Source organism: Neopsephotus bourkii, unplaced genomic scaffold, assembly GCF_033783945.1.
Source record: "Neopsephotus bourkii isolate Nb327-2 ecotype Australia unplaced genomic scaffold, CSIRO-AGI_Nbou_v1 NB_1767, whole genome shotgun sequence".
Classification (NCBI taxonomy): domain Eukaryota; kingdom Metazoa; phylum Chordata; class Aves; order Psittaciformes; family Psittacidae; genus Neopsephotus; species Neopsephotus bourkii.
The window spans coordinates 12,381,545-12,628,665 of record NW_026902241.1 but is presented as its reverse complement, the minus strand read 5'-3'; the positions used below and the strand labels follow the sequence as shown (position 1 = coordinate 12,628,665).

The 247,121-nt window shown below is 39.5% G+C and overlaps 1 protein-coding gene across 5 annotated transcripts; it reads left to right on the top strand.

The window, feature by feature from the left end:
• The first annotated feature begins 68,975 nt into the window (after positions 1-68,975).
• On the top strand, positions 68,976-215,771 carry SIPA1L2 (signal induced proliferation associated 1 like 2). Of its 5 annotated transcripts, none has more exons than XM_061378816.1 (23): positions 68,977-69,112; positions 97,915-97,984; positions 132,533-134,233; positions 140,399-140,532; positions 141,907-142,095; positions 146,345-146,519; positions 151,653-151,756; positions 158,343-158,500; positions 159,993-160,569; positions 165,170-165,444; positions 178,925-179,182; positions 182,616-182,699; positions 184,189-184,292; positions 184,699-184,802; positions 187,584-187,972; positions 190,440-190,655; positions 193,210-193,363; positions 196,128-196,347; positions 203,342-203,473; positions 210,708-210,761; positions 211,711-211,834; positions 213,575-213,656; positions 214,532-215,771. In XM_061378816.1, exons 3-23 carry the CDS (start codon positions 132,769-132,771, stop codon positions 214,676-214,678), a joined length of 5,145 nt encoding a protein of 1,714 aa, XP_061234800.1. In that variant the 5' UTR covers positions 68,977-69,112; positions 97,915-97,984; positions 132,533-132,768; the 3' UTR covers positions 214,679-215,771. The 5 variants fall into 5 exon arrangements, with proteins under 5 accessions (XP_061234804.1, XP_061234800.1, XP_061234799.1 ...); XM_061378815.1 differs by having other exon boundaries at positions 190,440-190,664; XM_061378817.1 differs by lacking the exon at positions 210,708-210,761 and having other exon boundaries at positions 190,440-190,664.
• The last annotated feature ends 31,350 nt before the right edge of the window (positions 215,772-247,121 follow it).

The following is a 247,121-nucleotide window of genomic DNA, read 5'->3' as shown; positions in this document are numbered from 1 at the left end:
TGTGACTGGAGTTAGGGGGTAAATTATGGAGGAACCAAAGCCTTGTTTTAGTTTGCTGGGCCTCTGCGCTCCCAGTAGTTTCATGAGAAACTGAAGTTTCTTGTCCCTGAACATCAGCCCTGTTCCTGTATTTCATTTTGCACAGACAAGATAAATAAAAATTATTGAGTACTTGTGAAACTATAGGTGTTAGTAAGCTGTGTAAGATCAGTCAGCAAGTTAGTGACAAAATAGCTATTTAAATAGAAAGGGGTATTGATTTTTAATTTTGTTTTGGTTGGTGTGCTTTATTAAGCCAATCCTCTGGTCATGAGAGTGAATTTCTCTTCAAAATAAGAAGACAATGATATTTTGTTGTTAAATTGCAAATTATTAAAAAAAAAAAAAAAGACCATTTTCTTTCCAATAGTCCTAATTTCTACTAACTACCATTTTAAGGAGACTTGTGATAACACTTCTTTAGTTTGCATGTCACAAAATAGTGGTTCAGAAAATAAGCATGGCTGAGAGAGGCAGGGTTATGGAGCCAAACTTTATTACTGCTGCTGCCCCAAAGACAACAGGTATGTATTAGGATCCACATTGGTTACATTTAGTAATGTTCTATCTTTTTAAAATAGCCCTGGTTCTTCTCACTGCAGTCTTTTTAGTCCTTCTTTCTCAGAACTAGACTTCAATTCTTCTGGGCTTTTTTATAAAAGACTGAGATATTTTGCTGATTTAGCAAAGTCTTTCACTGACCTTATTTGTATGTTTGAAGTGCTATCATTTCATATCAAAAACTTCCAACCCAGACAATTGGTATCATTAGCAGCAACTCAGCAACTTTGTTCAAATCTATTTTTTGAAGGCTCTGAAATGCATTTCTTTGCCCTTAATTCCCATAAAATTACAGCTTTATTGATGTCTCTACACAAAGATTTTTCTATACAGTTGTATACCTGTTTATGGATGCAGAAGTATGACTAGTATGACTATTTTCTAGTATGACTAGAAAAAAAGTCTTGAGAAAACAGGTTTTGCTACATCTACAATTAAAACTACTTATTCTGGTGTCATTCTAAATTTTGCATTTTTTTTTCAGATCAAAGGCTGGAGTAAAGAGCCATTGTTTGCCTGGATATAAAATCGCTCTTCTCTCTGCAGAATCTGCAGGCTGATGTTTGGAATTTGTGCAAATATTTAGCCTGGTGGCACTCTGATTCAGAAAGGGGTCAGACAGTCTGCTGGAATATACATCTGCAACATAATAGCAGTTCTTAAAATACTTGAGCTTAAAATGCCACCCAGAGAAGACTTATTTAGTCTTTTCTCAGTTGTCTGTTGAGTCAGCCACTTGTGAAAAGGCAATAACAGGAAGAAATTCAGGAATAAGGAAGCCAGCCTTCAATAACTCTCTCAGTTTTCATGACCTCTCTTCTTCAGTTCAGAAAAAATGGGAAATTATAAAATACATGAGCAAAGCATTTGAGGGTTTTTGCAATATATTTAGGTTTCACAAAGAAAGTAGAAAAGGTTTCAAAAAGGAACAAAATCAAATGAGAATGTTAAATCTGTGCAGAAACTACTATGTTTCTGTATATTGTGAAGTGCTTTGCTGTTTCCTGTTTCCAGATTTTCTACTTTATGATCCTTAATTTCGTGCTGACAGCTCTAGTGATATACGGAGCAGTCTGAGAGAAGTTGTAATGATAATATTGGCATAGGCATTTTGATATCTATCAAAATGAAGGATGCTGTGGTTTCTCCCTCCTTCTCAGCATGTACCCTCCTGTCCGCAAAGTGCCCCATCAATTGGGTGATCAGAACAGCTGGTACAGAATCTATTCAGACATACAACTCCCTTGCATTGCTACCCTGAAGATGACTGTTAACTCCTCTTACTTCAGTGTGATAGCTTTCACGTTTATTTTCATTCTCTACTATCTTTAGCAGACTTTAGGAGTGTTAAAATAAACACCATTTGCCTAGTTGTGTGGCCCTTCTCCATTTGGCAAACACCACTCTGTCTCCTGTCTAATGGTTTCATTGCTGTCTTTAGGATTTTACTTTCTCAGAGTGGTGAGAGTTAAGGCTTATGGCAGAGTTACTTCTGCAAAGTCAACAGGGTGGCACACAGGATTGTTTTCTCATTACCTCAGGGAGGGGAAAATGGTTTGCCTTTAAGATACGTGTGAATTTGTGGCTTTCACAGCCAGCTTGGAAATACAACCCGTGCCAGCTTGCCTTCTAATTCCAAATTTCTTCAAAGAAAGATTAATGGGACTGCGGCAAAACACAGCTTCTCCTTCTGTACTGAGCAGCCCTCATAATCTTTCTTGGATCTGGGGAAACAGTCCAAGCAGACTCTTAAAGGAAACGTGGGAAGACCTGGCAAATACTAGAGAGAGAATGACACTGTGAGACCCAACAGGATGTCACAAATACAGGAGCTTAGACAACTGTATTGAACATAACAACAGGACATATCCAAAAATGTCACATCTGAGGTGATTTCCTTCATTTAAAAAGAGTTCTTATTAAAGCCAATGGACATTTTTGCTTAAAACAATAGTGAACGGTCAACCTCAGGATTCAGCCCATTGAATATTCTTTGCATAATGCCCAGCAACATGCAAAGCCAATTTCCTTAAATAGCTGGGTGTTATTAGCACATGGAGCCTTTACCATCAGTCTTTTATTTGATATAAACCATCATGAACTCATTTGGTATTAATGCAAACCGCATTGGTTCACATGCTGTCAATGTATCATGGTTTAAATTGTGTTACTCCCCATCCAATAGCTAGGAAGCTCTCAGAAATTTCTTGAAGGGATTGATTTATCTTCTTTGGCTTCATGGTTGCAGCCCATACTTGTCAAGCACATCTGTACTGCATGACAAAAGGATTCCAGGTGCTTAGCCATCCGAAGAGGACAGCTTCATCACACAGCAGCTCAGTTGCGTGCATATGTTTGAGAGGCAGAGAAAATCTGAACCAAAAGTTTTCTTCAAGGTGTGGGGGTCCTTCCAATTCCTGTTGTAGCAGGAGAGCAGGGTAGGTCCTCAGGGTTTAGCATGCTCTCTGTAGGCAGGGATTTCTCAGTCGCCACTTCCTAAAAAGCTATGTTTACAGCATTCCTCTAGCTCAAGCTGGGACCCACTGGGGGCAAATTGCAGTTCAAATATCTGACAGAGCTTCTGACAGGGAAAGCTGTTGTAAGCCTCAAAATGGTTCTTAAAGTCAATTCAATAGTTAGATGATTTTTCATTAAAATAAAATATTGCAGATGTCTGCAAATATTTGAGTAGGAAACATTTAGTATTGTGTGCATTGTACCATCACACTGATGACACTCGTTATTTAATCTGTCATAATTACCATTGTAAAGTATGTTTTTTCGGGAGGTTTACTGTACAGCTGTTTTGTTCACTGCACATTTTCAACTTCTAAGATGTTTTTCTTTTTCCATTTAAAAGCAAATTAAAATCAATTTGACTGCTTTGGGAGCTCTCCTTTAGAGAGAGCAAACCAAAAAGAGCCAGGGATGTTATGCCGGAGCTACAGAGATGGACTAGATATTCCTCACTGACTGTGCATGAGGCTGAGTGATACCAAATACGTGGTAGGAGGGGGGCAGAAATGTTCCATACCACTTAGTGAACAGGAGGTATGAAACTGCTTGTGGAGGTAGGAAAAGGAGAGACCCATTAGCCCTGTACTTTTCATGTCCCTTCTTGTTCTCCACAGCTACATGGTGGCTCTCTATTGAATGCTTTTCTCTGGCTTGCCTGGCAGTGGGATTTCCAATGTAAAGATGATGTCCTTTTCTTGGCTAAAACAGCTTTGCTCCAGGGATCTCAAAAGCGATGACCCTCTGCATGCTTCATCCCTTCAAGCTCTGTACCCTTACTCTTACTTTGCCAGGTGGCAAGTATGGAGCAATTGCTACTGTTGACCTGCTCATGTCTGCAAATTTCTGACTCTAACTTACCATAGTGCTGACTGTGATGTGAAATTTAAATGTGCAGACAAGGCAAACTCATGGCCAGTTACATCAATTTGTTGATTAGAAGGAAAGGATAAACTGTGTTTTAGGATGATAAATGTGGGAATCTGTACATCTGGATTCAACTCTCTCTTTTGCCATAGGTTTCTTCTGGAAGATCTGATTTCTTTGTGCCTGAGTTTCTCTCATAAGACATGACCAGTGTTTCACAGAGATGCTGAGTGAATAAGTGCCCCCTGGAAGGGAAGAAATCTCTGGGATGTACAGAGCACATCCTACCATCCCCGCAGGCCGCTGCCCCAAGGAGTAATGGCAAGTGGCTATCATTGGGATTGTTTTCCTTGTCCCTGAAATGTAGTACCACAGCCTGGTGGTGAGGCCAGGAGCCCCTCACAAGCAGTAAAGAGCAGCTGGAAGTGAGAAGTTCCTTATTGCAAGACCCCACTAGCTCCTTCCCACATTTCAGGAGTGGGCACTGCAGCACAAGGGGAGATGCTCTGAGAGGCCGGTGCCTCTGTGTAGTTTGCTGTGTTGCCATACCAGGCTCTCAGGCACTGAAAATGTGGCAGCCTGCCTGAGCTAATTATCAACCCAGCTCTTGAGAGGGCTAGTTCAGGCATGGCACTGCTGTGCTGACACAGCTGTCCTGCTGCCGGCTCCTTGTCTGGCCCTGTCTGAGGGATCCTGGGGCTCTGTTGCCTGTAGGAACTTTTCACAGGGAGTCGCAATGCTGGAAAACTAGTTCACTGCTATGCAAATAGCCCCGTGGGGTAAAGCTAAGGAGGAAAATAGGCTTGTTTCTCTTGTGCTACACCATGTACTTTGCGTGGGCAGAAAGACAGAGCAGCATCTGTAGTAAGCCCCTGACCCAAGGTCAGATGAGAGCTGTGCCAGTGCAGAGGTCTGTGTGGCCAAAATACTTCCTTGTCTAACTCCACTGACCTTCTCTGAGCTAATTCAGGGATGTCTTTGGCCCAGTAAGGTCTACTGAGGCAGCTGTGATTGCCCTAACACAAAGTTTCCTGGTTTTGCTGGTATGTATTTTAAGCTTATTGCTATTTCCGTGCATTTCCTATTTGAACAGTTCCTGTCGGAAGCATGTATTGTTTGGGTAGACGTGGCATTAATTACCATGTGAATTATTTGTTGTGCGGGTACCGTGCAGAGCAATAGATGGGAACTATTCCAAATGGTCTTAATGAGTTCAGTCAGCCAGGATCCTGATTTCCATCTCATAAATAATAAACTGTCCTCGATATGCTAACTCAAATTTGCCTTTAAATTGCTTATTTTAATTTTGCAGAGGAAATAATCAAGAAGAAAAAGTTCTGGAAAATGCAAGCCTGCCGCATTTCTGTGGCAGGTCACTCGGAGGTTGCAGTATCTTGTCCTCTTCCCCACACTGAGCCCTGAGACAGTGAGCATGTGACTAGGCTAGTAATGGCTTCACGTTGCGAATAGTGAAGTTTGAAAAGTAATGAATGAAAATATCTGTGAAATCTTTGCTCCATAAAGGAAGAGTCTGTAATATAACCTTACACAGTGAGCTCTTTTGCATCTCCTTTTGATGGGATCTCCAGTCTCAATTTCCGCTGCTGATCGTTTGCTCTTCGGGCCAGTGAAGGAGACCAGAAGTGCTGCTCTAACAATAGACCTCGCCTCTGGCAAGGCAATAGTGTGTGCTCAGCAGTGACCCATCTGCTTCATCAAATGAAACATCAACAGCCTTTTAGACAGGTCTCATCTAGTATTGCAGTAGCGGGTACAGATTTTTCAAAAAGCCTCCTCGTATTTGCGGATGCTTGTACGAGGCATGAACGTACCGGTAACTGGACTAATGATTTCTTACTCTACTGACTATAAATAGAAACATTTCTGCTCCAGGCAGCCAAATCATTACAATTGGAGACTTTGGTACCAATATAACAGTTAGCGTGAGATTTTTCTGTTCCAAAACCATCTTTTTCAGCCTTCTTTTTCCATCATCTCAGCATTTTATCTTCAGTAAACACGTATCATGACCTTACATGAGCCTGTGGTCTCTGGGCTGTCTGTAAGTCCAGACTAAACAATAGTGCATAGTATAGCATAGCAAAAATACATCAAGGGAAAAAGAGAAAGGAGTGTATTTTGGACATGTATTAGCTGGTCACACATCATTCAGATTTGTTAAGGTTTGATACCGGATAAATAGACAGGAATAGAAGGCTTGGATGGTCCTGCAGGCACATCTTACTGGCATCACAGTTGCAGAAATTTCATTTCAAGACACAAACCAGTGAAAAAACTCAAGCAGGTTACTCTTATTTCCTGCCCTGGAAGGAATGGCAGCTCTTTGAAAACGTTAATATCCTCAGTCAGGCATTGCAAATATTAGTTCTCAGTTCCTTCAAGGGATAAAAAGAGATAAAAATAGAAGCCACTCTGAAAACTCCCAGAGGCTGACAAATGCATTCATTCATTTCTTTACAATGACATCTTTCATGAAGGCCCTAACACTGGAAATTCTCAGGGGAGGACTCCTTCCCCCCAATACTTTCTCACTTCTGTTGAAAGCTATCTGTATCATTGCAAGCAGGCAGGGGGTAAAGCACTTTCTGAAAACTCAGCTGTGCTTTTGTAGACTGATCTTAAACTGCAAAATGGCCCATTCTCCTGAGTGCACCAAGAACGTGGCACTGCAACCTGGATCAGCACAGGAGTGTCTAGCTGGTGGGATAGTCCATGTGAGAGCGGATAGCTGTGTGCGATTCACACCTCAAGTCTGGGTGTGAGAAGCATGCTGCACAGAAGAGATGTCAACTTGCTGCGGTTTCCATGTCACTCTCTATTCCTCTCATTTGTACATATTCCCAGTTTGCTCATCTCCACTCTAAGGTATACATATATACTGCTTAGCGGACATAACCTAGTCACATTTGCACATTTTTCATTCCAGAGCAAAGGACTGGCCACACAGGTGAGCTAAAGATATAGGGCTGAAGGGCACCACTGGAGGCACCCACTCAGTGCCTCACAAATTGCAGAAAGGCAGTCTGCACATGAGCAGTCCTGCGCACTGCAGCTCATCTCGTCCCAGGATGCTGTACATTTCCAGGCTTTTCACAACAGACTCCAAGACCATGCTAGAAGACAAATGCCACAGTAACGGTGCCACAGGAGGAGAACAGGAGAGATCAGGGGCTTTTCTGAGTCCTGCCAGCTAGCAGGGGATTTGTTGGATGACATTTGCAGATGCTTCTGGACCATGCACTACGCTGCAGAGGAAGACAAATGAAAACCAGCATCTCTGATGAGCTGATCTGGAAGAAGATAGCCTCCTCCTTCCAGATCTGGTGATTAGCTCAGCTCTGAGCATGCCAACAAGCACAGGCATCTGATGGATGCTGATACCTTTAGAGGGCACTGGTGAAACTTGCATCCCTCATGACTATGTTTATGCCCTTAACTGACCCAACACTCTATCTTAAATCCCAGTGAGAAAAGATTAAGGGGGTCAGGAAAAAGTATATCCTGGGACTATAACCTTGATTATTAAACTATACTAGTCTAATTTTACTCCTATAATTTCCCTTGTACACAACAAGATCTCCAGTGGGCGGTTATTTGTTTCTTTTATAAATAAAGGCTTTGCTTTGTAACATGCTGCCATTTGGCACAGTCTCTGATTGTATAAAAGGCAGGTCTTTAACAATGAGCTGTGATCTTATCTGATCTGCAAGCTGGAGGATATATCATCAATATAATCTGTGGCAGTATATTTGCATAGATGTGGTGAAGTGTGTTGGAAACTCCTCTGAAATGACACAGGCAAAAAGGAGACAGTATTAGCTTAAATAAGTGAGGTTAATGGCTTAACTTATTAACAGGGCCTGTTGTGATACGAGGAGGGGTGATGGGTTTAAACTAAAAGGGGGCAGATTCAGGCTTGACATAAGGAAGAAATTGCTTACAATGAGAGTGGTGAAACACTGGAACATGTTGTCCAGAGAGGTGGTGAATGCCCCATCCCTTGAGGCATTCAGTGCCAGGCTGAATGTGATTCTGAGCAACCACGTGGTCTAGTTGAAGATGTTGCTGCTCACTGCAGGATGGTTGGACTAGATAACCTTTGAAGGTCTCTTCCAATGCAAACTAGTCTATGATTCTATAACAGCTCCATGAATATGTGTTCTTTCTGGAACAGGAAATCACAGTTTGCAGGTACTTAAAGCCAGCTAAGAGAAAATAGCTGATTGTGAGATTCTGTCACTAACATATTGGATCACATATTGAGAACCAGTAACCTCCTACAGAGAGTTTCAGCAATTGTTGACAGGTTAAAGTTTGGCTCTGTAACTCCATTGCTGGCATCCAAAGGCTGTTCTTGGCCCCAGGAGGGCTGAAGGGCATGGCCCAGAGAAGGGGGCTGCTGTTCTGAAATCATTAGTAAGCAAAAGGTAGCATTCTGCAAACAACCACTGCCATCACAAACAAAATTAATTGGTTCTTCTGCTGGTATTCTTGAAAGGCTGAATGAACACTGGCAGTGCTATTCAGGAGATGAAGCTAAATTATCATAATAGGACCTTCTTGCCAAAAATTCTGTGCGTCACTGAGAGGTACTCCCTTCGTGTCAGGGTTGAGATATTTGTTAGTATAATTTAGGGACCAAGTGCTGCTCATGGTGTCAGTGAGTCTACTTACATTATGGATGAAAATGTACTTTAGCTCTACAGCAGTAAGTCTGGCCACTTGCACATATTCTGTGTTTGCCTGAAGCAAATAAACCATGTTGTACTCTACCTACAGTTGTAACCTAGCAAGAATACTAGGGAAGCTGGAAAAATCCACTTTGCCCAGACAGCCAAAACCTTTCCTTTATATCATGCCAGTACTTACACCTTCTGGAGCCCTGATGCTGCAACAAGATATGTGAAGGCTAGAGATAATGTAAAGCTCCAGATCTGGAACTGAAGCTTTCTCAGTGTGAGAAGTATTGGTGTTGGTTATGCTCCATGTCTAGCTGCTTTTTAAGTTGCAAAAGATTTCCATTTCTAGTATAACACCCTGTAAAAAAAGAGCATGAACTGACTTCTCTTGTTAAAATTCCTTGCAGTTTCTTAGGGTTTTTTCCCTTTATTAGTTAGGAATGGTGGAGGTCGGTGGAGCTTTGTAAAGGACTGTTTCAGCAAGGATGAAACGTATTAATCATGCTGCAAGTCCTGCTTCTGGCTGATGGGGTGCCCCTCTTGGCTGGTGTGCAGGCCTGTCAGAGCCCTGGGGGAGCTGTGTGAACACGTGGGCACCTGATGTATGGGTTGTCTTGCAGGGATGGAGAACAGCTGAGAGATGAAAGAGTGAAAAGCAGCAGAGTTCTGCCAGATGCAAAAAGTAAATGAGCAGAAGAAAACCCAAAACTGTTTATTTTCACTGTCTCTTTCTTTGTTACCTCTTCGGACAAGTATGATATTCAAGTTAAACACACTATTCTTTTGTCTTGTCCTTGACTGTATCTTTGCATTTATTGTTAAGTTTTGTCATGTTACCAGCTTCCAAGAGTGATACACCAAATCAGTTGTTTTGCTCACAGCTGTAAGTCTCCAAATAGGATGAGTGAGTTTGGTTTCTTCCCTAAAAGTTTAAAATGTCCTTGCTTGCTCCTAGGGTCCACTCTGGTTAAATTCAAGAGCTTGGTTCTGGAGTGTTTGCTCCATCAAGGAGATCAGCCTTCTTCCTTTGAGAGCTTGCTCCTGACCTGTATGTCAAAGAAACTGAAACAAGGGCAGGGTGAGGCCAGGATAGGTTTGCTCACTGATGTAGCTCATTAGAGGACTTCACTGCCTTGCTACTCAGCCTTTTGGTTCTGCCAAGTTTCTTGATGAAAGCTGCAGGAGTAACAGTAGGAAAGTAGGTCAGGAGTAGATCTTGTAAATCTACTCAAAGGGCCAAGAACGCAGTTAGTGCAGAGAAGAAGACAAGAGAAAAAAGCAAAAAAAGAAATAGGAAGAATTTAGGGTGAAGAGAAGGACAGGAAGGCCAGAAGTTTAGGTGGGACTCCGAGTGGGAACCATGATGTGTAATTATGCACCTGCTTACAGATTCCTTTCTTTTAGTGCAAAAAATTGTTCAGCTCCTTCTGCAGGGCTTTCACTAGTGCTTCTAAATCTCTCATTCTGCAGTTGCTCTTAGCAGTAAGGCCAGCCTGCTGCCTGCAGGGGTTTTGACTATGCGGTGGGTGAGCAATGTGCTGGCCTGCTGTATACACATTTCAAGTGTGTAGCTGCACCCCTACTGAGACCCAGGGAAAAGAAACATCAGAAAAATAAGGGCTTTTGCAGGATAGACAGTTTCCTTTGAAATGTGGTAGGCATGTGATTTCTTTAAAGGGAAGAAAATCAATAGAAGGATTTTTTAGGTTGGAAAAAACACCATCCCCAGTGTTGTCTTTAGGAATGAACTTTCAAAATAGATCTCAGTTTGAGCAACACTCGGTTCTCATCCAGCATGCACACAGCATACACCTCGGCTTTCTATTCAGCTGAACATTTTGCCATGCTGGCAAAATTTCTTACATATAGCTGGTGTCATGATATTTTTCTATTTAGGTCTAAGATCCTTGGAGGTTTCTGTAACACACAGTTTAACCCATACGACACTGAACTGTAATCTGATTTTAAGTAAAACCTGGCTGTGGCTCTTCCAGCACATCCGTAATTCCAGCCACCTTCCAGCAAAATTTGTATACATCTACATTTTCTATGTATTTCTTCTGCTTTGTATTAGAACCCTTGTTGGCTGTTAGGTTTTTTGCTGTTCATTTCTTTTTGAGTGCTTTTAACTTGTTTTTCACTTTTGTTTTCCTAGCAGCTAGAATACTAGTTTAAAAAAGCATGTTAATGTGATACACTGTTTCAGCTGAGGTAAAAGCCCTATAGCATATGCATTTAGTCAAGAGAGAGGAACAGGATTTATTCTTACCTTTCATGTAGAAATTTCCCCTTAGAAATGATTTTGCATTTAGAGCAGCTTCCCAAGGGTTGGGCACTTCTGCATTTGGTGGTACAAGCCAGGGCATTTCTCCACCCTCAATCGAACTGTATACAGTGCTGCTGCCAGCTGCTTTCCCCCTATTAATAATTAATACATCAGTTGATAGGCAATGAACATTTTATAAAGGCTATTTAAGCAAAACAGAACAATGTCTTCCTTGCATCTATCAACAATAGAGTTTTTAATCTCTCTTTTTCAAATTCTCTCATTTTCCTTCTGAAAGTTGGACACCTCTGCCAGGATGACATGACCAGGAGACTCTTCATTATCATCATAACACAGGTGTTCTCCTTGGTTTTCATTTTTACTTCCTCCTTATGACACTGGGTTTCTCACTACCTAGCCTCAAGGTTTCCCTACAGCCCATCACTGAGCAACCTGTCCTTGTACAGTGAGGGCACAGGCCAGTTCTACACATGTAGGTGCAGAACTCCAGTATGTGCTGGAGTCACAGGTGTACAGCAGTAAAGCTGTACTGTTTTGAAGTTGGTTTTTTTTTTTGTTTGTTTTTAGTTTGTCTGAAAATCATGGTGGTTACTCTTTAAACAACTCTGTATTTATCTGGAAAACTGGTCTGATGTTGACGGGGTAGTTCTCACCTACAAATTCCCTCCTCCTGCAGCTGCATGCTATGGCATGACCTGGAGGCCTCTCTAAAGGGACAGGTATAGAATCATAGAATCACAGAATTGTTTGGGTTGGAAAGGACCTTAAAGTTCATCTAGTTCCAACCTTCTGCCTTGTGGAGGGACACCTTCCACTAGAGCAGGTTGCTCCAATCCCTGTCCAGCCTGGCCTTGAACACTTCCAGGGATGGGGCAGCCACAGCTTCTCTGGGCAACCTCTACCAGTGTCTCACCACTGTCATGGTGAAGAATTTTTTCCTAATGATAGAATCATAAATAGTTTGGATTTGGAAGGGACCTTCAAAGGTCATCTAATGTCTAATCTAAATCTCCCTTCTGTCACTTTAAATGCCAGGGAAGGAGCAGGGAAGTGCTACACTGAGGGGTTTGTAGCCGGCAGGGAGTGGCAGTGATGGATAGGAGCTATTTATATTTTGGGCAGTGACCACCAAAGTCCTCTGTGGAGAGGCCTTGGACTACTGGCTGTGCTTGTTTCTGCATTGGAAGAGTCCCCAGGGAGTAGCACACTGTGAGTGACCTCACACAGTTGGCAGAACCAGCCAGCCTTGTGAAAACCTTCCTGCGCATTCTCACTACTGTAAGTGATGAAATGCTGTATTTATTAACCTGACAAAATGTTCTCTGCTCAGGTGGAAGTTTGAAACCCTAATTTTTTTTTCTTGGCCATCATCTGGACTTGTAGCATGACTGCAAAGGTGATGTGTGCAGTTTTCAGATCACTGGAGGTATCTGTACCACCTAGAAGGTCCCTTTTGTTTCTGTTTGAATGCCCTTGGTGTATATGTGGTGCTGTTTGGTCCACTCTCAGCATTCCCCTGGGCAGTGCTGGTACCTGAGCTGAGTCATGGGTTGGTAACAACTGTCCCTGGCTGTGGATTTAGTCCATCATGTGCTGCAGTGTGCTGGCAGAGAAAAGACCAGTAAATGAAATGCAGTATATAATCTGCACTTTGCAATGAAGGATTTAATGAATTTACCTCTCGGCATTCTGTGCTTGATTTTTGCGTACTTCTCAAATCAAATGTAACACTTCCTAAGCTACATCAGACTCTTCTCCATTTTTGTTTTGTTTCATGTCATTTCTTCACACCATCTTTCAGTGGCTAGCATTTCTCAAATGTCTTCTTCGGAAATTGTATAATCTTTTGACTATAATAAGTATATAATAGTTGGTGCAGTTTTAAATAATTTGCTGTTTGTAGTGTACATTAACTTAACGTTCCTTATGAGTTACAAGATGATTGTTTTTAATAATGAACTATGTGCCTTACTGAATAGTTCTTTCTTGGGGATCTCAGAACGGGATTTTAGTTAAAGAAAACCCTGAGTGTTCCTTTTCTTTCTCACTCTCATTTGTAATTACTATTATGCTTAATTTCTAGGTAATTTTCAACCAAAATTATGTGGCAGGCCACTGAGGATTTAAGATTTAGATAAAACAGAACCGATAAACCAGATACTATTTGGGGGATAGGCACATAAATATTTGGAATGCTATCAAGCAGTTGTTATGGTTTTTAACTCCTCTAAGCTGGGAGTTACTTGGGTAGGGGGAGAAGATGAGGCTATTTTCTTTCCCGTGTAAGTTGGATGATGCATGTATATGGATCGCTTACTGATATGATTCAACTCTATGAGCAGAATAACAATAATCTTACTCTGTTCTCACAGGAATATCTCTCAAAGATTTCCTATATACCTGAATTTTGTCCCCCATCCCATTGCTCTGTCTTTTAATTAATTTTTACCCTGAATTGATTACGTCTAAATTTTCCCATGGGGCTGTAGAAGTGAATTTACTTTCATTCTGCTATCTGTAAAGCTTGTTGTTTAAATCTTTTCTCTCTCGGTCTCCTTTTTTTCAAAGAAGATTTGCTGATTGCAATTTGATTACCTGTTCAGCTTTTTACAAATTATGTTACTCTAATTGAAGCCTAGAAATAGAAATCCAATAAATGCATCCAAGTTAACCTCAGAAATGTTTGATTTCAGGCTATCCTGTTCTGTTCATCTCAAGATTCTATACTATAGTAGATTATACTTTTTAAGCCTCTGTAGAAAATGCTAAATTAAAAAAAGAAACAAACCACAAAACCCCAACAAAGCAGAATACTTGCATTTATTCAGTAGCTGTCTTTAGAGACTGCAAATGTGGATAGATACTGAGTCTATTGTCATTTTCTAAATAAGACAACTGTTAGCTTGGTGGAAAGCAGGACTTTTAAAGCCAGGTTTTCAAAACAGCTTCTAAGGAAGTTAGAGACATTAAGTTTCATTCAAAGGCAGATTTACACAAGCCAGAGTTTGCTCTTATATGGGGAGGGGGGTGTTATCAGAGGGAAAAGCAAACTCATTTTGTGTGTGTCTCTGAGTGAATTTTGCTTGTGGGCAAATCTGGCTATCTGTGCCAGAAACGTGATATTCTTCAGCACTTCAAGCTGGCCCAAATTCTCACTTATGCATTAAGTTGTGTATAAACGCTTGTCTGGCTGGAAAGGCTTTGCTTCACAGTGTACTGTCCCAACACGGTGGTCCCAGCAGCACTGTCCCCAGCAAAATGTTGCCCATGTCTTATACACAGCAGCATTTCCGTATTAACTGTGTGCTGTGGGATGCTATGGAGCTGGCTGCTTTCTTGATGTTCACCTTTCAATCCCATGCTCCTCTGTACTCTGATGTATAGTGCAGAATCTGTGTACTTCACTGCAGCTTAAGTGAATAACTCTTGTGTCACCCAAGCACCATAATGCTATAAAAGCTGGTTAACATATATATGAAAGCCATGGCTCACCACTGCACTTGCTGTGACACATGCTCTTGTCAAAGGCTTTCACCAGGCAAAACCATCAAGAAGTCATGACCGCTACTGAAAAGGTCCAGAAACAGGAGCAGCAAGTGAAGAACTCAAGCATTCCGCCTTGCGTACTGGATGGAGAGGGGAATCTCTTTGGTACCCTCTCAGTGCATGGTGCTGAAGCAATTAATGCCTTACACTGAAGGCTTTTGCTGCCAATTACCTGCAGACAGTAGCTGCTCATTTGGCTGGGAAATCAAAGACAAGACACATGTGATGATGAAACCACATCACCCCCTTGTCTGAATGCTGCAAAGCTGCAGGAGGGGCACCCAGCAGTACCTTAGGGTATACAGTAAGCTATAGAGTAAGTCTTATGTGTACAACAGTTACATTCAGAGAGTCTCTGTAGAAAGTATTACAACTCCCAAGATCAGAGATAGCATACTACTTGTGAAAATAGGATGATGATGACAACTCTACTAAAGCACACTAAAGGCCAATTTGCAGTATGTTGCTTGTATTGTTTGCTCAAGCAACCATGAGAATCTGTTTGCCTGTAATTGTGCTTTCTGTTGTTATTTTATTAACCTTAAGAATGCCAATGTGCTCCCCATATGCAGTTCCATTACATGACTTCACAGGGTAAGAACGCTGGGGCACATCTCATGTGGGGAAGAGTGTTCACAGCCCAGGCTTTACGGGAGAACAGCATGTCTGATGTGGAGAGGTGCTTGCTTTGCTGCAAAGGGAAATGGGGGGGCCTTTAATCTGCTCCTGCCTGATTGCTGCGGAGGAGGGGAAGGAGGGTTTTCTGCCAGAGGTGTGAATCCTGGTAAAAGGCCACATCCCTTGGGAGCGGTGGATGTCTGCAGGGTGGGATGGGCAGAGCAGCCACAGGAGCATACAGGAGGTGCTTCTTTCCTCTTGTATTCAGCAGCATTACTCCCAGATAGTGCCTCTGGAAGTGAGAGAGGAGGCGAACCATGTTTTCAGGATTTTGTGCTTTTCAGAGTGCTGTGAATGCAAAGAGGTTGTTCTGAGGTTATTAGCCACTTATATAATAGAAAGTAAAAAATGCAGACCAGCAACCTCAGACTGTTCTCTTCTGCAGAGTTCTGCTTACAGGATTTAGGCTGTGTATAGAGTCTTTACAAACAGCTAAAATGTAACACAAAATACTATTTGTAAACATAAGTTTTTTCCTCTCACAGCTCACACCATAGCAATGAAGTGGGTATTGCTGGGTTTTGTTTAAACTGAACTAGGAAAAATCTCACTAGTAGTTCTCTTACCTCCAGTAAAACAGGTTGGTCATTTCCAGTAGGATTATCTTCAAAGTTTCTATGTAAAGATGGTTATTATTTACTGTATTCAAGATGTCTAAGTAGATTTAATAATACCTACTTAACTAAAGGGCTAGGGAACACTGGCCCTTTAAACAAAAGCTGTGTGATGCTGAGGGATTTAAGACATAACTGAGCAGATGTCTTTGGTTAATGGTGTAAGAAGAGGGACTGACTTGCTATTCGAGGTGCAGCAAGGCGGCTTTGCTCCCAGTGCTTAGCTCATGCTGCAGAAAATAGTGTCTTTTCATCAGCGTACTCCGTCAGCCTCAGCTGAACTGTGCAGCGCCGTGTGTTGCACCTCCGTCTTGGGTTCATCTGTAAGTGCCTGTCGGTTGCTGGCTGGGGTGCTCACAGCTGCATCTTGCACCATTTGCAGTATGGGTAGCCACTGGGTATTTGGAGGCTTCCTTTATGTCTCTGTGGCCTTCTTACAGCACTGGTTTAGAGCTGGAATAAGGGTGCTTAGCCTGGCTTTCTGTTTCTGCATTTTGGAGAGTGGCTGATCTTGCAGGGGGTATCTGGACGACGCAGCTCAGAGGAGGTTGCCCAGCTTCATTCACACAATAGACTACGTTGGCCCTAATGACTAGTGATAACGGATGTAGTAGTCAGTGATGGTCATTTGGCAGAAAAATGATGCTGCCTAGTTTCCTACCTTCACCTCTGCCACTAAGATGGTAATGATTTTTCTTGAAGCATCTACATAGTATTTCTTATATGTGGGAGATATATTTGACTTCCTGAGGAAGGTCACCCATTCAACATGGACTTTGTTGAGAATCACTCGCCAAAAGCTGACACTGGTTGCAGCTTTCAGAGATTCACACTGGCTTTTGGAGAAGTGTCAGAAGCACGAACAGCAACAAATTCAGCTATGGTGGGGATTTGTTCTAAGGCTACTCCATGCCTGGCACATGCACTCTGGTGTCTGTCTTGTGTTTGTTGCATCCAAGCTTTCACTCAGTCGCCTGTCCCTTTGTCATAGTTTATTACTGGTAAATAAGCAGTGGTGAAGCAAAAAAAGAGACCTGTAACCATGTCAGGTGTTAGTGTTGGTGTTTCAGTGCAAATTTCCCTTGCTGATGTTTTACAGGGCAGGGTAGCAGGCCAGGTACTCATCTGTCCAATGCTGCCAACTAGGGAGAGGGGGCACATAGCAGAGGGCAGGGCTGAGGCAGTTTGCCCCGATCTGGGGAAGAGCCTGTCTTCTAGCCCAGACCTTGTTACAAGTTTCAGCACAGTTTCCATGCATCAGCACACTCTATTCTATCCAAATACACGTGCACAAATAAATTAAGAAGTTTTTATTGGTCTTGCAGCAGGCCAGCCACTTAGCATTACCATCAGGCAGTTGGCCATGGGCATGTTTGCCAGTGACCCAGAGGAGGCAAGATTCCTCCTGCTTTCTCTCTCTCATTTAGCTTCCTACAGATGGATGCTGCTGCTTTTGTGCCTGGGTGCTGTGGGAGTCCAAGTGACACAGGTGGGTGCAGCACTACCTGAGGGACCTGGGCGAGGTGGCACACACCCCTCTGCTTAAACACTGCCTGATGAGCACTGTTCTTAACCCCATGCTGTTTGTCTTATCCATGGCAAATGGGTTGTTATTGATGAGATTCTCAAGGCTGACTGTAAGACTGAGCTATACATTGATATTAATGAGAGTTACATGTCTAGACCAACCTTGTGGCTTTGGGAACGCCAGCTTCTCCCAGTGTGTGCTTGTTTACTGGAGAGCCCTGCTATAAGAAGTTATAAAGTAGCAGGGGATGCAGTAGGATTCAGTTGCTGCAGAAGCTAAAGAGAATTAAATGTGGTTTTTTTTCATTGTGAGATCCTCAGCTGCTGTAAACTAGTTGCTCTCTGCCAAATAGAGCTGTACCAATTTGCTCCAGCTCAGGATTTGGATCCTTCAGGCTGCATCAGGGTATCTGCTGTTCCCCTTCGCAGGCGTGTGAAACACTAATGAATATGGAACAAGATCTTGCAGTCAGGGGATTTTACTAAATAAAAATATATTAACAAAAATCAATGCAGGGCCGTGCTCCTGTCAGCATTTGTTCTGTTCCCCCCCCCCACCATCCCCGTTCCTTCTTTGTTCACTGTGATTGCATCTGCATCACTATGGTAACTAATGAATGATTATTTAATTTACCAATCCCTGTATGCAGCAGTTTAGTGTTTAAAATATTCCAGCACTGTCTGTCATACACATAGTCACACATACAGTCTGTGACACAGGTAATACTATAGGTGCTTCATATTCTTATTTCAAGCTCAATCTGTTTACCTGTCTTTGCAAATGGGATGTGAGAGCTTTATCTACTGTGACAATGGCCACAAGCTAAACAGTATGTGCGGATAAACATAGTTGTATTATTTCATTTTTTGCTATCAGTACGTGTCAGCTGTCAGCGAGCGCACCTGAAATGAAGGCAGCACCATTTATATCCCAAAGGATTTCTGCCCAATTCCTAGATCTTAAGAGGTATTGCATGTTCACAGAGAGTTGTCAGAAGAAAAATGGTATTTCATATTTTTAAGAGCCAGTCAAAACCTGTTATTTTGGAGGAGTGAAAGGTGAAGAACAGCCGTCACTGGCTTTCCAAAGGGATGGTAGGTCTTCAGCCATCTGAAGTCTTCCAGAAACGGAGAAGTAATTGCTGGAGGAATGCTAGGGCAGCTGTGTGTTCTTCCTTGTAGGTGGGGACTGATTGGAAAATGTAGATCAGCATCTCCTTTCATTGTGTTTTCTCCTAGCTCTCTACCTATTTCAGTGCTTTTATGAGCTGGAGATTTTCAGGAGGTTCCTAGACACCCAGGTCAATTGTTATTGGAGGAGTCTCGGTTTTATTCTATCCTAACAAGTTGCATAGCTGATCTTTAACGTGCAAAGAGAATACTTTCTCAATAGAACGTACTCTTGCTACAGGTGAAGCAGGTAGTTTTAAGGGTTGGAAGGGACCTTAAAGATCATCCAGTTCCAACTTCCACTAGACCAGGTTGCTAAAAACCCTGTTCAACCTGGCCTTGAACACTTGGAGGAATGGAGCAGCCATGGCTTCTCTGCTCCAGTGTCTTACTACATGTTTCCATCCTCATGCTGGTGGGTCCTGAGACTTGACGATTTCTGAGGCAGCTTGCTCAGGGCCTGCAGAGGAGGGTTGGCCTGGGTTTGAAGAAGAACTGTGAGAAGGTTACTGCTACATAGACCTCCAACTCTGGTCATGTGGGCAAACACAGCAAATCGAACTGCAGATACCTTGTTGACCACAGGCTGCAGAAGGTAGCCTGCTTCTTTTGCCTGTCCTTTGAGCCACCCTGGGAGGCCCAAAGGTAAAAATTCCAGGCTGCAGGCAGTTGCTCCTGCCTCACTGAGCTGGGATGTGCACATATGTACATATGTAGACTGTATTTGTAATGGCAAAACTCAGAAACAGCTGTTTTGCATAGGTAAAGCTGAGATCTCCTGGGTTCACTCCACTTTTCCCAAACCATTGCCCCAGGAGCAGCTTTGACATGATGGCTATGCTTCATTGCGTTTTCATATCTGAAACAGCAGGACCAAGGGCTCCTAAATCATGTCCTATTGTTGATATATAAGTGTGCAGTGATCCAGGTGTGTAGTTTCATTGCTGGTTACATGAAACAATAACTGGTTGTATGATGGCCTCCACTTAACCTGCGGTAAGGTTAAAGCAGGAGCACTGGACTAGAATGAACTATTATATCCCAGGGCTAATTTAAAGCTAAAATGGGACCTAGATCTGCAAAATTGTGTGGCCTCTCTGCAACAAATGTTTCAGTTCATTGCATATCAGAAGCAGAATGCTTTAAAAAAAAGTCTTGTTCCTGAATCCCGCTTTCCCCCGAGCATGGAGCAGTAGACCCATAGTAAAGAGAAGGGCAAAGTATGAACCTGCAACCGCTCAGCTTCTGCAGCTTTCTCCCTCTAAGTCTATGCTAAACCTGGATCTTTGCTCCTGAACTCCAAGGAACCTCATTTAATCTGGACTTGCTTTAGAAGCTCCTACAGGTCAAGATGTGCCCATTATGTGCTGCGCTGCCGGTCACCTGGAAGCTACTGAGTGTTCCAAAAGAAAATTACTGCTGTCTTAGAGGGATGAGTCACCTCTGACAGCTGGGTGAGAGATGATTTTCTACTTGTACACAAACTTGAGGTTTAAAAATCCCAAGCCCTTTTCTGTTCCATGTACAGCTGAAACCAAGTTCCTTCTATTTGTAGGGGAAAAAAATGCAGAAAGATCCTCCTTAAGCACAGCCAACTGTTCATTAATCAACTGACATCAGGTGAAAAAGATTCAACACTGCTGACCTCTCTCATTTCAGAAAAGTGCTCTGACCACAGAAGTACCAGAGATCTCCTCTGCAGCCTGCAATGTTTTCATGCAAAATGGAGTGGTGCCAACCCGTGACAGGAAAAGGCTGATTTCGGTAGGTAGTTAACAGCTTGGTGATTTATAGTACCTGCCTAGTACACAGGGGTCCTAAGATCAGGTTTGTGAGAGCACAGGGCTTTAGGCTATTGTCAATTCTAAGCCTCTCCTAGGTTTTGACCATAAATCACACCATAGAGGTGAAAAATCCTTCCTGACAGAAGTTCTGGCAATGCGCCCATGTTTCCCTGCAAAATACTTGTTTCAGTTGTTTGCTACTTGCTCATTAAAAAAACAACCCAGCACATTTCATTGAAGAACTTCATGAACATCTCTTAAGTGTTTGGCAGCACTGGACGTTTCCAAGAGCTCAGAAAAATTCAATTAGGCTTATTGTATTTTGAATTGCAAAGGCTTTGATGGGTTTCCAAAGACTTGTTTTTTTTTTCAGAGTGGTCCATTTTATATGGCTTGGTAGTATCTGATATGCATCCTTGATATTGTAGCTCTGCAGAGGACTTTGGGACACAAGACCCTGGTGCACTGTGTAGTAGAAAGAAAGAGGATTTCCAAAGCATAAGAATTTTACGTTTCCACATGGATGAAAAATGAGAGGAAATAGCTATTTTCTCACATGTTTAGTAGAGCAAATTAAGAGAAATCTTTCAGAGTACTTGATGCCACAGAAGGGTTTGGGGCTGGCTGATGATAAGGCATAATTTTTGTGACTTGAGCGGGACCCACATGGACAGATTAAATTGCACCAGCTGTAAAAGCCGAGAAGCCATTCTAGTGTCTGTGACAGTGCCCAGTGTAGCACAGACCTGGGATTCTCCTGCTGCTGACCTGGTTGGGAAAGTAGGTGGCCTGCTTTGCTTCTTTCAAATGGATACCGTCTGAACAGTGTGGCTCTTCTTGCTCCTAAGCAAGCCGCCCTGCTTGTTTTCTCACCTTACTCTCACCTGGGGACTCTCCCCTGCCTTCAGCAGAGGTCTGCTCAGAGGGCTCCTGCATGGGATTTGTTAGCTCTTAAAGAAATGAGAAAGGATGATGAATTTTTAACAGATCTTTCCCTTCAGCTGTTTGTCAGACAGAGGAGATAAATAACACCTGCAGTCCCACCCCAAGTGCTTTTGCACAAGACAATTCCTATCTCTGCTACTAACAGGGAAGTGGCATTTTTTATTTCGCCCAAGAGGCTCACTTAACTCATTCTTGGCTGCTGGCTGCAACCCATCCTCTGGGATTTGTGTTCCTGATTTCAGCAGATGGACAGAGCTGACAGGGGGCTGTAAGACAGCACTTGAGCCTTATGGAACAAAAAAAACCTAGTAAGAAGAAGACAAAAGCATAAAGAGAATTTAATCTGTTTGTCTGCTTGTGGGTACTGTACCAATGGGAAGAAAATCAGTTTAGGTAGAATAGTGAGAATGCTGTAGGCAGACTGAATCAAGGATCAAGAAAGCATGGTCTTGGAAGTAATGCTGTAAGAACTGACCAGAATGATATTGCAAAAGGACTGTCTGCTCTTTGCATGTAGTGAATTCAAGAACATTTCCTTCACCCCACACTGAGACCATCTCTGTACTGAACAGGAGTGTGGTGCAGAGATGGCATGGTGCCTCAGCCCTGCATATGGAAAACCTGCATTTGGCTTGTGTTAGACAGGCATCTCAGTGTAGATGCTGTATTGCCCTGTACTGTTGTCCTTTTGCTGGCTCTGGAGCTGGCTCAGGCATCTGCTCTGCACCTCCATGCTACTGGAGGTATTTCCTTGGAGTTGAAATGAAATCCTTGGGGGACTACAGCTTGAATTGCTCAAGGTGATTGCCCGTGTGTGTGCGTGAGTACATGACTCTTAGTGTATAATGAATCTGTTTTGTGCCTTGAGACCAGGCCTGAAGTGTCATTTCTCTGCCATTGGTTTCTCTGTGGCTTTTGAGAAAGAGTGAGCTCACTAGTTTACAGATTTTATCTTAGATATGCTTAAAATAAACCTTTTACTTAACTATCTTTACTTGAAACTCCACTGCTCCTGGCTAGAGTCAGCATTTTTAGTTAGTTTTCTACTTAGGAAGCACTAATAAAACATGAACAAGGACATAAGGGTCCTTTTATTCTCCAAGTACCAACTAGAAGAGCTAGGCTTTGTTTGTGTGCTTCTGAAGTAGCCAGGGACACAAGAGAGATGAGTACACTTTAATGTTGTGCCTTTCAAGTGTCACCTTGGGGTGACATCTTACTTATAAAACTGCTTGGGGTTCTCTCAAGCTAAGATTGCTCCAAGGCAACACTTTTGATCAGGCATAACGGTGAAGTACATCCACTGAGGCATAACATTGTATGTGTCCTGCACAATAAATGGCAGTTGGATACAGGGGTGATCTGCATAAAATCACTACAGGGTACCACGCAGCACTGCTGGCTGTCCCATAGGCGTCCCATGGGCATCCCATGGCAGCCAGGATGTGCTAGTAGCCTCTCAGGTGCTGGCTGCCAAACGGGGGTGCAAGTTTCAAAGGCAAAAAGAGCAGTGTTCTGAAATGCTGGTTACGTTTTGTCTGTCTGTTGGACTTTCATTTATTTCTTAACACTTCAGCAAGAAACAGCTTTGCTTTGCTTTTCCCCGCCCATCACTGGCAGTCTATTATTGCCTGGTGTGATCATTTTCAGTACTCTTCCCTTTTTCTTGCCAAGTACAGTAACGGGGGGGTGGGGGGAGAACAGACTCATGCTGGTGTCAGTCTCCCTGTGCTTCTGCTTCTTTCCAGAATGGGGGAATGTTGTGGGGTTTTTTGGTTTTTTTGGGTTTTTTTTTGCCATTTTTTGCCACATCGTGTTGAATTGCCACTCTATGCTGAGAAAAAGCAGGCTCATCCTAACGTGCCCTCTTGCCACCAAGTGTGTTGTAACAGTGCCGTGTGAAAGCCTGAATCCGTTTCCAAGCTGGTGAGAAAAAGAATGTACTGTCAAGGCAGGAGGGTGAGTACTGAGCACAAATGAGGGTCGATATACAGTTTAAACAGTATATTTAAACATGTGTGTCTTCACATCAAGAAACATGCTTTTATTGTGAGGGTGACTGAGCACTGGCACAGATTGCCCTGGGAGGTTGTGGAGTTTCCATCCTTGAAAATACTCCAAAGCTGTTTGGGCATTTTCCTGGGCAACCAGCTCTAGGTGGCCCTGCTTGAGCAGGGGGAGTAGATGAGGTGACCTTCAGGGGTCCCTTCCAACCTTAACCCTTCTAAGATCATATGATTATGGATATTAGGCTGTTATAGCCATAATTCTGTCAGGTCATAAGGGAGATAAGGTTTGTGAGTAGGGTAGTAGTATTTTTAATGGACCAATAATGCTTATAGAAAAAAAAAATGGACAGACTGATAGATATATTTTCTTCATCTTCTGTGTGCCTAAAATCTTGCGTATTGATAAAAGGCGCTGACTTTATCCACAAAAAAAAATTTGATTTAATATAAACACGTGAACACAATGTGGATCTTGATAGTCCTCAGAATTAAGGAGAAAGGCAAATATTCCCTTGTAACTTAGGAATGTGAGCCACGACCAGCACATGTGTGCCCAGATCAGAGTGACCTCTCCCTGACACCAATAGCTGCTTTTTCCAAAGAAAAACCCTCAACATTCAAATGTGGAAATGGAAAGTCCTCAGGAAACAGAGAAAAAAGGGATGCTCACTTCCAGTTTGACTTAGTTTATCAGGCAACTGCTTCTAGTTATCATAGTTCATTATATTGAGATATAAATGGTATGCAGGAGTAGGGAATTTTTTAGCAGAATTGTTGGATTAGGCTTTTTGAATCAGCTAAGTAAATCTCCATGATATAGATGCAACCAGAAAGATACTCCGCTGAACAATATGAGTTCATAAGCAGTAAGAACTTCCAGGATCTACGGGAGTGAGATGCTCAGTCATCAACTCTCCAAAATACCTGCAAACCAGGGGCTATACTCTAACTTCCAGATCAGTGCTGCTGGAAATTGCCTATCCTAGAGTCAGTTATTGAAGTCCCTGTTTCCTCAGCCTTGTCATTTAGTACCATACCTACCTAATGTATTTTTGACACATTTCCACAATGTTTAATTAGTGCCTCCACTCAAATATGACCTGTGTGCCAGAAACTGATGCCCCCTCCAGGTAAAGCTGTGACTTGATGCCAAAAAAGATTGACTTGAGGGAAATGCACGTAGAGGTAAAACAGGAAAAAAAAAATAAAAGGAAAAAGGCAGCGAGGCCATTTCATGGTTTGCAGATTGACTTTTTTAATGACATTTCCATTAACAGTTCTTGATGCTAAATGCCATAGGTTTCTCCCTTTAGAGCTGTCTGCATTAATAATGAGTGATTCTGCTGGGAAGTGATTTACATAAAACATGCTTCTCTTGTTACAGAGAGAAGCTCTGTGCTGGGCCAGAAAGAGAAGAAGGAAGGTAAGTACACTCTGTAAATGAAGGGCAGTTTCCTGTACTGGGCCATAAGCACCCATGAAAAATCACTTTCCTCCACCAGCACCATGGCCTGAAAATGTTTGCCAGATCAGAGTCCATACAGCATTGAAGTGAATGCTTTAACACAGGGCTGGCACAGAGTATTGTGGTGGAAAGGCTTGGATCAGCTGGTGCAGGTCAGCATTGCAGAGGAGATGTAGACAGGAGTAAACTTGGCTTAGCCTTAAATGAAGGGAGTTTTCTGCTTGTTTTGTGTCACTTCTGCAGTGCAAAGTGTCTGGGGCCTATGATTACAGCTTTCTGCATTTCTCCTGCCTTAACTGTCATAGAAATAGGTTCATTTTTTGTGGTATGTCAAGTTCCAGACAGACACCAAAGTGAAAACACGACAACTAGAAAACAGAAGATGAAATATCACCTTTTTTTCAACTTCATGAGAAGTCATCTATTTAATTTCTTCCTAAATATATAATTACATTATGGCTTTTTCTCTGAGTTGGATACAAGGCAGCACGAACCGCTTATTGCTAAGTCATCCCCTGCATGTTTTCTTGTTACAGAGGAAATGCTTTATGTTGACTCATAAATAAAAAGATATGCAGCTTCTTAGCTTCTTCCCACAGTGTTCCAATAGATTAATAGGAAACATGATGCTGAGACTGTGCTCTCAAAGTAGATTCCAGTTATAGCAGATACCAAGAGAGATCTCAGTTAGTTAAGCTTTCTAAGACTTAGTGATCTAAGCTGTCCAATGCATGCTTTCCTAGAGGGAAACAGTGACCTCCAAAATGTCTCAGCTCTTTTACCTAGGCCACCTATTTTAAGTTGAGCATTATTTTCTGAAGGTTCTTAGCTCTCTACATTGACTGTGGAGAAAGAGATAGGTGACTTAGCTTCCATCTGAAGAATTTCAAAGGCTATCTTTGCAATTTAAGGGACTTTTTTAGAGATGACAGAACAGTTTGGAAATGGAAGCAAAGCTACCAGGAGTTTTATTTCATTTTATATTTTCATATAACTTATGAAACGTCATATATTTTCATGTAACAGCCTGTTTTTAAGTAAGATGAAGGTAAGACTTCCCATAAAAAGTCATTGAAAAGGCAATAATAATAATTTCTTGTCTGTGGTAGACTCTTACACCATTGAAATTATGTTGTGGATACAGGTGAGAACTTTGATTTCTGAAAAGTAACAGATCGCTGGGAAGTTACTTCACGAAAATAAGGAATCGCTTGTACAGAATTAAGTAAAACCTCTCTGTTTCTTGCATTCCCATGGAAATAGGTTTGTTGTACAGCTCATCAGAAATAAACATTTTGCTGGTACTTCGAATAGGAGGACGTCTGGTGATGCCATTACAAATCAGAGAAGTAATCAAGAGCTTTGGAAGGTAAGCACTTTTGTTCCTGAGCCCTTGTTAATTTGCTAGTTGGGAATTACGGACTTTGTATGAAAACTTACACTGGTATGTGGATTTATCTCTCAGAAAGTGACAATAAAAATGTAGTTGATCTTTTTTTTTGGAGTAGGTAGGAGGGCAGTCTGATGTTTTTGGTTATGATGTCCTCTGTCAGACTACATGCAGACTGAAGTGATTTGGCCACATTGGCTTAGTTGTACTGTAGTACTGCACCCAAACTATCCTTTCAGCAGAATAAGTTATAAAAGCTGCAATTAAAATCGTTTCACATTTTACCTTCCTTTTCTTTACCTAATTTCTATGTCAGCTGAAACTATCAAGACCTAGAAAGTGAAGTATCCCTGATTTTCCTGGGGGATTGTGCAGATCAATGTTTCTGCAAAGTTGACTGAAATGTAACTGTAAGCTCTTGATCCTTTAAATAGCCTTGATGAAATGTTAACAGTTCTTCTGCATCATATCTGTAACAAAGCAGGAAGATTAGAAGTGAGGTTTGGCTTCAGCAAATCATATTGTTGTCTTTTAAATTAGTTCTGCTGTGGGCATGGTGCCTGTAGTTTGCTTAATCTGTTAAACCTTTTTTTTTTTTTTGGTAAATTAATGTTTTGGACAATGATGAATATAAATAATTTACGTCTACAGCTTTCATGTTGTATGTTCGCTGAGCTGGATTTGCAAAGGCATCAAGCCAGGATGTAATTCCTGGCTTTATTAGGTTATGAAACAGAATCTAGCCAGAAGATATAACATCCTTAAGCTGTAACATCAGCAGCACCAGACAGACCTTAATGCTTCTGGACCTAATGGAATTAGATTTCATGTATGCTTAATGAATGCAAATGCCACTTAATTTTTACAGCTTGAGTTGTAATACATTGCATGTGACACATCCGCTACTGGAAAAAATATTGAAATGTGTGATTTTTACACCCAGTGTCCAATTTCAGCACTGTAAAACGTATCCTCTTAGGGAAGAGGGACTGGAGAAACATGCCAGCAATATTACTGCATAATTTAAAACAGCCACAAAAGAGAAATGTTAAAATATGCACCAGGCAATTACAAGTGTTGTGTATGTTTTTATTCTCCTATGCTGCTGTTCAACAAGGAGTAGTAAAGAGATTTAGAGCAAGTGGCAACCATAGCAACAAGGAATTTTCGGTTCAGCCTGGTGCTGTATAACTTCTGGCACATTTCTGGATACTCTGTCAAGTGTTGATTCTTCCAAAAGATATGTGCAGCACTTTCAGTTCTGCCTCTCAGGCACTGGTGCCACAGAGATACAGGAGAGCCAATTTCAGCACAAGCCCAAGCAGAAGGGATTACAGCTGGGTTACACCAGAGCTGATCATGGTACTTGTTCGGTAGTGGTCCCTTGGGTTTGTTAACTATCAGAAAATAAGTCACATTCTGCTCTCTCTGAGAGAGAAAGGAAACAGATGTGATGTGGAAGAAGGTTTCTATCCCTTACCAATCCCTTGCTCTATTCATCTGTGGCTGTGAGAAGTCCCAAGCAGAGCTTTTCTCCTCTGACTTGGTCACATCAACTACCCTGCTCTGGGGGGTACAGAAGGTCCCCTCAAGCACAGTTCCTCAGGAGTGTGATTGTGTCTTTAGGCTTTTGCTTGTGCTTCCTGGCAGGTCCACTTTTCTTGTAGACAGCTAGGTGAATGTTGATCCTGCAAGCAAGTCAGTGAATGGAGTACAGGGAGTATGGGTGGTATGCTGAACTCAGTCATGCCTGCGAAGAGCCCAGGAAATGTATGAAGTTGATGGAGGTCTGGGGGCTTTTCAAAGACAGTCCAGTGTTTAGTCACTGTGCATTTTCCAAAATACAGTGAGTATTCATAATACTCACTTATGTCAGACAGTAGTCACAAAGAAGTCTGCCTATTGATCACGGGTACTGAGGTATGTAAGTCTCTTACATTAGTAGTCTTTCTTTCCTTAACCTTTCCTGGTGCTCACCTTAGGAATACACTTTGCATGCTGCAGGTCTGCAGATCCTGGATTGAAAGCCACTACATGATGAGGTCACTAACAAAGAAACTCCCTCATTTTTACAAGTAATTTGGCAATTGCTTTTTTCCAGACAATGTGGAGTTGGGATTGGTCCCACCAACAACGCACTTGAATTACACATCTGATCATTTTATCTAACACTCCTTTAAAGGTTACTTATCATGAGATGCTGTGATAGCAGATAGATCTCCTCTACCTCATTACACTTTAATTTGGGATCCTGAGACTATAAAATTGTTTCATAAATTATCTGGAAATAGCTGTGGCTGACTCTGCATCCCCAAGGGGGAAACCTATTGCCTTTTGGCAAGACATATGAAGTTACCTATGATCAAGGCAGCACATTCTTAAATACTTTATCTCCATATGTGTAATTGCTGTATCAAGTTACAAGAGTAGGAGTAGAAGAAAAGTATTGCCACTTAATATAGTTGTGTGAAGTTGAGTGAATTAAGTGAGGCAGAAATCTCAGATCTGCTGCTTTCATTTTTTTTCTGTACCACCATTTTTTGGACTGCCTGGGATTAAAAAATGCAGAAGGTGGGTAGTGTTATCTGAACAAATTTCCCAGCCACTATCGCATGTGGATAGCCTTTGTATCATGCAGATTTTTTTCTTCCATGCACATATTTTGTTTCTTGTATTAGAGCACTTAAAGCATATCCAACAGAGTTATACATCTGCATAAATATTTGATGACTCTAATTGTGCAGCCTACACCATACTTTGACCCTTGGGCATGTAGTGCAACTAAATGTGCGTACAACCCATATATAAAATGTTAAGGTGCTCAGGGAATGTGTGAGATTGCCTGAAGCATCAAGTTAAAGCAACTCCTGCTCTTTCAAAACCATAGGAAAAAATATGTTCTTGTCTTATAATTAGAGTTACTGTTAAATGATTTCACATTATTTGTTTAATTAACATAAAAACCATGAAGTTCTCATTGTCACTTCCATTACAAACAACTGTCTTTCAAGGAATCTTTCACATGTGAAAGAATCTTATCTCTAGAAATCTAAGAAGAAAGATGTTTGGGGCATAGGATGGTCTTAATACTATTTTTGTTCTTAGCAAAATTTTTAATTATGGATTTAATTTGTCTTGAAAAGAGGTGAACTATAATTATAGCTCCTAGAAAATCATGCTGCAGGATTTCTGTCTTTTGTTTTCTGCTAAATACAATTTTTTTTCTCTAAAAAAAACCCTGGTTATTTTTATTTAGAAAAATCTGCCTCTGAATTTGTTCTTGACTCATTGATAAGTTGAAACACTGATATTGAGAATTTTTTTGAGAATGTTGAGAATTTTTTGAGAATGTGTTTTTCTACACATTTTTTCCACTTCGTGTCCACGTCCATCTTAAATGCAGAAAACCTTCAGTCATTCTTGTAGGTGGGCATAAGACCAGGATTTCCATCCTGTGGAAAAATCTGGTACTTCTAATTTTTTCTCATCATGACTTGGAATAAAATGTTGAGACAGGCTGGGGAAGTCCCAGTCTTTCCAGTATCACATTTACTCATAATTTTTGTTAAACTGAAATGAAATGCTTTCATTTTTTTTATTTTATTATTTTTTCGTATTTTTTCTTTTTTCTTTTAATGTATCCAGAAGACTGAGAATCTGCTTCCAGTTCCTTTACTTTCCATTTTCCTCTTCAGGTTAAGTGTCTTTATTGGACTGAACCTGTTTGGCCACACCAGAGTCATGCACTACCCATCTAGTCACAATGTTTCAGCCGAAGGGGTAGCATGAGAAAATGTCCTCTTGGAAAACCTTGTGTTGTGCTGAAGTTTTGTGTGTAGCACTGCCACAATTTGTGTGGATGCAGCTTAGTGCTCAACTGACACACTGCAAATACATCTGAGATGTTTCTTTTCAGGCTGACATGATTCAAAGGCATTTCATTTTTGTGTTCTAATGAAAAAGTGAAAAATTACCTTTCCACAGAAGTTTTCACTTTACCAAGAGCTGCATTTCCAGTTATAAAGACAAAGATATTTTTCCTGGACAGCATAAATCAAAGTTGTTTTCTTGATTACAAGCATTCCAGCTTTGCCTGCTGGATAGAGAAAGCAGAGCATGTCCTCCTGTACTTCAGTGTAACAGCTCAGCCTCAGCTGTTCTTCTTAGCCTGGTTGAGGGTAATGGGAAAGGATCTATGTTAAAAAAATTGCTTTTCAAAAAGAAGAAAACATGTGTGAAGGGTGGAATGTGCTTCTTTAACATGTCTCAGATAATCTAGGCCAAACCCTTGGCCTTCTGCTTGCTTATCCTCCCCTTCCATCTGTTGCAAGAGCCTGGGGCCATGACCAAAATGAACGTGGCAGGCGCTCCTGATGGGATTCTTCTTGCTTAATATGAAAGTCTCCAGTCTCTGCACGCTGAGCCAATCACCCTGAATGTCCAGTATCGTTAAGGGAAGAATTAGGCCCTTTTATGGCTCTCTTTGTTTGCCCTTTCCAGGCACCCATATCGAGACATGAGCATCATGCCCTGCAAGTATCCATTCACACCCCTGTCTGTTCAGAGACTCGAGGCAGCTATCAGGGGCAAAGGTCTGTGCTTTGTTAGATCAGTCAAGGAGCCTGTGAAGATATCTCCTAACTCCAGATATAAGGAAGCATGACAAGTATTTTAAAATTGGTAACAATCCATCATTATAAATGCGTAACTGAAATAGCTTTGTTACTTGTTATGCGTTGTTACATTGACATTGTTACACTCTTAATGAGATACTCTTAGCCTGAGAAATGTTAATAACTGTGAATATGTGAGATTCAGATCCAGGAACCATCAACTTAGGAAAGTAAAATATTTGCCTTCAGCTTCAAGAGAGATTTGCTTTTTATAGTAAAACTGTCTGGATTTATGAGGCTACCACTCACTATACGGGGCACCCGTAAGTAGTTTTGGCAAATGTCTGATTTCTAAACGGCCTGGCCTGTTTTACAGAGAGGCATCCAAGACCCATCGAAGTACATGCATCCATAAATCTGAGAAGATATATTTATAATGAGCTATCTATCTGAGACTGTTACGATGTTTAATTTGCTTCTGAAGGTGAAGCCCTCAGTTGCAACTCAGAGCTAAATTTTATGGACTGAGGGATTTTCAGGTTTTTTAACACATAGAGGATATTAGCAGCTAAGGAAGTGTTCTTTTGTCCCTAGTGGAAAATTGACTTTAAAATGAAGCAGAGGAACAGAGCAGTTGGATATGGAGTCTCTTGGGATAGTTGGCAGAGATTTTTTTAAGCTAGGAAACTGCCTGCTTTTCTTCACTGGAAGAAACAAGATTTGGGGAACAATTCAGCAATTTGCAAGCATCTAGCGTCATTTGAGGTGCTTTAACAGTATTCTACTTAGCCTCCTACCTCCCTCTTCAGCAGGTAATAGCCTCCCAGAAGTCCTGTGGTGGATGTGGCTTGGATGTCCAGGAAGTCTCAAATAGTGCTAGATATATCCAGTATACTTTACATCTCACCCCAACAGAAAAAATCCAAGACTCCTGCTTGAAAGGGCAATAAAGCTCACATGGAATGCTCTTTTTAAGCATTTGCCATCCTGCATAATATCAGCATTTTTTTCCTGTATTAAAAAAGAGTAAATACAAATGGGATTTCTGTAAATTTTTATACATATGAATTCTAAATCAAATATTCTGAGTGCACCAAATGTGCACTCTTTGCTTGAAAATGACACATATATGGGTAAACATTATGTTTTCTAGGGCAGAAGAAGAGGGCAGACAGACCACTGAAGTAAAAAAAACAAACACCCTTTCAGGACTTTTGTTCTGCAACACTATATTTGGCTTCCTGTAAAAATTAGCTGTGAGAGTGGAGATGATAAGTAGTGTGTCTCTAAATGCATTCACTGGTGTATTAATGTATAATCTGTTAGGAGATACTTCCAGTTCAGCACGACACTGCACCCTGAAGTGCACTTGGATGGTGCTTGGAGGTCCAGCTGCTCTATTGCTTGCCAGATGGAGAGTGTGAACCAGAGGAAGGTTGGAGTCACTCCTACCTGTCTCCCAGCTCAGTTTGTGATTGGAGTCATCCAGGGTGCACTTAGTGTCAGCTGCACAGACAATTTTTGTAAGAAATTAGAAATTTGAATAACCTGAGTATTTTTAATGAATTTAAATCATTACTTCCTTTGTTGTTGGTATGCACACATACAGTTTTACTATAGCAAAGCATTCATGGGAACTGCCACTGTAAAGGGAGCTACTGTAAGATAGTTATTGGAGCAGGTTTTGAGCTGAACCTTGTTCTCATGTTTGCTTAACCTGGTGCAATAGATAGCAGGAAGTGGCAAAAATTGACACCATGCAGCCATTGAGTCATTCAGGCTTGACAGGCTCTGAGGAGCTCATTTTCTCCTTGGATAGAGGGATCAGGCATGGGTCTTACTTTCTGCATGTTACGTGTGTGTGTGGCTTTAGTGCCTGTGTGATGCTGGTAGTGCATGTTTGAAAGGAGGGGGACTGACAGTGGGGCTTGGGACCTTTCCTACCTAGAGCTCTCACTGTGTCTTCATCTGAACCAGGAACATTCCTGCTCTTCCAGTCCCAGGATTTCCCTCAGGTGTGTTTCAGGTTGATGAATTTATGGTGGCTTAAATGCTGATGAATGACTGCCAACATGAAACAGATGCTTCTTGTGATATTATGCCAGAATTGGACCCTGCTTTTGAGAACAGAATGAATAGATTAAGCGCTTTCATTACTTTTGCCCTCTTGAGAGATAAAATATCTGCTTGTCTTCTGGAAGACTGGCCAGGATGTGTGATTGCTTGTGACATATTGCTTTGAATTTGCTCGTCATTGCAATCTCACATCACTTTGTGGAGTTTTAGGTACGTGTTGTTCTATGCTGAAAATCTATTTGATTTTGGGAGACTGCAGTAGAACTCTACCACTGTTCTGTACTTTATTAGATGATCATGCTGGCAGGTTGCCATAGCTGCAGGTGCTGAATAGTCAGAGCTCTTCCTTTTCCACCAGGACCCCAACTTCTCTGTGGAAAGAAAGGAAACATTTTTTCTTCTGTCATGTACAGCAGTAGTTTACATCATGGGTACTGAAGAGAATGTAGCAAGAACGCAGGAAGTGACTCACCAGTCAGAAACAAATATAAAGATGATTTAGAAAACTGTCATTTACACAGACTAATGGTGAGGCCTGATTTTATACAATCTCACACCTGCGTTATTTGCAGAACAGGTATAAAAGGTGTAAAGATGTGAGGCCTTTTATTCTGTGTTATTTTCTTCATACAACCTCACTATTTTCTAGTTCCGCGTTGCACTGGTTAAATGATCAGTTCAGGTTTCTGAAGCTGATTTTGTTCTATGGACAGTAAATGACACAGCCGTAATTATAACAGCGTTCTTGAAATCATCACTGTTACAGTTGCCTTAAGGAAAACATTTCAGATCAGTGACTAGTGAGCTTTTCTGTCACATTAACCAAAAAGTCATAGCCAGTTTGAATTTGCACTAATATAAATCAGATGTGATCGGCTTTACACCAGTGTGACTTCAGTCCCAAGCACAATGTTACTCTATGTTTCTCAAATTAACTGTTCTAACATGCTCACTTATCTTCTTCCTGCAGTAAAATAAATCCACATTTCTGCAGGAAATCCTTTTGTATATACAGCTACCATGCTTGTTATGTTAATTCATTGCATGGATAAAATCAACAGGTAGTCTTTTGCAGTTTGCCTTCCACGACACAGGATGTATTTCTTACCATCATGTTCAAGATGTGTTAAAGTAAGCATTCTTGAGCAGATACAAGTTAAGTCTACATTCCAAACCAGTTCAAGAGGGGTTTTTAATCCTTCTTATGGTGTAGTTTATAAAAAAGCAGACATACTTTTTGCTGAAGTAGAAATGATGCAGAAAATAGCTGTTCAGTCTCTCTGGTGTTTATAGGACAAACAACGGTTGAAATACAGAGGTTTTATTTCCTTCTGCTGTGCTTCACATTTTAGACAGCTGACTTAGATGAAGCCATCTTTTGTTGATATAAATGAAGGGAAGATCAGGATCAAGGTAGATTTCCCTTATAAAATAAACTTTACTATTGTAAACCACAAAGCCGACATGACCTTACTGTGGAAGGTGATAGCAAATTGTAGCCCTGCAGATACTGGGGGGGGGTGTGGGGTGTGTGGAACCAACAAAAAAAAACCCACCAAAATTCAGGTTGCTGTCACACTGAAATAAGGAATCCAAAATCCCCATGAGCTGAAGAGGAAAATAATTTGCAGTTACAAAAGCAATTTCAGTTTCAAAGAGTTTGTTTGTTTGTTTTGAATGAGTGGTCTCATTTCTTTTTAATTATGGAGATTGTATTGGCGTGTTTTACCTAAGCATTGTGAGTCCTCCAGTGTATTTCAGATGGGAAACTAATTGCTATTATATTGCGTATGTTTGTTTTGGGTTTTTTTTTAATCACAAATGTTAAACACTAACTTACTAAGAGTGAGTTTCAGAGTGAAGAATCCAGATCCATCAGTCCCATGTTAATTGTGCATCACCCTCTGCTCACTTGCCTCTCGCAGATCCCTGGAGCTGCTTCCCTAGGAGTGATTGCAGCAGCCAAGCTGGGCATGGGCCAGTCACATCCCATAGGCAGCTCCCCAGAGACTCACGCATAGAGTGAGCTGAGCCCTTGCTTAGGCTTGAAATTCACCAGCTTTTCCTGTGTTTGTAAATCTGGCCACGGTGGAGCTTGCTGGTTTTCAGCTTTGGGTTCACTGACTCTTCCTTCTGGGTCTTGAGGAGTCTTGTGTTTTGGCTCAGTGATACTGACCCTTCTTCCAACGGCACTGCTGCTCCTCTGTGACTTTCCTGACAGCTGAATTTCTTCCTTGGGTATTTGATCACCCAGGTACTTCTTTCCCTCTGCCTAAGCTCTGGACTTCTTACTAGTCTGTCTACAAGTGTCCCAGCCCTTGTGGTTGCCATCTCCCTCCAGTTTCTGCTTGTGACAAGTGTCTAACACTTCCATTTTCAGATGACTGGAATGGTACATTTACTCCACAAACTGTCTCATTGGTGCCAAATGCCCCTCTCTGTGCACCCTAATTGTAAGTGCTACAGGCCTGTCAAATCTTGCACATCTGAAGCTTTGCACCTTGAGAGCTCTGAAGTGGAAAGAAACAACTCTGTTATTAATGGACCCTGCTTTCCCCTCCAGAGCCGATTCTTCTGGATGACCTACTATGGCATTTCTCTAATCTTCCAGCTCGCCTTCATCACTAGCTTTCAGACATATGACTCCATCAGCTTGAGAAACTCAGCAAGCCTGGAAAGGAACACAGGCAGCCAATAGACTGCAAGGGTGTAGAAGTTGGAAAGGTGTCTTAATTACTTGCATTCATTAAAATGAGGGCACGGTGTATTTTATCTACATACCTGGTCTTTTGAGCAATATTGTTCACAGTCTGTGTTATGAGATACAGAAACTTGCATGGCATTGTATCTGTCCAGATGTTGTCAGGTAACAGCCTCATCCTGGTGATCCCCTTTTTCTGTATGCATTTGCTGGTGAGTCCTGTCAGTGGAGGTAAAAAGGTAAAGACCTAAATGCACAGGGGACTGACTACATAGCAGCATGAACAGAGCATCATAAATCAATCTTTCCTCAGGAAAACAAATATATCCCTGCTGGCCCTAGCCTGCTACAGAGGGAGCATAAATATCTTCTAAATACAGGAAGCGGATCATGTTTCTAGAAGAAACTTTACTCTCCAGAGTTTATTATGTTACGGAGCTTCTTTCACATAAGTCAAGGTAAAGCTGAGCTAAAACTGGTGTAAGTGAGATCAGGCCCTTATCGTAGGCTGAGATATTTATAAACAGCTTTGTCTTCAAACAATGTGAGCCATTCATCATGTGTCTCAGCCTTAGAAAGTAGTGCACAGTTCTGAGAAGCAGGACTGGAGTTCAGGTTGCTTTGAAGGAGGCAATGTTCAAAGAAAAATGTTGTCTTTTCTCTGTGAAATCATCCCAATTTCCATGATACCACACCAAGCATGTTCTAAGGGGAGTATTTCTCCCTATTAACCTTAGTCAGTGCTGCTGCTTCATCAGCTGCATGAGGGCTCTTATTGCCTCAAGTATATTAAGCTACATATTTCTCCCTGGCAAGCCCAGGTCAGCTAAGGAAACCAAAGGAATTCAATAAGTTAAACATTTTGGAAGGAAATGTGTCATGCCCATAAAGAAAGAACTCCCTACAGAAATATACTTCCACCAGTGAACTCTGAATGAGCTGTGGGAAGAGGTATTATTTATTAAATGGAAAAAGAAACAGGGAACAGTGCACTTTGACAAGCAAAAATTGGTTAAAAAATGGAAAATCAAGTATTTGAAAACTGATATTCTGAATAGGAATCCAAGTTTTAAAATTATTGAAAAGGAAAATCCTGCTTAAAAATAATTTGAAAACATTTAATAATCTCAACCTGGTGACGTTGCAATAATTTAGTATCAGTTATTAAATATAATCCCTTTGGATTTTAAAAAGAAAGTCAAAATTATCAGGTTAAATATAAACAGTTTTGCTCACAAAAACAACTTGCATTTAACAAGATGGAAGAGCTGATGTAAACACAAAGCTGTAGAAATCATTTATTTAATCTTTCACTTATTCATAATTTGGCTCAGATCAACACCCTCGCTTTAAAAGTTTCACTTCTGGAGAAGCTTTAAGGAAACATTTGGCCACCAAACACATTTTAAGCAACACTAGGACAATACTTGTGTCCTGCCAGAGCACAGTAGGCTCAGGGTGTTCCTACCAGCAATCTGGCTGCTCCTGATTACCCTGTGAAACAGTGCTTTTCTCAGATGGGCAAGTGTTAGGCTCCCTCTCACCAGTTTGAGATGCAGCCTTACAGCTGCCCTTCCAGAGCCGAAAATCACAGACCAAATTGTTCTACTTTCTGCAAATGTATGTTGTCCTTTCAGGCCATCAAAATTGTGCATGCTTATAATAACTAAAGTTCTGGCTGGGCTTTATTCTCTGCAGAACACAAGCAAATCAGCTTCCTTTCTGTGAGTTAAAGTTTACTCTTTCCTATAGCAGTGACAATTATCAGGCTCATAAAAATAAATCCTGCAGATTGTTGGGACTTTAAATAGTAAACGTGATAATCCTCTTATATTTATACTTCTCTTTCTAAAAGGAAATCCTTTAACCTGCGGTAATGCGCTCATTTTCCACACAGAAAGAGCAGTCAACTAACCTTAGAAGCCAGGATCACAAAACTGACCAAAATAGACTTCTGCTGAAAGAGCAGGGTGAAAAATAGGTTGCAAACCCCTCCTTCTCAAACTTGCATGTAAGAAAACCGAAGCCCTGGGGTATATCTCATCTGTTCTTTTTTGGTGAAAGAAGATCTTTATGGGAACAAAGCATATGAGGTGTAAACTAAGCAGAGATAATGCCAGTACATCTGCCCAATTTTAATATGGATCTTTTCATATGGATAATTTATTCCAAGATTCTATGGAAATAAATATGCTGTATGTGCCTTTTAATTTTATTTTTTAACATGCCACAAATATTGTTTTTTCTGTTGTGGTGTACAGTAATGATTTAGCACATTTTTATTTTCTTTTGTGCTTCAGCTCTACTACCTACGAAATGGGAATAACGTGTTCCCTCCTAAGAAAAGCAGTATACAAGGAGCAGTAGAAAAGACCAAGATACTAGTGCTCTTCCTGTTTCTATCCTTTCTGACGCAAGTGTTCAGCTAAATATAAAGTGTCATGATAGATTGTTTCCATAGCTGGAGAAAATGGTGGTGGAATCAAGGGTTTCTTTAAGTTTCTTCTTCTTTGTTGAGCCAGACTCTTGTTTTTCTGACAGCACAGGGGTCCAGCTGGTCAGTGTCCTTGCCTGCAGTGTTGAGCCCCCTTCTGCTCAGCACGTAGGTGCAGAAGTCTCTTTGTTATAGTTTTTCTCAGGACCATGCTCCTGGTGCTGTCCTGACTCTGATCTGGTTTTCTTGGCAGCCTTCTCCCTTAGCCTCTCTGTTTCTGTTTGTGTTTGTAATTGATACTCAAGCCTTTGCAAATAGAGAAACTGCTCTGCACACATATGCCTTTGTTTAGGGTGTTCTGGGCTTGCTTGGGGGACAGGGAATGCCTTGGACCTTCTCTCTGGTTCTGTATGGCTCTTCTGGAAGTCTGTATGCTCCATGCAGCAATTACACCCAACCTTTAGCACCGTTTTAAGAGGATAATGATACTTATTGTGAAACAAATTATCAGTGATACTGTTGTAGCATCTGATCACCTAATTGCATATTTCATCTTCTTCTCATATAAATAGCAGCAATGAAAGAAATATAATTAATATTGCAGCTAAGAAAATGTTCTAGCAGCTGTAATTAGGGCTGGATAAATTGTTAACTGTGAATAAATAATCCAAAGTATTCTTGATCCTTTTGGCTTGTGAATCAATTGGGGAGTTCTAATTTTTCTCTTTTCCTTTCTTTCTTTCCTTTTTCCCCTAAATGCAACTAATGTGGCAAAAAATGTCAAATTTCCATAGTGTTCAAATCAGCTACTTTATGGGGTAGAATTGATTAACCAAACTGCATGGTGCTGATGGTTAAAACTTCCTAAAGAGCATAACAAATTAAAAATCACCATTATGGGGAGGGGATGGGTGTAAATCCCCTGGAGGTATGAATTCTCAAGGCAACTGAAGACCCACCTTCAGCTGTCATTGGTGTCTTTGCCAGCATGGGAGAGTGAGCACTGGTCAATGTTCCCAGGGCTTTCCATTATGGTGAATGGGTTCTCATGTGGGTAAATAGCAACTAATAGCAGAGATGTGTTTGGTCAAGGTGATCTATGTTTGGAATTCAGGTGAACATCCATGACTGTTACCAGCCTGGATTGCCACTGCTCTGCATTTTGTGTTGATAATTCTTCCATCACAGAAGGAATCCTGTATGATGTTACAAAGTGGGAGAGTAATTTTTATGATTTTTCCTTGGTGTGAATAATCTCTGCAAGGTCCATGACAGTGAAGAACTCAGCTGTGTCACCACAGCATTTGCTTTAGGTCTGGTGCACCCAGCTCACACACAGATGCTGCATTGTGTCAGGATTTTAAACTCAGCTTGCTCTTTTTTCTCTGCTTTTGTCTTCTAAAACTCTAGCTCACCAGCTGCTCAAAGAAAAGGCACACAGAAGGGTTATTCCTAATTCACTTAAACATACTGAAAACGTTTCCTAGACTCTGACTGTTTTGCCACAGTGAAGTCATCCCTCCAGTGACAGCTCTGAGGGGATGGTTTGAAACCATTTGAAAGCAGCCGCTGCTTCAGACAAAATTTCGTCTGTGAATGCTCAGTCGGTCACAAGTTCCTTATTTCCCCTGTTTCCCACACAGGTGAGATTTCAAGCAACCTGCACCTAGCATTAGCAGAAATGCCACAGAAGGCAGTTCACAAGCTCTAGCTGTCATTCGGGAGGGGTAGCTTGTCATCAGCATACCTTGAATTTCACAGTCGTTAGGTGCTGACTGGTCCAGCAAGATGCATATACCGCAGCACTGTTTGTTGTTGCAGTTGCTGATATACATTGACTAACCCTCTAATTACCCAAATCTTGGGACTAATAATTTACATACTGTATTTTCCACTCGGTAAAATTTATTTGAGACCCAGAGGAGCACAAACTCTATCTCCTTAAATGCCAGTTCTGAAAGCCAGAGGCTAACTACAAGTACTCCAACATATGCGTGGGGGTGTCAGAAGCATTCGGGCTCAGCCTTGAGCTGACTAAGCTGAGTTTGCAATTTAGCTTAGAGCTTGTCTGCCGTTTTTGGCAGAAGCGGCAAAATTTACGATCTGTCCTGGTGACACTGGAAACACCCTCGTGAACACGGCTGAGTTGTTTTCTTAGCTTTGCAAATTCATGGCTGGAAAGATGAGGTTTCACCTTGAAGAAAGACCAGAGCAGATCACATTTCAAAGTTCTGTGCAAGTACTGAGGGAGTCATCGTACCTCTTAGAAGAGACTCCAGGCAGGCTATTCTCCAGAGGTAGGTAGGCTGTTGTCAAACGGTGGAACAGGTGGTGAGAGATGCTAGTTGTATTGATCAAAGACATTGTGACAGAGAAAACCAGTGGAGGGGTCTCTTTGCCTGACCCGTGTTCCTTTCTCCTTAATCTAAACCGCCAGCCCTGCTACATTTGGTATTTAGATAGAAATGCTTATTGATTCTGACATGATTACAAGCAAGGGAATGGTTTAAGATGTGACCTTCACTACGAAGGCTGCTGGGTAGTTCAGCTTGAGAGATCCATCATGTGTGCTTTTAAACCTCAGCCACCCTGCAACTCACAGCAAGGCCAACTCAATGAATCAACTGAAAACAAAATCAAAGTGGAGAGCAGAGAGGATTGTTAATATCATCCTGGTTTTCTTTACATTGGCATAATTAACATTTATATATAAACTTGTATTTGTTGACATATTCTAAATAACATCCTATGAAAAATATCCACTGGGTGGGTGGTAAGATGTACTGTGCCATCAGAGGGGTGGTAAAATGCAATACCCATGTGTTGTTCATTTGCTCATCTTGTCCTTCTAATGTGCCTTGTCCTTGCCCCAAGTTAGAGAAGGGGGGCTGTTGCACGTGACACCCAGCACATCAGGGAACAAATTAAGAAATGCCGCTGCTGACAGTGTTTAGCCATCACTGCAATCTGAGTATCTAATATGCTTTCATGGGAAGTTTGTATATTTATGTATATTATGTGCCATATACATAAATGTGAATGTTTGTATATCTGAGCACTTAATTAAATTAAAGCAGTAATCTGATAGGGTTTTGATCTCAAGGGTTCCCAAACTACAATAGCATCACAGGCTCTTACCTTCTATTTCTGCCCAACGAGTCAGACACTCTTTGAATCCACCTCCTATCTTCCCAGATTAAAATGCCTTGCAACACTCTGAATAAAACCACGTATCAGACAGTGGATTTGGTTTGCTGCAGAGGGACTCCGCAGTGTTGGCTGGTTTTTTTCTTTCCTGAATCTATGATACTGGTTTTCCTGCCTCACTTCCAGCTTCCAAACTGCAGCAAGAGAAAATTCAATAGGGTTGAATATTTATGACTTTTCTCTATAAAAAGTTCTGGAGCTGACATGAAAAAAAGGTTCTGCAGTTATGAACGGGAAGAAGCAGTTTGTAAAACTGAAGGTGGAAGTCTTTTCACTGCTGTTAAATTCCAACCTATGCAAATGGTAGCTATGTAGGAAATCAATAGCAAAACCCCCATAGACTTTGATGGGAGTACAATTAGGTCACTGTTGGTTGTCTTTGAATTCCCAAGCTGGGTATGTCTATTGTTTGCTGGGTTGTCATTGTCTTGAAAAACCTACTGACTTTTTCCCTTTGTTATGGGTTGCTTACCTACATTAACTGCGGTTATTCTTATACTAAAGCCTACTTGTAATGGACTGAAATAGGCCAACTTTCTTTTAAATTGTATGCAACTTGTTTCCTGGCCCTACTGTGGTTCAAAAGACTGGTAGCACTGCAAAGTGTTCCTGTAACACCTTGCACAGAGCTAACAAGCATAGTTACTCGAAACTTACTGTGCCTTCCTGTAGGATTATTGTGAAGAGATAATAGCACTCCTTTGAGGCACTCTGACACTGTCTAGCGGTGATTTGCGCCCACTTCTGGTATCCTCACAGGTGCCTCAGGTGTGAGTAAGAAATAGACCAAGGGCTGCGGATGCACTCATCTGCTGCAAAGCAGAGGGTGTGGGCAAAGGCAGGTGCCAGAGGCCCTGCTGTGACAGCAAACGTTCTCCTGTGCTGAGCTGGGTCAGGGGACTAGCAGAGTTGACAACTTTAATTTTATATTCTGTTCTATTCCATTCAATTCCATTCTATTCTATCCCATTCCATTCTTTTTTTATTTATGCTGAGCTGGATCTGCCCATGCCTTTGATCACCCCATAGCCAGATGATGATGACTAATGGCAGAATGGAAGAAAGTGAGGGGTGTTTGATGAGGTGGGAAGGAAGGTGGGTTCACCCTTTTTCTCAGCAGCCCTAAAGCTTAAGTATGATTTAGCAAAGGTGCAGGAGCCTGGGCACCTCATGGGAGGGTGCAGGAGGTCCCCATAGGAGTGGCTGCAGCTGAAGAACATTGCTTGCTGCACTTGTCAGGGCAGAGGCTGTGCAGGGGATACATGGGGTGAGGAGGTTCTCACCTTCCTGGGCTCCTCCCTTGGTGGTGGGTGAGAGCTGAGATACGATATCCTCAGCTGGCAGAACTTGGGACAAAATCACAAAGTTCAGAGGAGCTGCCCCATCTCAGTGAGCTGCAGATACACTTCTAAGGCTGTGTGAAGCCCAGCACTTCTGAGTGGTGGTGGTAAGTCCTGAAACCAGGACACCTGGATTTTTCCCTTGTCCTGGGTGTTTTTTAAAGCTCATACAAAACCTTGCCCCAGCACTGCCCTGGCATTAAGAAAGCAGAAGATAAGACAGCCTCCTGTTTGAAGAGACAAATATTCATAAATACGTCTTGGGTGGTTTTCCCTGCATGACGTCCTCTTCTGTGTGCTCATTTGGAGAAGCTGGTCTTTACTTCACTAAAACACTTTTGTGCAGCATTGCTGATGCAAAGTGGTTGCCATGTCCCCTGCAGAGGGAACTGATTGATCCCTATGTATACACACATATAATCTGTTGAGTGATTCTTCACAATAAGAGGCACTTTGCAGAAGTAAATTATTATTACTATGACACCATTATTTCACTCCTTTGGAACAAGGCCATTTTTCCCCCTACTGTCAGCATTCCCTGCTAGACAAATAGTAGTGCAGATACTCTCAGGATGAGTCACTGGGCTGCTGCAATAGGATGGCAGCTCATCCTCAGATAAAAAGCCCATTACCAGTGCCATGTATTCAGTCACCACTGACTCAGAAACTGGAATCCCAAGGTTGCTCTTGAGTCAGCATCGGTGTGACTCTGTCACTAGGCTGCCTTAGCCTGCCTGATGTTTTCAGTTATGATGAGAATACCAGGCTGCTGATGACAAAGCAGGACCTGTGTGACTCCAGTGGACTCTGGATAACTACTCTAACACATTTTCCTAGTGGAAGTAATTCCAGGGTAGGGTCTTCCAAAGCTGTGTTCATGCAGAGACACTTCACAGATGAAATGGCAACCTAAGAGCCATGCCTCAAAATTAGTCTTGAAAGCTGTACTTTTACATGTGGTCATATGAATAAGTGTTGTCCTGAAGGTGACAGTCCCAGCAATAGTTCATCCTTGGCAGCTCAATGTTCTCACCCTAGATACCCCTCACCATCCCCTGGGGCCTCTACTGAGTCCTGGTACAACCCTGAAGGAGTTACCTGTACACCCATCATTAGTCATTCAACTCAGTGATAAACACAACTAGTAGAAGTATTTGTAGGCCTCATTCAAAAGCTTCACTGGCTTCAAGTAGCTTACAAGTTGCTCTTTAAAAAGAATTCGGTGTGGAGTGGGGATTTATTCCTTAAGTAATCCTGTAGCAGTAATGTCTGCCTTAATGTATACTAAGGAATATCTTGAGATCCTTACTTTCTCCTGACTATTGTTAATGTTCAAGTATCGTTTGTACTTGGGAAAGCTGTGGATTCAGCTAAACTGAGAGAGCAAAGATGCTTGTCTGAGGGTGCCTACTTCTTTCATTGTATTCTGTTTAGTCACTGTGGTATACAGAAAGGGACGCTTTGTCCTGTAACTATTCAGCATAGTTTAACGTGCTGTGGTGTCTGAGCTGTGCATGATGGTGTTATTTGTGTCCAAAGACCACGGCAGACAGTGGCTTGCAGGTTGAGCACTGGTACCTATGTTTGCCACCTCTGGCATGCGTTGAAGGGCCACATCTCTACATCCAGGGCTTCATGCTAATAGGTAATGGAAATTACAGCAAAGTCTACAGCAAGCTGGTTCTGAGGAGTATGGCACAACGATTCTTGCTAACCGAACTGCTAGGAGACTTGATAAAGCTATTGAAAACCATATCCAGAAACTAGTGACAAATACGGAACTTGCTTACCCTTAGTAATTTGGCTGATTTCATTACCTTGAATTAAGAATCAGAACTAAAAAGAGAAGCTAGACCTGCAAGGTGGCACAAGTCAGTGCACTTTCACTGAACTAAATGGAGCTGTGGCAATGTACACCAGTGAGCCATCCAGTTCCAGACCTTAAAAGCTTCAAGCTGATGAATATTCCCTGCTGAAGGCTGATTATTATTGGTATGCTTTGGTACAATGCCTCTGAAGTGCAGTACTCTACCAATTCAGGACATTCCTTGAGTCTCAGGCTTGTTTCACTTCTGTTCAACTTTTTTGGGGCACCAGAATTCACTCTCATTTCACAGTGATGTAAGTCTGAAATGAAGCCACAATACACTGGGAACACTCCTTAAGGTACAGATTTGTGCAAACAAGAAGAGTGTTTGTCCCTGTCTGAAAGTCCTTGCTGGCTTGATAAGTTGGATGTTTTTTCAGGTTATTTTTATTTCTTTTCTTTTTCTTATTGCTCACTCGCTACAGCAAAAGGGCTAGCCACACTTACAGTATATACAGATGTACATGCCTTGCTCTCAGATTCCCTGCAGGCAAACAGTGATAAATGTGGAGGAAAAGAAAGATGGCTTTTAAAGAATGACCTTAGGAAAAATAAACTGCAGAAATAGTTGCTGTGCCTAGTGTTTCATCTGTGAATACCCAGGCAAACTAATTCAAATGCAAGTGGGAAATGCATCCATATCTTTGGGTAGGGGAAACAGAATTGTTTTGCACATCAGCTAGCTCTTTGGGGCCAGTGCTTTACTGATGTATCCTTGGGTTTCTTCATTAAAAGGGGAAAGCAGTCAGTGATGGAAGATATTTTAAATGAAATATTAAATGTGCAGTAACTCTTTTATTGCCTAAGAGTCCTTATTTTTCTCACTACCTGTCAGATCTCCCCTTGGCTTGAGATGCAAGTATCTTTAGGTCAGTCTCCATCACACAGCAGCTGGGTTATTTGGTTAACTGTTTCCAAGACTTACCTCTTCTTTTTCTTTCTGTGAAATATGTTTACAGTGTGTTTGGCCTGATTGCCTTTGGCGTTGATTCTGAATGGTACTCGACCTAGTGGGATGGTTGAACCATTGGATATTTATGTAAAGAATCTATGTTTGTTTCATTAGTTCCACTACCAATGCTGGGATCCTGCTGTAAACCCTTTGTTGCCTTTGGGTGTTTCTTCCAGAATGTTCTTACGCATAGAATTTCTCAGATTCCCCGTGTTGAAAAGGAGAAATTAAAAAGCGAGTGACTACTGACAAAAGCCTAGAAGAACACTTAGTTTGGAAACTGACTGTCATTCGGGAGCAGAGTTGTTAAATGCAGGTTAGCTATGCACACGGGGAGATAATTTTGCCTTGCTCTTAGCAATGGAGGCAGAGACACCATCACTGCCTTGTGCTCCCTCTGATCTCTGATGTCACCCGAACATTTCTGTGCTCTGCAAGCTCAGTGCAATTTTCTGACTGCCATTTCTTGCCAAGGCTGTGGTTTATTTGGCAAATGCATGTTTGAACCTTATGTAACCTTCAGCTTTCTCATGAGGTAAAGAAGCAGAGCCTGAAAGTCCGGGTGAGGGATCTTAAAAATAACAGAGGAAGAAATAGTAGGCAGTAAAATGAAAGACTTTTCTGACCTTCTTTTTTAGCCTATTTTTAGTTACCTTGGCTGAATATATCCTTGTTTGCCACTAGTCAGATAGATCGGATGCATGCCGTCTTTGAATCTACATCACTCTACGTTTGTCTCTAGGAAAGTAAACTCTGTCTTCCAGGGAATTGATCTCAACTTGTGCTGGGATGTGAGAAAGTGATAGAGGTAGTTCATAAATGACGTTAGGAAAGAGCTACTCCGAACATGTATCTCTGAGTTAGTAACCTTAACTTCTCTTTAAAGTCAAAGAAGTGTTTTCCTTTCATATATACAAAATTGAATAGATTTCTTCTTCCCTAAAACTATTGATTTATTTCCAAGAGAGGACGTAGCTTAGCTTAGCTCAGTTGTAAATGTATGTTGACAGATGCTGTAAGGTCTGGTGAATCCCACTCTTGATAGCTGTAAGGGTACAAAGGGGAATTGAGGATACTTACAGTTTGCAGGAAGTGCCAACCCTCGATTTAGAACAAGGGAAGAGCTGTTCAAATTAGACACAACTGACAAATCAGCCTTAATTCAGCAAATTGTTAGTAACATCACACTCAGCACAAGAAGAACATGATGTTTCCTGTTCTCCGTGGGCTTTTTTAGACATGGCAGAGAATCTGATATAGCATAAAATTGTCACAAAAGGCTGCATATGGCTGATGCCTTATATAGTTTTAAAGATTTAAAGGAAATTCCCATGACCGCATTTGACCTTCCTGTTTTTTAAAACACAAGCAGCATCCACATAGTTGTGCATCTGTGTGTTATCATGTACTTTGCACATGATGAAGCTGCTGAGTTACATTAAAACTGGCAGGATGCAAATTAATACACCTGCCACGGCAAGAGAAAAATTAAGTTGTCTGTAAAATACGTGCTTTCACTTTAACAAACTTGGTTTAGCTATGGCACAAAATACTCATCAGAGTACTGAATAAAATAGTAATTTTGGTGAATACAGGAAGAATACCACTCCCTTGTTGAGAACTTCTGGGAAATAAACACTGTCATACTGGCCCATTTTGCTAGCAGCTCATCTCATTTATTCACCCGAGATTCATACAGTTCAGTTTTAATTCTACAGAAGGAAAATCTTGTCATAGAAAAGATGAGCTCTAAGCTGTGTAGTGTGACTACACAGAAAATCATACTGTACCTCAAATCACAGATTTTTTTGGTACTATTTGGATGTTTATTACTTCAGTGGAAAGAGCAGATGACATGACTAAGCCTTCTGATTGATAGACTAGGACCAGAATGCCCAGAACCGTGTGGGATTGAATATCTAAGTCCCAGTCTGACATGATTCATACCCACAGTCAGCATCAGGGACTGTGTGCAATCTTACTGGCATCTCTGGAGACAGATGCCCAGCATACAATCAAGAGGGTCTTTGAACACCTGGAGTTTTAGCTTCCAGGTTGAGAAACATGTATTTAAAATATAGCACTAATGCCCACAAAGGCTGGGATCTAGTTTCTGTTCACTTCTAGACCGAGTTTTGCTTCACCTGGAAACTGAATCATATCTCAGAAGAAAGGTGTGCTGTTTGACTGAATCAGGAGGATGGATCCTGTGTAGAATGGATGACTAGAGGCAGAAGTAGGTTCTGAAACTATTTCAAGGAAAATACAAATGTGATTTCAGGCCTCTGTGTACGAGTTTCCTCCTGGGGAGAAAGGGATCTAATATCACCTAACTTTAGACAACTGCAGTGAAGGTGCTTGCCTTTGGGATAACTTCCTTCATAAGAAGTGGAAAGAGGTGCCTCAAGCTCATGATTCATTTGCCCTGTCCTACCATCTGTCTTAGGATAAGATTGACTTCTGTTATGCTGACAGAAGTCTGTTTCTCCATTGCCTACAGAAAGACACTGGAGGAGAGATGAGGTGTACATGTCTACACTGTAATCATCTGCTGTTAAGAGGTGAATGTTATCCCTCCACCTCTTGTCCCAGGACCCATCTCTGTCCCTGCAACTGAGTCAGGTAGCAGTGTTCATCTGTTATTAAGTACTTTCCTACAATGTTTCTAATCCTTCTGCTGAATTCTCCCTAGCCTCCAGCCAACATGGAAAAATGCTTTCAAGAGGTCCCAGTTAGAATCAGGTGTGTCCTGGAGTTAAACCATGACAAAGTGTAGAACTTGAAGCTAGACAGATACTTAAATTACCTGATGAACAGATATTGATTTAGACACAAATTATACACCCATAAGCAGGTGGATAATTAATCCCTCAGTCCCTGAACCTATCAAACACTTGCGTTTATAATACATCGCATCATAGGTGGAGTGATTTTATATTGTTATAAGCAATACATAGATAGAGTTTTATCTACTGTTACGGAGAAACTGTTGGAACCAATTGTTCAAAGCCTTTGTTGTAACCACATTACAACATTATTATCTTCTCCAAGGGTGGCAATAAGGATGAATTAGGCAATAATGCAAATCTCTTTGAAATGAAAAATAACACATGGGATCATTGTTTCTGTACCCTTTGGGTGCAAAGGCTAAAATAAAGATCCTTCCTTCTTTCTCTTCTTTCCAATAGCCTGTCTGTTTGTACTTAGTTTTATGATTTCCTCAAGCTCATAAATCTCATGCAAGAGGTAAGGGCTGTAAGGAGAGAAAAATCACCCTTATCAGGTGATTTTACATCATTCCTCCTCCTTGTCCTCGTGTTCAATTATTTTCATCCTTAATGGTCTTTTTGTTTCCCTGTATATAAATCAAGCTAAAGTGACATGCAAAATTAAGTATGCAAAAATCAGCTGCTTGCTTTATTGCCTGATAAGGATGGACTACAGAGGTAGTTGATGCTGCTGTAATTCAGAGAAAAGTGCTTGAAAAAGAGTTGCTTTTTGGGGCAAAATTTTTATGATGCTGTCTGCATCTTCTAGCCTGTATGTTTAAAAAGAGGGAGAACATGATCTTGTTGTTGTGGTACTGCAGGTCAGTGGGTACCTTATTGTTGTTGTTGTGGCCTGCAGATCAGTGTGTACCTTGGCCATGCCGGGGCAGCTGACAAATCTTAGGCAAAGTTCCTTCACCTCTGTGCCTCTTTTCCATCTAAATACTTGCCTTTTAAAAGGTCCTTGTATTCTGCACCAGTAAGACTTTCTGTTTGTGGATACAATTATTTCTCTATGGCATTCTTCATAAGAAACTGAATGGACAATTCTGGAGAGAGGGAAGATTTTAACTTACCTTTTTTACATAGGAGTTTTCTACTCAATAAATGTAATTTGAGTGTAAAGTTCTGCTTTTTGGGTAGATGCATACGATTGCTTAAAAAAGCTGGCAAATCTTACTGCTCCTTTCCTTTTTACCAACTGGAATGGTGTTTCAATCCTAACATGAACTGTTGGTACGCTTCCCAGTTAGTTCCCTCATTAGAATAAGCCTGGTGGTATTCCTTACTGATGTGATTGTAAGCTTTTCCCGACCCATTTCCTTTTCATATACATTTAGAAGCACTAAAAAGAAGAGGATCTTGATTCTAGTAGAGGCCTTTGGGCATTGCTACATTAAAATCACAATAAATGCTGAACTTGTGGAACCCTTCAAGCCACAACAGAGTAGGTCAAATAACTGAATTGAGGTAGGAAATGTTAAATGCCATGTTGATTTAGAAATTGTATTTGATACTGTACTAAAACATAGGACTGTGTTTCAACTGGTATAAGACTCATAACTCTTTCTAGGTCAATGGATCTCATACTGATTTAACTATTGCCATCCATTTGGATAGTAATGGTTTGGAATGAATTAGACAGCTAAAAAGTTTTCTACTACAGATGATGCCTCTTCTACATGATTTGAAAATGAGCAAAGCTTAGAGGGAAGGACAGAGACCATAAAATAACACAGGCATGAGAAACCAAAGTATGCATCTCAGAGGGAGAAGATGTTGCAGCTGGAGGTTTGGGACAGTCTAATTAGAGGAAGACAAAATGCCAACTGTTCACCTTTGTGCAAATCAACTGGATGTTTTGTGTACAGAGATCTTGGCAGCAGCACTCTATGGGCCAAAGAACACTTGTTCCCTTTCAAATGATTTTCAAAAAATGAAATTATAGAATTAGATCTGGCCAGGGACGCCAAGGGCAACAAGATAAGCTTGTATAGGTATGTCAGTGATAAAAGGAAGACTAGGGACATTGTGGGCCCTCTCTGGAAGGAAACAGGAGACCTGGTTGCCTGCGACATGGAGAAGGCTGAGGTATTCAATGACTTTTTTGCCTTGTTTCTCCTTTGACTAAGAGATACCAGTGCAGTCAGCACCTGGGAGGGTGACGAACACTGTTCTCCCTCCACACTTGGCTGCCTCACTGATTATTTACTGGGGTAACACATTTCTGTGGATAAAAGATTGGACTGAGATGCAGGTGAGAGACAAGATAACTCCTGCCTTGGCCACAGAGGTTCATTCTGATCTTGGAGAAGTTGTTCAGTGTCTCTGCTGGGAGTAAGAGCCCTGCCCTGTCTTACAGGAGTGTTGGCAGAGGGTTAACTTGTTCACAGAAAATAGATCCTGGTACAGTTGTGCGTTGGCCGAGATGCAGAAGGCAGCACATGAGGGGGAAGGCAGGAGTTACAATAAGGGGCAGGTTGAACACACAGGACCAAGGGAACCAGGCTACATCACTTGGCTTAGCAAAGATAAATTGATTAATCCTTATGAGGTGCTGAGATATGGGAAATCCATAGAAAATCCCAAATATAAATACACAGACTAACAGAATATCCACTTGCACCTCTATGAAAATCCCTGCCAGTTATTTTTGTCTTTTTCTTTTTTAACTGAACCTAGTGCTTACAGCATTATTTATTTTTATTTTTAAATTTTGTTTTGTATCTGTAGAATTACACAGTGAAATATTCAGAGCTGGGGAAAAAAGCTTAAATTCATAAAAACCCCAGGATTGAATTTTTTGGCTGTAAGACAGGCCAAGCTGAAACTTAATTGCATCTCTGGAAGCTAATGTAATGGCCATTTGCAGTGTGAGGGCACATTAGGGAGTTTTTTCCATTCACAGCTTTCTTTTCTAATATATATATTCAAATGTAAGAGCAATTTCTCGTTTTAGAAATACATCCAGAAGTAAGTCCTATTTCACCAGTGCTGTAACAGAGCTGGCTCTGGGGAGTGAGGAGTTACACTTGCAGTTCTCCATTTGCTGCTTTTGAAGGTGTCACCTTCACACAAAGCATCAATCTGTTCCGCACTGCAGAGGCCAAAATGGCTTTTGTCACGCACAAAACGTACTCTGCTTCTGCTGAACCCCCATTTCTGTACGAATCAAAGTTCTCAGCACTGATTTCTTTAATTGCACGGGTGAAAAGTGAATGAAAATCGATGTCTCATGAGTTCCAATCTGACTGAATTAGCCTACAACAGGATTCCCCTGATTTTTGAAAGAGCTCAATGTCCTTTAGACTCTTACATGAAAAAGCCATTGTTCCATGAGCACTCTTCAAGTACAAGGCACAGTGGTGGCGTGAGGGGTGTCTGCATTCTTCTGAGCATCCAGAGAGAAACATCTGCCTGGTGGACCAGGAAAGCATCCATCCCCCTCACACATGTAGTTTATACTTTTGCTGGTATTTGTAGGAGGTGGTATACACAGATGGGCACACTAATGACTTACCTAGTTAAGTCACACTGGTGACTTAACTCAAGGGCTCTGCAAACGTGCTTTGGTAGTGTTAACAGGTTTTGGAGGTGCATGCTTGGGTGCAAAGAGCTTTTGAAAAGCACTCTGAAGGCAAGAACAGCTTCATGCTGGTGTAGCTCTAGTCAGTGCTTTTACACTGAGTAACTACTTGGGTTTGTAACTGCTGTATGTCTTTAGCCTTCGTAACTCAAGGAATCAAGAGGGACATAACAGGCAGTGAAGAAGGAGCCCCTTATTCACCTGGCAGCCTACAGTGGGGAAGCAAAGAAGACAAGCCTGGGGCATGCCCATGTGGATATTAGAAGTGATGCCAGGGCTCCCTGATTTTATTATGCTGTAGTGTGTTGAGAGGCAAATGGGTCCATATTCAACCTTTCTCTCCCATCTTCTCCCCTGATTTCCCCCTTTCTCCCTCTTTTCTACTTATTCTCACAAGTTGCTCACCTCCCCTTCCTCCTCCTTCTGCCTGTATCGTCAACTGCTAAAAATATGCTCGCGTCAGGATGGCATCTCCTGGCAACAATCTGGGAATAATACAGTTGCCAGAGCACAGACACAAAACTTGGCCATACAAAGTGTTCCCTGGGTTTGTACTCCATGCCCATGAACTGTTGTTGCAATGCCACCACAGCTTGCCATGCCAGTGAGCAGAATTAAGCAAGGAATGTGAAGATGCTCCCTTCTCTGCTCTCAGCAGCCGTGTTTGCAGAGAGTTAAAAATGTCCAGGGTTTTTCTGCTCTTATCTCTTGATCATGTCTGATAATTGTATCTGCCCCATGGCTTATTTCCCTACAATGGAGGAAATTGCCATTGTTTATGCATTCCGATTTGCAGAGACCAAACAGTTGAATGCAAAGGACTTCCATACAGAAATCAATGTTTGCATCAAAGGTCAAGGAAAATGATCAGACAAATAATCTCAGTCCATCATGTCCATTTTGCCTTGAGAAGACCAGAAAATCACACATACTTAGTCATATTGCTAACAATAGCCCTTTGACTTCAAATAGGGCTAAAATTGTCATTTCTACTGACTTGTTCTAGGTTGAGAGTAATTCATTTCTTTGTTGTCAAGCAAAACAAACTGTAAATTCTTAGTGAAAGACCTACTGAAGGCAGACAAAAGCCTGCTCATCCTAAATCTGTAAACTTTTGCTGCTTTGTCAGAATGAAAACATTTCAGAGAAACTTTCATTTTTGTTTTCCTTTTATTTGCATTCACTTATTTTCAGATTTTCAGGTGAGCATTCCTAAAGCCGAAAGGCTTCTGGTCAGTTCTGAACAGAGGATATAAGAACAAGACAACTTAAAAAAAAACCCAGACAAACAAAAGAAACCATCAAAGCGCCCCTTAAAAATCCCATTTTGATAAGATTACATCTTACATAGATTTCTGAATGCTTCTGCCTTTGCAGCCACTGATACATTTATTTTTTATTTACAAAAAATGTTGGTCTTCAGGTAGCTCCACATGGAACATTGGCAATGTCTTTATTCCACAGTGAGAAAGGGCCTTACTTCCATGGGAACAGGTGGCTCAGAGGATGTGAGTGCCTGTCACCTGGAGAAGATAAACATACGGCACTTACTCCCTTTATTTATATCCTGATGATGCTGACATGACAATTACATGGCTTTGATTTGGTTTTTTTTTTTTTAGTGAAAAGAGGTCAGTTTTGTCAGTTGCAAATTTCAGCTGAACATTTGAATACCAATTTGAGATCTGGTTTTGTAAGTGAAGAAAATCTCATAGCCTTGATTTCTACTGTTTTGACACTTTCTTTTATGAAGGTGTCAGCCTCTGACTTGTAGTGCAATTATTGCAGTGACACTGACACCTATGTATTGGTGCTATTGACACTTCCATTTCAGGTCCTCTAGATAAGAGATGATTTTTGGAAATCCTTTGGCTGAGTTGTTTGCCTCAGGATGTGCCCATAATGCAAAAATAAACAAACCACAGAATTTCTGACTTTTCAAAGCTGAGGTGAAAATCTTCGTTGTCTTTATATGTGACACCTTCAATGTGTGATAATTTTCTGTTGAAGCTGCATTTATTATAGGTGTTATTTCATGTCATGGTGGTAGAGAGACACAGAGGACTAGAATAGTTCATATTAAATTCCTGGGGGAGATTCTTCTTTAAGATACAAGAATAGGTTCAGATTGTTGCAGTGTCACTTTCTGGCTGACTAGCTCTTTGAAGTTATGGTCTGTCAACCAGAACCAGGAGCGAGAAGTTGAAAGACTGCCATGGCATTCGTTGGCATTTTCACCACTAAAACGGCTTGGCTGGACATAAGAGTAGATATTATTGCTGCTCAATACACACTGCTGTCCTGGAGGTAAGCAGAAGAAATGCCCTTGCTGTGGAACCTCCAAACAGCACAGAATTTGTCAGTATCTCTAGGACACCAATCAAATTATAACCACTGAAGTTTTCTCAGAAAAGTTTGCATTTCACTAACTGTGTTGCTTTACATGGTTGCTTCAATCTGACATAAACTTGTGCTGCCATTCATGCTGCCATGGGGTCATGTTTCCCCTCGTAATCCCTACTTGTGCCTGCTGCTGCCTCTTTTGTGCTGACATGAACATTGACATGATTCATGATGAATCAGATGGGAGAAGAGATGGAGCCAAAAAGCACCTCACCTGAAAGTATGACCTACTGGGTCACTTGTATGTGCTTGCCCAACACTGGTGTTGGTACAAGGGAGGCACCAAAAGCAAGGAGCCACATGAAGGAACTCACTGGCCATGGCCCTGGATCTGTGTTGCAGAGAATAAAAGAAAGTGCACTTCAGTCATCACAAGTATTCTCAGAAAGAGCTTAAGCAGTGCCCTTGCAGAGAGCAACTGGAGGACAGGCTTGGTTTGTCTGGTCAGAAGAGTGGGTGAGGAAGAGTCAAGGATCCTCATGCCAGTTCATGAGTCAGATACACAGAGGTGTACCAGGTTCACTAGCAATCTCAGAAGTTCTCATGATGCTCATCACGATTCTCACGAAGTGCTTAGTTCAGTCTGATTCAGAAGCAACTCCTTCACAGTCAGCAGAGTTATGCTATCGTAAAACCAGCATGACAGGACAATCAGGTCTTATGTCAATAATTAGCAAGTTTCTTTGCTTTGAGCATTCCCATCTATTTTAGCAATGCTTTCCACATCTTCATGATGTGTTGTTATCTTGTCTGGCAGACTGGCATTGCTTGATTTTCTCCTGGTGCCAACCATTGCTCTCAACATCACTTTTGTGGCTTTGTTTGAGGAGCAGAGAGCTGCCAGCACTGAGAGGTGCGTTGCCAGCCCCCCACTGTATGCAATCAGGGAGAACAGGTACATGATGCCTTAACAGTGATGTGGAAGAGGAAGTCGCTCCTCTGCTCTGATGGGTACTCCAGCAAAGGTCTCTTAATGTCCTCTCATCTAAGTTTTCCTTTTGAACTCCAATTTCACTAGTTTGAAAATGGTTCCTGTATTAATTATTTAATGTCTCCTCTGGAAACCTTCAAATCCAACAGTTGACAACACACATCTATGCTTATCCATTGCTATTTGTAGCTTTTTTTAAAGATCCTGGGTAGACCGCAGATTAAGAACCCACATAAGGTAGGATAAAAAGAAGGTAAATTAGTGGTCCTCATAAATCAATTTTGCAGGAAAATACATTGCTTCATGCTGAGAGCTGCTGAATGACAAGTTTTGGGCAGCTTGCACCACTTTTTAAGGTTTTTTTTAATAGTCTTCCTCTTTCCACGGTGCTGTCTTCCTCTTTCCACAGTGCCAGTTGTGTGGTTTATTTCACTAAATGTAACATGTACACCTCATTCTCCACTCCTTGCAGCCTCCTGGCAAAAGAGTCAGCATTCACCTCAGGAAATTCAAAGGTGCACAATCAGGGTTGCTAAAGGGCTTGAATTAACTTTTTTGGAGAGCTCATTGAACTGTTTGTTTTTTTACCTGGAGGAACCATCAGATGGAACACGGCAGATGTCCAGATCTCACTGTCATCTGCTGCTTTGCCATAGAATATTTTAGAGACAAAATACGATGCCTAGCTTTTTTATCAACTTTTTCTTTTTTGGACAGCTTAAGCTACATGAGATGATTGTACCCACCGTAGCTTCCCGTTGCTGCCAGATGACTGAAAAAGAAAAGCTGAAGCTAAATTTGGGTGTGCTCTTTCTTTTGGAATACATTTAGTGTGCAGTCCCTTTTCTTTATCAATTCAAGCATTGCTTCTAAAGCATATCTGTGAATCACTTTTAACAGCATCAGCCCTGGCCATTTCGAAGCATTATCTGCTTAACAAATTCAAAGCAGATTGACCTGTTTTCCCATGCTAAAACAGTTCAAGTGACTTGTTAATCTTAGAGGATGTTTCCAGACAGTAGCTTTTTTACTTCTAGAGCCTGATGGATCCGATTTTGATGCCCTCAAGTCAGTACTAATTTACCCCACACGTGCTAGCATACAATTAAGCATGAATAAGAGTATCACCATCAAGCCTATATAAACTTGTTTCAGGCTCACCCAGTACACTTTATTCTGTTCTTTCACCATTCCCATTTATCTCTTCCCCTTTGATAGTCTTGTCATTTCAACAGCAGATCCTATCCTCTAGAACAACTTTCTGTTACTGCTCTTTGACTTTCAAAATCATTCCAGGTGGGACCTTATAGTAATGAAGCCTGTTGTCAGTCAGGTGTAACATTTAGTCCCTGTTAGATAAGCAACAAATGTTGGGTTTACACCCTGATAAGGTTCATCAGTGCTGGCCAATCTTCTAGTGTCCAGATCCTCCAGATGTGAAGCTGGCAGAGAGCTGCAGGAGGCTGGCTTATACAGCCACACTGATACAAATACCCAAGAAATTATTTTAGGTACTGAAAACAGTGGAGGCTTTTTTCCTTTTTAGAATCATAGAATAGTTAGGGTTGGAAAGGACCTTAAGATCATCAAGTTCCAACCCCCCTGCCATGAGCAGGGACACCTCACACTAAACCATACCACCCAAGGCCTCGTCCAGCCTGGCCTTGAACACTGCCAGGGATGGAGCATTCACAACCTCCCTGGACAACCTATTCCAGTGCCTCACTACCCTAACAGGAAAGAATTTCCTCCTTATATCCAGTCCAATTCCTCCTTATATCCAGTCTTTTTCCCCAAAAAGAGCTGAGACCCATGGGAAACTTGGCCGAGTAGAGCACGGTGGCTCACTGTGCTACTGCAGCTTTCTTTGCCCAGCACTGCCCTCTGCACAGCCCCTTCTGGGTCCTGAAACTACAGCCTGAGGTGGGGGGAAAGCAGGACGATACAATGGAGACCTGTTCTTGGCTGTGTTGAAGATTTCCTGTCACCTTGAATGTGGCCTTATCTTCTGTTGCTATATCCATCTGTAAAGTAGGGAGAACATGGTTCAGCTCCTCATGGAATAACTGTGAAAGTAAATCCAAGAAAACATTAAAATACTATTATAAGAAGTAATAATGCCTGTCATATAATTTTGAGTGGGGTGGAACAGAAGTTCCTGTTTCTACAGAGGACAAAGATTATTCCACTTGCTTTTATACTATTCTTTACTTTTCTAGAGATGTTCTGTTTTCCTAATTAAACAGTTTCGTAAAGAGAGGCCCTCTCCCCTGCCAATGCATTGGAACCCAGCAGTGGAACACAGGCAGCTCGTAAACAGTCTGTTGGGTTTCAACTGAAGGCAAAATGTGCATGTAGCCATTTAAAAGAAGACCATGCTATATAAAAAAAGAAAAAAAAGTTGCATTTTGATGTCATTGGAGATTCAAAGTTATCTGCTTCAGGCTTGATCCTGTTCCTATTGGGAGTGATGGGAGCTTTGCTGCTAATTTCACAGGTAGTTGCGCTGGGGTGAGTAAGCTAGGAGTGATATTTAAAGGGAAGCAATGCCAGCTAGGTAATTACTTTCAGAGCACTGGGGAAGGCAAGCACATTTTGTATCTTGCTGTCGAAAAGACAAGACTATGAATAGCCCACACGGCCAGGGGCAGACTGCAGAAATTAACCAGTCTCCCATGTTGGGTTCACTAAGCCATTCTGCAAGAAAGCTTCACCTACGGGTGCTAATGTCTTCCTCTACACTCCTTCCCAAAGGATTGCTGCTAGTCTCTTGGAAACCTGCCTCAGGGCCACTGTCTGTGCTGGAGTCTTTGATTTATCCCCTCAACTCTCCATTCTCACCACTTTTCTTCAGCACCCATCCTGCTTGAAGCAGCGTCTCTTCTAGGATGTGGTGCCTTGCAACCCTGCTGCAGTGCTGCTACTGCTGCATCCTTGCACTACAGGGCTGCCAAGAGGCAGTGACAGAGCTGAGGTGGCTTGCTGAGGAACAGAGGGCAAGGTGCATTGTGCTTTAAACATGATACTTGGCTGGCTGCTCATGAACCCAGTGTTAGACTGTTTCCAAGCAACTTCCCAGCACACACAGGACAAGACACGTGTAGGTCTGTCCTGGGCAGATGCTCTGCTTATGAGGTTCCTGCACTGCCCTGTCCCAAGTGGGATCCTTGCGCCACACTTGTGAGCAAGGCTGGCAGCTGCGTTTGACTTCCTCAGGAGCAGCCCATTGGAAAAGGGTGCTAGCTCCCACCTTTTCTTCACCACTGTGCAAAGCAGGTTGGCACCTGGGTTGCTACATTCCATGCAGTGAAAGCCACTGTGGTCAGGGAGCCAGGCAGAGATGGCAGATCTAAAGAGGGCTGCTATATTCAGCACTGAACCAGGGTGAGCCATCTTTGCATGAGAAAATATGGATTTTCCTGAATGCTCTGGACAGATTTAGGAGTTCTCACAGCAGCATTATCACATGTTACTATGTCTTCATTTTTTCAAGAGTGGCCTGTTTTAACTGGCTGTAAGACAGCACTTCATCAGGCATTAGGCTTAGTTAAAATTTACTTTCAACTGCCAAAACAAATAACCAGACTAAATGCATTTTCCTTTCCTTTATTTATTTGACTTGTCTTTGTTCCTTTACTGAGTGGTCCTTCAGAACTGTTTTTCCCCACCTTTCTCAAGTTTGGAGTAACCTGAAGGAAAAAGCGGGTGATCACTAATGTAGTGAGTATCTGGGCTTGGCTCCATCCACAATAACAGGCTATGCAGAATGAGGTGGGATTTCCTGTTTGGGGAAAGGTAAAAGGCACAGTGCAAAACCAAAAGCCAATTTACAGCTTTTCTACAACTCGCCATGGAGTGACATTGTTTTGACAAGTGAGAGGCAGAATAGCTCACTGTACTGAAGGCGAAATCTCTGAGCAGTCAGAATCTCCCTTTGTAATGTGTGTGAAAAGCAAAGTAGGGCAGTGAAAGAAACAGTTCTCTCCTAGTATGGTCATGCTTGCTCAACAAAACTTAGAAGATAGTATCTACAGAAATACCAGTCTTTCAAAAGCAACAAGAATTAGGAGATTACCTGAGAGTCACTACCTCATTTACTGAATCTGTGGAAAACTCTCTGGAAACTTGATCTACATGCCTGCTCACTTTTGACTATTATGCAAAACATAATTACATTATCAACTAACCAGTAAAACAGGCAAAACCCTGTGGTGAATGCTACTGTTCCACTGATCCATATAATGGATGAATGATCTTTTCATTTCTCCTCCATCTGACTTGTGAAGGAGAAAAAGCAAACTAGAATAACAGCAATAAAACCATGAGCAAAGGGGGTGGGGATGTCTGCACTGTTCTGTGTGGCCCCATACAAAGACCCGCTTTTGACCAAGTTTGCACTGATGTGTTTGCACTGACGTGTGTGTTTGCACTGATGCATGTGACTAAATTTAGCACTGCTAAACTTAGACCTCTGTGCCCTGAAAGCAGTACAGCCCTGTACCGTGACTGCTATGCTACCCGGCTCCACAGACCTACCCCTCAGCAGGGCTTGCTATTTTGAGTACCGCACTGCATCGCCTGGCTGGCACAACTCCTGCTCTGGCTCTTGGGCAGCCTCTCCAAGTTTAGGCCAGCTCCACAGTGATTTGTAAATGTACCCAAGCTCTGAACCACTGTGACTTTTTTCATGCAGGGAGAGGGAAAAAGACCACTGCTGTCTGGCATTTCAAAGCTGCATACTTTACCTCTCTCTCCCTTCTGCGTACCAGATTCTTACTGTAAGATTGATAGAAAACTCACTGAAGAAAACTGAAAGATTCCTACAACATCAGTAAGCTTTTAATCAGGCCAAAGAGCAAGGTTGTATGTTGACCTGGCTGCTCCACTTCTCCTGCATCCACAGTGGCATGCTGTCAAATCCAGTAACCGGCATAAAATAACTTTCTAGCATAAATTGGGAAAAGCAATAGCAACAAATGGAAATGATAAAACTGAGAGGGGGGGGAAAAAAAGGCTGATGTGTTCTTGAGTTTCTCAAGTACAAAAGTAGCTAAAGATCAAATAGGTATTAGCTTGTGTGTCTTGTCATAACCCTATCATGGTGCCTCGTCAGTGTGATCAGCCAGCCCAGAAAACCTGAAATGTCCCTATTTTCCAGGTCTGGCAATGTGAATGTGTCTCCTAATGACTGGATCATTTTGCAGACTCTGGCCACCAAAGTAGGTGTGGGTAGCAGAGCTGCTCAAATTGACATCAGCTGGCTTGGCAATAAAGCCTCTGCTATCATGCTCCCTCTCGGATTGACCACCCCAAATTTCTACTGCTCAAACCTGCTACTGCCCTTGTGCAGAAAGTCTGCCCAGGAAGGCCATGCAACTGAGCAAAGCTGCCCTTGCCCTGGCTCTCCTGGGGTGCCAGGCTTTGTTGCCAAAGTAATGCAAGTAACTTGTTGCTACAGAACAAAATCGGGCCAAAGAACTCCAGAATTGGGTCTGAATCACTTCTAACTTCAACACAAAGAAGCCTGAAGGTATTCGCAATGTCTCTTCTGTGGCCTGCTCATTTCTGAAGCAGAGTACTCAGTGAATTCACAAGTTTTAATGCGGTGTCAGAAGAAACACAAAGGTAATATTGTTACACTACTCCAAGTGCCGGGTGAAGAGTCATGGCAGAAAACCAAACCTCACTGAACTGCTAGATGTCTCATGATAGATGAGTCAGAAACTCTTTGTTTCCTGCTACACTGTTACCAATTTAGCAGGCTTCAAAACGAGAAAATGAAGCTGGGGATGACAAAGGAGAGGTAATTTGTGAAAAATGCCCACAGCTTGTGGGGTAGATGAAAGACAAGATGCAGCAATTACAAAATAGCAGGAGACACACTATGTGGGCAAAGGGTGTATCCGGGTTCTTCAAGTATTTGAGCAGTGGAAATCCAAGTTGTCATTCTTTCCAATGCTTTTCTGTGAGGAGAAGCAGGTGCCTTCTCAAAAGGCCACAAGCAGATACATCAGATACATGTTGTGTCTGGTACCAAATGAAAGGCAAACATTTAGGCTTTAATGATCCTCAGCTTGCATCCTTTGTGAATTCCAGAGGGGTTTCTGCTAGGAAAATGTAGAAAATGTGCTATCGGTGGGATGCCACAGCACGGAACGAGAGCAGAATTTCAGAGTACAGAGGTTAAGGCCTAGGTTCAAGATTACTCTTCTCATGTAAGCCAGCCTTACCCTTGAAATACATTTCGTGTGTGTGATCCAAGTAAGGCTTCATCATCTACCACATAACCCCAAAGGTAAAGAGTTAAATACAGCTTTGGGCCATGTGTGAACCATCAAAAGTAAGTGAATTTGCATTTTGATGTAACACTAGAAACAGTTTGCTGAACTAAAACAAATGACTTCTGTAAGATTGGTGAATCCTTCTGTGAATTAAAATGTTCTGTATTTCAACTCCAAATGTTGGTCAGCAGAGCAATCCTGTATAATAGGCCTCCAGAATAAGCTGTGATTGTTTTCTGTCATTCTGCTGTTCCAAACTGAATGCCTTAAAAAGGAAAACTAGGAGATGCGAGGTAGAATGGGAACTTAGATTCTATTGGAACAATTTGAAAAGTAACTGAACAGTTCAATAGCAACAAAGATCGATGGTTGAGGAAGACACGTCCCTGGGGTCCTTGACAGTATGGCATCTACATGCTCCTGTATTTCAGGAAGGGATTTAGAACAATCTTGGAAGGAATACAATTCAGAGAAAAGCCATGAGAATTATTATGGGAGATGAAAACCAGATCATAGCAAAAACTCTGAGTGCACTATCTATTTCCTTTATAAAAGAACTGATTGAGGAGTAACAGAGTTACAGTCTGTATGTACCAGCACTGTGCACACAGCACAAATGAACTTTTCATTACAGTGGACGAAAGTATAACAAGATATATTAATGGAAAGGCAGGCAGTTCAAACTTGGAATGAGGCACATATTTTCAACAGTGAAAGTAATTGAAACAATTTCCAAGGACTTCAGTGAATTTTCCATCGATGAGAATACATACAGAATCACTGGAAATTTTTCTAGGAGTCACCTAGTTGAAACAAAAATTAACTCATGGAAGTTTAATGGCATGTCACATGCAGGAGGTCAGACTAGGTTATTACAAACGGGCCTTTAGAACTTTGAAGTCTAAGAATTTATGGGAGATTGAAAAGATATTAACAAATTGTCTTCCAGTTGAATGTTCTTAACAAAGACCAATCTCTCTATCAATGGATTTTCCATACTTTCCATCGCTGTCTTAAGTCTTTCTCAAGTAAATTAGATAGTGTAGTGAAATCAATAGTGATTTTGTAGTGTCTTTATTTCAGCCTGCCTTGGTTGAAAGAACTATCTAATCTAAATATTTCATTCAATTTGAGAAATAACCCGTCCAATTATATCCCATTAAAGCACCTTAAAATGAAAGTTTTAATGAACATAGTAAAACCGTCAACTAAGAAATGCCAAAGCTTTAAAAGCCCTTAAAGAAAAATTAGCTCTGAGCATTTTTCTATCAAGAGCTAAGTATTTTTACAAAATAATTTTGTTTACAGTTTCTAATTTCAGATTTTTCTGAATTAGTGAAGTGCAAAAGTTCTGGCTGGTCCATTTGGGAAATAGTCTTTATATGTTTTAATAGTTCTGCTGCTTTTCTTTCATCTTTCAAACGTCCCAAACTTGTTCTGTGATAAAACCAAGTCTGGAAAATCTCAATCTCAGAAAACATGCTTGTGAAATTAATAGTAAACAAGAAAAGGGGGAGTAGTCATATTAAAAACTGAATTCAGTGATAATTATAATGGAATTTTGGTGCATATTATCAGATCTCCTGACCTAAGACATTCAGAGACCTGCCAGCAGAAGTTGCCTAGGGGATGTGCTGAAGCAGCCTCTCCATTGATGCCTAGGCTGTCTTTTCTCCCTGGCTGATTTCATTCACATGCCTCATCATGCCAATTTACTTCAGTCCTCTCCCCTCCCTCTTCAGCAGAGTCAGATGTTGCAACCTGTTTACAGTGAGGAGATTCCCTTACTGGGTGAACTTTTTGTTACCTGGCAGAAGAAATTCCTTAGGAATGAATGCAGTCTCAAGTATCTCTGAAACAGCTAAGGGATTAGAATCATCTTTTCAGGTCACTGAATGTTTCTGATAAAGAGCACAGCAGCACTTTGCCAGAAATACGGAAGAGTACTGATCCCATAAAAGACCATGGGAGATTTATTACAAGTAGAAACTGAACATCTGTGTTAGATATTGGCTATTATTGCTCCAGTCCCACTGAAAAGTGATGTGGTGGCTGCAAATTTCACAGGCTTTATGCAAGTCAACTTGCACTGCTGCGGAGTGGTTCTGTGTTACCCAGCATGACAATGGATAGGGAACTCAGACCTGGAATACCCATGGTACTGTGGGACTGGCAAGATGCAAGACGAACTCACCTTTTCCCTGCTTCTCTCTGCCTCTCTTCTTTCACATCTTAAGGTTTTGTGCCCATTTTTGTCAGGTGGAACCTGTGCTAGAAATGTATGGAATCAGGCACACTCTTGTCTCACTGCCATTAGAATGAAGCCAGTTGGTGGCTTTCCAAGAGCTCCTCAGCAGAAGCAAGGCTACATCCACCTTGCTCTATCATAGTCTCACCCTTGGAGATATGTCCACTGCCAGGACACCCAGGTCCTGCTTCCTGTTACATTCAATGAGTGTGAACCTAGCTTATTGTCTGAAGTGAATGTCAAAAAAAAAAAAAAAAAAAAGAAAAAAGGCTTTTCACAAGTGAAATAGTTGAGGAATTAGTGAAACTGTGGTCTTAAAAGAATGGCTTCTTTCCACAGTGAATAGAAGCCAAAACGGCTGTGAATCTCTTTTCAGCATCTAGCAGGAAAACTGTCAGCCTGGTTATAGTAAAGATGATAGTATTATGTTGTTTAATCTTATCTGGGTATACCCCCTCCAGTGGTTTCCTGCTGGTAAACCACAGAGAAGAGAGGCAATAGTAAGTAAACTAGAGGAAGTGAGATGAAATATAGTACGCTCCTTTGGTTAATAGGGGATTTATATGAAGGATATTGCTAATTAAAACCAATAGTATTTTCCACCATCTGGGCTTTCAAAACAAGTTTCAGAGGATACAGAGGATGTTTTGTTTCACTGAATTGCTCATAGTTTAGGAAAGCCACTGGGATGAAATATTAGCATTGTGGTAAACTCTGCTTGTGCTTTAAGAGCAACGTGCAAAATAGGCACTTTATAGATGGCAAGTACGTGGTTTGACCCACATAACGTCCAAATGAAAGGCCAGCTTGGGGTTAGAAGAGCAAAATCCACCCTTAGCCTACTCAGAGGTTCAAGAAACTGCCAAACAGTTGTGGTTACTGGAATAAGAGCTCTTGTGTCCCCAGGCTATGAATGTGCAGCTCCAGGGCTCTGCTGCTGGATCTACAGAAACATGAAGTCTGGGGATTTGCCTGCAGTGCTGACCTTCGCACCAGCCTGTGGATGGCATGGTGATTCACAGGGTGTGTGTGAAGCCAGTGGCTGCCTCCCTCCTCCTGCTCACAGCTTTCCTCTGCTATGACCACAGGGAGTTGAGGCTGCTCCAAAGAATTGCCAGAATTCCCATATAGAGCACCTCGCCTCATTAACTGCATCAGGAAATACTGAGCAATGTCAGCAAAAACATTTGTGAGATGACATCTTTATGGATCGGTGAGATGTGCTCAGCGCTTACTTACTTCACCTGGATTCTAGGCTGATGCCCAGGGCTGAGGAAACAAACCTAAACTTTTGTCAGCTTGCCTGTTCATGAGTGCCTTGTGTCAGCAAAACATGCCTCATCATGTGGCTACCGGATGTTTTCTCCTGCACCACTTCCAAGCATCCCACTCTGACCCACTCCCCCAACAACAAATGGAGGAGTCCACTTTTGTTGTTAGAGTTGTCTTCATGTCATTGGAAACAAACAGTCCGTAAGCAATGTTGGAACAATTCCCTGTGTACTAATAGTGGCTGAAAACTGGCTTCAGATGTGGCTGAGCTGGGTACTTTGACATATGAATAGGAGAAGTGAAAAGATACTGCAGGAAAAAGTTGGCATCCCTTTTAATCAGAGCTGTCCAAGCTGTGGCCTGTGTGGTATCTTCTGCTTTTACATTACCTGGCCCACAGCTGAACTGTTACAATACCTTCTGGGTCCATTTTGCCACAGGCTGGACTGTCCTGCTTACCCCACATCTGTGGCAAGTGAATGTCCTCTGATAGACAATTCAAGTAAAATACATACATCCTAGAAGAATTAGAGGTGAAAGGGAAAATCATTCTCCTTTCTTCCTCACCCTTTTCTATTGCATTTTATATTTATCAGGTTTTAGTTTGGGCAAGGGCTTCCTCCAACCACATTTGCTTTTGTGCTCTTGAAGCTTAAACAGTGCTTTATTATTTATTGCAAGAAGCTCCTGTTTACCTCTTTTCACCTGTGTTCTGTTTTTCACCTCGTTCTTCTCTTGTTGACTCCCTGAGGGTGCACAGATGGTAGCCTGGAAGCCAAAAAGGAATGATACTGGAGGAGTGGGAGAGAAAAAGAGTGAGAAGGGGAAAATAGTAAGAAAGGGGAAAAAAGCAGTGATCACAGCAAGTCTCCAGACTCTCCTCACAGCAAAACCCTAATGCATATCAGTGTGCTGGATCTTGTCAAGAGGTAGGCAATGTGTAATTTTGGGATTGCAACCTAAACAACATTTAGCTTGTTGGCTGTAAATGTTTAGACCTGCTAAATAAGGTATCACAGCTCTGTCACAAAGTACATTCTGACAGAGGACAAATACTGTATTCTTCATAGGGCAGTGCCTTGGTAATCTGTTCTTTAATGGTGGATGTCAGCCTCGGAGGCACCACACAGCAGAATGCCTGAGCGTTCCCTCATGTCCCAAGCAAGCACAGGCTGCAGACAGCGTGCAAATTCCCCCTCCATGCAGGAAGGAGTTAGCGTCACCACCACAGCCTGGTAAGGACCCAGAGGATGAGGCAATGCCGTGACTTACAGATAACTTCAGTCAGGTTTTTCTCAGTGTAGCATTCTTTAGAGTAGTATGTGAAACACCAAAATAACCTTGGGGAAAGCTCATTTGCATCCGAAAGTGCTTTATAAAGCGAGCCTTTGAAGTTCACCATTCGGTGAACGCAAACGTTGTTGTTAGAATATGAAATCTACGGCTCTGTTACCAACAGGTACGGTACCAGCTCCCCGGTGTTGGGCACGGACCGCAACCCCTCTTACCGAAGCGCCATGTCGCTCCGCTGACGCTGCCGGGCAGCGCGGGCACCGCAGCGCCCCCCCGCGCTTCCCGGGGAAACCGGGAGGCCCCGCAGCGCCGAGCGGGACCCGGGCTGTGCGCTGGGGAGCGGACACGGCCAGGGGAGGGGTGTCGGTGACGGGGTGCAAAGAGGCGCTGTTAACGTGAGCACAGGGACGGAAATACCCGGCGTGATGCAGCTGGGTAGAGGGTTATCTGCGGCGAGAGATCGGAAAGGGGAAGAGACATCGGGAAGGGACGGAGAGGATTCTGTCTGAAGAAGATCCTGAGAGAGCCTGGAGGGCCGCTGTTCTGGTCAACCAGCTTTCCTTCGCAGTATGGACGGCAGCAGGGAGAGAAGGTTCAGCAGTTGCTGCAGGCAGCCTGTCCCCGCGGTGAACGGAGCTCGCTGAAAGAGAGAGCCAGAGCAGCCGGTAATGAGAACTTGGTCCACACAGAAACCACCGCCAAGTCCTGCCGACCACGCTCTGTACACTCACACCTCTCATGATGCCCTCTGTTTCCACTGACACTCTCTGGGCAAGCTTTTAAAGGAATGAACCTTCCAGGAAGCACACTTACTGTTTGCAATACGACTGAAATGGAAAAGGCACTGTTCCTTTCGCTTGCAGTCAGTTGTGGCCCTCTTTTTCTTTTTTTTCTGAGGCTCTTTGTCAAGACAATGTTATTCCTGCGGCCGTGCTTCAGTACAGAGGCAGCCTGCTGCCTAACTGGACTAGTGATTTGGGGTAGAAATGGTAACATTCCAAAACACCATTTTAATCAACACAGTAACAAAGGCGGCATCCAAACACTGACGAATGATTGTGATGTTTGCCACTGCTTCCAGGGTAGATGTTCACACCTTCCAGCTTGTTCTAAACCTGCATGAACCTGTGCTTAAATGTATGTTTTATGGACTGTATTTCTTGATTTAAAACGTGTATTAAAGGAACAGTTAAGAACAACACCCACCCCCACCCCAAATCTGGCCTGCTCTGGGTGTTTTGAATCTTTGGCATGCATGTGGCAGCTCCTTTCCACTAAAGCCTGGTTTCCAGCAAAGGGGAAGCAGTGAGGAGAAGTTTACAAGGCAGTGGAATACTTGTGCATGTCAACATGCCGCCTGCTCACCAGAGCTGAGCAAACTGGTACAACCAGAAAGTCACATACCCATGAGAGGTGGGTGCGGGCGGAGGGGAAAGCTAGCGAGAGAGGGCTGGAAAAACATAAAAGAACCCTAGGTTGTGTCTGTAGGGTTCTGTAGGAGTAGACATTATTCCAATGATATTGCAGGCCTCATAATTTGGGGTAGCAGATGGGAGCAGCCACATCAGTCCTGATAACATCGTCTGTTTTGCAACCTCTATGGAGAAGTGGGCCCTGTGATTGCATATACAGCCCCTTGCAGAACTGGCCCGCAGAGTAGAAATAGGGAAATTCAATTTCCCAAACCAGACTTTGGTTTGCTTACTAGAACGCGTGGAGGAGGTGGAGGAAATGCGGATACCTAACCACGGCTTATTTGACAGGCAAACTATGCACGTTCAGAACTGCACAACACAGAGGGAAAGCCTTGCTGCTCCTGATCATGCACAGTTTAAGAGCGGTATGCAGGAGGCAGAGCACACGGGACGATTCCGAGGGCTGTACTGCCAGGTGTTTCTTCACTATAGGTGTCTCCGGTTGAAAGCCAGAGGTAAGAACAGGCGCCGAGGAACGCCAACAGAGCTGGAGACTTGCTAGGGGCAGGCCCCAGGGGCCCCGTCACCCGCCGCTCGCTTCTCCCCCCGGGCTTCCCGAGGGAAGGAGCCGGGGACGCAGGAGCCCGAGTCGAGCCGTGCCAGCTCCGAGCGCGGCAGCCGCGGTTTGCTGTACCGGCAGTGTGGCAGGGCGGGCGGCCGGCCGGGGGGGGGGCCCGGGGCTGAAGGGTCAGGTCGGACCGGACGGCGTTGTCCAGGGTTTTGAAAGCGAAGACAACGGCCCGTGCGGGACAGAGGCCGGACCGCCGCGCTGCACCGGCACCGCTCCGCCTCGGCGCTCCGCTGGGGCACGGCTGGGCACGGCAGCGGCTGCGGGCCCTATCCGGCCGCAGGAGCTGGGCGGCAGCCCGCTCTCACCGGCTGGTTGCCGGTTAGGGCCGTTCCTGTGCTCTCGCTTTCTCTGTGCTTCCACCCCACCTGTTGTTGGCCGCCGTTCACAGGCTCGCAGCGTGGCCGTGGGGCTCCCCGTACGCCCCATCCCGCGACCCCCGCCGCGGTGGACGAGAGACGGGGGGTAGGCTGCGGGCACGCCGCGGGGCGGAGCCTGGTGTTTTGGTTGCGCGACAGCGCGGGTGCCCAATGGAGAGTTGGCGTTCCCCCGGGGCCGAGCCGGCGAGGCCGACGGGAGGCGGTGCCAGCGGGAGGGGTGGGGCTTGAGGGTGTGCGAGGCAAGGCGAGAGCGTGTGTGAGGGTGAGTGTGTGTGTGTCGGCGCTGCGCCCGCCTCTCCCTCCGCCTTCCCCCTCCCCTCCCTGTCCGGCGGCTGAGGCGCACTCGAGAGCCAGCGCCGGGCAGAGCGCGGCGGAGAGGGGCAGTGCGAGGAGCCGGGGGAAGCGGCGCGCGGGCGCGAGAGAGAGCGGGGACCCCCCCCCCGACAAGGATTGTCCCCCCCGGTCCCGTTAACGGTTCTGGCGTCCCGCGGGAAAGGGGAGGAGCGCGCGCCGCCGGCGGGGAGTGAAGCCTGTGTTCGCCGAGGAGTGCGGGGGGGGGGCATGGGGGTCCCGCGGCGGGAGCAGCCGGAGCGCGGGCAGCAGCGGCAGCCTCAGCATCAGGTAAGGAGCGGCTCCGGCCGCCGCGTCCGTGCCCCGCGGCGCCGGGGGGATAGGGCGGGCGCGGTGCCCGGGAGGGCGCGGGCGTGCGAGTGCTTTTCCTCCCGAGTAGGGCTCGGGAGCAGTTTGGGGAGGGGCTGCCGCCGGGGGAGACCCGTCTTGTCTACCCTCAGGTGCCGCCGGGCTCCGCGGCAGGACGGACGGCTGCGGGGTGGGGAAGAAGCGGAGGGCATCCTCGGGCCCCCCTTCCCCACCAGCAGCCCCTCCTCGCCACAGCCGCGGCCGCAGGGTGGCTCGCTCCCGCACGTAGCCCTGATGCGCTGTGCCGCGCCGGTCCTGGCCACCGCGGCTGGGGAGCGGGCGGGTGTGTGCGGAGCGGCGGTCACCTGCGGAGCGGCGGCACCTCTGCTCCTAGGCACGGTGCTTCCGTCTCTGGAGCTCACTTCGAGGATAGTGGCAGTTAGGGAGTAAGTTTGCCTAGATCGGACATCTCTGGGTAGAGCTGGTCTTCAGAGCGGAGACGGTGCATTCTAAGTAATTTTTATGCTATTGACTGAGTTATTATATGCAAGGGGCAACCTGTATCCTTTTGCGGTCTTTCGTATCTTGTAATACCGTGATATGCATTCAGCGGTCCGTCCTCCAAACTTGGTATTTGATCCGTTAAATGGTAGCCAGCTGAGATCAACTTTGCTTTAGGATCTGGTTTGGTGGCTGTGTCGGGTTCCTGTGGTGCTCTGCAGCGTTCTGCTGAGGTGGTGCACGTCCCTGCGAGTGTGGAAGCAGCCTTACGGTCTTGACAAAGACAACTCCGAAGTTGACAAATTTCAGATGTGGCTGTGCTCACGAAGTAGGTCAGTAAGCTTAGCTTAGTACTAGATGCTGGGTAATTTTAACACATCACTAGTTTGGATATTTGCTTTCAGCCTGGCTTTTCTAGAGGAAACGAGTTTTATTTTTTATGATGCAGAAGACATGCAAAGTTGAAGAAAATTGCACATGTAAATTCTCCCGAGCTCTTTTGTGCGCAATTTTCACTTCTAAAAGTTAACACTAGATGGCTTTCTTATATCAGATATCCAGCAGAGGAGCAAATCACACAATCTGTCCCTGCAGCCTAGTATTTCTGTATTTGTCTATTAGTTTATTTTCGTGAATAGTAAACTACCTTCGTGATCAGTTCTGCACTGATTAGACCAAAGCAGAATTTGGAGTTTGCTTACTAGCTGACATAATTCATTGCTGTGATCAGTTCATCTTGCTGCTTTGGGAGGTTATTTTATGTATGTATTACCGATAGCAAAAGGAAGTTTGTCTAGTTGGAAGGTAGTTCTGCAAGATATTTAGTTTGCTTTAAAGGGAGGCAGCTGGATAAGGAGGGATGTTTGTAAATGGGAGAAAACCCCAATAATTCAGTCTTGGTTGTTACTTAGGTCAATGGACTTATTTTTAAAAGGGCCCTAATGCATTAATATTGCTTATTCAGCTGTTTTGGTTTTTTTTCCCCAGATTCTGCACGTAACTATCTTAGACTGAATTATGCTTTGAGCAGCCTGGTCTAGTGGAAGGTGTCCCTGCTAGGCACAAGGGTTGGAACCAGATGATCTTTAAGGTCCCTTCCTGCACTAGCCATCCTGTGATTGTATGATTTTTGGGGCTGGGTTCAGAAACATAGTGCATCACAGCCTGCTGGATGTAGGAATGCCTTAGCCTGATGCCATATTAATCAATTTCTTACGTATTTCCAAAATTGTGCCTGTTGTCAGTGGAATGCATTATTTACCCCCTTTTTGCTTCTTTGGTAGTAGCTCTGAAATACTTCAGTCTTAAATTTGATGTTTGAAACATCTTTTATTATTAATATAAGCATGTTTAAATCATCAGGAGCTCAAATGCATTATGGATATTTAAACATCACTTAGGTTCCACAACAATTGATTTATAATTTATGTAGCAGTCATATAAAGCTAGATTTCAGAGAGGTCTCTGAATGCATTGTCTTGGTTTTAGAAGCCCAGTGGGTTACCTTACCAGGTCATGAGGCACCTAGATATACAAGAAGGAGTGCTTACTTGTAAGGATGCCAGACTGTTTCACCAATCATATTGGATTATTTAAAGATCATTCATATATGTCAAGGGTGTAATGTGAAACCTAGAACTAAGCAACTCCTCTATTTTATTTTTGTAGCTGGTAGTTGCTTTCTGTGCAAATCAGAGTACTTTTAACAGTGTCTGTTCTGTTTTCCTGAAAGAAAGATAGTATGGTCTTTTTTGTAGACATTCATTGACATACCATTACTCAAGTGCATTGTGAAATACTTTTGCAAATTAAGAGTGTCAGATGAGGAACTAAGCAAAGCAGTGGTCAAACGGGCAAAACCATCCCGTTCTTTTGCTGTTTGACCTTTACAAGTGAACCAAAGCAGTTCTTTTTTCTTCACTTTCAGCTTCATTTTGGACACAGTGGTCAGATGTTGCCCCTCAGCTTTTAACGTGCAGATCAGCAGTTCAAACTGCAGGAGAAAGCAAATATTTTCTCCTTGCCTTGGTTTGGGTTGAGATTATATTTAGATGGTTGGATGTTAAAATATCTTCAGTAGGTTCATACCTTTTACAAATGAGCTATCTAGTTTGGTAATACTGAGTGAGAAATGCTATGTTATTATGAAAATATAAGATAAGTTACAGATTGTGGAAAGAGGGTGGGGCACTGGGTTATCTAGTTTCTCACATTAGTCATGCAGGATTGCCAGCAGGAGCTGTACTGACAGCTTGAAGTGAAATTGTGCTCTGAGAAATGCTCTTTTCTCTTTCCATGCAATTTTTGCTTTGCAATTTTAAAATGTTTGGGCAAGCTGGGTTGTGAATCATTGAAATGGAGATGGCTGTTTATTTTATGCATTGAAATATTGTATTTACAGTAGATTTTTTTTGATATGTAGTGTGATTTATATCCAATCCTTTAAAACATTACATCTTGCAAAGTTAAGGCAAACTTCAGTTTATCTCTTTATTTTAAGGGAATTTTCATCCTCTTCTGAACAGTTCAGGAAGTTTATGGGTAGGGGTGTGCCCCTCAGTCTTTTTTCTACCCTTTTTTTTCCTACCTGAATTATTTTGAGGAAATACTGTGAGGGCTGCCTATCAAATCTGGGAATCCAACAAAAAATCATGAGGACTGTTAGGATGTATAGCTCTGAATATAGAAGTTGTAGTTAGTAGATAGAGAACTACGTTTCACTTTATTACAGAAAACCCTAGTTTTCACATAGGTTGCTTTAAGAATAATATGAACTCCTCTTGACATTCAGTGATGATGCCATATGACTGGTTAGATTTTTTAACAATTGCTAGCACTTCACATGAATAGCTGTTTGGTTTTTTTTTTTTGGTTGATTTTATTTTAGTATGTTGTGAAAGAGCAAACGAATGTTAAACATCTGATTTATCCTGACACAAGTAAATGAGAGATACTGCCTTCCTTTGTAGTAAAGCACTGACCCCACATTTAAAGCCATTTTCAGGCATAATTGTATGAATTGAAGATTGAAAAGGATTATTGTAATTGGTGATACTCATCTAGTTTTTAGCTAAAGTCTGGATGGACAGCAGTAGGCAGAAATGTCATTGTGATTACTTTGAAGCATAGTTCTTACTAGAAGATATGTAGACTCTTCTCTGGATCATAAAAGTGTAATTACATGAGCAGTTAGCTACTTATGATTTATAAGTGGATTCTTCTGGTTTTCTGGAATTTCTTAAATAGTGATCAGTTTTACATAATTAAAGGTTTTATTTAAAAACTGTCTTGAATCCCTATGGAGATAATCTTCTGAACATATAATAAGTGTAAACAGCTGCTGTCCTCCCATCATTTTGGATCTGCAAACAAACAGCTTTATTGGATCTGATGCTTGTAAAACATTTTAAGAACAGTGGATGTTTGAAATGAAGTAGGCATTTGGTTTAGTTGCTGTTAACCAGGGATTCTGTGTTCTTCAGGAAGATGACCTGTGCTCGATTTGCTCACTTTTATTTTTCTTGGTGTGATAGATGTGATGTAGAAAGATACCATAGCTGTTTTGGAAGAAAGGGAATCTAGAAAGCAGTTAAAGGAAAGCTAGTAAACTGTCCTGGAGTAGCTAGGAGGCTGGAAGGTAGCAGTAGTTAAAGTTGTCATGGCTTCCCCTCCCCCTCAGCAGCTCAAATAAGGTTCTGAGCGCAGGACTTGGAGTTTTGCCATTGACTTTGAATCTTTTCTTATATAATCTCTTCATTTGTTGTCCTGGATCCTGCAAAATGACATATCCAGCTCTGCAGATATTTGTGTAATCCTCCTGTAGTATTTGCTGTTCCCTCCTTCCTCCCCCTCTCCTTTCTCTGCCCAAATTCTAACTGGCAGAGAGGCTGTGGATTGTGGTAATGCCTGCCTGCTACCTCATCTTTTAGGTAGGATTTTGAATCATACGTGTTTTGCAATATGACTTGTCAGACTCAAGTTACATAAAAACGATTTGATGGGATTTATGTTACAGGACACATAATAGAGATACAAAGCTCTCATACAATTCAGCCATTTGGCCTTCCATTTCCTGTTTGGTTCACCAGCCTTTATTTTAAACTGGATTCAATCTGTGATGAAATTATGGAACTCTTACAGATTTACATAAACAACAGATTACAGTATTTCATAAGATGTAATTCTAAGGAAAGGTACTCTGAGAATGCTAGAGGTTCTGTGGCAGGTGAATTCAAGTAGAATAAAATGCTTATTTTAAACCTAGTATATGCTCTAGAGCACCTTCATAAAGTCTTTCTGCCTATTATTTTTTTTTTTCTTTGGGGGGGACGACTTGTTTGTTCCATATATATTAGAGCAAAAGTAGATTCTGGGCTACCTTGTATTTCATGTTGGATTTTTCTGTTTTCCTTTCACATGGGGGAGTAAGAAGGAATCTTGCAATTAATGCATAGTCAGCAAAACTATTGCTGCAAAGGTAGTTCTCTCTCCTGTATTTTGTGGAGAAGGCATTTGTGAAAGATAGGAAATTTCAGTCTGTTTGATTTAGTTTTTTTTTTCCCATTTGTTCAGATATTCTTGATTGGTTCTGTATTTGTTTTCCTCACTTGAGAGTTACAAGTTAGTTATTATTGTTTTCTTTTGTGTCTTTCTGTCCAAAACTAATTATTTCCTACTTTTAGATACCTAAGGTACATTCAAGGAAAACGGCATTCCTAAGTATTTTTCTAGCCTTTCGGCACTGAAAATGAATACTTGACAAGTTTTAGCACGAAGTCTCATTGCAATATTAGTGTGACACAAAGTGGAAAAAAGTGTGTGTGTGTGTGTGTGTGTTTAAGTGTGGCTGGGTACATGCACACATTCTCATGCATAATGTGAGTATGATCTATAGCGTGTAGTCAAGCATGTGCATTTTGTGTGCTGGTCTCACTTATTGCAGTGGCCAGTTATCTGAAGAATTGGTAGCAGCTTACAATGATCATGTTACCCTTGCTGTCCTGCTGTAATAAAGTAAGCATTGGTTTTTGCGTTCTAAGGTTGTCAGGACAACAGCTTATTATTGTTGTTCCTGGTGGGTTTTCTCTATAGCGATGGAGGGAACTGTTTCAAAGAGAGTGGCTGCCTTGTCACATTAGGCTGCAGGACTGCCAGCTGTGATTGGATTTCAGCAGGATCCTCTGGGTTTGTCATGTAAAAATTCTAATTGATGATGAATGTGAACCCTGTGTGGGAATAATTTTGTTCATTGGACTAATGCAAAACAACCCATCGTATTTACAAACCCATGGCCTACTTTCTCAGCAGTATTTTTACTACTCCTCTGTTCTCTTCCATCTGAGACTCAGAGAAAAACGGTTTATGTTTGACAGTATGGAACCTGTGTTATGAGTTGAGACAGGGTAGGAATTAGTTTAAGGCTATGTTACATCAGCGTGCTCCAGTCTGAACTGGAGCTAACAAGTGAAACCTCTGGGGATTTCTGCTTCCTTTGTTATGTCTTCAGAAAAACATCATATGAATTTGGTGTTCAATGGTAAGCCATGCAGTAAGTGTTTTACTGTAGTAATTTTGAAGTGCTACTATTTTTTTCTTTTTACATGGTAAATGAGAAAATGAATGCCTGTTATTACTTATATCAAACTAAATGACTATAAAGGTACTTCTCTGTATGTGGTCATGACATGCAAGAGGTGCAATCATTTCAGCTGAAATAACTTTTGGATTGTTGGTATGTTAAGGGGTAGGAAATTTGTTGGCATGTTCAGCAGGGAGAATTATATGAAGAAAGCTTTCAAATAACTTGATGAAAGTTTTTTAATTTCATAAACTATGCTTATACACAGGACTAATTTTGACACTTCTATAGCTTCCTTTATATTGTTGATATAAAGCTGTCGCTTAGTTTGATCTTCAAATTCTTTGGCCTGTGCTGAGCTGTCCAGCTCAGGTGATGCCCAGGTAGTTAAAATTCTTTATTAAAACAGTAACCTATTTCAGATTCCCTTTTCAGACAACTGAAACAGCAGTCCATTCAGAGAGCAATTTGGCAGAGATACATAGGCATCGACATTCAGTTGTGGAAGCTGGCTGTCAGAATTAGAAACTATTGGGATAAGCCTGTCAATGCTCAAAATGTTTTCTTCTTTATCTGACTGCCAGTTTCCTGAGGTCAGGCAGGTATTCCAGAGGTAGGTGTCTTCCCTCTCCCATATTCTCCGCTATTTGCTGCCCCCTCCCCAACAACTTGTACATCTCTCTGAATCACACAGCCTTGGTTGCATAGAAAACCATTTCAAATGGTCATTTTTAAAGGTGGTGACACAAGGTGGGCTAAATATAGTGACTGGTGTAATCTGTAACAGTGTGAGAACGGGTTTGCTCATTTCCACTTCTCTTCACATGTAGAATTCAGCCGGTTTACTACAAGAAGGAAACAGAATAGATGAAATTTTCTGAATTGGTCAGGAGTTGTATAGGTGGCTGCTCAGAGCACTACACTGAAACCCCCCAGGCTATCAAATATAAATTGAGCTCCCACAGTGTTTTCTATATGAGTTGAGGTTTCTACTGTTAGATCAGAGGGGTTTTCCAGGATTCTGAGCTTTTGTTGGCCTCTTACCCTGGACCCCTGGAAATGATTAGTTTTGGTAGAGACTTCCAAGTGAAGAACAAGCAGTATTTGATTAGTCTGCGAGATTCTTCAGTTCGATGATTTTGCTGATGTCAGTGTTCCTCTCACACTTGGGATGCTTTTTCTCTGTGGCTGTGTAACTTATTTAGTAAAAATAAGTGAAAGTTCAAAGAAATTTATTAAAGTTTCTGTGAACATAATTACCCTTGAAACTTTTATCTTTTCTATCAGATTTTGCTGAGCCAAACAACAGACTAAGAATCTCGAGGCAGATGGAGGTGTTGCACAGTGTGATTGCATAAGGCTTGTTTTCTTAGAAAATAACTTAAAATAGCTGACCGTTCATTCCATCATACTGATCTGCAGCAAATGGATACTGCATTTAGTAAAGTGTTTTGTTTTTACTTTGAATTTTACTGCTACATTTTTGTAAGTATTGGTAAATATTTCCAGGTATGTTAAAACTACGAATGTACGGAGTGTACCTTTGCGCCTGGTAATGGGCATACAAACTGTGTAGTCACAAGTAGTTAATTTCCAACTGGTTAATTCAGTAGTTTAATTAATGTTGGAGAGGGACTTTTTACAAGGGCATGACAGGACAAGGGGGATGGCTTTAAACTGGAAGAGCGTAGATCTAGATTAAATATTAGGAAGAAATTCTTCACTATGAGAGTGGTGAGGCACTGCACAGGTTGCCCAGAGAAGCTGTGGCTGCCCCATCCCTGGCAGTGTTCAAGGCCAGGTGGGCTGGGGCCTTGAGCAACCTGGTCTAGTGGAAGGTGTCCCTGCCCATGGCAGGGGATTGGAACTGGATGGTCCTTTTCAACCCAAACCATTCTATGATATTTGCCTTGTGTTGTGCCTATGAAAATTTTGTGGCTGAGTGCTAGAATATTTACCTACATGCATAGTAATAATAATTTCTTCTGGGAAAAGAGATGTTTAATAATAATGTTTTTCTCCTTCTTATGTAGACTGTGCTCAACAGTGCCAATGTTCTTGTTCACTCGTTATATATGACATTCAGTGGGCCTGTAAGTCAGAGGGATACAAGTTAGAGGTTCTTATGAACCACTTTTTCTGTACCAGCTACCTCAACCATGTCTCTCGGTACAATTCTATGAATTCATTGTGGCAGGTACAGGAATCACTGTGGGGAAAAGTAATAATAAGAAACATCTAAAATATGTTAGATAGTCCTCTCTTGTGATTTTTTTCATCAGGTTATATGGTTGAAAAACCAACTCTACCAGACAAACCATTCTGCATGGACTCTCAGCAAGTGCTGTCCAGGCTCCTAGTCACCTGTGGATCCCTGCAAAAGTTTGCACTGTAAATCCCTGAAGTAGATGTGAACAGATTTGATGCAGCTGTGTATGAAATACTAATAAATTAAATTGATAAATTTAAGTAATTCTTTGTATTGCTTTGTTACAGTGTGAAGTCTTTCCCATTTCATCGTTCATGTATAAAGGAGATAATGACTTTGGGTTTCCCTGGTTGGGTGGTGAAATTAGTTTTTATTTTCATGGACTATACAGATTCTGAAACTTTAAACTTTCCTGGTTTATGTATAAACATGCTTTTCTTTAGTCCTATGTTTTCTTCCCTAATAGGAAGAAATCCAGTGAAATAGTGTGGGTGTTTTAGCAAGGTTTTCACAGCATCTTGTATAAGAGTTGCAATGTTACGGTTTGGATGGGAGGACTGGCTGGATTGTCAGGCTCAAATCATAGCTGTTTATGGTTCATATTCCTCCTGGAGACCAGTTACAAGTGAAGTACTATATGGTGACATATCCTGTTTAGTACCTTGAGCAATGTCCTGGAGGAGGGGACAAAGTGTATCCATGTAAAATTTGCATGTGGCATCACACTGACGGAGTAGTTGACGTGTTTGAGGACAATGCTGTGCAGTTTGGAGAGCCTGGTGAAATGGACCATAATGAACCTCGTGGCATTCAACAAGGATGAATGCACATTCTTACACCTTGCAACAGCATGGGATTGGGACCAACTGCCTGGAAAGCAGCTCTGCTGAAAGGGACCTGCACTTTCGGACAGATGAGTCAGCATATCAGTCTTCACTCTGACAGTGAAAAATGCTGGCAGCATACTAGGCTTTATGAGGAGAGGAACAGTAGTTTACTGGTATTCAGCATTCCTTAGAACACCACATTAGATATGCCCTATCTATTTTTGGTTCCCCAAAACCAAAATTGAGTAAATGGAAGCTAGTTCAGTGAAGAGCCAGCAAAATGAAGGGCTTGGAGCACGTAAGGAGAGACTGAGAGACCTGGCTCTGCATAGCTTTGGACAAACAGAAAGCTCAGGGGATCTCTGTCATAAATCAGCTAGCTCATACATGATGGATACCTAGTTGATTATTAAGAAGGCAGAGCCAGGCCCTTCATGGAAGTATGTGGCAGGAGAAGAGAAGACAGTGGTCATTATTTCAAAGAGGTGATGTTCTGATTTGTCACTAGGAAAGAAAAGTCATCCTGAGGACACTGAGGAATTGGAACAGGTAGCACAGGCAGGTTGTGAAATCTACATCCTTTCCAGTTTTTAAGAGCAGACTAGCCAAAGCCCTAAGCAAGTTGGTCTGAATTCAGCGCCTTGAGCAGGAGGCTGGGTTAGATGTGCTGTGATGCCTTCCACTGTGAATTATTCTATGAAATACCACAACTTTGTCAATGATAGTTGGCCTGATAATTGAGAATTTTAGTTGATATTCCAGTATACTATGCTTCCACTTTAGTACAGAGTATTTCTCTATTATGTTGGGAATAGAGTATTATGTATTCATATATCCTTTGTTTAAACTAGTTGACCAGTTTAAACCAGGAATTCTCAAATAAATTATTGGCAGTTAAATATTTCATAACTATAGTACTCAAAAAAAGAATAAGCACTTCAAGAAAATAGCCTCCTTTCAGCTTTGTCTTCAGTTAGACTTTGCTCACCTTGTCACTGAATTCTAAAACATGATTAACAATACTAGAATTTGAATGTGTGAACTTCTACTAAGCGATTCCATTGGATCTCTTCCAAAAGATTGTTTTACTGTTAAAGAGTAGGACATGTGAGTTTGAAACTGGCTCTCAGCCAGACAAACTTGCATTTGTATTTCATTCTCTCTTTTGCTCTGACTACTGATTTTAGGAGTGTGAAACTTTTGATAAGCTATGGTAGTTATCCATGTGGCTGGAAAAAAAAAGTTGTAATTAGTCAAATCATTTAAAAATCCAAATTAAAGTGGTTCAGTTTGAGAACAGCCGCTGTTTGCACCTTTTTATGTTCAGTCTTAATCTTTTAGCGTCGTTAACTATGAACAAGAGCCAGCAGAACCTCAGAAGGTTGAGGAGTTTCCTATTCTTGCTCATCCAACTTCACAATAATTATGCTTTTCAGTATTTTGATGTTTACCAAAGCGTGAGCCAGACCTTCAGATCTCTGTTTTGGTTTTTATAATCCATTTTATTAAGTGTTTAAAAATTCAGGGTTTTGTGTAACGTTCAGCTTCAGTGCGAAAGGTGTTGTAAATGCATGCTGAGTTAAGAATAACAAATAGGAAAAGGAACAGAAAGAATTTCCTTTAGGGTAAAATTCCTTAAAGTTGAGAACCCTGACGGCACTTGTCAGTTGGCAGAGAGGGTTATGACTTGGCTTCTGAAGATTTTTTTGTGAAGGTGAGAGGACATGGAGCAGCTCAGTCTGACATCCTTTTGAGTTCTGTTTTCAACAGAAGGAGTTAAAACATTATTTTTAATTAGCTGGATCTCCAGAAGTAGCATTCTATACAGCCTGGTCCATGGCAAATAAAATGGCAATAAAGCTTTAAATTAAACTGCAATAAAGCAGCTCCTGGAAAGGTTGTGTAGTTGTGTCTTCATGTTGAGTACAATGACATGGTTGTTCTCGTCTTTGTGTTGCCTGCTCATGAGCTACCAGACTGACAAAAATTTTATTGTGTAGTTCTGGAGTGACTTCAAGCATAAAACAAAAGCAGAATGAAATTGTTCCTTAGAGCTTACTTTGGTCTTTCTTATGTTTTTGGGTTTTTTTTTGTTTGTTTTTTTTTTTTTTTTTTTTACCTTCCTTTGCAGTGCCAGTGTTTCTCAGCCTCGTGTTCTATTCAGATTTCATTAGTAACTTCCATTCGTGTTAAGTTCATTACTGGAAGTAGGAGGTTAAGATTGATTCCAAGATTGATCTTTGTCTTCATGTAATAAACTCAGTTATTTTTATAACCCCCAGACAAGTCTAGTCCCTTTACTTGTTCTGTACTATATCAGATACTTTCTAATTCCAAGTTATTCCAAAAGCAATTCTTACCATATGCCATTCATGAACTGATCTAGGGTATCTTTCTACTGTGTAGAGCTGCAGCTCCTAAGCCAGCCTCGCCCTGATGGTTGTAGGAACTTAGCTGGAGCAGTAGCTTGCTGGATTCCTCAATAGGTTGAGTATGGCTTATGTACCAAGCAGTGACAGTATAGTAACTTAAGATACAGGAGTAGCATTTGACCAGTTAATCGTTCATTTAAAACATTCATCCAGCTTTGACATGAATACAGATATGCTCCAAATTGCCGTGCTATTATATTTTTGATGTGGAACAGTATCTTAAGTGCAAAATGATGTCCTAATGTGTGGTTTTGCACAGAGCAGCCTTCAGTGTTGTGTAGGTCTTGGTATATTTATATCATCTGACATTGAACATTCAGAAAATGGCAGTACGGAATCCTGATTTGTTATGATGTATTTTGCAAATGAGTCATTCTGCTTCACCCTTGCCATACCTAAGCCTACCTGCTGATACCAGAATATCATAGTAACTGTCTCCATCTGATGTGGGCTCTCAGACCTTCACCTAAAAAACCCCAAACAAAACAAACCCAACCAAACCAACCAAAGCAAAAAAAAATAAAGAACAAATGAAAAACCAAACCCCCAAAACAAACCCCAACTGAAAGCTTTACAGATACTTGCTTGCTTTGTGATGATCTGCTTTCCCCCATGCAACATGCATTGGAATGTGAAACCCAGTAACCATGACTTTCTAAAGGATATAATGTGATGTTGTGAAACTGGTAAGCCAGGGTAAATGTGTGGGTTTCCACTGAATCTGCCCAGTTTTTGAAGGGGGCTAGGTTTAGTCCCAGAGTGTTGGGAAGTTTAAACAGTCTTACTGGAATTTTCATAGCTGCGAAATGAGAGCTTTCCTTTCTCTAAAGGAAAGATATGTGTTCTTTCATGCAGTCCAACTAATAATTTGATTTTACGAAGGTTAGAACAGTTGCTAATGGACCATACAGGACAAAGCAGACCTCCTTGGAACCTAATATCAAACCAAGTTCTGTGGCTGGGCAGCTCACAGATGAGATGGAGCAGAGTTGCTGCTTTTCATTTTTTTGGGTTTTTTTTTTGGTTTTTTTTTTTTTTTTTGGTGAATGTGTCTTGTAAAACCTTCAGAATTAAATAATTCCAAACCCGTCAATAAAACCCTATAGACATCTGGAAAACTGTAGATTAAGCTGAAAATTATATTACAGGGAGCAATGAGGTTGTGGTTTGGTTTTATTTGTGGGGGGGTGTTTGTTTGTTTGGTGTTTTTGTTTGTTTTTGTTTTGGACTTTTTTTTCTTTTTTTTAAGGCTTTTGACCCTGATCCCAAAGTCAGTTCCTTGTGATTTCCATTCATTTTCAGAGCAGGACTAAGCTTTTGAAACTAATCTCCTGATCTTCCAACTTGGCAGTATTTTGTTTGCACGATGGAATCATTCCAGAGAATGTCAGTTATATTCCTTTGTAATGAAATTAACCCAAACAATGTTAATCTTAGCATAAACTGCATTTCTAATTCTGAATGCTGTACAGTGTGCCTGAGTAATTGAGAAATGGAAGTTAAAACAACATGGCTGGAGGCGACATGGTCTACAAAAATTTAAGATGAATATGTGAGAAGAAAGCAAATAGCAAAAGAAAACAAAGTTTATGGAGTAAACACTTATTTCTAAGTAATAGTTGGACTTGATGATCTTAAAGGTCTTTTCCAACTTAGCTGATTCTATGATTCAGGAAGGGTTTTATTTTTTTAATCCTTGTAACTTGTTATGACTTGAAGAGAATCATAAGTTTTCTGGCTTCATTTTGACCAGCTCACTAAATTTGAGTAATCTGAGATACGGTTACTCAATGGGAAGGGTACTTAAAACCTGCCCCAAACCCTACACTACTAAGGAAATGCGATTGAGAGCTGTTGTACTGAAGGTTTAAAAGCAGCACATCAGCAGCACCAATGTTGCTCTTCAGTTTTCGGAGCTTTTTTCAGGCTCAGCTTGAGGTGGGAAAAAATACGTATCTCTTTGACTATGTCCATCCACATCGTGTCCGCCCCAATTTAATCCTCCCTCTTCTCATTATGAGGGCAGTATGGTTGTAATTTAAACTTTTAATGAAAGATCACTGATTGCTATCTTGTAATGGTTACTTTTTTTCAGTGTTCCATTTATATAGCTTTTGCTTGCTCGTAATAGCTTGACTCACAGATCTGATCACATACCAGTGTTTTGGTTAAATACACCAAAATTAACACACAGCTTCCTATATTTGCTTTGTACTTTTTGATCTCCTTACTTTTTTTTCTTTTAATTTAAACTAAGTTTCAACAAGATTGCAGCTGATTGCCAGTAGCTCAGCTGATTTATAGCATTAATATAAAACTTCTCATAGTTGAGCTGACCACAGTAAGACTTTGCAGTTATGAGATGTTATGAAACCTAAAACCTGAGCTCCCAATAAAGCCTTCAAGCATTTTGGCAATAAATAAAAAAAAAACAACCAACCAAATAAACAACTAACCCAAAACTGTTCAGAATGCTTTTTTTTTGCTTAAACTGTGATAATGTAATTTCTACTTTAATACTTTTCTTCTCCCACATAAAGTCTTTCATTCTGCAGTAAAACTTTTCATGCCGTTCACTTGTGCTCTGTTCTGTCTCCCACACCCTTTTACTAACTGGCCATTATCCGCTTGTGGAACAAAAAAAAATCACTTTTCTTTGTTAAGAAAGTGTAGGCCTGTGGTACAATAGCATAGCTCACTTAACCCCTGGGTGCTTTACTGCACCCAGAGGGGCACAGTGTGTTGTTTGTCTCTCCAGAGGCTGGAAGCATTGCATACCTCCTGGTGAAAGACAGCTGATTGACTGTCAGCTCATGTGTACCTTCTGGCTGGGAAGTCTGTGCTCAGACTTGCTTCCTGCCTTCTGCCTGTAAGGTTTCACGTTTAATGCTGTGAAGAGGACAGACATGCTCTCAGCTGCTGAGCAGACCAACAGAACAGGTCACCCCTTTGACCACTGGCAAGTTAGTGAAGGTCCTTTTCCAGCTATGTGTTTTATGGAAGCTGTACAGTTCATAATGCAAGATATCTCAGAGTAGAGAAAGAGTTTAAAATTCTTTTCCCTGTGATAGCATGTCCTTTCAGTAAAGGAGTAAATGGTAGGATGTTTTTTTTTCTGTATTCACAGAGTGTGTTCTGTCCTTACAAGCTAGATAGACATTAAATGATTTGCTGTCCCATCAGAGGAAATGAAAATACTACAAGAGGTTCAAGACCAGAAAATCCATATATGGCTCGCAAAGATGATGTTTTTTTTGTTTTGTTTGTTTACTCAATGGATTTTAAATACATAAACACTTTCAAGGATACCAATCTTGGCCTTTTGTTTTTCCTATTTGATACAATAGGATTAGCACCCTTCACCACATGGAGGGCATATTAAAATAAGCAGTCTGATATTCAGGTATGATGGTGATGAAAACTCCCTGAGCTCTGTATGTCATTGATACTTTGAATAATTTGACTGGAGGGTTTTTTGTCCTGTAGAATCAGGTTGGTCTTGTTTTGCTTTTTTCTCCTTTCTTATTTTAACATCTTGTAAAACTTAAAACTACTAGCCCGTGGAGAACAGAAGTTAATAAAGATGCCATTATCTTATTAGAAAAGTTGTTAATATCCATGTTTTAGAGATAATAAACTGTAAGGTTATGTTTTCTGGGAGTTTAGTATGTTAACAGCAGTTTCTCTCTACAAACTGATGGTCTGCAGAATAAGCCCTCATCTCTTTAGTTCTCCATAGTTACATACATTATATAAAAATGATATTTGTTGCCTTTGAGATGCTCTTAAACAGAGGGAGATTGAGAAGACCAAGTGAATGGAAACAAAAATACTTTCTAAGAATACCCTCCATATATGCAAAACACCCTAACTTTTTTTGTTAGATTACAAGGATTGTTCATCTTGGAAAAAAACCAAAACCCCCAAAACAACAAACCAAACAACTTCAGTTTCTGTTGTTAAGTAATAAGACTATATAAGATTAATTTAGATAATGGGTTTTTTTAATATCAAAAGAGTCACTTTCAGCTCTTTCCTCGCTCTTTGGCTAGTACAGGTGGGAGTGCAGATCTATATTTTGTGGTCACTGATATTTTGAGTAGAATATTTAAGAATTTGGACTCTACTTTAAGCAAACCTCAAGCTTGCTTAGTATGTCTTTTCTTCTTTTATCCCCCCCCCCCAAAGACTACTTTTTGCATTATATCGGGAGCTTATATGGGAGCATTTATGATGAAATGATGCCATATTTGTGCAGGAGTAACAAGTGAGTAGCTAGTCTGAATGGCCTAACATTATGGCCTTAACAGAACAAAAAAGATGTCTGAAACTTAATGCTATTTTTTGTGATGAGTTATGAGAAATATTAAAAACTTGTAGAGTGAGCCTCTTTCGTTACAGAACTGTTGCTGTTCTGCTTAGCTTTTCAGCTGCGACTTTCAGTACAGAAGAGACGGAGCCTGTACTTGCTCCCACTATCCTAGTCTGATTTTTACCTAAAGTCAAGTCTGATGGCTGCAAGGCATCAGGCCATTTGTCCCATCAGAATGCCAAGGTCTAGATCTTGACTTTTTTGTCTTGTGCCTTTTAAGCTCATTGTCAGTTGTTAAAGTATCTTTGTTTCAATAAGTAACACCAGATGAATGGGTTGCCCAGGGAAGTTGTGAATGCTCCATCCCTGGTGGTGTTCAAGGCCAGGTTGGACAGAGCTTTGGACAGAGCTTTGGGTGACATGGTTTAGTGTGAGGTGTCCCTTGCCTGTGGCAGGGGGGTTGGGACTTGATGATCTTAAGGTCCTTTCCAACCTTAACTAGTCAATGATTCTATGATACTATTCCTCTTTGGTGGGGGTTAAAAAAAATAATGTCTGACACAAATATTCTATTCAAATATTAGATTTTACTTTTTGTTTATACATATTAAAAGTATGTTAACTTAAAAATACTTCCATTTTCAGTAGAAAGCATCTGTGTACCTATTTTGTTCTTAAAATATGAGCTTCTTAAAAATCCTATAGCTGATAATCATGACTGAAACAAATACTGATCCCTTTGTGAGAAGGGGAAAGAAGGTTGGGTGATTCTTAGGATATCTGTGGTAGCTGCAAAGTGTGTGTATTTCAATTGCTCAGTTGTCTTAAGCATTTTATTTGTTTGGTATTGTTTTTGTCAGTACTGCTCAGTCTTGATGGGCTGTTGTCTTGTCAAACCAGTCTCTGTTCTAGCTAAGTGGCAAGAATTTCTTGGGTAGAGCCTTCTACTAAAAAGCAATAAATAAAACAACAGGTTTAAGTTGCTTTTGTGTTCGGGAATGAGGAAATCTTTGCTAGATGGGAGAGGGGTGGGTGAATGGGGTGTGTATGTGTGCATACATGTGCACACGTCTGAAAGAGAAATAAAACATGACTCTAAGTGACTGATTTATTATCTGTTCTACAAGTGCAAAAACCCCAACACTCTCAGATCTGAAATAGAACACTGGTTCTTTCCTTTTTTTTTTTCCTTTTGATAATCTTGGTTTTATAAGTCATCAGAAAGAGACAGTTCATTCCTGGTCTATGATGTTTATGAGTTAGGTTTTATTTGTTTGGGTTTTTTTAATTATTGCTAGATACTTATTCCTGGTGGAAATACTATACTACTTGACTGCTGGTTTTCATTACTGTTTCATCCCATTGCAGTTTTTAGAGTGGAATATACTGTAGGTGGCATCCTTAATGGGTATAAATTGTTATACAAGTGCTTTATTGCGATATAGCTGTATGGTGTTACACACAGTTGCAAAATGCCTTGCATATCAGTTAGTGTTTTACTCCAACCTTCTTCAAAAGGATGTGTTTCTAGAACTTTAGCAACCTTGAAAGTTCATTTCAGGTCATGTTAAATTCCTTTAGTTACTGAATGTTTTTAAAAGACCAAAAGGCTGTGTTCACAACAACACTGAAGATCAAGGTACTGAATGGATGAGTGGGGTGACTTTTGAGGCAGAAGATGTGGCATGGCATGGTGCCAAAGTTACTGAGCTCTGCTCAACCTGTGCTAGCTGGCAGAATGCATGAATGGGGAGAACCTTGCTGTCTTTCTCAAATCAGATTTTCTATAAAATGTGTAAGTGTAAAAGATGGCAAGAAAATCTCTGCCCTTTTAAGTCCCAGTTAAGGTACACAACACTCATTAATTTGCATTTTTTCCTGTGCATGGACTAGGAGCATGAACCTTGAATTAGAGCTATTGTAGCTAATGCTTGGGGAAAAAAAGTTAAAGTCATTACTTGCAAAACACATTGAGAGAGAGTGACCTGTTTTCTTTCTATAGATGTAGTAATTTGCATTTTCTTTCACAGAAAACTTATTTTACTATATTGAACTATATTATCCTAATGCACTCTCCTAATTCTGTATTGACTTTTATTTTGAAGCTCTTAAACATGTCCAAAACCTGCTGACTGTTGTGTTGTTTAGAAGTAGGTTAGGTCACATCTGAATCATGCTGAAATCTGTTAAATCTGAACTGGTGGAATTTTAAATTGAGGTTGTAAACACCTTTTTTTAACACTGTTTTTTTGTGATGTGTGCTGGGTTCTGAACTGTGTGTAAAAATGTGGGGAGTGGATTTGTGTCTTAACCAGCTTTTCTTTTTTAAATCCCCATCTTATAGGTGGCTATTACTCCTGTTTAACAAACACTGAATAGCTGTAACTGCTCTACAGTTAAGGACATCTATGTAAGCTCAGCAGCAGATGGCCTTTTTAAATACAGAAATCCAGGGACTATCTTATGGAAGACAGAAAGAAGTTACTATATATGGCACATAGCAAAATGAAACTGTTATCCCTGGTAATTATCCAGTTACTTAGACCTGTTGGTTTTCTTCTTTTCCCCAGACAGTAAAGTCTATAAAAACTCCATGACAAATACTGCTTTCACATATTTCTGGTACCGCAAACAAACCTCGTTCTTAGTAATTTTTGTTTTACAGGAGGCAGGCTGTTATCTGTGCCTTTCCTCATATCTCTTCTTGTGCAATAGTGCCTTTGGAATGCTTCTAGTTTGATTGGCAGGCTGGCATATTTAGGCAGGTCTGAAATACAGACTGTTTTTCATTCAGAACCACACAGACTATGTCATGTTTGAAGTAAGTTATTGAAGCTTTATCTGCCAGAATAATGGGTTTAAGAATTGAAACTGGAAGTTTTGTACTATCAGAACTCTGTGTTGTTTTGTTGGGTTTTTTTTTTTTTACTATTTTTTTTTCTTTTCCCACAAAGAAAAAATGAATCTGTCAAATATAAATGGAAAGGAATCAAAATGAGGCAATTCTGACCAGAGACCAAGTTTTAGTCTTAAGCTTCTGTTCTTTCACTTTGCCATTCAGTAAAGAACAAAGGGCTCGGAAGCCCAGTGGTAGTTGAGGTGCTTGTATTCGCAATTGTAATCACTTGTATTAAAAATGCTTGTGAATGAGCCTTGTCTGCAGATATATGAAAGAGACAGGTATGGGAAGGGGTTAAGAGGAGCCAAAACCCCCAAAAAACCAACAGCTTCCCCTGTCCCCTAACAGGTAATATCAATTATTTAGTACCAGTTCACAGAAACATGGGACGAGTAAGAGTGGTGAGCACATTTTTCTTTGATCAGGCAAACAGAATAGACTGTATTGTAAGTACATAAAGATTGGGCTCTAGTTGCAATGAGAATGCAAAACATAATAAAAATGTTTCCTTAGTCAAAATAATTGGAGAAGAATTTGTTTATAATTTTGTAAAGTGTGTAAAAATCTATGATTTCCTTCTAATGCCCCAAAGTGTTTATTCAAATAAAAATTGTTAAGTGAAGTTTACACTCCCATTCGCTTCCCTTTTTTATATATAAGACAGCTGCCGTATCCTGAAGTGTTGTAACCTTCATAAAAGGTGTTATTTCCTCCAGTTCACTTAATGGGTGAAATCATAGTGGGTTTTGTCTGTGAGAATCTTCAATGAAACTAGAATCAACCTGTATCCAAAACCTGTCACTAAATCCTATTGATCTATGGATGTGAACTAATCATATTTGGGATTGCTTCCAAGTTGGTCCATCTAGACATGAGAGAGGGACAGTGTTCTTTTTAAAGTATGTTATAGTGTAGTTACCAGCTCAGATGATAGCTCAGATCTCTCTACTCCAAAGGATCACCATTAATTCTTTTCCTGTTGTGTGTTTACCTTATATATTCCTCTTTCTTTGTTTTGCATTCTGTGCATGTTTAATGTGGCTAATTCCACTCTACTATTACACAGTGTAATTGAGTGTTGACTATGAAAAGCAATGGTAGTAAATTGTGAGACACGCATTCTTGGAATGAATTTGATGACCAATTATGCTATTTTTGTCTCTGGTATTTGTAGGGAACTGGGAGACATTCAGTGCATTTCTGGGCATTGTCAATCTTCTCAGTGTTGTTTCAGAGTTAAGGTTGAAGGAGGACTGTACAGAATTTTGAATAGGGTTTTCAATCAAATGCATAAATTCAGTGTGTTTGAAAAACTCAATGATGTTGTAATTGTGCTGAATGAAGAAATGATCAATTAAATTTCTAAATTCAGCAAATGAGTTTGCCTATTTCAGTAGGAGATCTGGATGGTATGTTAATGATCTTGATTTTATGTTAAATATCCCTTTATGTTCCCCATGGTTCAACAGGGATGTTGAGTAACCGGGGAGCACCAGTTAGATGGGTAGAGGGCCTGCTGCTTATGATCTGCGAGAAGAGCCTGACAGAGCTGATCTTGTTCAGGTTAGACAGTTCAGCCTGAAACTGGCTGCTGGGAGAACCTGTTGGATTTCTCATCTTTAGGGGTCTTGAAGACATATCAAGACAAAGCCACACCTGACCTTTTCTGCTGTTGATGACAGTCCTGTGCAGAGCAGAAGGTTGGACTGCACGACTTCTAAAAGTCTCTCTTAGCCACTCCAAAGCTTAAACTGATCAGGTTTTTGTTTATCCTCTGTCTTTCTTTCATTGCTCCATTCTTAAAGTGACTGTGCCTCTCCTGTTTTTTGAAAAAGCACACAACCCTGTCAAAAGGCATACCTTACGCAAAGTGAACCATTAGCAAATGGTATTCACACAACTCTAGTCTTGGTTTTGAGAGAAAAAATAAAATAATACTAAAAAAGTCCCCTCCTTTGGTAGCATTTGAAAACGTCATACTTTTCACTCTTGAAGAAAACAGTGCTGATAAAGAAATGTGTTGGTTTTTTCCATACTACTTAAAATCTTCTTTTCCACTTGAAAAAAAATAGCAAGGTATGTTTTTTACCATAGACAAAAGTTAATGACAAATAAGATACTCAACAGAACGATGGGAGCAAAATAATAATAATAATTTAAAAATCAGCTTCTGATCCCTTGAATAGCATCCAAAACACTGTAAGTAAGTTTCTTTCACACCTGTTTTATGACCTGTGGTTTATTTTTGTGTCTTTGCTGCTTTTAAGCGGTTGATGTAAGTCAGTTACCACATTCCTCTTACCTTTAATTGGAAATTGTCAGGTACTACCTCATCCTCTTGCCGATTTTTTGTATTTTGCCTTTTTTAAATATGCTTCTCTGTGGTTACCAGCAATGATTTCTTATCTGGTAACTTCAGTTCCAGGCTGGTAACTCATCTTTATCATTAGTATTTTCAGCATTTACACTTTTCACAAGGTTTCCTCTTTTTGTGTTTAACTGGTATAAAAAGTACTGCAAATGTCTCATTGATGCGCTCTGAAAATACAGGGAAGTTAAGAGCCCCAGTCTCTTTCATTGTGGGGTGTGGTACTCAACTTTGCTATGGTTATACCAAGCCACTCACATTTTAGCTGTTTACCTCTTCATTTCTTGTCATGAAGCCTGGCATAGTACAAAGTGAAGAAATATGAATGAGAGGAATAAATGCTTAGCTATTGCTGGCAAAGAACAGGAAAACAGCAAAGACAGAACAGATCTGGAAGTGGCTGTGCTCTCTACTCCATACTGTCTGCTGTATTTTCTAGAATTTGTGGTGTAAGCATGATATTTTGTAGTGCCAGAATTGATACTGTTTCATTTTCTCTTTGTGGTCTTGATTATTACATGCTTTTGCTGTGAGGTCAAAATGAGGTGTTCCAAAGGGAGGAAAAAAGTGCCTGGAGCTGAACATTGTTTCATAGAAGAAAAATAAAAAAAGGTGGGAATGAGGATGGTGTTCACATTATGTGAATGGCGGTGTGTCCAGTGGCATGTTGAAGATGCAGCTCTTTGTTTATTACCTTTTATTAAAAATAATGGCATTCCATGTGCATTGCCAATTTATTGTCGGCAAACAGACGTCTGGTGAAATGATGGACAATGGGGGGTGTTCTGTTCATTTCTGGAAAAAATCATTTTGGTACAATATGCAAGCCCTTTCCCAATTGAAGAGGAAGGTAAAAATGTAGAGCTATCTCTAGCTTACATTTCCTGTTTTTTGTAATGGAAAATGTTCTTTACTGTAGGTGATATTCAAAATGTGATAGAACTCCTTCAGGTCGGAGCAGGGTTACTTGATTTTTTATGTTCAGGATAGAGGTATAGTTGCATTTGAGTGTACATAAGAAAATTACGATAGCCTAAGGAGAGTGCATATAAAAAAAATTGATGGCCTATTTACCAATTTATGATGGCCTACTTATATGAAGGAGTGAACCAGTAGTGTACGTTGCACTGTCCACCTTACATGTCTTTAGCAAGTGCTCTTTTTGGCCATCTTGGAGAAAGGATCATCCAAAGTTACAGGTTACTTAACAGGTTCCATAAATAATTCTTCTCAGCAGTCAATCTAAGACTCAAGCAGACAAAAGCTGAAGGATATTGCTTCTCAAATTAGTACTGCTGTGTAATTAATTGCCCTTAATTAGCAAATCTTCCTTTAAGTATTCAGACTGCAGTGATGTAATTTGTTTTCCCAGGTAACTGATCACATTAACGCAACAGTTCAGCTTAGATGGAAACCGGCTTTACACAAACTCCAAGTAATGAAATGTTTCATTGAAAACATTTTGACTGAAACAGTAGTGTTTTAGCTGATGATCTTCCAGTTGTCTTGGGGCCCCCAGTCCTTCCAGCTGGTTACTGTTGCTTTAAGAAAGATATGAGGTGGGTGTTCGGGCAGTGTGTGCTCTGGTAATCAAACGCTGTTCCCTGTGCAATACTCCTCTAGGTGTGCAGCTTGGAAATGCATCCACAGGGGAGGCATCCCTCCTCTGCTGCATGCACAGGGACTGGTAGGTAGAACTAGGAACAGTGTTTGAGGTATCTCTTCCAGAGAGAGGCATATTTAACTCTGTGATAGTGTTTTTGTGTTTCATATAGTTTTACACTGTGACAGTATTTGTGATTAGATGTGCTGTGATCGTATGTGGTAGTGGTAAAATTCTCAATTTCCTTTTGAAATGCATGGTATGTGTATCCTGCTACATGGTTGGTGCCCTCATCTGCCTGACTTCTTTTAGAGTTTGAGTTTTCTGTACACCACTGGCCAATAGAGCGTTACAGATCTCAGATGAATGTAATTCTTACTATGATGGATGCTAGTATTTTTGAAACTTGCGAGCAAGCGTACAGACTGAGGTACCAGGCATCATGGACAAGTGCAAGTAAATTTTTATTGTGCTTGTGGCTTTGGTACAGCATTTCAGAATGCAGAGTCCAAGAAAAACCTGTAAAGAGGGGATTATAGTTTGGGTTTTACATAGACATTGTAACATTGCAATCAACATTTGTATTTAAAACACACAAACCAACCTTGTCAGATAAGGGAGGATTCTCTTTTTTCTTGTCTTCAGAGATGGCTGGAACATTGATTTGTCCACATTTATTTCGGCAGCATAAAAATAAGAAAGAATTTAAGGATTTAGAAGGAAAACCCAGTTCACAAGTCACTGCATACAAGAACTGTGATTGTCCAAAGCCAGGGATCTTACGAGTTTTAAAGCAAAGATGCTGCCTTCTATAACTTACATTCAGGGCCTTGAAAAAAACACCTTGAATATGGTAGAGTAAAAACTACGTGGATAAATGAAAGGCTGAGTTTGGAGACAACTGAAATGCTGTACAAACCAAGTGAAAGCCTGATGAGGGATAACTGTTGTTTTCTGGATTCTATGTTTCTATTACATTTCATAATGTCTTTTGTTTTTCTGTCTTTTGTTACGCAGAGCTAAGGGGAAAAACACATTGTTGATCACGTTTATGGTTTATTGTATATTTTTGTTTTGTTTCATAGTGCTGCTACTACCTTAACCTTATTTCTTTTTCTCAGTCTGTATTTCAAAAAGAAGCAGCATGTTTTTTGTCTGGAATGAAAACTTACTTACAATAGCTTTCATGTGTGAAACACCTGTACAGTAGGAAGTGAAACAGAACTTTTTAGCTCTCACTGTTTTACGACAAGATTTCTGTTGCCTTTCCTTCCTGTAAACAAAAGGAGTCGCTTAGAGAGTGGGAAATAAGTTGTTTACAGGATATTTTCTGTATGAAAGGAAGGAAAAGTGCCTTTACAGAGATCAGCCTATTGTGTTGGGAATATTGGAAGTTATATGGCGTTAAACTGAGTTTAGCGTTTGTAGGAGAGATAAACAGTAAAGTATATGTGACCACTTCAGTCTTGATCCTGAGAAGTGCCAGATGACCCCATTAGTTGCTGAAATTAAAGCAGGAATTAGGGTGTGGAGTGCTTTGGTTTGGTCCCAGATCGTGTGCGTTACTTGGGATCACTGTAAAAGCTTGATGAGATACAGGTTACACTTCAGAATAAAACCTAAGAGGTTATGTAATGCAGCTTTTATCTTAAAACAGGCCCTTTTGATACTTATACTTTTAATTACTGGTTCAAGTTACTCTTGCGCATCTGTCTTCCATCTGGCTGTCTTTTGTAGTACAGTTGTCTTTGCTAGAGAAATGGCATAATTGGAGTTTTCTTGAAACCAGTAGTTTCAAATATGCATGTAGAGTGTACATATTTTTGAAGTTTTGCTTTACCTGTGAAATACAATAACTGGTATGAATCAGGGTATCTTAGTTATACCTGTGTCATAACATTAATTTATGTGAATGGCTGTTTGATTTCCATTTATCTTCTGTAGCAACAGCAGGAACCTTTGTCACCAGTAAGAACTGTGGAATAGAGATTTAATTAGGTATCTAAATTCTGCCTAAGCGTTAGAGATTAATGTGGCTTTCTTGAAACCTCAGGTGTATTATGTAAGCTGATAGGACAGACAATAGCTTTGCCCATAAAACTGAGCAGGGTAGAGGAAAAATATGCATACAATACTACTTGACATTAGTTGTATCTGTTTTATCTGCAGTGCTTCTACTGTAGTCACGCTTGAAAAGGGAAATGCATTGCAGCAGTTCCTGTCATTTCTTTTGCTCCATAAATTACAAGTAGTTAATACTTCAATGTTGAGAAAAGGCAATTGTAAGCATCAAAATTAAGAAGGTAAATCTTGATTGCTTAATAGATGCTGAAATCCATTTTCATTCTCAAAAGTGGTGCTTACCTACAAAAAGGCTTAACAGTAGTGGTCCCTGTGGGCTTTTCGTGGCTTGTTTTTGTTTTGTTTTGGTTTTGGTTTTTCCCCTCTTCCCAGTTCCTCACACAGAAATGCTAATGTCTGGGTATTTCAGTGTAATTTGGCAAATAAGACAGGAGTGTGTGAGTGTGTATATGTAAATAGCAACTGAGAGTGGTTTGTTTCCTGGCATGTTTTGGTGAATGGAGCATGTGCCCTGTCTTGGTCCTTACAGAAGAAATGGAATGATTCCTTTGCTGCCTGTGTTTCATTTTTGTGTTCTTCTGGGCCAGTAGCGTCTGTCTGCTTGTTTGTTTTCTGTCTGTATTTTTCAATTCTTTCTTCATTTTAAGTAGAGTGTTACCAAAAGAGCTACTGCAGTCATAAATGAGACTTTGCCTAGGTATAGAGGAAAGCATATGGTTTTTCTTAAAAGTTTGGAGTCTTGAAGAAACAAATGCCAGTAGTATCCTACAATCTAGACCAAATAAATCAATAAGGCATTAGCTAGTCTTTGTGGTGCTATGTAGAATGTATTTTGCTGGACTATGTATAATTTTGAATGTAATATTTTTTCAATATGTGGGATCACAGATGGAATCGCATTCTTGTCCTTAATATTCTTGAATGAGGAAACTATTAGGTTTATATTTCCCATGTAAGAAATGGTTTGCTTATACATCTTGCAAATGCAGTAGATCATAAATCCAGGTTCTTTTTGTATTTATGGGAGTTTGAATCAAATGTTCCTGGTAGATTTGTTAGGCTTATCTTTCAGACATCACTGCTGCTTCTTCCTTCCCGTGGAAGTTCTCCTATTGTCCCTCAGATATCCTGGCAGAGTTACAGCTCCTATATGATGAATTAAGCATGTGCAGGGTACGTCAGACTTACTGTGTAGATTGACTGTGGCAAGTTGATATTCTGGACATACCGGACTTACTGTGGAGATTATCTCTGCAGTGACCATCTGTACAGTGTTTCAGAGCAGTAGGAAGCTGGCTTGAAACGAGGCTCTCCTGACTAGGATGCTGTCCTTCTGCCCATCATTTCTGGAATCAGTTTCTAATGCATAGCCAAAGCTTTTTTGTAAAGAAAAAAACATTGCCTGTAGAAAATTTGGTGTCTGGTGCTGATGATATTCTCTCTCTCTGCTTTTCCCATGGTAACAACAACAGCAAATTGGACATAAGTAATACCAAAGATTCATGAAGAAAATTCATGTTTTCATACTTGAAAGTGAGGTGCAGTGTATGGCAGGTGACAGTTGTGAATGGCCTTTTACCAAATTGGAGCACTAATAAGGATTGGCCTTTTTAATCTAGTTAGGAATTACTTCTACCTGAACTTCAGATATCTTCTAATGTCACCTCTTCTTTGCATTGTCACTGGCCAAGTTGTCATCCTCAGTGACATTCCCTGTAGAAGCAAGACTATAGTTTTTAATTCCAGGGGGCATTTAGAAAAAAATAAAGACTAACAAACCAGCAAATGGAATGCATGTATTACTTCTGGAGAACAAAGCAATCCAGATGGGACTCTGGGAATAGTAAAAGATGAGATGTTCAGGAAAAACAGCTGTGATCACCACCTCATGCATGGGAGTCTAATAATGTCTAATGCTACAATGAATTTTGAAGTATCTCTGTAGGTACTTCAAGAAAAAAGGCATAGTTACGCACGATTCCTGATTCAGAATTTGTTATTTTATGTGAGTTTGAAACTTTTAGTTTTGAGTTTGGTTTTTTTTTTTTCCCCTTCTAGATCTTCTTGAATGTAGATGCAAGATGCTATGAAGAAAACTCTTAAAATGCTGGTGAAATAATGAATTGTTTTAAAAATACATTAAACTATTTTTCTTCTAAATTCTTTATTTTTTCTGATGCAGTGTTCTGCATAAGAACGTTGTCTTAAAAATAAATAAATAAAAAAATGTGGACAAAGCCTGGTATTTTCCTCTTTGGCTGCCTCACAAAAGAGCTACATAATCCTCTAAATCCTACTTTATTCTGTGGATCAATTGATTCCACTTTCTACTTCCATAAAGAAGCAATCTGGAAATTTTTATTTGAGACAGATATTTTAAAGCTTGTTCTTCTAGTGATTTGCAATGTACAAAGACATCTTTTGGTTTTTTTTTGAGAAAGACGACTAATAATGATAATATTTTCATAAAATTACTTGCAGAAAATTTAAATAAGCATCTTCTAGAAAAGTTACCAGATTCCATAGCCATTCTAAAAAAAAAATCTTTTCCATTTTTGCCATTTCTTTCTTCTCTTGTATTTACTTTTCTGGTTCACCCTCTGTGTTGACTAATGGCTAATGTTTCTATGTTCTCAAGCTCTTTCTTTCAGGATTCATAAACAAAAAGTGTCTGTTTTTAGTTTCAGCTTTTACTTGAGTGAGGTTTATGTTTGAAATTCGTCTTAATCAGATGTAATTTTTTAGGTTAGGAATGAGATTTTTTGTTTTTAATAGCCTGGCTTTTAATTGTGTCTTCAATAGGCAAACAGATTAGTTATCTAATGATGCTCAACACTACTACTGATATAGTTTAGTTTTGTTTTAGCTCTTCTGCAAAAACTACACTGGCAAAAGTGTTTGCTCAAGCTACAGGTTGTAACTACCAGGAGTTTTTGCTACTGTGAGCGTCCTGGTTAAAGTAGACATAAGTAGCTGCCTAGTTTTGGCTAGGCCTAAAATGAGGATAATGGTAAACTGTCCCACATTCCATGTGTATGGGCTTTTTGTTTGTTTATGTTAATGGTGTCTGCAATACCTAGATTTGCAGTTGATTTAGGATTTTGAGGCTTTGTGTTCTTTTCCATTGTATGCACTATTCTGTAAAATACTATAATTATTTTTATCCCTATGGTTGTGATTTAGTACCGGAAATAACATCTGTTCCTGCTGTGTGTGTTTTCTTTTTCCTTTCTTTCAGTATGAATGTAACATTGTGTTTTTTCAAGCTACATTTTACTATCTGAGGTCATGCTAAAATGAACCCCTTTGAAACTGTGTTAGCACAGATATAAAAAAGAAAGCTAAATTCTCTTACTAGTACATGATAGATTTATGTTTTATATCTCTGTATGTTGATCAGATCTCTATAAAATATTTTTACTTTACGTATACTTTTACTACATTCAGAAGTAAATGTGAAAGTGTCAAATGTAAAATTTGCAGTGTTAGATGCTGAAAGTCATCTCATAAATTCTCATAGACTGTTTCTAAACTTTTTATGAACTGACTACTGTCTTCCCTCAAATCATTTTATAGTACTTTGTGATTTTTTTTCCCATTCTTGTAATCGAAAATATTATTCAGCTACTTGTTTTTTATAATATGATTCTAGGAATAGCTGTGGACCCTTTATCATGACCTTTGAAGCAGAGCCATAATGAAATAGTCTGATGGTTCAGCAGCTACTGGGTCATGACCTCTTCCCCAGCAAAGGCTTTTTCCAGTTATTGTCAGGAACTGCCACAGATAACTTTAAATTCTCTATTGCAACACATGCATGTGTGATATGTGTTACACTATACTGAAAGTGTATGCAATTTTAAAGCCATTGAGTTGTTCTTGATATTTTTATATGTATAAATTAGTAGATTCTTATCTTACACAAGCATTCATTTAAGACTTAAGATAAAAATCTTTCTCATTTGACTTGCAGGTATCTCCGTTTTACTGATATCAGAAAAAAGTGACTCGTTGGCATCTATTGGGAATCCTTCTAGCCAAAGGTAAGAATATTTTCTAACCAGTAACAAATATATTTTTAGTCTATTTGTAGCATAATCCTACCTTTTAAATAAAATGGCAGCTGTGCTACTGTCTTTCTTGATGCTTGACATCTTACCAGCTGAATTTCTTTGGGATCTCTAAAGCATCTTAACAAATCCATAAGAGAATCATTTATATGGCTCAGCATACAAGTGAAGTTCAGTCTTTTTTGAGACCTGTAACTTGACGGATTGCCTCTCATTAATATTGAAGTGTATGGTACAATCACTTTGAGACAATACTTATACAGCTGCTGTTATACACAAGGATGATTGCGTTCCTTAATGCATTGGATAAGCCCCAAATAAAATCATAATTTTGGTGATTTGGAAATTCTTTGCCTAATCTTCCTCTGGAAAAGAGCTAGTATGACCAGAAATAGCATAATACATTGAAAGAATGTCCTTTGCAAGGGCTGGTTAGGCTGCTTGTAGAAAATGCTGAGCCTACACCTGCCCAGAATCCTGACACCTTGATCTTTTCTGCAACAGGAATTAAGAGGCGCGGTTGTCCTATAGCTCCTAACTCTGCAAACAGCTTGATCCTTTGCTTTATAGTTCTGTTGTATGGCTCAGGTTTAAAAATACTTCATTTTGACTTAGCATAACCTGTCATCTGACAAAGACATGTTCCCTGCAGCACAGTGCAGGGATTTCACAATTTTGCAGCTGCTGTAGGAGAAAGTAGGAAAATAAAATGCTGAAAACTTTTAAGAGAAGCTCTCCAAATTTTTCCACTTTCATATTACCACTGAAGTTACTGTTCAGTGGGTATGATAGGAAAAACTGTTGTACTCATATTCCTTCTTTGTATGTAATGGACAGATTTGGAGGCAGAGTGGAAGCTGAGTCCCTTCTACCTCCTTTCTTCCTAGATTAACAATATTATTAGGGTATGATCAATGTGAAATCAAATCAGGTTAAAAGCAGACACAAAGACATTTTAGGTAGGCTGCTAATTTTTGTAGTAGTTGCTTTTTCTCTTTTGTCTTTTTATGTTTTTGCACAAAGCACAAAAAGAAGGTATTATATACATCTGTACATAAGAAAATAAATATTCTGAGAAACAAGTCTAATTTAGCATTTTTCCTGATTATCACAACTGAAATGTTGGGGTTATTAAGATTAGATAAGATTTATATTAACAGACAATAAATGTATATCATTATAAAAAAATATGTCAAATAAGTTACACTTTATGTTCTTGTTGCATTCATCCTAATCTCTTAGTTTCCACTCTTTTCGAGGAAAATATTTCTGACGTAAACACAGTGCTTCACTACTGTGTGATCTTTAACACAGGAAGAATGTAAAAGATCATTATTGAAGCTGGTTAGAAACTTCTGTTTTCTGACAAAAACTATGTATTTTTTTTCTGCTATACACCTATTTTGGGGCAGGAAAATAAAACTAGAATATATTTAGTTCTCTTTTTGTTGTTACTTTTAATGGAACTGTCCCCAGATCCTTTGTTTGTAAATTCAACGCTAAGCTATGTTGGCCTAGGAGGCAAACTAAGCTTGTAAAAGCTGCTGTTCGAGCATCTGATGTCCATGGTGGTGGCCAGCTTTTCTGAGTAGGCTGCATCTAGTGTGAGGCAATAGACTTTGTTCTCACTGAGCCAGGTATAGTCATGTAGTGACTCCCATGAGACAGCTGCAGCATAGAGCTACCTAACTAGAGAGGCCAGCTGAACATGGGAGACAGAGTAGGGAGAGGGTAGCATTTCTAACAAACAGCTGCATGTGAGGTATCCCTGGATGTTGAAGATACAGGATAGGGCTGTCGTTCCATACTATCGCAGATGTTCCATATGCAGGCTTGAAGATAATTTCTGCTTTATAATACTCTACGTACAATTGCAGTTTGTACTTTTTATTTTTCCAGTGTAGTAGTTTTTTGTGCACATCATATTGATGACACCAGTAAGAACTTTCCAATTAGTTTTGTTTCCAGGAGAAAAAAAAAAATGCTGAAAGAGGATTTGCTTAAAGAAAGAAAAAAAATTACATTTATTATGCATTTAGAGATTTGTACGAATTAAGATAACTGCTTTTGCATTGTACAGGTTTGTCAGTTTAATAGAAGGATCATAGATTTAGGAGGGTCTGAACAACTGACCTTCCTTGCCAGTGGTTTGGTGTGGCTGGCTTATACTTTAATGCAAGAAACAAAATTGAACTTTCTGTCCAGCCACCTGAGCCCCTGTGTGCACTACTGCAGCAGTGAAACGAGGTGGATGCTTAATAGCTACATGCTACTGTTTATCAGGTTTTAAGTGGCTTCCTTTGCTCCCATCAACTTAATAGTTTCTTTCCCCGTCTCATCTAAGACTCCATTTTTCAATAAATGGAATGTTCTGTAATACAAACTGAGACCACCAGACTCCTGTGTTACTGAGCCTGATGGAACTCTGCTATATTAACGGCAGTTTAGAACATACCTTGGAAAATCTTACCTACTACTTTTCATATAAACTGTTTTGCTTCAGAAATAGACTGAGAGGACAATATTGCAACATGATTTGGATTATGTGTTGTTGATAAGATCTGCATTCAAATAATGCTAATTATGTAGTAAATGAGAACTTAACAGTGATACGTCTAGTCTAGTATTGTATGAGAACCACTTCTGTTATTGCATTTGCTTTATGTTTTGGCTGTATGGTTAGCCAAGGCATAGTAGCTGTTTAAAGAAATCTCGAAGAAACTGAAAAATAGGATTTGTAATCATCTTTTGCTCTCTTTCTGTGGCTCAAAGAAATAGTACTTCTAATATAATGGTGCTGCAAAAAGAATGAGGATTGCAGATGTCTAGCATGTGCTGATATATTAATGAGGTGCATTGTTTTTATTTTGTAATTTGCAAAGTATGTAACATGAGGAATATTGCTGTTTACAGATGGGAGAAGAAACTTGTGGCTTGCTCATCCGTGAACTATAAACACATGGATAATTATTTTTGGTTTGCTTTTGTTCCATATTTTCTGCTAAGACACTTATACCAAAATAGTTCTCTGGGTATAGCTTACAGTTATACTGTACTGGTTATATATACGTGTATGTATATATATATACACACACATACAGACAGTTATACTGGTACTGAGTAGCGGGTTTGGTAACCCTGATTTTAAAACCTATAAACCTAGAGTATTTTGTAGACTGTAAGAACTTAATTTTTAACAAAAGGTAAAAATAAGTCCACCCCTCTTCACCTTTAGCTACTGATAAACTGAACAAGTAGCTACTGAATCACTATTCCTTCCACATTTCCAATAGTTATTGTATAGGCACATACATACACGGGACAACTTATCTTTAAGTTTGGTATTTTGGTGGTATATTTGTGACCTGGAAAAGGACCTGCTTCTAAAAGATTACGTATTTCTGCGCATTAATGAAAAGCTAACTATTGACAGTTTGTGTTGATTATTCTGTCTACCCCTGTATAATAACTATGTAGTTTGTGCATAAACATACAGTATTTTCAGAAACTACTGCAAGAAAAGAATATATAGCAGTAAATTTGATCCAATAATGCATGTATGTTGTGATACAACTTTTTCATGGAAAACATGGCATGCATTTGGTACTAAGAAAATTGTGTTCAGAAGACAAATCACAGAATTGCTGAGGTGGGCAGGCACCTCTGGAGATCATGAACTCCAACCTCCCTGCTTAAGGATAGTCATCAAGAGAAGATTGGCCAGGGCCAAGTTCAGTTATTGTCCTTTCCTTGTGCAAAAGATGCTCCAATCTTAACCATTCTAGTGGCACTTTGCTGAATTTGCTCCAGTAATTCCTTGTCTGTCTTGTACTCGGGAACCCAGAGTACAGCACTGCTGATGTGATGAGGCTATGGTGATGGAATTTTAGCTCAAACCAGTAAGTGAAAAATAACTAGCTAGAAATGCAGATAGGCACGTACCATTTTTGTCAATAGCGATGTAATGTGTTCAGTAATTCTGTATGATGTCTGATTTCTCAGACTTCCCTTTTCAAGCTCCAAATTGTTATCATTTTATTTCTTCTGTGAAAAGAATTAAAATATACTTGGCTATAAATAAAATATTGAGCTGCTTTATTTTTCAAGGTATGGTGTACTATATACTTGAGTTGTGAAGTCGTACATAGTCATAGTAATTCTTTCAGCTGTCACCCGGGTGGAAAGGTCATGGGTAAGTGATCCAATGTTTTGTTAAAAAGTTATTAAATCACATGCTACAAAATACTATTAATGCTATGGGTTGGTTGTTTTTGTAAGATTATAAAAATCTGCAGAGCTGGACTTCCCAGTCTGATACCTCCCTGTCATAAATCTGGCAGGACTTTCAGTTCAGGCAGGGTGCTATTTTGGTTCCTAAAGAAAGCCAGCCAAAAACCCCACCTGTGCCATGTTAGGTTTCACTGCACTGTGCTTCATAGTCTGTGGTTCTGGGAACATTTATTAATTGGCTGGATCTGTCCGTTCAGTTTACTGAAGCTTGGAAAGTAGTGGGACACTCACCCATTCAAATCACTCTAAATAACAGAGATAACAGTAAGAAGTACTAGTTGACCTTTTGTGAAGGCATGCGTTATTGGTGACGCTCACCAACAGTGACGTCAAAGGGGATTAGCATGCAACTTAATAAAATGGAAGAGCTTACTAATTTGTGTTTTGTGCTAGTGGATTTGGAGAGGGCATGGGGGGAAAAAGATGGAGTGTTGCCCAGTTGTGTATAAGGAGAGGAGAGCTAGAGTCATGAGCTGGAGAGTGGTGAGTCTTAGAAGTGAAGATAAGACTGGGAGAATCTGGTGTAAAATCTTCTTTCCCTAATACTCAGCAGATGCAGTAATTTCTCTTTGAGAAAGAGGCAGATGCACCACTTGCACTCACTAAAAAGATGTAAGAAGAAACAACAAATTCCCTGATAACCGAATAAAAAGAATTGGAACTAAGTTGTTGGGAGGGAGGGACAGGGGAAAGATGCACGCTATCTTGAACTCTTAATTCATGTAATCTAATTTATTTCAGTAAAATGTATTGTTCTTTTATACAAAGTGAAGGATTACAATAAATTATCTTAAATTAAGTCCTGTGTTTCTGGCTCATGCAGAAAAGATCTTTAATGAAATATTTGAAATAATTAATGATTAATGCAAATATTTGGAAGATAAACTAAAGAATGGGTCAAAAACATATCCTAGGAACTTGGTTTTGTTTGGTACCAGAACTGTGCAGGATGAGTGGGAAGGCTGGAAAGAAGAGCTATGCATCTGTGAAGGAGCGACTTCTCAGAGAAAACTGGAGAAACAGAACATGCAGTAGAATGGGAAATGCGAGAAATGAAAAGAATACAGGAACTGTAAATGGTTCACAGAGAACCAAAACCGTTCTGGAATTAAAGCTGGTGAATGATGTGAAGGGCAACAAAAAACCTGCTGCAAGTATATAAGCAGTAGAAGGGATGCTGAGGAAAATACAAGCCACTCATAAATGGGGTAGGGGATCTGACAACAAAGGACATAGAAAAGGCTGAAGTGCTCTCTGTGTTTTGCACCTTGGTCTTCACTGCTAAGACCAGCCTTCAGGAATCCCAGAAAGTGTGGAGCAAGGAAGATCGATTGATTCTCAGTGAAGGAAGATTAGATTAAGCAATATTTAAACAAACAGCATAGAGAAGTCAATCGGACTTGGTAGGATGCCCCCATGAATAGTGAAGGAGTTGTCTGATGTCAGTGCAAGGGTATTCTTGATTTTCTCCCAGAGGTCATGGCAATTTGGAAAGCTTCCTGAGGACTGGAGAAAAGCAAAGGTTCAAGAAGAATCTGGGAAAGCAGAGACGGATCAGCCTTGACAAAGCTGTGACAGATCAAGTAATCATGGAAGGTATTTCCAGATACATGAGGGACAAGAACATGACTTGGAGTAATGAGCACGAATTCACAAAGGGAAAATCCCGCTTAATCCATCTTGATAGCCTTCTAATATGAGATGACTGGTTGGTCAGTGAGGGGAGATGGCCTTGATAAATGGACAGTGAGACAGACTGAAAACTCTCTGAACTGCCAGACTTGGAAAGTGGTGGTCAGTCCAGTGGGAAGCCAGTTAGTAGTAGTGTACCCTAGGGGCCAATACTTGGTTCAATACCATTCAGTGTCTTCATTAGTGATCCAGATGATGGGACTGTGTGCGCCCTCAACAAGTTTGCTAATGATACAAAAGTGGGAGAAGTATGTGATATCCCAGAGGGTCAGGCTGCCATCCAGAAGGAGCTTGACAGGCCATTGAAATGGGCAGAGAAGAACCTCCCAAGTTCAATGAAGGAGATTGCCAAGTCTTACAGCTGGGGAGAAATAACCCATGAACCAGCACGTATTGGAGGTCATCTGTCTGGAAAGTAGCATTGCAGAAAATGATCTGGCGATTTGGGTGGGCAGTAAGTTGAACAAGCAATGTGTCCTTGTGGTAAAGGTGGCTAATGGCGTGCATGATAAAGAGTGTTGTCAGACTGCTTGGTGGAAATGGTTGTGCCATTGAGTGTGCTTGCAATTGTCCAGTTCTGGGTTTCCCAGTACAAGAAAGAGAGGGACATACTGAAGAGCACCCAGTGCAGGTCACAAAGAAGGTTAAGGAGCCAGCGTATCTCTCATACGGAGTGAGCTGGGGCTGTTTGGCCCAGAGAAGTCTCAGGGGATCTCATCAATGTATAAATACTTCAGGAGGGTGTAAAGAGAATGGAACCAGGTTCTTTTCAGTGGTTCTCAGTAACAAGACAAGGGGCAATGGGCATAAAACTGAAATACGTGGAATTCCATTTGAACATATGAAAAGACTTCTACTGTGAGGGTTGTTAAACAGTGGAGCAGACTTTCAGGAAAGGTGGATTCTCCATCCTTGAAGATATTTAAAACCTGACTGGATATGGCCAAGAGCAGCCAATCTGTCTGGCTATACTTGAGCAGGGAAGTTGGGCTAGATAATCTCCAGCAGTCCCTTCCAACCTCAGATACTCAGTGATTCTGTGTGACTCAGAAAATTTATAGGAAAAGGTGAGAAACTGATGTGTGTTTTCCAAGCAGTAAAAAGCTAGAACATAGTGATAAATTCTATGAATTAAAAAGATTAAGTGAAGGTCACTTGCAGCTCTCTTGTAATCAAGTTGTAGGGAAAATGATCAGGTTGTTAATTCTTTGGTTAGTTAGCTCATGGAGCACAGTAATAGACAAAAAATCTTTTTTCAAGTACAGTTCATTAAGGGGTGGTGGTGGTAAAGGCTTAATGAGGTTTTGGAAGCGTTTTTTCAGGGTCAAACCAGATCATCTGAAAGAGAACTATCAGTGCTTTGAATTACGTGAAACTGGCTGTGCTGTAATATTTTTATCCTGTCTATGGAATGTCTTAAGTTTTTGTTTTTAGTGAATTTTAGTCCTAAAATATCTATAATACGATACGGATGACCTCTTGTTATATTTGGTATTCTCTTGGGTTGCCTGTCACATCCACTCCTATCTAAAAAATGTAGACAGCTTAAAATAATCTCTTGCAGGCTGACCTGGTCTGGTTATTAACCCAGCACACTCTGAGCCCTGTCCATTTGTGAAGATGGGGGGTGGGAGTAAAGAGGGCAGGAGGTGAGTAAGCATCTAGTTTCAAAATTAGAAATCACACAAGTACTCTATTTGTTCTTCCTCTAAAAAGCCACTAATTTGCTATGAAAAATACTTTGTAGTTTTTAGCTGTTAGACTTTTTGCAGGTTTTTTTTCATCTTGCCATCTCACTCCTGTCATTTAGCCTAGTAACCTGGTTTGCTGCCCTGCCAAATTCCTCCTAACGAATGGAGTGTGTACTGCGTCATGCATGGCAGGCTGAGGAGGGGAAGGAGGAGTACAGAATTTTCCCAGATCCTCCACTTCATCTAGTTTCCTATTGTATACAGTTATTTTGTTTCATCTTATTGCAAATGGGAAAAAGTGATATGGATGGAAAGAAATCATACTTTAAAAAAAATAAACAGGAAGATTTTATTCTGGAAATGTCTTGAGATTTCTCTGTGATCTTGTAAGACCAGTGACATCAACCGCTCTGGACAGCTTCAGGAAGGACAGGGCTACATGCCAGCAAATTCTGGGGATCAAAGTCTGCTGCAGGAACAAAGTTTCATCAAAAATATGAACTAAATTCGTAAACATTTTTCAAAGCAGTTATTTCTAATAGGAGCAGGAACACATGCTTCTATTTCATTACTTTTTGTTAAGCATATATACTGTCTCCTTCAAAGAAAGGAGAGGTTCAGCTGTTTCTGTATGTGACATCCTTCCTTTTGTCATTTGTCTCTTGGAGATTGTAGAAAAGTGATCTTCATTATTGTTAATTATGATAACAGCTAATTATGTTTGGGTGACTGACAGATTAGATATAGACTGCCTATTTCTACTTTGCCTGCCTTTATTTTTCAGTTGGCTGCAAAGCAGCATTCACAGATACTCAATTTCTCTTACTTAGTGATGAATGTTCCTCTCACGTCGTGTTTAAAAGCAGGATACAAAGAATGTGACTTTGCTTTTTGACTGCTTTCATCTTTCCCTAAAGTAGGTTGGAGTGTTTTTTTTCTCGTTTTGTTTTTTTGTGTGTGTGTGGGTTTGGTCGTTTTTTTTTCTTTTTTTTTTCATTCTTTTGGCTTTACTTTTTTTTTTTTTTTTTTTGGTAAGAAAAGAATAATTAGAAATATTTCCTACTTATTTTAGCAACCCAGAATACACCTGTAAATTGATTTCTTTGAGTCTTCTGTTTTTTCCTCTTTGGCAAGCTTTTTTTTTTTAGAATTTTGAAGGGCAGAGTGGGCTGCAGGTTCAATTCAAAAGTATTTTCTAAGGAGCAGATAAACTGATGTCATGGTCTTAGCCCTTTTGCTCTACATATGCTAATTAATAGATTACATTTGGCAGTTGGTAGCTTTGTCTGAGGAGGAGGAGGAGTGTGGGTTATATGACAGCTGTATGCATTTCAGCTAACTTGATCTCCAAGGCAGCCAGCATTTATGGTACTTTTAGACTTAGTAAGGTAATCTTAGGACTCTCTTAACTTTGCGTTTGATATACTTTGACTTTGAAACAGTGTTCTTATACTACACGATAGAAATAAGTGTTTGAAATACTTCTTCTCAACCAGGTTAGCGTATGTGACCATGATTGATTTTGAAGTTACTACAGTTTGGTGTCACTGCATGAGGTAGAGAGGAAACTTCTTGTGTCGTAGGTTTATTACTACTATAATGTGTTGTTGGGATTGACATTTTGTGTCAAGGTAAAGAGGTGATCTAGCTACAAAGTTAAATTGAAGGCTATTATTTAATATAAGCTTTTTTTCCCTTGTTTTTGGGTGGGGGTAATGGAGCGTCTCTTTTAGGAAGTAACTCTGAAAATGTCAATTAAAATCGGCAGACAGCATACTGAAATTCTGTTGACATGTGTGTTTTATTAAATAAGTTTATTTTGTCCTGAACCTCTGTTTATTGTTGCCTTTTTTTTTGTATGTTTGTTACTAAGGTCACACAGGAAACTAAAACAGAATTCTCCATTGTGTTAGGTGTATTTGGCTTGCTTTGAGGTGTTGTGTGCATAGTTTCTAGAGCATATACTGCAGCAGTTATTTCATTGTTGGAAGCTTCAGGTTTCCTGGTTTGACAAAAGTGAACTAAAGCACAGTTTGAAACCAGATACATTCATGACAGAGAAACAACATGACAGTTGCCAGTAGAACAGCTGCAAGTCTACAGAAAGTATAGGGCCTAGCGAAGTTATACCTGTGACTATTTCTGAAGCAAAACTTGAAAACTTGGGGGGTATTTTAGTGCTGCTATGTTGCAGGGTATATTTAGTAGCTTTTTGCAGAGATACAGTTTGTTAGTTTCTGACCTTTCAAAGTCATCATCCAGAAAAAATTGAGATCTTCTTGTTACTTCCAGGAGATTAAAACTTAAAAGTTAGGTTTAAAATGAGAGTGAATAAAGGCAACTATCTTAGAAAGATCTTGTAGAAACATAATCAAATACTCTGTATGGACATAAGGACTTTTGTTCCGGTTCACATGAGGTATACACCTTTGTGTAGAGCACTGTCAGAAGTAAGAGTCTTAGAGTGCTGGGATAAAATGAGAGTTCAGTCCTGGCAAAGCCTCCATAATGTTTTTGTTTTTTTGTGGGGGGTTAATTTATTTGGTATTTATTTATTTATTTATTTATTTATTTATTTATTTTAATTACTTTGGTGCTGATTGAAATAGGAATAAATCTTAACAATTTCTTTGTATTTCTTTCACCAAAAAAAAAATCAGTGCCTCATACTAACTCCCACAGTGTTGGCTATAAGCTCAGTGGATGGGTGATGGGGGGCTTGTGTGAGAGGCTATTCTGTTGTGATATACATTCTACTGTGTGTCCTTCGTCACCCACATGCTCCCTTTTCTGGATCTTTACCATTGTCTTTCCTTCTCTTTGTTTCACTCACTAATGCAATACTCCTTTTATACGTTCCCTAAAATAATAAAATAATTGTCAAACAGCCTCTTTCCTTTTGCTTCAGTTGAGTTATGAGGTTATGTGCACATGATCCACATTAGTTGCTAAAGAAAACTGAGCTTAGTTGGCACATGAAGCCTTCTGGCCCTCCTGGTGCATGCATTTATATCTGTTATGTATTTTAGGCATATGTGTTCTTGTGCCTCCTAACCTGAGGGATCAAGCAATCCAATCTTGCTCAGGCCATGGGTAGAAGGACTGCAAAACTAATTTGTTTGGAATGTTGCATAGACTTGGAGGGAAAGAAACACTGGTAAGGAAATTGTGATTTTAATCAGAATTAATTGCTAGGGCTTAATTTAATTGTCTAATCCTATTAAAAAAATTTCTCCTGTAGTTCTCTTTATAGTTAGTTTACTTTTTCCTTCCTCCTTTTCCCGCCTTCCTCCAACTGCATGTCTGGGCTGTTAACATCTAACTTATGCTCACTTACTGACAGATTTTATTTTATTTATTTCTTCCTTGCTCTTACTGACTTCTAAATGTCAGCTTTGACTAGAATATACTTACTGTCTCCTTTCAACCCCTGATAACTGTGCTGATTTGCATGCAGACAGCAACCTTCATTATTCTGATTCAAGTGTTACCACCTTGATGCTCTGCCCTTTTTACATCTCTTTTAACTATATTTAGCACACCAGTGAAGATTTTACTAAAATAGGTTTTTACTTGTGTTTTCTTCTCTAGTTAGCAGACGTAGAGCTGAGCACATTGTCAGCAGATGTTTCTCTATGTTTAAATTACAGAATGTTGTAAAATGACTTTGTTTCATAGCATGGAAGGGGGCCTTACTGTTATCCCTTACCTCCTATGAAGGTTATGTTTGAGCACTTCAAGTTCTTGTGCTCCCTTACAAAAGATGTCCTTACAAAGGCAGGATAGAAGTGTCTGTATGTCTTCTGTGGACAAAATTTTGCAGCTGTCATTCACAGTTTATTCTGAGGCATCCATGCTACCTTCTTTAGTCAATGGTTATGAAATCTACTTATTAATTGAATTAGAAGACATCTGATTTTGGTTTGTGTTTAAAGAAGTCTTTCAGTTGACCACATATGTGGCCTGTCAAGTTTCCTTCCCTGGAAGCAAACAATTCCAGAAAAGTACTGCCTACACGTTCATTTCCCGGACTTGGGATCTATTTCCATTGTCCTCTCTACAATTGTTAGATGTTGATGATAGCTAAAACTGGGAATATATTTTTTTTCCTGTTTCATGAATATTTTGGTTTCTAAGTGTTTCTGTATTTGGTGAGGATGAAGTGGAGATCTGGAAACTTTCCTTTAAATGCTTCCCACTTCAGAGCAGCCAGTTGCTTGGTGTTCATTGTGGCATTGATTGCTGAGGTTCTGTTTTGTAGACTTATTGCAGTAAGATTTATTTCCCTGTGTTAAGCAGAGAAGTGAGAACTTATTTCTCACAAGCCTCTCACATTGCAACACAGCAGGAATACGTGGTTATAAATGTTACATAGAAAACAAGCTGCAAATTGGACAGGCCGTAGTAAATTTTTTTTATTAAAATAACTTTTTTTCTAAAAACAGCACACCCCCCAAAACCCAAGGCCAAACAAACAGAAAAATGCCCCAAACAAAATAAATCCCAACACAAACACTACCAGCAAAAACCAAACTCAAATTCAGTTCCTTCAGAGTATTTCAGGGTAGGAGTGTAGTTACTGTGTTGTAATATGTGGCTGCTCTGGAATTTTCTTCTGTATTTGTACTTCAGTTCTACAGCTTTCCATAAAGCTGCTTTTCTCCAGCGGACTCAGGATTTTTATGTTAATGTGCACTCTTTCCCTTGTCACTTCACACTGTCAGTGAGGTTCTATAGAGTTCAATGGGTATAATGCCTGCCTTGTTTAGCTTAAACACAATATGCTAGTATAGTAGTTTTACCCAATTTTTTTTTATGTGCAAAGCAGTTTTCATGGTGTATTGAATTCTGTTGCATTCTAACGTAGAGTCATTGTGTGTGTAGGAACAATTAACCACATATAGGTAGATTGCATTCAATTTTTTGTATGTTTTTAATAATGTGCATTCTTCTAACTTACAAATATTGCTGCCTATGCCTGTTTTAAAAATTAGGTTTATTAAAATATATTAAAAGTTAAGAAAGTCAACAAATACTCTTTGAAGTTGTGTCTTGTTTGAGAAAAGAATTGTTGCATTTAGAGGACCCATTTATTGGTTTTCAGTTATTAATTGTTTTTGTCTAAGTAGAATGTTCTGATAATGCTGTAAGATAACATTAAACTACTGATGCATTTTTTAAAAGTTAACTGTTTAGTTAGTTTAGTTAGTTTTATTTAGTTTAAATAACTTACTCTAGTCTTGGAAGGCAGACGCAGGGACTGTGAGAATGAAGACCATAGGCCCACCGTAGGAGAGGAACTGGTTTGAGACCATCTTAAAAATCTGAATATGCACAAGTCCATGGGTCCTGATAAAATCCATCCGCGGGTCCTGAAGGAGCTGGCAAATGAAGTTGCTAAGCCACTGGCCATCATATTTGAAAAACCATGGCAGTCAGGTGAAGTTCCCATTGACTGGAAAAATGGAAATATAACCCCCATTTTCAAGAAGGGGAAAATGGATGACCCGGGGAATTACAGACCAGTCAGTCTCACCTCTGTGCCTGGCAAATCTTGGAGCAGATTCTCCTGGAAGGCATGCTAAGGCACAGGAAAATCAACAAGGTGGTTGGTGACAGCCAGCATAGCTTCACTAAGGGGAATCCTGCCTGACCAATTTGGTGGCCTTCTATGATGGGGCTACAGAACTGATGGACAGGGGTAGAGCAGTTGATGTCATCTACCTGGATTTGTGTAGAGTGTTTGACACTGTCCCACACGACATCCTTGTCTCTAAATTGGAGAGACATCAATTTGATGGATGGACCACTCAGTGGATAAAGAACTGGCTGGATGGCTGCACAGAAAGAGTTGTGGTCAATGGCTCAATGTCCGGCTGGAAACCAGTAATGAGTGGTGTTCCTCAGGAATCGGTGTTGGGACCAGTCTTGTTCAGCATCTTTGTTGCTGACATGGACAGTGGGATTGAGTGCGCCCTCAGCAAGTTGGCCAATGACACCAAACTGTGTGGTTCGGTTGGTATGCTGGAGAGAAGGAATGCCATCCAGAGGGACCTTGACACGCTTGTGAGGTGGGCTGATGCCAACCTCATGAATTTTAACCATGCCAAGTGCAAGGTCCTACACCTGGGTCGGAGCAATCCCAAACACAGCTACAGGCTGGGCAGAGAAGAGATTCAGAGCAACCCTGCGGAGAAGGACTTGGGGGTGTTGGTCGATGAGAATATGAACATGAGCCGGCTTCAGTGTGTGCTTGCAGCCCAGAAAGCCAACCGTATCCTGGGCTGCATCAAAAGGAGTGTGACCAGCAGGTTGAAGGGGGTGATCCTGCCCCTTTATTCTGCTCTCATGAGACCTCACTTGGAGTATTGTGTGCAATTCTGGTGTCCTCAACATAAAAAGGACATGGATCTGTTGGAACGAGTCCAGAGGAGGGCCACGAGAATGATCAGGGGACTGGAGCACCTCCCATATGAAGACAGGCTGAGAAAGTTGGGGCTGTTCAGCCTGGAGAAGAGAAGGCTGTGTGGAGACCTCATATCAGCCTTCCAGTATCTGAAGGGGGCCTATAGGGATGCTGGGGATGGACTCTTCATTAGGGACTGTAGTGATAGGACAAGGGGTAATGGGTTAAAACTTAAACAGGGGAAGTTTAGATTGGATATATGGAAGAAATTCTTTCCTGTAAGGGTGGTGAGGCACTGGAATAGGTTGCCCAGGGAGGTTGTGAATGCTCCATCGCTGGCAGTGTTCAAGGCCAGGTTGGATGAGGCCTTGGGTGATATGGTTAAGAGCGAGGTGTCCCTGCCCATGGCAGGGGGGTTGGAACTTGATGATCTTTAGGTCCTTTCCAACCCTAACTATTGTGTGATTCTATGATTCTAAGTAGTTGGGAGGGAATTAGATGGACTCATTGCTTTACATTAGGTGAGTTGACAGGTATGTCTGGCAAAGTGCATGGCCTTACAGCAACCACTCAGCTGATTGGAGCTAGCCTAGCTAGAGCCGCAGCCGGCACGCTACAGCGACCGCGATCTTCTACCGAGATCAGGAAAATCAGAGGGGATAGAGCGGAGCCACCGCGATTCCCCACATTAGCCAACACTTCCGGATTCCCGAAGTTCCAGCAGCCCTTGCGAAAGAGCGGCTGACGTGGCGGGGGGCGTTGCCACGGCGAACGGCGACCACTCCCCTGCCCCTTGACTTGAAAAAGCCTTTGAGAGGGCAGCGACACGTCGCTGCCCACCAAGTGCAGGGAGGAACAGGTAGGTCGTTGTGCTGACCAGTATGGTTGCCTCCAGAAAGAGAGCTAGCAGTAAGAGGGCTGTAGCAACGCAGACAGAGACCCCGGCCCTAACCGTGGCTGTTCAGGTCTCTGGATGCAGGGAGTGCCAGAGCCTGCTGCTGCCGGGGGAGGGAGGACAGCATTCCACCTGTGTGAGGTGTGAGCAGGTGGATGATTTGCTCAGCTTGGTGGCTGAACTTAAGGAGGAGGTTGAGAGGCTGAGGAGCATCAGGGAGTGTGAAAGGGAGATCGACTGGTGGAGTAACTCCCTGGCTAACCAGTTGGAACGGCTCCAGGGAGATACCCCCCAAAAGAGGATGGACCCCCTGCCCTCTCAGACAGAGGGGGATGGACTGAGACAGCCCCTGTCATGTAGCTGTCGCCCGGAGGTAGGGGACCGAAAAAATGAGGAGGGTTGGAAGCGAGTTCCGGTTCGGCGTCGTGGGCAGCCCTCCTCCCTTCCTGCCCCGCTTCCCCAGGTGTCCCTCTGTAATAGGTTTGAGGCCCTGGATCTTGAAGGAGAGGTAGGTGAGGATGTGGTGCAAGGCCCACCTACAAGGCCACATAGGAAAAAGCGGTTGACTTCGCACCTCAAGACTGCCTCTGGTAAGAAAGAAAGAAGGGTCATTGTAGTGGGTGATTCCATTCTGAAAGGAACAGAGGGCCCGATATGCAGAGTTGACCCTCATCATAGGGAAGTGTGTAGTCTGCCTGGAGCCCGGATCAGGGATATCACCAGGGTGCTCCCCAACCTGGTGCGCCCGACAGACTACTACCCGCTGCTGGTCTTCCAGACGGGTGAAGGGGAAGTTGCTTCCCGCAGTCTGAGGGAGATGAAGAAAGACTACAGGGCCTTGGGGCGGATGGTGAAAGACTCTGGGGCTCAGGTGATCTTCTCTTCACTCCTTCCATCTTCTGTTGATGATGTGGGACTGAATGGGAAAATGCAGTCCATAAACGATTGGCTTCGAGGCTGGTGCTGCAGGCAGGGCTTTGGATTCTTTGATAACAGCTGGTTTTATAGGGCACCGGCCTGGACATTGGCATGTGGGAAAGGTTTATCGCACAGAGGTAAAAGGATGCTGGGGCACGAATTAGCAGGGCTCATTTGGAGAGCTTTAAACTAGATTTGAAGGGGGATGGGGTTGTAGCTGGGCTTGCCTCAGTGGGACAGCGCTCCGGAATTGATGAAGACTGGGAGGCCTCCTGTAATCCTAGGGTGAAATCGGTGTGCTCAGCTCGCTCCCTGAAATGTCTGTACACCAATGCGCGCAGCATGGGAAATAAGCAGGAGGAGCTAGAAACCTGTGTTAAGTCAGGAGATTATGATCTGGTGGCAATTACAGAGACGTGGTGGGACAGCTCACATGACTGGAATATAGTCATGGAGGGCTATGTCCTTTTCAGGAAAGACAGGCCAGCCAGGCGGGGTGGTGGGGTTGCTCTTTATGTGCGAGAGCAGCTACAATGCGTTGAGTTCTGTCCGGGGACAGATGATGAGCGAGTTGAGAGTCTGTGGGTGAGAATTAAGGGGCAGGCTGGCAGGGGCGATACTGTTGTGGGGGTCTGTTACAGGCCACCGGATCAGGGTGAGGAAGTTGACGAGGCCTTCTACAGGCAGCTGAGAGCGGCCTCACAGTCACAGGCCGTGGTCGTCGTGGAGGATTTTAACTTCCCTGATGTTTGCTGGAAGGACTACTCGGCAACCCAGCCGCAGTCCAGGAGGTTCCTCCAGTGTATGGATGATAACTTCCTCATGCAAATGGTGGATGAGCCAACCAGGAGAGGAGCGCTGCTGGATCTCATCCTCACTAACAAGGAGGGTCTGGTTGAAGGAGTGAAGGTTGAGGGCTGCCTTGGTTGCAGCGACCACGAGATGGTAGAATTCAGGATCTTGTGTGGTAGGGTCAGTAGAATAGCAAGTAGAATCGCAACCCTGGACTTTAGCAGGGCAAACTTTGGCCTCTTCAAGCAATTGCTAGGGGAAATCCCATGGGCTAGGCTGCTTGAAGGGAAAGGGGCCCAAGATAGTTGGTTGACGTTCAAGGACTGCTTTTTCCGAGCTCAAGATCGGAGCATCCCGACACGTAGGAAGTCGAGGAAGAGGGTCAGGAGACCTGCGTGGTTAAATAGGGAATTGCTCGGTATGCTCAAGTGGAAGAGGAGAGTTTACAGGTCATGGAAAGAAGGGCTGGCCACTTGGGAAGAATATAAGGCTGCTGCTAGAGGATGTAGGAAAGCTGCTAGGATGACTAAGGCCTCCTTGGAATTAAAGCTGGCGAGAGGGGTCAAGGACAGCAGAAAGAGCTTTTTCAAATACATGGCAGGTAAAACTAGAACCAGAGGCAATGTAGGCCCGCTGATGAACGGGACGGGTGCCCTGGTGACAGAAGATACAGAGATGGCAGAGTTACTGAATGACTTCTTTGTCTCTGTCTACTCTGCTGGAGGCAGTCCTGAAGAGCCCTGTACCGCTGAGACCCCGGATGAAGATAGGTCAACGGAGCGGTCTGCCTTAGTCGATGAGGAATGGGTTAAAGACCAGTTGAGCAATCTGGATATCCATAAATCCATGGGTCCAGATGGGATGCACCCACGGGTGCTGAGGGAACTGGCGGAGGTCATTGCTAGACCGCTCTCCATCATCTTTACCAAGTCTTGGGAAACGGGAGAGGTGCCTGAGGACTGGAGGAAAGCAAATGTCACTCCTGTCTTCAAAAAGGGCAAGAAGGAGGACCCGGGTAACTATAGACCGGTTAGCCTCACCTCCATTCCTGGGAAAGTGATGGAACACCTTGTCCTTGGTGCCATCTTAAGGCATATCAAGGATAAGAGGGTTATGAGGGGCAGTCAACATGGCTTCACCAAGGGGAAGTCGTGCTTGACCAATCTCGTAGCCTTTTATGAGGAAATAACAGTGGATGGATGATGGCCGAGCGGTGGATGTGGTCTACTCGACTTCAGCAAAGCGTTTGACACGGTCTCCCACAGCATCCTTGCGGCTAAATTGAGGAAGTGTGGTCTGGATGATCAGGTAGTGAGGTGGACTGTGAACTGGCTGAAGGAGAGAAGCCAGAGAGTTGTAGTCTATGGGGCGGAGTCTAGTTGGAGGCCTGTATCTAGTGGAGTGCCTCAAGGGTCGGTACTGGGACCAGTATTATTTAATATATTCATCAACGATTTAGATGAGGGAATTGAGTGTACTATCAGCAAGTTTGCTGATGACACTAAGCTGGGAGGGGTGGCCGACACGCCAGAAGGCTGTGCTGCCATCCAGAGGGACCTGGACAGGCTGGAGAGCTGGGCGGGGAATAACTTGATGAAATATAACAAGGGAAAGTGTAGAGTCCTGCATCTGGGCAGGAACAACCCCAGGTTCCAGTATAGGCTGGGGAACGACCTGTTAGAGAGCAGTGTAGGGGAGAGGGACCTGGGGGTCCTGGTGGACGACAGGGTGACCATGAGCTGACACTGTGCCCTTGTGGCCAAGAAGGCCAATGGCATCCTGGGTTGTATTAGAAGGGGGGTGGTTAGTAGGTCGAGAGAGGTCCTCCTTCCCCTCTACTCTGCCCTGGTGAGACCTCATCTGGAATATTGTGTCCAGTTCTGGGCCCCTCAGTTTAAAAAGGACAGGGACCTGCTGGAGAGAGTCCAGCGCAGGGCAACTAAGATGATTAAGGGAGTGGAGCATCTCCCTTATGAGGAAAGACTGAGGGAGCTGGGTCTCTATAGTTTGGAGAAGAGGAGATTAAGGGGTGACCTTATTAGTGTATATAAATATATAAAGGGGGAGTGTCACGAGGATGGAGCCAGGCTCTTCTCAGTGGCAAACAATGAAAGGACAAGGGGTAATGGGTACAAATTGGAGCACAAGAGGTTCCACTTAAACCTGAGAAGAAACTTCTTCTCAGTGAGGGTGACGGAACACTGGAACAGGCTGCCCAGGGAGGTTGTGGAATCTCCTTCTTTGGAGACATTCAAAACCCGCCTGGACACGTTCCTGTGTAACCTTATCTAGGTGTTCCTGCTCTGGCAGGGGGATTGGACTAGATGATCTTTTGAGGTCCCTTCCAATCTCTAACATACTGTGATACTGTGATAATGTCAGCTGCTTATACAGTCTTCGAAGGAAATTGTGTTCTTGGTGAAAACGCAGCAGTAAAGAATGTTTCACTTCTAGAATTCTCCCTTGATTTGTTCCTGCATACAAGAAGGTTCCTTATGTGCAGTTGGTACTAGAATGAGTCCGTTCAAGTAGGAGGGACATTTTAATCTGAAATTGGGGTGGGTTAGCAAACAAGGCAAATGGGGAAGGGTCTATATTCTACCTGAGAAATGTGTCTATAGATTTGCTTGTAATTTTTTGCAAAGACTAAAAAGATGGTTTGATGCCTCTTGCTAAGACTAATTTTGTTTGTTCTATCTAACTGGTGTTTATTGGTGAGGTATAATATTTGGCTTAGTTTCAACTATTTTGGGATTTCCATATTGATTATCAGAATGAAAGAACTGATTGACTCATGAGTTGATTAGGCCTTTATTTCTCTTATGTTTTAATCATTTCTCTTATGTTTTGCTGGTAAGCATAGACACAGCTCCATTTTTCATTTAACCAGTAGAAGAGTTGTTTTGTCTGGAACACTAAATCTAGTCTTTGTTATTAAAAGTTATTTTTTTAAGTGTCTTTAGCAAGAAAAACCACATTGCTTCTTTTTGTTAAATGCAGTTTTCCTGGGAGATGTGGCAAAATACAGCATTTCCATTTAATCTTCAGGATTCTTTCTTGCGTTCATAACGTACTTTTACCAAGAACAGTTATTTCAGTTATTCTCTTGATACAGGTATTATGTTCCATTTGCTCAAAGTATTTTGTGGCTTCAGTATGCATCTGTGAGGTTTTTACATAGTAATCTTAGTGTTTAAACTGAAACATTAATTGAACACTTTCAAACGGCTTTAATCAGTTTCTGAAGTATTTTGTTATTAGTATTTTTTAATCAAAGGCTAAATATTTTAAATATTTCCTCTAAAATAATAGCTGAAAAATGAAATAGATTTAAAAAAATAATTTTAGTTTAAAGAATTACGATGTAGGACTACAGGCTAGTATACATTGTTTTTCATATTAATGTCTCAATTTATCTATACTGAAATAGTGTAATTTGGGATCTCTAAGATCTTATTTGTATTTACTAATTTTTTTCACTAGGTTGTCAGGTTTTGTAATTGAAGAAGGGCTGCTGACAGTGTTCTCTCTAGGCTATTGTTTGAAGTAGCTTATTGCTTACTTTAAGGCCACATTGAAGTACATATTTGTTTTGCCTTGGTTTTGACAGGGGATGGATTGATCAGCACCCAAGTATAATGCATGGTATTGTTAAATGTTGAGCATAGGTACAGACCCTCCTTAGTCAATGGAAAAGAAACAACAGTTAAATGGTTATGCAAAATACTGTAACTACAGAAGTCCCGTAGCTCCTTTACTCTTCTGGAAAGAAGCATGGAGCAAAGTAAGGTAACGCATGCTATTAATGATGTACAGTGTCTCATTTGACTGTCTTGAATACCACAAAGATGCATCTTAGTAGAATAGAAAGGACTGATGAATGATACTTTAGTAAGAAGGAAAGAATATGTGGAGGTAAAGAAAGCAACAGTAAAGGAACAGTAGTGACATCAAAGAGGGCAATGCATTCAGGTGAGGAAATTATTAGTAAAACTGCAGAATGAAGTAGAACCTGAATATTTCTAGATAAGAAGGCTGAACCAGAAACATGCTTTTAAAGCTAGCTGAGCTTAAATGCTGTGTTGGGAACCTGGACTTCTATCGGGGTAGTAGACCTTGGAAAGGAAAAGGATATTTACAAACGAGGAAGAGAGTGGCTTGTGGAAAGATAATGATGTAGGATGTTTCCTTTGATTTCAAGAGTTGTAGGAGACTGAACTTACTGGACCAGACAGATCACTTGTTACCAACAGATGATTTTGAACAACAGGTCAGATTAATTCTAAGCTTTCCAGGATGGCTTTAAGCACCAGTAAGCAGGAACCAATTGATGTGGGTGCAAAATGGAAAGAACATGTGGGTGCGTGGGAGCTTTTGATTGGTGATTAACAAAGCTGCTAGCTTTTGCTGTCTCCATAATTGCCTGCAAGTTAAAGAAATGGTTGATGACATCCATTACCATCCTAGTTTTGCCTGGCATCTTAATTTACCTTATTGGTCTGTTTACATTCTGAATAGCTATGCCTGAATAGCTGTTACCTGTGATGGAATCAAATTCCAGACCAAAGAGTGTCATGGTCCTAACACACGTAAACTATCTGGCTTGTTTTCCTTGAAAGGAGCATTATGTAAGTATCTGAGAAGGCAGAAGGTTGCCTGAATCAGATATGATTTGTTGAACACATGATTCCTAGTATATGGAAATAGAGAGGAGAGGAAGTGGAGAAGCACACAGCATCCTCAGGATGTGAGATAAAACTAAGAGACTCGGAATCCTGCATTAAAAGAAAAACACTGTAGTAAATATGGATGGGAGTTACATCATGAGAGGCAAAGATTTCCTCTTGTGTGCAGCAAACATGCATGCGGGTGCACACTGTCACTTTTATGGTAAATTAATAAATCCCTATAATGAAAGGAAAACTGTATATATGTTATTTGTCTTTTAAACATAAATGTGCACAATGAAATCTTCCTAGTGAACTGTGGACAACCTAATCAGTGATGTGATGAAGGCTGCTATATTCTGAAATGGCAATTCATAAGACTATGGCACTTTTTTTCCCCTTCAAGGCTTGACATTTTGTAGAGAAAATATGAGCAGGTTCCTGAATAAGACTAATAAGGAAAGCTGTGCAACCTTCTTTCAAATGGAATGACATGGTTCCTTAAAACACAGTTTTAGTGCATCCCCTACATCACCAATCTCAGAGCAGTCTGCTACAGTTCACTAATTTGTCACTGTCAGTATAGGCCACATGGAATCAAACTTTCTTGAAATGCAAGTAGCTGTTTAATTTTTCTAAACATGTCTTTAGATGATTACTTAGCAAGTTTGCACCCCTATACTTTGAACTATACACTTGCATAGAAACATAAGCATTCACTAAAATTCTGGATATCTTTGGGGCTGGATTTTTTTGTTATTTAAGTGAAAAATAATTTATCACAACTGATAGTAAGGCCCTGACTATTTTGATTTTATTGCCTTTTGCATTAGAAAAGACAGCTTTTGTAGTCGTACAAGATCATATTTATTCACGTCAGTGAAAATAAATATTGACTTATTGGATGGATATTTTAGTGCATCTTTAATTGCCTTGGTTGCTTGGTGGTTTTTTATTCTTATGTACATTTATTTGCTTAAAAATGTAAAAAAGCTGAGAGATTCTATAGAAAATGCTTTATTTATGAATTATATACATAAGAATACTTTTCTTAAAGGGTCACACATAATGTTGACACAAACAGCTGAGACCTTTTGCAGCAATTTGTAATTTGTTGACAAATATGCTGTCAGAGTTCAGTTTAGGGGAAAATATTTCTCTAGGCTATAAAGAAAATAGGATTTATTTGATAATGCCCTGAATTTGGGGGAAAAATACTCTGGTGATTTTACTGATCAAGTAGGTGGGTATGCATAGAGAAGGCGAAGGAATGTGTTTTACTCAAGTTATATGTCAAATACGTAGTTTCTGCTATAATTTATTATGAGCTTTCTAAGAGTTGTAGTCTTAGCAAATGTAATTGTTCCTTTCTAAATTCAGAATTTGAAATAAATCTGTAGTTTCTATAACGCTAATATCCTGAAAACAAGGAGGATGTACACTGACACTGTATAAAAACTGTCCCAGAATTGTGCAGTCTGTATGGATGATAACCAGTGTGTTGGCTGACCAGAAACTTTGTGCTAAATCAAGGCCAATAATAAAATTCAGAAGCAGATTTTTACAATGCCTACACTGCATTATTATGCTTGTGTGTGAACACTTTGGATCAGTTAATTATACCCTCCTATTTGAGCATTTTTATTTACATAAAGAGCATAATTTGATAAATCAAAATTCAGTGTCTGACTTACTGGATGGTGTGTTATGGAATCACAATTTTAAAAGCAAAAGTGGAAGCAAAATTTGCCCTATGAAAGTGAACCCTTCCAGATGAATGTGAATTTATAATTAACATTCCCCATACACACCAATAGTGAACCATGGTTATATTTTCCACAATTCCTGATAGTGTTGTTTCCTATTAGTATTCAAAGAGCTATTTAAAGGTAAATTACTGTTTATGAAATTACTTAATATTTCAATATTTTCATCCTAAGACTTATTTTTCCAAAATGTTTACCTTTTGGCCCTTTACCACAAAGCAGTACAGTTAGAAAGATGCTTGTGACAGATTGTAGTTACAGTCTTGTATATCACCATCATCTTGTGCGTCACCTCGTACAAGGTTTGTGGTGGTTTTTTTCAGAATCCAGAGAAAGAGGTAAGACTGAGAGTAGGGCATGGGGGAAAGTGTTGCAAAGAAATAAGATTTCTGCTTATTAAAATCGTATTTTAATGGTTGTGGCTTTTAAAATGCCAGTTTACTCCACTGTCGTCATGCTAAGGGTCAAGAAAGGCTTATAGACATTATATTTAATATCTCTCTAGCAGGAAGGAATACACTGAATCTGCATTCCTTAGCCATAGTCATGATGATGATTTTGCCTGGAAAATGCATATATGCAACAGGAAGTCTTCTTTTCAATTTAGGAAAGTGAAGTCTTGCTGATCAGGCTCAGAATGTTTGAAAGATGTGTTTTCTACTCTATAATTCTGAAGACAGTTATTTTTGTCCAGTTTAAAATGAAAATATATGGCATATTTTCTCAGCCGGACACTTCCAGAATGTTCTCTGATGTGTGCTTTAACTTACACTAAAGGACCATAGAACAATGATTGAGCTATCTTTTTTCTTTGTTTTGTTTTCTTTTGAGGGGGGAGCAGAAGAAAGTATTCAGTAAGGTTTTCATAAAGCTGTAACCAATATTATTTCCCGTTATGACACTTTTGAGTTTCATTGATGACAATTTTCTTAGCCTGACAGCAGCTTGATTCTAGATAAGATACCAAATTGTCATGGTTTAATCCCAGCTGGCAAGTAAGCTCCACGCAGCTGCTCACTCACTCTTCCCTGGTGGTATGGGGGAGAGAATTGGAAGGGGTAAAAGTGAGAAAACTCGTGGGTTGAGATAAAGACGGTTTAATAGGTAAAGCAAAAGCTGTGCATGTGAGCAAAGCAAACAAAGGAATTCATTCACCACTTCTTATCAGCAGGCAGGTGTCCAGCCATTTCTAGGGCAGCAGGGCTCCATCACATACAGTGGTTACTTGGGAAGATAAACGCCATCACTCCAAATGTCCCTCCTTTCCTTCTTCTTCCCCCAGCATTATGTGCTGAGCATGACACCATATGGTCTGGGATAACCCTTGGGACAGTTGGGGTCAGCTGTGCCAGCTCTGTCTCCTCCCTGCTTCTTGTGCAGCCCCAGCCCACCCACTGGTGGGATAGAGTGAGAAGAAAGGGCCTTGACTCTGTGTAAGCGCTGCTCAGCAGTGACTAAAACATCCCTTAATTATCAACTCTGTTTCCGGCACAAATCCAAAACAGAGCCCCATACCAGCTACTATGAGGAAAATTTGCCTTACCCCAGCCAAAACCAGCACACAAATGATCACTGAACAGATGGCAGTGACATTTTATTGCTATCAAGTTCTGCTGAATTTGAGTGGACTGCTGAAAAACGAAGAACAAATTCTGCTAACAACTCTCTCACTCCAGCTACTGTTCCTCCGTTTATATCTAGAATTATATGAAAAAGTTTGATTCATCAAAAAAGAACTGTGATTCTACGAAGCTGTAGAACCAGCCTGTAGGTTGTCTGTCTCAGAGAAGCGCTTGTTTGTCCAAGCTGTATTGTTCAGTGCCAGGTAGTCCAGGCTCAATGGAATGTGCATGAAAATGTCATGTATGAAGTTATTTGGTAACTACCCAAATATTTAGTATATTTCATTAACATTATGATATTTGCTTTTCAAATTTACATTGAACATTTAAGAACAAATTTGTTTTTTTGTAGTATGACTGTATGAATTAAGTGTATGATGGTCGCCACAGGTTTCAGTGTCTGGTCTATATGGAGTTTTGCTCTTTTGAGAGAATGGGTAGAAGAAAGTGAAATCAGTGCTCATAGTAAAGCATCTTCTTTAAAAGGTTTTGATGTGAACCAAGGTCAAGCTAAAATATTTTCCATGGAAAGCCCCTATGAAGATAAATGCTGATATTTCCTTTTTCTTTTAAAGTTTTACTTTAATCAGTCACTTCATTACTACTAAAAGTAATTCAGGACTGTATCATCAGAGCCATCCTACTACCAAGTGACATGGCATAAAACTTATTATCCTGTTGTACTTTCTTGAAAACGTAAAAAGCAAAAGCAAAACTAAATTTCTATTTTTTCCATAAAATGTGCCTCAACCAAACTATTCAGTATTGAGAGATCTCAGTAGACTATTTAGATGTTTTTGAATGCTCCATCCAGTGTCATAGGTAATGTTCAATGTTTCTTTATTAATTCATGGGAAGGCATGTTCTCTTATTGTTGTTTTTGGTGTTTTTTTTTTTTATTTTGTTGTTGTTGTCTACTTTTATGATGGGTGAGATTATTGAAGTAAAGGAGAATTTTAATAATGAAGTGGATTTAAGATCTTATTTCCTCCCTCTAGAAACGAACTAACTTTGGCTTCCTGGGTGACATACCCTTTTCTCATGAACATAAGTAGAATGAAAGTTCAGCCTTTTCTCAGTTATCACAGTCCTTAAAGTTTATACCACTGAATCCACTTTGGAATGTCTTGTTTCCATTGGGCACCAACAGCCTAATTAGTAATAATTTGTAAAAACAGAAGATTTTTGGAATGGAATAGGGTTTGTTTCTCAAACTCAAGCTGTTTTATGCATCCTCTTTAGCTATCTGTTTCACTGATGGATGTATTGGATGCATCTTTTGCTTTAAGGAGGCTCTTTCTTTCTACTTCAAAAAATTAGATGCCCTTAGAAGTTATATGCAGTATGTTTCATTTGAGAGAGTATTTCTGATGGAAGTAGCATTCATATTGTTCTGATACTAAGTGTTTTGCTGTTGGGACCTGATGGCCAACATATGGGTGTGTAAGGTCACAGCATGGAATCCGGGTAAGTGTTCAGGACAGTGCAAATAGTCTGCCTTCTCCAATGTGAATACAGCAGGCTTAGTCTCTGCTTCTGCCTGAAGCAGCATTTTACTATGAAACACAGTTATAATAGAAACATATAAAAGAACTTTCCTGTTCTGGCTACAAATGGCTTTGTTTGTTTCAAAAGCTGTCTTGAGTTACTGTGGCAGAATCTGAAATCTACTTTGTGGAATGGGGAACCTCAGCTGTTTAATGGATTTATTATCTTTTCACTAAGTGAATGAAAAAGCTTTATTTTGGGCCTTGCTGTAGGAGAATTATAAAAAGTGGAATTGCCTTTTACTATTTTTTGGTGGCATATTGACTCTGAAAAGTCAAAGCTTGCCATCTTGTTCTCGCTTACTGAGCAATTTCTCCTCTTGCAGTACTTGACTTCTTATTCAATTTCAATGAAGCCTCTGAACCTGCTTCCAAATTTCTACCTGCAAAGGTGAAATAACAGTAAAAATGCTAGCACATCTCTCCTGTCAGCCTTTAATTAAAAAACACGTCTTCAGATACCCCAGAAGTTTTTTTTTTGTTTTGTGTAGGAATAGTTCCTGCCTGTAGTAACAGATTATACAATTTAAATGAGAGTACGTGCATTCAAGCTGGAAGGGGTGATTCAACAATCAGTGGACATATGACAATTTCTGAACCTGTAGACAATGCTATTTCTACTGAAAATTCAGAAGTTGTCCAGCTATCTTGAGGCTCGAGAAGACCACTGAGAATTACCTGTTTTTTTGGTTTTGAATGGACTTTTTGTCAGTGCAATGTTTCACTCTTGTAGCTGAATCATCTTTACTCTTCCAGAATAATTTACGCTCTGTCTAATCTAAGCTTTCTTACGGAGTAGATCTCATTAGCTGAGGAAAAGTACATGTCACACAATCAGATTTGTTTACTCCCTACTTTGTAAGCTCTTGAACTACAATGACTATATAAGGATTTATACAAAATTTACTTGCGTTTATCTGCTGACATTTCTTTGTATATATCTTGTTTATGATGTACTTGTGTTGTTATTTGTTGGAGACTTTGATTCTCAAAGATGAAGCTTCAATTAAAATTCTGTATTATCAATATTTTTAAGGATAAATATATATTCTGCAAGGAAAGTGTAATTACTGTGAAGTCTTGAAGGCACAGAGATAAGTACATCTAAATACTTTAAGGTAGGGAAATGTCTTAAAGTCATCTGGCCTGCTGTACTTCTTTCTGTCCTGAAGAGATAGTGTGCATGCATGTAAACTATGTTTTGGATGTGATTTTAGTCTCCCCGTAGAAAATACATTCTTTAATGCTAAGTATGTAGGGCTCTTTTTGTTATCCTGCCCTTTGACACCTTGATTCATGAGTTGAAAGAACGAAAGGAAACAAAGACAGTTTGGGTTCTGTTTATTTAAAATTTTCTGTAGCTGACAGGTATAGAGTTTCTATTTGCTACTGCCCCAAACTGGTATTGGTTAATAATAATCTATGATGAGTTTGGTGCCCTTTTTTGATAGAAGTTTCCTTTTTACCTCATTAATTACATTGCATTGTAGGCTTTACTATATTTCGTTATTATTTTAACTTCAATTTCAGTTAAAAACATCTAAACTGAATTGGAAGAGTAAAAAAGATTCTCAGTGTGTGTGTCAGTGGTAGTTTTGCTATTGATATCAATATAATTGTGATTTCCTTCTGCTATTTTCTTTGGTTCAAACTGGGTGAGGTATGACTTTTACTTCTAGTTAACAGTTAAACTCTGTGTAGGCTATATAATTGAACTGTTTATAATAGAACTGTAAGAACAGGAGGATATCCAGTTTCTTCTGGAAATCAAATCAGCCTCAATGCATCTCACTGTCAAAACTTGTGCTAATGGAACAATAAAATATTGGTATTAACGTTCTAAGAAGATAAAGTGTTGAAACACTCGGTCACAAATTTATCTGAGCACATTTTTTTAAACTAAGTTTAAAATCAGTGACAATAATGCTATAATCAGTAATAGCGCTATATGAAACATTGAGAATCACTAAGAGAGAAACTAGGTTAGTTGATGAAACACTTAAACAGTGTTTTTTAATGAAACAAAGCATGAATTGAGATTCAACGTGTAGGAACAAATATTCATAGAAAGTAATAGAAGATGTGTTAAAGGGAAGCTGGGGGAACTTTGTGATAGGTGTACACTGATGCAATGAGTTATGCCAAAGATAAGCTGTATTTTGTAACTACTTTTTTAGTTCTTTTTAATAAATAACTGTAGTACATTAAAAAACCCAACAAACAAACCACAACTAATAGTAGTGAGGTTAGTATTTAGTAGTTCGAACATGAGATTTATTAAACTATTTTCTCTAGAAAAGCCAAGATGACAGGTGGGTGATCTTGACTGTAAGACAAACACACTCGAGTCGAACATTTTTGAGGGGTCTGCTTTTTGCTGTTAGATGTTACACAATTATTCCTGTAGATGATGATATTTTTCTCATTCTGCAAATGAAGGAGAGCAGTTACGATCAGAGTTCTCTCGTTCTTAAAAATAAACCACCCTTCATTGAACAGCACTGAACAGCAGTAGAATGCAAAGTTCTGTTCTAAAGATCCATTGCTCCAACATGGCACATTGTATCTCTGACTCAATATTTATGTATATGTGCCGTTTTATTTGTTGGAGAAGGGAACTGTATTTGAAGAACAGAATAAGATTTTTAATTTCACTTTTTTTTTTTTTCTTTTTAATCCCAAATCTTGCACCAGTCTCAAACTAGTGTGGTTGCACTGCCTTGATAAGAAATATGATGGTCTTAAACCAGCATTGAGAATCATGTAGGCTTTTGTCACTCTTAGTTACGGCTCCTTCCCTCAACCCCCAAATCAGTGGGGTTGTGGGGCGTGATTATTGGTGGACTGTTCTGTGGATGCATTTCTGTAATATGGCATTTCATCAAAGGATTTTTTTCAGTTTCTGTTCTCGCATTTCTCTCACAAGCAAAGACTAAAGGTGAAGAAATACATCATGAATAAGGAAGCATGCAACAAATATTCAGTACAGAGCAGCTCATATGTATTTCCATTAGTCAGATGAGAGGCTTCCCATAGTTGTGCCTCTTGTGCCTCTTGTCTGTGTCTGTATAATAATCAAGTATCTGAAATAGGCATATGAGAAGTAACCATTCATACTGTAGTAGTTATAGCTTTAATTGTAAATTTGATGTATAATAATTTGAACCATTTTTTTTCATGAGCTGTGCTCATAATTTGTTCATTGTGTTATTTCCAATCCATTTTCCACAGCTGCAATCTGAATAAGTGGCTCAATTATAGTTAGTGTTATCCTTTAATATTCACTGTGCCTCAGGGAGAACTTTGAAAGAAATATTCTGTTTAAAGACAATTATGCCTAAATATCATAGTTTTGTAAAGACATTTGCATGAAAACAAGTGCATGAAGAACTCCTTTTCATCTTCATACTCATATCTGCAGCAATAATTCTTCTAGTGACATCATAATCAACTGTCATATGATGTGATATCACAGTGCAGTGTGACCAGAATTTTCTGGCTTGGACAGACAAATAAGTCAGGTGACTTGAAAACCAGGCATAGCTTTAATTTTGCATCTGAAAATTGGGTAGTTCTGATTTAGGAATCATGAAGAAATAAATGCTATTAATAGATATACTGAAAATATGTGACTCTAAAAAAAATGTACTAATGTAGTCTGCTTTTAAAAATAAGCAAACTGTAGTGAGACTGAACTTGCATTAGCAAACCTTTTTGTATGATCTTATTCTTTTTCAAGAAAAGATTCTTTTTTTTCCTAGTGTCAACTCTACTTATAGGAAATAATAGGTTGTGACAGATTTGTTCAGTGGGTTATCTGGTCCAGGACTTGTGAAGATACAGAAAGCTTGCCTACCACCTACGTTTCTCCTTTGCACTGTTCTTTTCCACTGCACTTGGTAGTATTGGCCTGAATTTTCTTGCAAACTTTGGATTCCCATAAAGTAGCCATTGTGTAACTGCTGCTATACTGGTGACATACATAACACTACTACCGTACTATGTGTTTCTTTGAAGAGTGGAAACTAACCAGACTCTGAGCACACAAAAAAAGCTGTGTAGAATCAACTGAATGAAAATTAAATGTCTCATCTTCAGCTTTTGGCATACTAATTCCTGCCTGTATTCCTAATTTACAGATTTCACTTGCCATTTTTTAAGATTAGTAGAGTTTGGGAGTCATGGTTTATAGAATTGTCATCTTGATAAATGCTGCAGATTAATGCTCTTACCCAAATTATGCATTCTTTTTAGGATGATAACATTACATAATAATAGGGGCAGGTTTCCAAAGTCTTGATCAACAACATGATCACAGAAAGACTTCTTAAATAATTCATTTCCATCTATCGAGGCTGACATGAGGCAGCATTACCAAACAGCCTCCTTTTGACAGGGCAGTCCAATAGTACAGTTCTTATTCATTGCTTTACTACTGGCACAGGAACATTTGTGGGCATGTGTCCAGGTCCCCAGGAAACTTGGAATCATTCCATGTTAAAGAACTGTAACTGTAGCTAACAAACCAGCTGCTGTATTGAGCTCAGAAGGAAGTCTTTGTAGCTGTGTGGAAGGAACTTAAGTTATTTGCATAACATCCAGCAGCCTTAGTGGGAAGGGTTGGCAGGAGCACAACAGCAGGGTAGGCATCCAGCTTTTCTTTTTTGACTGTATCTGTCAGTGATTCCATTCTTAAGTACTAGGATGAGACTGAAAGAGAGGGAAGTGAAGAACTTGACTGAAAGAGCTGTACAGGTCTGAAGCGAAGAATGCTCATGATCATATTGGCAGCATTCTTTGTGTAAGGAATAGTTTATTGAAGTCAGTTTTATAATAACAGTTATCAACATATATGAGCAACAATATTGCTAAGTTCTTACTGTGGAGAGAAAATAACCTGAAAGAATAACATGTATAGGAGAACACAGTGCTACCCATCAGCATGGGTAAGCTGTCAACAAAAACATGATTTTGTGCTGAGTTACAGGAATTTGAAATGGTCATTTACATTAAAAAAGGCATTTTTTTGTCAGTTAGGCTAAAGAATATTTACTAGTGCATCTTAAATATACTGCATCACCTCTCCAGTGAAATGCCAATCTACACTTCGAAAACAGGCATTTCTTTGCTCTTTAGTCAAACCGGCATTACACTGTAAAGAAAAATAATTACCTCTTTAAATACTACCTTTTGCAACATGCCTTTATTTTAAAATACTCATGCCATACTTCAAGTGTTTAAGCTACTGCTAAGTCGTGTTTTCCTGTGGCCTCCAGGTGCTCTCCTGTCTTCCACAGCTACAGCTGTTTGTGAGGCCAAACAGTAAATCGTATTGTAGATTTGAACTGAAAATCAAAGGGTGGTAGTGTGCATTTGTTATTGTTTTCTCCTGCTTCTCACCACTTCATTCCCAATTTAATTTCAACCTGGATTATTTTCATGGTTCAATTCATTACTTTTGCAGAAATGCTTATGAAAGAAAAAGGGCTAGCAGAAGGGCTGGAATTTTTGCAGGATAGGCTTTTCTGACCTCATACATATTTTCCAATTTGTAAGAGATTGTTTTTTACTTAAGAAAAGCATACATTAATGACTTCTATGAATGGTTTTTATGTAGGAGAAGTCAAGAAGGCTAGAAAATGCACCATAATTAAAAAAAAAATCTTCAATAAGAAGCTAAATATCTTTCCTGATACGTGAAATTGACCTTTCTGTGTTCTGACTAATTTATATTCTTGCAGAAATAGAAAGGAGGATTCTGAAACAGTTTAGTTTACTTTCAGTGTTTTTAGTTGGCAAAGGTTTCTCACACTTACATGATTACATAAAAAGCACCCTAAGAGATGATTAAAAAAAAAATCTGTTAGCTGTCCATGTTAATGTGTATTCCATAGGCATTTTCTTGTATTTCACCTTTGTAATACTTGTGCCCCACAAATATTAGGCATATTGATGTGTCTGAGAGCAGACCTGTGAAGAAAGGCTTGGGGGTATTGCTAGATGAAAACCTGAATATAAGCTGGCAATGTGTGCTCACAGCCCAGAAAGCCAACTGTATCCTGGGCTGCATCAAAAGGAGCGTGACCAGCAGGTCAGGGAAGAGATTCTCCCCCTTTACCCTGCTCTTGTGAGACCCTACCTGGAGTACTGTGTTCCGCTCTGGGCCCCCAGGTGAAAAGGACATGTTTGAGGGATTCCAGAGGAGGCCTCAAAAAGGATCAAAGGGCTGGGCACCTCTCCTATGAAGACAGGCTGAGAGAGCTGAGGTTGTTCAGCCTGGAGAAGAGAGGGCTCTGGGGAGACCTATGTCTTCCAATACCTAAGGGGGACCTCCTGTGTGAGAGCTGGAGAGGGACTTTTTCTACAAGGGTATGTAGTAACAGGCAAGGGGAATGGCTTTAAAGCTGAAAGAGGGGAGATTTAGAGTAGATACTAGAGAAAAATTACTCACTATGAGGGTGGTGAGGCCCTGGCACAGGTTGCCCAGAGAAGCTGTGGCTGCCCCATCCCTGGCAGTGTTCAAGGCCAGGTTGGGCAGGGCTTGGAGCAATCTGGTCTAGTGGAAGGTGTCCCTGCCCAGGCCGGGGGGCTTGGAGCTGAATGAGCTTTAAGGTCCCTCCCAACACAAACCATTCTGTGATTCTGTGACTGGTATTTTCCTTTTTGTGTTGTGTTCTCGTAAGTTAGTGTGTGAAAATTCTGCATACCACTTTTGAAGTACTGTTTCTCTGAACAAACCAGTTGATTAAACAATCTTTTACACTCCTGTAAGGAACCAGGCCTTTGTTTTAATTGGCCATCAAACAGGTGTTCTGAGGAATTCACGTATAGTGAAAGTGAGCTGAAATTATACAGTTACCCATTGCTGGGTATGTAAGTCACGTAGAAACCGTGCCAATCATGATGCAACTATAACTCTAACTTGTGTTTATTGACCCTGTGTGAAAAGAGTCCTAAATTTTGCTGTATCAAACACAGTTTTGTGGTGTTCTCTGACAAGCAGGAAAAGCAACCTGTCAAGTTTAATTTATATTATTTCTTTTTCCTCTTGCCTTAGTCTTCCCTCCCCCCCCCCCCCTTTCCTTTTTTTTCCTGGGTTTTCCTTCCCTTAAACTTTTAATGTAGGGGAAAAACCACTTCTCTTCTGAGCTCCTCTTACCACCTTATATCTTCACTGAAATAAAGGGAGAGCTCATATTCCAGGCTAGTTTGACCTGCCTTTTTTTCCTTTTTTTTTTTTTTTTTAAACCTAATAAATGCATGTTATGCTTACTTGCAGCATCTCAAAAGATCATTATGTTGGGTTTTTTGTTCAAAGCACAAAAGCTGGAAAGGGACTACATGACGCAGAGTCTTGTCTCTTACTTTAGTCTAATTTTATGCAATGGGTAAAAGAACGGGCTCTGCCTGCAAACGAATCTTTGCAGCATGAGTCATGGTCATTCTTAAAGACCATTGAAGCCATTGAAGAATATTTTTATATCCTAACAATTCCAATTCTGTATCAAAACTTATCAATAGGGCTACTATCTTTTCTTATTTGTGGAAGACAACAGGCTTGTTCTTTACTGCAGTAACTGAGTTAAACAGTCTAGGTTTCCAGGCAGAGGAATATAATGTAACAGAAACAACCACAGCTGTTTTACACAGCCAAGTAATAGTTTACACTTCAAATAAAGGAATGTAAGTCCCCTTTGAAGAGAGAGAGGAGAAAAATGTGAAATTTATTCACTGAATTAATCGTAGTAGAGAGGTTACTTATCTTTAAAATGTTCTTTTAAAGGGGACAAAACACTTTGTCAAAGGTCATATCTCTTTCATGCATTTTTACTGATATGCTGTAGCAGTCTTGACCGAGAAACTCCTGTCTTGGCCAGTTTCATTCAAACCCTTGTGATTAGACAGAGAATAAGCAGCGAAGTTGCTGTCAGCATTGAAGGATGTGCAGAGTGAATTGTGTGCCTCTTCTGCTTTGCAGAACCTGCTGTACTGTTCAGTGTGCATGTACTGGTTAGACCATGGGAGATACGGAGGTTCAAACTGTTCATATCCTGTGGAAACCAGGATTATTGCATTTGTTGGGTTTTAAGGAGGCAGAGGATAGAAAAGCATACAAAGCAGTTTTCATTAGTTCCAGTTTAATGTGATGTTGTATATATACAAGCAACAATGGTAACTTTTCTTTTTTGATTATAAACATTTAATACACTTTCTTTTTCTTTTTTTTATGAACAGATAAAAGAAATTTGTCTGGATTAATACTGAACTGAATGCATCTGTTCTGAAGGCAAACTTTTAGGATTGCTGTCCTGACAGAAGTTGTACAAAAATGGCACACTGAGGTTTCTGCTTGCACTTCTGAGAAGACTGTGACTGTATTTTCATATTGCATTTTATTGGCCCATAAAAGACAATGTAATAATAAAAGTATCTTTATGCAATAGTAATGGTTCACCTCCCACTGACTGGACATGAGTGATCAAAGATCTTTGCAAGAAGATAAGCACAAAGTTAGCAGAACTTCCTCGAAGTTCAGGGAGTCTTCAAGAAGCATGCAATCTGATGATTATTTTGCGAGAAAACTTAAAGCTTTGAATGGTAGCATGGGTCCTCCTGTTTCTTCAAATGCATCTAGCAAAACTGAAAATAATCAAACAAATGGTACACCAGCTGTGCCTAAAATGGGTGTTCGAGCAAGGGTGTCTGAATGGCCTCCTAAAAAGGATTGTTCCAAAGAGCTGAGTAAAGCGGCCTGGGAAAATAGACCTCCAACCAGTTATGAAGGTGTTGGCTCAGTACTTCCAAATGGACAAAATGACCAAAGTGACGGACAGCAAGAAGAGCTAGAATTGGAATTTACAGAGGGAAAATATTCGATTGGAGATCTTTTTGTTCATTCCCCTCAAAGGGGACTTCATCCCATTAGGCAAAGAAGCAACAGTGATGTGACAATAAGCGATATCGATGCTGAAGATGTGTTAGACCAGAATGCTGTTAACCCAAATACTGGAGCAGCTCTTCACAGAGAGTATGGCAGTACCTCTTCAATAGATAGACAAGGCTTGTCTGGAGAAAATTTTTTTGCAATGCTAAGAGGATATCGAGTGGAAAATTTTGAACATAAAACCCTTGCTCCCTTTGGATTTTCTGAGTTTTTCCACTGTGACCCTACAGTTTCTCCAAGTCTGCATGCTGCTGCACAGATTTCCAGGGGAGAATTTGTCAGGATTTCTGGCTTGGATTATATGGATAGTGCCCTACTTGTGGGTCGAGACAGGGAGAAATCTTTCAAGAGGAGGCTAAAATCAGAAGCAGTAGAAACATCTCTCTTTAGAAAATTGCGAACAGTTAAAAGCGAGCATGAAACTTTTAAGTTTTCATCTGATCTGGATGATAGACTTGACAGAAATGTTCGTTCTTGGAACTGTCAGAAATGTTTTGCACATTATGATGTTCAGAGCGTTTTGTTTAATATAAATGAAGCAATGGCTACCCGAGTAAATGTAGGAAAAAGAAAAAATATAACCACTGGGGCTTCAGCTGCATCACAAACTCAGATGCCATCAGGCCAAACGGGAAACTGTGAATCTCCTTTGGGAAGCAAAGAGGACCTCAATTCAAAAGAGAATTTGGATGCTGATGAGGGTGATGGGAAAAGTAATGATTTGGTATTGAGTTGCCCTTACTTCAGGAACGAAACTGGTGGGGAAGGAGATAGACGGATTGCACTTTCTAGGGCGAATTCAGCATCTTTTTCTTCAGGTGAAAGTTGTTCTTTTGAGTCCTCTCTGAGTTCCCATTGCACAAATGCTGGTGTTTCAGTACTGGAAGTACCAAGAGAAAACCAGTCCATTCACAGAGAGAAAGTGAAGCGTTACATCATAGAACACATTGATCTTGGAGCATATTATTACCGCAAGTTCTTCTATGGAAAAGGTAAATTCTTCTAATGCACCTGTTCGAACATATTAATTTGTTAGATTTAAGTTGCTCAGTAAAGATTGTTCATTTTCGTCTTCTCTGTAGAGAGACATGAAAGTATTACAGGGGATCCTGAAACTTTACTAAAATTAAACTTGTTATTCTTGCTGTCCCAGAGGAATACTCAACAACCAGTGGGTTATGTACGAAGTTATGCAATACTTGCGTAGGTTCAACAAGTGTAGGGTCATTTAAATTAGTACGTAAACTAACTTCTCTGAACTAAACTTTCTTAGTTGGTAGGAAGAAAATAAGGTATTTCTGTTTGGTAAATGCAATTTGATACCAAGATAAATGCAAACTGATACCAAGAATAGAAATCATTATTTCTTAGAAGGTGCCTAAAAGAGAAGCTTTTGTTATTGAAGCTTCTGACGCCCTTCTTTTAGATTCTGCTGTCTTCGATTGTCTGTTTTGTAGCCTTTCATACTGTATGCATATATATGTACTCCTTGAACAGAGAGCTTCTGATGATATTTAGGTTTTCAGCTTAAAGAAGGTTGTTTCATGCTTTTCTCTTAACCTTTTAGCTTATTCGCTTAGGAAACGCTCACACTGCAAAGTGCAAGGGTACTCTTCTCAACCAAGTAATTATCTGGCTTGAATCGTTCAAACTGTTCCCACTTTGGGATCTACTTTGTCTGTATTCAGTACTGCATTATGCAATGTGTGTGAAATCTCTGTTTCTGTAGGGAGAACCCCAAAATACCTGTCTCTGTCCTTCCTGTATTATGAATTACAGCTCTTGTTGCTAAAAGAAAAAACAAAAAGAAAGAAATCTGCTTCTGTTCTTAAAAGACTGTTTGTTACTGCCTGAGTCTTCCTGAAGTCATGCTTCCTCTGCTTTCTAATTATATTTGAACAGCAGGAAATAAGCACTGTACTGTACTTCTTCCTCCTGTGACCCTTCATAGGGGAGCTGCAAGAGGATCCAGTACAGTGCTTGTTTTCACAATATGGTAGACACCTAGAAAATACTGGCTGTAAAAATGCTGCATTGAAAAGGCAAGGAAGAAAAGAATCTAGAACCATCATGCAAGAGGAAGAAAAAGGCCTAGAGCTAAGCAAGAAATGGGCACTAAGTTCAGCATTCAAATTGGCTTTTAAGCTAGGCAGGTTGTGAAAGAGAAATAGTTTTCATGGAGTCAGGGTGGAAGAGAATGGAGGGAAACTTGTAACAAAAGGGTGGTATGTGTATTGAGGGGCAGACAGAAGAAAGGATGGGCATAGAAAAAAAAGGAAGATTGTCAATGGAGAGAGATGCTGGCAGGATAGGGGAGGGGGGAAAAGGCAATGATTAAGTCAAATGAAAGAGGACTTCCTTGTGAAGTGCTTTTATTATGAATGAGTTACAGGTTCTGAAGCTCTGTATATTTATTTTTTTTAATAAATCTTGTCAGGGAGATTAAAAGAAGAAAATACAGAGACTGCTCAAAACCACTTTAAATAATATCCTATAAACAAACCTAATGACCTTTCTGGAAAGTTTACGCAAATGTAACCAGTCTTAATTAACTTCTGTTCTGGTATTACATATATATGATCTCTTGACTAAAAGTGAAGAATGCTTATATTGATATAGTAATATAAAGTTAAGAAATAGCATCTGAGAGTTTTGCCGACCTAATGTAATATTAGGAAACTTGAATCATTATTGTCCTTATTACTAATTTTTGTGTAGGTAGCGTTCTTCAAAAGTATATATAATGTGATATATTTAATGCCCAGTAATAAATTGTTACTCCCTCACGTTTACACTGATAGGTAAGCCATGCCTGTTCCACATTGTCCTTGTATAGAGCTGTAACAGAACCTACATGAGAGAAATCTGTATTGGGTGGCTCTTAGGAGTCAGATAGCAAGTCATGGCAAGTGCGTGATGGAACTAAAACCTTAATTTTCACTACCTATTATCTCAAGGGATCAAGCATGTAAGGAATCTCCAGGTTACTTCCAGCCAAACACAGTTCTCTCCTAAGCAAAGTTCATTGTGTTGGGTACTAAAATATCTTGCTGCTGTGCTGATCTCCCATGTAAGAAAAAATGACATTTATATGCATACTGAGTCTTACTTGATGCTCTTCCATGACAGTGAGCTCTCCTAGCTGATTGTTCATTGAATTGTAGATTTAATAGCACAGTTGAATTTAGCAAAATAATTGTGGAAGAATGAAATGAAAATGTAGCAAACAATAGTCACTTGTATACAGGGTCATGTAATGCCACCGATTTTCTTTGCCTTTAACAAGATACCTATGAAAAAGAAATAACTTCCTGAATATAGTTCAGTTTTATAATTGGCACTTGTCAGCATACAATTTTCTGTTTTAAGATGCATGGAAGAAACATCCTGGCATGTGTAGCACTAATTATTCCGTTTCCTTTCAAGGAATGAGAGATTTGGAATTCAGTGTCTTCTCAAATGAGCTCTAGTTTTATACTGCATATTTATAAGCTTTGTAACTATTGTTAAAATCAAATCCGACAAAACTGATGTAAAATATGTTAATGTTTATGGAAAATATCTTCTCAGTTTTCAGTGTAGGTTTGTAAAAGCTAGAATGTTGTATTTTATCTGATGGCTTTGATTTATTAATGGTGTCCTTTATTGAACTATATTTTTGTGGGATAAAAGGGTATGAGAAGGGGAAAAAAGCTATGTTGATTTTAAAAAAGGATAATTGAAATATGCTTTTATTATCATTGATTTGTCCTTTTCTCCTTGTGCAATTATCCTCATAATACCTTGAGACTTTTACTCCTTTTTTATTTGAGGGATGCTTGCAATCATTTCTTAATATGTTATTGTATTTATCTGCTGGTAAGAAACTGAAGAAATATCCTGGAAGAAATGTATGGGCTTAGAAAGCTTTTGGTATTAACTCAGTTTGTATAAATGAGATTTCTGTATTAGAAGAGAAGTTGACAATTCTTCCTCAAAATGGAAAATTTAGAAATAAGGGAATATTTTACCATCTCTCTTTCAGTTAGAAAATAGCATTTATTTTCATCCCTTCTCTTCAGCTGATACTTTTAAATCAACATAAATACATTTAAATGAGCTTCAAGAGTTTGTACTTTATGAAATTAAAAAGGGTCTTGAATTAAAAATGTTTTTCCCAAATCCCAGAGTATCGGTACCTGTTCTTTAATTTGCTTAAGTTACTTTAACTCCCATTCTTGAAACTGGTTTATCTGTTTTATTTTTAATGTACATAAGCAATGTCCTTGGTTTTGTCTTTCATATTGTAAATAAATAAGCAGATACCTGCCAACCTTGCATTTTTTCTGCTCAGTAATACTGCAGCTGAGAAATCTAGTAAATATAATGATCCTTTTCTAGATTTACACTGAAATGGAAGGCTTTACAAACCCTAGTTGACAAATCTAACTTTTGTCAAAGTCTGAATATGCAACTGTGGGGAGTTTTTGAAGTTGCTGAAATTGGCCTCTGAATTCCTCCCTCACTCCTGTCTGTAAAATCCTGTTCCATTTGATAAATTTGCCCATAAAGGCTCATAGTTTTAATTTAACACTGGGAAATCCATGAGGTATGATGTATCTATTCAGGTAGAATGCTTACACTGGGGAAGGAATACAGTTGGTGAGCATGAGTGAATAATTAAATGTCTGTGCTCCTTTGATCACAGGTGTTCCTTCCAGAAAAAGAATGCTAGTTGTAATGTGCTGCTCCTCACTTTCTCTCCACCACGAGATGGACTGTAACCACCAACAAACTTTGCAGACAGATTTTTGAAAGGCTACTGGAAATTTCATTTAAACTTGATTTGATAAATACGACTGTAATTTATGTAGTGATAACTTAAACTTTAGTATCCATTCTCAGAGTATGGATGGCTTCTCAGTGAAAGATGTTTTGTGAAAACCTCCTTATATGTTTCTGTGAATACATTAAAAAGAAAGTATAAAACTAGCTTAAAAATGCTTGCAAAGTGGTTATTTAATCCAGGCAATCTTAGAAGGAGAAGTAAGTTTTATTACCTAATTGCTATTTAAAATATGGAATTATAGCATAAATTGGATTGGAAGACATTCCTGAGGTCATGCATTTTAATCACCTATTTAAAGCTGTCTTTAAGGTTATATTCTGAATAGGTTGCTCATAACCTATTGCCCTTTAACTGTTTCTTTAGCATTTGACCATCTCTAAGGATGGAGATTTCACAAACTCTCCTTGCAAACTGTTCCTGTTGTTGATTCTCCTCAGTGAGGGGCTGCATCTTGTGATGGTTTCAGCTTGCCCGTTCTTTCTGTACCCTGGAGAAGAGTGGCTCTCCCTTTTCTATAAGCCCCCATCAGCTAATGGGATCCTGCAAGTATATAGCCCCTCTTAACTTGCTCATCTCCAGGCTGCACAAGCCCACCTCTTTTAGCCTCTCGTCATCTATTATATGCACCAGCCCGTAAGTGTCTTGGAAGTTGTCGGCTGGCCTTGTCCCACTCTGTCCAGAACTGGACACTGCTCCTTATGTGCCCTCAAAAGTGCCGAATAGAGAGGCATAATGTTTTCTCCTGACCTGCTGGTATGCTCTTGCTTGTGCAGCCTAGCATGTGGTTAGCCTTCACCTCTGCAAGGGGTCCTGCTTGGCTGCTGTGCAGCTTGTTGTTCACCAGGGTCCTTAGACCTCTTACACAGAGCTGTTCCTAAGGCAGATGGTCCCCAGCTTGTGCTGTTGTATGAGCTTGCTGTGTTCCAGATACAGGACTATTGTTGGCCTTCATGAGATTTTGGTCAGTCCATTTTTTTCAGGTTGTCTAAGGGGACAGTTTATTTTACCATGTCAGGTTGAAAGAGTCACTGGGTTAGGAGTTGCTTCCCAGGCAGCGCAGTTGTCCCGTCTCAGCAGTAGCTGCCTCCAGAGGAAGGGGAGAGTGGGCTGTGAAGCACAGACACCCTACAGCTGTAGGACTCCATCCCATCATTTAGCTAATTTAAAAACATAGTAACAGCTCCATTTCCAGCTTTCAATAAACCTTTTACTGACTGGCCACTAACTGGAATTCATATTGCTTATCACAGTTCTTTGGGGCCAGCTGTCCAGCCAGTTTATGTACACCTTGTAATTTGCATGTTCAAGCCATGTCGTTTCAGTTTAGCTACACGGTTACTGTGGGAGACTGTAAAAAGCATTGCTGAAGTACAAGTAGGTGACATTCATTGCTCCTTCCTCCTCAGTAAAGCCAGTCATCTCATTATAGAAAGCAACTGGGTTGGTCATGCATGATTTGCATTTGGCAAATCTATGCAGGCTGTTTCTAAGCATCTTTTTGTCCTTCACATGCCTGGAAATGTCTTCCGTGAGAAATTGTTCCTTAATCTTCCTGGGAACTAAAGTTTATGATGATTAGTCTATAGCTTCCCAGACCCTCTTTCTTGCCCTTTTTAAAGGTGGCTGTAACTACTTACTATGACCTTTCAAAGGCAGTAAAGAGTGGTCTTCCAGTAAGACTGGCTAGGTTTCTCAACATGTATCCTGTTTTGTCCCATGGACTTGAGTGTGTCTAGTCTCCTTAAATAGTCTCTAACTTGATCTTTCTTTTCTGTTCGTAGGGCTTTGCTCTCCTAGACTGGGCCAGTTGGCTCAAAGTTTGAATTAAACTATTCATCAAAGACTGAAGAGTAACTAGTCTCAGTTGTCATTTGTTAAAGCTCAGTTGCTGCTTTGAATGTAAAGCTTTAAATAAGAATAAATTGAATGAAATTAATAAAGCTGTGTAGCATCTCATTTGAAGACTTTTAGCTTTTTTTGAAGACTTTATGTAGATATAGTTTCTCCAAAGTAGTTTCTTACAGGATCAAGCAAAATGGTTAATTTCACAGTAAGAAAAAATGCAACAGAATGTTATTTCATAGTAGCAGTAGTTGCAGTATTTTGATTTACGTGAGTGATCACTCTGCTCATCAAAATGAGCATTTCGTAATTTATGTACTTCTTGTGCAGTTCAGAAGATCACAAGGCAGTGTATTTACAGATCTCATAGCTCAATTATTTTTTTTTTCTCCTTGCTGCAGAAATTTGTAATGAGATTTGTTGAACATTTTCTGGGAGATTCATACTTCATTATTTTCTTCTCTCTTCATTCACTCTTGTGCAAAAGAGCATCAGAACTACTTTGGAATAGATGAAAATCTTGGACCTGTAGCAGTCAGCATCCGGAGGGAGAAGGTTGAAGATGCCAAGGAGAAAGAAGGATCTCAGTTCAACTATCGTATAGTTTTCAGGACAAGCGAGGTAATGGTCTTTCAATAACTCTGCAAAGGAACTGAAAAGTTAACTTGGAACTTAGGATACTAGATGTTTGGTTGTGGGTATGTTGCTAACTTTAAAAATAAACCTGTTAGTGTGAAACGGATGTTTCATGTACCATTAGTACCTTACTCCTGGAACAAAGTTTTCGTCTTCTGTACTGCATAACCATTTTCTCCTTTTTGAGTAAGCATTCAAAAGGAGGTAAGTTGGCTGAAGGGAACTGCAGGCGGCAAGCCAGGGAACAGATGATAAGAACAAAATTGAAGATAAGTTTGAACAGATGATAAGAACAAAATTGAAGATAAGTTTGGATATTAAGTTTCTAATGACAAAAATAAAAGATTAAGAAATGTAGAGGAAATGGGAGAGAAAAAAATATGAAAGCTGGTACTATGACTTATTTGTATTTTGTTTCACAATACTTTCTTAGAAGCTTTTTTCTGTGAGATGTTTTTCTATACTTCTGCACACATGATTTGTGAAAGGAGTATTAATATGTTGATAACAGTAATTGTCCTGTAAGAATTGCTTGCGTATTGTGGAAGAACATATCTCATAACTTCTATTTCAAGTGAATTAATATATCTTGCAAACTAATTTCTTCTTTATCACAGCAACTAGCTTTGATTCGTATGAAAGTACACTATGTTATTGTAGCAAGCAACTATATATTTTTGTATGCTTAGGACTATTGCTGTTTATTGTGATTAGAACATAGAGAAGTGTTAGCTAGACCTCCTGATATCTCTGGGCTCATGTGCTTTTACAGATATAGAAACAGATACATGCATACATATATATATTCATATATATAAAGCTAGGTTTTTCTTTTATTGCAAGAAAAGAGTGTGTCTGTATGTATGGAAAAGTGATTCAGCTGACTCACTTCTAAGAAACTACTCTCTCTTTACCAAATCCACTGAAGATAAAGCAACATGGCTTAAAAAATAGGTGGACAGGTTAAATAAAGGTGCCATTAGCTATGGCTGATCTCGACTGTCCGAAACCACATTGTACTACTGTGTCTGCTAGGGTAGTATGGCATTAAAATTAAGAATTTCTAGTTTCCCATCTGCTTTAAACATTTTTGTCCAAAAAATGTAAGTCTTAGGAATTAGAATAAGTTAATAAGATTATCAGTTGATTTCTTTAATCAACAAATATGTTTGTCCCCAAGATGATAAGACCCTGTCTCCTTTTTAGAAGTTATTTAGTAATCTTTTTACTGGTTAAAAAGTTAAAAATAGGGATCTGTTTCTTCCCCTTATCTTCCAAGCTTTTGCTAAATGCTGAAGTTTATACCTTTGAAAGTCATTTAGTTCTAAAAATGTTCGGTGTGTTTTACCTTTACTGCAGCTTACTACGCTTAGAGGAGCAATTTTAGAAGATGCTATCCCATCCACTGCTCGGCACGGCACAGCAAGAGGTCTGCCTCTCAAAGAGGTACTAGAGTATGTAATACCAGAGCTGAGCATTCAGTGTCTGAGGCAGGCTTCCAGTTCACCCAAAGTACCTGAACAGCTGCTTAAACTGGATGAACAAGGGGTATGTAGCACATGACTTTTCTTTTAAAACTATTCATATAATAATAATAATTTTGCAGGCAATCTTAATAAACATGCATCTCTAATGTGAACCATTTACTTCCTTAGTTTTGGAGATACTTGTGTATTTTCATTGATAAAATGAGGTTTGCTTTTCTAAGCAAATTATTTTTAAAATATACTGCAGCTTAGGAAAAAACAAAATTTGGTCTATGGAGATTCTCTTTAGATGAGTGAGAGAAAGATTATAACGGAGCTTTTAACATGGGCAAGAGGTGATTTCACAATCTGTATCTGCACTTATATTTGTACACATGCTGAATGCAAATGAAAATACATCTAACATTTTACTGATGTTGTGTATAGGTAAGGAAGCAAAAGGATTTAACTAAGGCTCTATATCTAAACATTTGGGTGGGTTTTTGCAATAATGTTTTCTGATTGACTTGCAGTAATCTTGCTAGAATAGAATGCTTCTGGGTTCAAACAACTGAAATTGTGATTAACACTAATGAAATAACTGCTTGACAATGAAATATTCATATGGCTTATATTTGGAAGGAAAATAGTGAGACTTACTAGGTTCATTGTAGTGAATCTGCTTCTTTCAAACCTAGTGATTCAATTTATAGCATCTGAATATTCTGCGAAGGACAGGCTTGTGATGGCTTTTAAATCAAATTTTAAAACAATGTTTTTAAAAAATGGTTGTTTAAAGTGAAGGTTGTGCTTTCTAGACAAAAGTCAGTATCTGTCTGCTGGAGTTGAATCAGCTGATGGATCCAGTTAATTATGATGGTGGTATAATTATTTTTTAATGCTAATGCAGTTTTGAATGTGGTGATTGTGTCTAACATTGGTGGTGCATACCAGAATTCTTTTGTCTTCTTTTGTGGTTGAAAATGTTGCTCAAAATCAAGTAAATATAGACAGAAGAAGAGGATTGCTTTTTTTTGGTAGAATATTTAGTTTTGTATGTATGTTTTACTACTTTTGTTCACTGTAGTCTTTGAGGAGGACTTTTAATTGAAAATTCATTTTGCCAAATGTCCTTATTTACTCTTCTGTGTGTCAGTTCATCTGGTGAAACATTAAAGGGTAATCAGAAGCACTTAGTTCTGAGTCCAAGAGTTCCTGATGTGCTGCTGCTCTCTGTCTTTCCAGTTTGAGCACCAGAGTGAGTTTAGGTTAATCTCATTAATAATCACTGTTAGAGGAGAAGGATGTTCTAGGCACTGTAGAGTACTACTTTATTTGACCTGACCTTAATATCTCTCAAACTCACTATAAATATTTCCCCAAAATTGGAAATGAGATTGTCCATTGAACCAACTAAAGTAATTCTTTTATCATCAACTCTTGATTTTGACATCAGTACACACCACTTCTTTTTATTTTGGGTGATCAGTCTGAAAATACTATCCTGTTGTGAACTGGGCTGTTGCCAAGCAAAATGTGATTTTAATGTGTCTTATGTGCTACTTTATTATGAGATAATTACTTGAACATAGAAAGCTGTCCATAGAACTGGCATGAGATCCATTTATGCTTTAATCCCCTTATATACTTTGTGCTTTCAGTTTATTAATCAGGCAAATACAGAGTTATGCTTGGCAGCTGAAGTGATGATTGGCTGAAGTGTCATGAATTTAAAAATATGAATAATGATCTAGAGGATCAGTACTGTCACCAGAATAATATTAATTTTGCATTATGGTGTATTAAATGTTTGCATAGTTCCTCAGCAAACTGAAGACTATTTTTGTGTTTTAATTTAATTTTCTACCTGTTTTGTAGTTTTCAGTGAAATCTAGTATGGATTATGGAGGAATCATGTGGCTAAAACTTTATCTCTAAAATTACAGTAGAAAATAAATGCAGACTGGATACTTGACCTAATTTGAATGTATTAAGAATCTGCACTTTCACAATTTATTCTGGAATATGAGAATCAGCCTTAGATTTGGGTGTAAATTTACAAGAGAAGTCAACTCTGTATCTATAAACTGGACATTTGTGGGGTTTTTTAACCTCTCTTTAATGTCCCTCTAGTTTCCTCTCCCTGTTTCTGCTAATGGTTGTTTGTTGGATGTATGTTTTTTTGTTCCTTTCACATCCCTCTGGGAATGTTCCCTACTCTCCAGGTCAAAAGCTGCAGTTTACAAAAATCCCAAAGAAATTAGGAGCCTTGATTTCAGTATATTTAGTGGCTATTGAGTGTCTATCTCATGAGGTTCCTTGCCGGACAAACTCTCAAATCTTCTCATGATGAAAGTCAACAAGTTGTTGTTACATGATAAAGAATCTATATTGATAAAGAATTTATATTGTATAAGAAGATAACAATATAGCAGGATTCACTAGTGAGTGATTCTGACTAGAACATAGTCATTTTGAGTCAGAAAGGATTGCTGTGCACCTTTAATACATATCACATACACAGCTAGCTAAATGGGTTTAGAAATTATTTTCTGATGTCACATTATTAAATTGTTCTCAGTGTTACATTAAATTTAACATTTCTAGTTTAAAAATAATGTAATCAGGACTATGTTTGTAATTATTTACTTAAAAAGACTTAAATAAGCATGTGGTACCATTTTGAAGTTGTCAAACTTTATCAGTTTTAAATATTCTGATAGTTTTCTATGGCAGTTAAATGTGCCAGATGAGATGATCCTGCCAAAGCTCATTTAGTTACTTTTTTCTTAGGCATTTACTTTTAAAGGTACCTCAGTTTCTGCTTCTGCACAGTCTGTGTGATCTTGGCATGAGAGTTCTTTTGCTAAAGTCTTTAAATTTCGTAGCCATGAGTGCACCTAGCACATGGGTAAGAGGTTCAGATTGCTGGAAATGAGATTGTAGCTGCTACGGTTTTTAGGAATGGTTGTATTGATAGATAGTTTTGTTTTGTTTGGGTTTTGGTTTTTTACTGGTTTATTTGTTTGTGGAGGGTTTTTTGTTTTGTTGGTTTTGCTTTCGGTTTTGTGTTGTTTACTTTTTAATTGACTGTTGGCAGGTCCCTTATATACAACTCTCCACTTAAAATGGATAAACACAGCATTTATCAAAGAGGGAAGGTTAACGATTGAAGTCTGGAATGATAATTTTTACACTTTCTTCTTTTATATAAGTAGGTTTTGTTGAATCAGCCTTTTAGTATTCTCATCGTGTAGTTTTTCCTCAAAAAAACCCCAACCATTGTGGTAAAATGTTGATGCAATAACCAGTCTATGGTACAATAGTTTTGCATTATACTTAACATGGCAGAAGAGGTGAAGCAGACTGTTCTTGTCACCTTTGCTGTAATAGGAATATATACCATCTTTGCAAGGCACACTTTAGACTGTAATCCTGGAGTTTGGTTAAGAGAAGTCTGCAGCAAGAGAATTGATCTGAATCATGGATATAGATAAATGTCTTAAGTGTGTGACTGATGTTCTCTGTCATTTGTGAAGCTCTAAAAGGTGTCAGTTAAGAATAATAGGACTATTCCATTCACATGGCAATTTCCTGTTTGTCATCTTAAGTATGCATAAAAGCTAAGAAAATATGACAATACTCAAGAAATAATCATCTCTTTTTATACTTTTTAGTTGTTGTACACTTTTTTATACAAATAATTTATCTCATTTTAGTGTTCTAGAATTGAGTTCAGTTTCTTTAACAAAACTAACCAAAATCTGTTCCCTAGCTTGAAGTATACTTTAGAAAATGGGGAATAATTTTTTAACAATGGATGATATGGGGAGGGCAAAAGATTTCACTTAACAGACATTACTATTCTAAGGGCCTGTTTTAACTGAACTGCACTGAACTTCAAGTAGTAGAAATAAGGGAAAATAAGGTCACTCTTCTGAATCTGAGAGAGAAGATAGTTATAAGAAAATTTTCAGTTATACAAAAAGTTGATAGTTACATTAAAATTTCTCATACTGTAATGTGCAGTAGAGTGCTTTTATAGGTAACTAAGTCAAAAGCCTTCATGGGCTGCTTTTATCTGTGTTTGGATAGTGTCAACCCAGTTTTCTTTCCAGATAGTTGTTGCGGATTTTACTGTTGTGGGTTGTTTTGGCTTTGGCTTCTTTGTGTGGTAACTTAGTTTCCCAAATCAGAACACTTTTTTAACTTTCAGCTATCTTCTGCCAGGGAATATAACAACGTTAATATTTTAATTGTTAATATTTGGTCTATTATTGACTTTTTCTTCTGTATTTTTTTCTTTTTCTTTATTTATATTTTTATTTCAGCTGAGTTTTCAACATAAAATTGGTATCCTTTACTGCAAAGCAGGCCAAAGCACAGAGGAAGAAATGTATAACAATGAGATGGCAGGACCGGCTTTTGAAGAGTTCCTTGATCTTCTGGGCCAGAGAGTACGGCTAAAAGGATTTAGTAAATACAGGGCTCAGCTAGATAATAAAAGTAAGTTATGTTTCCAATCTATAGCAGAAACTATAATTATTCAGTTGATCTACTGCGCATCCTGTCCTGTCTTTTCATGATCTTGACTTTGGGTTTTGTTTAGTAAGATGATATGGTAAACGAGGAAGATGAAGCATTATGGTAAAAGCATATATCACACCTTGTCTGAAAGTTTACTTACTTTTTCTGTGGCATTAGTATAACTGAAAATCAAAACAACTTATTTCATTTGTTTGCACTCAGTCAAAGTCATACTATGTGAGTGATTTTTTTTTATATATTTCAAAATTTACCAGCTATACTGTAACATCTTACTCTTAAAAAGGCAAAAAAATTGTTTCAAAAATACAGAGTCATGACAAAGGACAGTTTTCCTTACTTATTATTATTAAATTTTTGTGGTTTTTAATCAACATACATACTGATGTTTATATTTGAGGGTCAAGTTTTCTCAGTTTCCTAGTTCCTCACACATGCGCAGTAAGCATGGTATCATTCAGCAGTTGATAAACATTAGTCTGCCTAACCACTGTGTTGTTACTGCCATTTCATCAGGTCTTTCAGTTGCCCTAAGTGCAATAGTATAATATTTAATTGTACACATTTGTTGGGGCTTGTAGCAAAAATAGGAACTCAAATGTTGCTATTAAAGTCAATGATATGTTGACATACTTCTTTACTAGCACTGTGTTTCACTACCGTTAGATTTAACTTAACTCATTCTTAGTATAATATAGTTTTAACAGGATGCTGACAGCTGATCAGTATGAGCTGTGGTCTTAAGGATATTTAGGTATTCATCTACTTTATTGTAACATACTATTTTTAAAGAACTTTTTTTTTTTACGATGAGAATGAAAACACTAGAACAGGTTGTCGAGAGAGGCAGTAGAAGCCCTATCCCTGGACACATTCAAGGCCAGGCTGGATGGGGCTCAGAGCAACCTGATCTAGTTGAAAACGTCCCTGCTCATTGCAGTGGGATTAGAGTAGATCACCTTTAAAGATCCTTCCCAAACCAAACCATTCTCTATTTCTGTGATTTGATTTGTATTATAATTTTTGCTGTAGCTTGTGTATTACATCCTGAAAATAGAACTTTTATGTACTGTATATGGCCTGTGGATAACAAAAGAAATATTTTAATTAGCAAAGTTTTAATTACCAAAGCTACTTGTGTGTGAATTAGTTAGCATAACTACTTATGCATGAATTCTACTTACTGTTGTCATCAAATGAGAGAGTTCCTTAACTATTACAGATAAGCTGCCAAGAAAGAAGCTTGGGAAGATGTAGTTAGAGGACATTATGGGAAGATCTTTCCTTGCAAGGGATATTTTGCTTTTCAAATAGTCACAGAGCTCTGAGAATTGAAAAGTCCTCTTACTTGCTTCTTTGGTCCTCCTGCCACTTATCTATCTAACCCAGCCTGGTTCTTAGGAATCTCTTAGTGGTTTTGCTACTTCAAAATCAGTCTTCATTTAACTGGAATAAAACTGGATTTTTTTTTACTTTTTTTTTTTTTTTGTGATACATTTGAACACTGATTGGTGTCGTAGTCTTAGAAGGATTTGAAGGATTCCTCTCACATTATCAAGCTGGCAGTTCCCTGGTAGTCTGTCGTCTCCTGTACAGCATTAGGAGAGAGACTTAATGATTCACATTACAATTTTTGGAACTACCCAGTGCACGTACGTTGTGCTTGGCACTAGGTGAAGATAGGCTGTTCCTAAGCCAGTCTCCAGAGAGAGTTATGTGAAGTTGGTGATAAAACCTTATGTTTTTACAATGAAGGGAAACCAGCTTTTCAATTCAAGAAATCTTTCCCATTTTCCATCTGTAGCAGTGATAGGAAATGGTGAAAAAAGTGAGCTGAATCCTATGACAGATTCTAATTTATGACTTACAAGGTAGGAAAACAGCAATTCTGTAGCCCTGTCAACCTGTGTAAGCACCACATTTATTTTTATTATTACTGCTTTGCTTATATCCATTCTTTTTTCACTTTAATAATTCAGGCATGATAGAGACGATTGCATCCTATTTCAGTTCAGAAAAATAACTCATTTTTCAAATTAATCTGTAGAAATACTTATTAGTGCACTGTGGATGTCAGACTTCTGGGATGAATTGATAAATAGGGATGAAAAATTCAAAGGAGTAAGGTGTTTTTTTGGTTTTGCTTTTTTTCCCCAATCAGAGTATGTCCCAGTATCACCTAGTAATTTTTGCATCTGAAAATATATGCTGGTCTGCCAAGCAAATTCAGTTTCTACATTTTCCATGCTTCACTATGAATGTACATTGCTGATTGGCATTGTGTACATATCATTCGATAACATCATTTTAATGTTTTACTACGCCTGTGTGTCATTAATGAATTTGACCTGTTACGATATGTTGGCTTAGTTTGTAACACAGAGAGAGGAATTAAGAGAGTTCACTAAGATAGAGTCTTCAGTTTGATATTAAATGAAAAATAATTATAATATTTTTGTCATACTTGGGTTTTTTTTAATAGCATGTCACAGGTAGTATAGCATGTCACATTTATAATTGGATAACACATTGATCAGACTGCCTCCAGGTTCAGAATAGTGTAACAATTTCATCCCTAGTAGCTCCATTTTTGATAGGCATAATGTTTCTTGCTCACTTTTTGTAGTGTTCACATTTATAAAGTTTTTATATTCCCAAGTGTTTGAGTAGCTTGTGTTTTGGTTTTTTTTCTTTAAAAAGTTCTTTTTGATCTGTTTATTTAATATTTTGATAAGGGATTAATTGGTCCATTTTTTACGAACTGTAAGATGTAGAATGTTGTTGCCAGTTGACTTGTCTGTCTGGAAAGCACCCATTACTTGCTTTCTCACTCAACCCACAACAGAATAGGGGAGAAAATCAGAAGGGCAAAAGCAAGAAAAACTTGTGAGTTGAGATTAAAACAGTTCAGTAAATGAAGGAAAGAAAGGAATAAAACCAAACATGCACACACCCCCCAGACAAAACAAACCCACCAAAAACAACCCACCAATACAACAACCAGCCAGGCAACAAAACCCACCCTCACAAAGACATTTGATGCAAAGACAATCACTTTCTAGCTCTCATCAATAGACTGACTTCCAGCCAGTCTCTGAGCAACAGCTACCACAGGAAAACTGTGCCCACTCCAGTTTGACTGCAGGACATGATGTTATATGGTACGGAATATATCTGGGCGATTTGAGTAAGCTGTCCTAGCTGTGTCCACTCCCAAACTCTTGCCCTCTCTTAGCATACGCACCAGGGAAAGAGAAATCTCTGGTGCTGTGCAGCCACCATTGATTGCTGAAACGTTTGTGTGTTAGCCACACTGGTTTGATCACATCTAGAAAGCGAAGCACCAAATGGGCTGCTTTGAAGGAAATTAACTCCGTCCAAGCCAGACCTGCTGCAAACGTGAAGAACATATGGAATATATTAACTACGAACTCTATGCTGCCCTTCTTTAGTACATTTTTAAAGGAATGTTGTGTGCAGTATCTGTTCAAGCTAAATTAACTTTATTTAATAACTAATTGAAAAACAATTCAGGCAGTAGGGTTGCTGAGATCTGTGTAGCTTAGGCAGATACATGTGTTCTGCAATATAATTTGTTTTCTCCTCCTATCTCTTCAAAACTTTATCTTTCTCAAATGCCATGAAAAGGTTATAATGCAATTATATTTTTCAGCAGATTTTAAGAGGAGTGTGGTAATGTTTGCTTTTCAAAGCAACATTTAATTAAGAAACTTCAGTGGAAATTATGCTCCCTATTTTTAATGTAACTGTAACATGTATTACATCAATATTAAGAAATGAAATGAATTTTATTATTGTGCAGACATAACTGATGAAGCCAGTTGTAATGTGAATGTGTTCAAAATTATACACACACACAAATGTTTTCAGATCTAGAACTGCAAATACAGTATGGTTGCTGTTTTATACTTAGTTGTATGTTTCTATACTTTTTAGCTGGAGAAGTAGCATGGCCAGTCAATTCCTTTTTGGAATACAGTTACTCTTGAAAACAAAACCAGACCCCAAAACCTTAAACAGTGTATGCAGGTGAATGCTGGAAAATGGTTATTGGTGTTGATAATATAAAATTATATTAAAAAATGAGTGAACGTGGAAAAAGTGAAGAATTGACCGTTTTGATTCATTAGGGTGTTCCCAACCTCCTGCTTTAAAGTTGATTGTGCTTACTTAGATAATCCATACATATTAAAGAAGGTGAATATGTATGGATTCAGATCACATTCTGAATGATGGATTTGACTGCAGATTAAAACTCATTTAATTTGCTGTAAAGATTCTAAAATGCTAACTCTATTGATACACCTCCAAATAGAAGACATAAAAACAAAAAAAACCAAACAAACCTCTCAAGAAAAAAAAAAAGAAAGAAAATAAAAGAAAGGGCTGGAGCACCTCTTGTGAAGACACTGGCACAGGTTGTCCAAATAAGTGGTTGATGCCCCATGCCTGGAAGTGTTCAAGACCAGGCTGGACAGGGCTTTGAGCAACCTGGCCTTGTGGAAGGTGTTCCTGGCCATTGCAGGGGGTTGAAACTGGATGATCTTTAAGGCCCCTTCCGACCCAAAATATTTTATAATTCTATGTTAATAATTTTAAGAGATCTGGAAAGTCCCGATAAAATCATTTGACATTGTACTACAATGTATGTATGTTTTTAACATTTCTGTTCTGCAGTATGTGTTTTAATGTCAGATTTGAAGTAGCATTGTCAGTTTATTTTCAGTAAAGTATGGATTAGTGTTCTAAAAAAGGAAAATATGTATTATGTAAAACTAAAATAGCTAGCAGTCTCTTCTTTTTCTCATGAAATGCTAATAAATTCTAAGTTTGATCATTTAGGCCTCATAGACAGCAAACTCCTTGTGCAGTTTCTTGCAGTACCCTTCTATTTCATAATATGAAACTAAAGAATTGATAGCTCTTTAGATGTTCCAAACCAGTTTTGTTCTACTGAAAAAAGTTTTGAATTGCATTAATAGATTTAAATCATAGTATGCAAAGAGTGGTGTCCTAGAAAGTACTATGAATGTTTTGTTTTACTGACCTTACTGCAATTAAATTCATTTTCAGCTGATTCAACAGGAACTCATTCCCTCTATACTACCTATAAAGATTATGAATTAATGTTTCATGTATCAACAATGCTTCCATACATGCCCAGTAACAGGCAACAGGTATGGTTTTTTAAACTTTTCATTGTAATTTTACATTGTAAATGTTTGACACTGAGGGGTTTGGGTTTGAGGTTTTTATGGTCTGGTTTGGGTTGTTTTTTTTTTTACTTTTTTGGTTTGCCTTTTTTTGTTTGTTTGTTTTTAAGTAATACTGATTTAAAACAGAGTTGCTTTGTAGTAAGTATGACTCAGTTGTATTTTTTTTTTCCCTTGAAAAAGAAGGCATTAGGAATCTTAGGATTTTTATACTTTATAATTAAGATACTTATCCTATCATCTCCCCCATTTCATGATACTATTAAAAAGTAGTTCTGCTTGTGGTGAATGAGTTGTTTTCAGTTTAGACTAGATTTACATCATGTGTGTTTTAAACACCGAATAGAATTAAGTTTGAAAATAGTCTTATGGTTAAACTATGCATGTAATAAGATTTTTTTTAATTGTTCCACTTAATCCTTATGTTACAGATCTCGAAATGTTTATTAATGTGTCAGCTTAGTAATAAATGCTTAACTGTGTCCTTCAAGGTTTCTGCTTGGAAAGGCACAAAATGTAGTGTACTTATTTCTGGTGAATTCCCTTTGTTTTAGGTAATAATTCAGGATACCTTTAAAGCATTAAGGATGGCTAAAAAGCAGTGCAGCATCCAAAGTGTTGGGTGCACCAGTAAGGTTACTATGTCTTGACTGACTTAAATATTTCTTGCAACTGGATTGAGAAGTACAAGCACATTTGGTGTAATATGCCAACATTAACACTTAAAGCAGAATTGCTCATAGGTCACACTGATAATAGTTTGTAACTTTCTGAGCTACTAATCTGCATTTTTCTGCGTCTGCAGAAAGAAGTATTGGATTTATTGAGTTTTAGAATATTCTGTCATTGCTATGAAAGATACAAAGATTTCAGTCATTTTGGAGAGTTGTCGTAAAATAAAGATTCTATCTCACTTTCTTACTGAACAGCTTACAAAAGGTGGTTACTGATTGTTAAACCATATGTGAGTTGTATCTTTGATGTCTGCCTTGTCAATCGGTCTTATGGACAGAGATATTTCAAAGCAGCCAGAAAAAGATAAAAGAAAATATTAAAATTCTTGAGAAAGCATGAATCAAAATTGAAACGGAAGAAAGTATATAATGTATTTATGTATTTTAAATAGTGCATAATGTTCTGTTTGAAGAACTGTTTCAATTGAATAGTTAAGACAACAGCAAATTTTACTTCATTACACTTAGGATTTAGAAACTAAATTAGGAATCAAAAGCCATAAATTCTTCACCTTATGAATAATATGAATGTTTAGATTATGCCTTAAAATGTGTGGCTTTCAGCAGACAAAATTCAGCTGCAGCACACACTCAGCTGTGCCAATAACTAGCAATCAAGGTGTCTGCTTATCATCACTGATTAGAGATGGTTCCACTTCTCTAAACTTTCACTTATACCTTATTACAATACAGGATTAATTTAGTAAACATATTAGGAGTTGTTCTGTCTGTAATCAATCATAACAATCTTTGACTGGAAAGCACATGTAATTAGGGAAAACTGTACACTATTAAGAAGGTATAATACACTGAATGAGCTTGTCTTAAAAGGAAAAAATATTTTCATAGCTAATCACAGGCACTGACAGTAAATATGGCCTTACTGGGCGTTTATTACTTTTGTCGTTGTCTTTCGTGACTTTCTGTTGTTTGTGAGAAGAGAATGTCCCCTTGCCATGATCCACTAATTTTCATAATTGTTTGCTCTTTGTCAGCTTCACTGCTGTGTTTCTCAACCACCCCCCTACTACTGTCCTTTCATTTCTTCCTGTGCCTTCCTTTCAGTATCATCATTTCCCAAAGTGTCTTTCTTTATAGTTAGGTGCTGATTCTTGTGTACAGCAAAATCCCCCTATTTTAACTCCATGGTTTTCCCCAGCAACAAGCAGTCCTTTCCACAGTGTTTGAGTAAGCTGTCTTCATTGTCACTGTAACAGGTTCAGTATTTAGTAGAATCACCACGTTATTCATGATTTCCTTTGATCAAAATAATGTGGCAGTTTTCCAAGTTCAAGTAGTATGCCGACTGAAGACCCACCACATTATTTTTTTAAGGTGCTGGGATCTAGCAGTATTTCCACAGCATGGACACTGTCTTAAGGAAACATGACAAGCACACCCAAATGATCAGAATTTAGCCAGCCTTAATGTGCAAAAGGGATCAATAATCATGGTGTAACTTTTTCTATTACAGTTTAGCTCCAAAATAGCTACTAAAGAGTGAAATATAACAACAGTGTTACTTCTTAAAAGCTAAGACAAAAAATTGATTAGGTCCTTTTCCTTGAGACATTTTAGATGCTGAAGACCACAAATGCAGTTTAATTCATTGTGTTCAAGAGAGAGTCTTACAGGTGCTGTGGAATATGAATTTTGTTTCTTCAGGGTCTGGCTTACTAACTCGACATACCCAAGGAAGGGGAAGTTAAGGACCATGGTAATTTTCCTTTTAGGTTATGTTAACAATGAAGACCCACATTTAGTAGTTATTTTTTCTAGCATATTGTGAATGTACTTCATGATGAGATTATTACATCCTATGCCCATACCCCTTGTTTGGTAGTTACTGGGCCAAGGTATAGAGTCACTCTTCATCATCTACAGCTAAAGCCTTCAGTGAGCAAGCGCTGAGCATTGCTTATCTTCCAAGTACCTGTGAGCCAAGAATAGGCCACACCAGAATTGTTTGTTGCTTCTTCCAGGACATAACTACGCCCTGCTTGGTCCCTGATCAGGACATCCCTCTAGTTTTAGAGCCAGCAGGAGATCCAAAGAGCAAGGTAATTTTCACTTTGGCTGCAACATAGGCTGGGAATTTTAAAGTCAGCTGCTCCTTCCAAAGGACAGAAGAGACTACCAGCCCTGGTGTGGCCAGTTCCTTTTCCTTTACTGGCCTTTTCTTAAAATCATAGTTCAAGGCTTTCCCGTTTAAACTTTACCTTTGCAATGTCCCTTTCCGAATCATTCCCTTGCAAATTTCCCATTCACGCATTTGCACTCTGCTTGTGTACACGTGGTCGGACCTGGTCAGTCCAAATCGGTTCAAATAATCAGTTTTCACCTGCTTTGATGAAAAATTAAAAATAAATCAGATATGCAGTAATTAAACTTGTTGAATTTAAGCTACTGTTAAAGTGGCTGGGATAACAAGACATGGTTATACCAATCTCAGTTTAACCAGATCTGGTGAAATATCTTTTGCTATTTGTTTCCCGTTTTGGTAGTGGCTAAAAACGTAGCCACTAAAAGAAAAATAAAACTTTTCAAACCACTTATTTTAGAAATATACTTTAAAATTTAAAGTTTGAATATTTTCTCATGTGACTCTTAATATTTCATCATTTATTTGAATGAAGAATATTCTGCTATTTCACTTACGAATTTCACTGCTACTTCAACAAGAATTCCATGTTGTTTCACAATTTGAATAGGCTATTGAAATTCCACAGAAGCGAGTAGATTTTTATGGCTGTGCATAACCTGTAAATACACTGTTTTATGACAGTACTTTTCTTCAGAGATGCATATCTGGAAATTAAGAATTGAGTAGTTAAAATCTCAAAATTAATGTAGTGACTATTATTTGGCATAAATATTTTTAATCCAACAGATTCTGCTTTTCTAACATATTTTACTTACCAGACTCCCCTTTGTGTGTCTTATATTTTTACATAAATCTTCACTGATTTCCTTTTGGCTGCTTACTCTACTTGTTTGGGTTCAATTTCAAATTCTGCCATGCTAATTTAGGCTGATACTAAAATGATGTCAAAGTATTTGACATCTCATTACTGTAAGTAATCCTCTGTAATCTGTGTACCCTGTCGAGAGTTCCTGTTGTGCTCTGCATTGGCATGAGGCTCCTTAAAATATGTTAGAATGTTAGAAAGGCAGATTAAAAGGAAAAAAAAAGAAGAAAAAACACAACCCCCCCAAAAAACACAATCAAACAAAAAAAAAAAAACCAACAACCCAAATCTGAGCAGACCTCAAAATGGGAGAGGAAGGGGAAACTGAGAACCTGGAAAAAAAAAAAAAAGACCAAAACCCTAGGAGGTAAAAGCTGAGGGGAAAATACAGGTTACAGAGTAGAAAGTAGAGAGGGGTCTCTTATAAATCTCTTCCGCTTAGTTCCAGTTTCCTTCAATTCCTTTTTCATTTTCAGTATGCTATCCTTACCTCACATTTCCAAGGGAAGTGTGTTCCCTCCTTTTCCATTCAATGCATTATTCTTTTCCTATTCCTTTATCCTATCCAGAGCACTTCTTTCCATGTTCCAGACTTTTCCCTTTTAAAGTTCTTTGCATTATGATACTCTGCACTGAGCCACAACTGCTTTGCCTTTACATTGTGTTGAAGTTCACTGACCACTTATGCATGACAGTTATTTATAACAGTGTTGCAATGATTTTATTTTAAAATGTTGAAGAAGTCACTCAGATCTCCACAAGCTTGGTAAGGTTCTTGAAAATGATGACCTGACTTATAATTTCCTACTTTTTTGTGCGTCTTAGAGGTTTAAGCTCCTGAAAAATGTTTTATGAGTAGGATATGGAAGCTGCCATAATTTTGAAAAGCCTATTTTTACTAGTAAAATTTCAAACATTTCTAAACTGTATCTCTTATTAAATGTCTGCTATTCTTGCTTAAGCAACCTATGGTGGCAAGCAGAGCCTCATAGGAGGAATACAAAAGCAGAAAATAATCTTGGAAATAGTGATTGTCTTGAGAAATAAATCTAACTTTAAATGGGATATTGCTTTCTAATTTTTACAGTTTTGCTCTGTGCAAATGCATAGGCATGAGCCACTATGGCAAGAAAGAGTAATTGGGCAGTTAGTTACGTAACAAAGACAGAAATGAATCACCTTGTACCTCATAATTGGAAGGTTTCTTATAAAATTAATTGTGGTGTAAATTCCAACCTATGAGATAATAACAACCTCTAAACATGAACTTGTGCTTCACTACTATGATTTCATTGTATGGTTGAGTAGCTCAGCAAATTGAAGTACACCTGACACACAGTTCCACATCGTAATTTGTACCCAACAGGCTGTGTCCCTTAAATTGGTCAAATAGCCAGTTATTTTGATTATAGTCTTAAAGATATGGAAAATTGACTGAGCCACATGATTTATACCAAGTATTATTCTCTGTTCTTATATCTTTTAAAGTTACATTAGAAGTCTTATTTCTTAATCTGCATTTGGGATGTTGATTGTGTTTAGAATAATACAGATATACTGACTACTTTAAAATTGTGGCTTTGGCCCTTCTTACTACTTTTAGAGTACCATCCTTTGTGTTATTTTAGGACATATAATGAAACACACTCATGATTCTTAGGCTTTAGCATGTGTAACTTTGCTTTTTTTATTGGTATCTGAAATACTAAGTTGTAACGGAACTGAAAAAATATGAACAAATACTCCTTTATTACAAAGACTGCTCTGTAAAATCAGCTTGATAGAGAAATTTGTTCTGTCATAAAGTTTTCAAATAAATTTATTCTTGTGTCCCTTTTAGTTACACATGAGCTAAGGTAAAGCTTTAAGTGTCTGTATGCTATTGGTTGACTATGCAAGTTCTTTGGGTGGATATTTGAATGTATCACATCCTAAAACACTTTTTTTCCATCTGGTAATATACATGGATGTCTTGTAAGCAAAGGTATTTAAGAAAAAAGGTGTAAAAATTAGAGATACATACTTCTGTGAGGAGAGTGAACATAATTTTACTGTGTTGATTTGCTCGGAGTTTCTGGGGTGGAGAGGGAGAAGTGGTCCCTTATTGCTGGACATGTTTTATAGTGGTTATTAATTTTTAGCCTGTAACAATTATTTAGTACTTTAAATTATTCCTTCAGTATATTTTGGTGATAAAAGTTATCAATTACAAGAATAAGTTTTTAATTAATGAGTTTCTAATAGGTATTGTTTCTCCATGAGTCTCAGATCTGTTTTTCGAGTATGCAGCTGTTAAAATACGTGATGAGTATCCATTATAATCTGGGTTTAAAAAAAAAAAAAAATAATGTTGAAGGACAATTTTTAATAAAAATGCAACATGGAAAAGGAAGGTTTATTGAGAAATAAAAGCAGAATTATATTTTTCATATAGAAGTAGATCTTAACACTGTAAAGAGGGAACTGAGACAGTTCTCTGAATAGTAAGAAATGTCAAGTGATGTAACATTTTTTTTATTACTAAAGTGATGCATTGTAGTAAGGGAAACATATTTTTCTCATTGGATAAAAGGGAAATGAGCAGAAACTATGCAGAACTAATGTGGGGATGCAACAGAGCTCTAGTATTTTTGTGAAATTAGCCCAATTTCCTTTCCCTTTTTGCAGTGCATTTCAATGTTATCTGTAGCTATTCAGAATATGATTGATTAAGCTGAAAAATTAAGCTTCATTTATTTTGGTGGTAGGGTTTTTTTTGTGTGTGTGTTTGGTTTGGTTTTCTAAAATGAAGAAACTGCAATTTATTTTTTTTTATAACTAATTTTTCAATGCATGTTTCTTGTCTAGCTGCTAAGGAAAAGACATATAGGAAATGACATAGTTACCATTGTCTTCCAAGAGCCAGGAGCACTTCCTTTTACTCCAAAAAATATTCGTTCCCACTTTCAACATGTATTTGTCATAGTCAAAGTGCATAATCCTTGCACTGAAAATGTGTGCTATAGGTGAGTAGAGCCTTATAACTATTTAAGTTCGGTTTTAAGACTATAATGGAACTGCCTCGTCAATTTTGTATTTCCTAGCAATATTATGTATACAGTTTTAAAATTTCTGCTACATTTTCTTTGATGACTCCCTTGCACATATCTAAGGTTATGGGGCAGTCTGTAGACTGGAAAGGGTATGTGCAGAACTCTGTGTTGCTGATTTATGGGCACAAAATTGTGAAATAACAAGTTAGTAAAAGTAAGATTTGCAGACATAGCAATATAAATTAATTTACAATTTTTATTACACATTTCCTTTTTCAAAGAAAGTGATTTAAAATGAAGTATTTCAGAAGGCTATTAACTTGTATAAATCCCTGAGTATGACGGTATGACTGCAGGATGAGTCATGGCCTCTAAGTATAAGAATGAGGACTTTTGGGGAGTATAAGTACATCTCAAATTTCAGATACTCTCAACTCTCCCATTTAAATTACTGCATCATGAATTCCAGCAAGGTAACCAGGTGGAAGCATAGTTCTGAACTGACTGGGAATTGTGCAAATAATGATAAAGACTTGAAGCATAATGGTGTAGGTTTAGTATGTATACACGTTACTTGTTCATTGTTTAGAATGAAAGTAAAGTACATCATGAGGTCAGGTCATATTCTCATCTCTTTTAGGGATGTCTTTTAGAACTTAAGCTATCTTTTACAATTTGATTTTGTTTCAGTTTCTCTTTTGTGTTTAATAATATATGACATTTCATAAGTTACAGTCTTATTATTAAATTATGTCTGTCTGTCATCCCAAAAGTAACTGCATTTCAGTCAAACTTGTAGTAGCTGTATGTAGTTTGCACAGTATTTTGAAATTGTTTTTCAGTTGAAATACATTATGTAGGGATCAATTTTCAGTGAGAAAATACTCCTATTTTGCATCTTTCTGTGAACTGCATATATCAACGATTACAAGTATTTTGGAACTTTATTAACATAGAGTACACAACTTAGGTGCAGAATGCTCCCATTCTAGACACGTTTGACCAATACTTTGTCTTCAGGCTTCGTTACAGCAAAATGTCTGAGGATTAAAATAAATTCTGGTTTTATTTACATATTTCTCTAGTTTTAAGATCATGCAACTGAATAACAACACTTACATTAAAAATGTCTTAAAAAAGCTTCTTTCATTTATATTTCACAAAGCATTTTTATATTTATTCCATTAAAGAAAGCAGACAGTGACACCCTAAGAAGTCATCCCTGATAGTTTTTATGTTACAAAGATACATCTGTAATGTCTTTTATATCTTTAAAAGAAAAAAAACAATTTAAAACAGACAACCCAATCAGTTTTCTTTGATGTGTTTAAAATATCTGAAAATTGACATGTCAAAGCTAAACTGAACTGTGTAAGTGGGCTGCCCAGGTCACAGTTCTGCTTGTCATCTGACCTTTTGTTAGGAATTAGCCATTGATTTATTTTTTTTTCCTTTCTATTTCCAGTGTTGGTGTTTCACGATCAAAAGATGTACCTCCATTTGGTCCACCCATTCCCAAAGGAGTAACTTTCCCCAAATCTGCCGTCTTTAGGGACTTCCTTTTAGCCAAAGTTATTAATGCTGAAAATGCGGCACATAAGTCAGAAAAATTCCGAGCCATGGCCACAAGGACACGTCAAGAATACTTGAAAGATCTGGCAGAAAATTTTGTTACCACAGCTACAGTGGATACTTCAGCAAAGTTTAGCTTTATTACTTTAGGGGCAAAAAAAAAGGAAAAAGTCAAACCAAGGAAAGACGCACATCTATTCAGTGTTGGAGCAATTATGTGGAATGTGATTGCACGAGATTTTGGCCAGTCTGCTGACATTGAATGTCTTCTTGGAATCTCCAATGAATTTATCATGTTGATTGAAAAGGAATCAAAAAATGTTGTGTTTAACTGCTCCTGCAGAGATGTCATTGGATGGACTTCTGGATTAATGAGCATCAAAGTATTTTATGAAAGAGGAGAATGTATTCTTCTGTCTGCAGCAGATAATTGTACTGAAGACATCAGAGAAATTGTTCAAAGACTTGAAGTAAGTACAGTTTCTAAACTGGAATACCAAATTTTAGATTTTTTTATGAAGAGTTACTTGTCTGCATCTCCTTTGAGATACAATTAAAAATGTTCTATGTTTATACTTTGAGAGTGGTTTCAGTCTTCAGAAAGCATTACAAATGCTTTCACATGCAAAGAGCATGTGAGATAAGTGTTATCAACCCATTTTCAGGGATGAGGAATCTGAAACCGATAATCTGATACACTTGCCCAAGGCCACAGATGGCTTCAGTGTCAGGACTTCAAAGATAAGCTTTTGCTTGTCTTGCTGTAGCCTCTTCTCAAATCGCACCTTTGTAGGTAGAAATATACCTTAATTTAGAAATATACAAAATCTTAATGTGAAAATAGACTCTAAATTTTTATAATAACCCATTAGCAGATAAATTGTATAAGTGTTCCTCTGCTGATGTGTTCCTCTACGCTGAGCAGCTGTTGCAAGTGAAGAGAACTAGGCCAATTAATGCCAGTTTTTACAGCTGACTAGCTAAAGTTTTTCAGACACTTGATGACACTGTTAGCACAACTGTGCTGGAGCTATTTCAGTCAGTACAAACAAGCTGACAGGAATGCCAAGGTAAAATTGTTGATGCATTTAAAGTGGTTACACTTTGATCTTAATTTAAATTATCTAGATGGTCTGAGTATTGTTTATATTACAATGGGTGGTACTGAAAGAAATCGTTAGGCTTACCATTTTCACACTGGAACAGTTGTATTGCAGCTGATGTTTTATGGCCTTCCTAGTTCCTGCAGTTGCATTTAGCATTGTTCAATATCATGCTCTACATTTTGATATAGAAGCTCAGAAGTGACCATTACAAGCACTAAAAAGGATTTAAAACTCTGATTCCTCACTTCATCCTCATACTTTTAAAACCTTTTAAGTGACCCAAAACACAGCTAAAGTCAACAACCAGCAGATGCTGAAGATGAAAGCTCAAACTGTGATGTAATGTCAAACTTCAGTGACCAGATGATTAACCCTTTTCAGTCACTAGTAAAATCATTTCTTAAAACCAGTGACTAAACAAGATTGTCAAAGAAATAACTATATTTTATTGTCTGCATTTAAATCACACAGATGAGTAGGAAACCTATCTGAATATTCAGATAAAGCAAAGATGTGAAAAGCAGAGTCTGTGCTTTTGGTTTGGATGAAAAAAAAATCAGTTCAGGACTGAAAAAAGGGCTGGTATTTGTCAGTCTAGAATCAGATCTATTTGTGGGGGAGAATATCTAGTGATATAAAGTAGAAAGGGCAGCAAAAGCAAACTGTAGATTAACTTGGTGGGCTGTTCTTGAGGACAGAAAAAGCAGTGGTTCTGATCTTTAGGGTATCAGAGAATAGCAGAGTGATATAAGATTAAACAAAATCCCTGAATGGATCTCTAGACAAGAATCTGAATAGACAAAATTTCCTTAGAAGCCTGTATACTAAAAAAAAAAAAATCACCTTCTTCATAGGATTTAGAGGATTTTTGTCTTTCAATTTCATCTGTATTAAGTGAATTCAGAGAAGCTGGCTCTTAGTTCATGCATAGCCACACGTTCAGTGAAACAGCAACCAAATAAGCAGAATGACCTATTTAGAAGTGGAGCAGCACTATGTTTTATGTGACATTACTATGTAACATGGAGTGTCACATTTTAGAGGATAAACTTGTGGAAGACTTGATCTCCTGGAATCTTTTATATTGAGAATACATGAATCTTTGGCAGGAATGTTTATCATCTTCTCTCTTAACCTATGACTATTTAGCTAGCTTGAAGAAGAAATGTTGAATGCTTTGAGTTGGGGAAATCCATATACTTTGGTTTGTGCATTCATTCTGCTGTATTGTGACATAATGATAAAAAGGTGTCTGTCCCCCTGTTCCCCACCAAGAATATTGTGTAGTTTCATAAGGATAAAATTCCATCTGTCATTTGGGCTCCTTATTGTCATAGCATGTTCTTCTTTACTGTGTGACTAAGTTTTGTATATGTTTTAGAAACTTGCCACAGAAGTGCAGGGAAACCAGTGAAGAGGTGAAAACGTCATTTTTCACATATCTGGTTCATAAATTATTAAAGCCTTGCTTAAGAATTAGTCATGACTGAAGGTGAACCTCAGGGCTACAGAAAATAAGAGCTAAAGCTTAGTGCTGTCAGCATGCCATATCACTCTAATACTGTATGTACAGTTATAAATACAAAAGAAAGATGTTTAAAATTAAGTCTCTAAAAGATACCAAAACCTCAGATGTGAATAACAACAAAGGAAATAGCTGCCTTTTTTTTTTCTTTTTTTTTTTTTTTTAATGGGAAGACTCAGAACATGATTTTGTAAGTCAAATTTCCAGTTTGTTTCTTGGACATCTCAAGAATAACATTAACATTTTAACTTTGAAGCCTACATCTTCAGAAATAACTGGAAGGTTTTTTGACTTATGAAGTCAAAGTGCTGCAGTTTAAGCAGCCTAAATTTGCCAGTCAGTGACTGTCAGAATATCAAGTTCTTGCAAGGTCTTTCTCCAGTGTTTCACAGCTCATGGAAGATTACCCGCTAATGAATGAGGGCTAACTGTATTTCATTGCCTTGAGTTTATCACAGGTTAAAAGCATGAGCATAGGCCAGCTCCCTCAGATCACCAAACTTACATTTCCTCATGGGTTTGTGGCATCTTTTTCTTGTATGTGAAAGTTATGATTTTTTTCTGCTGAGTGACAGATATACGTATAGAAATATTTTATAAAGGCAATAGTGCTTTAAAACTAAGGTGCCCAAAACTGTGACCTTAAGTCACTGACCAAGTTGCAGGTGTAAGTTAACACAAGTGCTCCAAAGTTTCTCCAGTAAGCCACTGGATTGGGTAGGAAGTACAAGTTAGGCCACTCATCTCTGACTGTAACAGACTTGGACAAAAGATGTGTCTAAACAGAAAGCATAAAAAGGAAACTATGAAAGTAACTTACAGCTTAATGTTGCTGTTTCTTAAGTCCCTTTGTCAGTGGTGGAGATGTACTTTCAGAATAGTTGCCAGTGAAGGAGGCAGTCCCATCCATTCTCCTTCCTGACACTCTTTTTGAGCACTGTTTTAAAAAGCAGCCTATTTTTCAGCTGTATTTTACCTCTGATCTGTCTGCACAGCTGCACAAGTGCTAATGAGATACAAGGGACAAAGTAGTGGTGATAAGGTCTTAGGTCAGTTTAAACCTCCCATGAAACTGCAACTCATCAACTGCCTCTGACTAGGGTAGTGAAAGAAGGGGTTTGTGACAGCTTCAACCCAGTCACAGCACCAACATCTCACTAGCTGCACCATCCCATTCCCTCTCCATGTAGTCTTGAATTAGGGTCACACACAATGAACAAGGGAGGTAGGCTGCCCAGACTCTGGCTCAAGTAAACAATGACAGGGGAGAATGGCTTTTCCAAAATACCCTCCTAGATTAAGCTCAAGCTATAAAACAACTTTTGCAAAAAGACCTGTCTTACACAATGGACTCTACAGGACAGCAGCCTCCTAACAGGCACTTTAAATCAGATGCCTAAGTTGAGTAACGTGTGTATCTTTAAAGGTCCAATATTTGCCCTGTAGTGTTACAGAGCATTGTGATATCTTTGAATGATATGCATTATGAGCAACGATTTTTAATAATATTTCACAGTGGTTAAGATTTTATTCTAAATTGTACACAGCTAAAATCCATACTGATTTGGTGACACTGCCAGAAGGGAATGCTAGGGTAACTCTCAAGCTTACCTTTTAAACTTGGACTAGAATTTAGCCTTAGTCTGGTGCAGTATTCCAGGATATGTGCTATTGCATGATTATGTTTTACTCGGCAAAACTATTGAGGACTTGTTATGTAGTATGTAGAAATAAGCCTGCCTAGCAAAGCCTGAATTTGAAGGGTGTTGGCTATTCCATATGACAGATCTACTTTTCATTGAATATGGAGAAAGTAATTTCTTTGTTTCAAAATTTCCCAGTGACATAGAAGCTCTTACCCCATTTTAGTGATAACTGCATCTGGAGATGGTGGGAGGTATGAATCTGACTACAAGGCAAAATAAATCAAAATTATTTTCATTGCTATGTTCTTGAGGAAGAAAAGCTGCAAAAGCTAAAGCATTTCACTTAATTTGGCTCATGTTATATCTCAAGTTTAAAACTGTCTCAATACTGAACTAAAAATGCCTGCATTCTTATAGTCAGTCGCCAACTAGAATGAAGTAACTAACAGGACAGTATTTTGCTTGTTTTGTGTTTTGAAACTAAAGCAGCTGTTTAGTTTTCAATGAGATGGAAATGGTATTGTGTGAATGTTGGGCAAGGGGGAAAGAACTTGACAAGGGCCAGCTGCTTGCTCTGGGGATGTAAGAATTTTAGCATTGTGAAATGCTTTTTTCATTTTGTTTTATATAGAAACCTTAATTCAACCACAAATGTTTAAATAATCAGTATAGTATATTAAGGATACCTCTGTCTTTGCAATTCACACCTTTATTATGTTTGAAAACAGATCTGTTTGTGTCCCCAAAGAGGTGAGTGTCCTAACACTATTGTAACAATCTGATACTTCTTTAGATAGTGACCAGAGGATGTGAAACCACAGAAATGACCCTTCGGAGGAATGGGTTGGGCCAACTTGGATTCCATGTGAACTTTGAAGGGATAGTGGCAGACGTGGAGCCCTTTGGTTTTGCATGGAAGGCAGGCCTACGGCAAGGGAGCCGCCTGGTTGAGATCTGTAAAGTGGCTGTGGCAACTTTGACTCATGAACAAATGATTGACCTTTTACGTACATCGGTGACAGTAAAAGTGGTGATTATTCAACCGCACGAGGATGGAGCACCTAGAAGGTAATGAGCAACAGTTCTCAATATGACATTTGTATCTGTTTGGGGTTTTTTTTTTCTCTGGTATTGCTTAAATGATGGCTCTTTTATTAGAGGCCCTCAGGAAGTGGGTATTATCTCTCATTTTTAGTGATAATATTATTGAGGCTTCTAAAACAGTCTTTTTCCCAAAACCACTCTTGGCTTTCAATAGAAGATAAAATGGATCCTATAAGAAATTTAATGGAAAATTTATGTTTATATGCCTCTGAAAGAGTAAGAAGTAAACTTTAGTGCATCATGACTGAGCTGTTATGAAAGCTGATGTGACTTCTTCCACAGGACAACTTTATATTTTAATACTAAATTTGAGAATTGAAAATCCTTCTCTGAAAATTGTACCTTGTCTGTCTTTGACATTTCTCTGACTCCTGACTATTGAAAAAAGATGTGGTATATTCTTTCTTATGTTAACATGTTTAGATTTTAACAAAAGTAGTGAAATACTGGGTTCTGGACAGATATGGTACCAAGTTCTAGAGTCTTCCTCACTTTCTGCAGGTATCTAATTTAGTCATATTAAATAATGAATTAAAACAGTGAAATCATCAATTAAAGAAATCTTGTTCAATATGAAATAAATGCTCACATGCTCAGGAAAAGACTGTAATAAAGATTATTATAGTGAATGTACCACATGTTTTCAGGGTTGAAATGCAATTTCCTTTTGTTGGTGTTCCTTTTTTGGTGACAAAGATTTTTGCTCTTCTCTCATTTTTTAATATTATGAGGTAAGGAAGAAGTAGGGAAAAATTAAAACTTTCTATTAATGTGGCTTTATTTCTCATACATCTTCTCTAGGCACTGTTAATTTGTCTTATTCTAAATGAGAACTGTACCAGAGTAATCAAATTACCTGTCTTCTTGTAGATAGCCAACTTTAAATCTCTTGTTGATTTTTAGTTTAACAGAAAAAACATTAGATGTGTTGCTTTTGGCAAGAAAACAAGCCATAAAATTTTACGTAGCATGCAGCAGTATGAACTTGCTGCCAACTGTACACGAATACTGTTTAATTGGTGGCAATTCTCCAAGTAGTCATTGGCCTGATGAATGACACAGAAGTGCTCTCCCCTGCCTCAACCTGTGCGTTGATGTGTTGGGTTCTTTTCTGAAGAACATGCCTGTGAATGTAGAATACCACCGGTTTGCTTAGTTGGATAGAATTTGCAATTAAGCCTCACTTTGCTTAGCTTTGCTATTCTCACCATCTGCTTCTGGGTATGAATTTTCACTGACTTGTTTGGTATACATTTCCAAGCTGTTTACAGAATATGAGCCTAATGAGCAGATCCTATTGTACTGAAGGTAAAAATGTGTATTTTATAGGCCCTGATGGAAAAAATACGTACTGTATGAATTGTTTGTATCTTCTTTGATGCATTTTTGGAAGTAAAATGTTGAAATCCTGAATCAGCATGATACATGGCACTCAGACTATGTGTAGGAAGAGTTCTGAGTGCCACCAAACTGGGAAAAATCTGCAAAAGCTGCTCTTGTTTGTTTTGTTTTTGTTTTTGTTTTTCATTTTTAAATCTATGTGAGTAATTATTAAGGAAAATGTTTGGGGTTTTTTTTAGGCTATTTCTCTTCTAAAATATGAAAAACACCAAAGCATTCATATGTAAGTTTTCAGTCTCATCTCTAGCATAAAACAGAAATCTTCATTAATGCCTTTTTCTCACAAATACCAACTTCACACTGAAACGGGAAGCTCCTCATTTCCCTCTTTGTGTTCACAAAATGTATTAGTGATTTTGATTGCCCAGCCTAAAAGTGATCTGATATCCAGAGAGTTTTGAGATTGCCTTTTCTTAATGTTTGTAATCTAAACAAAGCAGACAGAAAGCAATATGGATATCATGTGACAAGTCTTAGAGTTTCAGTTGACAAACACAACCGATGACATTGTATAATTTATTAATGAATGGGGGAATGAGAAGGCAGAAAGGCATAAATTGCTAGAGGCTTGGAGAAAGGAGATAAATCTATCACAGCTATTTACTAGCTAAAACTTGTGCAAATCCATCTCCCTGTCTCCTACTCAGTTGTTTGTCTTAGCCATCTACAGTGGCTTATCTTGCAGAATCGTAGAAACAGAAAATAGTTGAGACTGAAAGGGACCTCTGGAAATTGTTGAGTTCCAACCCCATTGCTAAAAGGAAGGTCAGGTATAGCAGATTTCTCAAGGACATCTTCACTGGGTTTTGAATGTATCTAAGGATGGAGACTCCACAACTTTGGTTTCAGTGTTCAGTCATCCTTACAGTAACAAATGTTTGTGCTTACACTTAAGTGGAATTTCATGTATTTCGATGTGCACACATTACCTCCTGTGCCTTCACTGAATACAACTCTGAAAAGTCTTACCCTGTCATTTTTTCTCCCCATCACCCTATTGGGTATTTATGCACATTGATAAGATCCCTCCTGAGCCTTTTCTTTCCCAGGCTGAATAATTCCAGCTCTCTCAGCCTCTCCTGGTGTTTCAGATGCTCTGATCCCTTAATCATCTTTGTAGCCCTTTGCTGGACTTACTCAAGTGTATTCACATCTCTCTTGTATACTGTAGCGTCAGGTTTACCCAGGAAATTGCAGGCAGTAGTTTTGGATGTAGAACAGAAGTATCTGGAGAACTATAATCCATTTCACCTTCATTTGATAGGAAATGCCACTGTCCTTGAAGAATCTGTGCATGGCTATATAGGATACACTGAATTCTCCGGGTGATTTCCAACACATATCTGTGAGAAACAGTTAAAATAGGTGTGCCAGCTCATCAGGAGAGAACTTTTTTACTGTCAAGTAGCTCTAATAGTTATCAAATAACACTCAAAATATATAGATATTCCTTTCAAAGGTGGGGGTGTGTCAATGCTTGATCTACACACTGAACATGTATAGAGGAAAGATGGTTCAAAAGCAGGAGAAAGCTTTGCATGTATGCTCCAGTAATTATTGCTTCTATTCACAGTTGGTTTTAGAGATTTTCTTTGAAGAAACGATACTTCAGTCTGTCTGGCATTTGTAGAGCAGTAGGTTTGGATGTTGAAACCTTGAAGCTTGAAGGTTTGCCCCATCCAGTTCAGACACAAAGTGTTTTTTCCACAGTGAATAGATATGAAAATACATTCATCTTTGTTTTGACAAGAATCAGTTGCATCAAAAATTGACATACGTTTACAAGAATATGATTTTAGGGAAAAAAAAAGGGAAAAAAACAACAAACCTAAAACATTCATAGAATCATAGAATGATTAGGGTTGGAAATGACTTCTAGTTCATTGGTTGGAAAGATCATCTAGTTCCATCTCACCCTGGCCATGGGCAGGGACACCTCACACTAGACCATGTTGCCCAGGGTCCTGTCCAACCTGGCCTTGAACATTGCCAAGAATGGAGTATTTACCACTTCTTGAAAAATCCCCATGTATCATTTTCTTAATGCCCATCTTTCATGTACTGAGATGTTCAGCAGATTTCCACTGCTTGAAAGACTTCTGCTTAGCTCTGTCTGCTAGATTTTAGGAACACAAAGCAACAGGGGCTTTCTTTTTAGGTTGCTTATTAGCACCGGTTCCTTGCTGGGCTCAGGTTCAGAAGTGAGTTTACATGTATTGGACATGAGTGCCATGGAATGTCTTGGGAATTATACTCTTCAAATGAAAATGAGTTTCAAGTGTGCAGGGGTGTTTCCAAAGTAGCCCCAGTCCCTTGGAAAAATATCTGCTGAAGTGGAGATCTTTAATCAAGTTCTTCACTTTATTTTTTACTCTGTCAGCTCAGCCACAAATCATCCTTAGTCCATCAGCCTTTTATATTTTAAAAGAAAACCAAAAGTTATAAACATGCATACACTGAGAATATTAGCAATGAACCAATGACTTTTTCTGTGTGTGTGTGAACTGTCTTGTATTAATTTATTTCAGCATGAAAATAAATTACTTGAATTTATTATTACAAAGGAGTGTTAGAGTGATTAGGAAATTACTGGGGAATTTTTTCTCAAGAAATGCATTCCATTACTTAATGTAGATCCTTCTACCTATAGTCTTGATAGCAGTATATGCAAAAGCAATCATGGAATAAGGCCTTTCATTTACTATCCTCTAAAATTAATGAACCGGAGACAAAGCTCCTGCTGTTTTCAGTTTGCTCCAGCAATTAAATAATCATGCACAAATTGAGAAATCATAATTATTTGCATGGCACCAGACTGATATTTAGATAGAAAGAAGAAATTGCTATTTAAAACATAAATTATTCAAATTACAAAGCAGTATTAGAAAACACATGGTGGTCATTGTATTCAGATCCAAATCAGTATCCTTGTGTCGTATTTGTTTCTATGCTATATCTTTCCCTTCAGAACTGTTGATTTGTTCTGTTTATTGTATTACTTAATACCGCAGTGCAGCAGCTAGAATTATACACATTTTAACAGGAGAGTAATAGTATTCATTCTCATTTGCCACTGCTGGTGTCAAAGTAATGCTTAAGGGCACTATATCCTTAGTCAAATCCAGTCGAGGAATTCAGGTACTTCTAAATCTATTTTAAACAGCAGATTTTGCTACAATCTTATTACATTGAAACTTGTATTTCTGTTGTAGTTCAACTACCATTATATATAAAACTAAACTTTTTAAGAAACAGTTCCTTAGAAAGTTAATCAAGCACACAAAACTTTAGGCAAAATTTCCAGGGATGGGTGAGAGACAAGAAGCTCAAGATCTATCGCAGTGGTAATTTCTACCTGTTGGTCTGAGCAAGTAACATACTTCTTTACTGCTGTCGTAGGCAATTTTGAAAATAGAAATATTTTAGCGGCTATGACTGAAACTGCCTGTGGGCTGTTACCAAGTACTACTGCATGTCTTTTGAAGTTGTTTTATTCTCTTAAACTTTGCAAACTCTCTTACAAAGAAAATGGGGATAATGACTTTCTGTGTTTTCCAATCATGATGCTTGTTCCTCTTAAATGATTGTGATCTTGTAAGACAGGTGTGTTTGTAGGGCGTTTTTAAAGTTACAGATAACCAGCAGAGTAGAGAGTGCTTAGAAATTTTTTTGTAGGAAGGGTTTATTTTGTGGAGGAGTTCAAATCTTCTCCCCAGAGTGTTTGCCACAAGCTAGTGGGATAGTTCATAGGGCCCTTCAGATTATTAATTTTATTCATTTTTTTAATTAAGCTGTCTGAGCTAGAAAGAAGTCAGGTCTCAAACTGCTGGCAGGATGCTGCCAGGTGAGCAACACTCGAGGCGGGTTAAAGCAGAAAAACCTGAAACTGAACTTTTGGTTGTTAAGTAGAATTTGGATGTGCCAAAGGTTTTAATTACCCCCCCTGCTAGTAACTAAGAAGGCTACAAATGTATGAAAATTCTAGATTATTATGGTTTTTAGATATAGAATCATAGAAAAGTTAGGGTTGGAAAGGACCTTAAGATCATCAAGTTCCAACTCCCCTTGCCATGGGCAAGGACACCTCACACTAAACCATGCCACCCAAGGCTCTGTCCAACCTGGCCTTGAACACCGCCAGGGATGGGGCATTCACAGCCTCCCTGGGCAACCCATTCCAGTGCCTCAGCACCCTTACAGTAAAGAATTTCTTCCTTATATCCAGTCTAAACTTCCCCTGTTTAAGTTTTAACCCATTACCCCTTGTCCTGTCACTACAGTCCCTAATGAACAGTCTCTCCCCAGCACCCTATAGCCTCCCTTCAGATACTGGAAGGCTGCTGTGAGGTCTCCACACAGCCTTCTCTTCTCCAGGCTGAACAGACCCAACTTTCTCAGCCTGTCTTCATACGGGAGGTGCTCCAGTCCCTTGATCATCCTCTTGGCCCTCCTCTGGACTCATTCCAACAGTTCCATGTACTTTTTATGTTGAGGACACCAGAACTACACACAATACTCCAGGTGAGGTCTCGAGAGCAGAGTACAGGGGCAGGATCTCCTCCTTTGACCTGCTGGTCACGCTCCTTTTGATGCAGCCCTGGACATGGTTGGTTTCTGTGCACACACTGAAGCCGGCTCATGTTCATTTTCTCATCAACCAACACCCCCAAGTCCTTCTCTGCAGGGCTGCTCTGAATCTCTTCTCTGCCCAACCTGTAGCTGTGCCTGGGATTGCTCCGACCCAGGTGTAGGACCTTGCACTTGTCATGGTTAAACTTCATGAGGTTGGCATCAGCCCACCTCACAAGCATGTCAAGGTCCCTCTGGATGGCATTCCTTCCCTGCAGCGTATCAACCGAACCACACAGCTTAGTGTCATCGGCAAACTTGCTGAGAGCGCACTCAATCCCACTGTCCATGTCACCAACAAAGATGTTGAACAAGACCGGTCCCAACACCAATCCCTGAGGGGTACATACAATAATCAAAAGAAATAGCATTAAGAAAATACAATTATATTAATTGGAAAAGGTAACTTGGAAAAGGTAATTTTCTATATCCAACAAAAAATTAAATGGTACAAAATGCTTATCTTTCTTTACTGTCATAATTACTGTGCTACTTATAACATCATTACTTCAGGGAAGGAGACATGCAGTATGATTTAACCTGATGGTGATCCTTGGTAAAACTGAACTCTGTCAGAACTCTGGTTAGAAGCAGATTTCAAATTAGGCTGTTATAAGTGCAAGTCTTAACAGAAGGTCGGTGTCACAGTAAGACTCTTTGGCTCCCCCTCTCACCATGAAGTCTTTGCCAATCCTCCTGCCCTTGAAAGGGTGGCAGCACCAGCAAACAGCAGTTCTTAGGCATAATGTATGGGCTGCCCTCTTTCCCATCTTTAATATGTTATGAACTGTGTGCTTTGCCTTTTCATGAAATAACCAAAACATCATGGTTTTCTTCTGAGGAAAAGACATTTTTGTTGTTAAAAAAAAAAAAAGGCTTCTCTCTCTTTTTATAAATTCTTTTGAGCTTCTTCCCAATATAGTATTCAAAGAAAAGGATGTATAAACTTGGCCTTTGCTAGTAGATATAGTTTGCATTTTAATGTCTTCCTTAAATTCATTGTATTTAAGAGAGTCAGGCTTTCATAAGTGCAGTGTTACTGTAGTGTTACTACATGTTACTATGCAGTGTTACTATGATCCTTGGAAAGCTGAAATTTTCTTGCATGAGCATCTTTTTCTATTTTGATTTGCACTGAAACAAAGGAAAACCTAGGCAATATATGTGACATAGGGTCTCCATCCAGAAATAGTCTAACAGAACTATAAGCTAAAAAGGTACAAAGTTGAAAATAATTCTCTGATGCTTATTGCATAGCTCATCCAAGTAAGAAGTCTTTTGAGTTTTTCATACATTTAATTATGAATGAACTGATTGCAAGAGTTAGTTATAATTGCTAAATTTTATTATGTGTATAGTTGTCACAGTCAAGCAGAAAGTAACAAAAATGCCAGGCAAAGCTCCAGTTGTCTCTATGGAGACAATTATTTAACATGATTGAAAAAAAATCAAGAGAAGCACATGTTTTGGCCATTTTGAAGCTTAGCATATTGCCTGCTCAGTTCTGGGTCAGCAGTTTTTCATTGTAAATACCTTGGGGTATATATACCTACTATTATATAAAACCTTTTTTGGATCCATTTTGATTATGTTGGGCTTGGAATGTGCAACATCTCTGCAGAAATTGCAAGTGATTTGATCTTCACCTCACTGAGAACTTTTGGGGTTCATGGTATCATATTCAGGTTGGAAAGGGGATTATCTAGTTCAACCTCTTGCTCAAAATTGATTCAGATATGAGGCCAAACCAGGTTATTCAGGGCTTTACCCAGTCAGGGATTAAAAACTCCAGGGGTAGACACTGCACAACCTCTCTCTCTGAGAAACATTTTACTTGGGTGTCTTTGAGAGGAAACGTTTCTGTTTTCCTGTATTTCCTCATGTGTGGTCTTATTCTTAATTCTCTCTCCGGTGTCTTAAATAAAACTTCAAAATCAGGGTTCATTCCAAAGTCAGAACTTTCAGAGCTGAAAGACTTAGATCTCCATTTGGTTTTGTTCCCCCTGCTTCAGTTGTCCTCTCTGTTACTCCTCATTTCCATTTCTGAAGTTGGAGAATGATTTAACTTTTACATCCCTGTCATTGGTTTTACAGTTCTTAAAATTTAATGGTGAATTTTGAAGGCTCCTTAATGTCACAGAAATCTTTCTTATTTATCTTTTTCCCAGTAATTCTTCTTTCTTGCCAATAGCTTCTCAAGCCTATATTCCTCACAACTGTTGTCTTTTAATGTAGCTGTTCTCTTCTCTGGGATTTGGAAATGGGACTTGCTCTGCTTTTGCCATACTGATCATACAAGTAAGCCGAGCACCTTCATTGGTTTGGGGTTTTTCTCCTCTGTTATTTCCTGACTAGCTCCTTTCATCCAGCATCCTGTCTGTATTTCTGTAGTCTTTTTTGTACAACAGTGCAGGTGTAGAAGCTCTTAGGAGGCCTCTAAATTGTCAGCTCAGCAGTACAAAGGTTCTGTTTAAAACTGGATAACAACGAAGACCAGAAGGACAATGAGTGTATCTTCATAACAGGATTGTCAGCTTCAACTCGTCAGCTCTATGAAGGGACTGTTGGAGTTCTCACTTACTTACCTTAACCTGGAGTGACAGTGGGCAACAGCCTTATCTGAGGTTGCCATAAGCAACTGCATAGATCTGTTGTGCTATTAAATTATTGTAAAGTAAAACTGATTTACCGTTTTTCAAATGGCGTCTCCTTTGATGCAGTATGACTACTGTCAATAGATTTCCTAGAACTTGGAATTTTTGTCTTGACTTCTTTAGCAAAGTTGTCTTAGACCATTTGAATTTTATCTAATGTCTTCGACTGAAGTTAATATAGGGAGTCAGTGGAGTGAGTGGATTACCTTCAAGAAACACATCAGAGTGTCAAGGAAGGGAAAATATATGTATGTCTTACTTAACTACTCAGTGAGTCTAAGCAAAACTAAGCTACTAAATACTTTTAAGTTCCCTACAATTATGTGATTACTAATCTATGTTTTATTACGTGGATGTAATAGATTGCATTATGAGTCCTCAGTCTCCCTGTGACACTTTGTGGGAACTGCTGTAGGGTAAAAACAATTAAGCACTGTAATATAAGTGATTACTTTCAAATGCAAAGTTTGAGTTTTAAAAAATGCAATTCCTTATTTTACTGTTAGATAAAGACTCCTTATTGAGCAAGAATAAGTGTTTTAAATAGAAATGTTGATAGTAAGAGATTATTTTTCAGTGTAACTCAGCTGGTGTACACCAATGATTACTCTTTTATCCCTGAGTCCCCCTTAGAGGTTCAGAGCTGTGATGCATTGAACTAAAGTTTAATTGTAACCAGTTATTTTAGTTTCATTATTACCCTAACAAAATGCACGTAATCTGTAGATAGTTAGGACCAAATACAAAAGTCATACCCAGCAGCGGATAGTAGTAGGATATAACAGAGAAGGTGGCTTTTGTGTAGTAATTGAGGTGGCAAACTGCTAGCGTTATAACTAGCATCCTTGCCTAAGGTAGGCTGTTCACAGAGCCTTTTAATGGAATATTTGGTTAATATTGAAAGGTTTGGTTAACATAGCTTGGAAAGTTTAATGGTCTGCTTGATAGTTGGCTCAGAACATGCATAATGCTCCTTGCGGTAACATTTGAATACTGCAGACTTTTATAGGGGACTCTTAAATTTAATATGCAGTCATGACCTGCTGTATCATAAAGTCATGCTGTGTGTAATTGCAGAGTAGGTTTTATGAACCAAAGTTTTAATAGGATAATACGGCTCTTGAATCAGAGTGATTAGTCTGTGCTTTATGTTGAAGGTTTGATTAAATTAATACTAAACTATAGCGAAGGACAGGAAGTGCTATCATTTCTAATGAGTGGTTAAGGCTCAGTCACTTGCTTGGCAAATAGCATGAGTCTGTTTTTCAAAACGTAATACTAGATGTAATTGGGAAAGATGTTTGATATCCTATACTTATTTAACATAAATTTAAATATCTTTTTCACACCATAAAATATAGATTTGTCTTTACATATTCTTTTAAAGTGAATTAAAAAAAAATCAAAATTAAAAAGTGAATTAAAAGCTATCATTCAATACCAGCGCCAATGTGTATTCTTCATCTAGTGGAATAAGTAACAGTATTGTAATTAGAAGGTAGTTAATGGTCAAGTTAAATACTTACTAGTAAATTGCATTTAATTTTGTGACTTTTTAATGCAAGATAACTTGCAGTTTGATCCATGGCAGGGGGTAGGGATCCATATTGGATTGCAGGCATGAAGTGGTTGATTCTTTGTTTCTGATACAGGAGGTAGCTACAATTATAACTGTACATATCTCAATATACTGCAGTATTTGTTCTTTAGACACTGTTTGTGAAGTAATGAAGCATAAATTTTCATGTAAACATTGAACTGATCGCTTTAAATGTCCCAAAGGAAGCTATATAAAGTATGTCCATTTTAACTGTGAATTTTTTGGGGGCCAGTTGCAACAGTCATGTCAAGGCTCTGTTTTGAATTTAAAGTGACATTGTTAGATTTTTATAGTGATTTGAAACAGGGTTGGTTTTAAGCCTTTTTTTACAGGAACAGTGTCCTGAATATTTTTTTTTCATTTCTCAGAGGAATGCATTTTCATAATGCAAACAGGCATAACATTTTACAAAATTTTAAGTTCTTATTCTTTGTGGGAAGGATTGTTGTTTGCTATTTTTATATCATGCTTTAGTTATTCAGTTAGCAAGCTGAGTCTAAATAGTAGTAACCATCCATTTTGCCTTCAAAACCCATGCCTATTTTTACAGCACCCCACAGTATTTGAAGGTATCTAATAGGGGTTACAATGACAATTACACACTATAGTTTTCTCAATTACCAAGACAAACTATGAAATCAGTATCTTAATACTAAAAGTTGGGGAGGGAGTGGTTTGTTTCTAATACATAAGGTCTATCGGAATGAAAAAGGGAGTGAAACGATACCAGGAAATCTGCAGGATGATTGAATTTGGAGCCTACATAATTGTTCAACTTCCTAGTCAAGTAATGACAGACTATGTCTGCATGGCCACATGAAAAATTATGAAGTGCACTAAACAAATATAAACCTTGCTATATCATCTGTCATCCTTTATTCTGTTTGGTTTGTATATAAAGCTTTATGAATGCCTTTAATTGAATAGTCAATCTTAGGTTAGGTTTTCCTTTAAGAACCCCATGCATTCACATAACATGGACCAGTTCTGGAAATTAATCAACGTTGCATTGCTAGACGCTTTTGTCTCATACATCTTGGTCTTACTTGTTACAAGCAGTGAACAGGGAGGGAACTGTATGAAGAGAATGATCTAGGGATATATGCAGTTAAGTATTCCATTGGAGAAATGTGTTCTATGTATGGTTCAACAGCAGAAATAGTTGCACAATTCTGTGCAATTTGCTTAACTCAGCCTTTGCCTCATGTTGGTGATTCTAGGAGCCCAACATGGATTTTGTGCTCTTCAGAAGTGTGAACTAATTTTAGAAATAAATACATGGGCTGAAGTAGTTTGAAGTGGTGGTCTGAGTAGCCCTGGCATTTTCATTTCCTTGTCTGATGGAGGGGACTGCTGGGGCTGTGTTCTCTCCGTAGGGAAGCTAAAACCAGAAAATCATTATTGTGGTGCTTCCAGCGTATCCAGCTATGCTTTGTCAGCAGAGTTTATGCAGGTCAGATTTTAGTGGTTTGTTTAATACTGTTATTTCTGATCAAAGAATAATCTTGGGGAAAAAAAAAAAACAGGAATTCTGTGTTGTGTTTTGGAGCATTCTAGTGACCCCTCTTCAGCTTGTCTTCATCACAGTGTTTTTTACCTTGCATTGGCTACTAATCTCCACTCTCAGTGCTTTATCCTCTGTGGTTTATAGTTCTTGCTTTACTTTTTTTGTACGTTTGTGTGCCATCAGGGACTGAGAGTTAATGCTACAGGATAAACAATTTACCTATTCAGTACCACAAAATTCATCAGCCTGAAGCATTTGGCTTAATCAGACTGGGCATATACAGAGTACCTAGAGTGTAACTGCTGCAGTTGCACACATCTGTTCTTCAAGAACTTTGAATAACATAGTTAGCATTTTTATAATTTATTTTGTTTCTAATTTGCTAGCCAGAACACCGACAGTGAAAATGTTCTTTTTGTGGTTTTGCTCAGAAACTTTGGTGCACAGTAATTTGATGTATGAGATTCTATGCAGTTTATTTGAACTATTTGTAATAAATCATTTGTGCCAAAACCTTTTCAGAGTGAGGACTGTACACACTTTATATTCACTCTCTTACACTTTCTCTAGGTGATTTTAATTTATTTGAAAATAGTGAATGCTGAGTTTTCAACAAAAGCAAATCTCAGTCAAGACTCAGCTCAATGGATAGAGCAGAACTGTAATTGAGACAGAGAAGCAAATTTTCAGTATTTCTTACTTAAATGTAATGCATCACATTAGAATTATTCAAGGTGTTTTCTTTATAGATGCTAATTTAGGACGCACTACCTAGCAAAAAATAATAAAGACAGTATGTGAGAATGTATCTGCAGTGATGACCACTGCTGGCTTAACGTGGGTGTGAAGCTTCTATTAACTAATTTCTGAAACAGTAACCTTTAATTCAAGTCCAGCCTGAGCCTACCACAGATATCCGACAGACAAACTGATTGTTTGGGTAACTCAGTCACTACTTTTCCCTGAATTTATACTCTCTGGGAATACTGTTAGTATTTAACTGTACTGTAAGCTTGAAGCAGAGGTTGCAAGTTATATTATGAGCTGTCTCTTAACTTCCACTTCCCCATTTCTCTTCCAGGCATAGACAACCTCAGGAAGAGACACATTAGAAAGTATACTTTGAAAATATATAGAAAAATATTCAGATGTCACTTAATCCTTTGCATTGCCATGTATATGCTCTGTCATTTGGTGGGGACAAAATGGGATTGCAAAGGAAAGTTCTCAATCCCACTAAGAAACATTTAATTTGATGCAAAGCAACAAATGTATTTATGAAATCTAAACAAACGAAGCTGTTCTAGAAGAACTTGCTGTTTTCTGACTTCTGAATACTTTGTTTCTGCTATTTTTTATTACATACAATTCAAGCTGCAGAGTGATTTATAAAAATGTGGTATTTTCTCCTTTTTGAAGAGCAAGGAGAGAGTTCAAAGACCTTTGAGCACATGACATCAAATCCTTTATTTTGAAATGCTTCCTGCCCATTTGGCATGGTAGTTTTGAAGCATTTGAAAGGTTGTACAATGGTATATGAACACCTTTGACCACCTGAAAGAAAAATATGCATATACTTCTGTCTGTAGGATGCAAGATTTCTTTTTCTGGTCCCTCCAGTGAGACTGATTGGAGTTTTCATTTGTCCCACAGGGGTTGTTCAGAACTCTGTCGTATACCCATGGTGGAATACAAACTTGACAGTGAAGGCACCCCATGTGAGTATAAAACCCCTTTCAGAAGGAATACCACTTGGCATCGGGTGCCGACTCCCGCTGGGCAGCCTCTCTCTCGTGCCTCTCCAATCCTAGGAACATCTGACAGACTGCAGTGCCAGCAGCTTCTCCAGCAGGCTCAGACAGCCATTCCTCGCAGCACTTCCTTTGATAGAAAACTGCCAGATGGTGCAAGGTAATATACTCTCTGTTTAATGCCTGTCATTTTCCTAATGTTCCTTACTTTAGATATCTTTCCTTTCTAGAACTTTAGTATACTTATGTTTAAACCTTATTTTGTTGAGCTTTTACAGTAATTTTAATTCTGAGGTAATATTGAAGAGCATTCACTGGGCCCAGTTCGTCTACTTGAAACAAGTGACTTTAGTTGTTTGTGATGGTAGTTGACTGTACTGAGAATCCTACTGCTGAGGACATCTGACCTTTCGCTTTAGACCCAGATCAATGAAGTGGGAAACTGCCTTGTTATTTTTTGATCTAAATAGTGTCCTGTCCCCCATCTTTTGGGAGCCTATTTAAACAAATAATGAGTGTAAATAAAATTAACTTATTCCTTTAAAAAATTATTCTTTAATCTCTTTACCAAGCTATTGGCATAGTTTCAAAGGGTTCTGTAACTCATTACCAGTCCTTATGCTTTGCTTGGCTTTTAATTAAACAAAGCAGAGCTTGTGATTTGAATATGTAACACCTCCTTAGATGATGGGATGGTATCCTTAAATGTTAGCTCTGTTCTAATTAAATGATGATTCTTCATAAGATAAAAAATTATTTTTAAAGTTAAAAATTTGTAAATACATTTGACCTTTGAATTATTTAGATTATTTAGGAAAACCATATGTCTTGAGCAGAACTCTCTGTCCATTATTGTGTGCAATTATTTTTGCTTATGCCCTTTTTCCGTAGGGTGATGTAGTCCTAATTTCCAAGGAAAAAATACTCCATGTTGAAAATACCTAATTGATATGAAAATCTAAAGTAGTAATCTTAAATAGCTTTAAGAAAATATGGATGAATTCATAAAATACCACTATTGTTGCACTATTTTATTCAGTAGCAAGGAATTAGTGTCTCTTTACACTATTTGAAATATACACAGGTGATAGTAGTACATGCTTGAAAATACGCATATATATATCATGGTCTGGGGAATGCAGAGTCCCAGTTATGACCATTTGATCATTTGTATTCTCCTCCTCCTCCTCTACCCCCCTCCTTCTCACCTCCTGAAAAAAGGAGAGTGCGTTTCTGTAAGCATATATTTGCCATTATAGGACTTAAGTTTTTCCTAATGTCATATTACTGAAATTTTCAGCAACATCTGGGATAAGGCTGGCTTTCCAACGTAATACTCATTTCAAAAAAACTTCACAAACATAAACTGCATTTCTCACAATGCTCAGCAGAGTATGTGGAAAAAACTGCTAAGATAGAGGTTATCTCTTGCCATGAAGAAATTCCTGTATCGCTTAAACAAAACAAGTGTAATGCAGGAATGCTATTCTGGGGAAGATGTGATACAGAGTATAAATAATGAAAAGAGAGGAAAATTATGAACATATGGGTCTTGAAATGTGAAAAGAAAGGTACCTAATTGTGAAGGTCTTTCTACATGGGAAAAAGCATAGTTGATGGCTTGGCAGAGAGATTGGCTTAAAAAAGAGGTTGAGGGTAAGGTTGATCAGTACTTAATAAGTAGTCTTGCAAGGATAAAAGTGTGTACTGAAAGTAGGAAAATGATGAAGAGATTTTTAGAGGGTCAGAGACCCAATAAATTTAGACAAATTGAAGGATGCAGGCAGGGAGAAGTAGGTTGGTAAAAAAGGGAAGGTATAGCAACTGATCTGAAAATGAGCTCAGTGAAGTCAGTGATAAAATGGTCGGTTTTAGAAATAAAAAGAGAAAGAAACAACAAGAATGTGGGCTAGATATAATAAAAGACTTAAGCAGCAAGTTAAACTACTGTGACGTGTAACAGTTAGGTGCCTGCTCCCTGGAGTGAAATTAAGAACTGGAAGCAGAATACCTATGCGGCTAGTACATCTCCTGAGGAGCATTAAGTGCTTTGAGAAGGCAATCCAAACGTTTTTGTGTTGATCCAGGAGTTTCCTCTAATTAGTCCCTAAGAAATACAATGGTATCCTTGAGCTCTACTCCAGTTTTTACAAAATGCCTAATTCGGTGACAGCTACTCATAGCAAGCGCCTAAGAGTGAAGCTTCAGTCAGATTTGCTCTTCTTCCCCAAGAAGTCTTGGTGTACTTCAGAAGTCTTGATGTACTTCAGTCCTTGTGGCACGATTGTAGACGAGTGCATTTTTTCACATGGAGCCTGGAATCCATTTCTGAGAGTAGGCAGTTGCAACTCTTCTTTAAAGGAGCTGTGAGAGGCATTCAGTGACTGGATTTCTGTGGTTCTCCTTTTGTAGCCACAATTTGTTTAGCAGGCTAATGTCTAGACACTTGTCTAGCAAATGAGAGGCTTAGGATGTAGACATTCTTCAGACTGAGATAGTACGAAGCAATGCCCCAGATATGAAGACAATGTCCTAAACATCATTATGGAGGCAGGAAATACATAGTTTCATAAGTTACTCATTCTTTAATGGTGGTTCATTTAAGCTGTGCAGGAATTTCATAGGACTTTGGCATAAGAAGCAAAAAAAAATCAACTGAATTCAACTTTAGCCTATAGACTATTTCTCTTGTTTGAGAAAGGCTCAGTCCTGACAATACTTATTAGAGAGGGACATGCTGAAAGATTAGGCACTACGCTGTCTACTTACTGTGCATGTATTTGGCTGTTAGCCAAACTAATATCTTTACTAATATCTTTAAAATTTTCAATCTGAACAGTAAAGCTGGTTAATGAATGTCCTGTCCTTGGGAAAGTGTTGTACATAAATCCAGGGTTACCTCTTTTCACCTCTTCTCTGAGTACATACATTGAGTCCTACATACAGCCTACATACATATATTGCTGAGAAGATGTTTATTGTAGATTGATACAGACGTGAAGTACAGGAAGGTAACATGAGGCTCAAAAGGTTAAGTATTAAGTACAAAATAATACTGTTCATGCAGATGTTTCCTTACTGCTCTTTTATGTCAAAGAATGACAAAATAAACAAGTACTGGTATTACCCCTTCTAAATGACTAAGTTTGAATACATGCAAAGCAACTAACAGTCATTTCTGGTCCATCATGGTAGCTTCCCACTTGTAACTTAGAAACCCTATCTGGCTGCTTTGACTCCTGATTATTTTCACTTGTTCAGAAGTAAAGCTAGATGTAAGGAAAATAGGATTTGGCATTTAGTCTTTCTCTTTTTGTGCCTTTTTAATATATATTTTGATTTTGTGCCTATTTTAATATATTCAGTTGGCAATGTTTTATTAGTGATGAAATTAATAATATACTTTAAAAATACTTAAGTTTTATGAAACTAAGATAAAACTAAATCCACAAAATAATTATAGTTACATGTTCATACACATCTACATTGTTTGTAAATGTGAACGTATTTCATAAAATAAACACAGTCCAGTTAAAATCTGAAACCTCACGAATATCTCAGTGCACTGTTAATGACTCTGGTCAACATTACAGAAGTTCTCCAAGCAACCAGTCCTCCTCCAGTGACCCAGGACCCAGTGGGAGCAGCCAGTGGAGACAGCAAGTGGGATATGATGGGTATTGGTGATTTTTCTTATTTTTTTTTAAATCTTGCTATAGTTCTCATGCATCTTCTTTGAGAAGCAAAATGTATGTGGATGTTTTATTTCTTAGATATGTTTGCAAACTCAGTATATTTTAAGATGTATGGGTTTACTGATCTTTAATATAACCATTTTAAAGTCATACTGCTTTAACTCTTTAGGACCAAATTTTTATTTTCCAATTCAGGTAAATAACAAGCAGTTCTGAGGTTTGTTTTCCCAGGAACAGGCCATAAGTTGATGAGTAACTCAGATAACTCAGAACTAGAATAAAATAATAATATCTCCTCCATTTACTTCAGTGGAAGGATGTTTGATTAAAAAATTATGGTCTTCAAGGGTTTTATTTCCTACTGTGCTTTTTCCACTGGTATCCATTCTCTTGCATCTTTCCTCAGAGAAGTAGCAGTCTTTCAGAGGTCTCTTCTCCCTAAAAGGGTGTTGCAGTATATAGATAGTTCATTTACATCCCTATTAAACCCTTGGTTCTGAAACTGGAGAAGTTAGCAATCTGTGTAAAATATTATCCCCATATACTGTCCATGTTGTAAGAATATTATGAGAAACATCTGTTCTAAATTACTTTAAATTTATCACTTTGTTGTATAAATATAGCTGGTGAAAACACTCCTGTTATAAAATGCTGAGCTATGGCAGTATCTACATAGCAAAACATAAAAGCATTCCAGACTTGCCATGTGGCTTTCAGAAGCTACTTTTCAGAAAAAATGTGAATATTGAAAACATCAGCTTGACTCCTTGTCTGTAAGCTTAATATTGCTTTGGCATGATTGTTTGTGGATAAGATACAGCAGATAGCATGATATAGCAGATATGCATGCAATATCTTGGAGACTCATCGAGGAATTTCAGAATACGCACTGAAATCTCTGGTAGTTAAATAGATGCTAATAATTCAAATAAAACTATAGCAATTTTTTTGACAGTAAACACATGATAATGCATTCTGTGTCATTTTGCCAGCACAGTTATTTCTGAAAGCAACCTTGGTTTTAGTGTGTGGCTTTGTGAAATAATGCTAACTTTTGCAGTACAATACAAACCAATGGATCTGGTAGTAGCTTATGTGTTCCAAGTGTGAAAACAAGCAAAACTGAAGAATTACTTTGTGTGGGGCTTACTTCATAAAGCAGTATACACTATCATATTTCTCCGTTGCAAAAACCTTTGGATGTATAGCCCCAAGAATTCATTTCTTCTTGAAGTTCAGTGTCATTTTGTGCTGTTCACACTTTAAATACAGCAGTGCACTGTTGAAAAAATTGCATGTAAATATTCCCATGCCATCTTTGGAAATGTTACTGTACTTGCTTGGTGTGGGGGGGTGCTGATTGTTTAAACAAATTGTAAAATATTTGCTTTGAAAAGTGTTGTTGTTCAACATGTGACTAGTTTTCCAGGGATAAAAAACAAACAGCCTAATTCTCTGCTTACCTTAAAAGGTGCCAGTCCCCTTTGCTCCATGAACATCACCAAGGTTCAGGCTCCCTGGAGTGTGAAGGAGGCAGAGAACGAGAGGAAACTTTGGAAGGAACTAGACATTCTGGTAATACATAACCACAGTATCTTAAAAATAAATGTTCTTTACAGTGCAGTGCCTATTGAAGTGCAGTCACCTTCTGAGGTTTGATTTGCAAAAAGCATGTAATACAGCAGTGAAAGCAGGGTTGGTTACAGACAGTCTAAAAGAATAAGGTATGGGATATTTTGACACTTGGAACAAACTCCTCCTGAACTTCAGAAAGCCTCGTGAATGACAGAAAAGAAGGTTGAACATCATTTGATAATCACTGAAAAACTAAATCTTAGGAAATTCTGCAAAGATAACACATCTCTGATTCCAAAGAGTGTACAGGTTTGAAACCTGATGCTAAGCCATGTACCCTTTTTCTTTGTGCAAGTATACTCATCTGTTTAACATTCAGAAATTAAAACATAATTATTTATGGCAGAATCCAAGTGGCACGCACCATCAACCAAAGTCCTGAGCTCCTACAAAGACCGGGCTTTACAGAAAGAAGGCAGTGGCAAGGAGTCACCAAACAAGCTTTCACATGTAAGTCTCTTACTTGAAAGTCATTTAAATCTCTTAAAAAAAAAAACAAAAACAAAAACAAAAAACCAACCCAAAAACAAAAAAGCCCCACCCTGGACCTAAATAAATAAATCTTAAAAATACATTTCAGTAATTTATGAAGAAAACTGTATTTTGGGAGGGAAAGAGTGTGCTCACCTAAGTGTGGGGTGAATTGAGTATGCTTAATCTGTCTTTATAAACTAAGAACTCCAATGGGGCTTGGTTTGGGCACTAGTATAGTCTACACTCAGTTCTGTATTTTCAGCTTCATTTATACTGGCTTACTTAATCTGTAAAGTATTTCATATCCTTTAAAAACCACTAAACGACTCTTCAAGATACCACTTGTCATGTAGTGTGAAATACCTACGTAGTGTAATTATCAATAACCACTATAAAAAATTAGGTTTTATGTTGGGAATGCTGGACAGATTTCTCATCTACCTAGGTTAGTGCTTTCATTAATGGCAAAATCCTCATTACGTGGTGATAGAAAGTACTCTAATGATATATACAGTCTGGTTTTTGTGGGTTTATTGCATGGAAAAACCTGCTCAATGCAGTAGGAATCTATCTACACTATTTGAAGACTTATATTGGTAAGAATATGTGGCCAGTTTCTTATCTTATGTATGTTGATACCTTATGAGAATCTAGCTTGATACCTCTCAAAGAAATTATCAGAAACATGCTGTAGAATGATGTATACGAAGACAAAAATACCCCCATTTACCTTAAGTAAAACTTGACAGCTAGACTCAGTAATGTAACAATCAGTGTTAAACAGAGCACTGATATCAAAGTTAAGTGATGAGCTTGCTTAACTTCAGTCAGAGCTTTATACTAGCGGCAGCTCTACTGCTTTTAGGATGGTGGAGATCTGAACAGAAAATTTCATAATGGGCTCATGTTTCTGTTTGCCTGCATGTGCATATATGTAGTGCAGGTGCAAAAGAGCTGTATTGTGTAAAGTAAAAACCAGCATTATTACAAAGATAATACAAATAAAATGAGGCTATTTTGTTGTCAGATGCAGTAAAACAAAAAAAAAAAAGATCACCTTGTAAAGTACCTTGTAATGTTCTCTTGTGCATCCACTTTCTGTTCAACTCAGTTTGCCATAATACTCTGGCAGCCAGTGAAGTTCACAAGGGCTACAACAAACGTACAAGAACTCTGTAAAATATTTAACCCTTAGAAAAAGTCTATGCTGTCAATGTCAATATTAACTAATATTTCTATCAGTATATTGTCAATATCAATATTAACTAATATTTTTCTATATTAATTTGGGGGAAGAAGGATAGGGGTGTATTTCACTGGCTGTCTTCAAGCTTTCTCTGTTCTCCTGGGATAAATACCATATTCCTGTTGCATTTTGGGGTTGGATGTTTTTTGATTGTTGGTTTTGGTTTTGGGGGGAGAGAGAGGGGCACAAGGAAATGAATAAATTAATCTAAGCTGTGGTCCCAGAGAACTTTGAGCAGCTCACAATTTCTCTTGTCACTAGCTGTCATCCAGTTTCTCTGCTGCTTACAGGATCAGGAAGGTGCTTAAGCATATACATTCAGCAACATACAGGAAATTTTTGGGAAGGTTCATATGTAAAATATGTCTTCTGAGGCTAATTTTATGCCTTTGATCCCCCTTTCCCCATTTTTTTCCCCTTTGGTTCCATTTTACACTTACAGTAAGAAGTGACGTGTTTTCTCCAGACACCTTTCTCAAAGTCTCTCCTCAAAAACACTGCTCATTGTATTTTTATAAATTGTTCCATTATTTGTAAGGTAACAGCCATCTTGTAAAGGTTAGAATGAATGCAAATAACACCCCCTTTTTTTGGAAAATAATTTTCACAGATTTTGAGGCCTGCTAATTTCCATATGGAATAGAAGTATCATTTCTGGAAAGGCTGCCTTGGCTTACTGCTTTAATGTGTGAGCAGCAGCTATGTTTATATTCATTTGTTATGAGGGGGATCTCATAAAAACGTTTGTCAGCCTTCCCATTTATATTCTACCTAATAGAAGTCCATCTGCCCTTTTCCTGGCTGCTCTGTCATATAGATAAATTAATCCAACTACCTAAAATGTCTTTAAAAAACAAAACAAGCACACACACACACACACAAATCTCAAAGCTGCCCAACTTTATTGACACAAATGCCTGACATAATTATTCCATTTCAACAGCCATGCTAAGATCAGGGCCCTGTGAGTTAAGTTACTTTTATCTGGTACACATAAATCACAATTGGTTTCAATTTAGCTATCCACACATCCAATTGGATTTGATCCAATAAGCTGCATATTTCACCCACACTGAGAAAAAGCCAGCAATAATTCAGTCTTTTGTGTTTCTCAGATTTTCAATAGAACTTGTTTAAACAAATAATTACCAGTGCTTCTAGCTTTAACAAATACTTACTTTAACTGTTCAGAAATGCAGTTTTATGGATGTTAAGCAGGTCTTATAATCAGAAAATTCAAGTGTGATCATAAGATTTGCCATAGAAGATGGAACGAGAGCTTTTTACTTGCGGTGACATCAACCTTTAATGTATCTATCCAGCTGTGCAATTCATTTCATAGAAACTGGTGGTATAATTAGCTCTTTTCATACTTTGCAGTTATATTATAGCATACTGTAAAAAATATGAAAGGGTATTTGAATGGCACAAATTGAGTAATTTATATAAAATAAATATTTTACTATTTAACTTGAGAAGGGTCTTTTTTTGTTTGTTTTCTTGTTGTTAAGATTGGAGACAAAAGCTGTTCAAGCCACTCCAGCAGCAATACCCTATCCAGTAATACATCCAGTAACAGTGATGAAAAACACTTCGGTTCTGGAGATCTGATGGATCCTGAGCTGCTTGGATTAACATATATAAAGGGGGCTTCTACTGACAGTGGAATCGATACAGCTCCCTGCATGCCTGCTCCTCTTCTGGCTCCTTTGCACCTTGCTGGCAGCAGGTCTGGAGTACATTGTCGTAGTGAGCAGTGGACCGAGTCTTCTGAAACTGCTGGGCCAGATGATGATCCAGCTAAAATCTATGCTGTTCATAGCTATGCCTCTGCTATTTCTGCCAGTCATACAGCTGAAGGCAGTATGGGAGACCTGAGTGAGATCTCCTCTCATTCCAGGTATGTGTTTCTTATAAATTAGGGTTTGTGGAATATAGAAAAGAACTCTTTTCCATTGTTGTTATTTTGTTTAGCTGTCTTTGAAAGTGAGCTTCACTGATTTTGATTTTTTGATTGTATTTAAATGCCTATTTGAGCAATTTTCATGCAATTTTTCATGGGTGCTTAAAAAGCGAACCTACCCCTACTCCCAGATCTGATGGAAACTTATATGTGACCTTGTGCATATTGCTTAGGTTTTCAAAGTTTGGAACATCCCTGAGTAAAAATGAAAGTTTGCACCTATTATTTCAAATACCTTTTTGTTTTGGTGCAGTGTAACAAATTACTTGGGAGTTAATGCTGAGAGAAATAAAAAAAACCTGCAATGAACAATTTTTACAAATAGTAATATACAATTCTTACACATAATGAAACTGCATTACATAACATCCTCCCTAATCGGTGTTATTGTGATGTGTGCTTCACAGTTTTGTTTGTTGAACTGAATTTCTGACTAAATTTCAGCTATTCTTTTTGTTACCAATGGAATGTCCATATGGTACATCTGTTGTAAAGCAAACTTTGAAAGTACACTTTCACAGCTGGTTGCCTTTATCTACCGATTCCCATTTTATGGTGACTTTGAAGTTGAACCTCTGGTCTAGGTGTTAAGGTTTCTATTCTGTAAAGGATGGAAGAAAATTCTTTGTATTTATTTCCTTCTGATTTTCTGGTTTTCGATGTCAATCAGCACAGGAAAATAACCAAATAATAACTTCTATCCTTATTTCTTTGTATGCTTGACTTAAGTGAATTAGTCTTGTATACTTATGCTGACTTCTAGATAGTTTTTCAGAAGTTATAGAAAATAGTACAGACTATTGTGAAAACTAGATAAATGCTTTCACATTAAGTTTTTACTACCCCTATGATAATGCAAAAGCTCCAGATTTACTCTGCTTTGCATGTGTGTTGAGATTTAATTTTATATATTGTACTTTTAAAGTGCCTTTATATATTTTGTATATTATACTTCTGAAGTGCCAGAAATTAGCTCTGTTTTTCTAGGACTTCATCATAATGAGCTGAAATAGATTTCTAACAGCTAGAATGTGTATTCTCAGCGTATATGTGGCAGCTGTCACATTTAAAGTGCCAGGAGCCATTAAGTAATCTGCTTCTCTCTTCTATGGAAGCAACTTTTTGTGGAATAATGAACAATAATTAAAAAAAAAATCTTAGACTTTAACTGACTTTACCTAGGCATTTCCAAAGTAGTAATTACTGTTGAGATGAAGGCTCACATTGGGATTGCCCAATTCCACTTTGGCGATAGCTGTGTTTTTAAATGGTCCCCTTCTAATTTGTGAGCCAAATACTTTTACTATAGAAAAATATAAGACTTATGTGACCCGACTTTTTTATTTAAACTTGGATTACGTATCCTTCAAATTACATTGGAGTAAATAATTTTTCAGTTGAGTTTAAACCTGGTATCACCTATACAGCATCCACAGGCATCCACTATTAAAAATTGTGCTTCAGTGTTTGCTTTGTCTTTAAATTTCAGTTTTTCATAACTGAATTATGTTCTTGCACCACATCATTACATAATTTATTTGCATGTTTGCAACGATAGCAAGCAAAAATGCTTATAACATCACTTGCATTATCTTCTTCCCCGCAAACCTCATAATCTCATTTCTACTTTTTGAGAAGAGAGAAAATAAAGTTGGTTTCAGATTAAATGTGCATTCTGACTGTGACCAAAATTATTAATCCATTACTTTACTCATTCAATTCTCTTCCACAATAGGCATTTTAATTTGATCTAATGACATCTATGCATGTGCATTGCTTGTACCTGACACTGCATGGACAGCAAAATACCAATGTCTGATACACTTTCAGCAGCACTTTCTAGTCCTCTGTGAATTAGTTCGGTGCTTTTGGGATTAAATTAAAAAATAGCACTGTGTTTTGTGTTTGTAAATCAACAAGGGAAGCAGAGGCTGCTTCAGGTTCCAGCCTCTGATATTAGGCTGGGCTCTTGGTTTCTGAATGTTTTGCGTACTTCACCTCCAAGATGAAAAGAAGAAATCAGTTCTTCAAGGAAGTGTTTGATTTACTTAATTCTAAATAATTTTGAGAGTCTTCAGTAAAAGCTTTCATTAGTGTCTTCTAATGAAATAGAAGAGACTGTTCATAATAGAAGAGGCTATTAAAATTATCCAGAGGACTGTTTTGGTTGAACTGAAATTTACTTCTGTTAATATTAAATTCTTTACTGAATGAAAGGCAAGGTTTGATGGGGCTTTCAGCAACCTGGTCTAGTGGAAGTTATCTGTAGAAAATTACTGTACCAATATCGCTACCTTGATTTTAACCTTGAAAAAAACTTCAGAAGTATTGCTGCAAAGCATTTCTAATTTACTGTACAGCAGATTTCATTTTTGCTTTTGTCTGTTTTTCTTTATTTTTTCAGTGGCTCCCATCATTCAGGAAGCCCATCAACACATTGCTCTAAAAAGAGCGGCTCCCTAGACACCTCTAAAGTCTATATAGTGTCGCAGAGTAGTAGCCAACAGATTTCTGGGTCAGTTTCAAAACCTTATCACAGACAAGGAGCAGTGAGTAAATATGTCATTGGATGGAAAAAATCAGAAGGAAGTCCTACACCTGAAGAATCTGAAGTTCCTGAGTGCCATGAGTAAGAACTGTTTAATTTTATTGGGGGAAGAAGGGCAATGAAAATAAATTTTAAAATAGGATAGAAATAAAAAATTACAAATTCTTCACTTTTAAATGTTGGGGTGGGGGGGTGTCTGTACCTTTATGTATCAAAGGTACATTAAAAACAAACAAACAAAAGACAATAACTGCCCAGGACGCTATCTTCTCTGTTCTATCCAGCTGCACCATTTTCCCATCTGTCAAATTAAGCAAGCTGACAGAAGTTGCTGAAAGTGTGTATGGCTGTGTCAGACATCCTGAATTTCCATTTTGAATCTCTAGGAGACAATTGCGAATTTACAATTTTATTAATGTCTTAAAGACCTTTTCTACAAATCTTCATGAACTTCAGTTAAAAAAAATTTGCTTCCAAATGTTTGTGTATTAAACCTTGCTACCTTGTTGCCAATTACATTGACTAATACATTACAGGTGAGAGAGGTTACCATAAACGTATCAGTCATCTATGGTAGGTAATTTTTTCTAATAGTGCCAGTTGGGGATGTTTCAGTGGTTCTTTGGTATCTTTTTCTGACTTTGTTTTTCATGAACAGATACCAACTGCTAGTTAGGACCCCACAAGAAAAAGATTAAGTGTGGCTATATCTGACTCTCTTCATGAGACAGCAAAATATGGAGGCTTCAATAAAACTGCACATATTTGTAGCATGTGTCATTTAGACAAAAATACTCAGAGCAGGTCTAACAAACAGGTAAATGTGCAACTTCACACAGGTAATAGCTCATGAGATACGTGTACATCTTAGGTGGAAGAAAAAGACTTGCACTTGAAGGAAAAGAAGCAGTATTTTAAATACAGATAGAGATGGTGCTTTCGCAGTGCTGCAGCAGTAATGTTTGAATCTGCTGTTTAAAACTAACCTTTAAATTTTTGTTAGCTTCAAATTCTTCTTCTCAGATAACCTCCTTGCTTTCTTTTTGTGCTTAAGCCGTGCAGTTCTATCAGTAAATCAGTCAGCCCTGTATATCTCCATAAATTGGCATGCAGTATCTGATTTTCAAATGTTTAATATGGGATTACTCTTTGTTTAATGGGAGTGGGTATTTGCATCTGATATCTTATATTGCATATATATGCATATTTATGGCAAGGTTCACATTTAAAAATATACATTAGAATGTGCTATGAAATATGATCCTAAAGTTAAGCTCTTAAATTCCTAATTTTCAAAAACAGATGATGTTACTAACTTCGTGCCTTGGTTATTTGTTTCTTTGTGTTGTACTGGTGATTTTATTTTTACACACACATACCCCCACCCCCCCCCCCGAAGTGTTTTAATTGCTTGAAATGTTCTTTTGTAGTATTTTCACCTAAAAGGTAGAATCATTGATTCCCACAAGTTTTTGCATTTAGAACTTGATAGACTCATGTTTTGAATGGAATCTTTAAAAATTAATCGTGGTATTTAAACTGAAGCCACAGCAACTTAGTGTCTTCAAGAGCTGGTACAATTTAAGAAAAATTAATTTAATATGGCAACAGTTCCTATATCAGAAAGTATTTTCAGATTTTTCCATGGTGTACAGCATTGCTTCACCTCTTTCTTTCTAGGAAAGCTTTCTATACATCACAGAGAAGAAATATCTCTCTGAGGATAATTATGTTGAAATAAATTAACATCTCTAATTAGCAATGATGATGAAAATCAGGTCAATTGCTGAATGTTGTGCCACTATAGGATATAATTCACTGAGAATTACACTTTACTGTAGCAGAGCTTGTTTCCTCTCTGCTGAAGACAGAGTCACTGATTATGCTGCACTTGGCAGTAAGTAACGACTTCGAATGTATGTTCTGTGTGATTGGGGATCTCTAGTTCTTTCGATTGCATTTCCAGAGTAAACCTGTTAAAATTCTCTCTCTCTCACTGGAAGGAAGCTGAAAGATAATAATTCATTTAGTCTTTTGTTGACTTAAATAGTTTTTTTTTTTTTTTATATGCTGGTAGTTAAAGAAGACAGCTGTTTTATTTTTCTAAAGAGCTTTATGAAATTGCTGACTCACTTGGCAAATGGCAGAGTCAATTACCAATGCACTTATACACTTTAAACGTTGCCATTAATGACCATAGTAATTTTGCCAGATTGTGATGCTGGATACATTATCACACTATAAAATATCGATTTTCTTGTTTGATAAGGAAGTAAAAGTTAAAACATTTTGTGGTGAACTATTGGAAGTGTTGATATGAATACAACTTTAACAATAGAGAAGTATGGTGTGTAAAACAGAAAGAGGAAAAGTAGGAAAAGCAAGCATTCTGCTTTTTTAAATTGTTCTTTAGAATTCCTAAAATAGATGTTTCAGTGGTTTAAGAATTTTATTTTGGACCCACATTTTCATAAATAGAAAATGGTAGAAAAAATGGTCTAAATAAAAGTGTGCTGTGTCAGGAGATAATTCTAACAATTTTTACTTTGTGACAGAAAATGAATGCAGTATTTCAAGTCCAAGAGCACTCTTGCTTCTCTTGCTAAAACATCAATTGTCTCAACAGAGTGTATGATGATATTGATGCTGTGTCTGCATCCAGTCCACTCCAAACTTCTGTGAGGAATGCTATTGTTGAAAGCCAGCAAGTCTTGTCAAAAGAAGATTTTCTGAAGTTGATGCTGCCGGACAGCCTTCCTATGGAGGAGGGGCGAAGAAAGGTTAGCTACTTTCTTCAACTCCATGTATCTCAGATGAAGTTAACTTAGAAATGAATTTCTGGTATTCCCCAAATTGGTATAGAGAAGGCAGTATCATTTTGTATAAGCAAAGTATATTCCATGGTTTTGTTACAAATTCTGACTGTAAGTCCTAAAATATGATTTCCCACAATATGGAAATGATTTTTAGTTTGATGATTAAGTCTGAAATATGGTATTTGTTTAAATACATATTTGCTTAGCTTGAGCACAAGCAAATGCAGGTTGAGCAACTTCATTATAATTTGAAAGGTTAAAAGTAACATTTTCAGGATTGAGTGCCTAAATTTATGCACCTAATATGATATTAAGGCACATGAATAAAAGTAGCCTGCTTTCCCCTGCCCTGTACCAACAATTCTGTTTGAAGTCTGAAACATGATTTTATGTGGGTACCAGTGGCAACTGCTCAAAAAGCATAATTGCAAGTGCTAGTGGAGAGTATACATCTAATCTTTATAGTATGAAGACAATCAGTAATATTTAAAAATGAATAGAGAACTTAAATACACTACTCCCCAAAGTATTAAATGGTTCTGAATTCTGTGCTTAATGTGGAATAAAGCACAAAGCAATTAAATTACCTGAGATAATTGTCACACTTTGCTATTAACTCTATGCTCTCCTAACCCACCGTGTTTATACAATGTGCTAAATAGCATAATCATCATGTCTGAACAAAAGTAACACATGGGAATCCTCTTAAGCGCAGAGTTGAATTTAAAATTCAGATCATATATATATTTTTAACATGCAGAATGTTAAGTATACATGTGTTTGAATTTTCATGAATAATATCCTAAAGGTTTTAATAATTTGATTGATAATTAGATTTTTGTGATGATTTCAAGAGCTGTCAATGGTTCTGCCTTCGTAAATAAGAAATAACAAGGTCTGAGGAAGTGTACCATCCTGCGTTAAATTACTGTCCCCTTCCCCTTGCAAGACACCCAAACAAAAGCTCACTAAGTGAGAATGGGCTATGGGCCCTGATTTGCAGGGGTTCCCCAGCCATAGGACTCGGTAGTATAGTCTTTGATTATGCCTTCAGTTGCCTTTAACAGAAAAGTCAGAAAGGAGTTTTCTAAATATGCAAGATTCTATAGAACCAAATCACGTTTTTTTTTTCTTTGGTTCTGTTTTACTTTCTATGTAGCTGAGGGAATAATGAGCCCTCTAAAAAAAAAATGTTTAATTTTTATTGCACTCTGAAGGGAAACTCTGTAAATCTCCAGCAGTTAACATTCAACATGTTTGGATGGCTAGTGAACAATCTTATGGATAGGAGATGCAATATAATGCTGAGGAGACTTAAGTAAGAGCCACAAATTGCATTAAGATCCTTGCTGGGACTATCCAGGAAAGAGGACTGGAGACCCTTTAATTCAGAGGGTAGAGTGTTTTATCCCTCTGCCCAATGTAGTCCCTAATTAAACCTAGGGTCTTTTGGTAATTTTTAATCACTGCTTGTAGAAGTATGTCATAAATACATTAATTTAAGGATGCTGTGTGTGTCCTTTATCCAGTCATTTAGGGATGCTGCTTATGCCTGTTCTCTTGCTCATTTTACATATGTGTTAAAATGAAGTTTTAGATTATGTTTATTCCCATGGCCCTTATCTGTTTCAGGCAAATTTCTAGAACTGATACAGTATTTTGATGCATTCCTAGATTGGAATCTGAATATCTCCGATTATTTTCTCTGGGATGTAGTTAAACATGCTAACAATTGAGCATGTCCTGTATTACTCTCAAAATAGATGATTTCCTGAACTACCACTATGAAATGTATTAAATTATTTTGTAAAGACTGTGTCTTGTGACATGATTGAGCATTTCTGTGTATTCGGTGTAGAAGTATTCAAGCAAGTTGTCAGAAATACAACAATGTAGATCTGTTTACTTCTATGCTATATTCACTGTTTTAACAAGCTACTGCTCTTAAGTATATATTCTGTGTAAGGATTGTGCAACTCAGAAAGGAAACAAGACAGGACATTAAATTGTTATATGCAGGACAAACCAGTTGAAATAATTAGGCAATAACTGACCTATGTAGATGTGAAGAATAACTGGATTTGCAGTACTGAAGAATGACATATGACGTGGAATGGCCCAGTTTTAGAGTACAGCAACATTTTTTTTCCTGTAGGTATTTGATTGTAGTTTCAGTAACTTTTTTAAATGCATAAACAGTTTTCACTTAATTCTGTTATCCTGTCTTCTAAATCTATTTCATGATATCTGGAGAGATGTAGTATCTCAAATCACTTTTGTCATCCAGTGAATTATATGGCAGGATATATCAGTTTAGAATGTTTAACATTAAAGCGTAGTCATTTCAAATAAAAATCAAACAGTTCTATGTATATACTTGAACAAATGTTGAGTTGGTAACCTTATATATATTTCTGGAAAGCATTGCTGTCATAAGACCATGGAGGTTTCATTTAACAATTCAGAATTAATAAAACGACACAGTATCAGATTCATTCATGGTGATATGTTCCAAAATATCAAGAGGAAATATGAATATCCAATTCAATGACTCTTTTGAGGCCCTAGTAGATCTGGTAAGGTGGAATAAATCTCTGATCTTCTGTATTAGCTCAAGAATTCCACAGTGCCTGCCTAGAACACTCCTAAGAGCTGATGATGGGATGTGATCACTTGAGTTATTTAACCAGTAATATGTGTTCTTATGTCTTTGTATTTTGATGTTTAGTTTTCATTCTATGGAAACCTTTCTCCACGAAGGACACTGTATCGTACCTTATCTGATGAGAGTATATGTAGCAACCGAAGAGGATCTTCATATGCTAGCTCTCGAAGTTCAATGCTAGACCAGGCCTTGCCAAATGATATCTTATTCAGCACTACTCCACCATATCACAGCACGTTGCCTCCCAGAATGGGCCTGACACCTGGAATGGGAAATCTGAGAAGTAAGTGGATGCTGCTGTCATTGCTGAGTTTGGCATATTTGTAATAAACAAATCACCAAATATTAAGAACTTATGAAATGTCAAGCCATCATTCTAGTTAGCCTGGTGAAAGAGCATTTGGTCAGTGGTACGTGCTTATGCTTGCCATAGTGATCAACACAGATTTATCATGTTTGGAAACAGCATTCACTTTACTGCACAAAATACTTTCATGAGACCGGTGACAGGCAGCAAACATTTGCCTGAAGATACTTCTTGTTATCATTTTATTTTCCAGTGGTGACCTAATTGAGACCAGCTGGCCTGTTTTGTTTATGTTTATGTACATTCAAATAACAGCTTAACAGGACAACTTCTATTTAGATGATCCTTTTGATAGCATCTTAAAGGGAAATGTGCAATAGTTTATGTTGTTGCCTCCAGTTTCAAAACTGAATTTGCTGATACTTTTTGTTTTTGACATTAGTAAACCTTTGCAAATAACACTTCATTATTAATGTCAGAAAAGGAAGTAGTCTGGGGTGCGAAGTTAAAGCTATTTTATGAAGGTGTCTCTTTACTTATGAGGTCTCCATAAGTGAGATATTTATTATATGCTTACCTTGCAATAATTCCAGTATGAAGTGATAAACTCTAAAGTTTGTTGTTATAAAAAACTAAAATAAATAAATAAATAAAAATATACATGCTTGTATACCACAGTTCAAGTCTACACCTGGATACCTATATTTAGGCTACATAACAGTATTTTTACTTAATAAGAGTAAATTGTTTTTATGAAAATGCTGTATCTCTTTACTTTTCAATTATTTTAGAGTGACCTATAGAGGATACCCAATCTTGGGGGGAGGGAATGGGACAGTTAAAAAGACATTTTTCCTTACCTACTTTAATATTGCATCACAGCTGACTGCAGTGCAGAAGAACAGTAGAACAATTTGAAGGAATAGTAATTATGAAGTCCAGACTTAGGAAGCTGTGGGTGCATTTCTTAAACTGTTAAGGACTTCTGTTAAACAGGGGAAGTTTAGATTGGATATAAGGAGAAAATTCTTTCCTGTTAGGGTGGTGAGGCACTGGAATGGGTTGCCCAGGGAGGCTGTGAATGCTCCATCCCTGGCAGTGTTCAAAACCAGGTTGGATGAGGCCTTGGGTGAGATGGTTTAGTGCAAGGTGTCCCTACCCATGGCAGGGGGGGTTGGAACTTGATGATCTTAAGGTCCTTTCCAACCCTAACTATTCTATGATTCTATGTCCAGAGAGAATGAAGACAAATTACATAGTAATAAAAAGGGCTCCATCATTCATTGTGTCGTTCAGGAAGCAGCAGTCACTTGCTAACTTTCAGAAGTAAGCCTTATATACAGAACACTTTTCTAGTTATAGTGGCCTCAGCTATGACGCCAAGTAGTGTTCATTAATGACTGGTTAATTTTAAACTGGTATCGCAAACAAGTGCTGAATTTGTGCTTCCGATGGGAATGCATGCTTGGTGTACCTTTTGCTATTCTAAAAATGTTCTATCAGAATGAAACTCTTTACTAAAAATTGAATATGTAAAGTTCCTTTGCTTTTACTGATAGATAATGAAGACCCCTTTTGTTTCATTTGAGAGTAATTCGGTAGATTTTGTAGTCTGTGAGGGAGTTATATATAATCAGGCATCCTGACTGTATTTTTTTTCTTTTACTATGTTAGGCCCGTGTCTTTAGAGCCATTCTTGTAAAGGTAAATATGCAGTGGCATCAAAAGTTAAGCATGCTTTTGTTCTAGAGATTGACCCAAGACAATTAATGGTGTATATTCAAGTTGTATACTGCTTCTCCAGCAGTGAAATTTTAGTGGTTTGTGTGTTAGTTCTGTCTTAGACACCTTATTTTCCATTCTTGCTGCTTCTTACATACAGAAAGTTATTTATACACGTAGCTGGGAAAAACATGAAACTAGTATCCTGTCAGTCAAAATGGAGCTGATATGGTGATGATATTTTCATACACAACCTCTATTTTCTGCCTTGGTTTTGTATTATAAAAGTGCCTTTCAATGCCAGTGATACAGGATCTTTGGTGATGGCTTTTAATTGATTAGCTGTAATTACACTCTGAAAATAAACACATCGTGACTTGCCCACCTTTATTTTCAAAATAAGGTCAGTATCTCCATATTAGAAACTAACTTTGGCTCTTGTTAGGAAGGTTTTTATAATCAGTGCATAGGTATTTACATTCTATAGCAGTGGTGACATGAGAGGGTTTTTTTATATCTATAATTTTAGCTTGAGGTTGCAGTCAGATATCAGGATTCTTAACTGTCATAGTAATGACTTTAGTAAAATGCATATGTTTGTGATCTTAAAACATTTTAATTTTACTGACGTTTAATGTGTACAGAAGTCAGTGGAAATAGCATGGTTTGGGCTGGAATTAATTTTAGAAAGATACATACATTCTTGCATGTTATTACCCAGCATGGGGTACATGAAATATTGTGGCAGCACCAAGTCTCGTGAGACCCCTCAAGCGAGGAAAAGAGTGTGATTAATAGGTAAGCAAGGCAGCATCAAAGCCAAAGCATAATAGGGAACCTTGAATGATTTCAATTTACTGAGAAATCAGAGTTATCAGACAAAACAGCTATGTGAATATGGAAACTTCAGCTATGTGTGATGTTGACTGTAGGAAGAAGATGAGAAAATTAAGCTGTAAGATTTTTTATTTTATCACTGAGGGAAGTGAAGTGAGAAAAGTTTCTTTCAGTAAAGTCTGAAATGCAGGCTCTGACAGTCGAGTGCTCTTGATTGCACACAGTGCACAAATGTAGGAAGATTTATTTCATTATATCTTATTTTTAACTTAAACCAGAAAGGCGGACTTGTGTAGCTGAGAACTGTGGAATTTTACCTTGGGGACATTAACAATTTCCTAACTGAGACAGTGCTGTTCATGCTGAGTGATTCTAGCATGCCATACACAGTTGCAGGTACAAATCTATCCCCATCTTGCAAATTCATGGCAGCTGAACTAGCAGGAAAAGAATGAAAGCAATGAGAACCACTGATACAGAACTAGTGTACTAACACAAGTCAGAAGCCCAGGAAGACACAGGGAGGTAGTTTGACGTTGCAGGCACTGTGGTCCACTCCTATTATGAAGCACAAAACGAAAAGGGAAAGAAAAATTGCCCTAAGTGATACACTGGTGTGTTGGACTGTGCTGTGAGGAAAGGAGCAAGGTGCAGGATTCTTGCAGTGAGGAAGGTCATGAGGAAGGTCATAAGGAAGGGACTATTTTGCAATGATGTAAGTTCTGAAAGTTCTCTGATTTTACATGCCGTAGGGAGAAGGTTGCCAGGAGTGCAGCTATATACGTGTAACTGTTATTAGAAGAAAGTCCATCTTAAAACTGGCTTACAACCACAGTTAGCTTCAATCCAAAACTAACCTCATTGATAAAAAGCAATATTGATGGAAGAGCATCACTGTGCATCAATGATATGCAAAGTGAACAATTTGGAAGGCAGTTTTTCAGTAAGCAAACACAGGCTGTTGATTCAGTAATACAACGCAACCAAAGAAGTATATATGTTGCTTTTTACAGACTCTCACACAGTGAATACCAGAACATGAGAATGTCTTCAATAACAAAAGGGGGGAAAAGTAGTTATTGGGATCACATCTTCACTGTTCTAACATATGTCCATAAAAAATCCTACTAACAGGCTGGCATCTTTGAAGGGGGACTTTGGGCAACCCTAGGTAATACTGAAAAAGGGAAAGGTTTGGCAGGCAGCTGTTGTTGGAGAGGACTATAGAGATACAACTGCTGATTGCAGGAAAGAACAGGAAGCAGACACTGGGATTTATGTCTGCATATAATTTAATACATTCATTCTGCTGCAGCATCTTTTAAGATAATCTACTTGTTAAATGATATGTCTAGTTTTAGCATAGTAAGTGAGGAGTACTTAGCAGGTATTTTTTCATGATGTACAGCCTCTGCATAAAAGTTAACAGTTTCAGTTGAAGCAGGATACTTGTCTTGGAAGTAGAAAAGGTTAAGTCAGGTGAATCTTCTTTCAGTATAACTAGTTATTATTTGACTACAGAGCTATATGGGACCAATGATAGTCAATTTCAGGAGCTCTGCTGGAAACTGAGCTGACCGCATAATTTTGGTGAAAATAAGGACTCTTCAAAATGCTTTATACCTTATGTACCAATAATAAGAATAAAGAAAATTCCTAAGTGTAGCAAGTGACATAACTGACAGGACCAGAAACCACGAGATCAGTCATTTTGTACCAAAAGGAGTACAGCAAATAAAATACTCTTTAAAACTGAAAGATAATACTGAAATTATTTTCTCAAAGGAAATAAGGGATAATTTTTTGATGCTTCAAGATCAATCTTGTGGGCTATGAAGATAGTAGCTTATGAGATTAGGCATATCCTCTTGGACACACAGAGGTGGGCTTGCTGAGGCATAACTTGCCACCTTTGCACAAACGAAAAAGGAAGACAACAGGCAGCCTGCAGCTGCTGATGTGGCAGACATACAGAGAAAAGTGGAGGCAGCAGTGAGGCCAGGGGAACAGAGAAGAAATGCAAATACAGGAGGCTAGAAATAATTCACCCAGAGCATTCCTGGAATACAAACGTTTCTCTGAAATTCAAAGGTACAAAGAGGCCTATATCATTAGAGAGCCTTTTTTTTTCTTTTTCCTTTTTTTTTTTCCTTTTTTTCCCCCCTTTTTTCTTTTTCCTTCCCTTCTCACCCCCACTGCACAAGGACACATAATGTAATAATGAAAATGAATTATTCTGCAGTGGCATACTCATGCATGTTCAGTTATTCTGCTTATAATTTCAGCCATCAGCAGGAGCACTTGCATTTTCAGAGCTATCAGTATTCAAACCTCTGCTCTGGCAGGCTTTCTGCAGTTGAGTTGCTCTGTCAAGCCTTATGCAGGAGCAAATAGGATCCACCCTAAGGCTCTCAGAAAGACAATGCGTAATGAAGGATGACTACTGGTGAATATATCACTCCTACACTTTAATTTGGAACGCCAGCAGAATCTCACTGGGAACAGGCATCTTCCTGACAGGTTTCACAATCAGCTTCTGTAGGCTGATCATATAAAAGCAGGGGCTGTCCCTTAGGGCCTCCCTGCTGGTCTAGAACCAAAAGCTGGCTTGCCAGCCTTTCAAATAAGGCATTCTGTCTATTTTCCACAACAGGGATGTGTAAAACATTTGTACTTGCATAAACAAGGTTCTTATAATTCCCAGGTCATATACAAAAGTTCAGACTGTTCTGATCTTGAGCTTGCAGTGTGCTTGCACCCCAAGGTAACCTTAGCTCAGATTTTATACATGTTTATAAGGAACTGAAAGTAAAATCAGTACAGATGTATGGCTAGAATATATTTGTATATTACCTTTCCATCTCATATAACATCCACTTTTGCATACAAGAGTGGGTATTAAAAAGACATTTCTACATAGGTTTTTCAGGCCACTTCCAATAGTAGTATAACAATACTGCATCTTTCATATCAATTGTAGAAGAAGATGAATACCACAGTAGATAGGATTTCTACCTCTTCTGCACTGTTGCTGCTTTGTTGGACTCCTAATTTTTGACACAGGATTTCAAACCTCCTTTAATGTTCCTGATTTTGCTTCTTAAAAATAAAAAACAAGCTTTCTGCAAAGTATGTAGTATGCTCTGGTTGTTGCTTCATGCAGCAAAACACATGTAACAGGCTACTGCTTTTGTATTTTTAAGTCAGAAATCTTTTATTCAAATGGACTTTGGTGTTCTTTTTTATTGGTATCAAGACAATGACAAGATGCCATTATTGTCAACTATATTTTCTGATTGTTTAAATGCATTTTTTCCTTTTTTTGTTTCTTTTTTTTTTGGGGGGGGGAAGTATTCCTTACTAGAGTTGAATCACTGGAATAACTAGATGGAAATTTCATTCTGAAGTATTTGAGGAAAAATTACTATTTCAACCTTTAATAGAAGTAGCTATGTCTGAAGCAAAATTTCCTTTTTTTCTTTGCTATACTATGTAATAACAGTACAGTATTGTATCACTAGCATTATGGATATGAAATGTGATTATAAATAACGGATTTGGTTTATGTTCAGTTTTAAGAACCTCGGTGTGCTCATTCAGCAGTGTTCATTTTAATGTGTTCGCACTGATCAGAATGAAGATTGTTATGGATAAATGCAGAAAATGTAAAACTGTTTAAGATGTGAAAATTAGCATCTCCTCTACTAACATGCATGTTCATGGTACCTTTCTGCATAATTGAAAACTGTTTGAACTAGCTTTATGGTGTATACATTTCAGTTAATGTACACTTTATCTACAGCATGTAACGTATTGCAGCTCATTCTGGAGCTTAGAGATTGGCACACAAGTCTTACATCCTCAAATATATAGCTACAAATATTAAACTAACAGGGTAATATTTTCAATGTGAAAGTGAGCTTTGGATATAGTCTAGAACTTACAAATGCATTAAAAGAAAAGCAGGTGATGTTTTTAAATTGCTTCTGGAACTGAGCTATTTAAGTTTCAGGATAAAACTCTGCATGTAAACATCTTGTATGTTGTTTCATAGCCTTCTTAAAAATGTGACTGTTTCTAGCAACTATTCTGATCAGTGCTCAGGTTTAATATGGTATGCTTTAACAATGGATGCTGCCTGCTCGCACAGCATTCACATGAAGATGTGAAGGACACATCATGTGCAAACTGGCACAAAAAAAAAACCTTTAGAAACCCTTCCCGTCTTACTCTGATGAAGTTTAAATATTGTTCTGCCCATACTGAGTATTGAACAGGAAAAGGCAGAAACAAGAAATCAGATAAGCGCTCTTTGCTTATAAGGTTTTTTTTTTACAGTTTATTAAAATAGCTTCAAAATTAATTGTACATCATTGTTATAGGAAGACTAATTATTGTGTTTATTGTTTAGATGAATTCTGGTTCTCAGATGGGTCCTTATCTGATAAAGCCAAATTCAATGATCCTGGCCTGATGCCCCTGCCAGACACTGCCACAGGGCTAGACTGGTCTCACCTGGTAGATGCTGCACGAGCGTTTGAAGGTAACAGGAAAATTTAAATAAAGATTAATGTTCAGTACACTTTTTGTTTTTCATGTATAGCCACGTCTTGAATTACAAAAATTCAGTCTTTACATCTGTAGCCTTTGAGTTCTTTTGGCAGTATTGCTACTCACTGTGGAATAGTCACTGAAAATTTGGGTATTCATGATACTTCTAGTATCTGTCTTAATACAGTTCATCCATTTATGGGCCTAAATTCCTTCTGTAATCAATTGGATAAATCAGGTGAAAGAGATTCAAGGCATTTAATTTAGATGTTTAAAATGAAACTGGAAATAACACTTCCCCGAGTTTATTGTGTTGTGCTTGTTAACTTTTGTTTGTAGTCCAGATGATGTTGCAGTCCCTCTTAGTTTTCATTATAAGCCATTGAAAAACAGCAAAAATGTACACCATATTTTCCAGTAGCAGAACTTAGGGTGCAAAGTATAGACACAGGTTATTCAATTCTTAAATTGTAAGAACAAGTTACCTAAGAAAAAATCTTATTTGCTTCTCTGACAGCTAAGCCTGCACATAATGTATAAACACAGAAAGGTGGATGTTGGTTTGAGTGTATATATGGATATATACAGTCAAATGTTTGCATTTTGCTGTTTTTGAGGGGTGTGGCAGTTAGGTCACTGTGCTGTCCTAGAATTTCTGGCTGTTGTAGCTGCCAGGAAGTACTGTGACGCCGAGTATCTGACAACCATGCATTTCTATATTTGATTGCTCAGGGAATATCCTGCTATTTGCTGTTGACATCTTAACTGAAAGTAAATTTGGATCAGTAAATGACTAACTTTGTACTTGAAGAATATTTTTCAACGTTAATAAAAATTGAGGTCAACTTACTGAAGAGTCATTCTATACCAGTTATGTTCCTGTATTTTTAGACTTCTTTGAAAACTTCAATAGATTTCCATTATTTTATGACTTACTGTTGTAATGAAAATAATTTCACTTTGGTAAGTGTTATGTGCATGTAATTACCATTTGAATTTGAGAGAGGTAGAAAAACATAAGTACCCACAGTACCCTGTCCTACAGAGGATGAGTATTCACTTGTTGCATTTTAACTGGAAAGATCTTAGATATATCTGTAGATGATGCTGAAGAACTGATGGTGTGAGACCAAGACAGAAACTTTTTATTGTTTGTTAGAATTGTAGAATGGTTAGGGTTGGAAAGGACCTTAAGATCATCAAGTTCCAACCTCCCTGCCATGGGCAGAGACACCTCACACTAAACCATGTCACCCAAGGCTCTGTCCAACCTGGCCTTGAACACTGCCAGGGGTGGAGCATTCACAACTTCTTTGGGCTGCCTGGTCCAGTGTCTCACCACCCGCACAGTAAAGAACTTCTTCCTTATATATAACCTGAACCTCCCCTGTTTAAGTTTTAACCTGTTACTGTCCTATTGCTACACTCCCTGATGAAGAGTCCCTCTCCTGCATCCCTATAGGCCCCCTGCAGATACTGGAAGGCTGCTATGAGGTCTCCACGCAGCCTTCTCTTCTGGCTGAACAGCCCCAACTTTCTCAGCCTGTCTTCACACAGGAGGTGCTCCAGTCCCCTGATCATCCTCGTGGCCCTCCTCTGGACTTGTTCCAACAGTTCCATGTCCTTTTTATGTTGAGGACACCAGAACTGCACACAAAACTCCAAGTGAGGTCTCCCAAGAGCAGAGTAGAGGGGCAGGATCACCTCCTTTGACCTGCTGGTCACTGGCCAGTGGCTTAGCAACTTCATTCACCGGCTCCTTCAGGACCCGTGGATGGATTTCATCAGGACCCATGGGCTTGTGTACGTTCAGGTTCTTAAGATGGTCTCGAACCAGTTCCTCTCCTGCAGTGGGCCCAAGGTCTCCATTCTCACAGTCCCTGCGTCTGCCTTACAAGACTTGGGTGGTGCGGTCAGAGCCTTTGCCAGTGAAGACTGAGGCAAAGAAGTCATTCAGAACCTCAGCCTTCTCCAAATCCTGTGTAGCTAGTTCACCTGAGAGCTTCTGGAGAGGGCCCACGTTGTCCCTAGTATCTCTTTTATTCGCTATGTACCGATAGAATCCCTTCTTGTTATCTTTCACATCCCTAGCCAAGCTTAACTCTAACTGGGCCTTAGCTTTCCTAACCTGGTCCCTAACTTCCCGGGCAACATCCCTGTACTCTTCCCAGGCCGCCTGTCCTTGCTTCCACCTTTTATAAGCTTTTTTTTTTCCCTTCTAAGTTTCCTCAGCAGCTCCTTATCCATCCATGGAGGTCTCCTGGCCCTCCTGCTGCGCTTCCTTCTAGTAGGGACGCAACACTCCTGAGCTTGTAGCAGGTGTTCGTTGAATATCAGCCAACATTGTTCATTGTTTTGGGTTTTGTTTTGTGGGTTTTTTTTAAAGTATTGTAAGAATTTGAGTAGTAAATAATAATCTATTTTTTTTTATGAAGGAATTTAATCCTTTTCTGTTTAGGACTCTGCAGTAGAGACATCTGTATATGTTAGAGGATTTATAAAATGTTTTGACTAAATTCACAGTACTGCAATTTGATTTTTTTACAAGAAATTGAATTTTTAAGCTGTTGTTCAACTTTCTCTATCTTACATCTTGCAGTTTGAATGTCATTTAAAAAGAATAACTGATAGGCATGTCAAAAAAATCACTGAGAGTGAATATGCTGGATATGAACTAGCAGATGCAGCTTCCCTATGTATTTTAATGTTGTTGACTGAGGGGTTGCTTCAGCTTACTATTTAAAAATAGCTTGGAATTGTTGTTCTGCATTATATCAGCGTGAAAAGAGGGTGGATGGTTCTAAAGTTCGCCCACTTCTGAATGTAATACTGCTCTGATCTTTCTATTGAACTGGGTGAAAATGTGATAACATTTATATAGGGCAATCTCAAAAAAAAATCCCAAATAAACACCCTTCACCCCCCTGGACCTTCAATAAAAAAGAACACAAACCAGATAGGACTTTTTAATACTAATTGAAGAAGTTAGTGTTGGAGTTGTGCTCTATTTTGGCTTTGCCGACCTGGTATTTCAAAGTTGTATTCTGTTCTAGAACCTGGATGCAAGATTTTGTACAAGGTCTTTTCTTAATACTGATTAATTAGAATTACCAGTCTGATTCCAGCGTCAGGGAATTTCTCCTGTGATCTCTCTGGATTGTGTGTTCACAACTTAGATATTTTGATCAGTTCAACATCCATAACACGGGCCTCACAATCCTTCATCTGTCTGTCTTAAAATATTTTAGGTGCTTATAATATTGATATTAATTGGATTAAGAATTAAACATACTAGCAAGATTTTTGCTACCATTATCTGTACTCAGAGCTTAGTCATGGGTGCAACAAGAACACTGGTCTCATTTTTTAGCTACCTTGCCCTTCCCCCAAATAAACAGTTGACGGTTATTTATTAATCAGTATTAGCTTTTATCTGAACTGAAGCCTTGGTCCTGTGTAGAACAGTAGGTTTTAAACTGTAATCTACGAAGGTGAAGTAAGCCAGTACTTTTTATTTTTTAATTGAAAGTATGATGGGAAGTTATGAATGCTCCATCCCTGGTGGTGTTCAGGGCCAGGTTGGACAGAGCCTTGGGCGACATGTTTTAGTGTGAAGTGTCCCAGCCCATGGCAGGGGGGTTGGAACTCGATCTTAAGGTCCTTTCCAACCCTAAGTATTCTATGATTCTGTGATAATGCTTTTCACTTTGTGAGCATGTCATTTTCACTGCCTTTGCTTGGCAAGAACTTTTGTGGGAAGCTGAATATTTACTTCAAAGTTCTCCTGAAAATCCTCTGTTATTCTTAAGGCAGGTCTTCATAGTGATGAGCTGTGCAGGTGTTAACTCCACAGGCTCCAGAAGCTGTGTCAATATGGAGTTTTGCTTGAGCCGTGTTCGTTGAGGGTCAGTGTCCATAAGCTGGAACACAGTACAATGTTACTTTAAGTCTTCGCACTGCTTCCTTCACAGGGCATAGTGTTTGATATTTATCCAGAGGTCATCTTTGTCATGCATTTAGTCAGTAGCAAGGGGTGGCCTTCCATTTCTTTCGTGAATGGACTGGGTATTTCCAGTTCCCTTCTCTTTTTTTGGTGGGAGAAGCAGAGAGGCAGTAACCAAGGAGCAGGTGACATGCTGGAAGTACACTGTCGTAATATTTTTGTATCCATCCCTGAAGCAAACGCTAAAGATTTGATAGAGGTGGCTATGACTGTACAGCAAAAGAGGCAGGGGTTTAGGGAGGGCAGGTGTCATGAAAAATGAGAAGTTGAAGCAAAAAAAAAAAAAAGCAAGCATGTTGAACTGAGTAAAGATAAAGATGAGGATTTACAGAATAAATTGGAATGCCAAAATAGAAAAAGCAGAATTAAAAAAATCTCAGAGAGGAATATGGAAGAGAATGCATTTTTTTTTTTTTTTAATTATCTTTTTGTATTATCCTTCCAATAGATCTCCAGGTTAGGGAAGAAGGACTGGCTTTCAACATGTGAATTATGTTGCTGGTGGCTAATTTTGGATCTTTTTGATGTTTTGGGGAATAAAAGGAGAAGCAACAGATACCATCCATATCTGTTACTGTCATTACGGAAGAGAACTGAACCAAACATCAGTATGAATTGTTATTATAAATAGAACTTTTTACCATTTGTGCTACCTTAAACTGGATTTATTGTGCTTTAAAATAGCTGTTTAGTGTTTGGTAAATAATCCTGTGGGCATTAACAGCCTATGAAAGTCCCTCTGATGTCTCTGATTTAGTTCATTAAAATAGGTGGTTTCAACTTCTGACTTTTTACCCAGGTTATTTTTATAAATATCTACTAGTGCCAATCAGAATGTGGTGTTTCTTACTGCCAATTTATCTTTGCAGAAGCATCTGTGCTACTATAATTAATATTATTTTAATCTTTCATTTAAAAATCTTTATAGCTTAATGCAAGTAATGCTACACATAACATAATGAGAAAGAAGTGAAGCATTCAGCAAGGCAGATAATTATTTTAATCAGTGTGTTAAACTGCTGGAAAAAAATAAAAAGATAAAATATTTTGTTAACATTTGGTCATTTCTAGTTCATGCATGTGTAACTTTTTTGCTTCAGTGCAGATGTCAGTGTATGTTTGTGAATAGACTTTGCCTTAATAATGAGAGATCAGCTTCATGTGCTATATTAATTTTAGCCTTTTCTGCTTTCGAGTGCATCAGAATTGTCTGAAGTTTTTTTTCTGGCCTCTGTTAGTAGTCTGGAACAATGAAAATCCAGATTCAAATTCCTACTGGTTACAACTGTACAATTCTATCATTTTAAAGTGACACATGAATTTTAGGAAGACCAAAGACAACTGTTGCTTAAAGTTTGAACATAAACACGAATATGTTTTTGTAAATACTTTTCTATGCTCGGGTCCTATGTGGGGTTTGGAAAGGATGTCCCAGATAAAAATGAGAGCTGTGAGATTTACATGCATGTTCTTCCGTTTAGTATGCACGTATCACTTAAACTGAATAGTAGGTGTCCCTGTGGTTTGGAAGAAACAGAATTTATATCTACAGCATCATAGCCAGAAATACGCTTGATTTTTCTTTTGAAAGATTAACTGTTAGTGGAAGGTAGCTTTGATTTCATTTTCATAAATATAGAGTCAAGCCAATTCTGTTAAGAGCAAATAAACCAAAAATCAGCAGGAAGATACTGCTCTTTGAAGTACTAACTATCTTGTTCAGAGAATGATTTTGATGCTAACCTGGCTTTTGAAAATTGAGGAACTAGCTACTCTTTGAAGAGCAACGTAGGAATTTAAATAGTATGTTATATCATTGGAGACTCCCTAGTTATTACTGGCCGCATAGTGACTTAATTCCTCACCTGATGAATGTGAGAATATGGATTCCTGTTTTGTAAAGAAAGATATGAATATCAGCAAAATATATTTAAGTTATACTAGGAAAATAGAAAAGGTTTAACAATTTATTTCCTACTCCAGGTGTTGTTACTTTTAAATTGTGGAGTTGAAATTCGTTAGGGATTATACAAGGAAGAAGAAGTTCATCCACACATTACACTTCATTGCAAACATCATCTTTTTATATTTTTATTGTGGGTTGAAATAACGCAAAAATACTTAAAAATATTGTGTTTTAAAATGACATCCTGTGATTTTATTAACAGCTGCATGTACCTGGTTTTATCTATCAAGAAAAAGGTGCTTTCAGATACTGCTGGGGAGATCAAGCTGACAAAATGCTTTCTCAACTGACAAAATAAACCAGACAAGTGGCAATTCTCTTTAATTAAGCTTAGTCAGCAGAGGGAGGAAATAGAGATTTATTATATTATAATAGAATTGCCTCTGAGACACAATGCCCCATGTTACCAACTGTTTGCCATAGAAAAAACAGCAACAGCAAAACATTTGTTGCTGGCTTTGTTTTCCTCTAACAAGTGGTAATGAAAAGGTGAACAGTATAAAGGTGAAGTTAGTGATTAGATATGCACTCCAAACTGCTTTCACTGTCTTGTTTCTGGCCTACATACTGTGTTTGATCTGGGAAACTATTTTTGCGTATACGTTCTAATTAAATCTATTCAACTTGGAGAGTTTTAAATCTGTAAATGATGTCATTGTTTAAGTGTTTAAAATTCTTACCATATTGTCAGCAGTATGAAAAAGTCTGTTCATATTTGCCAAGATGTGGCAGCAGCCAGAAGTAAGGATAAAAGCAGGGGAAATGATCTGTGATCTTTTAAAATTGGGCAAAAAATTGCATGCACCTTTTTTCATTATATTATTGAATGAATTTTCATTCCTTGCTATTCCTTAAAACTATTCATTTACAAAAAAAATTTCCTTCAAAGAGCTTCCAGTGATTTCCTATTTTTATTTGGTAGAGCTTATTAAACAAAATTTCCTTCCTAGTTAAAGTGGTCTAGCCTGTATTCATTGTTGGAGCGCTAATAGTTTCGAGGGTTGTCTTTAAGGTGTCATGCCAAGTTCTCATGTTGTGTCGCAATACTGGGTACTACTGTTAAAGGGATGGGGCATGATATCTCATGCTTCACTGTAATGTTAGTGTTGTGTAAAAATGGCATTGCAAGGCTTCAAGTGAGAGCCAGCATGGCTTGTATGGGGAATATCTCACTGAGTGCACTGTACATGAGGGCCACAGCTGCTTCAGTGGAGATGGACTGTCTTGTTTATAGGAACATTCTAAATCTTATTCCAGGTTTTGACTCAGATGAAGAATTTGGGCCGTTCTATCATCACACGCCGTTTCTAGGTGATGGTCTGGGATTGATGACTTTTGCCTTTTGTAAACTTTCTTTAATATTTCCTATGTTTGCACGTGTGCATGATAATGCAAGCTTTGGGCCTGCGGGGTGGTAGAGCAAGGGGAGAAAGGGCAAGGCAGGCATGTTGTCACCAGAACTTACACAAGCCTACAGACATGGAATTTTGTTTGACAGAAATAAAAGTTAAATCGATCTCCACAGAATATGGATGTTTTGTTTTTTTAAAGATGACAAATTAAATCCTAATGAATGCATCATTTACTCCTGTTCTGTGCAATGATGATCTGCATGGCATACTTCTATTATGTGGTGACTGATGTATTTTGGCAACCACACTGTATATCCATAGGTAATTACATCTCTGCTTGTTAGATTGTGTTCTAGTGGAATCCAATGTAGATAATAGCATTCCTTAGTAATATATATAACAAAAACTCAATTGATGAAAAGAGTGTGAATTTATTGTTTTTCAAGTACGCAGATTACCATTAGGTTCTGCAAATTCTTGAAACAGCAAAACAGTACAAAATGAACAGCAGATTTCTGAGGAATCTGATGGCTTTAAGTCCATGGGAGATGCAAACCTGTTTGTGGAATTATTGTTGTCATTGATTGTGGCCCTGAACTCTCAAATGGTTTTCTGCAGATTTCATCAAGATCAATTTACTGTTCATATCAGCATTGACTGGTCCAAGCAAGTCTGTCTTACTCTACTGATAGACACAAAAAATAATTGCTTTGGGGTTGCCTTTGGATGCAGATGTGGGGAAGCCAACTAGTTGGAATAAACTTTACATCTGCTGATTATTTTCAAAGCTGTGATGTAGAAATATGCATCAGTTTTTCTAACTGAACCAGGATAATGGCTGTAATATAGTCTTTTATTTTGTATATATGTCCAGCTTTAAATATATCCTTATGTTACTTTTTTTACAGATCAGAGAGTAGCATCTTTTTGCACCTTGAATGATATGCAGCAAGCTCAGGGTTTGGAAGGAACACAAGAGTTACCTTTGGATGAGAGTCCCACAGATGGAAAAGATTTCCTTGAGGCTGCTGGGTATGTCAGAATTAAAGTGTATTTATTGCAAAAATCTTTTAAGAAAAGATTTTCTCCTAATGGTGCACATCAGATAGCCTCTGTGTTTCACTGATACTTGATGGGAGACCTGTTACTCTGATTGACCACGTCTTTAACTGTGAAAAATGCTGTTTCTTGGAATCAGCCTCTGAGCACTCCTACCTAGAAAGTTTGTAGTGTATAGTCAGATATAGCACCTTCATTAGAACAGGTCTCTAATGTAGACTATGGTTAGATGCAGAGCTTCAGCTGCTCGGATTTTTCTCTGTATCCTTCCTATGCAATAGTAATTTGTCATGCTTTCTTTTATTTTCATTTGAGTACAACTGATGATAGCAGCTCAACTGTATAGTATAGTATGAAATAACCTGATCTGCAGCAAATGGCTCAGAGCTTGAAACGGGTGTTCCTACCTATCTGTTGCAACTATTAACTACTTGCAGATCCATAATTTTCTTTTATAGATAAGTGAATTAATGAAGAGAACCTGTAACTGAGGACTGCAGGAAATTTTAATGCCAGACTCTCCAATTCTTAAAATTCTTGCTAGTGCTCTGTGAGAAATTATTCTTTTCTCGGTTTTTATGGGGTTTGGTTTGGTTTGGGGTTTTTTGTTTTTGGTTTTGGTTTCATTTGTTTGGTTTTTTGGTTTGTCTTTTTTTGCTTGTTTGGTTTTGGTTTTGTTTATTTTTTTTTCCCCCATCTTCCCTACTGTGAGGAAGATACCTGTTAAAAACACAGATTCAGCAGTATATGTCCACTAGCACACTTTAAAAGAAAAAGGTGCTTTATCATTGGTTTTGCTCTTCAGTTGCAGGAATGGAAGAGCAAGAAACAGACAGAAAATTCTTCTTGCTTGCTAGGCTATCGCATTTTAATTTGAACCAATTTTACACAAATTAACTTACTTACACGGTAAAGCACATTTATTGTAATGACTTCCAAATCTTTCCCCGGCCTAGTAAAAATTGCAAGAGGCTATTAAAGACGTTCCACTTTTAGCATCGACAGATCTATCAAATTTGTGCACTTGCATGAAGCAGTCGATTCAGCTTTGTATATAAAACTTCTCTCTTCCAGACAAAATGATTCACATCATGGCTAATTTCACCTATAACATGTATGGAACAATCTCCCACAGTGCTCATTGCCATACAGAAAATGGAAGCTATTCACTGTGTTTTCCTTCAGTTATGCATTTGATTAACCTGTGGCAATATTTCATGTTTTGACCTTTAAACAAAATATTTGTCTTCATAAAGCCATAGGTTTATCCTTTACTGGAAATGACACAACTGCAGGCCAGACAAAAGAACTCTTAACAGCTTTTTTGGTTGACAATAATTGCTGCTGTGGCTTGCTTCAGATTAGTACAGTCCTTACCGGAAAGCAGCTTGTTCACAAATGTGCTTGGCTCACTGTTTAGCAGCAAATTTGACTTCCACAGTGAGGGTATGTGCAAATAATTCTGAAAACATTCCTTCTTAAAATCATTGTCATTTCTGACTAATTTGAGAGGTAGTGTCACATTTCAGATATTGTAGCAACGGGTTTGTGTTCAGTAATAGTCTTTTGCTGATGCTGGTTTTGTCTGTGCTTTCCTAACTATGCCTAAATTGATTTGTTCCCTTTGCTGTCACTGAAAGTGTTACTCTGCAAAAGTTGGGGGAGAAAATTATTTTAACTAATTGAGAGTGAAGGTAGTGGTTTACTTTACAGGGAACATGCTCCGAGTACTCTGACAGGAAAAGTAAACCAGCTAGAAGTCATTCTCCGGCAACTACAAACTGACCTGAGAAAGGTAAAAGATCATTATCAGTATTACTACTCTCCAGGTGTAATAGTTATATTTTTATGCTGAATTCATCAAGGACTTGAAAAAAGTATGTTAGTTAAACTAGACAGTGTAATTAATGAATGGTAGAGCCCAGTGGTTGATCAGAACACAGAGGTGCCAAAGGTCCTGCAGGAGTGGCTATGTGAACAAGCTGCCCCAAGGCAAAGTAAAGTAGTTTATGGGTCTTTACTCCAGAATGCCTACCCTACCTATAGTCATGCCCCAGAAAAGATGAGGCACTTTATTTATTGTACCTTGGATGTAACAGAGCATAGAGATACGGACATAGGCAGTAATCTCAAGTAGTTAACAATCCAATTCATCATCCCTGTTGCCTTGTGGTATTTTGATCCTGTAACAATGACATGCCCTGTGTCTCATTTGCTGTATAATTTCTAAGCTGGAGACAATGCCAAGACTGGTAGAAATGAGCCTGATTTGGTAAGAAAATAATCATGTAAGGGAAAATTATGAAATTAGATATTTTTTCTTCCTTAATATGTATTTGAATTCAAATCCTTGTGACTTGGGCTCTCACTATGACTTGTAATAACTGAAAACTTCTCACCCTTTTAATGCCTTTTTTGTTGTTGTTGTTAAATGGAGAAAACAATTTTTATACTTAAGGTAACATCTAGTTTTCCTTTTAACTTACAGTATTTTCTCAGAATGAATGAGGTGGTTGTAGGCTATTTGGGGAATTAACTTAGTAGTTGTCAGAACGGGTTAGGGATCTCAACGAAATATAGTCGTATGACTTGCACAGAAATATTGACCACAAAAATAAATGCTGTCCTCACAACTACTCACTTTAATCAACTTGTATCTTTGTTAACCAGGAAAAACAGGACAAGGCAGTTCTCCAAGCAGAGGTACAACATCTGAGACAAGATAACATGAGGCTTCAGGAGGAGTCTCAAACAGCAGCTGCTCAACTGAGGAAATTTACAGAATGGTTTTTCAATACAATAGATAAAAAATCCTAATGATGGGGCCCCTGGAAAATACTTATTTGAGCAATGTAACAGCTGCATTTTTTTGAATTAGCGGGGTAATAATTTCACTGTGTTCACAATCCATTTTAGGTGTTTCTGCTGCGTTCTCTATCCAGCTTTAGTCATTTGAAAAGGAGAGAGAACTGTGGTAATTCATCTTTAAATTCATATGAAGAAAGCAGAGAATAGCAGATATTTGTTTGTGTGCAGATGAATGTAAAAAATCCTTAGTGTCATTTTAGACATTTTTAGAAGATGCTCTGGCTGGGGCTTGCCTGAAGAGGAATATTTGGGGTTTTAGTTCCTGCATTTCAGGTGCGCTGGTGAAGATGTTAAAGCAATTTACATTAGCTTGGGCTTCGGTATTGTAAGATAAAAAGAATAACCAGACATATACTTTAATGTTTAAAAGGTGCTCTATTTTTTTGTATGTACAGTAGTTTTATTTCCACAGTCCACATTGTCATAGCAATAAGAATGGAGGTATAGTGAATAGTCACAAAGCTGTGTTTATAAAATGTTAGCACTGATGTGTTTAACACTAGTTTGGATGCAGATACATTAGAGATTATTTATTTGCAGGAACAAATGGTGCCTGAATATAAACAGTGTTCTGATTTTCTAAAATAGACATGCCTTGTAAATGGCTCACTGGGGTTAGCCCACTTCCGACTTCAGTTAATTTTGTATAGTTGATGTTCATCCAAACAGTTAGACTGCTTAACTATTGGAATCATGTATGGTGTGAGCCAGCCAATCAATTGTACAATGCCAAATTTGTTTATCTTTGTACAGAAGCTTTGATCAAGTGTCTTGTATTTAACACCTTTATTTAAGCTTATTTAACCTTAAATTGTTGTTTTTATAAAGTTTGTTTTATCTGCACTATGGTGAGGTCAGTTGGTTGCAAGTTGTAATATTTTTAGCTTGCCAAGACTGTACTGAGGAGTTCTAGAAAATTCTAACAATTGGATGCTGCTAGTACACAATTGATTTGTTTGTATGCTTTAACATTTTTAACTGTTTAATTTGAAACGAACATACATCCTGCTTTTTTAATAAACGTTAAAAATCTAAACCTAAATTACTCTATCATATCTGATCACTGTCACCAGTAATAGGTCAGGTTCCCATTCAGCCCACTCTGGGTTCTCAGTCCAGAGGCAGTGCAACCAGCTTGCTCTTAACGATCCCTTTTTGCCAGTGAGGGATTGTCAGTGTTATCAAAGTTAGTTTCTTCAGTGTGTCCTTTCCTATAACTGAGGAGGCAGCTTCCTGGGACAAGAAACAAAAGCTGTTTTGGCTATTCATAGGCGTTGATTTGTGACGTAGGAGAAAAAAAGCAGCTCTACAGAAAAACACATCCTAAAGACGGTTTTGAAAAGGGGTCTAGTTTTCTCATATTACTTTACAACAATTATGGCAGCAAATAGCTTGCCATCTTCTTGTGCCTGCAATTACAGATTTGATTGCAGCATTAGCATGTGTGAGATGCTTTGTGTGTATAGTACTGAGTTTAAAGTCTACACCAAAAGAGTAAAGTTTTGCAAAATGAAATGAAGATAATGAGCACATTTAAGTTACCTTACTGAGAGAAAAAAACAATAGTTCAAGATGGGTTTACTTTCAGCAACTGAATGCATTCAACCTACAGAAAATTATTGGATACTTAAAAAATATATTCAACCAATGCAAGTAAAATTCTGTGTCCATTGCTGTTGCATGTTGGGTCAGAAATGTTCTGCGAGTTGAAAACATGTCTGCCTTTGCTGTAGTGCCTGTTCTGAACGACTGCTCTTGGGAAGGTTTCACATGGGCAGATAATAGAGGCTTTCAAATGAAAAAGATTAGCTTGCCTTTGTATTTTTCATCAAAAACTCTGACTTTTGCATACCAAACAATATCCATTAAGCTGCATTAACAGCATAATTAAATGTGGCAGTCATGTATTACACTAGATTCTGATTTAAGCACCTTACAGGAGTCATTAGCAAACCCATCTGGCTGGAGCCCTTGCCAAAACCAGCACTGAACAACTTGGGCAATTTGTCTGTGAATATGTTTCTGTGAGGACTGGTTGATCCATGGCTTTGGAAGGCCATGCCAACTGAAATGAACTTGATAATCAGCTTGTTCTGAAGGGACAATGTTAGGTTTGTGTAGGGGTTTGTAATCCAGCGCTCATTTTAGCTCTTTTTCGCTCAGTTCTTGAAAACAAATGTTATTGTAACTATCTGCACTACACTGAAGTATTTTCAGTAGTTATTTTGCTTATTCTCATCCAATTGAAAACATTTTATTTCCAAATGTGACAGATAACTTTGTTTGCAAATCTGTTACGCCCTTTGCTGACAGAAGCAGCTGTGTTCAAGGTACATGGTTCTTCCTTAAGTAACATCCACCATGGGACTAAGTTTTAGTCTGGATGCTACTGTTTTAATGTCATGTCTCAAATGCAGTATTTATCAGGGACCATAATACAGTTTTCACATAGGTAAAGGACATTTAATTGGACATTTTAATTAACTGGTTTTAAGAATAATCCTCTTGGAGACATTTTGATAACAAATGCCTGTTTAGACATGTGGAGGCAAAGCTAAGTGTGCATAAGCAACAAGTATGAAGCACTAGGAAAACTTAAGAGTGTTGCTTAGAGGGTTTGGGGGTGGGAGGAGATCCTTCACTCTTGTGCAGTCTTATAACTGGACACATTTTAGTGACTGAAGTTGTATGTTGGATGGGCTCTGGCTTGGCCTTGGAAGCTCTGTGCTCCAAGCCCAATCTGTATGAACCAAAGCAGATTAAGTGGAGATGACTGGGAAATTCACTTTCAAGATGTGTTTGTGATCTGAATTAAAACAGTAATATGGAAGTGGTTTAGATGTCAACAAAGTCTTCCCAGCATAGTAGATTGTGCTGTGAAGCACTGAGGTGCAGCAATCAAATATGTGGGCCAGTGTGGGTGTTTACTTTTGTAAAAGGGACAAATACAAATCATGGCTAAACTGCAAAATGCTCTGCTTCTGCATTAAAAGTGGCACCCTAATTTCTTTGTAGGTCTTTACTGAAGGGCTCCTTCCTGAGACATTTCTTGCAATGTGCACTGTATTTGATTGCTTTTTTTTCTTTTTTTTTTTCTGAGACCACTATATCAAGCATAAGGGATAATTTTTGGTATTTTTCTGTTTGTACTGTCATTTAGGCATCATATGGCTTTATGCAGAAGCTATCTACATCCTCTGTGTATAATTTAATATAAAGTCTTACAGTAGTTCATATTTTTTTTGTGCCTAAAATCCAGTTATATGGGGGAAAATGTTTAAAATATTTGTAATACAAAATAGCTTATTGTGGAGCAGTTGCTTAGGAAAACAATTTTCAGTCTGGAAAAAAGGAATTGCAATGTGCATTATGTTGTTGTTGCAGCATTTCTTGAGCTTTCTGTGCCTACTGGTTTTAATACATAAGACAGTCAGTGAAACTCGGGAATTGTGTTGTACAATTTGAAACTATCAGAACCATTAACTATCACCAGAACAATTTATTCTTCACCCCAGCTTCTTTCTTCCATGGCAAAGACTAGGAGAAAAAGAATGTCCTTCAACTGGAAAGCAAAGCAAAGCTTGCTTTTGTGGGTTTGGGAGCAGGTTGTACAAACTGAGAGGATAGGTGTTCCTTATCAATCCCAGAAATAAATTTGCCAGGAATAAAACTCTTAATCTCACCTCTTTTCTCTGTGAACACAGGTTGTATTTTTGTCTTGATTCCTCACACTTCATCATGTTCACTTGTGTTTCTCTTAAGAAGAATCCAATGGCACATGAGGGAGAGGGAAGATTTTTGCAGTAGATGGCTGGTCTGAACAGCTGGGGAGAGGCCTGTGTGGTTTTAGACAAAGCTGTAGAGAGGCAGCACCTAAACATTTTGCTGCCTTTGCTCCTACATTGCTCTTCACAGAGGCTGCAGAACAGAAAGCCGAGGCAGGGACAATCTCATCCAGCCTTGCAATGTAAATCTTTGCTATTTTGCTTACTCTGAAGTCTTTCACTGGCTTACTACAGCAGTAGCTTTCTGAATCAGTTTTGACTCTTGGGTATAACAACCAGGCAAGAATGTGTATTTCCAGAACAACCGTGTCTAGAAGATTTATAAAGCCTTCACCAGGGAAGCAATTAAAAAAGAAAGGGGGAAGGAAGGGAGGAAGAAAAATGGGCTAGGAGATAGGACATTTTCTTAGGTTTATTTTGATTATTCTTTCAGACAACCAACATTGCTGGATGTTGCAACAACTTATGGGGACCCAGCAGGAGAATGGGCTGAACAGACCAAATTGTTCAAGCCTTCCTTTTTAGAAATCACTTGAAGGTTTCAAACATATTAGTATTGGAATCCTATTTATTCTGTTGACTTCTCCAGGAAAATCGTTGTATGTCCTTCAATTTTTTTAACATGAGCCTTCTTCCTCCACTAACAATTGATATTTAAAGGCTTCTTTCCTATATAGCAGCACAGAATTAATCTAGTAGTAGTCATATTGACCTTATGCTCACTGGAATAAACTGGTGCTGATAGATGGATGATACAAATGATATAAATGTGTTAGTATTGCAGAAAAGCTATAAATCTATTTCGTGGTTTTCTGTGTTCCTCCTATACAAATGTTGAAATCTCAAAAGCTGAAAAAAAGCAGATGGGCATTTTCTAATCAATATCATTAAAAAAAAAGTAAAAAAAAAATTATTGAATATGCAGCTGATACCAGTTCAGGTGTCCTTGTGCCTAGACATGAGCGGGAGGTGTTTAAAATATATCTGAGGACACATGATGGAAAGTAAGGAGACAAAACCACACCGTGTCAGAACGCGAGACATGCAAAGTGCACCAGTAGTAATCATGGCAATGTATGAGTTGTGCTTTCATTGATGACAGATGACTCTTAAGTCAAAGACTAGAACTTCAATAAAATAGGGAATTTTCATGTAACCTGTTTGCCTTTTGTAAATACACTACTTCGAATCCAGAAGGCAATTGTGAGAATACCTTGGGTTAAAAACTTCTGTCGTGAGTTAGCCCGGGCCAGGAATCTGGGAGACAGTGTGCAGCATGTGGATCGTTAAGACTTAGTGTCTGAGCAATGGGACTTGGTTATACTGAAACCAAATTTCAAGTGATAGAAGCTCTCTCCTTTTCATTTTTGGTTCCTATTTTGAAACTGATGAAAGTGTATGACTATTTGAATGGCCAAAGCTGTTAATAATAGAATGAATAAGTGACCCTAGGGTTCTTCAGTAGTAATACTAGTCTAGCCATCTGGGGTTCCTGTTACCACTGACACTGTAACCTTGCTTTCAGTTCAGGCATAATGTTGATAGTAATAATTTCTGAAGAATTGTGTGTGGAAATCTGAGATATCTGCATTTTCATCAATACTACATTTCTCCCTCTACCTAGATGTTTTACTCAAGACAGCGGATGTTTCCTTCACAACCCCAAGACACAGTATTTCTTTTCAACAAGAAATGTTTTTCTCTTGTGTGTTAAGAACAGTGCTTCAGGAAGTATACTGTACCACTACTACAACTTTAAGCTTTTATAGCCCAAGGGTGGGGTATCTGTCTTCTGCCACACAGCTCCTAGACTCTTGGTCTTCCTTTCCTTTGCTAAGAGCTGAATTTCTCAGTAGTGGGTTCAGTAAAAATAAGCACAAACCAAAAAGCTCCTTCAGACTTGCAATGTCTTCATTTTGTAGGAAATACAGGGGGCAGGGGGTTAAAGACATAAATATCCCATCTTGTTCCTTTCTGAGCTTCTCCTGTCAAGAAGCTGAAAAAAGAACTTCAGGTGGCTCACTGCTTGAATGATCCAAAGCCTGTTTGCTGAAATGCTTTTGTATGAATAGTGGATCTTAAACATAAGCACTAATTAATATACAAATTTGTTTATCAAGCTTTCAGTCTGTATACAGACCAGAGGCAACCTGGTTTCCAGTGAGGGAAATGCCCAACCATCAATTCCAGTCTACACTGGCTTAGACAATGAGAAATGAGTAATCTGCCGTTCAAAGGAGAAAGCAAACAGTGGGCTCCTTCCTATGTATTTTTAATGCCACATAGCAAACAGAAGCTGTATGTCATGCAGCCAGGAAAGCTCCAAATGGCACCATTAAATTGGACTGTGTTTTGTGGGTTTGGTGGATGATTTTTTGGAAAATACCAGCAAAAGTATTCATCTCTTCTGGTGTAAATCAGGTTCATTGTCATTGAAATTACTGAAGAGAGTAAATATGAGAAAAAGAACCAGTGTCTTTGTGTGGAATGGTGAATTACATCCAGACCATGTTTAAAAATGAGGTTGAATGTTTAGACCAAAAACAGGATATGAAAATAAAATTTAAGACTGTCTTTATTAACCATGACCTCAGTGATCCAGATTTTTGGCTCATTGATTTCTAATGTAATGTGGTTTAAACTTCTTACTAAGCTCTAAAGAATGTTCTTTCAACTGAACCATATCTATTAAATGAGTCATTTGCTCTTTAAAACTAGATAGCTTCAGAGCCCAGCATGTAGTAAGCTTCCTAACGTCTCGCCAATTGTCCAGCAAGATTGTTGATATTTATACAGAGAAAATGTAAAGGGATGCTGACGGGAGACTTTCACCATCTGTAAACAGCCTTGTTAAGGTTCATGCATAAAATCCTCTTGGATTCTTGAAGTGTGAGTTCTTGCTCAGGCTGTGTTGATACCTTCCTCCCCAGTCTGTTCTAGGTTGTTATTGCAGAGCAACCCAGAGTTCTTCAGCTGCTGATTTTTGTCTGAACCAAACATGAAACAGAAGAGACTCCGAAAGTAATCTAAGGAGAGAAAGTGAAATCAGTCTTCAGATAGCACAATGAGCATCCTTTACAATGTTTATATAATTTTGTAGAGATGCTTTAAGAATTCTCCTAGAGAGAAATAAGTGGGCTTCCATATTTAACAGGACAGTGTATAATTCCTGAATGCACCACAGGTTCTCTGACAAGCCATGCAGATGGCAAACCACATTGCAGTGAATGGCTAGCAGTGTGGTAACAATGACTTGACCACATGTTTTAAAATAAATGTTACAATTTCCATCCATAAAAATCAGTATTTTTCATCTCTAGGAAAGTTCCCAGGAATACCCAAACTGCGTTTTCTTCAAGTGACGTGGAAATGCTCACTTAATGGTATGAACCCCTTAGTGTTGTGACTGGAAGTGAGATTGCTAAGCTGTGCTGACAGGAAACTCAGATGCTCAGAGGCACAGATACACCTGCACCTTTTTCTTGAAGGGAATATGCCTGAAATATCAGAAGGACGTCCAGTCTCTAATGCTGGATTTGATGAGTATACAGATGAGGGCAAGGTAATTGCTGACAGAGATACTCTGATCTTCTGTGGAGATGGGGTTTTTTTTCCTAGTGTTCACAACCAAATCTTTGCTCTCTGCCTATGAGGGCTAGATTTTTCCTCTTGCTCATACCGTGTAGCTTTGAGCAGCTTCCCAGATTGCATGGTCCCATCTCACACCCAAGGAAAGTGTCACTTTCCCCAGCAACCTGCAGGTTATTTGTGTGTGTTACAGGCAAGTCTCCTACTTCATTCAAGTCTACAGCCAGCCCGCAGGCTTCCTGCTATTGTTGTCCTTCGTCCAGTGGCTTTCTCCTGCTCTGTGTGTTGCACCACACTGCTTGCTTCCATGCCAGAGCAAAGCAGCCTGTCTTTCTGCTGTCCTCCTGTAGCCTTTTAAACTGTCTATCACACAGAACATGCATGGAGTAAACAGTGAGCAGACACAGGGTGCTGAGCCGTCTTGTCTAGACCATTTTGTTGCCAAAAAGGTTGGACCAGATGATCCTTGAGGTCCCTTCTGACCTTGTTATCTTTGATTCTATATAAGACAAGAGATGCTATCCTTCCTGCTTACCTAAGTTTTTGAAACCTTAGCTTGTGGTCATATAATGATAACTGTGGACAATCTGATGTTACCAGTACTGAGCACAAACCGTGGATCGCAGCTGGAAATGCAGGAAGCAAAGTGGGTTTGAAAAAAATGTAAACAGCTTTATCTCATTAAAGTCATTACAGGAAGAAGCAGCACAAGGGATTTCAGCTATTGTGGGGGGAAGCCGTATTCCTTGGCCAGCTGCTCCTCGCTGCATAAACACGATTAATTTTTATGTGGTTTTAATTTTTATGTGGTTTTACTATCACAGAAGCCTTGAGGTGATTCAAAACTTGACTGGAGATCTTTGCCTAGTGGCAGGCAAATAAATTCAGGGTTCCTAGGTTACTATGGAAGGAAACACAGGAGTCATATTCAATACGTATGAAGTACCTTTTCTGGCATCCAAAGCAGTCGACTGTACAGCTGAAGGGGTATCCCTCTGAAAGTATATGTAACATCCAATATACATCAGGTATTGTATTGTCTAAAAAAGCCCTCCTCAGTGAACTTTGTGTGTTTGTGGCTTTATATTCCAGCCCCAAGCAGGTAATAGGAACTACTCTGTTTTTTAATGAGGCTGCTTTTATTCTCTTAAAATTATCTGATGACCTTAAACTCGCTAAGGCAAGATTGCCAGAAAAGTAAACGCTCTCATCTCTAAGTGCATTTTCCTCGTTTGGCTGTATGGGTTTACAGGGTCCAGAGTCCATTTTTCATACATACATAGACATTTTTTCCTCCCCCGTGAGCAATCACATTTTCTTTTGAAGCTGTTTCAGTTACTGTCAATTAACAGGGCTTATAGTTTGTGACAGAAATGTTGGCTGGAAGAAACGTCTGGAAGTCTTCCTGTCCAACCTCCTGAACTAGCATTGTCACCGTACCAGGTTAGGTATGGCTTTATCTAGCCAAGTCTTATGAACTTCTGAGGCCACCATTCCCCAACCTCCATGGGTAGCCTGTATTATCCCCAATAACATGTGGGGTTTTTTGTAATGTCCACTCAAGACACACTCGATGGTTGTTGCCCCTTGTAATCATCTGGCAGTACCAAGATTTTGGCTGTTTCATGTGCGTAAACACCCTACAAATAGTTATAGACTGCTATTAAATCATCCCTTAGTCTCTTCTTTATCAGACTAAACAAGACTGAACCAGCCCAGTTCTCTCAGCTGCCCCTTTTTGGCCACATGCTTGTGGCGCCGACCATCTTGGCAGCACTCTGCTGCTCTCTCTGCAATTTATTACCATTCACCTAGTACTGGAAGTCCAAAACTGAATAGTTTTCCAGTTGAGGCTTTACCAGTACAGTTAGTTAACCCCATATATCCATAACTAGCACAACTAGTTCCTGCCACTTCTCTTCCTTTTCCCACCAACCCAGATGCTCCCTGGAGATGCAGCAATACTTTTTGTTACATCTGGGATTTTGCCTGGCTATGGTTTGAGGGCAGGAGATGCTTTGCTATTTATATCATTTGCGGAGATGGCAACAAGGGTAAAGACATCCACAGATGCACACATGGTCCTGATAGATACAGTCAAAAATGTTGGTGTTGGGCAGAAGCTGAAGTACCAAACACATACGTAGGCCTTCTGTGAGATGTACGTTAGCTGAAACTCCCCTGAGGAGTGCGGTTACTGAAAGGAAAATAACCTTTAGTTTGAGACTGATTTCAAACACGAGGTTGCTGTTTCCTGCAAATCCGAGAAGGGTGCTGGGTAGCAGTCTGTCACTTGTCTTTCTACTACAGATTCCTGGCTGAAGCCTCCTGTGTCTGACTCCATCATGTACATTTTCTTAATAGCTGAAGCAGGAAAACAAGGTTTTGCAAAGGGTGGTTCAGCTGAACAGTATCACAGAGCTTCTCTGAAGAGAGTCACCCAGTGATAGGCCTCTTTCTCTTCAGCATGAAAGGAGCACTGACAAAGGAGCTCAGGTACGGAGCTCTGCAGTATAGTCTGATTTCCAGTTTGTCCTTGTTCGTTGCTTTTGTTGCCTTTAATGTGTAAATGAATGTTTATGAACATTTTGAACAAAATGAGAAACGCCCTGACCTCCTTTAGCTAGCAAGCAAGCTCAGTGTTCGGATTTTTTGAACTCATCAGTCCTGTTTTGTGTTCTACAGAAGGTACAATCCCTCAAAGGTGATTTTTCATTTTGACTAAATGAGAACAGGGGATTTGAGATGAACCTACCTAACTTATCTTGGCTGAGACAAGTTTGAAGCATTATTGGATGCCTCAGCATGCCTCAGCGAATTATATATGAACACATATACCTGGAAACAGATTTTTATAACCCAGGATGTCTATCCTTTTCAGACAGGTTATTATGAAAAGCAGAGTTCAGCTGGATTCAAGCCGCTGTTAAAGCGGAATCTAGTGGAGTCTCAAATAGAGTATCTAATAAACAAAGACTTCGAGCCTGATCTACCGGTGTGTTGTTCTAAGTTTACTTTTAGAGTAACTCAGTTCACTTAATGTCATTATACTTTAGATTAGCTTCAAACTAGAGCTGCTCATTATTGAATCAAGTTATGTGTCTTGATCAAGATACAGAGAATGTGTTCTTAAAAGTGCTGAGGCGTCTGTTTGTTTGTTTTGGGAGATGTTAAAACATGTTAAAGAAAATTGGTTCGAGGCTGAATATTTGTATGACAAGTTCTGCCTACAGCAAATCTCTATGACTGAGCTGCAGGTCTCTAAAAATAAGACTTAAAACTGGAATGTTTATGCAAGTCTTAACACTTGTGGTACCAGTGCACGTTGCCATAATAATAAATGGAATAACAGAGTGTTGTCATACTGCATTGAATTTCTGACCTCTGTTTCATCTTGTGAAACAAATTGATCCTTGAACATTAAGGCCATAAAGGATTATCTGAATAGGAATGTTTTCTGGGTACTTATAATGAAACTCAATATGCTACACTATTCAAGTAAACAATAAATGAATTCATTATTACGATCAGTTTGTAAATGATATAAGGAGCAAAGGAGAAGCAAGATCAAACAAAACTGTAGACAATAACAGGGATTTTTTTCTCCTGTGCTTTTGTCTTACACTACACAGAGGTATATTTTTTCTCTTTTGAAACTGTCAAAACCCACTGACTGTGTGTGGAAATTAACTCGTGTGGTTGTGGAGGGTGTTACTTCTAATGCACAGCAATGTGAAACAGTGAAATATTTCTGGGTTTGCCTTCTCCAGAGGGGACCATCAGTGGCCAAATACAGCAACTGTAGAAAATATGTTAGGGTGAGCTGTGCTTTCGCTGCTTCTGCAAGGGCAGCTGGTCCTCAGAGCCCCTCTGTCTGCATGGGAGGCAGCGGAGTATGGGAACAACTGGGAAAAGTCAGAGCATTTATGCCTCCATGGCACCAACACACTGAATCTCCTCTGGATCTTTTCCACACTCTGTTGATCATATTACTGGAGTTGTTTGAATTGTTCTTCAAGGTGATGGAAATTATGTTGGGGAACAGAGCCAGGATCTCAAGAGACAGAGTACCTGAGGGAACCACAGCTCTGCTTTCCTCTCCATCTTTATGCTTTGGGCTCTCTTGCTGCAGCCTGGGGTATGTGCTGTAGTTTTGAATCCCAGAAGGCTGGAGTGCCTCAGCCACCAATCTGTAGAGAGGTTGAAGGCTCCTACCCCTCTACCCTTTATACCTATGGAAGAGTTTGTCTGGGAATGTCGTTGTTTTAATTTATAAATGTGGGGCTGTGCTTGGGGCAGGCAATGCTGCTGCTTTGGCTGCGTTTAGTCTCCTTTCTTCAGGGCCTGGAGAGAACTGCATGTGTTCACTAAACAGAAACAGGCATTGAAAGGCACTGCCTTTAGTCTGGCAGGAGAAAGCATCATGCCTTTGATGTGAACTGGTGCTGTAACAGGAAAACCAGCACAGCTCTGTGGAGCCTGGAGTTTTGTCACTTATTCCAGAAACCTGGGGACGGAGCATCTTGGGTTTTCCTGACAGTCTCTTACCCCCGAGATGGATGTAATGGTGCTAGACACTAGCTTGTGGGGTAGAAATGACCCGTAATCTAACAGTAATTATGGAAGCATATCCCCATGAAGAAATTGTCTTGGTTTTTCCAAAATGAATAGTTTTTTGCAAGACTGCACTTAGCCTGGAAGTGTTCCCTCTTCTACCTGTGTTTCTCCAGTAGCTTACCCAGGGCACATTTTTTGAGACAATGCAAGAGTTTATATGTCAAACCTCACAGGAGAATCTCCTTTTGGGGCTATCCTGTATTTTGGATAATTTGGCCTTCCTTCCACATGCTCCACAGACTCAGAGATGAAGGCCCTTTTGCACCTAAAGGTTTCAGCACCTAGATCTGATAAGCAATGTAGAGAAGGTAATCTTGTATCAGGTCAATGTGTTAAGGAAAATCTTACATCATTCTAAACAACCACAGCTCAGCTACCTTCCAAAAAGAAGTGTGGTTTCTCTTACTCCCTGTTTTCTCTGGCAGTGTCCAAGGCAGAATTGGGAGTTTCAGAACAAGAGGAGTCTTTCTTTGCTTGCTCTGCTCATCACTCCACAGAAAAACCTTCACCTTTTGTCCTTCTTCCTCAGATGAAATCCCAGTGCTCTCAGTCAGGTGATCTACTTTGATTCCCTTGCAAAGTGAAATCAATAATCTCATTTAAAATACTTGCTGAAGGCACGGAATCTCCCTCGTATTGGACACACTATCAGAGGAGAATCTGCCATTCTGGTTGCAACCTGACCTCCAGCCTGCAAGGATAAGTAGCCTGAGAAAGCGTGCAGGGTTTAGCAGCAATATCAAATGAGTGGAGAGATTGTGATAAGAACTATGTGAGCTTACTGAGTTATTAGGATTATACCACATTTCAGTTTTTCGGTCCCACACTTTTCTCACAGATTTTCTAAATAATAGTGTTGGATCCAAAATACACAGGATGATGTTAGGTGTACATATAGGTGAGTAGGTTGACACACTGAAAGCATCAGTAGCAGAACACATGCTGTTTCTATTGCTTCTTCATTATACACAGATGACAAAGTCACAGTGTCTCTGTGAAATTATGAGTTCCTTTGATTATCACTGAGAAAATGTCCATTTCTCTTTTTCAGAACACTGTTTCAGACACTGCTGTAGAAGAAAACCAAACCAGCTGAAGCCTGAATGCTGTATTTTGGCTTCACAATGAAGAAAAAAAAACACCATAACAGACTTTGTTGTTAAGTCTGAATACACACTGCTAGTCTCATGGAAGAGACCTGTTTTCAGAATGAAAAACCACTCTGTCCTCAACTTCCTGTCTATATCTGATTATTACTCTTTAGGGGAGGAATATGAGAGTTTTCCAAGACTAGGTTTGGGACCAGATGTGTATGTTTTATAATAATTCCTAACCAAATATCAAACGTCCTTTTAGACTTAAAGAGTGCATGATTTCAGAGTGACTTTATCTCCTGAGGCCTTAAAAATGCTCATTGGTAGCACCACTGACAATGGAAATAGGACACTCAAAGATAAAGGAGAGTACAAACTGAAAAAGAATCCCTGCTCTATGAATCTGTAAATGATCAGACAGATTTACCCAGGTGCAATCTTCACTTCTGCCATTAATATCTTGAGGAAGGGGGCAGGGTCCCATGTGCTTCTCATGCTGCAGTGCAGCCACATATCCTGAGTGGCTCCAGCCAACTAAATTTGCCACATTTGTCATCTCCAGATCTGAGGGGCCCTGTGCTGGTCCTGAGAGGTAATATGAAGCCATGTAGCACATGGTACAGCAGGAGCATTTGAACTCTCTGGTCCTTCCTGCCTAAGTCCCACTGAGTGTGGTAGAGTTGGGTACCTCCCTGTTTGCTATGACTTTGAGGTTCTTCATACACAATATCAGTTCTTGAGATATGGGGTCAAGCTGGCAATTGATGTAAACCAGTAGAGCCAGTGATGGGCAATGACAACAGATTCGTCACCACAGAGTCATGGTTATGTGTCCACTGGATGTTCTGCAATGCAGTCTGCCTCCAGTTTGACTGTCTGGAAGGTGCTTATCTGCTTTTTTTGCTGAGCTGATGCTGTGTTTGCTTATGACTTGGATGAACTCTGTTCTCAGGTCAGGGATTGAACAGTAAAGGGCATTTTGTGAAGACCCCAATGGTTGGCAGGGAATGTGGGTTACCCCACACATGGCTGCAAACAAAATGAGACCCTCTCTTGTTGCTGTCATCCAGGAGGAATTAGAAAGTTATAGACTGTAGCAAATAGGGAGAGCAAAGCCTCATACTCATTACCTTGAGTGTGATTTTGCTCAGTGTTTTTTATGGATAAGTTTGGATATCTGAGACATAAAGAGAAGTGAGGAAAAATATGAAGAGTCCTTAGAATGTGGTGAGACTGTGATCTCCCCTGTGTTGAACGAGGAAGAATGGTATTTACTGGCAGGAATGCCATTTTCCTACCACTTACGTAGAGCTGCTGCAGTGAAGACTCCTGACCTGCCTGCTCACACTGCAGACCACTCACTTCACCACTTCAGACACCTGCAAGTGTTGTACATGCATTGGAAGGTCAGCGGAGCTTCAAAGGCAGTTGGCTGTGAACACCTAGAGCTTTTTTAAAGCTAGGGGGGAGAGTGCTTCGGGAGGCATGATGTCAGCTACAGCAACAGGGAGGTGATGGACAGCATGCAAGTGACAGGCTCTGCCCAGTTATCCTGCCTGGAGCTCTGGACTGATGTGTTTTCACATCTGCTGGTGATCCTGTGTGGCTTCCCATCCCAGGTGGGGCAGGATGTTATATCTCCCAGAAGTACCCAACATGCAGATTGCTATGTCCAGATGTGACTCGAGCACCGTCGTGGCAGTTACAACACAGTTCACAGTTTTTTGTTGTAAGTATTAAAAACCAGTGGCAGAACTCATTAATGTCAAGCATCTGACTTGTCTCCAGAGGTACACTTGTTTCCTTAGCAGCTGATTTCTGCTGCTTTAAGTTGCAGACAACTGGGGTAGCAGTGGTCTTCAAGTGAGTTCTGTCTTAGTATTTTATCTGCTAGTGCCAGAACGCTGGACAGGCAGACCTGGGAGATGGAATTGGGTTAAATTGAGCAGAAGATGGGGAGACCACCCTGGAAACCAAAATCACTGTCATCCCCACCATATATTCTGCTGACAGCCTGGTCCTTGGGACTCTCTTTTGACCCTGGAGAAACCTTGAGTCATATTTGGGTGGTTCCATTGGTCTGAGTATGTCATTAAGTCTCAATCTGTTAACAGGCTCAGTGGCACTTTGATATGAATGGGAGCCAGGGAAATGTTAAATTGAAATCTGTTTATTTTTCTTCCCCACTGATAAAAAATGAACAATGCATGAGGCTCTGTGCCTTCTCTAGCGCAGGAAGTGAAAAACAAGCTCAATTTCACCCAAGAGCAGCCAAGAAAAAGGAGCTGAATTTGTCTTTGAAGCCCAAACATTGATTATAAACTATATGATACTATTACCGTGCATGCTTCCTTCAGGTGCATGGAGTGAGTCTTTATAGGGAACATCCTACAATGCAGGGAACATCCTATTGTTTCCCAGTTATTTCATGTTGTATAAGGCAACTCCTATCTATAATGCATGAAATATTCAGCCACCGAAGTTTTCTGCCTGGCTGATTCTGCCTTAATTTGCAGTAAACATTAGTCTGGTGATTATGGACTACCAGATTCCCTGGGTAGGATAACTCTCTTGAAGAAAGCTCTTCACCCTCAGGATGGCTCAGACAGAGAGTTTCGATTGCCTCTGCCAGCTCCATCCTGGGATCTTGCAAGAAGAAAAGAGCAGGCAGGCAGGATGTGGCAGGTGAAGCAGCAGTCTTGGCACAGCAGACAGCATTTACTTTGGGTAAAAGGTCTAACATGGGTCCAATTCTCCTCTTTCAGGCACCTCCCTTGAACACATGCGTTCTGGCCAGCCCCAAAGTGAATAAATACAAAAGTTTTGTATTTATGTCTTCTGAAACTTTTGTGTGAGAGAATTCATCAAACGGTTCGCACTATTATAGCTCAAGGGTTTGTGTCTGCTTGGCTTAGGTGCCAATGTGGAATGCCTCCTTTTGGGATCCTGGATCTAAGGTCACTCACATTTAGACATCACACAGGGGTATAATGCCAGATCCCACAGCCTGTAAATCCTTGGGATCTAGTTCTCCTGTGTGGTTACACGGTGTAGTGTCAGCACTGTGGTTAGAGCAAGCAATGGCTCCAGATGAGCACTGCTCTAGGGAGCTCCATCTTCAGTGAGCAGTTTGGCAGGCATAACAGCTTTGATGACTTAGCATTGTGCTCAGAAAGACAGAAACTGCTTCTGGCTTAAGAATAAAGGACAGGACAGGGAAAGAGGATTTAGGGGTTTGTTTGTACCTCACATGCTTAGAGCAGCAGTCCTCCCTCCTCCTCCCGCACTGCTCCCTGAGCTGCAGGGAGTGAAGAGAGCAGCAAGCTTTTTGGTAGCCTAGATGTGGTGAGGCAGTATGTTGTCATACTCCAATTAGGTACTTAGTCTCTAAGAGGTATTAATATCACAACTAATGTTAGTGGGCACTTTTGTTGTCAGTCTTGAAAGAGCTGCAAAAGGCTGAGTTACAGACAGGAGACTCAACCCAAATGCACTTTGTCCAGTTCAGATGTGAAATGTGATCACTGCACAGTGAGGGAACTCACGCTCTGACTGCTCAAGCTCCACGCATCCTGTGTGACCGTGCACAGTGCTGCTGTGTCGGGGCTGGCAGTGGGGAGGCTCTCACAAGCTCCAGTCCACATCAGTAAAACAAAGAAGTGGAGGCTGCTGGTGTGCTTACCAGCCTGAATTCCCATAGCACTGGGAACAGGAGGCTCTGATCAGGTGTTAATGATGGTTCATTGTAAGTGCATGTGAAAAGGTGAACATCATGTGCATCAAGAGGGATTGTCTGAGGTATTTTCTCTTACTAATCCAGATGAGTGCAACCAGCATCTCAGGGGCCTCAGCTGTAGAGTCTGCCCAGCTCCCTATTGGGAAAAACTGGTTCATGGTGGTCTTTTTACCAGATTCATAACAGTTTAGGATCTGAGTAAACACAGCTACAGTCCTGAACGCAGATCAAGTGAGGTCACCAGAACAGGAGGTGTTAAAAACAATTCTGCTGTGTTATTCAAATGAGGCCCAAAATGCTCTGAATCTTGGAGGAAATTCTATTTACAGCAGTTTTCATAAACCAAGGTGGTGGGCATCCCTGGAAAGGATTTAGTGGGCAACTTTTAGAAATGCGACCCATCTGTTTAGCTTGTGCCTTAACTGTGTTTTCATTGTCTGGGTAAGTTTTCACATCACAGGAACTAGAACTTTTTAGAGTAACTGTCTCACCCATGTGATCTTGTAACTTTACTGAATTGTCTCATCACTGGATTAGGCTTTGATCAACACAAGAAATACGCTATTTTATAGAAGAATCCCAAGACACCTCTCCCATTGCCTGTTGCTTGGAGAATTTTCCTCCTACTGCCAATTATGAAATTATTTTCATTAGTGCAAGAATGTCCTGATTAAAAACCAGTTTTCAGACAAGGCTCTTGTCCTGGCTGAGGTAGCACCAAATGGACAGCTACACAGAGTTCCCTCTTTCTAGCCTGTATGTATAAAGTATCCAGAGTTTTGAAATGAAACAATCAGCCGCACACACAAGCCTGTTTTGGTGGACTCCAGCCAGGCCATTAACATAACAAAGAAAATATGTGCTTATTCAGATTCTTTTCATGATCCATATTTCACAACTTCTAAAGAAGGAGCTGCTTGAATAATGGCAGTAATAATACACTAGTAAAGTTATTTGTAATCTGTGTGATCTGACAGCTACAGAAAAATACAGCACGCTGTTGAGTATCTGTAATTGTATTTGTGTATGTATATGTTGGGGGGGAATATGCAGAAAGGTGTGTCTGGACACAAAAGTCATAGGAATCCTTGCTAAGAATACAGTTGAGTGCTCAGTGATGTACAGTTCACAGGAACATTTGTCATTTTTTCCCCTCCTTTTTCCTATTTTTGACTATTTTTTTCTCTTCTTCACTGTCAGCCTGAAGAGCTCATCTCCTATTTTCTCTTTCAGCCGTGTGGACTCAGTCCTCAGACATCTTCGCAGCAGCAAAAACCCTTTAGACCACATGAGGGTTTTGCCACCACTCAAGTGGGAGTACTGCCTATTCAGGGTTTAGGTGACATAGCTGACTGGCACTTAGTGCACTGCTATGGAGGTAATTCAAAAGAAGGCTACTGAAAAGAGCCAGTGGGCTGCAGTAAAAAGATTTAAATCTACATGACAATGCCCTGGATTAACGTCTGTATTCCAGCAAAGACATTCACTAGCTTGACTTGCATGTCTTAAAAATGAACAAGTAACTTTTCACTGACAGGTTTTCATATCATTCTTCTGCCTGGTACTTGATACACAGAAACTCAAATAAAACAAGAGCTTTGTGAGGTGCTTTTCCTGGCAGTTTTTTTTTAGATAGTACAGCTGATATCTCCCTATATACTTGGGCTGCTATGTGTTTTCCTGTACAAAAGCTTACTTTTTTAAGGATGTCTTTTCTGTCATTGCCAAGAGCAGATGGTTAGAATTTGGCATCTGGAGAGATGCTGATCTACAGATACACCTGGTCTTCACCCGCAAAAATCTGTTCTAGAATTAGCTCACTTATAAATTGCTACGGATGTTATTTTCCTTCATTAACCTTCTCCAAAGTTGGCAGCATCCCAAAATAACAAGTAAACATGGCCATTGCAAGGTGCAGGTTTCAGCACCTGCAGGCACGAGGGGTGGTGAAGGATGAAGAGAGAGCTAAGCCTGCCCACAGTTCTCAAACCTTCCAGGCAGCTGGGTTGTGGTTTGAGCATCTGGGTTGCCTTTTAGAGGTAGCAGTCTTTGCTGCAGTGGGGCATTGTTGTCAGTGTTCTGGTCTGGACAGCATCACTCTGGCTCCGAATACAGGAACTCAGCCCCACAGAAGCAGATGGGGGGCATGGGAGGGGAGGCTCACTGATGTCTAATCAAATGAATTGTTTGAAGCCTTTTCTGTTTAAAAATGTAGAAAACTGTATGTTTAAGCTAATAGGGTTCCCAGAAGAAAGGACTGAGCAGTTCTGGTTGCCTCAGCCCTGTTGGAGATGTGGGTGTGTCGTGGTCTGGTCACACATGGTTTTGTCTCAGGACCTTTCCCTCCCACAGTGCAGTGGTAGGCTCAGTAGATAAGGACACGCTGCTCTGTATTTTGTTTTAAATTTCAATGACTTTGTGGTACAACACTAACAATTTTCTTCAGCGTGGCTTACCAGCATGCAGTATGTGAAGTGGATGAAACAAACAGAATAACCTCAAAAAAACAATCAATCATCTCTCTTCCTAATCAAGTAGCTTCCTGCAGGATACCTGAAGAGATACCAGTGAGATAATAGCTATAATCACTGTGAATCCCTTACAGGTACAATTTATTATGCAACTTAATAAATTTAAAGGCCTTCTTTTTGTTTGTTCACTGATTCAGAATATTATTCTCTTGATCTATGAGGAGTTATTCGCCCTTGCAGACTATGCTGCCTTTCAGGCTGGCCAGCTCCCAGGGACTAGGTCCCTTGCCATGCCAGGAAAACTCTCCTGGGAAAACTCCATCTGTTTTAGCTCGTACAGGATCTCCTCAACCAGCCTTTTATAAGAGAGGGGAGGGTAGAGAGTGGGATTCGGGTTGATATCTGTAACAGGGGTCAGGGTGGAGTTAGTAGGTATGCAGACTTTAAAACACCATCTTAGAACCTGAAGCACTCCAAAATAAAAGCAAGAGACTGTTTGCAGGACACCGCTGGCCACGCTCCTAAGCCACCTGGTGTAATGGACACATGAAATGGGCATGTTGGAAAACGTACACTGGCTAAAGGATACTTGTTTTATTTTCAGAATGGAAGTGGTGATCCCAACATAAACATGTGCTAAGATCAGCTGTGCTAGACTTGGGCTCTGATTTAGTCTTTCCTGGGGTTACAGAGGCAGAAGACATTGCAGATATAAATACACTGTAAGGTCTAGTATTTCTCCTTAGGACTGGACAGACAACCACATCTGCTGAACTTAGTGTTTTCTTCAGTACAGTGCTGCCTGCATCTCCATCAGGACATCTGCATTCTCAGCAGGAGAGAGTCATCTCCCACAAGTCACTCATGTTGCTCTATAAAGACTTTCCCTCTGCAGACTGACCAGGTCTGGCTCTCCTTAGGGTAAGTTAGATGATTCATAAATGATCAGGCTCAAATTAAGCACAGCTGCTGTCTCCAGTTTGACCTCCAGTGTCAAACAGGGCCAAGGAGTTTCTCTTGCCTCAGGTCCGATGACTTGTGGTTGGTTTAGGCCTCTGTTGTGCTTTACAGCCTGAGACGATATGGCAGCTTGCCATCTCTCTTCCAAATTTGTACAATCATCTTCAATTTCTCATGTGTATGACAAGGCACATTTATGTATGATAAGGCTTGCAAAGAGGGCAGAGATACTCCAGGCATTATGCTTGAAGGCGTGCCCCATCCAAAGGAATTAGTTCATTACTGGGGAAATCATGTGTACCAAGTCCATGCAATACACACTGAAAACTCTGGCTGGATTTGAACAGTAGATAATATAATCAACTCCATTTGATGAGGCAGAAGCAAAGTTATGGAAAACATTGAGTCATATATTAAAAATGCTACCATGGGCATAATAATATCGTCAGAAAACACTGAGCACAGGTGATGACCATTGTTACTCTGGAAAGATGCAACAAATTCCTGTGCACTGAGGGGTTTGATAAAGGGAACTCAGAACACCTAAGGACAAGTTCTGGGCTGGCTATTTCACAGCAGGCTAAAAACTTCTTTTTGGTCCTAGCTGCATTTAATGAAGAACAGCTTCAGAAACTCAACTTAGATCCCCTTTCCACCAAGTCTGAATTAGATGTATATGTTGCTGATATTACTGAGTTTCCTAAATATTACAGTTGAGTGAGTATATCAAAGCATGAGAAAAATTGCATTCAGGAACATGTTTCTATCTAAATTAAAACTTATTAAGGAATATTACATCATTCTTCAAGGTAAAGACAATGGGAAGGATTAAAAAAGTTTCATTACTGCAGCCTCAGTTGTGAGGCATGGGGACACAGAAGTAATGTGTTTTTCCGTATTCCCCGAGGAGCTTCCAGGCTCAATAGTTGTAGAGCTGATCCTTCTGTGCAGGTGGGAAAAAGAGCACTGGGCAGAGGAGTGATCAGCTCCACTTTGCTAAACTCCTGCTGATGGAAAAAGTTAGGATCTGTCATCCCTCTGCCAGTACAGCAAGAGGAAGAATGGATTGAGTGCTACTTTTCCAGGTGGTTTTCAAGGCATCCACTTGCTTGAGAAAAACAGATCTATGTCTAAAAGAAGTATCACCTTAAAGCGAAGGTCTGGATAGGTTCAACAGCTCCCAAAAGGCAGAGCAGCTGGCCATGCAAGTATGCAGCAGTCCCTACAGCTGATGCCATCTCTGCTGAGGCTGGCAGTCAGCAGGGTGGGGTCAGGTCTTCTGGTGGTATCTTTCTAGTGGTGTTGGGTAAATATAGCTCTCTATGATGACTGCAGACCAACAAACAACAACCAAGTGTATATTTTTATTGACTAATTAATTAATTACATGCCTCTCTCAGATGAGCTCTCAGGCTGAGTATGTGAGCAAGCTGGCGTGTGCATTTGAGCTGGCTGAGGTTTGAACTGTGGCAGCTGCAGCAGCGTGCTGATGTCTGCATTACTTTCCTCACATCCCTGCACGTATCTTCTCCTGATCCCAGTACTTTCACATTCCAATATGCTGCCTCAAAGCCAACCAAAGCCGACACAGCTGAGGAGATGGTTGTGTTTGACCACATTGGGTGAAGATCATGAACCAGCCCAGGCGTGGGGAGGCTTTCACCCCTGTACTCCACATGATTCCTTGCATGCCCAAGGTGAGGACCTTGGATAAGAAGCCTTTGCTTATTCAAAACTGATTCAGAGCACAGTGTGACTGAAAATTAATTCATTCAAGTCTCTGACTTCATCCTGGTATAAAATGGGTGTATCTTTGCTGAGAAGAAGATTGTGGAAATAACAAAATGTTTGTGCTTAATACTTGTATGCTTTGCACTTCATAAGTGCAGGCATGGTAACTGTATATGATAAAAAGCTGCAATACACAAATATGTAAGACTACAGAGGTGGTTTTTATCTCTCTGGATTTAGAAAGATGCTGTCCTTGTCACTTTTTGCAGACAGAAGGAGTCACAGGTAGGGTATTGGTGCCACAGCTCAGGCTGTGGCTGCACACCTGACAGCAGGCAGCTCAGATCACTGTCAGCTCCACCAGTGCATCTAATAAGACATGTGTTGTATGAATGGGTAGCACAAGTCAACATTTTAGACAGACAAGCAAGAATGAAGCCCCAGTCCCTGTCACAGAGGGGACATAATGCTCGTATGCCACCTAGCATTAATTGGCACCTTTGCTCTCGCACTTTCTCCCCTCAGCTCTGGCCCACATCACCATGATAGCAAAGCACTGATTAATGACCTCAGTGGAACTGTGGGAGCCTGTGTGGCATGGAGCTGAATGCTTTAGATGGCCTCTGGATGTCAGAGCTGAGGTATGCTGGGCTGGGGGGGGTGGTGTTCTCCTGCCCTTGGACCACTGATAAACAACAATGTAATTTGTTTAGTCTCTTGAGTGGGTTCTTTGTGTGTATTTATGCAAATAAATTGGTAAGAACTAATCAGCCCCTTCCTGCCTTTAGCAATAGAGGAGAATATGTGCTTTGCATGTGAGGCTGGTACCTGCTGAGATAAGTGTCATGTTTTTTGTATTTCTTAGGAATTTTTGATGTCTCCTGCTGATGGTGTTAATAAACCAGGAGGGAATTGCACAGGCAGTGCTGCCAGACATACAAATGGAGATGTTACTTTAAAGGAAAAACCCATGCTGTTGGGATACATTTGAACATTCTGTCATTTTCCCCACCTTCACGTGTAATAGTAACAAGGTAAAAGACTATGCATGGAAGAAAACACAAACTGGAAGAGAGGAGAGGAGAGCATCAAGACAGCTTCCTCTGGCTGGGTCAGGCTGAAAGGGTAGTGGTCAACCACTGAACGTATAACTGACAACTTGTTACGAGTCTGCAAGGATTGATATTGAGGCTTATACTATTTAGCATCAACGGCCAGGATGATGGGATGGAGCGGTCATATGGTTTTGTTCATTTGCCACCTTTACTCCAAGAATAACTTGAGATGAACTGCTTTGGCAGCTGGATTGTGGCCATTGAGGGAAAACTGATGGTAGTGGGGCAGGTGGATCTTCAAGTTGCTTACAGAAACTGCTGTGAGTTATAAAAGATGATTGATTTCAATCACTCTGTTGCTCAGAAGGTGCCAACTGCTGTTCTTATAGCCCAGATTCTTATTTCAGGTATTCTCATTTCATTAATATGCTCTTCTGTCATCTTTAAAACAACATCAATAAACCAGGACCTGGCCATTCTGGCAGAAAACATAACAAATATTCCTGCTGTCTTTCCAAACAGGACGTCAGCTATGGTTAAAATTGTTATTGTTTTTCTTCAAAATTGCTATCGACTGTCCTTCAGTCTAACTGTGCTTCCTTTTCTCTCAGCATCTGTACAAAGCCTCACCCTCTCTCAGTTGATGACAAAGACACCTCAACTTTTACCCAGTATGGGATGAAGATGCGCATAAATACACAAATAAAAGCAAGCACAGAAAGAGGAAGATTGTCACCCAGCCCTCCGTAGCTGGCTACTCCAGCTGTAGGGGAGCTTTGAGCCTCAGAAAAGTTCAAAACCTGTGGGGAAGAAAGTGGTGGCACTTATGGAGGCATTAAGTTCATCCCAGGCTTTCCCTGAGCAAGCCTTGAGTCTTTCCCAGAAAGGAGAGATAGATACTGATATCTGAGGGTCAGGAATGGCAAGCCTGAAATCTGCCATACCGCTCTGGCACAATGTTTCCACACAAGTACTGCCATCTCCATGGGCTCAACCCACATCAGGAGCCGACATGATCCCGAGCATCACCTTCCTCAGGAGGTGCATGCAGCCCACTCACAACAGTGTTTGTTTGGCTGTAGAGGAAAGCTGCAATAACGAATGGCATAAAGCTCATTAACAGCTTGTAGAGACCTGAACATTTCAAATGTGGTGCTGCAGAGGCACCAAGTACCATCTAAACACAGTGTGAAAAACTTTCTGCTCTTCCCAAGCCATCCTCTCCTCTCCTTCCTATCAACGTTGCCTCTGCAGAGATGCCAGGCACCTTCTAGGTCACTGGTCCTGCTCTCCTCTGGTGTTTTCTGAGCTATTTGTTTGAAGTGAGGCCCAGAGGGACCTGTCCTCCTTGGGTGTGATGGCTGGAGTGTCACTCATACCTTTGCTGTCTTGTCTGCCTCTCTTCTGTGAAACAGCTCTTGTCCCTGGAGAGCTGCCAGGCATGGCTTGTTGCTGTCCTGCAGAAAGCACAGAAGTCATTTGTGCTCCTGAGGAAACACCACTTCTAATGGCAGCAAAGAAAGTCCTCAGGAAAGGGATGATACCAAGCACTAATTCAGCTGAGTTCAGGGACATGGGCAGGTTCTCTGCATTTAACCTCAGCACCAGCAGTGAGGAGCATCAGTGGGGGCTCTTCAGGGCATCCTTGGAGCACTTGAAGGAGCTGCTAATATCCACAGCCACAGGTACAGACCAGCTCCTTGGCCAGAGTTAACACAATCATGGCAAGTAAAACTTTGTCTCTGTGATCCTTGACATCCTGGGAACAGCAGAAAAAAGGTAAAGCTTTCTGAGTTATTCTGAAATCATCACTAGCTGACTGCTCCACCCAAGAAGCTGTTTATGCAGTTTGCCCCACTCATCCCCAGGATGGGAGAAGCCTGCTGGGAGCCAGACCTGTGTCCTGCCTGCGTCTGCCTGCTATGGGGCTGGTGGGGAAACACCGCACCTGTCCTTCCAAACACTGCCTTTGCCACACCATCCTCCCCTCCAGGGACATTCCCACAGCCAGCACTTAACTCTCAGCTCTGTTGTGGTGAGCTTGCCTTTCATTTATGGTGTCAAAAGCTTTCTAAATCTGTTTTTTTGTTGTTGTTATTGTTGGCTTGAGGTTTTTTTGTCCTTGCAGTTTCCCCTAAGGTAAACACCTCAATTTCAGTGTGAGTCATATCTCCGTATGCCACTTGTGCTGACATGCTGGGGTAAGTAAGTGGTGTGAAGTACCTGTCTCTGGCTAGATGCTGCAGCCCAGCATCCTCCAAGTGTGAGAGCATTCAAAGTGATATAACAGCCCAGGAGCTCAATATCCACTATTTTTAAGACAACAGCTCATGGTTATCATTGCAGTCATTGCAAAATGCCACAGTGGTTCCCATAATGCCACAAAGCAGGCACTGTTTCCCCACCCTGCTCTTTCTGCCTGACAGTGGGAACATCACTCACAGGGTTTCATTTTCTTTTGCAGTAATAGCTGCTGCAGCTGCTTCACTGGGCTTTTGGCAGCCCACAATAAATTACAGCAGCCTTCAGGTAGCTGTGACGTGCCAGGAGATGGCCTTTTCTGGGCAGCATGGGAACAAGGTGGTGTCTGGCTACAGCATGAGCTTTACCTGCTCTTCTGTATTCCACTGGTTTTGTTCACCCATCAGCTCTCCCTTCCTTGGTTTCACTTGTTTCAACTTGTCTGTCTTAGTCATAAGCTTATTTGTTCCCTGTAAAATCACCTTTTAAAGTCACTGTGTTTTATTTGAGCCTCTCATGGAAGGATTTGGAGGAGAAGCATCCAGGACACAGGAGGTACAGATGAGTGCAGCACCATGGAGGATGGTGAGCACCTGCTGCTCCTCTCATTGGAGTGAAAGCCCAGATATCCTGCACCACAAACCCTTAGAAGGCTACAGAAAAGGAAGCTCTCAGTAAAAGGAAAGAAGACCATGACCATGTCACCACTGAGAAAGGCAGGTGGCCTGTTCTGCCTAGATGTCCACACTCAAGCAGCAGTCCAGTGAAAGCAAAGCTAATGTAGCCAAATTGTGCTATAAAGTGAGTATTAGCAGTCCATAGTCAGGGAGGAATATTAATGAGTAGCTTTTGCTTCCTTACAACCTTCCAGGTGACAAGAAATTGCTCCATCTCTGTACTCAAAGCCTTGCTTTTCTCATCTCCACTTCTTGAGCCAGCTCTTTCAAGGAGCACCTCAGTGGTGCACAGATCAGGAGATGCTCCATGCTCTGCCTTGTGACAGCTATTGTCATGGTTTAAGCTATGTCCTGGGTTCAGCTACGGACTCACAGCAGCTCTTTTCTGGTCCCATGCGTAGCCCTCACTGCCTATAGACTCAGGAGCAGCAACACTATTACATTAGATTAATATTATACAGATTAAGTCTGTTCCCAAGATCTTATTTAGAGAAGGATTGAGAAGATTTTCCTAGTGGTTTGTGTTTCTTGCAGCTGATGCCTTGCAGTCTGGTGTTTCTCTTAATTTCTTCACTTTCCTTGTACAGCTGCCAGGTTTTCTGAGCTACCTCAGAAGCTGGCCTGGATTATGCCTTTCTCCCCTTAAGAAGACTTACTGATGACTTTCTTCTCTTGTGCACTCCAGTGTGACTGCAATGGCAATCCTAAGCCTACAGATGTTGCTCTCTTTAAGTCTGGCTGCTGTGTGATGCCATTTTCCCAAGACAAATAGAAAGCACTTTGGTCTGTCACTAACCCAGCAGGTATCCCCAGGGTTTTAGCAAGCAGAACAAATGGAAACCTTTTCTCTTTTCCATGTTATTAATTTGATTTTGCAGTGAGTTAGTTGGTTTTCCTTATTTTAGAGGAGATGAAGAAAGGAGCCCAATATTTTGGAGCTTACTTTGTCACTGGGTACTCATATTTTGTGACACTGCTGGTAGTGACAAATGAAGTGGAGGTCTCAGGGGCACAGCCCATGCTTGATCTTCTTTTACCTATGGAAGCCCTCTTAGCTTTTTGGACTTATTTTCTGAAGCTTGGCCTCTCACCAGCCCACCCAGGGTCATCTTCATAGAACAGGTCGCCAAAACAGGTGGCATATATTGACTTCTAGAAGTCAATGCCTGTTGTTCTCCTACAGCTGCTAACGGCACCCATGCAGATTAGCTAAGACTAAAACTTAGACCCCTAAAATGAGACAGGTGAGTTCCAACCTCAAGTGCTCAAATCTGAGTGCTACTCCTGGCCCAAAAGCGGTGCTACCTCCAAGGCACAGGAGGGAATACAGATGTTGTCAGAGCTGGTGGGGAACTGGTGCTTTTCCCATCTCTCATTCTTCTGTCCCCTTTTGATGACACTACCACTCCTCCCTTTGCTGTACTACTGATTATGTAGCCTCAAGGGAGATGTAGCTTAGACACCCAGTGTTACGGAACCTTTCAGCCCAAGGGGCCTGTTCCTCTGATGGGAGTTACATGGCAGAAATCATTGCTAAACACACATAACTACTCAGTCAAGGAGTTCTGGGCTGCAGTACCATGTCCTTCCAGCCTTCAGCAATCTTGGATCTTTTTGTAGCTGGGCACAAAGCTAGACAGTAATTTGATTCTGTGAGGCTTCAGTGGTGTTTTGTCTGAGACTGCAAGGATGAGCCATCATTATCCAAACAGCAGTTACTGAGTTATGCATATCAGAGAGTCGCTATTCTGCCTATCAGGCACTTGGCCTTGATCTTGCTCTGGATCCCTACTCAATTCAGCTTCCAATCCCCTGGTGGGGAACTTGGTGGCCCCATGGGGTGCTTGGTGGCTTGCAGTATTTCCCAGGAGACCTGTGTATGAGTGGGGCCATGGAGGCATGTGGCTCCTAGGATGGACAAGGCTGTAGGTGTGTGGGTGCTGGAAGCCAGATCCCTGCAGCAGGAAGAGCAATGGCACCACTAGGGCCATATAGTGGGTGTGAAACAAAAACTAAACCTAAATAGTGAAAAATAAGTAAGTAAAAAATGAAATGGAAAACTCATCTTAAGGATGTGCCATGACAGAACACTGATTTTACTCAGATTTTTTTCTCTTACGCTCTCCCATAGAACAATTCAATTCCTTTGTCCTTGTCCTGCCAGGACTGGAAGGACACATTTTCCATGCAGCAGCTCCCATGGAAACCCTATTTCCCTGCTCCCTCCCTGCTTCTCAGCACTTTCCACAGGCCTGATCCTGTGCCATGATGTGCATTTGCATGCTTGGGGGTGAAAAACAGGGTTCCCACCTGAATAGCAGAAAGATAATGCAGGGACATTGATGTGTAACTTTCAAGAACAGCGAGATAGAAGTGGCATTTGCTCAGAATAGTCTTGTGACGCAGATTTCTCATGTATATTTGGCTCATATCTGCTACAATAGTTTAATAGATATTTGCCATTGATAGATATTTGCCTTCTGTTAAAAAAGGAAGAGAGAGAAAATAAAAGCCATAAAAGAAGATTATTCTTGGAAGCAAATCTTACAGTTTTCTATGCTTCTCCACCAGCCACTTTATTTTGATCCTGCTGAGGCAGTGATCTCACCAAAAACATGGTGTTGGCCAGGGGCCCACTTGTGAGGCTGGCTACAGCTGCAGCCTCCCAGGGATGAACACCTTGAGGGACATGGGGGGATGAGCTTGCCCAGCCCCTGTGCTGCTATCAAGCTGTGAGAGGGGCAAGAACCAGATAGGACAGCACTGCTGAGCCCATTGCATAAGGCAGTTGTCAGACCTGAGAGCAGAGTGTCTGCAGCAGGACTCTCAAGGACACTGTGACCTGAACATTTTTCCCAGCAAAACCAGGGTCTTTATCAGCAGTCTCTCAGTGTTCAAGAAGCAGAGATTTAGTGATGCAGTGAACTCCTGGCACAGTTCAGCTCCTTGCACTGACCTGATTGTCCATGAAAATGTTGATGGCAGTGTGTAGGTGTCAGCCTCACATAGGAGAACTGATGGATCAGCAGTTTCAGTGGCCACCCTGATTGCACAAGGGGCTACGTAATGGACATTCCCATAACCATAATGTGGTCCTGCCATTGCCCTAGCAAAACTGGAAAGAAAAAGGAAAGAGGTGCAAAACCTCATTGCATTGTGAAAGGCCAGCCTTTCTGCAAAGACAGAGAAAAACAAAACTCCCATTTCTCCCTTGTGTTACGGGATCCCACTCCCCCGCCTGACTTCCACTACTGCCCGTCTCTCTGTTGGCTTAAACTCATAGAGTTTTCCTGGTTAGAAGTGCTGCTGTAATAGTATCTCTGGGAGGAACAGTAAGCACAGCTGGATCCTGCCAGTGTTTTATGCACAGGTATAGACACACATGCACATTTGCCTGGCAGCGTCTGGGGATGTAGGCTTCTGCTGGAGACTTCTCCTCCCCACCCTCTCACATGGGACATGTGACACATGAAAGGACTGCCACTTTATTACATGGTGATAAACCCTTCACATCAGCGCTCTGCTTCTCCTAATTTAAAAGCTCTTAAAATATTTGGGGTGGGGGGGTGGAGGGAAGAATATGTGTTTTTTCCATGAGACGATACACAAATTTCAGCTGTAACTAAAGGATTAATTGCACATGTGCCATTTGCACATGACCTAACCCAGAGTTTCTCTGTGTTGCCAAAACAGACTTTGCTGTGACTGATGTTCTCAGCTGCTGTTTTGTTTCCTTAAAAATCTGAGCCTGGGCATGGCATTTCAATCCATTTGGGAGCTGCCAAGGGTCACTTTGAGAAACGCCTGGAAGCTAGTTAGGGCAGGGGAGATTACTGCTGTTGTTTAAACATCTCTGAGCCAATATCTTCAAATGCACTTAGAAACCCAAGGATTTGGAGCAAGAGGGTGCCTAGGGCATTGTCAAGAAAACTTGCACTTCTTATCTGCAAATTTAAATATTTCTCAAAATCTGTCCCTAAGTCATGGGCTGAATGAAAGCAAAGCAGTCGTGACAGGCATTGGCAGAGGTCTCTGTGATGCCTGGGTGCAGTACCATGAGGCACACCAGTAAAATTGTTTCCCTGTGGGGCTATACACAGATGACTTCTGCTTTGGCTCGCCAGGACAAAGAACCAAACTAAGGCAGGCAGAGAGTGAGGAACTGTGAAGGGAGGGCATTTTGTTGATAAAAGGGGGAAAGTGTTTTGGGTCAGATCAGAGCTGTTGCGTTTCTTCACACGAGGCTGGAGAGGAAAGGCAACTGTGTGTTCTTAACCAACCAGTTCACCAATTAAGCTGGTGCCTTAGCAGAGCAAATACAGCTGTCTGTAGGTGGTTGCTTGAGAGCAGCATTGAGATCCCTGCAAGGGGAGGGGGACCCTCCCTCCTGCCACTGTTTTCCTGGTCTTGCTGTGATAGAAAGCAGGTCTCTACACCTGGCAGTCCCATCCTTCCTATATCTACAGCATGGTTACTGTATGCTGCCCAAAAAATATGGGACCCTCTCCAGCTGCTGGATCCATGTATTGCTACTGAAGCTGTGATGCTTGGCAGTCTCTCTCCCCTTCTGCTTTGTACCTGTGCACGTACTGCAATATTCCCAATCCCATCCCACCTGCTGTGTCCCACTGAAGCATAGCTCCTGGTGATGTCTTCGCTTCCTTTCTCTCTTGGGAAGGGCCAGCAGCCCCTTGCATGCCCTAGCTTACTCTCCTCTTTAGTGCAAAAGCTCTCATGCCCTGACCTCATGGGAACTGCAGACAAAATGTAGTTTCCACTTCAGAGCACGCACAGGCTCTTGAAAAGCCTCCCTGGTTGTTTGTCTGGGGCTTTGTTCGGAGGAGGCTGTTGGGATGTCAGGGGACCATGGGAGGAAATAATGGCCCCAGGTGTTACGTGAGGAGCCCTGAGATGGGCTGCACACTCAGGATGCACTCTGCAAAAATGGAAAGTAATTTGGAATTTATTATCATTCCCAAAGGCCAAAATCCTGTACTCAGCACTGGTAAGCAGCTGCCAAGCTGTACACTGAGGGGAAGGAGTCTTGCTACTGAGTGGAAGAGAAATTGTTTCACCACCATTAGGTCAGCGTGGGGATGAGGGAGAAAACCAGGTGCCCTATTTAAGTACTGCCAGCAAGATTTTTACATCCTGGAAGGGGAAACACTGATTCAGATCAGAGCACTGTTGTAAGAGCCTGGGCCTCTGAGAGCTCCTCCAGGCCAGCAGGTCTCCAGCCACTTTCTGCAGAGGGATGAGTTGCCACTGGCACCCCTCAGCTATGGGCTCTTCCCTGGTCTGAAGTGAAAAGCCACTGCAAGACACATCCTGCTTTTCTTGCTAAGGAAAGGCAAAGTTTCCCCATGAGCTACTGATTCGGAGAAAACTCCAGGAACAAACTTGCCAACAAAGTTTTCAAGCTGACAAGCAGGTATTCTTTATTACAGCGCCGGGAGACACGGGGGATAACTCCACCTAGCGTGTATCTCCCTAATTGCCCCACAAGCTGTCCTTTTATAGCCCCTGGGCATACATACATATTCATGAGGCTACATATGGATTACATCATTTTCCAGAGAGTTCCCCGCATGCGTACAGAATTGTGGTGGTGGTCTCTGAGGGTCGTTTACTTCTTCCAACGATCTTCATCACTTCTGGCAGCCTTTGAAGCACGCGCAGTAGATGCTCATACCAGTTTAATTGGTTCGTTAGCACCAGAGACATAATAATCCTCCCATCCTCCTACTTATCTGTTAGTTCAACTGTAGCCCATCCTGGACACCTGCAGTTCCCAGACACCCCTTATCCCTGTGTCCTGTTTTTCTAGGCTGTTTTTTTCTTAAAGCTATGTCAACTATAACGATTTATCTTGTGAGAATTCTCAGTATGTTCTCTAGCTGCACTCTCTTTATATATTTTTCTCTATGTACCCTGCACCTCAGTAATTTTCCATTGCTACTGTTACAAAGCCATCAAACTTAACACTACTTAAAGCTACTTCTAAAGATTTCTATATGCCATTTTGTAATTTCGTGCCCCCCCTTGTCTCACTACTTGAGAGCAGAAAGGCTTATCCTGAACATGCTGCCCTGTGCTGGGTGTGTGGGCAGCGGGAGACACGGTTCTCCTTCCCAAAACTGTTCAGTGTGAAGTGAACAGAGCGTGACATCCCACGCTGCCTGAGCAAGTATCCCGGGGAGCATGGGTTGGGGATGACTCTGCTACATGGCATCTTCTTCAGCAAGAAAGCCAATCCTTGTGCCACCTGCAGCTCCACCAGAAGAGTGCTGGTGACAGGCAGGCTGGGGGAGCACCCGGCAGGAGTGGGCAGGAGGGCAGAAGTGAGGGGAAAGGAAGCTCTAAAGCCTGTGAAGGGAAATACGCTTGTAGAAACACACTCACATAGGCAGTGGGAAAAAGAATAGGCTGTTGAAAGA

Coding starts and splice junctions, on each gene's coding strand:
- SIPA1L2 (XM_061378815.1), top strand. CDS start 132,769: ATGAGTGATCAAAGATCTTTGCAAGAAGATAAGCACAAAGTTAGCAGA. Junction 165,445..178,924: donor GAGGATGGAGCACCTAGAAG/GTAATGAGCAAC, acceptor TTTGTCCCACAG/GGGTTGTTCAGAACTCTGTC. Junction 182,700..184,188: donor CAGCAAGTGGGATATGATGG/GTATTGGTGATT, acceptor TTACCTTAAAAG/GTGCCAGTCCCCTTTGCTCC.